This window comes from Neopsephotus bourkii, unplaced genomic scaffold (assembly GCF_033783945.1).
Source record: "Neopsephotus bourkii isolate Nb327-2 ecotype Australia unplaced genomic scaffold, CSIRO-AGI_Nbou_v1 NB_857, whole genome shotgun sequence".
NCBI lineage: Eukaryota > Metazoa > Chordata > Aves > Psittaciformes > Psittacidae > Neopsephotus > Neopsephotus bourkii.
In genome coordinates, this window is record NW_026901353.1 from 96,171 (window position 1) to 361,377 (window position 265,207).

At 57.7% G+C, this 265,207-nt stretch overlaps 30 protein-coding genes across 39 annotated transcripts in view; 11 read left to right on the forward strand and 19 right to left on the reverse strand.

The window, feature by feature from the left end:
- Positions 1 to 2,959: 2,959 nt before the first annotated feature.
- On the forward strand, positions 2,960 to 4,829 carry LOC133213904 (microtubule-associated proteins 1A/1B light chain 3C-like). The gene is made up of 5 exons (XM_061356498.1): positions 2,960 to 3,014; positions 3,148 to 3,203; positions 3,320 to 3,426; positions 4,380 to 4,617; positions 4,737 to 4,829. The coding sequence occupies exons 1-5, from the start codon at positions 2,960 to 2,962 to the stop codon at positions 4,827 to 4,829; spliced, it is 549 nt and encodes a 182-aa protein (XP_061212482.1).
- Positions 4,830 to 13,472: 8,643 nt separating this feature from the next.
- Positions 13,473 to 21,490, reverse strand: PIN1 (peptidylprolyl cis/trans isomerase, NIMA-interacting 1). The gene is made up of 4 exons (XM_061356514.1): positions 21,405 to 21,490; positions 19,517 to 19,732; positions 16,031 to 16,141; positions 13,473 to 13,609 (listed from the first exon to the last, which is right to left on the reverse strand). The coding sequence occupies exons 1-4, from the start codon at positions 21,460 to 21,462 to the stop codon at positions 13,500 to 13,502; spliced, it is 495 nt and encodes a 164-aa protein (XP_061212498.1). The 5' UTR covers positions 21,463 to 21,490; the 3' UTR covers positions 13,473 to 13,499.
- A 337-nt stretch (positions 21,491 to 21,827) lies between these two features.
- On the reverse strand, positions 21,828 to 22,740 carry UBL5 (ubiquitin like 5). Its single transcript, XM_061356513.1, has 5 exons — positions 22,655 to 22,740; positions 22,487 to 22,548; positions 22,238 to 22,321; positions 22,076 to 22,113; positions 21,828 to 21,974 (listed from the first exon to the last, which is right to left on the reverse strand). Exons 2-5 carry the CDS (start codon positions 22,540 to 22,542, stop codon positions 21,931 to 21,933), a joined length of 222 nt encoding a protein of 73 aa, XP_061212497.1. The 5' UTR covers positions 22,543 to 22,548; positions 22,655 to 22,740; the 3' UTR covers positions 21,828 to 21,930.
- FBXL12 (F-box and leucine rich repeat protein 12) lies at positions 22,725 to 24,289 on the forward strand. Its single transcript, XM_061356511.1, has 3 exons — positions 22,725 to 22,825; positions 22,970 to 23,045; positions 23,513 to 24,289. Exons 1-3 carry the CDS (start codon positions 22,731 to 22,733, stop codon positions 24,287 to 24,289), a joined length of 948 nt encoding a protein of 315 aa, XP_061212495.1. The 5' UTR covers positions 22,725 to 22,730.
- Positions 24,290 to 26,662: 2,373 nt separating this feature from the next.
- Positions 26,663 to 30,035, forward strand: LOC133213917 (hepatic lectin-like). Its single transcript, XM_061356512.1, has 6 exons — positions 26,663 to 26,759; positions 27,370 to 27,477; positions 27,875 to 27,949; positions 28,236 to 28,387; positions 28,728 to 28,840; positions 29,719 to 30,035. Exons 1-6 carry the CDS (start codon positions 26,717 to 26,719, stop codon positions 29,852 to 29,854), a joined length of 627 nt encoding a protein of 208 aa, XP_061212496.1. The 5' UTR covers positions 26,663 to 26,716; the 3' UTR covers positions 29,855 to 30,035.
- A 1,343-nt stretch (positions 30,036 to 31,378) lies between these two features.
- Positions 31,379 to 52,179, forward strand: LOC133213921 (LIM homeobox transcription factor 1-alpha-like). Its single transcript, XM_061356516.1, has 8 exons — positions 31,379 to 31,503; positions 34,174 to 34,360; positions 48,412 to 48,644; positions 49,587 to 49,744; positions 49,834 to 49,911; positions 50,810 to 50,945; positions 51,577 to 51,738; positions 51,918 to 52,179. Exons 1-8 carry the CDS (start codon positions 31,446 to 31,448, stop codon positions 52,070 to 52,072), a joined length of 1,167 nt encoding a protein of 388 aa, XP_061212500.1. The 5' UTR covers positions 31,379 to 31,445; the 3' UTR covers positions 52,073 to 52,179.
- Positions 52,180 to 57,215: 5,036 nt separating this feature from the next.
- Positions 57,216 to 59,990, reverse strand: CHCHD5 (coiled-coil-helix-coiled-coil-helix domain containing 5). Its single transcript, XM_061356524.1, has 4 exons — positions 59,954 to 59,990; positions 59,110 to 59,250; positions 58,876 to 59,027; positions 57,216 to 57,252 (listed from the first exon to the last, which is right to left on the reverse strand). Coding segments are annotated over exons 1-3 (294 nt in total). The 5' UTR covers positions 59,956 to 59,990; the 3' UTR covers positions 57,216 to 57,252; position 58,876.
- Positions 59,991 to 60,013: 23 nt separating this feature from the next.
- On the forward strand, positions 60,014 to 75,439 carry ATP13A1 (ATPase 13A1). Its single transcript, XM_061356517.1, has 26 exons — positions 60,014 to 60,368; positions 61,032 to 61,121; positions 61,377 to 61,567; positions 61,851 to 61,923; positions 62,220 to 62,375; positions 62,515 to 62,584; positions 63,222 to 63,328; positions 63,910 to 64,039; positions 64,890 to 64,945; positions 65,515 to 65,641; positions 65,880 to 66,017; positions 66,459 to 66,579; positions 67,105 to 67,262; positions 68,107 to 68,282; positions 68,909 to 69,019; positions 69,427 to 69,552; positions 70,309 to 70,417; positions 70,768 to 70,967; positions 71,376 to 71,472; positions 71,805 to 71,986; positions 72,233 to 72,347; positions 72,546 to 72,742; positions 73,383 to 73,525; positions 73,897 to 74,008; positions 74,226 to 74,369; positions 75,059 to 75,439. Exons 1-26 carry the CDS (start codon positions 60,051 to 60,053, stop codon positions 75,167 to 75,169), a joined length of 3,558 nt encoding a protein of 1,185 aa, XP_061212501.1. The 5' UTR covers positions 60,014 to 60,050; the 3' UTR covers positions 75,170 to 75,439.
- Positions 75,440 to 75,750: 311 nt separating this feature from the next.
- On the reverse strand, positions 75,751 to 78,017 carry MVB12A (multivesicular body subunit 12A). The gene is made up of 9 exons (XM_061356523.1): positions 77,853 to 78,017; positions 77,677 to 77,772; positions 77,494 to 77,590; positions 77,285 to 77,411; positions 77,082 to 77,198; positions 76,885 to 76,970; positions 76,084 to 76,148; positions 75,955 to 76,005; positions 75,751 to 75,840 (listed from the first exon to the last, which is right to left on the reverse strand). The coding sequence occupies exons 1-9, from the start codon at positions 77,928 to 77,930 to the stop codon at positions 75,778 to 75,780; spliced, it is 780 nt and encodes a 259-aa protein (XP_061212507.1). The 5' UTR covers positions 77,931 to 78,017; the 3' UTR covers positions 75,751 to 75,777.
- A 61-nt stretch (positions 78,018 to 78,078) lies between these two features.
- Positions 78,079 to 81,924, reverse strand: DSN1 (DSN1 component of MIS12 kinetochore complex). Its single transcript, XM_061356520.1, has 11 exons — positions 81,822 to 81,924; positions 81,693 to 81,738; positions 81,217 to 81,447; positions 80,191 to 80,264; positions 79,981 to 80,053; positions 79,365 to 79,452; positions 78,942 to 79,001; positions 78,725 to 78,796; positions 78,490 to 78,628; positions 78,292 to 78,379; positions 78,079 to 78,204 (listed from the first exon to the last, which is right to left on the reverse strand). Exons 1-11 carry the CDS (start codon positions 81,906 to 81,908, stop codon positions 78,116 to 78,118), a joined length of 1,047 nt encoding a protein of 348 aa, XP_061212504.1. The 5' UTR covers positions 81,909 to 81,924; the 3' UTR covers positions 78,079 to 78,115.
- A 666-nt stretch (positions 81,925 to 82,590) lies between these two features.
- PBX4 (PBX homeobox 4) lies at positions 82,591 to 93,285 on the reverse strand. The gene is made up of 9 exons (XM_061356518.1): positions 93,089 to 93,285; positions 90,814 to 90,887; positions 86,641 to 86,882; positions 86,092 to 86,282; positions 85,386 to 85,521; positions 84,976 to 85,132; positions 84,670 to 84,776; positions 84,020 to 84,106; positions 82,591 to 82,849 (listed from the first exon to the last, which is right to left on the reverse strand). Exons 1-9 carry the CDS (start codon positions 93,283 to 93,285, stop codon positions 82,757 to 82,759), a joined length of 1,284 nt encoding a protein of 427 aa, XP_061212502.1. The 3' UTR covers positions 82,591 to 82,756.
- A 4,984-nt stretch (positions 93,286 to 98,269) lies between these two features.
- Positions 98,270 to 104,359, reverse strand: LPAR2 (lysophosphatidic acid receptor 2). 2 transcript variants are annotated; one of them, XM_061356522.1, is made up of 2 exons: positions 103,615 to 104,359; positions 98,270 to 98,571 (listed from the first exon to the last, which is right to left on the reverse strand). In XM_061356522.1, the coding sequence occupies exons 1-2, from the start codon at positions 104,345 to 104,347 to the stop codon at positions 98,270 to 98,272; spliced, it is 1,035 nt and encodes a 344-aa protein (XP_061212506.1). In that variant the 5' UTR covers positions 104,348 to 104,359. The 2 variants fall into 2 exon arrangements, with proteins under 2 accessions (XP_061212506.1, XP_061212505.1); XM_061356521.1 differs by having other exon boundaries at positions 98,275 to 98,420; positions 103,615 to 104,354.
- Positions 104,360 to 117,137: 12,778 nt separating this feature from the next.
- GMIP (GEM interacting protein) lies at positions 117,138 to 128,101 on the reverse strand. The gene is given in 20 exon segments (XM_061356499.1): positions 117,138 to 117,175; positions 117,178 to 117,470; positions 118,397 to 118,593; positions 118,675 to 118,812; positions 118,892 to 119,080; positions 119,318 to 119,457; positions 119,543 to 119,632; positions 119,726 to 119,812; positions 120,249 to 120,355; positions 120,445 to 120,635; positions 121,007 to 121,144; positions 121,227 to 121,403; positions 121,813 to 121,893; positions 122,105 to 122,215; positions 122,474 to 122,538; positions 122,786 to 122,911; positions 123,310 to 123,364; positions 123,467 to 123,542; positions 123,634 to 123,727; positions 128,080 to 128,101. Coding segments are annotated over 20 exon segments (2,415 nt in total).
- Positions 128,102 to 131,003: 2,902 nt separating this feature from the next.
- Positions 131,004 to 132,383, reverse strand: NXNL1 (nucleoredoxin like 1). Its single transcript, XM_061356500.1, has 2 exons — positions 132,061 to 132,383; positions 131,004 to 131,292 (listed from the first exon to the last, which is right to left on the reverse strand). Exons 1-2 carry the CDS (start codon positions 132,381 to 132,383, stop codon positions 131,004 to 131,006), a joined length of 612 nt encoding a protein of 203 aa, XP_061212484.1.
- Positions 132,384 to 133,916: 1,533 nt separating this feature from the next.
- On the forward strand, positions 133,917 to 144,077 carry SLC27A1 (solute carrier family 27 member 1). Of its 2 annotated transcripts, none has more exons than XR_009725932.1 (12): positions 133,917 to 134,107; positions 135,996 to 136,390; positions 137,027 to 137,188; positions 138,095 to 138,164; positions 138,687 to 138,778; positions 138,871 to 138,980; positions 140,247 to 140,427; positions 141,193 to 141,319; positions 141,787 to 141,924; positions 142,825 to 142,989; positions 143,332 to 143,478; positions 143,920 to 144,043. XR_009725932.1 is itself a non-coding variant. In XM_061356525.1 (12 exons), exons 1-12 carry the CDS (start codon positions 133,941 to 133,943, stop codon positions 144,075 to 144,077), a joined length of 1,941 nt encoding a protein of 646 aa, XP_061212509.1. In that variant the 5' UTR covers positions 133,917 to 133,940. The 2 variants fall into 2 exon arrangements, 1 of the variants encoding a protein (XP_061212509.1); XM_061356525.1 differs by having other exon boundaries at positions 140,218 to 140,427; positions 143,920 to 144,077.
- A 444-nt stretch (positions 144,078 to 144,521) lies between these two features.
- Positions 144,522 to 146,364, forward strand: PGLS (6-phosphogluconolactonase). Its single transcript, XM_061356544.1, has 5 exons — positions 144,522 to 144,834; positions 144,914 to 145,027; positions 145,348 to 145,449; positions 145,765 to 145,905; positions 146,026 to 146,364. The coding sequence occupies exons 1-5, from the start codon at positions 144,562 to 144,564 to the stop codon at positions 146,158 to 146,160; spliced, it is 765 nt and encodes a 254-aa protein (XP_061212528.1). The 5' UTR covers positions 144,522 to 144,561; the 3' UTR covers positions 146,161 to 146,364.
- Positions 146,365 to 148,933: 2,569 nt separating this feature from the next.
- On the forward strand, positions 148,934 to 159,844 carry COLGALT1 (collagen beta(1-O)galactosyltransferase 1). Its single transcript, XM_061356501.1, has 12 exons — positions 148,934 to 149,181; positions 150,348 to 150,458; positions 151,045 to 151,162; positions 151,278 to 151,412; positions 152,107 to 152,311; positions 153,092 to 153,211; positions 153,779 to 153,855; positions 155,223 to 155,329; positions 155,400 to 155,532; positions 156,355 to 156,482; positions 157,830 to 158,036; positions 159,313 to 159,844. Exons 1-12 carry the CDS (start codon positions 148,946 to 148,948, stop codon positions 159,842 to 159,844), a joined length of 2,109 nt encoding a protein of 702 aa, XP_061212485.1. The 5' UTR covers positions 148,934 to 148,945.
- An 821-nt stretch (positions 159,845 to 160,665) lies between these two features.
- PRKCSH (protein kinase C substrate 80K-H) lies at positions 160,666 to 166,343 on the reverse strand. Its single transcript, XM_061356526.1, has 16 exons — positions 166,231 to 166,343; positions 165,964 to 166,080; positions 165,388 to 165,483; positions 164,987 to 165,044; positions 164,692 to 164,809; positions 163,954 to 164,062; positions 163,198 to 163,282; positions 162,995 to 163,073; positions 162,608 to 162,722; positions 162,359 to 162,486; positions 162,109 to 162,199; positions 161,952 to 162,021; positions 161,661 to 161,750; positions 161,172 to 161,246; positions 160,994 to 161,093; positions 160,666 to 160,811 (listed from the first exon to the last, which is right to left on the reverse strand). Exons 1-16 carry the CDS (start codon positions 166,322 to 166,324, stop codon positions 160,677 to 160,679), a joined length of 1,560 nt encoding a protein of 519 aa, XP_061212510.1. The 5' UTR covers positions 166,325 to 166,343; the 3' UTR covers positions 160,666 to 160,676.
- An 888-nt stretch (positions 166,344 to 167,231) lies between these two features.
- On the reverse strand, positions 167,232 to 171,910 carry LOC133213909 (aurora kinase C-like). The gene is made up of 9 exons (XM_061356502.1): positions 171,850 to 171,910; positions 171,581 to 171,699; positions 171,350 to 171,538; positions 171,055 to 171,254; positions 169,807 to 169,998; positions 169,101 to 169,239; positions 168,375 to 168,523; positions 167,720 to 167,894; positions 167,232 to 167,408 (listed from the first exon to the last, which is right to left on the reverse strand). Exons 1-9 carry the CDS (start codon positions 171,908 to 171,910, stop codon positions 167,232 to 167,234), a joined length of 1,401 nt encoding a protein of 466 aa, XP_061212486.1.
- Positions 171,911 to 172,331: 421 nt separating this feature from the next.
- Positions 172,332 to 174,996, reverse strand: SPC24 (SPC24 component of NDC80 kinetochore complex). The gene is made up of 5 exons (XM_061356545.1): positions 174,807 to 174,996; positions 174,061 to 174,205; positions 173,329 to 173,421; positions 172,843 to 172,919; positions 172,332 to 172,438 (listed from the first exon to the last, which is right to left on the reverse strand). Exons 1-5 carry the CDS (start codon positions 174,979 to 174,981, stop codon positions 172,332 to 172,334), a joined length of 597 nt encoding a protein of 198 aa, XP_061212529.1. The 5' UTR covers positions 174,982 to 174,996.
- An 809-nt stretch (positions 174,997 to 175,805) lies between these two features.
- ZGLP1 (zinc finger GATA like protein 1) lies at positions 175,806 to 178,430 on the reverse strand. Its single transcript, XM_061356503.1, has 5 exons — positions 178,276 to 178,430; positions 177,468 to 177,863; positions 176,889 to 176,956; positions 176,297 to 176,390; positions 175,806 to 175,943 (listed from the first exon to the last, which is right to left on the reverse strand). The coding sequence occupies exons 1-5, from the start codon at positions 178,428 to 178,430 to the stop codon at positions 175,829 to 175,831; spliced, it is 828 nt and encodes a 275-aa protein (XP_061212487.1). The 3' UTR covers positions 175,806 to 175,828.
- Positions 178,431 to 179,194: 764 nt separating this feature from the next.
- On the reverse strand, positions 179,195 to 180,400 carry FDX2 (ferredoxin 2). Its single transcript, XM_061356546.1, has 4 exons — positions 180,305 to 180,400; positions 180,116 to 180,222; positions 179,570 to 179,657; positions 179,195 to 179,367 (listed from the first exon to the last, which is right to left on the reverse strand). The coding sequence occupies exons 1-4, from the start codon at positions 180,382 to 180,384 to the stop codon at positions 179,211 to 179,213; spliced, it is 432 nt and encodes a 143-aa protein (XP_061212530.1). The 5' UTR covers positions 180,385 to 180,400; the 3' UTR covers positions 179,195 to 179,210.
- Positions 180,401 to 181,111: 711 nt separating this feature from the next.
- On the reverse strand, positions 181,112 to 188,003 carry RAVER1 (ribonucleoprotein, PTB binding 1). Its single transcript, XM_061356529.1, has 14 exons — positions 187,797 to 188,003; positions 187,489 to 187,555; positions 186,165 to 186,634; positions 185,909 to 186,100; positions 184,888 to 185,008; positions 184,710 to 184,804; positions 183,641 to 183,746; positions 182,976 to 183,190; positions 182,790 to 182,883; positions 182,586 to 182,689; positions 182,388 to 182,468; positions 182,144 to 182,272; positions 181,445 to 181,513; positions 181,112 to 181,361 (listed from the first exon to the last, which is right to left on the reverse strand). Exons 1-14 carry the CDS (start codon positions 188,001 to 188,003, stop codon positions 181,215 to 181,217), a joined length of 2,097 nt encoding a protein of 698 aa, XP_061212513.1. The 3' UTR covers positions 181,112 to 181,214.
- A 567-nt stretch (positions 188,004 to 188,570) lies between these two features.
- TYK2 (tyrosine kinase 2) lies at positions 188,571 to 200,353 on the reverse strand. The gene is made up of 23 exons (XM_061356528.1): positions 200,173 to 200,353; positions 199,902 to 200,025; positions 199,665 to 199,809; positions 199,416 to 199,579; positions 198,263 to 198,629; positions 197,982 to 198,170; positions 197,511 to 197,668; positions 197,312 to 197,432; positions 197,026 to 197,218; positions 196,847 to 196,953; positions 196,469 to 196,639; positions 196,222 to 196,309; positions 196,015 to 196,142; positions 195,424 to 195,559; positions 195,102 to 195,253; positions 194,862 to 195,012; positions 194,010 to 194,107; positions 192,865 to 193,057; positions 191,756 to 191,874; positions 191,501 to 191,673; positions 190,315 to 190,432; positions 189,652 to 189,762; positions 188,571 to 188,835 (listed from the first exon to the last, which is right to left on the reverse strand). Exons 1-23 carry the CDS (start codon positions 200,351 to 200,353, stop codon positions 188,701 to 188,703), a joined length of 3,522 nt encoding a protein of 1,173 aa, XP_061212512.1. The 3' UTR covers positions 188,571 to 188,700.
- Positions 200,354 to 203,100: 2,747 nt separating this feature from the next.
- Positions 203,101 to 219,438, reverse strand: DNM2 (dynamin 2). Of its 2 annotated transcripts, XM_061356531.1 has the most exons (22): positions 219,161 to 219,438; positions 216,834 to 216,907; positions 215,966 to 216,115; positions 215,678 to 215,881; positions 215,496 to 215,594; positions 214,702 to 214,862; positions 214,443 to 214,585; positions 214,146 to 214,281; positions 214,001 to 214,068; positions 213,679 to 213,817; positions 213,046 to 213,132; positions 212,892 to 212,962; positions 212,279 to 212,308; positions 211,497 to 211,548; positions 211,174 to 211,185; positions 209,226 to 209,339; positions 207,107 to 207,216; positions 206,916 to 207,027; positions 204,829 to 204,993; positions 203,681 to 203,916; positions 203,317 to 203,601; positions 203,101 to 203,198 (listed from the first exon to the last, which is right to left on the reverse strand). In XM_061356531.1, the coding sequence occupies exons 1-22, from the start codon at positions 219,319 to 219,321 to the stop codon at positions 203,132 to 203,134; spliced, it is 2,676 nt and encodes an 891-aa protein (XP_061212515.1). In that variant the 5' UTR covers positions 219,322 to 219,438; the 3' UTR covers positions 203,101 to 203,131. The 2 variants fall into 2 exon arrangements, with proteins under 2 accessions (XP_061212515.1, XP_061212514.1); XM_061356530.1 differs by lacking the exons at positions 211,174 to 211,185; positions 212,279 to 212,308 and having other exon boundaries at positions 203,101 to 203,201.
- Positions 219,439 to 219,943: 505 nt separating this feature from the next.
- QTRT1 (queuine tRNA-ribosyltransferase catalytic subunit 1) lies at positions 219,944 to 225,043 on the forward strand. Its single transcript, XM_061356547.1, has 10 exons — positions 219,944 to 220,242; positions 220,606 to 220,674; positions 220,779 to 220,917; positions 221,002 to 221,080; positions 221,161 to 221,276; positions 223,023 to 223,161; positions 223,250 to 223,325; positions 223,725 to 223,834; positions 224,312 to 224,396; positions 224,875 to 225,043. The coding sequence occupies exons 1-10, from the start codon at positions 220,006 to 220,008 to the stop codon at positions 225,019 to 225,021; spliced, it is 1,197 nt and encodes a 398-aa protein (XP_061212531.1). The 5' UTR covers positions 219,944 to 220,005; the 3' UTR covers positions 225,022 to 225,043.
- A 1,270-nt stretch (positions 225,044 to 226,313) lies between these two features.
- LOC133213911 (beta-1,3-galactosyltransferase 2-like) lies at positions 226,314 to 227,345 on the forward strand. The gene has a single exon (XM_061356504.1). The coding sequence runs from the start codon at positions 226,314 to 226,316 to the stop codon at positions 227,343 to 227,345; it is 1,032 nt and encodes a 343-aa protein (XP_061212488.1).
- Positions 227,346 to 228,251: 906 nt separating this feature from the next.
- On the reverse strand, positions 228,252 to 243,558 carry ILF3 (interleukin enhancer binding factor 3). 5 transcript variants are annotated; one of them, XM_061356536.1, is made up of 18 exons: positions 243,306 to 243,558; positions 242,868 to 243,048; positions 241,813 to 241,960; positions 240,516 to 240,607; positions 239,974 to 240,069; positions 235,921 to 236,032; positions 235,423 to 235,520; positions 234,942 to 235,053; positions 234,737 to 234,847; positions 234,287 to 234,486; positions 233,986 to 234,156; positions 232,772 to 232,909; positions 232,373 to 232,549; positions 231,997 to 232,147; positions 231,668 to 231,724; positions 229,691 to 230,059; positions 228,828 to 228,938; positions 228,252 to 228,403 (listed from the first exon to the last, which is right to left on the reverse strand). In XM_061356536.1, the coding sequence occupies exons 1-18, from the start codon at positions 243,524 to 243,526 to the stop codon at positions 228,270 to 228,272; spliced, it is 2,679 nt and encodes an 892-aa protein (XP_061212520.1). In that variant the 5' UTR covers positions 243,527 to 243,558; the 3' UTR covers positions 228,252 to 228,269. The 5 variants fall into 5 exon arrangements, with proteins under 5 accessions (XP_061212520.1, XP_061212519.1, XP_061212517.1 ...); XM_061356535.1 differs by having other exon boundaries at positions 231,997 to 232,150; XM_061356533.1 differs by having other exon boundaries at positions 234,719 to 234,847.
- A 5,616-nt stretch (positions 243,559 to 249,174) lies between these two features.
- On the reverse strand, positions 249,175 to 259,709 carry SLC44A2 (solute carrier family 44 member 2 (CTL2 blood group)). 3 transcript variants are annotated; one of them, XM_061356538.1, is made up of 22 exons: positions 259,623 to 259,709; positions 259,040 to 259,088; positions 258,774 to 258,847; positions 258,576 to 258,660; positions 257,779 to 257,863; positions 256,771 to 256,887; positions 256,626 to 256,686; positions 255,955 to 256,078; positions 255,787 to 255,870; positions 255,519 to 255,631; positions 255,278 to 255,409; positions 255,091 to 255,190; positions 254,918 to 255,010; positions 254,714 to 254,798; positions 254,131 to 254,393; positions 253,952 to 254,046; positions 252,193 to 252,296; positions 252,003 to 252,076; positions 251,858 to 251,928; positions 251,633 to 251,721; positions 251,356 to 251,440; positions 249,175 to 249,361 (listed from the first exon to the last, which is right to left on the reverse strand). In XM_061356538.1, exons 1-22 carry the CDS (start codon positions 259,657 to 259,659, stop codon positions 249,255 to 249,257), a joined length of 2,127 nt encoding a protein of 708 aa, XP_061212522.1. In that variant the 5' UTR covers positions 259,660 to 259,709; the 3' UTR covers positions 249,175 to 249,254. The 3 variants fall into 3 exon arrangements, with proteins under 3 accessions (XP_061212522.1, XP_061212521.1, XP_061212523.1); XM_061356537.1 differs by lacking the exon at positions 249,175 to 249,361 and adding an exon at positions 250,345 to 250,477; XM_061356539.1 differs by lacking the exons at positions 249,175 to 249,361; positions 256,626 to 256,686; positions 258,774 to 258,847; positions 259,040 to 259,088; positions 259,623 to 259,709 and adding an exon at positions 250,352 to 250,477 and having other exon boundaries at positions 258,576 to 258,614.
- A 1,188-nt stretch (positions 259,710 to 260,897) lies between these two features.
- AP1M2 (adaptor related protein complex 1 subunit mu 2) overlaps positions 260,898 to 265,207 on the forward strand; it is an 8,059-nt gene continuing 3,749 nt past the window's right edge. Inside the window, exons 1-5 of the mRNA XM_061356548.1 lie at positions 260,898 to 261,033; positions 261,839 to 261,995; positions 262,077 to 262,144; positions 263,340 to 263,470; positions 264,026 to 264,173. Of these exons, the coding sequence (XP_061212532.1) occupies positions 260,992 to 261,033; positions 261,839 to 261,995; positions 262,077 to 262,144; positions 263,340 to 263,470; positions 264,026 to 264,173 (546 nt within the window). The 5' untranslated portion in view covers positions 260,898 to 260,991. The remainder of the gene's footprint in view (positions 261,034 to 261,838; positions 261,996 to 262,076; positions 262,145 to 263,339; positions 263,471 to 264,025; positions 264,174 to 265,207) is intronic.

Consider the following 265,207-nt stretch of genomic DNA (forward strand, 5'->3'; position numbering starts at 1 on the left):
TACATATTAGTGAGGACCTATAGTAGTCTTATCTATAATAGACATATAGAGAGAAATCTCATCTAGAATATAGAAACATTAGCTAGAATATGGAGAAATCTTACCTAAATTCATCTATAACATGTATTAGCCAGAACATATAGAAATCTTGCCTATAATATATATAGACATACAATACATATACATATATAGTAAACCTCACCTAGAATACAGATGTATTAGCTAGATGACAAAGGACTTTAATGCATATTATATGCATATGAAGTAGAATAGATGGAAATCTTGTCTAAAATAGACACATATTAGCTGGAACAGGGAGAAATCTTGACTATAATATATACTCATTATCTAGAATATGTTATAATGCAATATAATTAATAGAACAGGTATAAAATACATGCGTGGGTCATATGGATGCGTGCCCTATATCCTACAGCTATACATACCCAGTGAATTGCTGCACCAAATAATGGGCATCCCCAAACCCTCCTTTCCCAACCCTTGGGACCAGGGCTGAGATTCCCACTTCATCACCTCCTTGGGACTAAAACCCCATAAAGGGGGATGGTTTGGGGGGGTTAAGACCTGCCTTTATCCCAGTGTCTCACCCCAGGATAAAAGGGAACTTGTGCAGGAGAGGGGTTACCCATGAGATCCCGCAGGGATCCAGAGGCGATCCCGGATGGATCGTGCCTCCCCCAGCTCTGTATTGGTGGCCCCATTGGGATCATTCCAGCCATGGTGATTCCCTAGGGAAACCCATCTCCCATAGGAAGCTCCCGGCCAATGCAAACCCATGCAGCAGAAGGGATGGGGCTGAACTGGGATGCTTTTCCCTCCTCCCTTTGGGAATGCTTGAGGATGCCCGGAGGAGGCTTTAACACAGGGGCCAGCAGCAGGATGGGGCCACCCCCCCCCCCAACCTATGGAAAACCCATTTCCCTTCATCCTTAATGAATTGGCTCCTGCTAATGAAGAGCATCGCATCTCTGTGACATTCCAGCCCCGCCGCACTTGGTCGGGTGTTAAACGGGTGAATAATGGATGCTCACCGTTAACGACCCCATTGAAAACGGGTTAGTTTTCCATTCCCAGCTCCTTTTTCTGCCATTAGCGCATCCTGGGGGCAGAACGGAACTCAGAGCATCGGAACCCATCCTTTTCCTTAGCAAAAGGAGGTGCTTTATTACTTATCCGCTTATTGATAAGAGGAAAATGCACCCCCCCCCCCCCATGAACCCCATTGTGAATCCCATGCGAACTTCCCAGGATTAAGTTTATTAAGAGGGATGCATTTGCAACGGCTTCACGTGCTCCGCAGATGGAATCTCTGCTCTGAACTCATTTTCCAGCCCAGCAATGAGCACGGAGGGGAGATTGATTCTCTTTTATGGCGCAGTAACAGAGGCTCATCCATCCCACAGGGGTAAAGGAGATGGAAGATGGATGTGAAACAGGAGGGGGGAAAAGCCCAGGGTGATGGGATTGGGATGCTCAAAGCACCATAGGGATGAAGCCAACCGGGATGCTCAAGGATAACGCCGGCGGATGCAGGTAGGGTGCTCACTGCGGAGTATCCCTCCTAAACCACCCCATTCCCCCAGCAGCTCCAGGACCCGTTATTCCTGTTATTCCAATTGAAATGAGGCTGATTTAAGTCTGAATGAGCTGGAATGCTTTTGCCTCCTCCCTTTTGGGGGGTGGCAGAGGAGGGGGGAGCCCATGGGGGATGCAGGAGCTTGGGAAGTGAAATGAAAATGGGGGAAAAAAGGGAATAATGAGACAAATGGGCTTGAAAAAAAGGGAATAAGGAGCCAAAGGGGGTTTAAAACCGGGGAATAAGGAGACCAATGGGATTTAATGGGCATAATGGGATCTAATTTGTTTGCAGGAGCCGCCTCGCTCCTGAGCCAGGGAACCGGCGGCGTGCGGATGAGCCGATGTCTCGGCAGCTTTATGGCTCCCCCCTGACACCAGGCCCTCATTAAATCCAGGCGGAGATAGGACCGGAATGAAGGTGTCAGGATGAAGGATGCGGGGCCGGCTCCGGGTGGGATTGATGTGCTGGGGCAGGGCCTTATCCCTCCTCATCCCATCGCGGAGGGAAGAGAAGGACCCCCCCCCACACACACACCCCAGCTCCCATCTCCATCAGTGCAGAGCAGCCTCAGCCATCGGTTATGGGGTAATCCGTGGTGGAGTCATTCATCCTGCTCCTGCATGGGGCTGGCAAAGGAGCAAACCCCAACTCTCTTCCCTTCCTTTCTTTTCCCTCTCTATTCTCTTCCCCCTTTTCCCTTCTCTCTTTCCCCTTTTCCTTTCTCTGTTCTCCCTTTTCCCATCTCTCTTTTCCCTTTTCTCTTCCCCCTTTTCCCTTCCCTCTTTTCCCTTTTCCCTTCTCTCTTTTCCCTTTTCCCATCTCTCTTTCCCCTTTTCCCTTCTTTCTTTTCCCTTCTCTCTTTCCCCTTTTCTCTTTCCCCTTTTCCCTTTTCTCTTTTCCCATCTCTCTTTCCCCTTTTCCCTTTTCTCTTTCCCCTTTTCCCTTCTCTCTTTTCCCTTCTCTTTCCCCCCATTTCCCCTCTTTCTCCTTTTCCCTTCACTCTTTCCCCTTTTCTTTTTTCCCCTTTCCCTTCCATTTCCTCTCTTTCTCCTTTTCCCTTCCCTCTTCCCCTTTTCCCCTCCCTTTTCCCTTCTCTCTTCCCCCTTTTCCCTTCTCTCTTTTTCTCCTTTCCCTTCCCTTTTCCCTTCTCTCTCTTTTTCGCTTCCCTTTTGCTTTCTTTCTTTTCCCTTCCCTTTTCCCTTTCTCCCTTTCCCCTTTCCCCTCCCCTTCCCTCATCAGACCCCAGCTCCTCCCAATCACCCCAGCTCCTCCCATCCCACCCCAGCTGGAGCAGGACGAGCCTGCCTATATCAGGGGCTCTCCCAGCATCACCTGCCCGGGGGTGCTCCATGCCTGAGGATGCAGCCCGACAGCAGCAGCAGCTCTCACCCCTTCAAGCAGAGGCGGAGCCTTGGTGCGGCCCTGGGGAGGGGGACCCCATGGACACCCCCATGGACACCCCCATGGACACCCCCATGGACACCCCCATGGACACCCCCATGGACACCGGGATGGGCCCTGCTCACTTCCCCCTTTCCCTTCCCCAGCCTCCAGGATGCAGGAAGTGGCCGAGATCCGCCTGAAATATCCCAACAAGATCCCGGTGAGGCCTCAACCCCCTCCCTCTGTGCCCTCCAAACAAGGGGAGCCCCTGCTCAAGGCTTTGGGGGCTCCATCCTGCACCCCCCCATTGACCCCAGCATCTCCCCCCTGCTGCAGGTGGTTGTGGAGCGCTACCAGAAGGAGAAGACTTTGCCCCCCTTGACCAGGACCAAGTATTTGGTGGCCCAGGACCTGCCCCTGTCCCAGCTCGTGGTCACCCTGCGGTGAGTGGGGCTCCCAGTACAAGCAAAGGGGGGTCCATAGCCTTGGGTCAGTGCAAAGCCCAGTGTAGGTGCTAGGAACCAGTTTGGAATGGAAGCGCCTTTGGGTGCTCCACTGGGCAAGGGTTTAGTGGGTGTTTAAGCTTAGCCTAATGCAATGAAGCCTTTGCAATGGGCATCTACAGCAGCGTTCCCTACCCTTGCTGGGGTGAGGGGTGGCAATTGGGTCTCCATGCCTATTGATGGGTGGGAGCAGAGGGGCACGATGCTGGAGCCAGGTTCCATTGGGACCAGAAGCCATTAAACACCAGAGCTGGAGCTGCATCCCCATGGATGGAGCCTGTCCTGAAGCCAGATCCCACTGGGAGAAGCCAATGGGACCAGAACCCATTAAACACCAGAGCTGGAGCTGCATCCCCATGGATGGAGCCTCTCCTGAAGCCACTGGGACCAGAAGCCATTAAACACCAGTGCTGGAGCTGCATCCCCATGGATGGAGCCTGTCCTGAAGCCAGATCCCATTGGGAGAAGCCAATGGGACCAGAACCCATTAAACACCAGTGCTGGAGCTGCATCCCCATGGATGGAGCCTGTCCTGAAGCCAGATCCCACTGGGAGAAGCCAATGGGACCAGAACCCATTAAACACCAGAGCTGGAGCTGCATCCCCATGGATGGAGCCTCTCCTGAAACCAGATCCCACTGGGAGAAGCCAATGGGACCAGAACCCATTAAACACTGGAGCTGCATCCCCATGGATGGAGCCTCTCCTGAAGCCAGTGGGACCAGAAGCCATTAAACACCAGTGCTGGAGCTGCATCCCCATGGATGGAGCCTCTCCTGAAGCCAATGGGACCAGAACCCATTAAACACCAGTGCTGGAGCTGCCTCCCCATGGACAATGCCTGGTGCTGGGCAATGCTCACCCACACTTTGCCTTCCCCTTCATCCCTGCAGGACGCGGCTCTCCCTGGCCTCATCCCAGACCTTCTACCTGCTGGTGAACAACAAGGGGCTGCCCAACCTGTCCATCACCATGCAGGAGCTCTACCAGGACAACCGGGATGAGGACGGCTTCCTCTACCTGACCTATGCCTCCCAGGAGATGTTTGGGTGCTCTTCCTCCATCCATCCATCAGCCAAGCCTGTTCTTGGGGATGCTCCTCTCGGGCCCCTGATGCTGGTGAGGTTGGGGGTGTATCCCCTTAAACTCAGCTTAAACCCAATGGGGAGCCCTGGGTTGTGGCTGGACCAAGCCCACCTTTATGATGGTCTTAAACCCCGCTTGATCCCTCCTTCATCTTCTCCCTTTAGCTCCCAGCGTGGCAGAGGATGGGGTCGGTTTCCTTGGATCCACAGGGAGGTGATTCCTCAAACAGGGCTTTGGGACCTAAGCACATCCCTTGATGGGGATGGGGATGGGGATGGGGAGCACCGTGGGGTTGGGTTTAAGCTGTGTGTGGTCTGAGATGGGGAATAAAGAGACCTCAGCTGGTGCCATGGGTTGAAACCAGCATTAAATGTGGGGGGATTGGGATGTGAGAGCAAAGCAGGGAAAGGGCTTTGTTCCCCCTATGGGAAGAGCAGGTCCCCATCTCCCCCCCTGTGTACAGAATAGGGGGGGGTTGATCCCTGTTTCCCCCCATCCATCACCCCATGGATGCGGCGCTGAGCTCAGGCTGAGTCAGACCCAGGCGCTTCCTGCCTCTGATGCTGCAGAAACGCCTCCTCGGCACCGAAGGCTTCCCTGTGAAGTGCAGCGTCACCATGGGCAGGGATTTCAGGCACGTTTCCCCTTCCAATTGCCCATAAATAAGCCCTAAAATGAGCTGGAATTGGGGCTTTGATGGGCTTGGATGCGATGAGTGTCTGTCCCCCCCCGTTCCATGCACAAGGATGCTGCATCCTCATCCCTTGCATTGCTGCACGCCCCAGACTGCAGCAGGTTGGGTACCAAAGCGCTGGGGTTGGGGGTAAGGGCATCTCCGCGTCCCCCTAAGTGAGCATCACCCATCAAGCACCGTGAGGGTCCTGGAGCCAATCCCAGCGCTCCAAACTGGGAATGCACTGGGCAAGCAGGCTGGTTGCTGGGGCAGCCGGGAGGGAACAGCTTGGGAATGACTCACCTTCCCTAGCAGGCAATTAGCACCAGCTTTGCAGCTCCCGAGCCGGGCCTGCCTCGCAGCAGGAGGAGGTGAGAGCCAGATCCAAAGGGATGATGGAAATAAACCACCAGCAAAGGGATGGATTCAAACCCCAGCTCCGGGATCCCAATGGGATGGGATGGGATGGGATGGGATGAGCCAAGCCTGGAGCCTGCATCGCTCCCAGCATCATCCAGGGAGGATAAAGGTGGCCAAGCCCCAGCCAAGCTCCATTGGCGGTGGCCAAGAGCATCCGTCCATGGAGCTATGGATTGAGGCTTTCCAGGAATCCAGGGTTGTTATTTCAATGGATTAATGGGTTAAGGTGGGATTTGGGGTGGGGTGGGGGGCATCTTTTGGGGTTATTTCACTGCTGGGAGGTGAGGAACAAAGCCCTGGCATAGGAAGGTTCCAAATGGCTCCGTTAACGCTGCTGCTGATCCCATTCCTGCTGTTGGGAGCCAAGGAAAGCCAGGAAAAGCAGCTAAAAGCTTGCTCTTCCCATCTGGGATCCCAGGCAATGGAATGGGGCAATGAAGGGGGATTCAGAGGGTACCAAAGGCGGAGCCATGGGGATGGGGACACTGAGCAGCTGGAAGTGGGTTGGGAACAAGGAGCATCAGGCAGCTGGGAGGGGAGGGATTGGGATGGGACCTTTGGGAATGCCTTGGGAATTCCAAGTAGCTTGGGTTAAGGAATGAGCACAAAGGATTCCGGCGCCCTTCATGCAGGCAAAGCCATGGGGAGGTGCTGGGTAAGGAGGAATGGGCCACGATTCCCAAACTTGGGATCACAAACCTGGTGCCTTCTCCTCCCAAGGCCCCTCTTTCCTCCACCCCTGCCTCTTGAACCTGGGTATCTCCAGGATCAGTGTGGTCTGGGTGATGCTCATTGCACTGGGGCTTGGACCAGGGCATCCCTAAAGGCCCCTTCCGACCCAAGCCATTGGATGAGTCTAAGGTAAAAGAGGGCCAAGGAAGCAGAAGCCTCCCATAGGGTGATGGAATGGGTTGGAAGAGACCCTGAGGATCATCCAGTCCCAACACCCTCATTCTGGGGCTCCAAATCCCACTCTATGGGAGCTGCTGCACTCATAGGGATGGAAGCTTGGGATGTTTCCATCCCATCCACACATTGAGGATGCTCAAGACGAAGCCCATCATGGACCAGACCAAGGACATGGGTTGAAACCAGCCCTTTGGGCACCATTCAATCCCAATGCAGGCAAAGCCCCCCCATCCCCTCCTGCTTCACCCCTCCTGATGGCTCATTCCCCATGAGCCCCGCATTCCCTGGAAGCAATGCAAGCCCCTCAGGTCATTAGGATGGAAATGTATTCCCAGCTCCTGGTGCAGCTTGGGTTCGCTCCGGGATGCGTGGACATTGAAGCCTCCCATTACAATGGGGATGATTTCTTCCCTCCTGATGAATAGGATGCCATAAATAGGCTCTGATTAATTGCGGCTGCACTGGGGAATGCAGCACCGGCTGCTATGGATCGGGATAATGGTCATGCAGCAATGGCTGCTATGGATTGGGATAATGGTCATGCAGCACTGGCTGCTATGGATTGGGATAATGGTCATGCAGCACTGGCTGCTATGGATCGGGATAATGGTCATGCAGCACTGGCTGCTATGGATCGGGATAATGGTCATGCAGCACTGGCTGCTATGGATCGGGATAATGGTCATGCAGCACTGGCTGCTATGGATCGGTTGGTTGGTGGTGTTGGTGGGTTGGTTGGGGTGTTGGTGGGTTGGTTGGCGGCTGCTATGGATCGGGATAATGGTCATGCAGCACTGGCTGCTATGGATCGGGATAATGGTCATGCAGCACTGGCTGCTATGGATTGGGATAATGGTCATGCAGCACCGGCTGCTATGGATCGGGATAATGGTCATGCAGCACTGGCTGCTATGGATCGGGATAATGGTCATGCAGCACCGGCTGCTATGGATTGGGATAATGGTCATGCAGCACTGGCTGCTATGGATTGGGATAATGGTCATGCAGCACCGGCTGCTATGGATGGGATAATGGCTCATGCAGCACGGCTGCTATGGATTGGGATAATGGTCATGCAGCACGGCTGCTATGGATTGGGATAATGGTCATGCAGCACGGCTGCTATGGATTGGGATAATGGTCATGCAGCACCGGCTGCTATGGATTGGGATAATGGTCATGCAGCACTGGCTGCTATGGATTGGGATAATGGTCATGCAGCACTGGCTGCTATGGATTGGGATAATGGTCATGCAGCACTGGCTGCTATGGATCGGGATAATGGTCATGCAGTACTGGCTGCTATGGATTGGGATAATGGTCATGCGGCACTGGCTGCTATGGATTGGGATAATGGTCATGCAGCACTGGCTGCTATGGATCGGGATAATGGTCATGCAGCAATGGCTGCTATGGATTGGGATAATGGTCATCAGCTGCCTTTGGGAGCAGGAGATGCCTCAGCTCCTTCCTGCCTGGCCCCTCCAGCCGGATGGATCGAGCATCCCACTGGGAATCACCCATGGGCATGGGATGGGTTGGGATGAAGGGATCCCAAAGCTCATCCAGCTCCAACCCCAGCACCTTCCATTGGAGGAGCTTGCTCCAACCTGGCCTTGGACACTGCCAGGGATGGGGCATCCAAAGCTTTTCCATTCACCCCATCCCAATGTCCCAGCACCCTCACAGGGAATAGCTTCAGCCTCAGATCCCATCTCCATCTCCCCTCTGGCAGGTTCAAGCCATTCCCATTGTCCTGTCCCTGCATCCCTCACCCAAAGCCCCTCTCTCCAAGTCTCTTGTAGCCCCTTTAGGCACTGGAGCTGCTCTAAGGCACAGATCCCCTTGAGCATCCCATCCTCCTGATGCCCAAGTGCTGCAAGCAAACCCCCCTCTTCCCCTTCCTGGAGCTGCACACATTCCTATGGACAGGAATTACATTCATCCCTGGCAGTGTTCAAGGCCAGCTTGGGGCAACCTGGGCTAGGGAAAGGTGTGGAATGGGATTGGAACTGGATGGGGTTGAAGGTCCCTTCCAACCCAAACCATTCTAGGATCCTGTGTAATAAATAATGTGTATATGTGTGTATATATACACACATCTATTATATACATACACATCTATGTGTTATATATGTGTATGTACATATATATAGACACCCCCAAAGCTGATGACCCCCCCCAAGCGCACACAGGTCCCTGCAGGTCCCCTCAGCTCTCCACAGCAGCAGCAGCCGCAGGGATGCTCGGGGAGTTGTCATGGAAACCCTGGAGCCCTGGGATGCAGCTGAGCATCAGGGATGGCTACGATGCTGCAGGTGAAGGCAGCGCCCTGTCCTTCTGGTCCCTTTTCCAGCCTTGGGGAAGCCGCTCCTCATCCATCCCTTTATCCAAGCCCTGCTTGTTAAGGGGTGGGGGTGAGGGTCCCTTCCAACCCAACCCTATGACATGATTCCATGGAGCCATCTCCAACCTCCCTCCCACTAAAAACCCCATAAAGATCCTTCCCAATGTGTTTTCCCACTGGATTTGGAGCTGATGCTTGAATGGGCCAATGAAACCCTCAGCACAGTGATGAGGCTGCGGCTCCCTGCAGCTCCCATCATCTGGAATGTGCAGAGCAAATGGGGGGGACCCATTACAAAGGGGAAAAGAAGCCAGCATCCCATGTGGAAAAATAGGGTTGGGAGCTGGAAACAGTCAGAGGCTGGTCCCTGCCATGGGATGACTCTTTTCCAACCGGGAATTTGGAGCAGGTCCCATCAGAGGATTTAACTCCGGGATCTGATTCCTTCCCTCTGGCACCATGAGCCTGGACCTGCTCCATAGGGACCGTGTGGGCTCGTGAGGAGCAATAGGACAAGGGGTGATGGGTTTAAACTGGAACAGGGGAGGTTTAGGTTGGAGATAGGGAAGTTCTTCCCTATGAGGGTGGTGGGACACTGGGATGAATGGAGGTGGTTCGGATGCTCCATCCCTAGCAGTGTTCCAGTGGAAGGGATCCCTGCCCATGGGATGGATTGGAACTGGATGAGCTTTAAGGTCCTTTCCATCCCATTCCATGACCCCGTGCTAAGCCCTGAGCCAGGCCTGCCTGATCTTCGGGATAAGAGGGAAAGGCAGGAGCAGGGATGGAGGGGACGGAGCCTTTGTCCCCTTTCAGTGCTCCTTGAGCCCTTTCATGGCAATAAATGGGAGCTGGTGCTGGTGAACGTGAATAAATGATGCTCCTCGGTCCATTACAGACAGCAGGAGGCAGGCAGCAGCCCAGGGAGATGGGAAACGAGGGGGGGGAAATTGGGGAGAAGAGTGGGAAATTTGGGGGGGGGAAGGAAAAATTAGGGAGAAAAGTGGGAAATTGGGGGGGGAAGGAAAAATTAGAGAGAGAAGTGGGAAATTTTGGGGGAAAAGGTAAAATTAGGGAGAAAAGTGGGAAATTGGGGGAGAAAAGTGGGAAATTTGGGGGGAAAAGTAGGAAATTTGGGGGGAAAAGTAGGAAATTTGGGGGGAAAGGAAAACTTAGGGAGAAAAATGGGAAATGGGGGAGAAAGGAAAAAATTAGGGAGAAAAGTGAGAAATTGGCGGAGAAAGTGGGAAATTTGGGGGGGAGGAAAAAATTAGGGAGAAAAGTGAGAAATTTGGGGAGAAAAGTGGGAAATTTGGGGGGAAAAGTGGGAAATTTGGGGGGAAAAGTGGGAAATTTGGGAGAAAAGATGGAAATTGGGGGAGAAAGTGGGGAATTTGGGGGGAGGAAAAATTAAGAGAGAAAAGTGGGAAATTTTGGGGGGAAGGTAAAATTAGGGAGAAAAGTGAGAAATTTGGGGAGAAAAGTGGGAAATTTGGGGGGGAAAGGAAAAAATTAGGGAGAAAAGTGAAAATGGGGGGGGAAGTGGGGAATGGGGGGGAGGAAAAATCAGTGAGAAAAGAGGGAAATTGGTGGGGGGGGGAATGGGGAACCTGGGGGCAGTGGGAACCATCAGGAAGGAGCTCTCCCAGAGCATCCCTAAAGCCTCCGGGCAACCTGAGCCCCGCACTGCACGGCTGCAGCAGCCCAGCCCCTTCCCAGGCGGTGCCGCCGCTTCCAGCCGGGAATGCCTCGATGCCATCAGCAGCAAAGCTCATTAGAGCCGAGCGAAATGCTCCAGCCTCGGCCTTGGGAGGCACCAGCAGCTCGCTTGGCCAGAGCGGGGTGGAAACACAGGGAGAAGGATGGGGGGGGATCCGCATCAAACGGGGTGCGGTTGATGATCAGATCAAGGATGCGTTTGCACAAGGATCCGAGGCCAAGGCCGGGCCCTGGGCAGATGCCGCGCTGCGAGAGAGGCAGAGGCATAAAATGGCCCTGCGGGGAGCACACCCCGTGCTTGGAGATGCGGAGGCTCCGCTGGGTACCACAGCTCAAGAGCTACATCTAGAGGCGCAAAGAGCATCCTCGGAGCATCCTGATGGGGACATCGCTCCTCCGTGGGGTGTTCACAACAGGCAGCGTGTTCCTGCAGCGGGGACGGCCCCAGCTCATCGCAAAGCATGGATGAGGGGGGGATCGATCCCATTGGAAGTGCCTCAGCCTGGGTCCAAGCAGGAAATCCACGCTCCGAGCTGCCCCCCCCCCCATCCAAATCCCGTCTGCTCTCAGGGTGATGCAAGGTTTGATGCCAAAAGGGAGCAGGCAGTGGAAAAAGAGGGATTAGCTGGGAAACTTCGCAGGGATGCTCATGGAATTGAAGTGAGATCAGGAGAGGCAGAGGCCGAGACAGGGATGTACAAATGGGATGTGGATGGGGAGAAGGAGCTGAAGGAGCAAGGGATGCAGTAATGGGGATGAGATGGAGACCCCCTCCCCTAAAAATGGCATTCCCAGTGGAGACCCCCAGAGCACATCCATGGGGAAGGGATTGGGAGTGAATGGAAAGAGAGCCCACAATGCCCATGAGGCACGGATGGGACCCAGGGGTCCTGAACTGGTCCCACTGCTTTGCTCCATGGAGACCCTGAGGCTGTACCTTCAACCACACAACTCCTGCTTCTCCATCTGGTCCAGGACCAGGTCCCGATCCCCAGGGATGCAACAGCCTCTTCCTCAGGCTCTGGAGAGGAACCAGGAGCAATCCCTTCAGTGATGCTTCTGGAGAAGTGAAGGCTTCCAAGAGGATGCTGTCAGACAGTCAGCATCAGTGGCACTGCCCCAGTGATGGAGTCCAAGGCTTGATACGTGCTGGGAGGCCGGAGCCAGGGTTTCCTGCAGGAATGGGGTGGGATGGAGCCGTGCTGCTCCGGGATTCCTCAGAGCACAGGGAAGGGGCCTGGCTCCAGGCCATGATGAAACACCCAAGTCAGGTTCTGGCATCAGAGGTGACAGAGGGGCAGCCACTGCATCTCCCTTTAACCCATCCCAGTGTCCCACCACCCTCGCAGGGAAGAGCCTAAGATCCCATCTCCACCTCTTATCCTGTCCCTGCATCCCTCATCCCAAGCCCCTCTCCAGGTTTCCTGCAGCCCCTTTAGGCACTGGAGCTGCTCTAAGGTCTCCCCTTCAGGAGCCTTCTCCTCTCCAGGCTGGACCAGCCCAGCTCTCTCAGCCTGGCTCCAGAGCAGGGATGCTCCAGCCTCTGCAGCATCCCCATGGCATCGCCCCAGCAGCTCCACATCCCTGTGGGTGCTGTTCCCCCCAGCGCTGGATGCAAACAGAACCCAACAACAGAAGGGAACAGAGAACATCAAAGCTTACATCCCTGCTGTAAGATTAAACCTCCAACCCCAGACAGCGAGAGCAAAGCAAGATCACACTGCAGAGGTTCTGGCTTGCTTTAATAGAAGCAACAAGACCTCTGCAGGCGAAGGGGGGGAGAAATAATCAATACCAGAGCTCTTCACATGGTTAATTGGAGAGGGCTTTATTTGCTGCTGAAGGGAACTGGGACTATACAGCTGGTTTGCACTGGACCGAAGCTGGGATTTGATTTCATTCCATGTCTCCACGTTGATGGCGCGAAACCAGAAGCGATGCGATGGGGAAGTGGATAAAGGACGACTTTACAGTGTTCAAACCACACGTGGATGGAGAGGAGCTCGAGGGAGAAGGAGAACAGGCTCCAAGCTACAACAGCAAATCCACACCACAGCCACCCCACGCCACGGCACCGCACTGGAGTGACTTGAGGCCGGAAGGGGAAGCGCACAGCATCCTTATGGACCACTCCTCAGCTGGGGCTGGCTACGGAGCCTCCTGCAGTGGCAACCATTGAGCCTCTCGTTTGTCACTCAGAACCAAAAGGCAGCTTCAAGTTTTGAGAGTCAAAGCAATGGCAGAAGGGGAGAAGAGGCGGTGCCAGCGGGTGATGGGACAGAGGGACCATCACCGTGGCTGCGGCACCGAGGGACGGCCGTCCCCGTGCTAAGAGAGGGGAGATCTTGCACTCCATTTACAGATGGCTTTAGGAAACCAGTTGTACAAACCCAAGCGAGCGGGGCTGCCCAGCAAATCCCCATCCTCGTGGTTCAAAGGAGCTGGCCCAAACGTGCACAAGGGGGATGTGGTTGGGGGGCTCCTTCTGTTGCAGCATCAGTGCGAGGACCACTCGGCGCGGATGCAGGATGCACTGAGGACACCTCCTCGGTTCAGGAGCCATGGTAAGGGTGACTCAAGCAGCTGTGGCACACCAGGAAGGCTGGCTCTGATGTTCTGCTTCGGAAAGATGCTGCTGTCTGATTCTGCTGGTGTTCTCAGCCTTGGCTAAACCATGCAGGGGGAAACCCACCGTGTCCGGTGCCACAGACGCTACCCAGATATGAAATGAGCTTTTGTTCTTGGTTAAGGTGGAGATGAAGTTCCTTTGGGAGAGCGCAGGGTTGGAGGCTCTGGTGCCCTCGGTGGGGTTTTGGTGTCCCCGTGGCCCTCGGCCTGCCTCCGGGCCCCCAAGGCACTTCACTCCGTGCGCAGGATGATGTGGATCCCTGACTCTGTGAACACGGGGCCGCTCATCTCGCCGGCCCGCAGCGCGAAGGAGGCGTCCTCAAAAGGCTTCTGCATCTGACCTGGGGGGGGCAGACACCACAAAGCTCAGCCAAGACAAGGGGGGAGCAAGAGCCAGCTCCCAAAGAACCCAGGCACCGCTTAATAACCTGGTGTTCGTTCCGGGCTGCTCCCCAAAGAGGCTTCAAACAGGCATCGTCCCCATCGGGCTCTACAGGCATCGCTGCAGCAAAGGGGGATGCTCAAAGCTGCCTCACTGGCAACAAGAGGAGGTTCCAGCCTCCTGTGCCCTCCAGGTACTGGTTGCAGTGGGGAAAGGCTCTGGTGTGCTTTACTGGCTGCACTCAATACTTCACAAGGCACACACAGACACCAACCGGCCTGACCTAGATAAGAACTGGGTTTAAGGCTCTCGTCTCCCAGGTCACTGAGCTTCAGCAGGGTCAGGAAAGCCAGAGATGCTCAGATCCTGCATGGGGAGCAGTGGGGAGAATCCCAGGATGCTTGAGGTTGGAAGGGACCCTCAAGCTCATCCCGTTCTAACCCCGTACCATGGGCAGGGATACCTTCCATAGAGCAGCTTGCTCCAAGCCCTGGCCTTGAACACTGACAGGGATAGGGCATCCAAACCATCTCCATTCAACCCATCCCAGTGTCCCAGCACCCTCATGGGGAAGAGCTTCTGCTTAAGAGCTCATCTCCATCTCCCCTCTGGCAGCTTAAAGCCATTCCCCCTTGTCCTGTCCCTACAGGCCCTTGTCCAAAGCCCCTCTCCAGGTTCCTTGTAGCCCCTTTAGGAACTAAAGCTTCCCAACCCCTCCACATCTATCCCAGCAGCACCTCCAGAACGGAGGTTTCACTTCCTCCATCCAGCCACATCCCCTTCCACTAGCAAGGCAGAGGATGCTCTAGTCCTCCCTTTCACCTATTCTCCCCCTTCCATAGTGGTTTATCACCAAACTGACTCAATGCAGCATTTCTCTTCCCCCATTCCAGTGCTTAGGAGAGGCAGGCAGCTTGCCTAGCAAACGCCAGCATCATTCACTGTCACCTGCCTTTGGGGGTTCTCTTCCACTAGGACCTGTAATCTTGACTTCAGCTGAGGCAGGAGCATCCCTGCTCCACTGCAGCGCTCCTCCTCGAGCTGGACCATGACTTATAAGGAAGGGCTTCAAGAAGACAAATGGAAATGGTTTAATAACCTCACCTCTGCAGGAACCAGTGCTCCACCTTCTAACCCATCACATCTGCAGCCCAGGGGAGTGAAGGCAGCAGGATGCAGGGAAGGGGATGGAATGGCAGGGCCAGGCTTTGGTCACCACTCGTGGTTCCAATGCCATCTAGTGGAACGTGGCTCTTGGAACGTTCTGCTTTGGTGCAGGCATTAAGGCAGCACCACTAAAACCCTCTTTGGCTCCATCTCTAAAGAGCACAAAGAGCTGAGGTGCCACTGACCCCAACCCTGCAGACAGCACCCTGGGCTTGGTGCTTCGCTCCATACAGAGCCAGAACACAGCACTGGTTACTCCAGTGTGAAGGGATCTGGTGGGGGAAGCAACTGCTGCAGAATGGCACCCTAAAGGGAACAGTGATGAAAAAGAGTGGTTTTGGGGGGGAACCCACTCAAAATCCAGTTCTACGGACTCCTAAAACGGTTTGGGTTGAAGGGACCTTAAAGCTCCTCCAGTTCCAACCCCCTGCCATGGACAGGGACACCTTCCACTGGCCCAGCTTGCTCCAAGCCCCATCCAACCTTGAACACATCCAGGGATGCGGCTCTTCCTCTGGGATTGCTGCAAGTCCCTATGACTTCTGTCACCTTCTCTCCTTTGGCAAGAGCCTTTCCTCGCCCTCTTCTCATGAAACATGCATGGACACCCTGGCTCTAAAGAGATCTGGGGGTGTTCTTTGGGTGCTGAAGCTGTCCTCATGCTGGCAGGGCTTTACTTTCCTCCTAGTGCAAATGCAGAAAGCAGTGGGAAGATGAAGCAAGCGAGAGGCCCTGGTGCACTTCCCCATCCCAAAGCTGATTCCTCCCACCCTGGCAAATCCCATTAACAGGCAAACAGCCCCAAGGTTTGGCTTCTTGCTCCCTCCCTGCACTGGTCCATGGGAGTTGTTCTCTCTCATTGAAGAATAGGATGCCAAAGCATTTCCCTCAGCAAGACTTAGCCCCTGCTTCCTTCTTCATGGCTCATTAGGCTCTGGCTCTCCAGCTGGAGAATCCCTTTCCAGCAGGGAAAAGCTGATTTGGTGACAGGCACTTGCACAACATCACCTCCCTGCCGAGGATAATCCTCTGGTTGCATTCCTAATAGGTTTAACTTCCAGGCATCCAACTGCATTTCCTGCTTGGCAGGCCGCCTTAGCATAGAAATCCCCTTTCCCACTTGTCTGCAACCCACCCCCTGCCAAGCAGATCGGCAGGGAGCCTGTAATCCCACTGGGACATTCCCATTGGGACATGCCCCAGCTCCACTTACCTCTCCCAAACACCCCCAGGTCTCCTCCTGCTTTGGCCGAGCTGCAGTCGCTGAACTGGGACGCGAGAGACTCGAAATCCTCTTCTCCCGATTTTATCTTCTGGATGTAGCCTGGGAAGAGAGGGAATCAGTCAGGGATTTGGGAGAAAAAACCACCCCAAGGCTCCCCATCCCACTGCAAGGAGGGCCCAGAGCATCGTGGCACGGAGCAAAGCTTCCCAACCTCCTAAAGGCAGGCAGAGCCACAATGGAACAATCCCACCACCCCAAAAGCACTCGCCTCCCCTTGGCTTTCCAAGCACGTTCCCCTCTTTTGCATCTCTCCCAGATCCTATTAAAGCAAGCAGTTGGTCCTGCCTGCTGCTGGCCTAAAGCATGGGATTTGTTCAGCCTGGAGAAGAGAAGCTGCGTGGAGACCTCAGAGCAGCTTCCAGTGATAAAGGGGGCTATAGGGATGCTGGGGATGGACTCTTCATTAGGGACTGTAGTGACAGGACAAGGGGTGATGGGTTCAAACTGAAACAGGGGAGGTTTAGATTGGATCTAAGGAGGGAATTCTTTCCTGTGAGGGTGCTGAGGCACTGGAATGGGTGCCCAGGGAGGTTGTGAATGCTCCATCCCTGGCTGTGCTCAAGGCCAGGTTGGATGAAGCCTTGGGTACCATGGTTTAGTGTGAGGTGTCCCTGCCCATGGCAGGGGGTTGGAACTGGGTGATGTTAAGGCCCTTTCCAACCCAAACTATTCCATTCCATTCTATTCATGATGAGGCTGGGGAAGAGATGAGCTTTGGATTTCAGGGCTCACCTCCATAGAAGACTGAGCACAAAGAATCCCCAAGGAGTGGGGACCTTTATGGCAGCAAAGCCAAACCAAAGGGATTTTAAGTCATCATCTTAAGTCTTTTACAGCTCCCCTTTTCCTCCCTCATTCAGGCAGTTCAATTTCAATCCATTCCAAGCCTTTGGAATCCAACAGGGTGCCCAGGGCAGCAAGGGTTGGTTTTGCAGCTGGAGAGGCTACAAAGCAATGTGAAGAGCAGATTGCCTGGGGCTTGGTCTGGAATGGCATGTCATCCTTTGGTTTAGGAGCTGTCCTACTGGTCCCAGCAGGAAAGGAGCCTGGGTTCCTCCTATGAAGGAATGGTTGGCTTGAGGCCGACCAGTTGGTGACAAAACAGAGTTTCTCCTAAAACCACATTTGTACCCCCATAAATATGTATTTAATTGCCTGTAGCTGCCAGTCCCCAGCAAGTACCTGTCACACATTGCACCCAGAAGTGTCAGGAATCGCAGTTCTAAGAGGTGATGCCTATGCAAAAGGAAGGAAGCATCCAAATGAAGGAGCAGAGGGCTCCCATTTGCATCCAAACCTGCCTGCCCCTATCCCAGCAGCAGGATCCAAGGGGTAAAGAGGGTTTCAGCATTAACTGAAATAGCATTTACTTCCTTCATTTACTTCCCTTGTGATGCCAGGGAGCAGCCTGAGAGCAAAAGCTGCCTGGCAACTCCATGGATAAAGCCAAAAGCTTCTGTAAAGCTGAAGGAGTTGCTCCAACCCAAACTGGCTCTGGGAAGTGGGAGGAATGAGCCTTTTCCCTCAAAGAAAAGGCCTCTTTTCCCTAAAAGAAGGCTCCATCAGGAGCAGGACCACGTACCCATGGAGGATGGATAGCTCCACAAGCAGCGGGATGGCTTTAACAGCAGCACTGGAGTCGCAGCATCCTCCATGGAGTAAATGCCACAGCAAAGGCAGAGCCAAGAGTTAATGTGGAGCCTTGCACCCCACCACGAACCCGTGCTTGGGGAAGATTAATTCAAAGTGAAGTGCAAAGGAGGGCTAAGAGTAGAAGCAGCATTGACCTACATTACCAGGAGCTAAAAGCCTGGCGTGGCAAAGCAGGTTGGGAAGGAGCAGGATGCTCGGAATCCACTCCATCAGCAAGAAATGCCATTTAATTCAGTGCTTTGACAACACTGAGGCAAGAAACAAGGGGCAGGTGGTTAGGGGGTGGGTCTGGGGGGTTTGACACTGGTATTCCCATTCCAAGGGAAAAAAAAAGAGGAAAAAATGAGAGAAAAGACAGAATTAGCAGCTCTGTTTCAAGATTTCCAAGCTTTTCTCTTTCCTTTGGCCCAGATGTTCCTATGAAGCTTTTGTCACCTCTGCTCACCCTTTCTCAGGCACCCTCACCTGAAGGAAACCAATTCCCTAAGCACCAAACTCCCATCCATGGCAGGGAATTTCCCTTCCCTTCCCTTCCCAAAGGTGGGGAGTGGATACCACCTACTGGTCATCACCTCGAGTGATTCAGCACAGAGCTTGCCCTCCCAAAGCTGTCACTGAAGCAAGCCCTTGCAGTTGGTGGTGCTTAGGACCGAGGCAAGAGCCACAACACCCTCCTTATCTTCTCCCCTTGCTGCTGAAGCCATGAGAGATAAGCCAGGCCCAGCCTGTGGGCTATGAGATAAGCCAGGCCCAGCCTGTGGGATGTATCTGCATGCCCCTACCTTGCTGCCAGGAAACACAAAGCCACCCATTAGCAAGCACAGTCACAGCATCATCAATTCATCACTTTGGGGAGGGGGGGTTAAAGTGAGGTTTAATTCAGTCCCAAATCCCTCATCCTAAAAGGGAAAAGCTGGGCTTGGAATTCACTTCCTTAAGATCCAAACCTCCTCGGTGACGAAACACAACATCAAATCACAAGGCCACAATCCACCTGCAAACATGAACAGCACCTACTGCAAAAGGCACCTTAAACCAGCTCCTAAGCCAGAATATTGGGGAGAAACCCAGGCAAATTGGGTCATTTACACAGGTTTGGGCAAGGCTCATGGCCTCCTAGGAGTATCTTGCTTTGGACAAAGCTGATGGCTTCCTAGGAGCATCTTGCTTTGGGCAAAGCTTAAGGCTTCCTAGGAGCATCTTGCTTTGGGCAAAGCTTAAGGCTTCCTAGGAGCATCTTGCTTTGGGCAAAGCTTAAGGCTTCCTAGGAGCATCCTGCTTTGGGCAAAGCTTAAGGCTTCCTAGGAGCATCTTGCTTTGGGCAAAGCTTAAGGCTTCCTAGGAGCATCTTGCTTTGGGCAAAGCTTAAGGCTCCCTAGGAGCATCTTGCTTTCAAGCAGAGCCCCAATGGCACTTAAATGACTCCAACTTGCTCCTGAGGAGTCAAGTGACATGAAACCAAACGAAGAAATGTTTAAAAAACATCTGGGTTTCGCTTGAAATCAGTTTATTTTTAAAAATGGAACAATACACATTTACAACACAAAAAAAATACAACCCAACCTCAGCCATAACATCCCCCTCTACACACACACAACACACACCACAAAGGGGAAGGCACACAGGGCTGGATGTGCCTTTAAGCCATCCCATCGCCCAGCAAAGGTGGCTCAAAGCACTCCCCCAGCACCCTAAAGGGGGGGATTCAAGCCTGCAACCCCCTTGCCCTCCCCTGCTTGCCCTCCCCTGCCTTTTACTTGCCATTGATAAGCCCCAGGGCCTCGTCTTTGGTCCTCGTGATCTTGTCCTGCCTCCAGGAGGAGGGGCGCCGGGACTGGTTGTGCTTCACCAGGAGGTGGGAGCACCGCACCTTGCTGGGCTCGCCGGGCCCGTTCCTGCCACCGCTGCTGCCGCTGCCACCGCTGGGCCGCTCCCACTGGCTGGCGTTGGTGATGTGGTTGAAGTAATAGACCCGGCCTGGGGGGACACAGGGAGAGGGATGCTCAGCCCCAAAAGCAGCTTCTGGTCCCCAAAAGCAGCTTTCTCCACCCCCAAGAAGCAGCTTGAAACCCCCAAAAGCAGCTTTCTCTGCCCCAAGAATCAGCTTCTAACCCCCAGAACCAGCTTCTGGCCCCCAGAAGCAGCTTCCAACCCCCAAAAGCAGCTTGAAACCCCCAAAAGCAGCCTTCTTGGCCCCCAACAGGCAGCTTTCTTGGCCCCCAAGAAGCAGCTTCAAACCCCCAAAAGCAGCTTTCTCTGCCCCCAATAACCAGCTTCTAACGCCAAAAGCAGCTTCTAACCCCCAAAAGCAGCTTCTAACCCCCAAAAGCAGCTTCTAACCCCCAAAAGCAGCTTCTAACCCCCAAAAGCAGCTTCTAAGCCCCAGAACCAGCTTCTGGCCCCCAGAAGCAGCTTGAAACCCCCAAAAGCAGCTTCCAACCCCCAGAATCAGCTTTCTTGGCCCCCAAGAAGCAGCTTCTGGCCCCCAAAAAGCAGCTTGAAACCCCCCAAAACAGCTTGAAACCCCTCAAAACAGCTTTCTATGCCCACAAGAAGCAGCTTCTAGCCCCCCAGAAGCAGCTTCAAACCCCCAAAAGCAGCTTCTAACCCCCAAAAGCAGCTTTCTCTGCCCCAAGAAGCAGTTTCTAAGCCCCAAAAGCATTTTCTAACCCCCAGAACCAGCTTTCTCTGCCCCCAAGAAGCAGTTTTTAACCCCCAGAACCAGCTTCTGGCCCTCAACAACCATCTTCTAACCCCCAAAATCAGCTCTCTTGGCCCCCAGAACCAGTTCATAACCCCCAGAAGCAGCTTTCTCTGCCCCCAGAGCCAACTTCTGGCCCCACACTCGGCTTTCTTGGCTTCCATAACCAGCTTCTATCCCCTACAAGCAACCCCCTCCGCCCCTAGAAGCAGCTTCTGGCCCCACACTCGGCTTCCTCAAGCCTCAACACCAGATTTTAACCCCAAGAAGCAGCTTCTGGCCCCAAAAAGCAGCTTTTTCTGCCCCAAGAATCAGCTTTTAACCCCCAGAAGCAGCTTCTGGCCCCAAGAACCAACGATAAAAGCCCCCTTAAGAGGGGCAGGAGCCAACAATAGCCCCCAGGTAACACCGTGCCCATGCTGGGATGCGCAGTGCCTCCTTCCTGACCTGGGGGAAGGCTTTGCCTCCCTCCACCCCTTGCTTCACCCCCAAAGCTCTGCATTGGGGCAGACCCATAGGGCCCCAATTCCCCTTTGCAACCCCAACCACCACCCTCCCCACAACGCAAAGGGGACCCCAGTCCCCCTTAACCATCAGCTCCTCCTCGAGGAACCCCAAACCCACCGCTTGGAACCAAGCCGGCCCCATCCTCCGCAGCCCCACCGGGAGCAAAGCCTCCTCGGAGGCCTTCGGAAAGCGCCTGCTCCCGGCTCCACCGGGCTGCGGAGCAACCACAGCCCCCGGCTCCACGCAGCCTCCGCCCGGCAGCGAGGCCTCGGAGCCCCGCACACCACGGCAAGGCCCAGACCAGGCCTCACCGCACCGCGACCCCCAATAAGGCCCACAGTGAGGCCCACACCGAGCCCCACCGCACCGCGAACCCCTCCCGGTGAGGCCCAGACCCGGCCGCCGCTACCCCCCGCTGCCGCCCCCCGCCGTTGGCCGTACCGGAGCTGCGGCTCATGCGCTTCTCCCAACCCGGGGGCAGCTTCTCCTCCTCCGCCATCTTCCCTCGCCTGCGCCTCCCGCACCGGCGCCAGTAGTGCGGGGACAAGAAAGGGGGAGAGGCGGGACAAATGTGGAGTTCCCTGCTCCTATTGGCCAAAGGGAAGGCAACGCCCAAGCTTCCCGCGCTGCCATTGGTGGAAGAGCCTGTCCATCTGGCTGCAGGGCGGGAGGCTGCGGTGAGCCTGGACGGTGGCCGTGGGTGGGCAAAAGATGTCAAAAAGCGAAGCGAAGCAGCAGAACGTCACTGTCCCCATCACCCCCGGTTCTGCAGCTCCCGGTGCCGCTCCCCCCCGAGCCACACAACAACCAGAGACCCGAGAAACACGTTTATTAGAAACGACTTCAACGCTCCAGGGCAGCTTCAGGGCCTCAACACAGCCTGGGGAGGGAGAACGGGGTTTGGGATGGGGGGCGGGTCCCATAGAGAGGAGAGCATCAGCAGGGAACGGGGAGGGAACGGCAGCCGCTACTGGTAGTAGAGCTCCAGGTTCATGCCATCATGGATCTCATCTGGAGGATGGGGTTAAGGAGATGGGGAAGGATGCAGTGAACCCCCCCCCCGGCCCCATACACCCATTAATAGGGTAAACCACCCGCCTGCAGCAGGATACAGTCGCCCAGCGTGACGTGATCCTTGAAGATGGTGTACCTGTGGGGACAGAAAGCAGGGTTGGGGGGGGACCGGTACCGGCTCTGCCACCCCAGCATGGGGAAGGGGAGAGCCCCCGGGGGGGGGCATGGGTCTCGACTGCTTCCAGCCCAGTGCCACTCACCACTTCTTGAGCACGATCTTATCCCAGCGGGTGCCGGTCTGCGCCGCGATCAGCTTCTTCAGGTCGCGGATGGAGTCCTCGGTGCTAACGGTGCCGTTAAGGAAAAGTGGGGGAAGGAACCGGGAAAAGGGGGGGAGGAAATGGGAAAAGGGGGGGGAGGAAGCGGGAAAAGGGGGGGAGGCACAGGGAAAAGGGGGGGAAGAAAACGGGAGCACCCCCCCCCCCCGGCTCCCCGTTCTCGGCGGATACTTGCATTTCACCCGCACTTTCTTGCCCAAGCGGTCGTTGCAGACGACTTCGATCATGGTTGCCTGCAGGATGAGGCCGGATTAACGGGGAGGACACCGGGAGGGGTAACGGGGAAAGGGGTTAAACACGGGAGGCCCCGGAGCCCCCCCTCCTCTCCCGGTACCTCACCGAGCTCCGCCACAGCGCCGGAAGCGGAAGTCAGCGGGGGGCAAACCGGAAGAGGAAGTGTTGGGGACCGGCCAAGATGGCGGCGGCCGTAGCGGAGGTCTCGGTGCTGCCCGATTCGGTGTTGCTGCAGGTCCTGGCCCTGCTGCCGCCGTGGGACCGGTTACGGCCCTCCCTTGGACCGGTACCAGTACCGGCTGAGAGCGGCCGTGTTAGGACCCCCCCGTTGTACCGGTACCGGCTGAAAGCGGCCGTGTTAGGACCCCCCCTTGTACCGGTACCGGCTGCTGTCCGGTTCCGGCGCTGATCGCTTCCCCGCAGGGTCTGCCGGCGGTGGCGGCGGCTCGCGTTGGACCCGACGGTGTGGAGACACGTGGATGTGAGCCAGCGGCGGGTACGGGAGCATCCCAGTGCGGGCAGGGGCTGAGATGGGGGGGATCACCCCATTGCAGGCAGGGGATTGAGGGGGGAATCACCCCATTGCAGACAGGAGATTGAGGGGGGATCACCCCATTGCAGGCAGGGGATTGAGGGGGGATCACCCCATTGCAGGCAGGGGATTGAGGGGGGGATCATCCCATTGTGGGCAAGGGATTTAGGGGGGATCACCCCATTGTGGGCAAGGGATTGAGGGGGGGATCACCCCATTGTGGGCAAGGGATTGAGGGGGGGATCACCCCATTGTGGGCAAGGGATTGAGGGGGGGATCACCCCATTGTGGGCAAGGGCTGAGATGGGGGGGGATCACCCCATTGCAGGCAGGGGATTGAGGGGGGGGGATCCCCCACTGCAAACAAGGGGTCCCCATTCCCCACCCTCTGGCCTCAGCTCCTATCCCTTGTTGTCCCCCCCCCACTGCAGCTCAGCTCCAGGGCCCTGTGGCAGCTCCTGCGCCGTCGCCTCCCCTCGGGGCTGTGCACGCTGCGGGCCCGGGGCTCCCTCCTCTCCTCCTCCCGGCCTCCCCTCCTCTCCCCAGCACTGTTGCTAGCCCTGGGCAAGCGCTGCCCCCGCCTCCAGCACCTGAGCCTGACCGAGACCGACCTGCGCCGCATCCCCTACGAGAGCATCCCTGCATCCCTGAGGGCGCTGGAGCTGCGGCGCTGCGAGATCCCCGCTGCTTGGTTCCACCCCGGCTCCTCCCCACGGCCTCTGCGCCACCTCCACATCCACCACGTCCCGGCCTTCTCCGACCAGCACTTGCTGGCAGCCTGCTCCCAGCACCGCCTGCAGACACTGAGCCTGCGGGGCTCCTATCGCCTGACGGAGCCCGGGATGCAGCGGGCGGCTCCTTACCTGCAGGGGCTGCGGCGCTTGGAGCTGCGGGGCTGCGGTGCCGGTGATGCCACCATGGCCTCCATTGGGTACCACATGAAGGGACTGCGGGAGCTGGAGGTCGTTGCTTGCCCCGTGAGCAGCGCAGGTTTGGGGGCTTTAAAGGGCCTCCAGCACCTGGAGGTGCTTTGCCTTGAGCTGGGGGAGAAGGTGTCTGCTGGGGCTGTGATTGCCTTGGGCCGAGCACTGCCCCTGCTCAGGGAGCTCCGAGTCGTTGGGGCTTGCTTAGCACTGGGAATCATGGATCAAATCCGGATGGATTTATCCCATTGCAGCTGCACCCATTCGCCTCAACCCCCAGCCTGAAGCAGCCTCAAGCACTCCCCCATGGGCCAAGGCTGCTTCAGGGACAGAGTGGCCACACAATGGCGAGTGCATCCCTTAAAGGGGCTTGTGAAGAAGTTGGGTTTGCTGGGATCCCCCCCACCACACACTCTGTTTCCTATGGAGCAGGCATCTCTGAGGAGGTGACCAGGGATGAGCTGAGGTTCTCTCTGCTCCTCTTCCCTCCCCACCAAGCACCAGGCAGCAGCTTAAGGAGCGCAGAACTGGAGGAGCCACTGGAATAAAAGAGATCCAGCAGCCTGGATCCCAAACTCCCAGTCAGCATCCAGCTCCTATTGCTCCAGCACCCCACATGCACGCTCCAGCCTCTGCTGGGGAGGAGCTGGATACCCCAGCCACACGTTTCTGCTTGGAGAAGCCCAGGCAAGGAGCGCTTCCCAATCCACTTCCCTTGGAATTCCACTCTTCAGGTTACTCCTTGGGAAGCTTTTATGCATGGGGGCTTCATGGATACGTGGTCCTGAGGTCCTGTTTGCCCAGTGCAGGGGCTCCACGTGCTCTTGGGCATCACCAACAGCCTCGTTTCCCCATTGCCTTCTATTGTCCACATCCTCCTCCCTGTGGTATCAGCTGCCATGGAACGCTGCGACGTTCCCATTCCGAGCTTTTCCCATCAACCAAGGATGGGTTTGGATGATTTCTTGTGTCTATTAAATCAAACTGCTTCCCATTGATGTTGCCTGGGCTCGTTTCCCAACTCAGCTTCAGCAATGAGCCATTGGGTTCCACACAGCCCCGATGGCAGTGACACCCCCCCAGTGATGAAACCCTCACCCTGCCCCATGCCAACTGCAGGTCTTTGTGCCCTGGCTTCTTTCCTGCTCCTATTCCCAACCTCTGGAGCTGTGGGGCAAGCAAACAACGGGAACGTGCCCCAGCTCTGCTTTGGAAAGCATCCCAAGGCTGTTGGCTTAGCAACACCCATTCCGTGTTTAAACCCAGGCTCAGTAACCCCCATTCCATGTTTATCCCATGCTCAGTAACCCCCATTCCGTGTTTATCCCATGCTCAGTAACCCCCATTCCATGTTTATCCCATGCTCAGTAACCCCCTTCCATGTTTATCCCATGCTCAGTAACCCCCATTCCATGTTTATCCCATGCTCAGTAACCCCCATTCCATGTTTATCCCATGCTCAGTAACCCCCATTCCATGTTTATCCCATGCTCAGTAACCCCCATTCCATGTTTATCCCATGCTCAGTAACCCCCATTCCATGTTTATCCCATGCTCAGTAACCCCCATTCCATGTTTATCCCATGCTCAGTAACCCCCATTCCGTGTTTATCCCATGCTCAGTAACCCCCATTCCATGTTTATCCCATGCTCAGTAACCCCCATTCCATGTTTATCCCATGCTCAGTAACCCCCATTCCATGTTTATCCCATGCTCAGTAACCCCCATTCCATGTTTATCCCATGCTCAGTAACCCCCATTCCGTGTTTATCCCAGGCCTGGAGATTCCCACTGGAGTAATTCCTGTTATTAACAGTGGGAGCAAGGAGGGAAAGCAGCAAAGGGAGACTGGATCCCGGGATAAAGCCAAGCCAAGGCACAGCTGGAGCTGAAGCGCTCCCTCAATGGTTGCAATGGGATGCTCCCAGTGATGGGATTTAATATCCAGCAATCCCAACCCACCAGTTTCCATCATCTCCAAGCACGTCATCGCTGAACACAATGGCACAGCCCAGCAATTCCCAGTTCCCAAGGCACAAAGTGGCCTTTCCAGGTTGGGAAGCGGGAGGGGAGCTGGGAATCTGGGGTGACTGGGAGCAAATATTGGGAATCAAGGAGAAAGGGTGAAGGGATGGGATAAGGGGGAATGGCTTTAAGCTGCCAGAGGGGAGGTGGAGATGGGATCTTGGGAAGTGGTGGGACACTGGGATGGGTTGAAGGGAGAAGGTTGGGATGAGCCATTGTGCTCAAGGCTGGATGGGACGGGGCTTGGAGCACCCTTGCTCCAATGGAAGGTACCAGGGGTGGGAGCTGGATGAGCTTTGGTATCCTCTTCCCACCCATCCTATGAGTCTATGGGAAGGCCTGCAGAGAGCCCCAGTGAATCCAGGCCATGAACCAACCCCCCCAGCATCCCACCAGGGCCACCAACGTGGAAAGAAACCTTAGGGAGCCCTTAAACCTGGGTTATCCATGAGCAGAGTGACCCTGCTCCAAGCAAACCGCCCCCATGTCCCCATTGCTTCCATTGGAAGTGGCCACGATCCAAGGTGCTCTTGGGACAGGAATGGGGCAGAGCCTGGTTAAATTATAACCCTGGGGCTCAGCATCCAGGACCTGCTTCAGGTTCTCCATTGCAGAGAGCCCGATTGAGGGGCTTCTGCTCCCTCCATCCTAAGCTTCATCCCTCCTCCCCACCAGAGCTTACCAGGATGGAGGAGGAGCATCTCCATGAGGACCTGAAGGTCTTCCAAGGTAAGCTTCAGCCTCAAAGAGGAGGAGGAGGAGAGCAGGAGCCATAGGGGAACATGGGCTTCCATCACCAACATGGCTTAGGAGGAAGAGGAAGCTCTAAGCCCTCTTTCCTCCTCCCCTTGGGCACCATGTGGGGTTGATTGGGATGGGGACCCACCCCTTGCTAAGGCTCAGATGGAAGGGGAGGGCAAGGGACATCAGACCCATGAAGGGCTCCTGGTGGTGCCCAACCAGCAACACCTGAGAGGGTTCCCTATCCTGCAGCTTTCCCAACTGGAGAAACCTGGAATCTGGGAGCCCATTTCCCACATTCAACCCCTCCAACACGGGCACCAGATGCCAGCTCCAACCAGCAGAGAGATCCCAGACTTGGGGAGCGATCTCCCTGCTGACAAGGGGGGTTAGGAGGCACCAGGAGGCTTCCAAACCCCATCCCAGCCCCAAATCCATGGCTCGAGATCATCCCTTTGGCTCCTGTAGCAGATCATTGACCACTGCGGGTTATTTATTAACCCTTCTCTAAACAGACCAGAGGACCCATCCCGCTTTTTGCCCATATTTTGCCATCCCCAATCCCATATTTTGCCATCCCCATGCTTTTGTTTTAAAGACAGAGACTTCTTCAGGCAGAAGCTGAAGTCCTTCGTCACCGTCTATTCGCTGCTGGCCCTCTCCTTCCTCCTCATCTTCACCCTCTTCGCTGTGTCGTTGTCCAGAGGTACTGGAACACCTTGGGCACATAGAACCATGGGATGCTTAAGGTCTAAGGGGGTGCTTCCTAAAGGTCCTAATCCCACAGGATGGAGCGACCATCCCATGCAGTGACCATTGATGTCCATACATCCAAGCTACGAGCCCTATAGGCTGCTGGAAGGGCTTGGATAGGGCTTAAGGCCACGTTGGATGGGGCTTGGAACACCCTGCTCTAGTGGAAGGTGTCCCTGCCCATGGCAGGGGGTTGGGACTGGATGAGCTTTAAGGTCCCTTCATCCCAATTGGACCCATTGGGATGCTTTCCAGCCTGGGTCTCTATGGAAGGTGAAGCACATCTTTAGCTGTGCTCGCTTGGCCACAACCCGAGCCCTGACCCAGCATCAATCCTTCTCTCCCCATAGTTTCAGCCATTTCTTCGAAGCTCCAGGAGCTGCCCCCGAAGCAGAACCACAACGTTTCGGGCAGGGATTTCCTCTGTAAGTCCTGGGTTTCCACCCCATCCATGAGCTTTCCTTCCCCTGTATCCTCCCCAGAGCATCCCTGCTGCGCATCCCTTCCCTTAGGGGGCTGCAGGGCATCGCCCCCCTTTGGCTTTGCTGCTCTGCCACCCACCGACACCTCCTTATCCCATAGGGAACCGCTTTTCCCAGCTCACTGAAGCCTTTTGGGATGCTGGCTTTGTGCCGACCCACAACGCTCCGGGTTGGGACCACCCCCCCCTCCATCCCTCTGACTTCTCCCTCTCCATCCTCCTTTCCCCAGTGTTTCCCTGCGGACCCGGCTCCAGGGAATGGGAATACTTCGGTGGGAAATGCTACTACTTCTCCCTCAGCAGAACGAGCTGGCACAAGGCGAAGGCTCAGTGCGAGGAGATGCGCTCGCAGCTCGCTGTCGTTGACAGCTACGCCAAGCAGGTAAAGACCCAGCTCCAAGCGGGAATTGCCGGGATCCTGCCCCCCCTTTTCCACGTCCCTCCTGGATCCTGCCATCGCCTCCAGCAGCCAGCAGAGAGCAGGCAGAGCCTGCGCTGCCTGCAGCCAAGGGCTCCGCTTGGGTGCGCTGGGGATGCTCAGACCCAGCACCGGCCCCTACACCCCCCGTTATCCCCTAAACCCACAGCCAAGGCAGAGCGGAACCTCTCCAGCTCCGAGCTCTGAGCCTTCCCATAGGCTTCTCCCATAGAATTCCCCAGGGTGCAAACTGGAGGAGCCCTTTCCTGGCGTTTTCCCCTCCTGATCCCTCTCCCCGCTGCAGAATTTTGTCATGTTCAGGACAAGGAATGAGCGTTTCTGGATCGGGCTCACGGATGAGAACGCGGAAGGGGAATGGGAGTGGGTGGACGGGACCGACTACAAAACCACCTTCACGTGAGTGCTGCCCTGGGTGCCTATGGCCAGCACCACAATGGGGTTCCTGTGCCCAGCACCCCAATGGGGTTCCTATGCCCAGCACCACAATGGGGTTCCTATGGCCAGCACCCCAATGGTGTTCCTATGCCCAGCACCACAGCGGGGTTCCTATGCCCATCACCCCGATGGGGTTCCTATGCCCATCACCACAGTGGGGTTCCTATACCCATCACCACAGTGGGGTTCCTATGTCCAGCACCACAGTGGGGTTCCTGTGCCCATCACCACAGTGGGGTTTCTATGCCCAGCACCACAATGGGGTTCCTATGCCCAGCACCACAATGGGGTTCCTATGCCCAGCACCACAATGGGGTTCCTATGTCCATCACCCCGATGGGGTTCCTATGCCCAGCACCCCAGTGGGGGTCCTATGTCCATCACCCCGATGGGGTTCCTATGCCTGTCACCACAATGGGGTTCCTATGCTCATCACCCCGATGGGGTTCCTATGCCCATCACCACAATGGGGTTCCTCTGCCCATCACCCCGATGGGGTTCCTATGTCCAGCATCACAATGGGGTTCCTCTGCCCATCACCCCGATGGGGTTCCTATGCCCAGCACCACAATGGGGTTCCTATGCCCATCACCCCGATGGGGTTCCTGTGCCCATCACCACAATGGGGTTCCTATGCCCATTACCCCGATGGGATTCCTATGCCCATCACCCCGATGGGGTTCCTATGCCCAGCACCACAATGGGGTTCCTATGGCTCCTGCTCCACCCTGCCCTGCTCTAGCACAGCAACAGAGGCAGAAATGATCACCTAAACCATGTGAAATCAGCCAGATTTGGCCCATATCCGCCCGTGCTCAACCTGACCCCTCTCTGCCCAGGTTTTGGAAGGAGGGAGAGCCCAATAACAGCGGCAACAATGAGGACTGTGCCCACCTCTGGGTGTCGGGGAAGTGGAACGATGTCTACTGCACCTACGAGTGCTACTACATCTGCGAGAAGCCTGTGCCCCAGTGAGCAGAGCCGCTCATGGGGATGCTCTGGCTCCACGAACGTCCCTTCCTCCTCTTAACTTATGCTCTCTGCTCCGTCCCGACGAAGAGCAGGGATGGATTGGAATGGTCCGAAGCGATCTCCATAGGAATCTGGGTTCTCCATAGGGAGCTCAGCCTAATAAAGGACAATCGTTGCTCTGGTTGACGATGCTTCTCTGTTTCTAGGCATGAAGGGCTGGGGTGGGGGGAGCTGGAGGCATAGAGCAACACGGTGCAGGTTAGTGGCGATGCCAGGAGCAGGCTGGGAATAAACGGGATGCAATGCTTCCATTTGCTCCAGTGGAAGGTGTCCCTGCCTGTGGGAACTGGAACATCTTAAGGTCCTTCCCAACCCAACCCGTTCCATCATTTAGGATTCTATGGATATGGGATTTGCTGCCCACGGAGCATCTCCCATGGTATCACCGGGAAGGGGAGGCGTGGATGGAGCAGAGCTGAGCTCCATCCATGAGGATTTGGTGCCTCTGCTGTGACCCTTCCTGCTCCTGAAGGGGTTTGGGGCTCAGGGCAGCTCTGCACCCCCAAGAACCCCCCCCTACCCCGGCTCCAGTCCCGGCCACTGCACACAGGATCCAAGTGGAGCCCCAGGGACCTCGGGAGCACGGGGCTGGAGCTGGGAACGGGCTTTGCCGCTCGGTCCCCGGACGATGCCGGTTCTGGATTCGTTGGAGGAGGCACAGGGAGGACGCGGACCGGTTCCGCCGCCGTCCCCACCGGGAGCCGAACGGGTCCACGGCAGCCCCGACGGCGGGAGAGCGCGCGTCCACTCGCCCTATCGGCGACACCGCTGTCGCGACAGAGCCCGGCAACCCCGCGGTGAGCGGCGGAGCGGAGCCCTCCTCCATCTCCCCCCCCTCCTTTCCCCGCCATGGTCCCGGTCCGGGCCCGTCGGTATCGCCCCTTGCGCGCACCGGGAGAAGGGAAAGGAGCAAGGGAGGGGGGGTCCCGCCTCGATGGGGCCCCCGCCACGCTCCCGGCTCAGGCGCGCTCCCGGGGGAGGCGGGGGGCGGCGGCGCGCACGGGCGCGGGCACGGGCGGGGGCTGCGCGCTCTGCCCCGCGCACGGTCGCGCCCCGCTCGGCTCCATTCCCGTCCCCTCCCCGGCGCCGGGATCGTTACCCCCGGTGAGTGCCCGCCGAGGGACGGGGCGGGCGCAGGGAACCGGCGGGAGGGATGCTCCGTGCGGGTGCGCGCCCCGTCCGTGAGCGGAGAGCCCGGCACCGGCAGCGCAGGGACCCGTCGGGCCGCCGTGTCCCGACCGGAAGGGACGGGATGGAAAGCGGGGGGGTGCTGGGCAACAACGCCTCGGGAACCCCCGGTGCTGCCCCCGCTGCGGGCTCCGGGGATGCCGGGGGTAAGATCGGTCCCTACCCCATCGGGACCGGGGGGAACGGAGCGTGCGGCCGCCGCCGCCGCCGTGATTTCGTTAAGCGGAGCTTTGGGACGGGGTTAAAACGAGCGGGAGGCACCGGATAACCCCGACCGGAGGCGGGGTCGGGCAGTCCCGGTCCTTAACGCTCCTCTCTGCCCGCAGCCCCAACGCTGCCCGCCGGGATGAAGACGGAAGAGGCTCCGTCCTGCCTGCAGCAGGCGACGCCGGTCCTGGGCTTCGGTAAGTACCGGAGACACCGGGAGCGGGTCCCATGCACCGGGGAGCACCCGCGGCCGCCTGCCCCATCCCCATCCCCATCCTCATCCTCCCGGGTCGCTCCAGGGGGGTCTCGGCTTGTCCATAAGTTGCAGCGGGACCCGCAGGCCCTGCCTTGCGCTTCCCGTTTCCCCCCCGACCCGAACGATCCCATCGGCATTCCCGGCTCCTCTGTCGCGATTATCGGGGTGAGCAGCGGGGAGGGAGCAACCCCTCGCCCAGCCTGGCTTGGTGCGTTGGTGATGCTGAGGCAGCCAAAGGCACTGCAAGGTGTTGGGAGCGCTGCAAAATGGCATCTTGGCACCCCAAAGCATCCCTGGCCACGGACACAGCGCAAGGGGACAGAGCCTGAGGGGGACAGGAACACCCCGAGCATCCATCCCTTGTCTGCCCCAGCCTCCTGGATAAGCCCCTTCAGAGCCTCAGGGTATCCTGGTCCTTGGTTGATTTTAGGGAGCATCCCACGCAGGGCCCTGGACCATGGGGTTTTGCCGATCCAAATTGGGAATTCCAGGGAGGAAATCTGGGTGTTCACATGCCTGGGGAGGGCCTGGATGCAGGGGGTTAAGTTTGGATAACACCGGGATGAAGCACCGGAGCTGCGTCCCTTTTCCACCCCTTCCTTGTTGTCCCTTTCCCTTCCTCAGGGAGCCATGACATGGAAGGTGGGAATGCTCTTCGTTAACATCCCTGTGGGTCCAAACTGTTGCGTTTCAGAAGCCCGCTGTCTTTAAGGCAGAATCTCCTTTACTTTCAGTTTTGCTCCCTCTCCCGCTCTGCCTTGGGGGACGGGAGGGATTCAGGCAGTTTTCATGGGGTTTTCTGCATCCCTTTCCCCCCTCGGAGCTGGGGATCTCTCCCAGTGTTACAGCATCACCGTGCCCATGGCCTGGTGCTGAGACTCACGTGTGACCTATTGCAGGGCTCTAACCCCTGCTCGGGCCCTGCATCCTGCTGCTTCCCACCACCCCGACCCCTCAGCATCCTCCTGCCTGCTCAGGGACAGCCATCCCCGGGCTCAAGTTCTGGGTCTCCCCTTTGAGGCTGATCCCACATTCCCAGAGCTCCAGCCTGGTTTTCTATTGGATTATTCCCTGTTTTCCCCCTTAAGTCAACCAGGAACTGAGGATTTGTAGTCCCAGATGCCTCTAAGCCACTGGACCTTGTGGGTCACAGGCAGCCCATGGGCTGGAGGCCAAGAAGGGCGACAACGTTTGATGGCAGGAGTTAAAAGTGACGAATGGAGCCTCAATGGGTGATAAATATCCATGGAGAAGCCCTGTGCATGCCCACAGTTCCTTGTTGCCTTGGCCATGCAAGCTGCTGCTCCGGCATCACCAGCCATTCCCTTTCCTTCTTCTGGGATTAAATCCTCATTCCCGTTCCTGATGTGCTGGCTCCCAATGGGCAGGAGGGCGTCTGGTCCCCTCCCAGCTGCTGTTGTCACCCAGGACCCAGCAGCATCACCCAGCACAGGGATGCAGGCGATGCCCAATGCAGGACCCAAAGGTGCCTTTACACCAAACACCCATTTGGGGGGGGGGCATAGAAAGCTCCCCACAAAGCCCCCCCTTGTGTTGGTGTCACCATAGCAGCCTCCTCAAAGCATCCGTGGGCTTTCAAATGACCTCAGGGCATTGGGGAAGCTGAAATTGGGTGTTGGGGAAGCTTCCTGCTCATGGCTCCTGCATCCTGGGGTCCTGCTGGCTCCGTGCTCCACTCATCCAGGGGGAGAAGCAGCTGCTTCCTCAGTGATGGAGCACGGTCCTAAGGGCATAAGCATCATCCATGGGATGCCATTGTGCCCTCAACCCTTCCAGGGGGCTTGGGAAGGTGTCGCCCCGGGATGGAGAAGCTCACAGGGGGGATAAAGGCATGGAGGGGCCGCATAGGCCAAGGAGAAGGAGGCCGTGGCCATGGGAGAGGCTGAAGCTGCCTGGCTCGGCTGCAGAGGGAGCGTTTATTGCTCACTCCTTCACCTTGGAGCTCTGCTGAAGCCTTTGAAGAGCAGCCACAGATTTCCGCGTTGATAACGGCGAGGAGGAGCAGCAGCAAATCCCGAAGCTCCGGAGGCTTTTGAAGCCGCTCTCAGCACCAAACCTGGGGTGAAAACTCCCTTCTCAGGGCACCTTTTCCCCTCCTGGCACAGGAAAACTCCCTTCTCGCGGTGCCTTTTCTCCTCCAAGCACAGGAATCGTAGGATCACGGAATGGGATGGGTGGGAAAGGTGATGAAGATGATGTGGTTCCAACCCCCTGCTATGGGCAGGGACGCCTCACCCTTAGACCACGGCACCCAAGGCTTTGTCTTGAGCACTGCCAGCGATGGAGCATTCACCACTTCTCCATTCAACCCATTCCAGGGCCTCAGCACCCTCCCGGGGCAGAACTTCCTTATCTCCAACCTGAACTCCCCTGTTTCAGGCTGAACCCATCACCTCTTCCCCTATCCCTGATGCAGGTCCCTCTCCAGCATCCTTGTAACCCCTTTGGATACTGAGAGCTGCCCTGAGGTCTCTGTGCAGCTTCTCTTCTCCAGCCCCAACGTTCTCCACCTGCTCCAACATCCCCGCACCCTTGTTCCATGGGGGAGCATCCCCTTCTCACCCCATCCTTTCCCCCCCTTGATTCCCAGGTCCCGACTCCAAGATGCAGGAGGTGTGTGCGGGATGCGACACCCCCATCTCCGACCGCTTCCTGCTCCGTGTCAATGAGCGCTCGTGGCACGAGGCCTGCGTGAAATGCGCCGTGTGCCTGCAGCCCCTGGCCGGGAGCTGCTACAGCCGCAACCGGCAGCTCTACTGCAAGCACGACTATGAGAAGTAAGTGATACCCAGTGTCCTTCCCTGTTCCTGCCCATCCTGGCTCTGCTTGGACCATGTTGGGATCAGACTGGGGGCTAAGGAAAGGCATCGTTGTGTTGGTGGCATGGAGGTTGGTGGGATGCTCATGGTCTCCATAGGGATGCTTTGGGATGGGAAGTGGGTAGCTTTGATTTAATGCGGTGATGTGGATGGAGAGGAGTGATTCCCGGTGTCCTTCCCTCTTCCTGCCCATCCTGGCTCTGTTTGGACCATGTTGGGATCGGGTTGGGGGCTAAGGAAAGGCATCGTTGTGTTGGTGGCATGGAGGTTGGTGGGATGCTCATGGTCTCCATAGGGATGCTTTGGGATGGGAAGTGGGTAGCTTTGATTTAATGCGGTGATGTGGATGGAGAGGAGTGATTCCCGGTGTCCTTCCCTCTTCCTGCCCATCCTGGCTCTGTTTGGACCATGTTGGGATCAGGTTGGGGGCTAAGGAAAGGCATCGTTGTGTTGGTGGCATGGAGGTTGGTGGGATGCTCATGGTCTCCATAGGGATGCTTTGGGATGGGAAGTGGGTAGCTTTGATTTAATGCGGTGATGTGGATGGAGAGGAGTGATTCCCGGTGTCCTTCCCTCTTCCTGCCCATCCCGGCTCTGTTTGGAACATGTTGGGATCAGGTTGGGGGCTAAGGAAAGGCATCGTTGTGTTGGTGGCACGGAGGTTGGTGGGATGCTCATGGTCTCCATAGGGATGCTTTGGGATGGGAAGTGGATGGCTTTGATTTAATGCGGTGATGTGGATGGAGAGGAGTGATTCCCGGTGTGCTTCCCTCTTCCAGCCCATCCCGGCTCTGTTTGGACCATGTTGGGATCGGGCTGGGGGCTAAGGAAAGGCATCGTTGTGTTGGTGGCATGGAGGTTGGTGGGATGCTCATGGTCTCCATAGGGATGCTTTGGGACGGGAAGTGGGTAGCTTTGATTTAATGCGGTGATGTGGATGGAGAGGAGTGATTCCCGGTGTCCTTCCCTCTTCCTGCCCATCCCGGCTCTGTTTGGACCATGTTGGGATCGGGTTGGGGGCTAAGGAAAGGCATTGTTGTGTTGGTGGCACGGAGGTTGGTGAGATGCTCATGGTCTCCATAGGGATGCTTTGGGATGGGAAGTGGGTAGCTTTGATTTAATGCGGTGATGTGGATGGAGATGAGTGATTCCCGGTGTGCTTCCCTCTTCCTGCCCATCCTGGCTCTGTTTGGACCATGCTGGGATCAGGTTGGGGGCTAAGGAAAGGCATCGTTGTGTTGGTGGCATGGAGGTTGGTGGGATGCTCATGGTCTCCATAGGGATGCTTTCGGATGGGAAGTGGGTAGCTTTGATTTAATGCGGTGATGTGGATGGAGAGGAGTGATTCCCGGTGTCCTTCCCTCTTCCCTCATATCCCAGCTCTGTTTGGACCATGTTGAGATTGGGTTGGAGGCCTGAAGAAAGGAATCATGGTGTTGGTGGCATGGAGGTTGGTGGGATGCTCATGGTCTCCATAGGGATGCTTTGGGATGCGAAGTGGGTAGCTTTGATTCAATGCGGTGATGTGGATGGAGAGGAAGAAGGGATGAGCTGTTGGTTGCTGTGACCTCCAAGCCCATTGTGGCCTCCTGTGTGTGGCACTTGCTGGGCAGAGCTGGGGACAGGACACACACAGGCATCCAGGGATGCTGCTGGGAAGAGGCTCCATCAATCCCCTGCTGTTTGGCAGCATCCTCTAGAGCCTTGACGGTCCAATCTTATCTTCCCTGTGCCTCACAAGGGAGAGCGCAGCCTCCTCCCTTGTGCTTGGCAAGGGCTGGGGATGGTGATAAACGCTCCAGGGCCTGCCCATAGCTTGGTGTGCAAAGGAAGGACAAGGCTGGGTGAGCACCCAAAGCACCGAGGGTCCCGGGATGCTTTGGGCTTCCATAGGGTCTTGGGTTTGGCTGCTGACAGGGAGCCAGGAGCCGGGTTTGAGCGCTGTGCTTCAGTAACCAGATAAGAACATGTTTGTGTCAGGAGCACGCTCTCCTCCTCCGGGTGCCTGTCCCGAGCCCAGTGACGCCGTTCCCACGTGGAAAGCCTCCGGCATTGCTCTTTGCCATTGATTTTGGGGCAGGATAAGCGTGACCACGCTCGTTCTTCCTACCCATGGTCCTCTCCATCCCACTCCAATGCTCCAAACCCCCCCTGAAGGGCTCCAGCTTCCAAAGGGGTCCCCACTCAGGACCTCTGTGCTTCCAGCATGGGAATATCCTCCTGTTCAGGACCCTTATCCCCCCCTCCAGCCTGTTCCATCTTGGCCTTGACTCGCCAAAGCCCATGGCTTTGGTCGGCGATGAATCCCAAGCTGCAGCATCCAGCATCGCCTTGGGCTTTGCACTGACCTGGAGGGGAGACCCATCTGGCACCGCTCCCTGCTCATGTGAAGCTGCTCCAGGAGAGGGAAATGCTTTACTGGGGAGATAAGGCAGCAGCAGCTGCAGCTGGCGTGGGCTGGGGTGCTCCGGATGGAACGCTCAGCATCAAGATGGATGTTGCTCCATCCCTACCCCATCCACCCACAGCCTAGAGGCTTTCGGGAGCCTCTTCCCCTCCTATGTGGGGCCCAGGCACCTGCCCTGTAAACCCAGAGTGTGGAAAGGCAAAGGATGAGGGATGCAGGGGGGGATGAAGGGAAAGGGACGATAGCGCCGGGTCCTGTGCTTTGAAGTGTGCTCCGTGGCCTGGGGGAGCTGCCTGGGGATCGGAGCCATTGGAAGCCTTCCCCTCTCCTCCCCTGGCCCATGTGGAGATGATTTGCTCCGAGGGACTCGGGCTTGAACTCGGCTCGAACTCGTCTTGAAGCTTCCCCATCGTCACTGAGCACAGAGCGAGGCCTCCAAGCGCCCTCGTGGGCCCCAGCATCTCCTTGGTGGGAGGGTTGAGGGACACACACACACCAGAGCATGGACTCAGGGAATGGGATGGGTTGGAAAACAGCTGGAGGTCACCCGGTTCCAACCCCTCACCTTAAACCATGGCACCCAAGGCTCTGTTGGAACCCTGCTAGGGATGGAGCATCCACCACTTCTCCATTCAACCCATGCCAGTGTCCCAGTACCATCACAGGGCAGAACTTCCTGATCTCCAACCTGAACTTCCCTGTTTCACTCTGACCCCATCACCCCTTATCCAACCCCTACAGTCCCTGATGGTCCCTCTCCAGCATCCCTGTATCCCCTTTCAGATACTGGAAGCGCAGTCACCGGCTCTGCCTGCATCCCTTTTAGCATCCTCTTGGGGCTGGTCCCATCCTTGTGGCTGAGATGGGCAGGACCTCATGCTGCACATGAAGCCACAAGGATGTTCCTACCCATGGTGTTGACAGCCAAAGGGTGGCCAAGGCTTGGGGAGATGCCTTTGGAAACCCATCCCAAACAACCTCATCCAGCCCTGCACACCAAGCAGGGATGCTCAGAGATGGGAAAGCTGAGCTCTGAGGCTGCATCCTTTGGTACCCTGGAGGCACATCCAGCATCGTCCTGTTGGGACCATTCTGGCCCATCCTCTGGGCTGTGGGGGATAGGGAAAGCCCAGAAGGGAGGTGAACACTGTGATGTGAATGGAAGGGCTTGGAAAAGGGGGAATGGGAGCTGGTTTTTTGCCTTAGGTGGAGGAAGGAGCTTGAGGAAGTAGGTTCAGGCGATGGCAGGGATGCAGAGGGAGGGCAAAGGCACCCCAAAGCCTTTTGTGCGCCCAGAGAAGCAACCAAGGAGCAGTTGAAGAGGCAGAGAGGGAAGCATTGACCCTCCCTGAGCCACATCCAGCCCCTTGGCAGCTCTTCTGAGCGAGCTGGTTAATGTTTAAAGCCATGTGGGAGGGCTCCATAGGAGCAAAGGTAGGAGAAGGGCAGGACAAACCCCACTGCATTCCAGGGCCAGGAACCAGGCCCTAAAAGCAATGGAATTCACGTTGGAAGCAGAAGGAGTTGTTGGGTTTGTTTTTCCTTCCCCTTTGTGGCATTTGGGACCTTTGGTGAGCACTTCCTAAGCTTGAGGACACGGAAAACAGAGCTAGGGGCATGTTGATAACGGAAAACCAGGGATTCAAGGCCAAAACAGTGCCTAAATGTGACTGACTGCAAGGGCTGATGATGGCTACTGCTTGTAAAAGGGGGCTTCTGGTGGCTCGTCCATAGAATGGTTGGGGTTGGAGAGGACCTTAGGATCATCCAGTTCCAACCCCAAGCTTTGCTTTACCAAAGGCCTGTGCTGAGCATCCCAACCCTCTTGCTCTGAGCAGGCAAGGCTCCATCCTTGGCCATGGGCAGCAATGGGGTTTCCCTCCATGTCCCTGTCTTCTCCTGCCCTCGCTCCCCACCAGGCTGGAGGCTGTAATAGGGGCAAGCAGATAAATGAGGCAATGAAGCACATGGAGCAGGAGGGGATGGATGGATGGATGAGGGATGGATGGATGGATGGATGGGGGATGGATGGATGGATGATGGATGGATGGATGGATGGATGGATGGATGAATGAGGGATGGATGGATGGATGAGGGATGGATAAGGGATGGATAAGGGATGGATGGATGGATGGATGGGGGATGGATGGAGCCCACATGCCCGGGAGCAGTCCCTGCAGGTACCCCCACGAGCAGCACAACAGAATAGGAGGGGATGCAGGAGATGCATCCTGCATCTTCCACTTCCTTTGCGTTGGGTGATGGGGCTGAGCCTGGGCACCCTTTGACAGCACCCACCCAGCGCTCCTCCCACATCATCCCCAGGGACCCGAGGCTTCATCAACCAACCCAATCCCAGAATCTCCTGCCTTTTCCACCCCCCCCATCCCAAAGATTCCCTCCTTCCTCATTGGGTGGGTGGCTGAGCAGAGCCTGTCTGGTGATGAATGACATTCATTACCCAGAGCTTCTCCCAGCCCAGGTCCTGCTGTTCCCTCGCCTTGCTTTGCTCCCAGGGCCCAGGAAACAAAGCACTAAGTCCATAATCACCATGCAAGATGCAGATGGGCCTTGAGTGGGGTTAAGGAAGCAGCCCCCACGTGCTCTCCGCCTCCCTGCACTCGGTTCCATGCATGGGGGAGGCCGAACTTTGGACCTGGGGGATGAAATCCCCTTCACTTTGATGGATTCTTGCTCTTTTGGGCTGCTTTCCCTTCCATGCTCCATGTCCCAGGGCTCTTGAGTCTCTCCTTGTCATCAACTTACACCCTATTCCCAGGCAGAGCTGCCTTTAACCAGCAACTTGGGTGCTGTGGCTGTGGTCTAAGGTCAGCTCTTACTGCAGGAAGCATAGGATCATGGAATGGTTGGGTTGGAAAGGACCTTGGCATCACCCAGTTCCAACCCCTGCCATGGGCTAGACCGTGCCAGCCAGGGAAAAGGAATAAATGAACCCCAAAAGGCTTGGATGGCAAAGTGAACAGCAGTGATTCAAGGTGTCATCCCCTCCCAAGCACAGGACACTGGTGTAGCTGGTTTGGACCCTTGGCATTTGCAATGAAGGATGTTTCTTATCCCTTTCAGGTGTCTTTATGGGCATACAAAGCTTGGCCAAAGCTTCTTGTGGCCCCTTTAGGCACTGGAGCTGCCCTAAGGTCTCCCCTTCAGGAGCCTTCTCTTCTCTGGGGGTTGATGCTCTTGTCATCCCACACCTCCATTCCCTTCCCCATGTCTGGAATGCCTGCAGCGGGGTCTGGATGCTACTGAGCACTGCAGCTCACATCCCCTTCCCTAAAGCAGCATCCATGGCATCATGGAAGAGCATCATAGAAGCGACTGGCTTGGGAAAGAGCTTTAGGATGCCCGAGCGCATCCCATGCCCCAGCACTAACCCGTGGCACTGAGGGCATCACCTGCACGCTTGAGGTGCGGAAGGGTCCAAAGGATGCTCCGTGCTCCTGCTCCCGGCCGCATCCCCCTCATCCCGGCTCAGGGACCACCAGAGGGCAGCCGTGAAGGCGAAGGTGCCCGGAGCGAGCTCCTCGGAGCCCGCTTCCAGCAGTGCCAGGGGCTGCGGCGCTGGGGAGCGGAGCTGGTCCCAACCAGCACCCGCATCCCAACAGGCGCCGGAGCCTCAGTGCTGTAAGAGAGGAGGTTGAGCCCGGATTGGAGCATGGCAAGGGGAGCCCAGGCCCTGCTCCTCCCTTTTACACCCAGGATCCAGCTGGATGCAGGAAAGAGCACGGAAAGCTCGCGCATCCATGGCAAAGTGATGGAGAGCGGCGCATCCATCCCTGTGTTTCACATCCCTTATTGCCAGCTTGCCTAACAGCAAAAGCAGGCGCTAAAGGAGCAAGGCTGGAATGTTGGATGAGTGCTGGTGATGCCACCAAGCACCTTGGGAATGGGATGCTCCAGGAGGGATCCTCCGTTAACCCCTTGGGTTAAGCTGCTCCCAAGGTGTTTCCCTACCTTTGGCTTCCCAATCCTCTCTTTCCCTATGCTGCCCCTGCATCCCTGCCATCCCCATCCCTCCTGCCTTGCTACCGCGCTGCTGGAGCACAGATTGAATGAGAGCCACATCCAATCTCCTTTCCCACTCCCCTTAATGCAATTAAGCCTAAATGAGGTTAATTACAGCTTATCCCAACGATCGTGGTGGCAGCTTCACACACCTCTGCTCACACAGGGGGTTCCCATTACTGGGGTCTTGCTGCTGCGGTGATATTGGAGCTGGTGGGCTCTGCATGGGGAAGCAGCATCCCAAATCCCTTTCCTGGTTCCTGGATATCGATGGTGCCAGGAGAAAGGTGAAGCTGGGAGGGAGCTTGAAGAGCAATTTGCTTTTAAACTGGTTGCATTCATCCCAAGCAGCAGCAGAATCCATTCGTGTACAACGTGCTTTGTGGACTAGGAGTTTGCTGCAGTTTGTGACCTGGTCCCATTGACTTCCCTTTTCTCCTCTGCTTTTCCTTCTTCTTATCCCCTTTAATCCCTCTTCTCTTCATTCCTACCCCATCCATCGCAATGGGATGGTTTGGACATGGAGATCTCACCATTAAGGCAGCTGGGTCCTTGTGTTAAACAGGCAGGCTCCTACCAAGGGGCAGTTTAATCTCTTTACATCTGGAGGATGCTCAAGGGGTGTCTGCCTTAAGGGCACCCATGCAGAGGGCCTGGGAGGGGATTGCAGCAGAGCTGGAGCAGATCACTCCTTAAAGCAGCTTTACCTTGGGTTCTTGCTCTGGGGGTCACTGTCAGCTCCTTCTCCATCCTCAATCCTTAACTCAGGCTTATTTGAAGGAGAGCTCCAATTCTTTCTAAAGCAAGTCCTGCTTTAAAGGACCTGAAAGGGAGACTCCTTCCCATCCCATTCCCAGCCTTGCAGTGAGGATGCTCTGTGATTTCCAACCTAGATAGGGACCACAGCAATGATGTGGCCCAGGGTTATTCCAAGAACCCTTTGGAGCTTGGGGAACCCTTTGGAGCTTCAGGACCCTTTGGAGCTTGGGGACCCTTTGGAGCTTGGGGACCCTTTGGAGCTGGGGAACCCTTTGGAGCCTGGGGACCCTTTGGAGCTGGGGAACCCTTTGGAGCCTGGGGACCCTTTGGAGCTTGGGGACCCTTTGGAGCTTGGGGACCCTTTGGAGCTTGGGGACCATTTGGAGCTTGGGAACCCTTTGGAACTTGGGGACCCTTTGGAGCTTGGGAAACCTTTGGAGCTTGGGAACCCTTTGGAGCTTGGGAAACCTTTGGAGCTTGGGGACCCTTTGGAGCTTGGGGACCCTTTGGAGCTTGGGGACCCTTTGGATCTCTGAACCCCTTCCTCCCTTTGGAATGCATTTTGCCAGGCTCCGTGTTGGGACAGACTGGATCCCAATGTCACTTGCGATGGGAGGCATCAGCCCCGTGCCCCGTTACTGCTTCGCTCTCCTGCATCCTCCCCTGTGCCACCGCACAGCTTCTTCCCCCATTCAAACAGAGGGGAAGCGGGAGCGAGCAGAGAGTTTAATTTAAACCCATCTCCCAAGCTTGCTCTTTCCTCAATCAATATTGCTTTGCTTTTTACATCATATCTAATCTCCCCCCCCCCCTTCCCGAAGTAAAACTTAATGAAATAATTCTAATGAATGTTTAATGATATTCTTTTGTCATTATTAAAGCCGTAATAAAAGCACCCACGGCCCCTGCGCCTCCCCCCCCTCATCCCCATCCCCAGCCCAGCATCCCTGCTGCCCTGCCGCCTCTCCCCCCCTCCTTGCGCTGTGACAACGGCAGCTTTCAGACCTGCAAACAGGAAATGAGAAAGGGAGAAACAGGATATTGAGCTTGGATGCTATCAGGAGCCCTGATATCACCCCCAGCAACTCAGGCGAGGAGCCCTGCTCCTGCCAGGCATACTAATGGAGATGGGCAGGCTTCCCCGTAGCCAGGCAGGATGGGATCAATGGGGATGGAGAGCGCCCAGCTTGAGACCTGCAGGCCTGGAGAGAGGGTTTGGGTTGTGCTGTGTTGGGTGGAGATGGGGAAGGAAGAGGAGGGAGGAAGGAGGTGGTGGCTCCCTTCATAGGGGATGTGTGGGACCAGAAGCTCTTCCCCCTGCTCTAGGAGCAGGCTTTGCTCTGGTGTTCCTGCCGGCTGCACAACAGCATTGGAACTGGAGGAGCTTGAAGCTCCCTTCCAACCCAACCCATTCCATGACCCCACAGAGCTTAGGAACTACAATGGGGTCTGTGCATGGGCGGCAGAGCAATAGAAGCATCAAACCAAAGCTGTAACCCGGGCCCAGTCCCACCTTCCAGCACCCTCCCAGTAAAGAACTTCCTTATCTCCAACCTGAACTCCCCTGTTCCAGTCTGAACCCATCACCCCTTGGCCTATCCCTGATGCAGGTCCCTCTCCAGCATCCTTGTAGCCCCTTTGGGTACTGAGAGCTGCCCTGAGCAAAGGGGCAGCTTCTCTTCTCCATCCCCAATGTTCTCAGCCTGGCTCCACACAGGAGCTCCTCCAGCTCATCCCTGTGGCCTCCTCTGGCCTTGCTCCAACAGCTCCATGTCCTTACATTGAGGACACCAGAGCTGGATGCAGCCCGAGAGCAAAGGGGCAGCATCACCTCCATCACCTCCTTTGGATGCAGCCTGAGAGCAAAGGGGCAGCATCACCTCCATCACCTCCTTTGGATGCAGCCCGAGAGCAAAGGGGCAGCATCACCTCCATCACCTTTGGATGCAGCCCGAGAGCAAAGGGGCAGCATCACCTCCATCACCTCCTTTGGATGCAGCCCAAGAGCAAAGGGGCAGCATCACCTCCATCACCTCCTTTGGATGCAGCCCAAGAGCAAAGGGGCAGCATCACCTCCATCACCTCCATCACCTCCATCACCTCCTTTGGATGCAGCCCAGAGCCCTGCAGGTGGGGTATGGATGGGGCAGGAGGAAGATGCTTTCCAAAGCCCAGAACCCCCCTTTTCCCATCGGGAACACCCCCCCTCCATCACCCATCACCTGACAGCCACCTCCACCGCAGCGCAATCACTGCCTGGCACTGACATAGGGAAAAGCAAGGAGGGGAAAGGGGGGGTAAAAGCCAAACCCCACTTTTTTTGTTCCCATTCAGCAGCGATAGGAGAGGGGCCTGGGGGATGCTGGGAGATTTTAATAAAGAAGACAGGCCTGTGAAATGCAATAAAGGAGTTCATCAGATTATGTGCTGATGGCTCCGTGCCACCGCGCTGGCAGCAATATCCTCACAAGGAGGGGGGGTTTAACCCCTTGAGGGACCCCACTGAATCTGACAGCACCGCTTCATCCTGCCCCTTGTATATTTATGAAGCTCCCCATCTTTGGGAGCCTCTTTGGGGGGGGCTCCTTGGGGATGCCCTGGTCCCCGTTCCATCCATTTGGGGTGGTTTGTGTGTGTTTTCAGCATCGGTTTTTAGGGGGGTTGATGCTAACGGAGTCCTCCCCCAAGGGTTGGTCAAGCAGGACCACACATGGGAGATGCAGGGGTTTGGGGTCCCTTGGAGATGCTCACGGTGGTGGATGCTGAGCTCTTTGCTGATGCTCCATCCCCAAACCCGACTTCTCTCATTGGGGGGGGGGGGGTTGGGGGCAAGAGGCACAATTGTGTGCCACCACCATTAAAAAGCTCCTTTCTGGCCTTAAATCTGCCCATGTCGAGCCACAAAGAGCAGTGGAGGGGATGGAGGATAAAGGCAGCCGATGCTCCCAAATGACTCCTTCTCCCTCTGAGCCAGAAATGAAGCAGAAGGAGATACCCCCCCCCTCCCTCCCCATTCCCTTAATCCCCTGGTGCCATTCCATAGTGCTCAGCTGGGGGGTCAATGGCTGTTGGAGGGGGGCAATGAAAGAGCGGATTGTGCTGCTGCTGCCTCCTCGTGCCCCTTGGGTACCCCCTTCCGTCCCCATCCCACCCCGAGCCCCCCAGCCCCAAAGGTGGAAGGGGGCTTTGAGATCCCACCTGGCTCTTTCAGGCCTCCACAATGGATTCTGCAGCTCAGTGCTAAGTAAACAGCCCTTGCTTAAGCCTGGCCCGCTTCATTTTGACTAAACCCTAACCAAATAAGCTGGCTCCATGAAGCCCAGGCTCCCTTCATTATTCCTTGCTTCATTAACACCTCTTAATCCCAGCCACACAACCCTGGGCTGCCCAAATTACCCTTCCCAGGCCTGGGTCAGGGTCTTCTCTGTGCCATGGCAATGCAAGAGGGGCTCAGTTCATCCCATCCCCACCTGGAGAGCTGGGATGCGGCTTCTCCTCCAGAGCCATGGGCACAGAGAGCCGGGCCAGGGATGCTCTGCAAGGATGAAGGGAGAATCAAGTTTTACCAGGCCTAAATGAGGTCCAGGAGATGTCTGAGGTGATGCAGGAAGGTCTCAGAGCCCCTCATCCATGCGTGAAAGCCGGATGGACGCAGGCGGTGGCTTTGCTGCCGTTCCTCTTCCTGCTGCTCCACACTTCCAGGGGGAAGGAATCACATCTGGGTGCTCCAAACCTGCTTTGTTAGGGAAGGAGAAGCAGCTTGGTAATGGCACAAAGAACAGGGGGTATATACACGGAATACAGAATAGGTCACTCCATGCTGCAGGATGCTGTCTCCAAGGATGTGCAGGCTGCTCTGCTGTCCGCAGCATCACTTCTCCTGCATTCAGTGTCCATGGGGGTGAGGCTCTTCTCTGGGAGCAAGCAGGGACCTCCCTTGTGTCCCTGCTGGTCCTCAATGCCCTCAGAACCATGGAATCATGGAATGGGATGGGTTGGAAAGGTGATGAAGATGCTCCAGTTCCTGCATCATGGGCAGGGACACCTCACCCTTAGACCATGGCACCCAAAGCTCTGTCTTGGACATTGCCATTGATGGAGCATCCACAACATCCTTGGGCCAACCTATCCCAGTGTGCCAGCACCCTCACAGGGAAGAGCTTCCCTTTATCTCCAACCTCAACCTCCCTGTTCCAGTTTGACCCCATCACCCCTTGGTCCTACCCCTGCCATCCCTTTGCTGGTCCCCAACCCCCTTTCCATCCCCTCGTCTCACCACGCTCCACACATCCCATAGCCACATCCACAGCTCCCAAACCTCGTCGGGAGCCCCTACCAACGAGGGGGAGAGATGCGGTTGGTTCCCATGGCAACGCAAACACTATTACCTTGGCTTAACCGGATTCCGGCAATATTAAAACCGGGCTCTTTAGGAATTCCTGGTGTTGGAAGGGGCTGAGAATTTTAATTTGGTGTAATGCGAGCTGACACCGTGGTTATGAGCTGCTTTGCTGGGTGCTGCCTTCAATTAGCACAGAGAGGAGGGGATTTGCTTTCGGGCCTTAGCTGGGAGATGCAGGTCCTGGATGCCCGGAGCTTTATTGGGTTACGGTGCACGAGCGGCGCTTCCATCACTTGGGAGATGCTAAAGCCATCTCTTTCCATAGGAAGACAGTGCCTATAAGGAGCTGTTCCTAACTGCTTCATCCCAAGCTTGGTGGGTGAATGGGACTCCATGCCCAGCTCCAGCATCTTTCCATGCATCCTTGTGTGGCTCCATCCCACTACAGAGTCCCAGGTTGGAAAGGAGCTTACGATCACCCAGCTCCAACCCCCTGCCATAGGCAGGGACACCTCACACTAGACCCAATGACTTCCACGTTCCCAATGTTCTCAGCCTGGCTCCATATGGGAGCTGCTCCAGTCCCTGCTCATCCTCATGGCCTTGCTCCAACAGCTCAATGGAAGCCCATCACGCTCACAGCTCTCCTCTACCTGCCTTGGCTAAGCAAGATTCCAGGTGTTTTCCCCAAGGAATTGGGGATAGCAGAGGCTGGAAATGGAAAAGGAGACAGGGAATGCTCCAGTATCCATATGGATAAAAGTAAAGGAAACACAAGCATGGAACAAGACAGGGACTTTTCCATCAGTGTTTCCCTAACTTATCCCATCCCTTCCTTGGAAACGGGTCAGGGTATTGAAGGAATGCTTCTGTTTGTCAGGTCTATGGATGCCTCTGGATGTGGGGCTCTGGGGTGGAACACAGGAGTCATCCTGTCCCTGAGGGATATGGGAAGAGCAGATGGGAGCTTGGGGCTTGTCCCAAAGCCAAAGCAGGTTTGTGCCTACTGAAGGATGGGAGACCTTCCTTGGGGTCCTTCTCCCACCTGGGATGCAAGGAAAAGCCAGGGCTCACTTTCCAATGGGATGCATTGGGATGAGGAGCAGAAACCGGGCAAGAGGAATGGTTTGAGTGCCCACAAGCGGCATCACCAACCACAGGAGGCTCTCTAGAAGATGAAGACAAGGCAAAGTCTGCTCGCTGGGCATGGAATAAAGTAAGATCCAAACTGGAAGCAAGGCCTGAAGGAGCGACTGGAACCTCTTCCCATTGAGCCTCCTTCACTTGGAGCAGCCCTGGCCTTTGCTGCTCATCCATCACCATCAACCAGGCTTGAGGGGGGAATCCCTGCTCCTGATGCTCGGGGTTGCAATGAGCACAGGGGCAGGCTCCATCCCATCAGCTTCCATGCGGGATTGAAGGCCAGGCACGTGCCTCATGCTCCTGCTGACCCCAGGTACCTGTGAGCATGCACTGGCTCTACTGCTGGGTCCTTTTTATCCCTATCACTTGTGCAATAGAAGGATGCTGGGGTTAAGAAAGGGGCTCAGCCCAGTTCCTGCTCCCAGTTCACCCTTTCCTAAGGGAGATGCGGTTAAAAGGCTGCTCCTTGCTCCCATCTCAACCCAAATTCCATGCTTATATTCCAAGCGTGCCCTCCAGGCAGACAAAGAGAGCGGGCGGGAGGAACACGCACGCAAACCAGCCTCAACACAAAGGGGCCACAAATCCCATCCCATCCCATCCCACTTGGAGCATCCCAGTGCCTCCATCCGCTGCCCGGCACAAATCCACGGTGGTATTTGGAAGGGCTGAGCCCAGCCCTGTAAAGCCTCTTCATCCCGCTCCATAGAGTTTGCCAGGAGGATTAACCCAGCCTCGTTGGCAATCCCAGTTTATGAGTTCCCTGCTGGTGGGGAAGCTCCTGTGTGTTTAAACAACAGCCTAATTAATCCCTGTTTTATTACTTTCTCTTGTCAAGTGGCTCAAGAGAAGCTGTCAGCACCGCTCCCACTTGTTTAGAGCCCCAATGACTTCATCACAACCATCTGCTCGGCGCACGGATGCTCAGCGCTTGCTTTGCCGTAGGGCACAAACAGCATCCCCTATGTGTGAGACCCCCATAGGGAGAGCTTCCATGGGAGCATCCTTACGGGTTCAAACAGCCCTACAGGGGAAGAGGGGACCTTGAGCTCTGTCCTGTTGTGGTGCTCCCTGCTATGAGGGAGGCTCAGGAAGCACCAAAAGCCATTTGGGATCGTGGAATCGTGGCATGGGTTGGGTTTAAGGGATCTTAAAGCTCACTCTTCACAATGGGCAGGGACAGCTTCCCCTAGGGCAGGTTCTCCAACGCGTTGGCACATCATGGGGTGAGTTGGGCCCCAAACCTCTGCTGAAGCGACCCCATTGGCTTCCAGACCCCAACCCGGGTCCGAGCCTGCCCTCTGAAGCCTTTAACCCCCCTGGACTCCCCTACAGGCTCTTCCAGACCAAGTGCAGCAGCTGCTTGAAGGCGATCGCCCCCTCGGAGCTCATCATGAGGGTGCTGGAGAACGTCTACCACGTGCACTGCTTCTGCTGCTGCGAGTGCGAGCGGCGCCTGCAGCGCGGCGACGAGTTCGTGCTCAAGGAAGGGCAGCTCCTCTGCCGCAGCGACTACGAGAAGGAGAAGGAGATGCTGAGCGCCATCAGCCCCGCGCCCACCGAGTCCGGTGAGGGCTGAGGGGGAGCCTCGGAACGGGCAGGTCCTGCTCAGTTATGGGGCTGGTTGCAAAGGGAGGGGATGGAGGTCAGTGGAGGCTGTAGCATCTTCTCCCATTGGGAACAGCGGGGTACCAGGCTGCTGAGGTCCCCTTGTGCGATGCAAAGACCATTGGATGGGCGGGTAATAAGGGGGAACCTTGTAAAGGGCAGGTCCAAAGGGAGGGGATGAAGGTCAGTGGAGGCTGTAGCATCTTCTCCCCTTGGAGATAGGGGGGTACCAGGCTGCTGAGGTCCACCTGTGCGATGCAAAGACCATTGGATGGGCTGATCTGAGATGTTACAGGAGGGGTGATAAGGAGGAGCCTTGTAAAGGGCAAGTTCTTACTTATGGGGCTGGTTGCAAAGGGAGGGGATGAAGGTCAGTGGAGGCTGTAGCATCTTCTCCCCTTGGAGATAGGGGGGTACCAGCCTGCTGAGGTCCACTTGTGCGATGCAAAGACCATTGGATGGGCGGGTGATAAGGGGGAGCCTTGTAAAGGGCAGGTCCTTATTTATGGGGCTGGTTGCAAAGGGAGGGGATGAAGGTCAGTGGAGGCTGTAGCATCTTCTCCCCTTGGAGATAGGGGTACCAGGCTGCTGAGGTCCCCTCGTGCGATGCAAAGACCATTGGATGGGCTGATCTGAGACATTCTAAGAGAGGTGATGAGGGGGAACCTTGGAAAGGGCAGGTCCTTATTTATGGGGCTGGTTGCAAAGGGAGGGGATGAAGGTCAGTGGAGGCTGTAGCATCTTCTCCCCTTGGAGATAGACGGGTACCAAGCTGCTGAGGTCCCCTCATGTGATGCAGACACCAATCACCCCATTGGATGGGCCGATGTGAGACGCTATAGGAGGGGTGATGCGGGGCTGTCTCTGGGGTGAGCGCATCCCAATCCCCCCTTGCCTTGCAGTGAAGAGCGAGGACGAAGACGGCGGCCACTCGCAGGGCAAGGGCAGCGAGGAGAGCAAGGACCACAAGCGCTCCAAGCGCCCGCGCACCATCCTCACCACGCAGCAGCGCCGAGCCTTCAAGGCCTCCTTCGAGGTCTCCTCGAAGCCCTGCAGGAAGGTAGAAGGAGCCCGAGGGAGCCTTCGGGGGCCTGGAGGTGCTGAAAAGCAGCTCCAGTCCTGATGCAGCTCTCTGGGGTTTGGGGACAGGTACGAGAGACCCTGGCAGCCGAGACGGGCTTGACGGTGCGCGTGGTGCAGGTCTGGTTCCAGAACCAAAGAGCCAAGGTGAGGGAGGGGTTCCCATGCCACGGGGTCTATGGGCTCCCAAGAGTCCTTGCTCAGTTAAAAGGGAGCTAAGAGCAGCTTAGGGATGGAAGGGGAGGTGAGAGGACCACGGGAACCAAAGCGCGGTCCAAGCTCGTCTTACACCACAGACCCAGGAGTAGCAACAGCTCAAAGTGGAGCACAAACCCTGTTAAGTATAGATCATAAAGTGGGGTGGGAGGGACCTTAAAGCTCATCCAGTTCCACCCCCCTGCCACGGGGAGGGGCATCTTCCACTGGAGCAGCTTGCCCCAACCTGGCCGTGAGCACTATGAGGGATGGAGCATCCCAACCTTCTCCATTCGACCCATCCCAGTGTCCCACCACTCTCATGGGGAAGAGCTCATCTCCATCTCCCCTCGGGCAGGTTCAAGCCATTCCCCTTTGTCCCACTCCTCCATCCCTTGCCCAAAGCCCCTCTCCAAGTTCCCTGTAGCCCCTTTAGGCCCTGCAGAGAGCATTGGCTGCAGAGGAGGCAGTTGGGAGGGGTGAACAGGGTTGGAGCTCAGCAGGGTCCATGCAAAAGGCAAGCAGCCGCTGTCACTGCGGTGTCAAGCACAGCTCCCTCCCTCAGTCGGAACCTCAGACCCAGGCTCTCCATCCCCATCCCCATCCCCATCCTCATCCCATCCCCATCCCCATCCCCATCCCATCCTCATCCCCATCCCATCCCCATCCCCATCCCATCCTCATCCCCATCCCATCCCCATCCCCATCCCATCCTCATCCCCATCCCATCCCCATCCCCATCCCATCCTCATCCCCATCCCATCCCCATCCCCATCCCATCCCCATCCCCATCCCATCCATCCCCATCCCATCCCCATCCCATCCCATCCCCATCCCCATCCCCTTGCAGATGAAGAAGATTGCCCGCAGGCAGCAGCAGCAGCAGCAGCAGCAGCAGCAGGAGCAGGACCAGTTGGGCAACCCTCGCCTGGGCACGGGCAGAGGCACCGGTCGCAACAGCAGGCAGAGCAACGATGACAGCGAAGGTGAGGAGCTGGGATGGAGGGGCTGGCCTGGGTGTATGGGAGAGGGGATGCAAGGAGAGATGAGCAGGGTGGGATGGAACTGGTGCGTACAATGGAGCAAGCAGGCATCGAGGCCCCGGACTCGTGGCGCAGCACCCACCTCCCGTTTGCCATGGAACCATGGCATCAACCAGGCTGGAAAAGAGCTTTAAGCTCATTAAATCCAACTTTTAGCCCGGCTCTCCCAAGGCCACCCCTAACCCATGGCACTAAGGCACTAACACTTCCAATGTTCCAATGCCTCTTCCAAGGCCTGACCGCCCTTTGGGGAAGGAATTGCTCCTCACCTCCATCCCAACCTCCCTCGGAACAACTTGAGGCTGGTCCCTCTTGTCCTATCCCTTCAGGGAAGACAATGGGGTTTTTCCTGTTGCATGATGCTCAGAGAAGTGGTGAATGCTCCATCTCCAGCGGTGCTCAAAGCAGAGCCTTGGGTGTCGCGGTCCAGTGCGAGGCATCCTTGCCCATGAGCTCCTTTCCATCCCAAAGCATCCCATGGTTCTCTGAACACCCGGAGCTCAGCGCTGCTGTCCCAGTGCCAGTGCCCTGAGCACCCTTTGCTCCAACCCATCCCCACCGCTCGTGTCTTTAGACAGCGCCAGCGTTCCCGGCTTGGATGGGCTCCTGGTTCCCTACCCCAGGATCCCCCAGCAGCAGCAGCTCCTGCCCCTGGACCAGAACGCCTACAGCACAGAGCTGTACAGACAAGGGCTGACCCCCCCCCAGCTGCCAGGAGACCACCTGCACCCCTACGGTAGGAGGATGCTGAGGAGCATCCTGCATCCCAACCGCAGCGCCGGGTCCAAGCCGTGCCAAGCAGCGGTCCCCAGGGCTTGGCTTTGGTGCTGAGCCCTTCTCATCACCATGGGCTCTTGCCGTGGGCTGTGCTCAAGGCCACCTTCACCCCTGTTCCCCTTTTCCTTCCTCTTCCAGACTCGGAAGGGGTCTTTCACGACATGGACAGCGACAGCATCGGCCCCCTGGGGGACTGCCTGCTCTCCACACCTGAGGCCAACCTCCTCCAAGCCCGCGTGGGCAACCCCATCGACCGCCTCTACTCCATGCAGAGCTCCTACTTCACATCCTGACCGTGGGAAAGCCTCCAACCCTTCATCTGAGGGCTCCAGGGGATGCTGCTCCCTCCTCAGAGTGAGGCTGAGGGACAAGAACCAAGGCTGAGACCTCCAGAGACGTTCCTTGAATGGGAGAGGCAGCTCCATCACACCCAAGCGCTAACTCATGGGGCCCTTGCGGAGCCTCAAGGACCTGGGGGAGCCCCTCTCCTCTTCTAGCCACGAGTAGGCCCATGCTATGATGTCCTTTAGCTGTACCTTTAGCAGTCTGTCCAGTGTTGAAGCTTTTGAGCATCGTGTCCTGCGAGCAGAGACCGCCCAGAGCCGCCCCTACAAGCAGCAGGAGCCACAAGTCCCTTTCTTGAAGCCTTGGTTGCCGTTTGCCGTGCTCCTCTGCCTCATTTCCCAACGCTGGGACTTGCAACGGGGAAATCCAGGGTCCTGGGGCATGGCTAAGGGATGCCCCTGCTGCTCCCTGCGTTTTCCATGGGTCCCAGTGTTTGCCACTCGGTGACGCGCATCCCTCATCCATCCCCATGCCATGGGGCGGGCGAGCCACAAGGAGTGATGCTTTGTACCCTAAAAAGGGCAAGAAAGAGTGAGCAGAGAATGGAGGTCTCTGTTGTCACCCATGGGATGCTCTTTATTCTCCTGCCTAGGACCCAAAGTTGGGGTTTCATTCATCCCATAGGTGAAGGAGAGCTGGAATTCCAGGCAAGGCCGGGTGTTCCCAGGATGCTAACAGCACACCAGCACAAGGAATACCCACCCGCCCTCATCTGTGTGAACTGGACACACCACTCCCAAAGGGAACAGTGGCTCTTTCCCAACCTGGCATCCTCAGGGATGCAGGCGGGGAGCTGATGGCTCTGTACATGGGGCCCATCCAAGCCCCATCCAAGCTGGTTTTAAAGGTGTGCAGCCTCTCCAATGTAAAGGGAAAGCCTGATTCTTGTTGATGCAGCTCCAGAGGTCCCAACCAGAGCCCTGAGCATCGCTCCCCTCTTGCTTCACCTGTAATAAAGCTGTGTGAACGTGACCCCTGCTCGTGTGCATTCACTCCCCATTGCCCCTGCAGCGCCCTGGGCTTTGCTCTTGGTACCAGATGATGCCTCTCCCCAGAGACATCTCCTGTATGTACCCTACAGACACTCACCCACTGCACCCTCACCCTCGGTTCCGTGTGCCCCAGTGCTGCGCTGGGCCTATGGGGTTCTCTATGCATGTACATTACAAAAGCATCATCACAACGCTCCTAAGACAGCAAACTGGAAGGGGGAAGCTGAAGCTTGTCTCAGCCCAAACCCCATCCATGAGCATCCCACTGCCTCATTGCAGTCCCATAAGGGTTGGCCTGAGCATCCATTACCTTTCCCAGGTACCCTGGAGCAAAGGAGCAAGCGGTGCTGGTGGCTGCAGCCCCAAGAGGAGGAGGCAGGGGGTTGCAAGAGGAAGGCAGCATCCCAATGGGAATGAATGCATGGGAAGATCCTTGGGTGGACAGGAGTGCAGCAAGCGTTACATGGGAAGAGGAAGGAGCATCACATAGGAGGGAACGGAGCCTTTGGCAACCTGAGCATAGCAACACCCATCCCTGAGCTCCCATTGGGCATCAGGGATGCAGCTGCATCCCCTGAGAGGAAACAGCAGGGTAACAGAGTAAATCCCCCCATCTTTTGGGCACGGTCCAGAGGCCCAAGCACTGCTCTCCTCAAGCAGGGAGAGCTCCAGGTCCTTCCTTGGGACACACAAGGAAGGGTTGGGAATACCCAGGGCTCTCTGGAATTACATCCAGGAGAGCAAAGGGGACTGAAAGCCACAGAGGGGACGAACGCTCCCCCCCATCCTCCTCACTCCAAACCCCATCTGGACCACAACCAACGCGTGCGTGCATGGAATGTGCCCCCCCCCCATAGCCCTCTGCCCTCCACAGGTGCCTGCTGCAGACCCAGCCCTGCCAGCAGCACTAAATCACTGCAAGCACCAAAGGCAGGCGCTGATTTATGGGCGCCTTGAAGCCAGGGAAGCCGAGTGGAAAACGAGCCTGTTTTCTGGATGAGGAATTAAAGAGCTGTGGGGTTCGGTCCCTGTTTGGGGGGGGGCAATTCCCTGCTTGGATTCCAAAGGAAAGGAGAAGGGACAGCAACAGGCTGGGGGAAAGAGTCTGTCCCCCCCCTTTGCATCCAGAGTGATGGGAACCAAGGAGAAACGGAGGTAAAGCAATGCAGAGACTGAACTGCCCTGCTCATCCTCCCCTTTCTCCTCACTCAGGGCCTCAGCACTGCTTGGGGGCTTCCTTCCATCCATTGCTCTGCAGCCCAATAGGTGTTAGTTAGTAGGGATATGAGTAAATAGAGACCCAGAGCCAATGGGGATGTCAAACCTGAAGGCTCCCGACATCCCGCTTGCTCCAGCACAACCCAAACCCCACATTTAAACCCCAAAGCAGCATTGGGAGCGATTCCAAGCGTTAAAACCAGCCCCAGGAGCTGGAAAGGAAGCAAAGCCCAGAAGGAACCTGGTGGCACCCCAAGAGCAGGAGCCTTTACAAGGGTTAACCCCCAAATGAGGACAACTGATGCTGCTTCCTTAACGCATCTCAGAGCTTGCTCCTTTGAGCTCTGCTCCTCGGCACTGTGGTTCTTTATCACTTCTGAGGCTGCTTTGTGCCAAATCTTTGTTTTCCCACCCCAAATCTGCCCCTCTGGGGAAACCAGTTTATTCCCTTCTCCATTTGATTCCTTTAGCTGGACCCATCGCATCCTTTGGTGATGAAGCTGAACCCCCCAGTCTCATGGACCGCTTTAGGGCAGTGAATCCTCTTCCCCTTGCTTCCATCAGGCTGTCCTACCCAACCGAAGGGCTATGAGGCAGCATCACAGCCCAAGAGATGAAGAAGGGGCTTCCTTCTGTTTGGCAATGCCACAACGAGTTGGGATTGCCCCTCTGGGTTTATTCCAGCAGGAGCAGGTAGCACATAAAGGAGAAGGAGCTGCAGATGTGCTCCATGCTTCTCCCTTCCAAAGGCTGGGGGTTGGAACTGGGTGATTCTGGGGTCCTTTCCAACCCCAATCATTCCATGGTATGAGGAAGAAAACCCGCATTTCCTCAGCATCCCTCCCCCTGCACCCCCATAAACCAGGCAGGATCAGCACCTTCCTCTTCCCCCTTCTCCCTAGGAGCAAGGGAACTGCTCCCTGTGTGCATGGCTCGATGCTGACCAGGCCAAGTGCTTGGCAGCTCAGTGGTTAACGTGTAGGAGCGAGCAATAACGGAGCGGCTCAGGCAGAACTGGGCTGAAGAGGGGCCCCCGTGCACCTCAAACCTCATGAGAAACGGCTTTTGTGCCGCCAGGCTGACGTTTCCCTATGGGGTCAACACCATGCAAAGCATCCTCACTGCATCCTTAATGAAGCTATTCACACCCCAGCCCCTTCCGACCCATGGGGTGCTGCCTCCAACCCCCCCATTAAACCCAGTGTCCTCCTCTTCTGCTTGCCCCTGCGTTCGGTTGGAAGGCAAACTCCCCTCCCCTTTGGCTCCCACCATAAAGCAGCTCTTTAGGTCTCCAGCCCCAGTTTAGCAGCTGCTAAAAGGCAACCAAGAGCTTCTAAAAGGCAACCAAGAGCTTCCTGATGCTTGTGCAGATGCTTGCAAACGGGAGCTCAGGCTCTTTGGATGCTCCCATGGCCACTGTGAGCCAAGGAGCCCACTCTGTGACTGGGGCTCTGCTAGAAGCTGGACCCCATTGACTTCAATCTGCTGTCCCTCTGCCCAAAGGCCTTAAAGCTCTGTATGGGGCTGGAAAACGCCCTCTGATGTTGGCCAGACACCAAGAGGCTCAAAGGGAAGGCTTGGAGGGAACGCTTGGCTGAACCAGCGCTGAGGATTAATGTGTCTGAAGGGCTGGGAAGCAGGGCAAGGCCAAGTTCCAGGCCTCACCCTCTCTTAGAGGTACAAAGCCCACTCCCAAACCCAACAAAGCTGTGCTGTATGTCCATAGAAGGAGGCTGCTGCTGTTTCTGGTGTCATCCCACCTCTTTGATGGCTCTTCTCTGTAAGACCAAGCTCCTGCTCCAGGGATGCTCCTCTGAGGATGCTGTTGTGTAACCAGGGCACAGAATCTCGTTTCTCCCCCCTTGAACCCTGTTCCCAAAGGATTTGCCAAGGTTTAAACCCCTCCTGGCAGAGATTCTCTGCCCACTTGAAGGGCATTGGAGATGCTCTAAGGGTTCCCCTTGAGGAGCCTTCTCCTCTCCACGCTGACCCAGCCTGGCTCCGGAGCAGGGATGCTCCATTACCTTAGGGCATCTCCATGGCCTCCTCTGGACTTGCCCCAACAGCTCCACGTCCTTCTTACACTGGTGACCCCCAAGGTCTCCCTGCCCAGAAGCACTCCCCAGCTCACCCCACTCATCAGGGGACCATCCATTGCTCCTGGTCTCTTCCTCCCCACTGGTTACAGCCCAGAAACCAGCCCTTAGAGCTGGGCTCTGCTCTCTGCATAGGAAGCTGGGTTCTGCTGTTGCTAGGGCAGGCAGCGCTCTCCCATCATGTTTCTGCCCTCTCTGCTGCAGGAGGACTCCCTCTGCTGTTGTAAACCAGGAGAGCCGGGCTCCAACCCCTCAGCATCCCCCTAACCTGGGAGCAGCACAGGTTGCTCCAAGCAGCTCAAGCCAACCTTTACAAGCCAAGCAACCAGCCCTGTATCCAGCCTCCATCACCAGTGGGATAAAGCCAGGCCTGGGTTGGATGTCACAGAGGAGGTTTTTGCTCTTTTATTGGGATGCAGGAGAACATTGGGACGAATGAGCAAAGTGATGGAGAAGCCAGGCTGCAGAGAAAGAGAAGGGCTGGTTTCAGCTTTTGGTTCCTATTCAAAGCCACCTGCAGGCCGCAGCCTCACCCCAGTTCTGTAATCCATTGACTTATGAAGCTTTTAGAGGCAACCCAGCAGGCAAAGCCCAGCGTTAGCAGCACCCTTGTACTGGGAATGCGCTGATAATCCCAGTTAGGGTCCAGTTGGTTGCTGGAGCCAAGCCCAGCGGGCCCACAGCTGAGAATCCCACCTTGCAGAGCTGCACCTTGCTTATCAGAGGGGCTCACCCAACCCAAGCCAGCAGCAGCACCAGAGTCCAGAGCACACAAAGGCTTCCCATTCACTCCTCAAGATGAATTCTGATTCCAAGGCTTCCCTATGGAAAGAGCACAAATCAAAGCATCAGGTCGGCTCCATGGGGGTGCAGCCCCCCAGATCACACCCCATGAGCATGGGAGGTGATTTCTGTGTGCTTAGTAACATGTTATTTGCTTTAATGCTTTCCCATGTTAGGTTACATGTCAAGCTCTTCCCCATGAGGGTGGTGGGACACTGGGATGGGTTCAATGGAAAAGGTTTGGATGCTCCATCCCTCACAGTGTTCAAGGCCAGGTTGGAGCGAGCTGCTCTAATGGAAGGGGTCCCTGCCCACAGCAGAGGGCTTGGAGCTGGATGAGCTTTAAGGTCCCTTCCACCCCAACCCATTCCAGGCCTCTATGGGTTCTACTGCCCCTCTTTAACCCAGCAGCTCCCAAGCACCAGGTTCTGATTGCTCTGCACCCAGTGCAGCACCCACCTCACGTGGAGACCTTCACCCTGTCCGCACACAGCAGGAAGGCACCCACGTGCTCTATGGGTTCTACTGCCCCTCTTTAACCCAGCAGCTCCCAAGCACCAGGTTCTGATTGCTCTGCACCCAGTGCAGCACCCACCTCACGTGGAGACCTTCACCCTGTCCGCACAGAGCAGGAAGGCACCCACGTGCTCTATGGGTTCTACTGCCCCTCTTTAACCCAGCAGCTCCCAAGCACCAGGTTCTGATTGCTCCAGTGCAGCACCCACCTCACATGGAGACCTTCACCCTGTCTGCACAGAGCAGGAAGGCACCCACGTGCTCTATGGGTTCTACTGCCCCTCTTTAACCCAGCAGCTCCCAAGCACCAGGCTCTGATTGCTCTGGATCCAGCACCCACCTCACGTGGAGACCTTCACCCTGTCCGCACAGAGCAGGAAGGCACCCACGTGCTCTATGGGTTCTACTGCCCCTCTTTAGCCCAGCAGCTCCCAAGCACCAGGCTCTGATTGCTCTGGACCCAGCACCCACCTCACGTGGAGACCTTCACCCTGTCCGCACAGAGCAGGAAGGCATCCACGTGCTCTATGGGTTCTACTGCCCCTCTTTAACCCAGCAGCTCCCAAGCACCAGGCTCTGATTGCTCTGCACCCAGTGCAGCACCCACCTCACGTGGAGACCTTCACCCTGTCCGCACAGAGCAGGAAGGCACCCACGTGCTCTATGGGTTCTACTGCCCCTCTTTAACCCAGCAGCTCCCAAGCACCAGGCTCTGATTGCTCTGCACCCAGTGCAGCACCCACCTCACGTGGAGACCTTCACCCTGTCCGCACAGAGCAGGAAGGCACCCACGTGCTCTATGGGTTCTACTGCCCCTCTTTAACCCAGCAGCTCCCAAGCACCAGGTTCTGATTGCTCTGCACCCAGTGCAGCACCCACCTCACGTGGAGACCTTCACCCTGTCCGCACAGAGCAGGAAGGCACCCACGTGCTCTATGGGTTCTACTGCCCTTGTTTAACCCAGCAGCTCCCAAGCACCAGGCTCTGATTGCTCTGCACCCAGTGCAGCACCCACCTCACGTGGAGACCTTCACCCTGTCCGCACAGAGCAGGAAGGCACCCACGTGCTCTATGGGTTCTGCTGCCCCTCTTTAACCCAGCAGCTCCCAAGCACCAGGCTCTGATTGCTCCGGGTGCAGCACCCACCTCACGTGGAGACCTTCACCCTGTCCGCACAGAGCAGGAAGGCATCCACTTGCTCGCTGCACTTGACCACGGCGGCCGGGTTCTCCCGCAGGCACTGCTCGAAGGCAGCGAAGGGCTCCTCGCAGCGCTGCCGGATCCGCCGCACGATGGGGCTGCGGGGCAACAGCGAGGCGCTGAGCTCGGCGGAGCTGCGGCTCCGCGGCCCCGCAGCCCCGGCCCCGGCCCCGCACTCACTGCGCGGCGGCGCAGCGGGACATGCTCATGCGGAGCTGGTGGCAGTCCCGCTGCCAGGAGGCCGGGCTCTTGGCCACGCACTGCCCGTACTGCTCCATCTGCGGCCGGCAGTAGCGAGCCGTCACCTCCAGGGCTGCTTCCCTGCGGGGACACGGAGCCGTTACGGTGGGGACAGGGGGAGAGGGAACAGAGCCGGACTCAGGTCCAGACTAGGTTCCGACTCTAGTCCAGGTCCCGATCCCAGTCCCGATCCCGGTCCCGATCCCGGTCCCGATCCCTATCCCGGTCCCTATCCCGATCCCAGTCCCGGTCCCGATCCCTATGCCGGTCCCGGTTTCGATCCCGGTCCCGATCCCGACCCCGGTCCCAATCCCAGTCCCGATCCCGGTTCCCGGTCCCGATCCCGGCCCCGTCCCGGTCCCGGTTCCCGATCCCTATCCCGATCCCGACCCCGGTTCCCGATCCCTATCCCGATCCCGGCCCCGTCCCAGTCCCGATCCCGATCCCGATCCCGACCCCGATCCTGGTCCCGGTCCCGATCCCGGTCCCGGTTCCCGATCCCGGTCCCGGCCCCGTCCCAGTCCCAATCCCGACCCCGTTCCCGATCCCAGTCCCGATCCCGGTCCCGGTTCCCGATCCCGGCCCCGTCCCAGTCCCGATCCCGGTCCCGGTTCCCGATCCCAGTCCCGATCCCGATCCCGGTCCCAGTCCCGGTTTCGATCCCGTTCCCAGTCCCAGTCCCTATCCCGATCCCGGCCCCGTCCCAGTCCCGGTCCCGATCCCAGTCCCGATCCCGCTCCCAGTCCCGATCCCGATCCCGATCTCTGCTCCCCCCACCACTCACATCCCTCCGCCGCTCCAGCCGGCACCTCCACAGTGCGCACGCGCGGTGGAACCGGAAGCGGAACCGGAAGCAGCGGGCCCCTGCTCTGTGTCGGAAGATGGCGGCGGCCGGCGCTGCTGCGGGCCCCGGGGACGAGCTGGTCTCGTCGGTAACGCTGTACCGGCGGCGGCCGCGGCTGCTGCACGGCACCGTGCTGCCCTTCGTGGCCGGCCTCTACCCGGCTTGGCTCTGGCTGTGGGGGCCGCGCGTGTGGGCCGCGTGGGGCGGCGAGGCGGCGGGGGAGGAGGGTGATGGAGGCCCGAGGCCCCCCGAGGCCGCGGTGCTGGCGCTGGCCGCCATCGGCGTGCTCCATGTGCTGACGGCGCTGTCGGGGCTGTGGTCGGTGCACGCTCACTGCGCCCTCACCTGCGTGCGGGTGAGTGAGCCCGGGGGAGCCCTTCGAGCAGGGCTGGGCGCTGCTGTGGCTGGGTCTTGCCGTAGGTGCCCCAAGGGAAGCGGTGGGTATGACCGGGTGTGGGAGCGTTGGGATGGCGTTGATTCCAGCAGCGGGGCAGTGGCACAAGAGGGATGTGGAGCTGTTGGAGTGAGGCCATGGAGGTGCTGCGAGGGCTGGAGCAGCTCTGCTTGAAGCCAGGCTGAGAGAGCTGGGCTGGGGCAGCCTGGAGAGGAGAAGGCTCCTGAAGGGGAGACCTGAGAGCAGCTCCAGTGCCTAAAGGGGCTGCAGGAAACCTGGAGAGGGGCTTGGGATGAGGGGAGCGGCTTGAACCTGCCCGAGGGGAGATGGAGATGAGCTCTTCCCTGTGAGGGCGGTGGGACACTGGGATGGGTTGAATGGAGAAGGTTTGGATGAACCACCCCTGTTCAAGGCCAGGTTGGACACAGGGGCTTGGAGCAAGCTGCTCCAGTGGAAGGGGTCCCTGCTCATGGCAGCAGCTTGGAACTGGATGGGCTTTAAGGTCCTTTCCCACCCAAACCATTCTGGGATTCTCCTGGTGTCTGGAAGTGAGGATTCCTCCCAGCCCATTGAATTCCAGGCTCTGGGATGTGCTTTCTGAAGTGTCTCCTGCTTGTGTTGCAGGAGCCTTGTCCGAAGAAAGCCACGTTGGCCAAAGTGGTGCCAACCCCAAACAACGGCTCGGTGGAACTGGTGCCGCTGCACAGAGACCAGGTGAGGATGGGCTGAGCGCAGGAGCTGCTGCATGGGGCTGTCAGCTGCAGCTTTAGGAGCTTCTGACTGAAGTGCTGAGAGGTGAATCAGCTGAGAGGTGTGAAGGGATCCCCAGTGTTCCCTGGTGCATGAGCCATAAGCAGTCATGCAATCAGGAGATGCTTTAGGGACTGGGGGGAGTCTTTCCTTCATCAGGTTCTCTGTGGAGTGAAGCCTTTGGTGTTTGTTCACTTGGGTTTTTCGCTGTCTCTGCAGGGGGAGGATGGGCAGGAGGCTCTTTCCTTTGAATTCCAAAAAATCAAATACTCCTATGAGCTGGATGGCAAGAAGCAGTTCCTCCCGGTCGCTTTCCCTGTGGAACATCCCCTCTGTTACTACCAGAACGCCCGAGGCTACCAGGAAGACAAGGATATCCGAGCAGCTGAGAAGAAATACGGGACAAACAAGTAAGTTTTCCAAGCACAGAGCTTGCCTTGCCAGGGTATCCCAGTCAGGACCAACAGCCCTGAACCACGGTGCTGTACCTGGGGTTTTAGTTTCACTTCCTCCCAGCACTTCCAGTGCCTTTAAGGACATCAGCCCAAAGGGGTTCCTCGAGGGTGGGATTGAGATGGAGATAACTGCATCTCCCCGCATCAAAGTCATTGAAAAGAGGGAGATTCTGACTGATGGGGCCGTGTGCTGAGGAGGTGGAATGCTGAGGTTCATAAAGATTCTATTCTTCCCCAGGGCTGAGATGGTGGTGCCAGAATTCTTGGAACTCTTTAAAGAAAGGGCTACAGCTCCCTTCTTCGTTTTCCAGGTAACAAACCAGCTTGTCCCCGCTAGGAAATGGGAGAAGCCCTTACAATTCCTGCCTTGAGAGCCATAAACCAGCTGGCAGCTTGCTAAACCCAGGAGAAGATGCTATTCTTGTGCTGTAACATTGATTTGCCTTCAGAAAGTGCCTCCCCCTAATGACTTCCTGTGGTCCTTGGGTTTTGTGGCTTGCTACAATTAAATATGGTTCAAGTTAGCTCCAGAAAGAATTCCTGGAACTGGGAGGCTTTTGGTTTTGGAGTGGGATCAGACCAACTTGAGCACTGTGTCCTTCTGCAGGTGTTCTGTGTGGGCTTGTGGTGCCTGGATGAGTACTGGTATTACAGCGTCTTCACCCTCTCCATGTTGGTTGCATTTGAAGCTTCTCTGGTCCAGCAGCAGATGAGGAACATGTCTGAGATCCGGAAGATGGGCAACAAGCCGTACATGATCCAGGTGATGGAAAGCACAGAGGATGGGCATGGAATTCTTGCTGTCTTGGAGCTGATTTGTTGTTCCTTTTCCCCCCTCCTTTTTCCTCTCATCCCTTTCTGAAGGGTGCAGAGCTCCTGAAGGTGCCTTTTTGCCCCTGCAGGTGTACAGGAACCGTAAGTGGCGCCCCATTTCCAGTGATGAGATCATCCCAGGGGATATTGTCTCCATTGGTAAGGATGTGCATGATGGTTGCAGTCAAAAGCTGCTTTAAAATCGGGTTCTTTCCAGCGGGTTGCAGTGCGCAGCCTCAGAGTCCCATAATCCCAGACTGATCCAGGCTGGAAAGGGCCTTAAAGCTCCTCCACTTCCACCCCCCTGCCATGGGCAGGGACACTTCCCACTGGAGAAGGTTGCTCCAAGCCCTTCAGGAACTGGAATCTGCTCTAAGGTCTCCTGGAGCCTTCTCTTCTCCAGGCTGAACCCAGCCTGTCTGCAGAGCAGAGCTGCTCCAGCCCTCAGAGCATCTTCATGGCGCTCCTCCTCCTGTGACACAAGCTCTTCCTAGAATGGGAAGAGGAATGGAAAGCTCTGTCTTAACCTGCTCTCCCTTTGAAGGCTGCATTACCCTGGGATGTGATCCCAAGCTTTGAAGCCTGACTGACAGGGAGAAGTGGGTGATGTGCTTTCAACATTCCTGGTCTTGCTAGAGGCCTAATCCTGTTCCAGCCCTTTTGGTTGTCCTCACTGCAGCGTGGGTGCATGATGTGGGAGCTGTAGGGATCTCAGCTGAACTGAAGCAGAGCCAGAGAACCCGAGGCACTTCTTGTGCCTTGGAGCTGCTTCTCAGTACTGATGTGCTCATTCCAGGGCGATCTCCTCATGAGAACCTGGTGCCCTGTGATGTGCTGCTGCTGCGTGGAAGGTGCATTGTGGATGAAGCTATGCTGACAGGAGAATCCGTGCCCCAGATGAAGGTCTGTGAGACGTCCCCCTGTGCTCCTCGCTTGGTGCAGCCTGGGAAAGGGGAAAACAGTCCAGCCACTGCAAAACTTGGCAGTGGGGTTCGTGTCCGTGTGTGCCTGCTGTGGTTGGTATCTGCTCCCTGGCAGTGCTGGATGCTGTGTGGTAAATGAGAAACACAAGTGTCTGTTTTGTCTGGCACTGGCTCCAGCCTTTGGGGCTGAACTCCTGGAGCATGGCATCACCTTCCCACACATTCCCTAGGCTGGATTCCTTCGGCTGGGTAGAGGTGGGAGGAGGAACAAGTGTGAAGCACTGCAAACCCCTACCTCTTCCTTCTTTCTGTGCCAGTGAAGATGAAGTCATGCTTGCAGAGCCTCCCTCGCTGAATTCAGGGTACCAGGGGCAAAGTCATCCCCCAAAACCAGCATTTCCACCAGGCTCTAAACCCAGCATCAGGAGCTGAATGGTTAAGGTCTAGATTCACTTCAGGCCACCTTTGGTTGAAGCAAAGCTTATCTTACATGGGATAAGAACAGAAAAGAGTATTTGTAAGTGTAATGCTGTGATTCTGAGCCTGAACTTTGCCCTGCAGGAGCCCGTGGAGGATCTCAGCCCCGAGCACATCTTGGACATGCAGACGGATGCTCGACTGCACATCATATTTGGGGGAACCAAAGTGGTGCAGCACATCCCACCCCAGAAAGCCAGCACGGGACTGAAACGTAGGTACCTGCACGCATTCCCTCTGCCAGGGTCTCCCAGGTGTATGGTAAATGGCTTCATACAACAACTGGGTACAACAAGGCCAGAAACCATCGTGTGCTGGGCTGCAACCATAGGAGATGAGCAGCAGGTCGTGGAGGTGATCCTGCCCCTCTGCTCTGCTCCCTTGAGACCCCACTTGGATGCTGCATCCAGTTCTGGTGTCCTCAACATAAGAAGGACATGGAGCTGTTGGAGCAAGGCCACAAGGATGAGCAGGGGCTGGAGCAGGTCCCATATGGAGCCAGGCTGAGAACACTGGGGCTGGAGAAGAGAAGCTGTGTGAAGAGCTCAGAACAGCTTCCAGTGTCTGAAGGGGGCTACAAGGATGCTGGAGAGGGCTCTTCATCAGGGACTGCAGTGATGGGACATGGGGGAACGGGTTCAGGCTGAAACAGGGGAAGTTCAGGTTGGAGATGAGGCAGAAGCTCTTCCCTGTGAGGGTGCTGAGGCGCTGGCACAGGGTGCCCAGAGAAGCTGTGGCTGCCCCATCCCTGGCAGTGTTCAAGGCCAGGTTGGACACAGGGGCTTGGAGCAAGCTGCTCCAGTGGAAGTTGTCCCTGTCCATAGCAGAGGGTTGGAACTGGATGATCTTAAGGTCCTTTCCAACCCAAATCATTCCACATTGGAGGGTATCATTGAGTCAGTTGCCTTGACCTTGGCACTCAGGATTCACTTTTGATTCTTAGACTGCTGTGATCCATTCAGCTGTGTCTGTTGTGAGAGGAGGGTGCAGCTTCATGTGCCTTCTGCCTGCAGTAAGCCTGTCCAAGCTTCCCTCTGAGCTGACTCTCTTCATTCCTGTTGCAGCTGTGGATAACGGGTGTGTGGCATATGCCCTGAGGACCGGCTTCAACACATCTCAGGTAAGGTGTGGACGTGCCTCCTCACCCTGTCTTTGCCCATGATGCTGGTGCTGTCATTCAGTGCTTCTCTAAGGAAGTCCTGAGGTAGTACAGCAGTGGGGAAAACAGAGCTCTGGGCATTGAAATGGCTTGTTTGTGTGGAAGAGGAAGGAATAAGGCTGGTCTCTTCTCTGTGTGTTAAATAAGTAGTCTGGTGTTTGATGCAGAAGTTGGGCTTCAGGTTGCACTAGGTGCATGCTACAGCTCCTGTTTCTGTGAGGGGAGTGTTGGCCAAGGCCCATTTGAGTGTGTCTGTAGAGATGGGAAGCCTTTTCAATTGAAAACCAAAGGCTGCTTCAAAGAAATCATCAACTTCAAATGACTTAGCAAGGAGTTTGGGGCTTTGGACCAGATCGGTGATGGGTGACCTGGCTGCTGCTTGTTGAGAGGGTCACAGGAACGGGCATCATGTTCAGGCTCTGGCACCAAAACACCAGAGTGTGATTCCAAACTGGGGTTTCATGCATCTTTTTAAGCAAGTACTGCATGCTGCAGAGGTGGCTTCTTGCACTGAAGGCTGTTCTTCTCAGGGGAAATTGCTCCGTACAATCCTCTTTGGGGTGAAGAGAGTGACAGCCAATAACTTAGAGACCTTCATTTTCATCCTGTTCCTGCTGGTCTTTGCCATTGCTGCTGCAGCATACGTCTGGATTGAAGGTGAGCTTTCTTCTTGCCTCTTCCAGGTCTCTCCCCAGGACTTGTACCAAAGCTTGTGGGATACAATACAATAGCTGGGTTGGGCAGTGTAGGGGCCCACACTGCATTCTGGATGCTTTTCTTGCCCTCCCACAGCCCTTCCTAGGTAGGTGAGCTTCTTTGTGCTACTCACCTTAGTTCTGTGGGGCGCACAGGCTGAGGATGAGCAGGAATGCAGCTCTCCCATCTCATTCCATAGGCACCAAGGATCCCAGCAGGAACCGTTACAAGCTCTTCCTGGAGTGTACCTTAATCCTGACCTCAGTGGTGCCTCCTGAGCTTCCCATTGAGCTCTCTCTGGCTGTCAACACCTCCCTCATTGCCTTGGCCAAGCTCTGTAAGTACCAAGCTGAAGCACAGGAGCAAAACTAGGGTTGTCTCATGTCTGGAACTGGGGGAGTGTTGGTGTGAAGCTGCTGGAGAGGCCTCTGTTTCTGCTCAGTGCCAGTGGGGGGGTTGGAGCTGGTGGATGTGAGGAGGTTTAAACCCCTCACGTTGTGAAGGGGGGTTTAAATCAAGTGTAGGAGAGAGCTGCTTGCTCCACAGTGCTGCAGTTCTGCACTGAGCAGGTTCCTCTCTATGGACTAGGGACTGGTGGAATGCATCACTGCTAGCACTTGGGGTCTGGTCTGGTGTCAAGTGCCACGGAGTGGGGAGTCTGAGGTCCATTAAGCCTGTCAGAGCACCGTGATGCTCTGGCTTTGCTGGCTTCATTAAAGCCACCAAGCATCCTGCCCTGGCTTTGCTGTCCCACAGCATTCCCTCTCCTCTCTCCTAGACGTGTACTGCACCGAGCCCTTCCGCATCCCCTTCGCAGGCAAAGTCCAAGTTTGCTGCTTTGACAAGACTGGCACCCTGACCAGTGATCACCTCGTAGTGAGGGGGGTGGCTGGGCTCAGGTAGGTCCTGGTAGGGGTTGTTGTATGCTTTGCTGTCCTCTGGGCTTTGGGAGCTCCTCGAAGCGTAATCCCAGTGAGGAAGAGAAGATGATCAGGGATTCAGAGAGGGGAGGAACTGGGTTGAACTGGCAGGAGAGGGGTTGTTGGTCTCTGGGCTCAGACCTTTTAATGGTGGGGTTTTTATCCCATGAGATATTCACTGTTCTCCTTAGGGTAGCATCCTGCCTTCTCATTCCACAATGAGTGCACTTGAAGGCTGGATGCTGCAGCAGTGAGACATCCAAATCCTTTGATTCTGCAGCTGCTTCAGTGTGTTTGTGCCTCTGCTTCAAGGGTTCTGCTTGAATGGAGTTGGCTTTGGAGGACTGGCTTGGGCACTGCTGCAGTGGAGTCAGTGCCAGCTTTCCTGCGGCTTTCATCTCCCTCTGAGAAGCTCCACTCTGTTAGAGCAGGAATCTGGGGCTGGGAACGGTTCCAGGGTTTGTGAATGGCTCTGTTAACCCCATGGTAACCTCTGTGCTGCAGGGATGGCAAAGAAGTGACCCCCGTATCTGACATCCCTGTAGAGACCCACCGAGCCATCGCCACGTGTCACTCACTGGTGCAGCTGGATGATGGGACACTGGTGGGTGATCCATTGGAGAAGGCCATGCTGATGGCTGTGGACTGGACCCTGACCAAAGGTAAAACCTGCTGCCAGCTCCTTGTGCACATACCCAAGCCCTGGTTTTCCATAGGCTCTGGGCTGTGGGAGGGAGATGCTGATGGTAACACTGGTTTTGTCAGTCCTGAGCATGACATTAACTGGTCTGGAGGTTTCCAGTATCTCATGCCAGCTCTCTGGAGCAAGGAGTGAATCCATCTGCTGTGATCCCAGGAAATGGCTTGGGGAGGTGGAAATCCTTGTGCTGCACATCTGAGGGACACTGAATGGTAGAAGCCTGCTTTCAGGCCTGCAGACAATGCAGGATGAGGATGCCATCAAATCAGGGCACGAGTAGCAGGGCTTGCAGGAGTGAAACACAACAGTGTGGGCTCCAGCATGGCCCACAGAGGCCTTCTGCTCTGCTTTCATGTCTGTCCCACACACAGGTAGAAACCAGCAGCATTGTGCACACATCCAACTGCAACCATTGGGAGTTTTGCTTCTGGATGTTGACCTGTGGTGATGATAACAGGGACTGCAGGATGATGATAACAGGGACTGATGATGATAACAGGGACTGATGATGATAACAGGGACTGCAGGATGATGATAACAGGGACTGATGATAACAGGACAAGAGGTTTAGACTGATGTGTGTTAGAAATGCACCTCCAGCCTGCTCTATTCACAGCAATGCACACAGGTCTTCTGAGCCTTTATGTCCCTTCCTTGTCAGCACAAGCATTTCCAGCTCAGGGGGGGCTTGTAGCTGAAGAGAGGGTGCTTGTATGATGGGGGTGACTGAAGGGAGAGCCAAAGGGAGGGACGTTGCTTTCCATAGCGAGAAACCTTTCAGGATTTCCTGATCTCTTTGTTTCCAGATGAGAAAGTTTTCTCCAGGAGTATTAAAACTCAGGGACTGAAAATTCACCAGCGCTTTCATTTTGCCAGTGCCCTGAAGAGAATGTCTGTGCTGGCGTCCTACGAGAAGATCGGCTCCACTGAGCTCTGTTACATTGCAGCTGTGAAAGGGGCCCCTGAGACGCTGCACACGATGGTGAGAGCATCTCGAGGAGAGCAAGGAGCTGCTCTAGCAGCTTCCACTAAGGATGCCACAGAGGGACCTTCATTAGGAACTGAAGGGATAGGACCAAGGGGTGATGGGTTTAAACTGAAACAGGGATGTTCAGGGTGGAGATAAGGAAGTTCTGCCCTGGGAGGGTGCTGAGGCCCTGGAATGGGTTGAATGGAGAAGTGGTGGATGCTCCATCCCTGGCAACGTTCAAGACAAAGCCTTGGGTGCCATGGTTTAGTGTGAGGTGTCCCTGCCCATGGCAGGGGGTTGGAACTGGATGACTTTAAGCTCCTTTCCAACCCATTCCATGTGCTTGTCCCTTTACTCCAGAACCAGAATGCCAGGGATTTCATGCTCAGTGCCTGGAAACAGCCTCCACTGGGGGGGTTTCAGCCTAATCCCAGTGAGATCTAATAGCTCACTTCATGCATTCCTGGCCCTGAGAACAGACTGGGGGGGGTCTCCTTTTTGGTCCTTGCTGTGGCAGGACCCTTCTGAAGGTGCCTCTTTGCCCCTGGCTGCAGATTGAATGGGAAATGCTGCAATACGCTGCTGAATTGTGATTGCAACTGCATTAATGTGATGGCTTCCCCCCCTCTCCTCCCCAGTTGTCTCAGTGCCCAAGCAACTACCATGCTGTCCACACAGAAATCTCACATGAGGGGGCAAGAGTGCTGGCCCTTGGCTACAAGGAACTGGGGCACCTCACTCACCAGCAGGTATTTGAGCTTTGAAATGGAGCTCTTGCTAAAGGGAAGAGTTGGTGTGAGCAGGGATGGGGAAGGGGGTCTCTTTTGGGATGTGCTTGCCCACAGCTGCAGCGTTGGGTTTACAGTGTGGGTCCTTCTAGGATGATTGTGCTTCCAGCTTGGAATTCCTTTGTGGTGTTGATGGAGGGATGGATTCTCCCTCTCTGCTGTGCTTTGGGGAGACCCCCCCTGCAGTCACAACAGCACAAGGGGGATGTGGAGCTGTTGGGGTCCATGAAGATGCTCAAAGGTCCCTTCCAACCCAAACCATGCTGTGATTCCGTGATCTCAGAGCACTCCCTTTGATTGCAGGGAAGCACCCACTGGAAAGCAGGAATGCAGCAGGAAACACTCAGCTCCCTGCTTTGCTTTGGCAGGTACGAGAGATGAAGCGTGAAGCTCTGGAATGTGATCTGAGGTTTGTGGGATTCATCGTGGTGTCCTGTCCTCTCAAAGCTGACTCCAAGTCCGTCATCAGGGAGATCCAGAATGCATCCCACCACGTAAGTGCTGGCAGCATTCCAGCCTTACCCCATAGCCACGGGGATGGGGGATTTCAGTATGGAAGCATTTGGGGAACAAGGCAAAGGCTTCTTCCTGGCCTTTCTGCAGGCTGCTGCCCAGAGCTGCCTCTCCTAGGGAATGGCACTGGGATCCAGAAGCATTTCCAATGGAAAGATGTGTCTTGAAGTGCCTTTTGCCTGCCCAGAGCTGCCTCTCCTAGGGAATGGCACTGGGATCCAGAAGCATTTCCAATGGAAGGGAGCTGTGTCTTGAAGTGCCTTTTGCCTGCCCAGAGCTGCCTCTCCTAGGGAATGGCACTGGGATCCAGAAGCATTTCCAATGGAAAGATGTGTCTTGAAGTGCCTTTTGCATGCCCAGAGCTGCCTCTCCTAGGGAATGGCACTGGGATCCAGAAGCATTTCCAATGGAAAGATGTGTCTTGAAGTGCCTTTTGCATGCCCAGAGCTGCCTCTCCTAGGGAATGGCACTGGGATCCAGAAGCATTTCCAATGGAAGGGAGCTGTGTCTCGAAGTGCCTTTTGCATGCCCAGAGCTGCCTCTCCTAGGGAATGGCACTGGGATCCAGAAGCATTTCCAATGGAAAGATGTGTCTTGAAGTGCCTTTTGCATGCCCAGAGCTGCCTCCCCTAGGGAATGTCACTGGGATCCAGAAGCATTTCCAATGGAAAGATGTGTCTTGAAGTGCCTTTTGCATGCCCAGAGCTGACTGGTGGCTCCTGGTGCTTTCCCCTCAGGTAGTGATGATAACAGGAGACAACCCCCTGACTGCCTGCCACGTGGCCAGGGAGCTGCACTTCCTGCAGAAGGAGCACACCCTCATCCTGCAGCCTCCTGGGAGCAAAGGTAATGGAGCCCCTGCAGCAAACTCTGCTTTCTTGGGGAGGACAAGAGCCTTGATGCTACAATGGGAGTCCCTCGCTTCCCAGAAGCCTGAATAACCCTCTGTCCTTTGCCCTGCTCTTCTCTGGCTTGGAGTGCTGAGCAGGCTGCATCCATCCCTCTGCCAGCTCCCAAACCAAGCCACTGGAGCACAAAGAACCAAAGGAAGAGGAGCTTAAAGCAGGGGCTAAGAGGCCATCCAGGGGAGCAGGAAGGGAAAGGGGAGCCCATGTTCCTTGATGGGGCTGCACACACCAGGGTCACAGGCAGGTACCTCAAGCACGCTCATGCCAAGCTTGCCCTTCTCTTTCCAGGCTCCAGCTGGCAATGGCAATCCATCGATGGGGGTGTCTTGCTCCCCATCTTCCCAATGGCTTTGCAGGAGCTGACCCAGCGCTACGACCTGTGTGTGACTGGGGAAGGTCTCTCTCATCTGCAGTCTGTGAACAGGCAGGAGCTGCTCAAGCTCATCCCTCACATCCAGGTGTTTGCCAGAGTGGTGCCAAAGCAGAAGGTGAGAGGTTTAGGGGGGTTCTTAGCCACGTAGATCATAGAATCATGGAATGGGGTGGGTTGGAAGGAGCTTAAAGCCCCTCCAGCTCCAGCCCCTTGCCATGGGCAGGGACACCTTCCACTGGAGCAGCTGGCTCCAAGCCTGGCCTTGAGCACAGGCACCACCTCTGCTGCTGCTCAAACCAGCAAGAGCCAGAGCTCAGCAGATGCCCTGTTGTTATCCTAAAGAGCTCTGAACCCATTGGCCAGCTGTAGCCTTGCATCCCTAAATCACACCCTGCACAGGAAGCCTTCAGAGCCCGGCTGAGGGTATCCCATTGCTGCAGAACACAAGCACTTGGCCAAGACTCAGAACCCAGCTCAGAGAGCAGTGCAGGTGCCAGCCCTCACTGTGCCTTCCTGTGTGCAGGAGTTCGTGATCACTGCTCTGAAGAGCCTGGGCTACGTCACGCTCATGTGTGGGGATGGCACCAACGACGTTGGAGCTCTGAAACACGCAGATGTGGGTGAGTGTGAGAGCAGGACTCGGGTGAGCCCCTTGGCAAGCACAGAACCTGTCTCTTGCTTCCTTTCCCTGGTGTTCTGAGGCTGGAATCGGCCTGACCACCAACAGCAGTCAGTGTTGGGCAGGATCTGTGCGCTGGTGGGGCACCAGCAGGAACTCACTGCACACACCTTGGCCTGGGAGATTCTTCCTATTCTTTCCTCCATACCCCTAAGCTTCCCTTCGAGTGTAACCTCTGGTGTCCTGCACCCTGCCCCCCTCAAGCCAGCTGGGATTCCCACTGTGTGCAAACGCTCTTCTCCCCCTGCAGCTCCTGTCTCTGTGCTCCTACAGGAGTGGCCCTGCTGGGAAACGCTCCCGAGAAGCTGCCGGAGCGGAGGAAGAGAGCCCGGGATGGAGCCGGGGATGGGAAAGCTGCTCTGCCACCCGTGGGCAGTGGGATGGTGAAACCCACCTCCCGTGGGGCCAAGCACAGAGTCATGTCCCAGAGAGAGGAGCAGCTGGCCATGCAGAGGGTTGGTAGTGATGTGCTTCAAAGCCCTTGAATGGATCCTTGCTCTTTGTTCCTGCTCTGATACGGTGCTAACTGTGGGAGTGGGAGGATGTACTGGGGAAAGAGCATCTTTCCTGTGCTTGCACCCATTGCTCTTTTATCAGTGCCACAAGCAGGAAGGCTTCAAGGCCTCCCCTTAGAGCAGGGCTGGAGCCAGGCTGTGGGAATGAGCCATGTGCCTTCATCCCTTTCTCTTCCCGGGCTGCAGGAGCGGATCAGTCAGGTCCTGAAGGATCTGGATGAGGAACGTGTGCCCGTCGTGAAGCTGGGCGACGCCAGCATCGCAGCCCCCTTCACCTCCAAGCTCTCTTCCATTCAATGCAGTAAGTGCCTGGTGGGACCTGAGCCTGGGTGTCCAATGTAAGCAGCAAAAGCCAGGAGGGGGTGAGGTGGGGAGAACCCCCCTTGGTCCCATGGAACCTGCAGGGGTTCCTCACCCAGCGAGGCCTTCAGAAAGGGAGAGGCCTGAAGGCAAGAGCCCCAGGCCCTGTTCCCAAACGCTGCTTCCTCTTGCTCCTCAGTCTGCCACGTGATCAAGCAAGGTCGTTGCACGCTCGTGACAACGCTCCAAATGTTCAAGATCCTTGCCCTGAACGCCCTGATCCTTGCTTACAGCCAGAGCGTCCTCTACCTGGAAGGGGTGAAGTTCAGTGACTTCCAGGCCACCCTGCAGGGTCTGCTGCTGGCCGGCTGCTTCCTCTTCATCTCCAGGTCGAAGGTGAGCGGAGGCCGTTGGGGCAGTGGCTGCTTGGTGGCAGTCACATCGAGGATGAGGGGGAGGTCTTGTACCCACGTAGGCACAACCCAGGGGTGCAGCACAGGCTGGGAGCAGATTCTATGGGTCTATAGAATCCCAGCTTGAAGGGACCTCAAAGCTCATCCAGTTCCAACCCCCTGCCGTGGGCAAGGACTGCTGCCACTGGAGCAGCCCCTGTGTGCAGCCTGGCCTTGAACGCTGCCAAGGATGGGGCAGGCACAGCTTCACCTCTCATAGGGATCACCCCAGCCCAAGGGCAGGACCTTGCCTTTGGCCTTGCTGAACTCCATGAGGTTTGCATGGGCCCAGCTCTCCAGCCTGTCCAGGTGCCTCTGGATGGATCCTGTGCTCTCAGCATTACCCAGAGCTGTTGGAAGGCTTTTGTCCCCCTGGATTCCAGAGGCCAGGGCTTGATGGAGGGAGCAGGCTTTGCTCAGGAGGAAGAAGGGGATGAGTAACACAGTTCAGTGGCTCAGATGAGCTTGTTCCTTGCACCAGCTGAGCCCTGGGGTGCCTCTTGCTGGTGTTTGCTGAGCATTCTGCTGGAAAACCACCTGGAAAGGATGGAAACCATCCAGCCCCCTTTGCTTTCCTCTCCCAGCCTTTGAAGACCCTGTCCAAGGAGCGCCCATTGCCGAACATCTTCAACCTCTACACGGTTCTGACAGTGCTGCTGCAGTTCCTGGTGCACTTCCTCAGCCTCGTGTACCTGTACCGGGGCGCCCAGGCCCGCAGTGATGCCAAGTACGTGCCTTGAGGGGTGTTCCCTCTGCTTCCTGCCAGGCAGGAGGGTGGGGAGAGGCCTTTGGCAGGGCAAGGATGTGCTGGAGCAAGTGGGAATCTGGTCCATGCTACAAGGCAATTCCAATGTCTGCTATGTGTGGAGAGGGAAATCACACCGATGAGGTGGGATACTGGGAAGCTTCTCTGGAAACCCACACAAAAACTGGGATAAGGAATGGTGGGAGTCTTGAGAGCAGCCCTGAGGGGGGTATTGGTCGGTCAGTAAGACTCCCCCCTATGCTGGGCTGCACACACAGCACGAGCAGCAGGTCCAAGGTGGGGATTCCCCCCCTGTATCCTAGTCCCTGACCCCCAGCTTCCTTCTCTTTCAGACAGGAGGAGTTTGTGGATCTGTACAAGGAGTTTGAGCCCAGCCTGGTGAACAGCACTGTCTACATCATGTCCATGGCGATGCAGATGGCCACCTTCGCTATCAACTACAAGGCAAGCCATGTTTAAGTTGTGTCTTGGCAGCACCACAGAAGTGACCTTGGCATGAAGGGGCAATAATCCAACCCGAATGGCAAACTCCCTTCTGTCAGTGCACAGCAGGGGGAAAAGCTCTCTTTTTGCTCCGAGGTGATCGAGTGAATCGTGCAGCATCCTCTGCTCTGCAGCAATCCAGCATCGCCTCTGCTCACGGGTTCTTGCTGTGTTCCAGGGCCATCCCTTCATGGAAAGCCTCCGGGAGAACAAGCCTTTACTGTGGAGCATCCTCCTTTCTGGGCTCGCCATCGTTGGTCTCCTCACGGGCTCTTCACCGGAATTCAATGAGCAGTTTGGCTTGGTCGAGATCCCCACGGAGGTGAGCAGGCGGCGTTCCCTGCTGGGAATGCCGGAGGGGGTTTCAGATGGGATCATAGAATAGTGAGGGTTGGAAAGGAGCTTAAGATCATCCAGTTCCAACCCCCTGCCATGGGCAGGGACACCTTGCTCTAAACCATATTACCCAAGGCCTCGTCCAACCTGGCCTTGAGCACTGCCAGGGATGGAGCATTCACAATCTCCTTGGGCACCCATTCCAGTGCCTCACCGCCCTCACAGGAAAGAATTCGCTCCTTATATCCAATCTAAACTTCCCCTGTTTCAGTTTTAACCCATTACCCCTTGTCCTACCACTACAGTCCCTAATGAAGAGTCCATCCCCAGCATCCCTATAGGCCCCCTTCAGGCACTGGAAGGCTGCTATGAGGTCTCCACGCAGCCTTCTCCAGGCTGAACAGTCCCAACCTTCTCAACCAGAATGGTTTGGCTTGGAAAGGGCCTTAATATCACCCAGTTCCACCCCCTGCCATGGGCAGGGACACCTTCCAGTAGAGCAGCTTGCTCCAAGCCCCATCCAACTTGGCCCTGAGCACTGCCAGGGATGGGGCAGCCACAGGTTCTCCATTTGACCCATCAGGAAAGGAGCTCAAGCTCTAGTGCTTCCGTAGTGCATTGGGAGCAGAGGGGAAGGAAGGGAGCAGGACTGACAGGTTGTGTCTGCTCTCCCAGTTCAAGGTGGTGATCACGGAGGTGCTGCTGGCCGACTTCTTCCTTGCTTTGGTAGTGGACCGAATCCTTCAGTTTCTGCTGGGGAGTGCAAAGCTCAAAGTGCCTTCCTGAGCTGGACACCCAGGGCCTTGCACCCACCGAGGGCAGCACCCAGGGGCCGTCTTCCATCACCCCGCATCCTTTTGGACCTTGACTCTGAGCCCGGTCAGAGACTGGCGTGGGGGAAACTTCCTGCCAAAGGCTGTGGAAAGCACTTTCTGTGCCCCAGGAGCTGGCTTCTTCCCTGGTTCCAGGCCCTTCTCGGGAGGTTTTTACTGCCCTGACGTTTGAGGAACCGTTTACAGCGTTTGGTAACTAAAATGAGAATTGATGTATTTTGAAGGGCGTTTGGGGCTTTGCTTTGTGAGGCAGAAACCTTTGGGGGGGTTGAGAGAGAACGGGATGAGGGGCAGGAATTCTCCCCCGTCACCACCCTCAGAGGAGGGGATGCTCAGAGGGAAGGGTGACAGCACATAGGAGAACAAGCAGTACACGAGCCTCACCAGCCCTGAGGTTCAGAGCCATCACAACCACGTTGTGGCAGGGGAGAAGAGAAATGAGTTTATTCTTTGGCAGCAGAGCGACTGCATCGCTTGAGCTTAGCCTGAGCTTTAATCAGTGAGGAAGAGGAGCTGAGCCCTGCAGGGGAGGTTTGGCTGCACTTTACACCCCCTCTGGGGCTAACACACGCTGGGGGGGAGCCTGGCAGCCGCCGTCTTTTCAACCACAAAGGCATAATTGTACTGAAAACACACCAAAAAACCACCCAAACTGGTCAGGAGCCAGGGCTGGGAGTGCAGAAATTCACCCTTTTCACATGCATTTTGTGATGTTTCACCAGCAGTGCAGCCACTCACCTCTGCCTCGATGTCAGCGAGTGATTTAACATTCAGGTCACTGAGGAGAGCCTAAAACAAGCCCCAAAGCCATGTTTCTGCTTGAGGGAGGAGGGGGGACTAAGAAGAGCAGCTTAAAGGAGGACTCACGTTGCTGCCAGAGCTGAGCCTGGTGTCAAATTTGGGGTGTAGGGTGAAAGGGACTCCGTCCATGGCTGGGAAGAGAAGGAAGAGGCTTTAGGGATGGTGGAGAAGCTGCTCAGGGGACACAGTTACCTCCTTGGGGCATAAAGTAGCTGTGGGTGACATGGATGTGTGGTGCAGTGAGTCCCTACAGGGAGGGGATGGGATGGGGCCTGGACAGGCAGGACCATGTGGACCTGATGGAGTCAGGGCAATCCCAAGCACAGAGGCTGGATGGAGCAGCCCTGAGGGGAATCATGGGATCAACCAGGTTGGGAAAGCCCTTAAAGCTCATCCAGTCCAACCATTCCCCAGCACTGCCAAGGCCACCACTCACCCATGGCTCTGAGGGCCTTAGGTTACAGTGGTTCATGGTGTATGACTCCAGCACTGCCCTGAGCACCCTAAGGGGAAGGAATTGGTCCTCATCTCCATCTAAACCTCCCAGGTGCAGCTTGAGGCCGTTTCCTCAGGGCACAACCCCTGCCCTGGCCCTGCTGCCTCCCTGGTGCTGAGCCAGGCCAGGATACTGGTGGCTTGCTGGGCACAACCTGCTCATGCTCAGCTCCATCACTCAGCACCCCCAGCTCCTTTTCCATGAGCAGTTTCCAACCACTCTTCTCCAAGCCTGGAATGGTCCCTGGGGTGTTTGTGGCTCAGGTGCAGGATGCGGCCCTTTGCCTTGTTGAACCTCATCCCATGGATCCAGATCCCTCTGGAGACCCTCAACACTCCCAACTTGGTGTCAACAAAGCAGCACTTTGTTACCTGAGAGGCCGTAGATGTTGGAGGTGTCGTAGAGAGCCTCGTGCTGAGAAGCAGCGCGTTTGATGCTGCAGGGAGCAGCGGGTGCCCTGGAGCAATGGGAAGAGGTGAGCAGCCAGAACCAGCCTTGGATGCAGGGAGCAGGAACTGGGAGTCACAGGAGTTATTCCTGGACTTGGCTGGGGAGTGTATGAGTGTACCCATAGTCAGGGGACTGGAGCGAGAGCTGCTTCAGGCCTGTGCTGATGCTCCGTGGCTTGGGGACAGGCTTCAGAACGGGCCCTTTCTTACACCAGATGGCGAAATTCCCCATTTCCCTGAAACGAAACCATCCCGGAGCCAAGCTGGGGCTTGGGACAAAGGGTTGGGAAAGGGCTGGTGGAGGCAGGGGGAGGGCCCGTACCCTGCTCTGGTGTAATACGGGAGGGTTTTGCTCTTGGAGCTCAGCTTGATGTCAACCACGGCCGTGTCGGTGGCGGCCACCGGCTGCAGCTTCACATACAGCCGCTTCTTCCGGGAGCCTCCGGGTCCTGCGGGGCAGGGGGGAGGGAGGACCGGGGGTCACCACCCCCTGCTCGGCCCGGTCTCCTCCCACTTTGGGGCAGCACTTACGAGGCTCCGGGAACTCGGGGACACGGGTGTAGCCAACGGGCTGCGGGCTCCGGTCGCTCAGCACTAGCACATCGGTCACCACGGGCCCGGGAGGTGCCTGGATGGGACCGGGCCGGGACCTCAGCACCACAACCACAGCACCGCCCCCCCCCACACCGGTCCCGGTTCCCCCCCACCCCGCACCTGGGCTCTGCCGCCGCTCACGCACAGGTACCCGCCGCTCTTGAGCCCGAAGCCTTTGCCCAGGTTGGCCGCCGCGCCCTCCACGGTAACACCGATCTGCGGACACACGGAGCCGTCAGCCCGCGGCAGAACCGGGCGGCGGGGCCGACATCGCCCCCGTTTCCCCCGGTGCCTACCACGGTCCAACCGGAGGGGACCGCTTCGGGCGCCGCCGCCCAGGCCACGCCGGTGAGCGGCGCCTCGTCCGCCGCCATAACTGCCGCTTCCACCGCGGAAGTGGCGGAGCTCCGCCCCCTCCCGTTACTGAGCAGCCATTGGACGAGCGCTGCGACAGGGAACGGCGATTGGCTGAAGTGCTCCGATTGACCAATAAGAGGCGAGAACCCCGCCCTCCAGCCCGCCTTCAAACGCGGAAGCCTTTATTAACAGCCAGCACCGCTCAGTCCAGCGGCTGGCGCTGCCTCCGCGGCGGGCCCGCGATCAGCTTGCGCACGGGGGACTGCTCCAGGTGCCTGAAGGTCCTTGCAGCTGCAACGGGAGGAAAACCCCCGTTAAAGCCCGTTAACGGCGCCCCCACACGGGAAGGTTCCACACCCCCCCCCCCCCGCCCCTTACCGAGCTGCTTGGACAGGCCCTGCAGGTACTGCTCGCTCTCCTCGGAGAAGGTCTGCAAGAGCCGCCCCGTTTGCTGCAGCTCATCGAACTGCAAAGCCAAGGATGAAGGGCACAACCTGATCCCAAAATCACCACATCCCGGCTGGGATAAGGAGGGATTTTGCCCCTAAACCCCCCCTTTCCCCAAGCCCAACTCACCACCAGCTCCATGGAGGCCAGCACCTCCCTCTGCTCGGCCAGGATCTGCTGGTAGTTGGGTTTGCTGCGGAGGACCTCGGCCTGAGAGGTGTGGAGGTAATCCACCGGCACGCTGTTATCCCGGTGCTCCTCCAGCCGCCTGTGGGACAGGAGTCATTTATCCATCAGGACCAGGATGGTTTCATGGTCAGTTTAACCCCCACACATAGGAACCATGGTGGGTGCTGATTCCCACCTGGCTGCTTCCTCGGCGCTCTCCTGGTGGCGAAACAGGAGCTCATCCCAGGCATAGGACTCAGCAGTTAACCTGCAGAGCAAGGAGAGAGCAGCGGGTGAAGCAGGGCCACAGCACAGGTTCCTTGAGGCAAAAATGGCAAAATAGAATGAATTCTGCCCAAAATAGCCTCAAGAAAAGGGTGGGGAGCCTCAGGCTCTGCCCATCCTGGGCCTACCTGGCCATGTGCTCCTTCATTTCGGCCACTGACTCCTCCACGGCCAAGTCCTGTGACACCCTGAGATGGAGAGAGAAGCCAGTGGGATTTAGGGTGGTGCACAGGAATCCCAAGGGATTTAGGATCCTCAGTAATGACCCCCCCTAATATTCAGTGCTGATTGTCCAGCAGCATCAGCCCCAGGAGCCCCAGTAGCCACAGGCAAGGATGCCCCAGGAACCCCAGTAGCCACAGGCAAGGATGCCCCAGGAGCCCCAGTAGCTGCAGGCAATGGGGTCACTGAGCAAATTCAGGTGAGCAGATGGAATTCCTTCCTCATGTCTGGTCTTTCCACTTCAATCACCCCTCAGGCTCTCATCCCGCTCCCCAAGAGCCCCTTCCCACCTTTCCATCCCACAAGGGATGAGCACAGCAGGTCCTTACCCTTCTGGTTCCTGGACACATCTCTGCAGTGTTCCATCTTGTTTCAGCTGCTGCAGCAAACGCTTCAGGTCTTCCCCAGCTGACTGAGCTGGGGATGGAGACACAATAAAGCAGGTTAACACGATGCTCACACGTGCTGCTTGGAGAACTGGGAATTCAGAGCTGCTTCCTGGTGTGATTCCCTGTGGGAATGTGTTCTAGTGATTCATTATCCTGTTTCTAGAGGAGGAACTCATCGCTGTGGCCACCAATTACTGTGTCTGCTTGTCTTTGCTCCCAGAAACTAAGGTCACACACAGCATCCTAATTAAGGGCTTGTAGGGACAGGATAAGGGGAATGGCTTTAACCTGCCAGAGGGGAGGTGGAGATGAGCTCTTAGGCAGAAGCTCTTCCCTATGAGGGTGGTGGCACACTGGGATGGGTTGAATGGAGATGGTTTGGATGAACCATCCCTGGCAGTGTTCAAGGCAAGCTGCTCCAGTGGAAGGTGTCCCTGCCTGTGGCTGCACTCCACCCCTCCAGAAGATGCCTGGTGTCATTCCAAGAGGATTCCAGGGAAGTGTTGCTAGTTTGAAGCTCAGGATTCCGCTTCCTGATGTGCCTTTGACCCCTTACCATTGGCTCTGAAAGCCTCCAGGTTAAAGCCATCCTTGTGCTTCAAGCTTCGCTCAAGCTTCTGGGCTGCAAACTAAGGAGAAGATGGGAAAGGATTTAGTGGCCTTTCCTGAGGTGGAGGACAAAGCTCATGGGGGGTATTTGTTACTGAAGGAGGAAGGAATCCTTCCTCCCAAAGCAGAACGTTTGGTGGCAGAGGAAAGGCCTCACCTGGAAACTGGAGAAGAGCAGCTCGGACAGGCGGTCCTCCTCTGGCAGATCCAGGCTGATTGCTTTGCTTAATTCTGGGGGAGAAGCAGAACACTGCTCAAGAACCATTAAATGGCTCCAATGTTCCCAAAAGACACCAGAAGTGGTTGTACAGCAGTGCAGTTTGCAGGAAAAGGATCAAGAAACAGAGTTCCCAATGAGGAAGTCACACCATGGCAAGAAAAGGGCAGAGACTGCAAAGCACTCATTTGAGGCAGCATCTCCTTTCATCCTCGAGTATCTCCAAAACCACTTCCAACACTGACATCAGCAGGTAGGAGGCAGGAATAACGCAGCCACGCTATTTGTGTATTAGCTATCAGTAGTTATTCCTACTGGTGGTGCCATGAAATCAGATTTCAGCTCATCTGATTCAACTGATGGGATCTGATTACATGATCTTACGAACCTGTATGATCTGATTTCAACTGATCTGGTCTGATGAACCTTTATTCTCTAGAGAAAGCTGCGTGGAGACCTCATAGCAGCCTTCCAGTATCTGAAGGGGGCCTATAGGGATGCTGGGGATGGACTCTTCATTAGGGTCTGTAGTGGTAGGACAAGGGGTAATGGGTTCAAACTGAAACAAGGGAAGTTTAGGTTGGATATGAGGAGGGAATTCTTTCCTGTGAGGGTGCTGAGGCACTGGAATGGGTGCCCAGGGAGGTTGTGAATGCTCCATCCCTGGTGGTGTTCAAGGCCCGGTTGGATGAAGCCTTGGGTACCATGGTTTAGTGCGAGATATCCCTGCCCATGGCAAGGGGGATGGAACTGGGTGATGTTAAGGCCCTTTCCAACCCTAACTGTTCTATGATTCTATAATTTCAACTGATACGATCTGATTATACGACCTGATGAACCTTTATGATCTGATTTTAACTTAACTGATTCAACTCACACAGAACAGGTGGGGTTGGAAGGGACCTTAAGGATCCTCTGGTTCCAAACCCCCCTCTATGGGCTGCTGGAGGGAGGGCTGGGCCATACCTGTGACATCCTGGTGAACAGGGGGCAGGGATTTCCTGTCTTTGGTCTTCAGGCTGGACCGGCTCCATAGGTTTGGACTGAGGGGGCTATTCCTGACGCTGGGATGCCGGAGGGAGCTTCTCCTCCTCACTGCTCCGGTTGTGTCCGGGGAATGAACGCTCTTGCTAACAGCGGCATCAGGCAGCTTTAGGCATTGCTCAGGGTCCCCTTCCTTCTCTCCAGAGTCGGGAGCTGAGATAAGGACAGTGAACAACACGATGGAAAGCGAGGAAATGGCCTTTCTTATGGATCCTAAAGCACCAAACCTGCTTTTCGCGCTTGGCTTTCCAACCGGGAGCAGCGGATCGCTGATCCCTGCATCCCCCTTCAGCACCTCCCGGGACGGAGCTCCTCCTCTTGGCCCCCCTCCCCACCGGGACCCGAGCTCAGCCCCGCCGGCTCCCCCGTTCCCGGTGCCTTCTCCCAACCACCTTTACCTGACACAACACCCGCGGCCTCAGCGCCCGCTCCGCCGACAAAACGCTGAGGGAAGAAAGGGTTACGGGGCTGGAAGCGAGGCCTCCCCGCGGCTCCCACAGCCGGGCCGGGCGCCTTCCAGCGCTCACCTCCTCCTCCTCGGACCCAGCAGACGGCAGCGGCGCGGCCGGGCCAGACCCGGAGTCCTCCTTCCCCTCAGGGCCTCCCTCCGCCATCTTGGGAGGAGGCGGGAAAACGCGCGGCGCATGCGCAGAGCTCCGCCCCCCACCGCCTGAGGGAAAAGGCGGGAAGACGCGCGGCGCATGCGCAGAGCACCCCCATTGCCTGAGGGAAAAGGCCGAAAGGCCAAAAAAAGGGGGAAAAAGGGGGAAAAAAAGGCTTTGGAAGTTTATTATCTTTGATAAAATCCCAAGGGAAAGGGGCGGACTCTTTGTTAACAGCTGCGGGGGCGCGGTGGGTTCGTGGCACGATGGATGGGATGAAGGAGGAGGGGAAGGTCCGACCCAGAGCGAAGGCCAAGGGCGAGTTTTGGTCAAGCAATTCCCATTAACTGGCTCCCCAATGAAGTCTCGATAAGAAAAGCTTATTTTCCTCTACAAAATGACAATACAGAGAACGCATACAATTACAGTACAGGGAGGGGGGGGTTGGGGTAACTGTTAATAGCTATTGACTAAAACAGAAAAGTCATAGTAAAAAACAGTGACAGAAATCAAAAGAAGTCCTTTTTTTTTTCTTTTTTTCTGAAGCTGGAAAACCTTAGAAGCGCCGTTTTTAGGTGCTGGCCCTAAAAATCCGTATTTTAACCCAAGAAAACAAAGTGAATTTGGTTTGGAAAACAAAGTTAAGAGTTCTCTTAGAACCATTTCACATCCCAAAGGGGCACAAACGGAGGGCGAGAGGTAGAGAGGTACCATTGGAATCCCAAGCTCTTGGTTCCAAGGGGGGGGGGGTGGGTCTGAGGTAATCAGCTGAGTTGTGTGAAACACCGGGGTTGGCAATCGAGCAACACTGACAAATGACACTAATGACCCCTTCCCTCTCATTAACAGGTCCTAGGGACTCAATTGGACGCATCCGAGTTCACGCTTCCAGGGTCTCCGGCTGGTGAGGTGATGGATGAAGGGGTGGGAGCATCCTGCCAGCTGCCATTAGCCTGCAGGGAGAAGGAAAGACATTGGTTTCCATTGCGCCCTTAAAGCTTGCTGGCCACCAAATTGGCTAACAGCTTCCCAGATGGGCAATACCCAGGCCTTGGCTCAGCAATAGAGCAGGGAAGGCCCTGCAAAACCTCTTCCCCTCGCAGATTTGATGGGGGTGCTTTATTCCCAGGGCTCTTCCTCACGGCAGGAATGAACTGAACTGCACTGATTTCCACATGGTCCAGGGCAGTATTTGAAATCAGGCCTCCCGGAGGGATTCCATGAAATGAGAGGATTGGATCCTGTGGGATTCTGTGAATTCCAGAATCTGGCTCTATATGACTCTATGAAATTACAGAATCAGATTCTGTCTAGTTCTGTGAATTCCAGGATCAGATTCTGTATGGTTCTATGAAATTACAGAATCAGATTCTATATGGTTCTGTGAATTCCAGGATCAGATTCTATATGGTTCTGTGAAATTACAGGATCAGGTTCTCTATGACTCTATGAAATTACAGAATCTGATTCTATATGATTCTATGAGTTACAGAACCAGATTCTATATGGTTCTATGAGTTACAGAATCAGATTCTATATGGTTCTATGAGTTACAGAATCAGATTCTATACGGTTCTGAGTTACAGAATCAGATTCTATATGGTTCTGAGTTACAGAATCAGATTCTATATGGTTCTATGAGTTACAGAATCAGATTCTATAGGGTTCTACGAGTTACAGAATCTGATTCTACATGGTTCTGTGAATTACAGAATCAGATTCTATATGGTTCTATGAGTTACAGAATCAGATTCTATAGGGTTCTACGAGTTACAGAATCTGATTCTACATGGTTCTATGAATTACAGAATCAGATTCTATATGTCTATGAGTTACAGAATCAGATTGATACGATTCTGTGAACTACAGAATCTGATTCTATATGGTTCTGTGAACTACAGATCAGATTCTGTATGGTTCTGCGTTACAGAATCGGATTCTGTATGGTTCTATGAATCATAAAATCACACTCTGTATGATTCTCTGAAAGACTGGTGTTTTATCCATCTTTTCCGTATCCCACATCAGTCATTGGGGGTGGGGGGAGATACAAATTCAGATCATTAACCAGATATTGGGCAGAATTTGTGTTTCTAAGTCAGTAAAACCTCGGTCCATCTTACATCTATGCGCTGCGTCGTATACAAAGGGTTCCCCACGATTGTGTCGTATCTTCCTGCCTGGTGTATGACATGATGTAAGGAATCCATCTAGAAACAAGGAGAGCAATGAGGATTAAACAAGATCAAGTGAAAGTAATGCAGTTGTGTCTGGTACGCATCGCTTGGACCAAAAACTCTTTAACCCAGGGGCAGGTTTCCTTGCAGGAAGCCAGGTTTCCTTTGCAGTTATAGCTATTAATTGAGCTACACACAGCTAGTTCATCAACACGTAGAGTTAGAATGGAGAATCACACCTAGCACTTAAAGATTTTATGGCAGAGGAGCCAATTTTATGCAGTTCAGCTGGATTTAGACATTTAGGATGAGTTTAACGATGCTGTTGAGCACAAATCCTAAGCCGGGTTCTAGTTACATGGAACAAGACTGACTCTAAGATGAGCAAATACCCATTCATTCATGTAAAGAGAGCAAAGAACCCCAACACTGCCTAATCCAACCAAAGCAAGGTCAAATAGAGCAGGTTGGTTCTGAGTAGCTCCAAGGACGGAGACTCCACAACCTCCCAGTCATCCTGTTCATACCATCTAAAGGACAGAGAAATGGGATTTTAACACCAGGATAGTTTGGGGGTTTTCTTTTTCCTTACTGACCTGTGACTGCACATTGGCTCCCACTGGAGAGCTCTGGTAGGAGGTCAAGGACTGCAAGTTGATAAACGAATCGCTGGAATTTGTCATCTTAAAAGAGCCGGAGGAAGCTGAAAAAACAAACCCAAACCCACATTTTAATGAGAAATAAACCCCACCCCAAATGGTTCTGCAACGAGTATTACAGAAGTTGAAAGGAAAAGACATCCTACAACTGGTTCAAACACCGGTATTCCATGGTACTGATTATCACAAGGAATAACTGGAGACTCCCAAGCGGCCAAACCCTTCCCTGGTGCTGTGCCTCACCTGAATTTGGTGTAGATGGAGAATTTGCCTGGTTGCCTTGAGCCACGGCATTAGTTGCATCCACTGCTGTTTTTGCAGCGTAAATATTGGCTTCTTCTTGGAACTTCCCCATGTTCTTCTTGTAGCGAATTCTTTTGTTACCAAACCAGTTGGAAACCTGGAGGCATACATCACTGTTAGTATGAGCTCAAACTGCTCCATTTGCCACTAGATTCACAAGTTGCCAGTAAAGGAGATGTCTGAAACTAGGCTTTGCACAGAAAATAACTACTAAACCTTTTGGAATAAGCAAAATCATGTTTAAGTACTGGTAACCGAAGCCTATTGCCAACTATGGGAGGGAGAAAACCCAAACCATTGTTTGAGGGGAAGAAAAAGGGTCGCTTAATTCCAGCCAAACCACTTTGTACCTGTGAAACCGTGATGCCACCTTTCTTTGCTAGCTCTTCTTTGGCCTCTTCACTGGGGTAAGGATTACTCAGATGTGAATAAAAATACTCATTCAGCACCTCTGTTGCCTGTTTGCTGAAGTTCCGCCGTTTACGCCTAGAAAACACGAATTATTCCTATTTAAATGATGTTATGTATTGGCTACAGGACACTGTCAGCTTCTTTTCAGCTCTAAAATCCACGTGTTTTGAGGAAAAAGGTAAGAGTTGAGTAGGATTAAAGAGATGTTGATGTCAAAGTGTTCCCTAGCAAGCAAAACAGAGGATGAATCCTTCCTATTTCAATCCTTCCCAGGCACAGCTACAGGTTGGGCAGAGAAGTGATTCAGAGCAGCCTGGGAAGAAGGACTTGGAGGTGTTTGTGCACGAGAAACTGAACGTGAGTCAGGTTCAGTGTGTGCTGGAGCCCAGAAACCACCCCTGTCCTGGGCTGCACCAAAAGCACCGTGAGCAGCAGGTCGAGGGCAGTGATCTTGCCCCTCTACTCTGCTCTGGTGAGACCCCACTTGCAGCCCTGTGCGCAGTTCTGCCCCATCCCTTGCAGTGTTCACAGCAGGTGGATGGAGCTGGATGATCTTAAGGTCCTTTCCAACCCAACCCATTCTATGGTTCTTCTGCAGTGAAGCAAGAGCAGCAGTTCAGGTTTAAGCCTCTGCTGTGGCCGTACCTGGCGTCGAGGAAGCGCGAGCGCAGGATCATCACGGCCTCGCACGTGCTCTGCTTCAGCTGCATCTGGATGGTGCTGAACTTCCCGTGGATGATGTTCACCATGCGCTCGATTTCCTTGGGCGAGATGGGCCTCGTTCGACTCTGCTCCCTGAGCAGGTTCATGACGTGGGTGGTGAACTCGCTGCAGGCCTGGAAACACACACATTTGTATCCACAAACAGGGAAGCGCGCTCCGGTCCGTTTCCCCGACATGAAATTAAACCCAAACAGCTGCAGAGGAGCTTCCATGTTTCAGCTTTACTCTATTCACTCTCACAAAAACAGCCACACAGAGAAACGAGACATTTGTTATCTTCAGTTTGTTGTCCAGGCCCTCGATCTGCACCTCACTTCTGCAACACTGAGAGCCCTTTTCAACTGGATTTGCTACCCTCGCGGTCCCCTGAATTCCTTCTACTCCCTGTTGTGTCCTTACAACCAAACACCCAAGGAAAAAACAGTTATTTGTAATTGAGATGATAAAAACTCTTCCATGCAGAAAGATCACCTGTTCATATTTCTCTAGCTCAGAGTGGTATATCTGTCGGATCTGTGACAGCTTGGCCCTGTAGTCAGAGTGCTCAATGCTATTGTCATTTGGACAGCCACCTGATGTTGCTGCTACAGCCATCGGTCCTCCTCTTCCTCTTTTCTCGGGCCCGGAGACACCCTCCGCCAGCAACATGTTATCTAGTCTCATTAGTTGAGCATCTGGGGGATCTTCTTCCTGAATACCGCGAATACTTAACACTAGACAGACATAAAGAAGGAATCAAAAGGTTATTTTGGAACAGGGAAGAGCATCCACTTCGATTCTGGCAAAGCAGCGCAGAGGGTTTAGTAAGGTCTGTACAGAAAACAGGAGGGAATCTATAGGCAAGGGGTGAGTTGGAGCTCGGCCTCTGTACACCAAGGGTACCACCAGGCTGTGCAGCACCTGAAGCCTTATCAGAGCTGAATTATCTATTACAGTCTATCACCATCTGAAACAGGGACAAAAAAACACACCAGAAGACAGTTTCCTCAAGGTGAAGCTCAACAACCAGAAACTCCAACACAGTTCTGATGGAGAGCGAGCTTTGGAGCGGCTGCCGACCTGAAGTCACTCATCAGGACAAGCCAGATCTCCTCCAGAGCAGCCCCAGCCATCTTAACCCAGCAGAAGGCAAAGCAGAACAGTCCTGATGTAGTACATGAGTAACTGCTGAGCACGGGCTAAGGCAGCAACAAGTGTTGGCTATTTGAAGGCTTTTCCAGCTTATGATGGAATGAATTCCTTTGAAACAAACCCAACCCAGCAGAGCACCTACTGTATACCCCCCTCTTGTGTGAACATTACAGGATTGTAGAGATAGGACAAGAGGGAATGGGCTCAAACTTAAACAAGGGAAGCAGAGCCTGGACATAAGGAAGAAGTTCTTTACTGTGAGGGTGCTGAGATGCTGGCACAGGGTGCCCAGAGAAGTGGTAAATGCTCCATCCCTGGCAGTGTTCAAGGCCAGGTTGGAAAGTCTTAAACTGGAGGGTCTTAATGTCCTTTCCAACCCCAACTGTTCTATGAAACAAACACAAAAGGTGGAGTCTTATTTATGCTTAGATTTGGGGTTAGAAACCCCCAGTTCTCCTCCTTGCCCAGAGGTCCCCAGTGCCCATTTACTCCTCAGTCTTCCTGGGAAAACTCCTGTTAACCTTCTGGGATGGACACTCAAATTAAGGGGGTTTGGTGTCACCTTTTCACTTGAACATGCTGCTGCCAAATGGCTTTCTCTGTGCATTATGATGCACAGCAGACAGCTCACGTTGAAGTCAAGCTCCCAGCTGCAGCTTAATTTTATGTCACTTGTCTCATCATGGTAATTAGACCTTAGTTATCATCAATTACACATGAGCTCGGCTCAAGCTGACTGCTGCAAAGCACGTGTAACACACCTTCACCTCATGGGAACACTATGGGTGGCTGGCACAAGAAACCAGGAGTAAACCATTCCCAACTGGTTGCTAGCACTTAGGTTTCCTTCCCAGTAGCTGGTGCCGTGCTGGCTTTTGGCTTCAGTCTGGGCATAACACACTGATGCCTTCGTTGTTGCTCAGTAGCACTTACCCTGATCAAGGACTCCTCAGGCTCTCATGCTGTGCCAGCAAGAAGGGGCACAAGAAGCCAGGACACCTAACCTGAACTAGCCAAAGGGCTATTCCATGCCATGGAATGTCATGCTGGGGTAAAAGCTGGGGGGAGTCACCCAGAAGGGATTGATCACTGCTGGGTGTAGGTCAGCGAGTGCTGAGCAATTGTATTGGGCATCATTTGAGTTCATTGTTTTTTCTTTCCTTTCCCTTTTAGTTTTATATTCTCCCCCCTTATCATTAGTAGTAGTAGTAGTATATTGTACTTCAGTTATTAAACTGCTCCTTGCACAGAGGTAAAATCCTTCAGCATCCATCACTTTTATGGATGTTCAGGACAAACCTTACACTGGCTCAGGAAGCCCGAGGAGCGCCTCCTGTCCACTAATACAACCTTGAGCATCCTCGGGCACGTCACCTACCAGAGAGTCATCAAATCTGTAAAATAATTATACCAAATGAAATCCCCATCATTCCTAATTAATCTTTCATTAAAATACAGCCCAACCTGAGGTGCTGAGCCACAGTCAGTATGCAAATGCAGTCATTACAATATATTTGCATCTCATTAATTAACAAGTCGCAGTTGTGTAACGAACTGAACAAGATCCCTGGTACCAAAATAAGTGAGACATGCTTGGACTTGCTTTTCTTTATAGAGCAAGTAATGCAGAAGAATATAACCAATGTGTCTATTTGGTGCAGGATACCCCATGTTAGCACTGAAACCTCCTCAATTTAAGCCAGAAGCAACCAGCCTGTGTAAAACACACGTGGGGAGCTCCAGGAGGCATGAGGTGAGTGGACCTGCCCCTCTCCTCATTTGTCCCACTGATCCCATCCCCTCTCTTCCACTTGCAAACCCCAGTAACTCACATGAAATCCCAACCCACAGATCAAGCTGTCAGCTGAGGAAGCTTCTACTTTGTTAGCTTTTACCCAAAGCAATCCTGAACCTCTTCTCAGCTCCTTCTCCACGCTACCAAAACCCCACACCCCCAACCTGGGGGCTCCCTCCTCACAGTGGGGAGAGAGGAAAACGAATGGGAACTGAGGACAACAGCGCTGCAGAACAAGACTCTGCTCCAGAAGGATGTCGACAAACTCAGCAGCAACGAGTCAGCATGTTCCCCCTTCCCTTGCCAAGGCACGAGTGAGTGTGAAGGTACCCGGTGCATTAACCCAGCTGAGGTAGAGGGAGGATGAAGGGTTGCAGCTAGAAGCACCACCAGAAAACACCATGTTACGATGCTGCCCCAAACACATTCCCTACCTCAAGCAAAACCTGAGTCGCACCGCACAGACATGGACAGAGATACATTTACCATGCCCCAAGGAGCCTGAAGCCCACCATGGCCTCGTGTCCTCCATCAACCCACAAGCAAAACCCTGAAACATCACATTCAGCCCTAAAAAGAGTGTATCTTTACCACTACAGATGCTTCACTCTGATTTCAAGATAGGATTCTGCCACGTTTGAATTCACACACCTGAGGCACCAGCAAAATAAAACCCTGCTGGGTAGATGAAAACTGCTCCGAATGCTTCTGTGAGCTCCCAAATGGATTGGATTTGATGCCTCTTCAATAACTGCGTATGCTCCAGGCAGCTCTATCAGACTTGGAAGTAAAACACCTGCTTTTCCCACAACTGGTTTCCAGTCATCAAACCTGGGAATTATGTGGGGCAAGGCGGGGTGAGGCAAGGGAGCCTGGGTGAAATGTGAACCGTGGCCAAATCTATTTCAATGACAAAGAGTCGTTTCTCATTTCGTTTTAATTACTAACCAGGACGGAGGAGCATTTCTCAGCACCCTTTGTACAGCTGATCCTGAGCTATTGTGAGCGCCACTCGCGCTCCAACAAAGAGCACCAGAAAGATGGGGGGGAGGAGGAGGAGGAACGTGTTGGAAACTGATTTCTCAGCTAGAAAAGAAGCTTGTGTGCCTGGGTCACAAACCCCCTTGTGCTACAGTAGGCCCAGGCTTTTGTTTGCTCCAAGCCATAACATCTGCTCCCTGCAATTTAAATAAGGAAGAGACAGAGCATCAGACATTCAAAAAACCTCTGAGACCGAAGCGAAAGCAGCATCAGGATGGCCCTGGTTCCCGGGGAGAAATCCCAGGTTCAAGCCAGAAAACACAGGAAGAGGAAGGAAAAACTGGATGAAAGACCCTTTTTAAGGACAGTGATCCTTACAGGATGAACACCCGGCCAACACACTTAATCCCACCCCATTTCTCTTAGCAGCGCACCGCTGTGGCAAGAAGGCAATATCTGCAACCAAACTCGCCTCAAAGCTATTAGAAAGCACAGCCAAGTGTCCCTTTTCCCCTGTACCAGTTATTTGTTCAACGTGGTGCTCTTCCTACCACCACAATTTGGGTACCAGTTCCTTAAAGGGGAAAACCAGCACCATTTTCCAGCTTAAAGAGACAAATACAGCCTGAAGCTGTAGAATCTATCAGGGAAAACACGGGCCACGTTAAAAGGGAGCAAAGCTAACAAGGAAACACGGGGGTTTTGGCAAGCCAAAGCCAACACCAACACCAACACACCTGTTTTCTCCTTGATCTCACACAGGACGCTGAACAGAGCAGGCTTCATTCTGTGGCAGTTCAAGGCATGCTTTCTGAAATGGAAGAAGAAGAAAGGAGTTGAAGGGCCACAGGAAAGGCACAGTCCCAGCAGGTTGGCACTCAGATCCGCTCCATGGGGAGAAAAAAGCTCCTTGTGGAGTCTGGGATGCTTTGAGAGCATCTCATGGGTGGCAGCCACCCAACAGGAAGGAAAAGCCCGGTGGGTTTAGAGCACAGGGAACCCAAAGAGGAGCACCACGGACTCCCAGCCACCTGCCCCCATGGAAAGCAGATTGCACTGAGCGGATCCGAGCCCTGCATGTGCTAGTTCTGCCTTTTTGATGCTCTTCCAGCGTTTGCTGCCTTGTTTTCCCCCTACTCCCCAGGAAGAGGCAGCGTTAATGACACCATTAACACAGAAGCCACCCTCATGTCTAACCAAAACAGCCTTGGGCTGAGCTGAACACGGCGGTGAGCCCCGTGCGAAGCAGGTTTTGCATGGAGGGGTATTTCACCTCCTGTTTTCCAGCGCAGCTCCCCCTTAGGTGCCCAACTTGTGCTGGAAGCGAGCAGAAAGCACCTCCAAAAGTCTCTTTTGCTTCTTGCGAGCCCTCTGCGGGTCCGAAATAGCGTTTCAATGGCTGCAAGCTGGGGCTGAGCTAAACCCAACCCGGCCCTTTCCTCCTCCCGTGCCCGCTGGCAGGAGCCGAAGGCTCCCCTCGGTGACACGGCCGAAAGACGCGTTAAACCCGGTCAGTGAGGGAGATGTTTGATAACACCAACCCCACACAAACAGCCCGAGAACAAAGGCAGCCGGGAAGGCAGCGCTGGAGCCTATTGTCCTCGCCCGACGAGGGGAAAACGGGAGAGAGCAGGAGAAGGGCAATGACTCCGGAGCCTCTGCACTGGGACCGGGCTTATAAAGCCGCCTTTAGCTACGAGGCAGCAGAGATAAAACCAAGCCATTCCCAGGGCTGCTAACTGTGCAACCCCAACACCCTCCTGCGGAAGACAAGGGCTTCTTTCTTCGGTGTGTTGCCGTATATCCATGTGTAAGTGCTTTAAAATCCAAGCACCTCTGGAGCTTCAGCTGGGGCTTGACAGGGTTGCTAAACCCGAACTGAAATAATTTGGCTTAAAACAGCGGTCAGGCCAGTTTTCAAAGTTCATTCCTCAACTATGAGGTTAATAAATGTACCCAAAACTGGCTGAACTTCATGTTGAGACTAATAAACAGACCCAAAACGGCCAAACGTTTGGCTGAGATTAAAGAAATGGACTCAAAATGGCCAAACTTTGGGTTGAGATTACAGAAACAGAGCCAAACCCGGCCAAACTTTAGGGTGAGATGAAAGTAAACGGACCCAAAATGGCCAAGCTTTAGGGTAAGGTTAAAGAAACAGACCCAAAACAGCCAAGCTTTAGGGTGAGATTAAAGAAACAGGCCCAGACCCGGCCAAACTTTAGGGTGAGATTAAAGAAACAGACCCAAAACAGCCAAGCTTTAGGGTGAGATTAAAGAAATGGACCCAAAACAGACAAGCTTTAGGGTGAGATTAAAGAAACGGACCCAAAATGGCCAAACTTTAGGGTGAGATTAAAAAAACGGACCCAAAACAGCCAAGCTTTAGGGTGAGGTTAAGGAAATGGACCCAAAACGGCCAAACTTTAGGGTGAGATTAAAGAAACGGACCCAAAACGGCCCAGTTTTAGGGTGAGATTAAAGAAACGGACCCAAACCGGCCCCATTTTACGGTGAGATTAAAGAAACGGACCCAGACCGGCCCAGTTTTAGGGTTAAAGAAACGGACCCAACCCGGGTGCGAGGGGCTCCCCCTCCCGAGCAAACTTCGCCCCTCGCCAGCAGCCGCCGCTTCCGTTCTCCCGTTCGGAGCAGCCTCAATCAAGCCCGGCCAACCCCGTTCGCACCGGGGGACCACGGCTGCGATTCCCGTACCCGCACCCCGTCAAGCGCAAGCGAGGCCGGAGAACCGGAGGCTTTAACAACGAGGAACGGCTGCGGGAGGCCTGAAGCACGGAGACACCGCGCAGATAACGGGGCACTTTCCGCTTCCAACGGGCGAGTCCCCATCAAGACCCCCCCCTCCCCCCTCCGGTCTTTTCCCCTTAACCGGAGCCGCAGCAACGGGACCGGAACCACCGCGGTAGAGCTGAGTCACGGCAACGGCTCTGCGGGCAGGCGGCCGGTACCGATCTGCTCCCCCCCTCCCCTCCTCTCCTCTCCCTCCGGTACCTGGCCTGGGCCTCATCCAGGCTCTGGTCGGTGATGGCCATGATCTGCTGCAGGACATCGCCCGTGTCGTGGTGCGCGGCCGGCGGCCCCGCAGCGACAACCGGATCCCCGGCGGCGGGCGGCGGCGGTGGGGCCTGGGGGATGCCCCCGGTACCGTGCGGGGCCGCCGCCGCCAGCAGCCGCGATGGCTCCTCCATAACGGAGCGGGGACGGGGACGGGGGCGGCGGCGGGGCCGGTGCGGGCCCGGTGGCTGCCGCACAACAGGGCCCAGCGCCCACCGCCGCCGCCGCGGCGTGCCCCGCCTCCGGCACTGGGTCCTAGCGCCGCCCGCCCGCCCGCTCGGGTACGATCGCGACCCCGCCTTCCCCTCGTGATTGACCTCTGTTGAGGCGGGCGGTAATGAACCAGCAGGGGGAAGCCCAGGGTATGGGGATGGGGATGGGGATGGGATGGGGATGGGGATGGGGATGGGGATGGGGATGGGGATGGGGATGGGGATGGGGATGGGGATGGGGTGGGTGGAAGGGGCCTTAAAGCTCAGCCAGCTCCAACCCCCTGCCCTTGACGTGGGCACCTTCCGCTAGAGGAAGCTGGGCTTGAACAGGGGTGGTTCATCCAAACCATCTCCATTCAACTCATCCCAGTGTCCCACCACCCTCATAGGGAAGACCTTCTGCCTAAGAGCTCATCTCCATCTCCCCTCTGGCAGCTTAAAGCCATTCCCCTTGGCCTGTCCCTACAGACCCCTGATAACTGGTGCTTACCATACAGCTTCAGGTAGGTTCAAGTGCATCCCAGTGTAATGGAAAAGCTCTACAGCACCCAGAGCTCTTCCCTTCATTCCAACCTAACACCACAGATCTGGGACCTCCATTTAGGCACATGCCTGGGTTTATGAGCTAGAAGTTTGTGTCCTCAGTGTGGGACAGACCTGGGCTTTCGAGGCTTTGTTTTAAGCAGGTTCCTGCATAAAACACTGGGAATTCTGGAAAAACACCTTTTAAGACCCCAAAGGCAGCAAATCCTGGCTCCCTGCATCCGTATTTATCAGGTGTGCACAATGAGGGAACCTGATTTTCCCAGGTTCTGAGCCTGTGGCCCTGGGAACGCTGACTGGTGCCACAGGGAACAAGCACCACCGAGGCAGCACTGTATTCCACAGCCTTTTACTCCAGTGACCGAGAACCCAGCGCCTCCCCTTCGCACTAAAGGGGGGAACGGAGCTGGATTCAACGATGACAAGGAATTAAATGGGCTTGCAGAAAGTTCTTGCTGATGCAGGCAAGGGAATGGGGAAGGAGGGGGAGCTGCCCGAAGCTCGCTGATAAATCACCCTCTGCATTCCCATTGGGAACGGAGCCGGGTGGAATTCTCTGCTGTCAGCACAAAGAAAGCGGTGGGGAAGAGAGGGAAAGGTTCGTTTCCAAGCTAAAGGCACGGCTTCAGCTGCCAACTGATGGGTCCTGCATTGAGCCGAAGGCCACAGAGCAGGGAGATGCCGTCCGCAGGGATGGGATGGAGCTGGCGATGTGAGCGAGGGGAGGCAGCAGCACGCAAAGGACGAGCTCCCTCTGGAGAGCAGCCGCGGACCTGGCTGTGAACGCCTCTGCCCAAGGGGTATTTACACCTTCACGGCCCCAAATACCATCCCCATCCCCTGCCGGCTGCTCGTATGCACCCACCTTGCTCTTCCATCCATCCATCCGTGCCTCCTCAACGTGCTGCAACCACCGGCGGCTTCCCCTTGGGTCTGGGCTGCTCCTTGCAGCCTCCGTGTTCATTTTCCACCCCTCAGTGGGGCAGAGACGCCAAAGTGAGGTTTAAAAGCCAAGAGCCCAGCACCAGCTCCCCCCCCTCTCCAAACCCACACCAAATCCATCTCACGTTTGGCTCCCTTCAGGAATTCCAGCCAGCCGGAAGACTCGACCTCTCATTCCTGGAACCACAGGGCCTCTCTTTGATCGAGCTGGGTGTTCTCCCTTGGCCCGCATTGCAGCCCTTGCAAACAGTTCCTGGGTGTCCCTTCCTTCCTTCCTTCCTTCCTCCCAACCCACAGTGAAACCAGAACGGGCTCCCGTGCTTCCAAAGAGCCAAGCACACACGCACTGGTTTAGGATCATGGAATGGTTTGGGTTGGGAAGAGCCTTACATCATCCAATTCCAACCCTGTGCTAAGGATGCTGGAGAGGGGCCTTCATCAGGGACCTTCAGCAGGGATAGGACAAGGGGTGATGGGTTCAAAAGGGAACAGGGAAGATCAGGTTGGAGACAACGGGAAGCTCTTCCCTGTGAGGGTGCTGGCACACTGGGATGGGCCCAGGGAAGTTGTGGATGCTCCATCAATGGCAATGTCCAAGGCCAGGTTGGATGGAGCCTTGGGTGCCGTGGCCTGGTGTGAGGCATCCCTGCCCATCTTCAGGTCCCTTCCAACCCAGTTCCATGGCTTAAAACACAAGCTATCCCATAAACCCGACATCAGCCAGCTGTGTATAAAGCTATAATGTTAGGTTTAAAGCCCTCTATGCAGCCAGCACCCTCTGCTGCAGGGCCTTGGCAAGGACACGGAATGGGAGATGGAACATACACAGCACTCCTGTATTTCCAAGGAAAACCCGGGGGATAAACCCAAATCCCTCTTCTTTTGCGACACGTGTTCTATAGACACCGTTTATGGGGTGTCAACCCCCTTCCCCTGTCCTCCTTGCTCATTGATTCACCCTTTCCTTCCCCATCTCCCTGAAAACAGCACTTTCCCACCTGATGCCTGGGACTCCTTTCCTGCTTTCCCTTCCATTGCAGCCAGCTGGACACAAGCAGAAACCCACAGATCCCAAAGCTCTCATTGAAGAACCAGGCAAGCTGCCCTCATTCCCAATGGGAGCCAGCCATCACTCGGAGAAGCTCCATTAAAGCTCTGTGACTTTCCTCCTCCTCCTCCTCCTCGCCTGATCGGGTGCTATTTACCTTGGGGAAGTCATGCATGAAGCTGCACTTGGACGGTACCCAGCAGAGCCCATGTTTGTACAGGAAGCACTGACATCCTTGAAGCAGTCAGGATGTTCTCTGCTGGTCCCAGTGCCTAAAAGGGGCTACAAGAGACTTGGAGAGGGGCTTGGGATGAGGGATGCAGGGACAGGACAATGGGGATGGCTTGAACCTGACGGGGGGGACATGGAGATGAGCTCTCAGGGAGAAGCTCTTCCTTGGGGACACTGGGATGGGGTGAATGGAGAAGGTTTGGCTGCCCCATCCCTGGCAGTGTTCAAGGCCAGCTTGGAGCAAGCTGCTCTATGGAAGGTGCAGGGGTTGGAACTGGAGGAGCTTTAAGGTCCCTTCCAACCCCTTAGAACAACATGAATGGGTTAAAGGCCCAATGGGGCCTAAAAGCCAAGTGCAGTTCTCTTAGGAGCCAAGTGTCACCTCACCCCACTGCAGTACAGTCAGCTCTTTATGCATCCCCCTGGTTAAATCAGACTGGTGCTAACCCCTCCCCTAGGCCACCCCAACCATCCCCGTGCCTCCTTCCCCCCTCTCAGTTGTAAAGGCATTGCTTGGCATGGGTTTAACTGCAAAGTGAACGTGGTGTGAAGTAGGACTCATGTGTTTCCTGCTTTGGGGATGCTCAAAGCAAGGCCTATGGTTGTTCTGCCCCAGCTCCAGCACCCCCAGGAACAGTGTTCCATGAGGTCACTGTTAGCATCTCCCTCCATTCACCCCAGTGGGTACCTGCATGCCAAACCAGTGTTTTCCAGCGACTAGAAGGCCACTAGAACTCATCTTTGGCAAATCCAAAGAGGATTCTGCCTTCTTTTAGCCCTACCACTGCGTGGTGGGTGCCCAGAGCTGCCAAACTGGTGCTTGCAAGCAATGGACTGAGGTTGGCTGCATGGCAATGACCCTCCAGTTCTCACCATGGCCTTTCCCGATGCTCCCACCCCTCCAGACACCCACATCCAAGTCTTGAGATGCCCTTGAGGAGAACCTGCCTCCAAGGCAGCTCCTAGCACAGGAGGCTGCAGGGATGCAGGCACGAAGGGCAGCATCCTTCCCCTCCCAGCATCACGTAAGGGGCTGCTCCTTTTCCCAGGGAGAAGGGGGGAAAGGAGGGAAGAATTCCAAATCTTCCTTTCTAAAACCCAGGGGAATGCATTTATTCAAAAGAGCCTCTGGGACACAGAGGTGGGAAACCAGATTCCAGGGCTGGTTTATACTGATCCAAGAGACCGCCACCGTAACGCTGGCGCTTCCCCACTGCATCCCGCAGGAACCGGTCCATGCCCACGCTTGAGCATCAGTGCCTCTGGGAGCGCTGGCTGCTCTCAACGCCAGCGGAGGTGAGCGCTCAGGGAGCTGTTTAAGGTTAAACCCCAGTGAAACCACCCCAAAATGATGAATTCAACCCGGATCCCAACCCCAGCCTTGCACAGGAGCACACGGCCTAATGTTAACCCTCCTAACTCCTCACAGGGCTCTGCTGAGGGCAAGGCTACCTCTGACCACACTGAGCTCTTGAGCCTGGAGTATGAAGGTACAAACTGCACATTAAAACCCCATAGGATCCGACCTAACCCTGTCCCCAAAGGGCTTCCAGCGAGCAGAAAGATGGTTTCATAGGAGCAGGACTCGCTCCATGCAATGAGTGTGTGAACAGCACATGGGATCACTTAGCAGAACACCAAGAGCATCCCTCTCCAGCTTAAGGAAAGCATTGGGTGCTCCTAAGACACCCTCCAGAAGCCCGGACCACTTTGGAAAGCAGGGATCTGCTTCTCGGGAAGCAATCCAACCCCATTGCTGCCTGAAGAGGCCTTCAGGATGGGCTTTGGGAAGCAGGGACACAACCCCAAGAGGGCTCTCTGGGGAAGCACTAAAGCAAGCTCTGCTTAGGAGGCAAGGCATAAAGCTGAAGGGCTTTGGCTCTTTGGGGGGATGCTGGTGCTGGACCAGCTCCTGGAGGCAGTAATACTGAAGTACCGAATACTTTGCTCGGTGGGACGTTCCCATAGCACGCCTGGGGATGCTGCTCCATTCAATCCAGCCGGGGTCAGGAACAGCAGTCTAATAGGGAACGCTACTCCCTGCGTGCTCACCCTCAGGAAGGCACCATCAGCAGCATCTTCTCTTCTCCCTTAGCCACAAGGGTTGAGCGCTGCTCCCTCTGCTCCATCCTCATCCAGAGGCTAAATAGAGGAATCCACAGTGAAGTGCCCGTTCTGGGACAGAGTCCTGCGGTCGGCCGTGTTCAGCTTCACCGCCGTGGGGGTGTACTTGGCATTGCTGTGGCAAGCACAGCAGAGGATCCTGCGGAAGGTGCTGCGCATCTCGCTGTCCCTGTACGAGTACACGATGGCGTTGATCAGGGAGTTGATCTCGGCCAGCAGCAGCACGTACTTCTCCACCGCCAGCACGTTGCAGCTCTTGCAGCCCAGGCCATCCAGGAGGAGCACCACTTGGCCTGGGGTCCAGCAGATAACGAAAGCACCTGGGGAGAGAATGGGCGCCGATAGGGAACGGTTCGAGCTGGGCTCCTGGCCCTGCGCTATAGAGATGCTCAGGGGGAGCACCGGTGGTTTATGGATGGGGTGAAAGGACCTTAAAGCTCCTCCAGTTCCAAGCCCCTGCTATGGGGCAGGGACGCTTCATTAGAGCATCTTCAATGTGGGCTTGGACACTGTGGGGCAGCCACAGCTTCTCTGGGCACCAGTGCCAGTGTCCCAGCACCCTCCCAGTAAAAAACTTCCTTATCTCCAAGCTGAACGTCCCTGTTCCAGTCTGAACCCATCACCCTTTGCCCTATCCCTGCTGAAGGTCCCTCCCCAGCATCCCTGTAGCCCCCTTCAGACACTGGGAGCTGCCCTGAGCTCTCCAGCCCCAGTGTTCTCCATGTGGGAGCTGCTCCAGCCCCTGCTCATCCTCACGGCTTCCTCTGGCCTTGCTCCACCCCCTCCATGCCCTCCTCATGTGAACAGCAGCCGCTGGGATGTGCTCTGTGCTCTCAAGAGCCCATTGCTCCAGGGGTTCCTTAAGGGAAGCCTCAGCTCCTTAAAGCAGAAGGGAAGAAGCAGAGTGAAGGAAATCCAAGCGCTGCAGCCCAGGCCCATGATCCCAGCCCTGTGCTTGCCAATGTGCCCTGGGGAGCCCTGTGCCAACCCCTCAGCACCCCCACAGGGAAGAGCATCTCAAGTGCTGTCACTCGCCTCCCCATCAGTGCATTCACAGGGGTACCAGGGTCAGGGCTCCCTATGGACACGCCGTTCCCTCCAAGGGTGCAACAGGGAAGATCCATCCCTCGCATCCCTTGGGCGACAAGGTCCAGTGTGAGGTGTCCTGGAGGGGGCATCCCTAAGGGGGTGGAACTGGATGTCCTTAAGGTCCTTTCCAACCCAAACCAGGCCGAGGAGCACCCCTTGAGCAACAACCCCCAGTGTGCAAACAGCTCACAAGGGCTTTAGGATGGGCTTTAAGCAACACTTGAGGCAGAAGCAGCCTCCCAGTGCTCCCAGCTGAGCAGGAACCAGGCCAGCAAGGGGCTGGCCAAGAGCAGGAGCTGAGCTGGACCGGCTCCACCGCTCATTCAGGCACCGTGTTCCTGCCACCACCTGCAAAGCTCTTGGGCACAAGGGTAATTGCTGCCCTGCACCGGGTGACTGGGAGGTGCTGCAGCTCCTCAAGCCCTTCCTCCTCCAGCCAAGGCTGACGTCAATGGAGCACTCGCCCATGGGTGCTCCTTGGCTGTGGCCTCAAGCGGGGGAGCTGCACCCTGCTGGGAAAGGGTGGAAGGGAATGGGACGTGCTGGGAACCCTGGTACTGGGAAACAGCAGCAGCCAGAGCAGAGGGGATGAACCCACCCCATGGCTGCAAGGCTAAAGGAGCGCTGGGGAGGGATGCCCAGGGATGATGCTGGGAGCATCCCCTGTGGACTTGAGGGGATTTCAGCCCATCAGGCACCACATCCAGCCTCAGGCATCTTCCCCCCCTTAACCTGCAAACAGGACTTGGTTTCCTTTCTATTTAACAGCTAGGGGGGATTCCTGCTTGTCCCAAAGGAAAAGCCAGACCTGGCCCCGCAGCAAAGGCATCTCCTTGGTTTGTGCTTTCACCTTGTTTAGGCCAGGTTTCAGCGTTCACAAGGGAAAGCAGATTCCCTCGGGGCTGGCACCCAGCAGCACTAAGCAAAGCCAAAGGAATATCACGGAGAAGAAGGGGAAACCCAAAGGAAGCTCCTTGCCTGCAAACCCAGCCCTTTCCTTCCTCCTCAATGGAAGCTGCAGGAGGCAGCAAGAACCTGACCTCTTGGTGCTGCAGCAGAGCCTCAGCCCCATGGGTTGGGCACATCCCATCAACTGCTCTGTGGGAAGACCTCCCCCTGCTTCCCAGCTACACCTTGGCCTCATTCCAGGCTCCCAGGTCAGCTCCTAGACTGGTCCCAGTGCCCCGGACCAGCAGGGTTATCCCTGCCTGCTCCTCCCGCACCCTCCGCTTCCTCCCCAGTGCCTCACCCTCCCCATGCATAAGGCGCAAAGCATTCCCTGTGCAGAGTCCAAGTTTGCAGAGGGCTGGGGAATGAGGGTGGGGAAGGGATTAGAGTAGGGCTTTAGGGAGGGAAGGAGCTGCAGCCGCAGCTTGCTGAGCACCCAGTCCGAATGGGAAGGTTTCCCTAATGGAAAAGGGTTTTCCCTAATGGAAAACTGGTGTTTCCCTAATGGAAAAGGAGTTTTCCCTAATGGAAAAGTGGTGTTTTCCCTAATGGAAAAGTGGTGTTTCCCTAATGGAAAAGGTGTTTTCCTAATGGAAAAGTGGTGTTTCCCTAATGGAAAAGTGGTGTTTCCCCTAATGGAAAGGTGTTTCCCTAATGGAAAAGGTGTTTTCCCTAATGGAAAAGGTGTTTCCCTAACAGAAAAGTGGTGTTTCCCTAATGGAAAAGTGTTTCCCTAATGGAAAAGTGGTGTTTTCCCTAATGGAAAACTGGTGTTTCCCTAATGGAAAGGTGTTTTCCCTAATGGAAAAGTGGTGTTTCCTTAATGGAAAAGTGTTTTCCCTAATGGAAAAGGTGGTGTTTTCCCTAATGGAAAACTGGTGTTTCCCTAATGGAAAACTGGTGTTTCCCTAACGGAAAAGGTGGTGTTTTCCCTAATGGAAAGGTGTTTCCCTAATGGAAAAGTGGTGTTTCCCTAATGGAAAAGGTGTTTTCCCTAATGGAAAGGTGTTTCCCTAATGGAAAAGTGTTTTCCCTAATGGAAAAGTGGTGTTTCCCTAATGGAAAAGTGTTTTCCCAAATGGAAAACTGGTGTTTTCCCTAAGGGAAAAGGTGTTGTTTTCCCTAATGGTAAGGTGTTTTCCCCCCACCTCGAGTTCAGCAGCTCCCTCTTGTTCCCATACAGAACCCAGTGCTGCTCCTCCCCGATGCTGCCCTGCAGGAAGGGAACCCTCTTGGCTTGGAAGAGCCCCATAGCCCCGAGGAGCTCCTGAGTCTCCCTCCATCAGGTTCCTCACCGCCCTCATCACCCTCAGGCACCAGCCCCAGGTCCCTATGGAACCACAGCAGCTCCCCCAAGCCTCCTCCTGACCCCACTCAATGCAGGAGACAAAGAGGAAGGGGATCTCCCAGTACAAGGGGGGTTGCATTCCCCTCCTTGGCCAGCACCCCCATCCTGCCAACCCTCTTCCAGCCCATGGCAAGCCCCATCAGGTTAAGCAGCCCTGAGGCCAGCATGGGCTGAGCCTGCTGCTGCTCCTCTCCACTGCAGACATCCACACACATGCACTGGGTGAATCCATGCAGCATCCAGGCAGTAACCACCCACCTCCCATCTGCCCGCAGGTGATGGAGGGAGTGGGAAGCAGCATCAAAGGGAAGCAGGAAGAGGCAGAAAACTCCAGTTTCGATGCTCACAAGTCCCAACAAGCCCCAGTGAGGCAGCGAGCGCCGGAGCAGGGACACAGCACAGCTCCCCCCCCAACCCTGTGCTGAGCCCCATTGCACCAAGGGGAGCTTGCAAGGGGGGGGGTCTTTGTTTGCAGCCCCAATTCTGGGCTCACCAGGGCACACTGGCAAGCACAGGGCTGGGATCATGGGCCTGGAGTGCAGTGCTTTGATTTACTTCACTCTGGTTCTCCCCTTCTGCTTTAAGGACCTGGGGGTTGCTGCTCAAGGGGTGCTCCTCGGCCTGGTTTGGGTTGGAAAGGACCTTAAGGACACCCAGTTCCAACCCCTTAGGGATGCCCCCCTCCAGGACACCTCACACTGGACCTTGTCGCCCAATTGATGCCAGGGATGGATCTCCCCTGTTGCACTCCTGGAGGGAACGGCGTGTCCATAGGGAGCCCTGACCCTGGTACCCCTGTGAATGCACTGATGGGGAGGCGAGTGACAGCACTTGAGATGCTCTTCCCTGTGGGGGTGCTGAGGGGTTGGCACAGGGCTCCCCAGGGCACATTGGCAAGCACAGGGCTGGGATCATGGGCCTGGGCTGCAGCGCTTGGATTTCCTTCACTCTGCTTCTTCCCTTCTGCTTTAAGGAGCTGAGGCTTCCCTTAAGGAACCCCTGGAGCAATGGGCTCTTGAGAGCACAGAGCACATCCCAGCGGCTGCTGTTCACATGAGGAGGGCATGGAGGGGGTGGAGCAAGGCCAGAGGAAGCCGTGAGGATGAGCAGGGGCTGGAGCAGCTCCCGCATGGAGAACACTGGGGCTGGAGAGCTCAGGGCAGCTCCCAGTGTCTGAAGGGGGCTACAGGGATGCTGGGGAGGGACCTTCAGCAGGGGTAGGGCAAGGGGTGATGGGTTCAGACTGGAACAGGAATGTTCAGCTTGGAGATAAGGAGGTTCTTTACTGGGAGGGTGCTGGGACACTGGCACTGGGTGCCCAGAGGAGCTGTGGCTGCCCCACAGTGTCCAAGCCCACGTTGGATGGGGCTTGGGTACCATGGCCTAGTGTGAGGTGTCCCTGCCCATGGCAAGGGGTTGGCCCCGGATGATGGCGAGCTCCAACCCAACCCATTCTGGTGATGCCGAGCTGCTCAAAGGAAGCCATCTGAACAGAGTCCAATGCTCCAGCCCATCAACAGGGAGGGATTGGCTGCGACTCCCTCATTCCTTCCCCAGCACCTTGGAAGGGCTGCCCCAAACCCCGCTGCATCCTTTCAACAAAGGATGCTCCTCGATCACGGCTCCCAGTTCCACGCTACCCCTCTATGGAGGAAGCAGGCTGGAGCTCAGCACGTTAAGAACTGCTTCTGTGCCCCAAGTCCCATCACTTGCAGCACTCGGGTGTCACTGGGTCCCATCAGTAACAGCTCCTCTCATCTCTATTCACCCAAGGAGCACCCATGCAGGAGGGCACGCTCCAGCTCACACAGTGCTCATGAACCCCAGTTCAGCAGCACCAAAGCAAAGCCTCCCCCTTGCTCCCCAAGCACCAGGCAAGCAGCGCATCCCTTTCCCCAGTGCTCCCAGTTGGCCTGGCCACATCCACCCCATCAACCCCAGCGAGTCCAGGCCCCCCAGCACCATGCTGTGGACTCACTCAGGATGATGGTGACCGTCTTGACCAGGCTGATCATGGTCTCCCTGTAGCGCGGGTGGAAGCTCGTGTGCTTGGACATCCGCGTCATCTTCCTCTTGACGTAGATGAAGATGTGCGTGTAGACCACCACCATGATGAGGAAGATGACCAGGTTGGAGATGGCCCAGAAGGTCAGGTAGCTCCTGCTGTAGAGCGGGGCCATACTGGAGCACTTGTCCAGCGCACAGAGGCAGTGCCAGCCATAGGATGGGATGAGCCCCAGGAGCAGGGCCGTGACCCAGATGCAGAAGATGAGGATCATCACCCTCTGGTTGGACATCTTGCTGTGGAGCTGCATGGTGAACACAGTCTGGTGCCTCTCCACAGCGATGGCCAGCAGGTTCACCACGGAGGCCGTCAAACTGGTGTCCAGCAGGCTCTGACGGATGAACCAGGTCTTCAGGGAGAGCTCCGCTGTCCTGGGCCCGGTGTGGAACATGAGGAACATGTAAGCGATGCCAGCAAAGAGGTCTGCAGCAGCCAAGTTGCCCAGCAGGTAGTAGATGGGGTAGTGGAAGCGGCGGTTGATGATGATGGCCGTGATGACCAGCAGGTTGGTGAGGAGCACGATGACGCTCACCGTCAGGCCCAAGGCCACCACCAGCACATCCTTGGTCCTCCAGTACGTGGTCAGCTCCTTGCGGCTGTTGTTGTAGAAGAAGCCCACGGTCTCGTTGTAGAAGCAGTGCTTCATTGCTGCTGGCCTGGAGAGGGACAAGGGGAGATGCTGAGCGCGCGGCCCGACACGGGCACCGCTTGCTGCTCCTTCCCAAAAGCCCTTCCCAAACTTGGCCAAGGGAGAAGGAAAGAGCAGGGCAGGGAAAGATGCTCTTGGGCCCTGCAAAGCAAACCAGGGGCAAGAAGGCAACCAAAACCAGCCATAGAGCTGGAGCATCAGGGAGCCCTGCAGCGCTTGGGGACCACACAGCCATGGGGCAGCACAAACAACCCCATGGGATGACACCCCCCACACACACCCCCCATTGGATGCTCCTGCTCCTTTCCTAACCCAGAGCCTGGAAATCTCAAGTCAGGGCTGGCTTCAGGCCCCATTGGGAAGGGCAGACCCGGTTTGGAGCCTCCTTCCTCGCAGCACTGAGGTGATGAGTGATGGATGACACGCTTTTTCCTTCGCCTGGTGCGTCCTGCAGATGAAGTCACTGCTTCTGCCTCTCCTCTCATGAGCTCAGCCATCACCCTCAGTCTCAGGGAGGGTTTAAGGCAGACCACGCCGCCCTCTTAACGCAGGGAAGGAAACCCAGCGTGCTCCTAAGTCACTTTAAGTCACCCTCCAACCGAAAACACAGCTCAGGGGCACAGACTGGGTCTGTGTTCATTCCATGCTCCTCACTCTCCAGGCAGCAGTTTCCCACTGCTGCTTCCTGGGATGCTTCAGCATCACGCTCTGGGGATGCAGCCCAGGACATGGGGGGGTCTGGGCTGCAGGGATACTGATGGGAAGGGAAGGCAAAGGAGGCAGGGGGGGGCTCGAGCTGCCCCAGGGGATGGAGCCGTGAGCCAGCACCACGTCACAAACCCATCTCTCCTCGCTTTGCAGCTCATGGGATGCTCAGGAACCGTGTGGTCCAGACGCAGCGCAGGGGATGGAGGCATCCCAGTGGCTTCCCCTGACACAGCACGAGGTGACTTGGCTTGGAACTGGGGGAAGCAATGGGAGGACCAGGAAGGGAGGAAGGCCCAGGGTGAGGACACTGAATCACAGGCAGGTGGATGCCGCCTTCAGAGGGTGTAGCCAGAACAGAGCAAAGGCTCGGCCCTTCTGATGCCAAGAGGGAAGTGCCACCGGTGGCAGGAAACCACTTGAGCATCACACACATGGGAAGAGGAGAAACCCAAGTGGCACCAGTCACAGAAGCAGAGCTGGGACAGCGAGGATCCCAGTGGAACAGCACCGGCCCATACCCAGCCCGCACGATGCTGTCCATATCCAGCACCATTCACCTACCACAGTGCCCATGGCTCCAGGTCTTATCCCTTCAGTCACGTTTGAGCCGGATTCAATCCAGCCAAGACAAGCCTGAACCTTGCCACTGAGCTCTGCAGCCCAAGCTTCTTCGTTAAAGGCTCCCCAGCTATGAGATGCCCCATAGCAAACTGTGACCCTTCCTCACAGCATCCTACACTGCTTGTTCAACGCTGTGTCTACCGGGGGGGGGGGATTAGAGCTGTGTTAAGCCACAAAGGGGCCGTGGCCTGCGTTTGCATCACTCCAATGTAGAGAAGCAGCCCCTCAGCATTCAGACGTTGAGGCTTAAAGGCTCCTTTGCTGGGGCAAAACCCCCTTGGAGCCCAGGGAATAGTTTGAGGCTCCAACGTGGGTCACAAACCGGGTTTGGGCGATGCAACGAGGCCAGGAAGGGCCGAGAGGTTACCACCACCCGTGAGGGTTCACTGCTACCCTGCCATTAGCCGAGAGCAGGGGAAGAGGAACACCCTGCCCGCAGCACCGAGCCCGAAGCCGGGCTGGTGCCATGATGCACAAAGGAGCCGGAGGAATCCATTGTTCGGGCAGCCCCCTTCTCCTTCCATGGCCCTGCGCTCCTCGGCAGCGCTGGGAAGCCGGACTCCAGCCCCGCAACCCCGCAGCCCCGCAGCCCCTTCCCCTCGATCCCATCCCCGCCTCTCCTCGCACTTCCCCCGAGCCCACTCCAGCCTCAAGCCCTTGCGCATCCCCCGGAGCCCGACCCCCGTTATCCCCCTCCCTCCTCCCGGCTCGCTCTGAGCTCGGAGCCCCCTTGCCCCCTAAAGGGGAAGGTGGAAAAGGCTCCTCCCGGCCCCGCTTCCCCCCCGTGCCCTGCTTGCGGGGGTGGAAAACGCCCGGGAGACCCGGGAACGCATCCAGCCCTTGGGATCGGCGGCTGAACCCGTGCCCCCACAACGGCTCCGTAAAGGGGCTCGAAGCCGAGCTGCGTTACCCCGCACGGCCCCAGCGTCCAAACCAAGGCTGTGCTTAAGCCAGAACCAGCCCAACTTTGACCCCAGAGGACGCATTCTTACCTGCAAGCGCAACCAACCGCCCCCGGAGCTGGCCTTAGCGCTGCGCTCCCCACCACAGCAAGGCAGGGCGGCGATCCAGCAAGGAGATCCCCATCGCTGCAAGGGCGCAAGCCAAGGGATACAGGGGGGAAAAGCCAAGCCCCTCACAGGAGCGTTCCGGCCGCGCTTCCCAACCCCATCGCAACGCTCCCGAACGCTGCCTCCTGCTCCCGAGAGCTCGCCTCAAGCCGGCCCTCCTTGGGTCCTCCCCTAGGCGGGTCCATGCAGGAGCTGTAACCCGAATCCCGGCCGCCTCCGTAGGGGCTGGAGCCGCTTTCCCAACCCCTCCAGTTGTGGCTGGCCCGGGTTAGCTCCGCTCCGCTCCGCGCAGCATCTCCCTCCCCTTCCAACCCCTCCTCGGGTGCCAACGCGGGGCTGCTGCGTGGGAGCTGCACCCGCAGCGGGTGAGGCCGTGGGGAGGGCTCAATCCTGCTCCGGAGCCTTTGTGCCAGCGGCACCATCCTGGGAGGGACGGGCTCTGGAGCAGGGATGCAGGAGCCGTGGCACCCCCATCTCCAAGGGCTCCCCCCTACATCCATGCTTGGGAGCAGCTGGGAGATGCTTGTGGCCAAGCAGGCCAATGGCATCCGGGGGTGTATTAGAAGGGGGGTGGTTAGTAGGGTGAGAGAGGTTCTCCTTCCCCTCTACTCTGCCCTGGTGAGACCCCATATGGAATACTGGGTCCAGTTTAAGAAGGACAGGGACCTGCTGGAGAGAGTCCAGCGCAGGGCAACTGAGATGATGAAGGGAGTGGAGCATCTCCCTTATGAGGAGAGACTGAGGGAGCTGGGTCTCTATAGTTTGGAGAAGAGGAGATTGAGGGGTGACCTTATTAGTGTATATCAATATATAAAGGGGGAGTGTCCCGAGGATGGAGCCAGGCTCTTCTCAGTGGCAAACAATGATAGGACAAGGGGTAATGGGTGCAAACTGGAACACAAGAGGTTCCACTTCAACTCCTTCTCAGTGAGGTGACAGAACACTGGACCAGGCTGCCCAGGGAGGCTGTGGGGTCTCCTTCTATGGAGACATCCAAACCCCATTCCTGTGTAACCTTATCTGGGTGCTCCTGCTCTGCAGGGGGATTGGACTGGATGAGCTGATCCCTTCCCATCTCTAACACAGTGTGATGATGCTGTGATACTGTGATGCTGTGATACTGGGGTACTGTACTGTGACACGAGGCACAAACCGGGATGGGTTTTCCTGGGATGGAAGTGCACGAATGAAAGCGATCTCACGCTCCTGCTGTGCCAGAGCAGGTCCTTGGTGCATCCCAGCCCATCCTACCCCTAAGCACCGCTCCTACACCAAGGGCACACGCAGCTCCGAGCCATTGCTGTGTAAATGAGGCAGGGAAAAAGCCCCACCAGGCTGGCAGCACCCACATAAATCAAAGCCGTTCTGATTTACACCTCCTGCTCCTGCTGAGGCCCCGGCCGTTGCCATTTGGCTCCTGTTTCCTCCCCTCCCTCCCTCCCATCCATCTGCTCCCCAAGGAACAATGTTATCACCCAGCACGATCCTAATCTGCTGCCAGGCACTCACAGAGCTTGGCAGGGGAGGCAGGCAGGAGATTGCCCAAGAGCCCGGCACAAAGGGGAAAGAGATAGGGCCGAGGACCCAAGGACACATTCACAGAGCAGGGCAGCAGTGACATTGGCCCTGGGGCGGATCCTTCACCTTCCCACATCACCCTTTTGGCTGCACAAGGAGCTGAAGGCCAAAGAGACCCAAGCTGCGGTAAATCTCTGCCCCCCCTTTCCCTATTTCCCATTGAATTCACCTTATGAGTTTGGGTCCAGCACACCCCTTGCAGGGTGTGCAACCTGCAGGGCCAAAGCCATTGCACCCATCAGCTTTTGCAAGCACATCATAGAATGGTTCGAGTTGGAAAGGACCTTAAGGTGATGCAGTTCTCACACTGGAGCAGCTTGCTCCAAGCCCCTGTGTCCAACCTGGCCTTGAGCAATGGCAGGGATGGGGCAGCCACAGCTTCTCTGGGCACCCTGTGCCTCAGCACCCTCATAGGGCAGAACATCCTTATCTCCAAGCTGAACATCCCTCTTCCAGTCTGAACCCATCACCCCTTGCCCTATCCCTGCATCCCTGCAGCCCCCTTCAGACACTGGAAGCTGCCCTGAGCTTCTCTTCTCCAGCCCCAGTGTTCTCCATGCGGGAGCTGCTCCAGCCCCTGCTCATCCCCGTGGCCTCCTCTGGCCTCGCTCCAGCAGAATTCCTTAAAGGCTGACCTCGGCTCTCTCCCAACAGCATCACCCCGGGGACCCAGCACAGGCAAGGCCCAAGGAGAGCAGGTACCCATCGTGTCCAGCCCCCACCACCTTCCCCACTCACTCCATGACGTTTCCCATTGGGAAGAGGCTCAGAGGGCTCCATGCATCATTGCCCCCCCCCTCCCTGCTTGAGCAGAGGCACCGAGTAACCGGAGCCTGATGCAGCTGCAGCTCTGCTCACATCCTGGTGCCCAGCAGAGAACTGGTAGAGAAGCACTTCCAAAGACAACAGCAGTCCCCTCCCTCCCTCCTCCTTTCAAAGCCATCGGGTTGCTTTAGGAGCTTTTGCATCTTCCAACGAGCCTAAAGCAAATATTTCCCTTCCAGCCCCACTGACTGCTGCTGTGGAGCCAAAAGGGGGGGGGTTGAACCCTGAAACCCCTCTCTTGGAATGCCAGGAATGTTAAAAACCCTCTGGAAGGAGCCGCAGCAGCATCCCCCCCCCTTTCCCCAGCAGATCTCTGCTGAGAGCCCGTTGCTCCCATTAACACTTCCCAAGTCCCAACCGGCCCAAAGCTTCAGTGAGGAGCACTCCACACCACAGCACCGTAGCTCTTGATGGCCAGATCCCATAGGAAACAGCATATACATACAGTGATACATATATATATATCATACATGTGTATATATATAACATACATGTGTGTCTATATACACACATAGTGGTGAAAGGCAGGAATAAGCTAACACCCACTGCTGCTGACACAGAGCCAGCTCCAAGCTGGGGCAGAGCGGTTGCTCTCAAGCCTCCAGCATCAAAGCCTGCTCCTAACCAAGAGGTAGAGGCGTTTCCTATCAGTTCCTCCAGGGCAATCCCAAAGAACAGTTCCTGTCCCTTTTCCTCCCACTCCAGGTTCCCTTAAGGGAAAGCATTTCCTTACCATAGGCTTCAATTGATGCTGGAGATGCGAAGGAGAACGTTGGATCTTGCCCCCTTGCTGGAAAACCAGCTGGGAGGGAATTCCCAGTGTATCCCATCAAATGCACCCTGGCAGAGCAACACCTTCCCCTTCCCTAAGGAACCACCCTGGAGATGGGCTTTGGGCTGCACTGGTCCAGCCCTCTCCAAGGGGAAAGCAGCAGCAGAGAGCAAGCAGGGGAGGGAAGAGGGATGCTTGCAGTGGTGCTTGGCTTGGAGCAGGGATGCTCTCAGGGCCCCTCCGCTGCTCCTCATTCCCATAGGAAGGAGATTATCCCCCATAGGGACACCGATCCGAAGGCAGGAGCAGCAGCTCAGAGAGGGAAGAGCTTGGCCCTGAGGGATGGAGCCCCAAGGGGGGAATGGATGCTCTTTATGGAGCAGGCCTCTCCTGCAGCCAAAGATCATTGCAGCACTTGACACCCTCATCAAGGCAAACAATCCCGGGTGGGAACTCCTCCATGCAGGGCTAAGCACCAGCCCTTCCCTAAGGGAGCTCCTCCACCAGAGCCAGGATCCTCTTTGCCCCTTGCACATCACTGAGCCCCATAGAACTGATTTGGGAGCCCCATAGCACCCCAGGCTTCCACGACAACCAGAACTCTTTACTTTGGGTTAATTCTGATCATTCTGGGGTCAGGTTTTAACCCAAACTTGGAGCTTTTAGGCACGTTTCCAGCTGGGAAAAGGTTTGTTCTGATGCTTCCTTCCATGCAAAGCAGCAGGGAAGCTGTTGCTCCCTAAGGGGCACGGAGAAGCCAACACGTTCATTGCTGACACAGATCTCAACTGAGAGCCCCAGCTCCCTTGAACCCGGTTCCTAAAACACCTCCCCAAAGCCACCACCCCCAGGGCCCTGCCTGCCAAGTATCCCAAAGGCGCTGGCTCAGCAGAGCTGGAATTACAGCTCCACATCCTTATTTGAAGTCAATGATAGAGGAGAGCAGCCAGGGCGCGGGGAGGATTCCAACCACAGGCTGCAGGGATGGGGAAGCCATGCAGGGTGCATTGAGGTCAGGCCCCGCTCCCCTTTGTGCATGCTTTAGGGTCCATAACACCTCTATTTGTGCCTCCACCACCATCCAAAGGGGTTGAACCCCCCCAAAGGGTTTCCTGTATCCCGGATGCTGATTTACTCCCCTTTCCCGATGCTCTGGGTACCATTACTCCGGGCATCCCCAGGGGATGCTGGAGCAGGAGGGACAGAGAAGGAGCAACCAAAAGCTGCAGCAGCACTGACTCCCCCACTGATCACTCCATCTGATCTGCTGATTCCCTATTGGAAAACCCCTTTCAAAGGCAAGAACACGAGGAAACCATCTTCCTTCATGCACCAGACACTCTGGTATCCAAGGTATCAATAGAAACCATTGCATTTGCCACCAAACAGCCTGCACAGCCACTGCTAACCCCCCCAATAGAGCAACTGAAGAGCTTAAAAGGAGAAACCCAAGCAGATTTGGTACCTCCTGCTGGCTGCTACAAGAGCAAGGCCGAATCTAAGGGTGTCCTTCACTCATAGATAACTGAGCGAGCAAGCACCCTGCACAAGGGTAACCCTGCCCTGCTCATGCCTGAGGAATGAAACCTCCCACCTAAATACAAGCTGTTGATGGCTTAGGAACGGGTTAGAGACGGTTTCTCACGCCACCCCCTTCCCAGTGCAGGGAAAGGCTTTTCCTACCTGCTCACACCAACAGCATCGCCTTGTCTCCATGTGAAACACGCTCAAGGGATGGGTGCTGCAAGCCCCAGCCCATCATTGCCTCTCAAAGCGGGCAGCAGACGAGCTGCAAAGGGGCCTCCATCTCTAAACCAGCTCCTTGGGATGCTGCTGAGCGTTTGGAAGGGGTTTAACAAAGGACAAGGACTCCACATCCTTTTGAGAGGCACTGAATGCTTCTTACCCTAAAGGATGGAGCCCTAAAGGATGGAGCCCTAAAGGATGGAGCCCTAAAGGATGGAGCCCTAAAGGATGGAGCCCTAAAGGATGGAGCCCTAAATGCTCCTAGGGAAAGCAGCATGAAACCCCACTGAACTCCCATGCTCCCCATCCAAGCCAGGAGCAATCACTCCTCCCCACCTTTATACCCCAGGGATGCTGGCCTGAAGGGGAATGATGAAGTGCTAAAGGCCCAATAGGAAACAGCTGTGAGTGAAGCCTGGCTCTTCCCTTGCTCTCCCTTTGTTAGAACACTGCAGAGGAACCTCTTGGTCCTTACCTAAAGCCATCAGGTGCAGTCTCTTGGTCCTTACCTAAAGCCATCAGGTTCAATCTCTTGGTCCTTACCTAAAGCCATCAGGTGCAATCTCTTGGTCCTCACCTAAAGCCATCAGGTTCAATCTCTTGGTCCTTACCTAAAGCCATCAGGTGCCATCTCTTGGTCCTTACCTAAAGCCATCAGGTGCAGTCTCTTGGTCCTTACCTAAAGCCATCAGGTGCAGTCTCTTGGTCCTTACCTAAAGCCATCAGGTGCAGTCTCTTGCTCCTCACCTAAAGCCATCAGGTGCAATCCCTTGGTCCTTACCTAAAGCCATCAGGTTCAATCTCTTGGTCCTTACCTAAAGCCATCAGGTGCAATCTCTTGGTCCTCACCTAAAGCCATCAGGTGCAATCTCTTGGTCCTTACCTAAAGCCATCAGGTGCAATCTCTTGGTCCTTACCTAAAGCCATCAGGTGCCTGCATTCCCCTAGTTCAAGCCAGAGCCCAATATAAGGGGCTGAGATCCTCACTTGTGGGGACCTGGTTCCTTATCCCCATGGGCAGTGATTGAAGCTCAGCAGCACACAGAGGGGCTGAGCTGGTTCCTTTGGCTCTATGGAAAGTAAAGGCTTGGAATAAGGACTTGGTTGCTTGGCTGCTAAGAGGGCTCACAGAGGGGTTGCTATGGCTTTATGCATCAGTTCCACAGGCTGTGACCATCCTGTGGGGTGCAGCTCTCAGTTGGGGGGTCAGCAAACCACCTCCATGGGGTGCTGCTGTGGGAAGAAGAGCTTGGGGAGGCTTTCAGAGGGAGGAAATGAGGCTGTTCCTTGGTGGTTGCTGCCTATCCCTCGCTGTATCTAAATACAGCTGAGCCCTTTGAAGGGAAGAGGCAGCCTCAAGGAGGAATTGATGCTTCTTGCCCTGCCAAGTGGCTTCTCCTTGACGTCCAAACCACATCAGCTGCGGCTGGGGCCAAGCAAACCCTGGCTCTGAGCAGGAGGAGGGATGCTTTGGACCCTGCATCCGAGTTTTCCCTATGGAACTGGGACCTGGCAGCCTGGAAGTGATGCTTTGGACCCTGCATCCGAGTTTTCCCTATGGAACTGGGGCCTGGCAGCCTGGAAGTGATGCTTTGGCAGCTCCTACCCTTACCAGACGACAGGAAAGCAGCAGTAGTAAGGAGGTACAAGGTAAGAGCAAGTCTTTCCTCCAGTGATGGGTTGATGGAAGCGGAATTGCCCTCCCCAAGCCCCTCATCCTCCTCCTCTTTAGGCCTCTCCCATTGAGTGTGCAGCAGGAACAGGAAATAAAGGGCTTGCATTGCGAGGGTTTTATCCTCCCTGTGCTGCTTCCTCAAGCCCTGCATTCCTGTGGGCAGGAGCTCCCTTTGTGCTCTGGGGACCCGAGTGCACTGGGCGCTGTTCAAGCACTCCAGGGAGCGTTTGCTCAAGGCTTCCCTATTCATAGGGAACAAAGAGAGGCTGAGCTTAGAATAACCCCCCCAGTGGTTTATTATAGGAGCTCCAATAGAGGATAAGTCCCTCTTCAGGTATCCCAAGCACTATATGGACAACCAGCCCCAATGCAACGCATGGGAAGAACGGAGCCTCAACGTTTGCTTTCCAGCGTTGTTAAGGACCAGGCTCCAAACCCACACGTGTGCATCACGGGGTGGCCCTGCAGGACCCTGCCAAGGCTTGGATGGGCAGCAGAGCTCACTGTGAGGAGGGCAAAAGGAGCTTTGGGGTGAGCCTAAATCACAGCGACCTCGTCTTAGACCTCCCCAATGCACTGGAGGTGCAGGGCTTTGCTGCCTTTACAGCAGCAGCTCCATAGGGAATGGAGGGGATTGGGCTTTGGAAGGGGTTGGGGTGAGCCATTGGAGGAATGGGCTCTGATTCAGAGCCTCTTCCCTTTACAGAGTGGCTTTGTGCCGACCAGCAAGGGGAAGCTGCGGCGATGGAAGCAGAAGGATGCTTCACCCATCCACCCGCTCCTATTGCACCCCAACAGTGAGTCAGGCTCCCCAAAAGGAGTGAGACCAAAGCTGCAACGCTCAGGGCTTGTTGCAGCAGCCAAAACCTGACCCCTGGGGAACGTTTGGTGCCCAATGGCCTTCCTTTCCGGTGCCTCCTCCGTGCCTACATCCCTCAAGCCAGCCAATCCGCGTCGCCTCGCCTCTCCCGTTATCCCGGCATCCTTTGGGCTTCGCCTATAGGGACGTGCCTGGGATGAGGTCCTCTCCTCCCGCAGTCGATCCCGTGCCCTCCGGAGGTGCTGGAAGCCTGGAGATGATCCTGGCTGTTTCCTGCGTCCTCTCTAAGTGCTTGAGCTGCTGCCTGCCCCCAGTGCTGGGCTTGAGTGCGCTCGGGTCAGGGGAGCCCTTCCTGCTCCCGATGCCCTCCTCCCTTGGCACGGAGCTGCAGTGGGGGAGGCTGCCTCCTGCCCCCCATCCCATCGCCACAGTGGATGCAGTGGGAGCCCTCCAGGGCAGACTGGAAGCACTGGGGATGACTGGTGGGGGTTTTGCCTGCGCTCGAAGCTGCTTCACAGGCTGGCGGCTGAAGCGGGCTCGGGGCTGGCTCCCCAGGCCTGGCTCGGGGTCGCTGTCGGTCCTCTCGTGCTCGGGGGCTTCCAGCTCGGAGCCAGTGCTTGTGGTCAGCGCTGAATGGGAGAGGAGGGGGCAGTGAGAGGGGTCCTACAGCAGCCCGTAGCTCGTGGTGCTTTCCCTATAGAAGGGGCGCCCGGATCCCTGGGTGAACAGCATCAACAGGGGGAGCTGCCCTCCAGCAGCTTGGTCCATCAGGAGCGACCCCAAGCTGTGAACGAGGGGGAAGAGGAGCAATGATGGCAACGTAGAGGCAGGCAGGAGGTGTGAGAACCAGCAAGCAGAGCACAAGGCAGCCTAGAAGAGCATCCCCGCTTTACCTAAGTGATATCTAAAGTGATCCCCACTTTACCTAAGTGATACCTAAAGTGATCCCTGCTTTACCTAAGTGATACATAAAGTGATCCCTGCTTTACCTAAGTGATACCTAAAGTGATCCCTGCTTTACCTAAGTGATACCTACAGTGATCCCCACTTTACCTAAGTGATACCTAAAGTGATCCCTGCTTTACCTAAGTGATACCTAAAGTGATCCCTGCTTTACTTAAGTGATACCTAAAGTGATCCCTGCTTTACCTAAGTGATACCTACAGTGATGCCCACTTTACCTAAGTGATACCTAAACTGATCCCCGCTTTACCTAAGTGATACCTAAAGTGATCCCTGCTTTACCTAAGTGATACCTAAAGTGATCCCTGCTTTACCTAAGTGATACCTAAAGTGATCCCTGCTTTACCTAAGTGATACCTAAAGTGATCCCTGCTTTACCTAAGTGATACCTAAAGTGATCCCCGCTTTACCTAAGTGATACCTAAAGTGATCCCCGCTTTACCTAAGTGATACCTAAAGTGATCCCCGCTTTACCTAAGTGATACCTAAAGTGATCCCCGCTTTACCTAAGTGATACCTAAAGTGATCCCCGCTTTACCTAAGTGATACCTAAAGTGATCCCCACTTTACCTAAGGCATCCAGGCTCAGTTCTCCATGGGCTCCCTCCGAAGTCAGCTCCTGGATGGCTTCCCTGGAAGATGCGTTCCCAGACCCACAATCCACATCTAAACCCGTGTGTGGGCAGGAGGAATCCTGTTGGGAGAGGTCAGGAAGTGTTCCTATGGGATGGGAGGTGAAGACAACGCCAGCTCCCAGTTCACCCCAGCGCTGGGAGAGCCAAGTGCATGGAGACCACTGAGCTGAAAACACCTTGGTTTGGCTTGGGTTGGCTGCAAGGGTGGGAATAGGGAAGGAGCTTGCAGAAGGGCACAGGCAGAGCCATGGGAGAGACCCAGCTCCCACGCTGGCAGGGCACAACTGCCCTAAACCTCAACCCAGGGCGCTGAGATGGGTTCCCACATCCCACAGGACGCCCAAGCAGCCCGTTGCAGCACTAAGAGGGGGAGCATCCGAAACCAAAGCCCTTCACTGGAGCTTAGGAAGTCATATTGAAAGCAATGGGGGTGCATGGATGGGGTTGGTGTGGACCCACTGTGAGTCTGCACAAGGGGGAAGTTGGGTTGAACGCAATGGGGGTGCCTGGATGGGGTTGGTGTGGACCCACTGTGAGTCTGCACAAGGATCTGGGCATCTTGGTTATATTAAAGGCAAAACCAAAGTGCCCTTAGAAGGAGCTCCCCTTCCTAACAACACCTTCAAGTAGGTACAAATGGCTTTGGAAATGGGTTGTGTGCATCCCAAAGTGCTTCCTATGGAGCTCTATTGCTTCGGTAGCATTGCTGCCCCCAGGAAGTGACTGGTGTGAGTTTATTGCAGCTCTCAGCATCCTTGCTCTGATTTGTGCTTCCTCAGGGAGCTGGGCCTGGAAAGGAAGCAGCAAAGCAGCATCCTTGCCCATCAGCCATGGCCAGGGGCACTGCAGGCAGAGGCTTGCATGGAAGCATCCACAGCTCCAAAGCAGGAGGCAGGGAGTCCCCAACTGCAGCTCTCGCTCCCTTTTCCTTCACTTTAGCAAAGGAATTGCCCCTTTCCTGCTCACCAAAAGGAGTGTGGAAAGGGAAAACCCAGCCCAGGGATGCTGTGCCCATTGGTGGCTTTAAAGTGCAGTGAAATAGGTTGGGAGGAAAGAGCTTGGGACTCAATGGCAGCAGGAGGAAAACCAGGGTCTGGGGCTTAGGGATGCAGCAGGGCCCTGTGGGGTTGTCCTATGGGATCTGCTGGGCCTTCAGGGCACAAAGCTGCTTCTGAAGTTATGGAGCATGGAGAACCAGCAGCTTAGGATGGAAAACCCCATTGTTCTCCAGAGCAAAACCACCCTTCAGAGTGGTCCCAGAAGCTGGCGGTCTCCCACTCCATCTGCTCCTTCCCCTTGGGATAACCCTTGGCTAGGAAACAGGGTTGTTGGGTGTGAAAGAAGCTCTCTCATCACGGGTCCACCTCCCTGCCTCTAGAGCAGGGTCAGGGAGCCCAGCTCGGTGCCTGGAGCTCTACCTCTACCCTTAGGCTCCGGGTTGGGTTTGGGCTCTGCGCTCCTTCATCCTCCTCCGCTGCTGCTTCTCGCTCCGGATGCTCCCATCCCAAGGCCGAGGGCAGCTCCTGCATCCCGAACACCCGCTCGTAGTTCTCAATGAGGAACTGCACCAGCTGAGCTTGGTACCCGGAGTCCAGCAGGCAGGCCATGGACACATCGCTCCCCGCGCCCGCCCGCATCAGCGTGGGCCCGAACACTATGCCCAGGTTGGTCGGGGACATCTTGTTCTCTTTGTAGTTCTCTGCCACCCTAGGAAGGGAAAAGGGAGGGTTAGGGGCTCACCAGCGCTCAACCCGAACGCACCCAGCACCCATGGGATGCCCCAGACCCTGTTTCCTAGGAGAGGGAAAGCCATCTCTTCTGGGAACAGGAGTGGGATGGTGCGGCCCTACTGAGAGCGGTTGATGCTCGTGAGCTGTGTTCAGAGGTGGGTGAAAGAGCTTGGGTCATGTCAGTCCTTGACCTCCTGCTCTGCACTTGATGGAGTGTTAGCACCAAGGACATTGGTCCTTCTTGGTCATTAACTTGATGAAGTGTTAGCACCAAGGACATTGTGGTCCTTCTTGGTCATTAAGACTGCTATCCACTTGATGAAGTGTTAGCACCAAGGACATTGTGGTCCTTCTTGGTCATTAAGGCTGCTCTCCACTTGATGAAGTGTTAGCACCAAGGACCTGCTGGTCCTTCTTGGTCATTAAGGCTGCTCTCCACTTGATGAAGTGTTAGCACCAAGGACCTGCTGGTCTTTCTTGGTCATTAAGACTGCTCTCCACTGATAAAGTGCTAGCACCAAGGACATTGGTCCTTCTTGGTCATTAAGGCTGCTCTCCACTTGATGGAGTGTTAGCACCAAGGACATTGGTCTTTCTTGGTCATTAAGACTGCTCTCCACTGATAAAGTGCTAGCACCAAGGACATTGGTCTTTCTTGGTCATTAAGGCTGCTCTGCACTTGATGGAGTGTTAGCACCAAGGACCTACTGGTCCTTCTTGGTCATTAAGATGGTCCTTTCCATGCCTTACCCTTTTACCCTCCCCAACATCCTGCTTGGCTCCCCGAGGCCAAGGAACCCCAAAGGCTCTTCTCACACACACATGGTGCTGAGCTCCTGCTCCCTTGGCAGCGAGGCCTCAGCAGGGACCTGCTGCTGAGCAGCGCAACCACCACCTCCTCACCTGTACAAGTGGGCCATGAGGTGCCGCAGGGTGTTGTAGTTACTGGCAGGCAGTTTGCTCAGCACCTCCTTCATGCTCTGGATGGGCTGGGAAGGGAAAGCTGCCCCATCCAGCCTTTCCTCCATGGGTCTCTGAAGCTCTTTGGCCAACGTCATGAGCTCGTCGTAGAGCTGGGACGGCAGCACCGGGGCTGAGAGCTGCAGGGAGAAGGGAGGAGAGCATCCCGGTACCCGCACCGAGGGCTGGGCTTGGCGGGGCCAGAGGTTTGGGATACCCACTTCCTTCAGGAAATGCTTCAGGACCCCGGTGATATCATGGGGGGAGTGCTCGGAGAGCTCCACCAGGCTCCGGCCGCTCTCGAACGCCTGGCACAGCTTCTCCACGCGGGCTTTGGATCCGCTGATGCGGTAAATGCCCTGCGTGGTCCAGAGCGGGAGGGGTCAGGAGGTTGGGATGCAGAGGGGACCACAGCCAGGGTGATGACTGCGTCCTCACCTGCACCCCCAGGGCCCGGGCATCGATCTCCGAGGTGCATTTGACCACGAGGAAGGGAACCTCCTCGGGGTAATCCCGAGGGACCTGAGCGAAGTCAATCCCGAACAGAGGCACCCGGTTGGGGAGCTTCTTGTGGCCGCAGGTGATGAGCAGGCTCTCAAGGCACTTCTTGTGGCAGGCCAGGCAGCACTGAAAGGGCAGAACCCCCACCGAGGTTATGGGATGGTGGAAGGGGGGGTCCAACAGTGCCTGAACTTGAAGGGCATCTCCTGGCCCTTCGAGCATCAATGCCCCACCAGCCCCAAGAGGGTTCGAGGCGATGCTCTTGATGTAAACCAGAGGGAGGAGAGGCACAAGAACACAGCAGAGGGGCCCCCGTAGGTGGTCACCTCGGGCTCCATCATAGTGGGGTCTTCCAGCCCTCACCTCCTCGCACTCGAAGCCACTGACCATGAAGGTGTCGCAGTCCCTGCACTTGGAGGGACCCCGCAGCTTGCGGAGCCGGTGGGTCTGGGCCGCGCTGGAGAGCGGGATGCTCCTCGCCTGCGGCTGGGATGCGCTGGTTTCTATGGAGACAGCATGGAAGCGTGAAGAGGAACCCATCCATGAGCATCGGTTCCACCTCCTGAGTCCCATCGGGATGGGCCTCACCGTGTTCCATGGGATCCCTCTCTTCCAAGTCATCCGAGGAGGACACGGTGCCGGTGGATGGAGCTTTCAGCAGCTTCCTGGTAGAGGTTCCTTAAGGAGACAGCAAATCACCCTCCTGATGCACTATGGGGCTCAGTGGAGAGCTGATTCCCTCCGGGTTTGGGGCATTTCCATGGCTCCCACCTGGGCTGGAACTGGGAGAGTCCAAGGAGCGGGATTCACAGCTGCCCCCGAGGCTTTCCGTGTCGCTGCAGTGGGACCTGCTCAGAGCTGCAAGGATGGAGCCTTGGGATCCTTCAGCCAGGGCTCAAATCCCAGCCAGGCTCCCAGGAATATCCATAAATATCCATGGTCTCTCCCAGCCTTGGACCTGCCCCTCAGAACGTGAGAACCCTCCCACCTCTTTGCCAATCTGAACTGCAGGGAGGAGCGGTGATGGGCTCATGCACAAACAGGGGAGTTCAGGTTGGGGATAAGGAGCTCTGCCCTGTGAGGGTGCTGGGACACTGGGATGGACCCAAAGGAAAAGGTTTGGATGCTCCAAGTTCAAGGCCAGGCTGGACAAAGCCTTGGGTACCATGCTCTAGGGTGAAGCATCCCTGCCCACAGCAGGGGGTTGGACCTGGATGAGCTTCAGGTCCTTCCCAACCCAACCCATCCCATGACTGGAGAGCAAGCTGGGACATCCCCATTAACATGAACCTACTCTGTTCCTCGTGCCGGGAAGCATCCTCCAGTGTGCTCGCATCCTTCCCTACGGAGGACGGTCCTAGGCAGTGCGATGCCATCTTCTTCTTGCCAATGGGAGGGGACCTGGGAAGTGGTTGCAGGCAATGGTGCACTGTGGAGTTCTGCCGTTCCAGCTGGGATATCAGCTTTCTGCTCTCTTCTTTGCCTCCTACCTTTGGCCTCCCGACGCAAGCGGCTCGAACTCGAACACCTCCATAGGGATGTCTTTCTTCTGCAGAGCCTGGATGAACTCCAGGTACTTCTGGCCTGCTTTGTATGGCCTGCACACCTCGGCCAGGTACTGGTACCTCACTGGGATCTGCTCCGACTGAGCCAGCCGCTGCTTGAACATCCTTAGAGTGACCTTATGGATGGAAAGAAACCCAAAATCCCCCTTGAATAGTCCACGTCCAGGTGCTTTTTCCTCCTTTGGACCCCAGTCATTCCCCAGCCTTTAGGTTTTCACCACCCAAACTCAGTCCCACTGCAGATGGATCCCTGCTTGCTCTAGGGTTTTCCCCTTTTTTCCCCTTTTCCCCCTTTTTTCCCAGACTTTTCCTATGTGGAAACCCGTGTCCTCGGAGCATCACCAACTGCAAACAGCATTGGATAGCTGAGACTTATCGGTAGCAACATCCAGAGCATCCCCCTGCTTCCAACTGCTTTAGAAGGGTCTCACCCCAAGCAGCAGCTTCCCTGGGATGGGGATTAGAGGGGGAAAAGGCCCCCACGTACCCACGTCAGCACCTCATCCCCTTGGAAAACCAGCTTCCGGATGTGGGAGACGATCCGCGCCCGCACCCTCTCCAGCTCTTGCCTCCTGAAGTTGGCCTCGGTGATGCTCGTCTTGTACAAAGCTTCTGCTTCCTGGACCTGCATGGGAATGGGAATGGAAGAGGAAGTCACTGGGATGAATGGGGAGGAAGCAATGGGATGCTCGAGCCGGATCCCTCACCTTGGCCTGAGCCTCCTCGCAGGAGCGGCGCCGCTTCTCCAGCTGCTTGCTGGTGCCGGCCGTGCCCTGGTGCTGCTCGTCCTCTGCTTTGGCACTCAGGAGCTTTGCCTTGTGCAGCTCCTCTCGGCGCTGGCAGTACTGCAGCCGGGCCTTGCGCAGAGAGGCCAGGGCTTCACCCTCCGAGAGGCAACGGCGTTAGGATGCGGAGCGCCGAGAAGGGAAGCGCCCCCTCTCCATTGGGATGGATGCTCCCATTGACATGGACATCACTGGTGGGTCCCCCTCATCCCACAGCTCCCCAGGGGACACCCCTGGGTGTCCTCTGAGGAGAGCCCCAGCAGCACTCAGTCACCTTCCATAGGCGCTGAGCCCTCGCAGCTAAAGCCAAGCTGCATCCTTGCTGTGCGGGTAGCAGGAGGGAATGGGATGCAGCAGGATGGCACCGGAATGCCACCAGCATCCCCCCTCCTTGCACTCTTTAATGATCAACATCTGGATGCATATTCCATTATGTCATTACTGCCTGGTTGTGTCAATGTGGAGGGCCCTGGCTGGCATCAGTCAGGCCCATCTCTTGGCCTCTTACCATCCTCTTCTGCTCCTTTGTCCATTGATCCTTGAATTCCTTCCTCCATTTCTCTATTTCGTTCTTCTTGGCTGACAGAGGCTGCAGGGGGAGAATGGGGAGGAAGGGAAGAGGTCCCCATGAGGCAGGGAAAGGCAGGACATCAGGAAACAGCCTTTGTGAGATCCCTCTTTCTCCCTTCGAATCGGGGTGTCCCATTCCCTTCTTTCCTTATCCCCTTCACCTCAGACCGGGATAAATCCCTTCCTCACGTCTCTGGGATGCTCCCATGGAATCTGCCTGAACACAGCACCTGGTAGAATTCCTTCTGCTGGAGCAATGCCACCGCCTCGGCCGCTGCGTTCCCGACCTTCACGTCGTGTTCCAGGACCATTTGATAGAGCTCCCAGAGAGGCATCTTGTGCTGTGGAAAGCCAAAAACACCTTGGAGCTGGTGGATAAGCAGCCAGTGGAAGAAGAAAGGATCATTCCCATGCTGAGGAATGGGTTTGGAGCGTGTGTCCTGGAGGGATGAAGCTGGAAGCACCTTAAATCCAATGGGAACCCACTTGTGAAGCAGGAATACTGCGAGGGGTCATAGCGATAGGCCAAGGGGTGATGGGTTGGAGCTGGGTGATGCTAAGGTCCTTCCCACCCCATTCCATCCCATGGGGACCAGTACCTGTTGGAAGATGGCGTTTTGTCCTGCCTCTGCGATCTTCACCATCCCTTTGGCAAACTCTGTCTCTGTAAAAGGCCAGAGGGGATCAGGCACCTGATTCCCGGTGGCAAAGGGGGACTTTGGCAAAGTGGGACCATTCCTGGAAGCACAAACGCTGCCTCCTTGTCCTTGTGATCCAAAGCAGCCCCAGGGCTCGGTGCTGGGCCAACTTCTCCCTGTGCATTGCTCTTAACGCTGTGTTCGTGGCTGTGATCCTTTACCCAGTGCCTATGGAAAGCTCTGCCTCCCAATGGGATCCGTGCTGGGACTCACCATAACCCAGGCGCTTCTCCATCCAGCCCAGCAGCTCCTTGACGTATTTGCACCACAGCTTCGCATAGCGCAGCGCTGCCTCGATGCCTCCTTCGCACCTCAGCAGCATCTCGTCCGCCTCCTCAACTGCAGCAGGGGAAAGGCAAGGGGAGAAGGGCCCAGGGCTGGGGGAGCCCTTGAGCTCCTCCCCACCCCATCCCATGAAATCCAGCTTAGGAACTGGGGTCTTTCCTATGAGGAACCCTCAAGTCTCTGTTGCATTTCAGGATGAACCAATGAGAATCCTCCTGGCGGGTACCAAAGTGCTCCAGAGCATCCCAACTTCCCCTGGGGAGATCCACCCTGTGCTTAAAACCACCACAGCTTTGGGAATGGATGTCCTGGTGGTTAGGAATGAAGAGCGGGTGAGAAGCTCCTCAATGAGATAGTCCAGGACTGGTGGCAGTGGGGACCCCAGCATCATCCATCAGGTGTTGAACCAAGAGCTTAACATCCCCTCTTTGGGTTTCAATGGGTGCTGTTACCTGTTAGCTCTGGCCTCTCCGGGCTGGCTTTGCTCTGGCAGAAGCTTCCACTCAACTGTGGAGGGGGAAAGAGGCAGGAATTGACTGGGAAAATGGGGAAAGAGCAAAGGTTTGGGGAATGGGGAGGGTTTCTTCCATAACGCGGCTCTTTTCCTACCGGAATGACCTCGGGGTCCGTGCTGGGGGCTGTGCTGTCGGTGCTGCCCTTGTCACCAATGAACACATCCACTGTCCTGGAGCAGGGGACAGGAGAGGAAGCATGAGCCCAAGTGAGGTTCCAAAGAGCCAGGGAATTGGCTGACCCCCCTCTTCTCCTCTACGTACGCGTTCCCAATGGAGATCCCGATGGCATCCAGGCTGCGGAAGATCTCGCTGTACCGCTGCCGGCCCTCGGGAACGCTCTCCTGAGGGCTCAGACCTGGAGACGGGGCAGAGCATCCCATGGAGACACCCGAGATGCAGGGGAGCAGGGCCGAGCCCTCTGCAGACGCACAGGGAATCGACCATAGGGTCCATGCGTCCCAGACTGGTTTGGGTTAGAAGAGACCTGAGGAGCATCCTTTAGGATTGAGATGATCTGAAGGTGGTTTCCAGCTCCAACCCCTGCCACAGGCAGGGACCCCTTCCACTGGAGCAGCTTGCTCCAAGCCCCTGTGTCCAACCTGGCCTTGAACAGGGATGGGGCATCCAAACCTTCTCCATTCAACCCATCCCAGTGTCCCACCACCTTCTGCCTAAGGTCCCATCTCCACCTCCCCTCTGGCAGGTTCAAGCCATTCCCCTTGTCCTGTCCCTGCATCCCTCATCCCAAGCCCCTCTCCTGGTTTCCTGCAGCCCCTTTATGCACTGGAGCTGCTCTAAGGTCTCCCCTTAAGGACCCTTCTCCAGGCTGGACCAGCCCAGCTCTCTCAGCCTGACTCCAGAGCAGGGATGCTCCAGCACCCACAGCACCTTTATGGGACCCTTTCTCAACCCCCCCCCAGGCAATAACCTGCATTACAGAAGCCTGCATCACACCCAGGACCCCAGCAGGCCAAATCCTGTACATGCAGACCATTATCCATGCTGGTCCCCACTCCAGGGTCAATACCCTGATGCTTGAGGTTGTTTTGGCCATGGGTGCACCCGTAGCAAGCTGGAGGTGAGCACATGCATCTGCTGTGGGGTTATGGGTGCTGTTAATCTCACTTCCCACTCCCTCGTGCACTAAAACTGACTCAGACTGAAAACCGCTGGGGGGGGGGGGCAAAAGTAAAGAGAAACCATCAAAACCCATGCAACTGGGCCCAGTTGGTGAAAGCAAAAGGAAACGGTGCTGCTCTTTGTCCTTTTGGCATTCCAGGAAACAGGATGTGGTTGACTTCGATCTACAGTTGCTTCGTTCTGACAGTTAAGTGCTGCTCAGATGCTGCATCAGCACAAAGAAAGGATGGGAAGGGAGAACACGGTCCCCATCCTCCTTGTCCTTGTAGCAGGGGTTTTGCTCCATGGAGCTCCTTGTTCGGGGCATCGCAATCACACAGTGACAGCAGCCAAGCCATGAGCATCACCTTAACACTGGGAAGAAGGTGGGACACCGAAGGCACCCCTTTCCTCACAGTCAGCATGGAGCAGCGTGGACCTGATGCTGCGTTCCCTTCAGCATCAGGGAGATGGGAAAACTCCCCCTTTCCTTGCTTTTGCTGGGCACTGGTTTATGCCCTATCCAGATTCAGGCTCCAAAGCCTTCTGGAGCTCTTACTCCAAAGTGAGCACCCTGATGGAGCTGCAGGGAACCCTTTGGCTCCTCGTCACTCACACTGGTAGCACAGTGATGCTAAGAGAGAGCTGCAAAGTGAACCCAGCACCTCCTGCGTGGGTGATGGATAAAGCAGCACCTCGCACCCAGTGGGTGATGTAAGGCAGCTCACAGGCAGCATCCTGCTTCTCCTGCACCAATTGGCTCATAACCCAAGAGGTAACGACCCCAAACCATAACGACCCCAAACCATAACAACCCCAAACCATAACGACCCCAAACCATAACGACCCCAAACCATAACGACCCCAAACCATAACGACCCCAAACCATAACGACCCCGAGCTGTAATAAACCCAAGCCCCGTTTAACGTGAATCCCAAGTGCTCTTGCTGCTTTGTGTCAGCTTGAACGTCTCTTGGGTACCACCAACAGGGGATTGTACAACAGGAAGAAGTGACTCAACCTGAGCAGCGCTGGCCATGGGCAAAGCAACACCAGAGCTGCAGGGGATCACAAGCCTTTTGCTTCACCTCAATGGGAGAATTGCTATAGGTAACAGTAGAAATACACTGAATATAAGATTTCCTGGCCTTGCTGATGGCCATAAACTGCCCTTCGGACCCTGAGGGAAGCCCTTTAGGCTTAGGGAGCAGAGCATCCTCTGCGGCACTGGGATACGGGACCGCTTGGAGTATCTCTGCCTCGGTCCTTCATCCATTCCCTGTGACTCTGCGAATGGCCCCACCAGTTTCAAACCAGTTCTCTTACTGGGAAGCTGATCTGGAAGCGGACTCTTCCATAGATTAAACCCCATCCGTGTCCCTTGAAGGACAGTGCATCCTTAGCTTATCCCAGCGTTGGCCCTACACCTGCATCCTCTCCTGGATAGCTCTTCCCTGCCTTTCACCACTGTCCCAGGGAGAACAAGCTGGTGCCGTGCATGGAGGGTATTTGCTGCAGGAGCAGCCCTCACTTCCCTTTCAGCTACCCAGAAATGAGGTCAGTACCTAAAGCCCTGGCTCTATAGGGCACCATTGCCCAACCTTGGTACCTCGAGCCTGGCCCCAGCAGCATCTTCCCCTTCTCTGCCCTCAGCCTTGCACGTTGCAATGCAACATCTGAGTGTTACCTCTCATCAGTGGGTGTGGAACCCCCCTGCTCCACAGCACATCCCCATCGCTGCATGAAATCCTCCCTTTTTTAACCAAAAAGAGACTTTCTGGTACCCAAATGGGGCCACGAGGATGCTGGAGAGGGAACCTCTCATCAAGGACTTGTAGCGATAGGATAAGGGGTGATGGATCCAGACTGAAAGAGGGGAAGGTCAGCTTGGAGATAAGGAAGTGGTCCCCTGTGAGGGTGCTGGGACAGGGGGCCCATCCCTGGCAGTGCTCAAGACAGAGCCTTGGGCAGCCTGGTCTAACATGAGGCATCCCTGCCCATGGAACCGGGTGATCTTAAGCTCCTTTGCACCCCAAACCTGGGCTTCTATAAGGCACCCCTCAGTAAGACTCTGATTATGGCCTCCCAAAACGCTGTCTCTGCCCATCTAAGGGATACCAGCAGCCTTGGAGCAAACCAATGCAAGGCCCTGGGCAAACCCCACGCCCGCTTCCCCTCCATCACCCTGGTTTCTCTGCTCTCTTCCTGCGTCAGCATCCCCAATGGGGCTCGGCCCCCAACTGACAGGAAACACGAGCGAGGTCGGGTGCCGTAAATAGCAGAAGGGATTAACAGGGGCATTAATGAAGCACAGAGGGGAGAAGGAGGGGGGGAACTTCCACTTTGTATGGGGGTGCGTTGAAGCAGAAGCTGGGGTGTCTGAGAGCAGGGACCGAGCGCAGATGCAGTAGGGTGCGAATAGAACCAGCTTTAGAGGGTGAGATCAGCAACCCAGGCCCATTGTGAGGGGTGGCAGCTTCCAGGCCCTTAAACCCTGCTTTCTGAGTGAGAAAAGGGCAATCCTATTGAGCTGCCTGCTTGTTTCTTCAGTCCTAACAAGGAAGCGCTGGCGATGGAAGTGTCACAATGCATCACAGCGGATGGAAAGCAAGAGAAGGACCCTCCAAAGAGCACCAGAAGGAGGAATTGAAGGCATTTACTGGCCAAAACCCATAAACCTGAGTGAAATCTTTCATTCCAGCCCTTTTGGCTTTGCAAAGGAGCAAACTCAACCTCCTGAAGAGATCTTGTGGCTCTTGTGCCCTACTTGGATTCCTCAGGGGCATTTGGTATCTATGGTCACGTTCCAAAGGGGATTTGGGGTGGGATGGTACCACCTCTTTGCTCTGAAGCCCCTCATGTGTTATCACTGCATGGGGCTGTGTCTAAAGGGAGCTCAGATGCAGTGGATGCTCGCCGGTTCAATGCAGCATCCTCGCTCCTGGTGAAGGGCTTGGTGAGACCCAGCATGCAGAGCAACAAAGCAGCCTTCTACATAGGGTTCTATACACACCTATCTTCTAGCACATGGATGTGACCACGAGCTGCAGCAGCTCTCTGTTAGCTGATGCCTTCTCAACCCCAGGACAAAGACATGACGACACCAAGGGCTCTGGTACGAGGGGTTCATACCCTTGGTGGTACCGAGACCTCTAAGATGCTTCACTGCCATTACCCCCATTCAAACTCCATCCATACCCCAGGCTGTCACCATTGAGAACAAGGACTTAGAGGCCTCTTGGTAGAAGGACTGGGGCTGGTTCTGCACCCGAGGTCCTCCAAGCCTCACAAAAAGGGGGGTTCCATCCTTCCCTAACCCTAACCCTAACCCTAACCCTAACCTTAAGCCTAACCCTAACCCTAACCCAGCATCCAGGCCAACCCCATCCCATAAACCCACCTTAGCCCCATAGAACAGCGCAGTCCCTTCCGTGGAAAACCCCGTTAAGAGGAACTTAGAGCTGGTTTCTAGCAGCCATGTTTCCCCCCCCCCCCCCCGTGCCTCCCAGCCTGATCCATCCTCCCGTGCCCCCCAAAAGCTGACACACCAAAGAGCATTGAAGCATCCTTCCCATCCCAGCACCTACCGCTTGCTTCCGGCTCCCCCATGGCTGAACCCGCAGCCCTTGGGCTTGGAGGCAGCGCGACCCCAAAGGGCTCCGTCCGCTCCGAACCCCAAAGCCTTGCTCAGAGCAGTGGATGAGGAAGGGTCCGAAGGGTCCAAGGGGCCATGGGAGCTGCGTGTGGAGGGCACCCGGAGCCCAACGTGCTTCCTGCAGCCGCTGTGAGGGCCCGGAGAGCAGCGCAGGCTCCTTCCCTCCTGCGGTTTGCATCACCCATAGGGGATGGGTTGAGTCCTCCGGGCTTGGGGCTCGCAGGGTCCTGCCTTCAGAGCCCTCCCTGCTGCCTCGGGAACCCCATCAAGCTCCCATAGGCACTGAGCGACCCCCTGTGATGCCCATGGGAGGAAGGGAGAGGGCTCGTGGGTGGGAAGAAGGGATGGATGGAGGGGAGGGCTGATGGGGGCTCCCCATCTCTTTGCTGGGGGCAGAATAAGTTGGCTATAAGGATGGAGCTCTTCACAGTGAGGATGCTGAGGCCCTGGGATGGGTTCAATGGGGAGGGTTGGGATCCCCCATCCCTAGCAGCGCTCAGGGCTGGGTTTGGAGCACGCTGCCCCTGCCCTCGGCACCCATTGCCCATGAGCAGTAACCCATGGGGCTCTCTATGCTCAGGGCCTTACCCTCGATGCTGGCACAGCAGCATGGGTGGCACCAGCGGGCACAGGGAGCTCAGGAAGGAGGAGATGGAGCGCAGCAACGCGGCCCCTTTGGCTTCTCCTAAGAGGAAGGAAGGGAAAGGTGAGGACTTCTTTACATGGGACCCCCCCCCAGCACATCCCAATGGGCACCAACAGCCCTGGAACTGGGGGTGAAGCACCCGTTACCCCCAACAGGCAGAGAACCCACCCGTATCAATGGGATGGGTGCGGGTATTGCCCTCTCTATACCCTCTCCATGGCTCCACAGTGCCTTTGGTCCACCCATGTCCCCCCCCAGTGCAGGAGCATCCATTGCGTGTCCTTGTGTCTTTACACCCAAAGGTGCTGATCTCCAAGGGGAAGAAGCCTGAGCGCTGGGGAAGATGCTGGGAGAACCAGTGTTGGTTGGGGCCCATCCAGCTTGGATGGGGTCATGCAATCCCTATGGCCATGGAAGACCGGGATCACAGGGAATTGGGGATGCCAGCGGAAAGAGAGGCTCCTGCAGCAGGTTCCCTGTTGCAGCAAGCAGTTAAAGGGGTTTAGTGCTGCTGCTGTGCTCTATGAGCTCTATGGGCCTGGAATAACTTGGATCCTTCCCTCCCAGCTTGCTCTCCATGCTGGGAATGTCCTGCAGGTATCCCGGGATAAAGGAGGAGAGAGATGGGGAAGAGGAAGGCTCCACCCCGAGCATCCCCAGCTCCAGGCTGTGCCCTTTGGATGCCTTCCCATTGAGGAATCCCGGCTTTCCCATAGGGCTCCAGGGAGGAATTGGGGTTGCTGTCGGTGACACTTGAAGGGGTTTGCATTGCTTTCAGAGGAGAGCTGGGCGCTCAGATGGGGCCGTGCTCTGAGCCTTCATCTAGGGATGCAGTGCAGGATCCATCTATGGATGCAGGAGGAGAGGCTTGCCCAATGAACTGCCTGTGCTGGGAGAGCTGAGACCCACCTAAACCCATCGCTTCCCACCCCTCCTGCTGACCTCACCCAGGAGCCAAGGGGCAGGCTGGACCCCACTCATCCCTATGGGGTCCATGGGGTCCATCCCGCATCTCCGGTCCATGCTCCTCAGGGGAACTTTCCTGATGCTGGCAGGTTCCCTGTTCCCAAGCGCTCCTGTTGCTCTGCCACACAAGAAGCAAGGAAAGGGCAAATTTTGGGTTCAAAATAGGAAAATATGATTAAATATGGTTAAATATTTAATATGGTGAAACCCAAATGGGTGAAAGTCCTTGGTAAATGCTACAGTCATGGAATGGTTGGGGTTGGGAAGGAGCTGAAGATGATCCAGGGATGCCTCACCCTAGCCCATGGCACCTTGAATACTGCTGGGATGGGGCATCCACCAGTTCTCCATTGAACCCATTCCAGTGTCCCAGCACCCTCCCAGGGCAGAGCTTCCTTATCTCCACCCTGAACTCCCCTGTTTCACCCTGAACCCATCACCCCTTGGTCCTATCCCTGATGCCGGTCCCTCCCCAGCATCCTCACAACCCCCTTCAGGTTCGGTTCCACTCGTGCCCATCAGCCCTCAGCCTCCTTCCTGCAGCAGCTCTGCCACCTGAGAGCACTTTTTGGGTTCCTTTGTGCCTTTTTGCCCTGCATCCCTGCATGGAGCATCCCCAAGGATGCGCTTGGCTCGTTCTGCCTGAAGCCAAGGCCCTGCCAAGCGTTTGGATGAGGGGATTGCTTCCCTGTAGGACTCGCTGGGTGAAGAGAGCTGGGCTGGTCCAGACTGGAGAGGAGGAGGCTTCTTAAGGGAGGACCTTAGAGCAGCTCCAGTGCCTAAAGGGGATGCAGGAAACCTGGAGAGGGGCTTGGGATCAGGGATGCAGGGACAGGACAATGGGAATGGCTTGAACCTGCCAGAGGGGAGATGGAGATGAGCTCTTAGGGAGAAGCTCTTCCATGGGGACACTGGGATGGGGTGAATGGAGAAGGTTTGGCTGCCCCATCCCTGGCAGTGTTCAAGGCCAGCTTGGAGCAAGCCGCTCTATGGAAGGTGCAGGGGTCGGAACTGGATGAGCTTTAAGGTCCCTTCCAACCCACCCCACTCCCTGCCTCAATGAATTCCCATTTTGAGGGGTTCAGTGAGTTATTCCCCAAAGTCTGGTCTTTCGCAGTTACGTTTTTGGTACATAAATGGCAAAGATCTCGGGGTGAGGTTTTCACTGCCCCAAACCCTAGGAGGATGCAGATGTCGCTGCCCTGGGGATGCTGGGTGGGGGCATCAGCCCCGTCTTTGAGCCCCTATTCCAAGTCCTCTTCCCTTTCCCTGTCCTTCGCCTCCTTGCCCTTGTCCAGCCTGTACTTGAGGCGGCGGAGGGGGTCCGTGATGCTCCTCCTGCTCCGCTTCTCCCAGTCCTCTGCCAGGAGGAAATCCCTGTCCACCAGCTCGGCCGCCTCCTGCCAGTTCCGGAAGCAAGCGGGCCCCAGGCTCCGGATCTCCTCCACGGCATTCCCGACGATCACCTCCCCGCTGGGCTTCAGCACCACCACCGCTGGCACCTCGGATACGGCGAAGCGCAGCTCCAGCTCCCTGCAAGGCAAAGGGGAAGGAGCCTCAAATGGGGAAGGGGACCGGATTGATGCTCTTCATCCTTGATGATCCTCATCCTCGCTGCTCCTCATCCTCGCTGCTCCTCATCCTCCCTGCTCCTCATCCTCCCTGCTCCTCATCCTCGCTGCTCCTCATCCTCCCTGCTCCTCATCCTCGCTGCTCCTCATCCTCCCTGCTCCTCATCCTCCCTGCTCCTCATCCTCCCTGCTCCTCATCCTCGCTGCTCCTCATTCTCCCTGCTCCTCATCCTCGCTGCTCCCCATCCTCACCATCCTATAGGATTCCCATGGGCATCCTGGCCGTGTGGAGCCTCTTTGCTGACCGTCACCCACTCACTTGCCCACCCCTGGTAACTGGAGCTTAATGGGGAGCTCTGTGGGGCTGGGATAAGGGGAAGGAGATCTTGACATCAGCCCCTGGCGCTATGGAATGGCTGATTTAAAGGAGCAGCACTTAAACAACCCCAAAACGTTCACATCCTCCTGTTTGCTTCAGAAGGAGCCAGGGATAACTCCCCCTGTCCACTGCAGCTTCCTTGCCACTCACAGGGTTACAGGAAACACGCTTCCATCCCATCCACCCTCCCCACTGGAGCGCCACAGAACGGGAATAACAGCAAAAGCCGGGGGGGAAGGAGAAGGGAAACGGTTTTCCATTAGGAATAAACGCAGCCAAAGAGCTCTGCGCTTCTTCCCCTGCATAGAACAGACGGGAAAAGACCGGGACGGCCCCGGGCTCGGCCGTTACCTGCCGAAAGCATCCCCGAAGGGGAGGGCGAGCCAGCGGCGGGGCATGGCCCGCAGGAAGGCGCTGCGCTGCTCCTCCGTCTCGTCCCGGGACACGTAGACGAGGCCGAGCTGCGAGGCTCGCTCCACGTGGAAGTCATCGGTGAGGCGCAGGAAGAAGTCCTTGAGGAGCGGAGCGAAGCGGCGGCAGCGCGGGCACCGCGCCGAGCCGAAGTAAAGCAGCAGGACCCTGTTGTCCAGCGCCCCGTGCAGCTCCCGCTCCGTGTCCAGCTCGTCCCGTTCCCGGTTGGCCAGCAGGACCCTGCCGGTGAAGAGGGAGGCCATGGGGAGCGCTCGGGGATGAAGGGGGGGGGATGCGGAGCTCGCTGCCGGTCCCGGTTATTAATGGATGAGGATCAGGCGCTAAAGCGGCTTAAAAGGGGAGGTCAGCGGCGGGGTCGGGTTGGGGGGGGTTCGTCGGGGCTGTGAGGGAGCCGGTTATGGGGTACAGATGCAGGGGGATGGGGGGGGAAGTGATGGACCCGGTTATGGGGTACAGGTGCAGGGGGATGGGGGGGGAAGTGATGGGCCCGGTTATGGGGTACAGATGCAGGGGGATGGGGGGGGAAGTGATGGACCCGGTTATGGGGTCCCAGTGCAGGGGGATGGGGGGGGGAAGTGATGGACCCGGTTATGGGGTACAGGTGCAGGGGGATGGGGGGGGAAGTGATGGACCCGGTTATGGGGTCCAGGTGCAGGGGGATGGGGGGGGAGTGATGGACCCGGTTATGGGGTCCTGCTGCAGTGGGATGGGGGGGGAAGTGATGGGCCCGGTTATGGGGTACAGGTGCAGGGGGATCGGGGTCGGGGGAAATGATGGACCCGGTTATGGGGTCCCTGTGCAGTGGCATCGGGGGGGCACGGGACCGTGAGTGACCTGGTTATGGGGTCCCGGGGTGGGGAAGTGAGGGACCCGGTTATGGGGTCCCGGTGCAGGGGGATCGGGGTCGGGGGAACTGTGAGGGGCCCGGTTATGGGGTCCCGGTGCAGTGGGATCGGGGGGTCACGGGACCGTGAGGGACCTGGTTATGGGGTCCCGGGGGGGGGGGAAGTGAGGGACCCGGTTATGGGGTCCCGGTGCAGTGGGATCGGGGGGCGACGACCGTGAGGGATCCGGTTGTGGGGACCCGGTGCAGGGGGATCGGGGTCGGGGGAAATGATGGACCCGGTTATGGGGTTCCGGGACGGTTCCGGTACGGACCCCCCTCCCCATCCCCTTCGGTTCCCCCCCCTACAGCGCCCCTCGGGCACCGGCCCCGGGGGTGGAGCGGGACTTGGTGATGCCCAAGAGGCGTTCCGAACGTCACTCCCTCTCGACCAATCCTATCCGGCAACCACTCCCTCTACCAATAGGATGTTGCGTTTCCTCTCTACCCCGCCCCTCGGCCGGGAGGAGGCGGGGCTTCATCTCAGGCGGACGCGGCTGAGGCGGGAGCGGGAGGAGGAGTCGGGGCTTGGAGCCGGGGTGACACCGTGGTGGACCCGGTTATGGGGTCCCGCTGCAGGGGGATCGGGGTGGGGGGGACCGTGATGGACCCGGTGATGGGGTTCCGAGGAGGTTCCGGTACGGATCCCCCTCCCCATCCCCTTCGGTTGTCCCGGTCCCCCCCTCCGGGGGTGGAGCGGGACTTGGTGACGCCCAAGGGGCGTTCCCAACGTCACTCCTTCTCGACCAATCCCATCCGGCAACCCCTCCCTCGACCAATAGGATGTTGCGTTTCCTCTCTACCCCGCCCCTCGGCCGGGAGGAGGCGGGGCTTCACCTCAGGCGGTCGCGGCTGAGGCGGGAGCGGGCGGCGGAGCCGGGGACGACCCCGGTCCGGGAGCGCTGCCCTGGGCGGGATGCACCCGGCCGGGCTGTGCGCGGCCTCGCTGGGCTCCCTGGGGCTGCTGCGGTTCCTGGGCGCCCCGTGGCCATGGAGCCTGGCGGCCACGCTCGCCGTGTGCCTGTGCGGCGGGGGCTGGCGGCTGCTGCGGCTGCTCTACAGAACGGCTCCGCGGGACCTCTTGTAAGTGCGGCCCCTTGCAGGCCCTCCGCACCCCGCGGGCCCCTCCCAGGGTGCAGGGTGAAGGCTCGGCCATGGAGGGAGCGGGGGATGGAGGGGCCGCTTCGATCCCTCTGCAACCGGGGGGCTTGGGGCCGCCTCTCTGTCTCCGGGGGGGGGCTCATCCCGTTGGGTTGTGCGGGTTTTAGGCCTCGGCGGGGATGTGCCCTTGGGATTGCAAGGGATTCCAGGATTCCAAAGGTTTCCAAAGGTTTACAAGGGATTCTAAAGGGATTCCAAAGGATTCCAAGGGATTCCGAAGGTTTCCAAGGGATTCTAAAGGAATTCTAAAGGTTTCCAAGAGATTTTAAAGGGATTCCAAAGGATTCCAAGGGCTTCCAAAAGTTTCCAAGGGATTCCCAAAGTTTTCAAGGGATTCCAAAGATTTCCAAAGGATTCCAAATGTTTCCAAGGGATTCCAAAGGTTTCCAAGAGATTCTAAAGGGATTCCAAGGGATTCCAAATGTTTCCAAGGGATTCCAAATGTTTCCAAGGGATTCCAAAGGATTCCAAGGGATTCCAAAGGATTCCAAAGGATTCCAAGGGATTCCAAGGGATTCCTGCCGTTGGCAGCTTCCCCGTTGCCTGCCGGTGCGTTTGAAGGGCTGCTTCCTCCGCACTGCCCCGCCAGCTGGGACTAAGGTCAGGGAATGGAGCGGCCGGAAGAAAGCCCTTTGAGAGCGCTGAGAAAGGCTCCTCTGTTCCCTGCTTGGCACCGGGCAGCCTAACCCTAACCCTTGCCAACAGCTTGGGGCTGGAGTGCCCTTCCCCCTGCAACGGGGCTCCATCCAGCACCCCTGCACTGACATTGGGCACCGGGAGCTGCGGCCCTTTCAAAGGGCTGGTATTGAATGACCTGTGGGGAGCTTGCCAAGGCCCTTTCCTGCACAACACCTTCCTAATGGCACGCTGGGAAGATGCTGCCTGCTTCTGGGAAGGAAATAGGAGCCACGGAACCCCCCCTTCAACCTCCTGCTGCCCTCGTGAATGGAGCCATTCTCATTGCTGGGTTATAGCCCCTGCACCCCATAAAGGGCAGGGAGGTTCAGGCAGCAGCTTAGCATCCAGCTGGGGCTGTGTCGAGGTTTGAGTCGTGGCCGCTGCTTTGAAGGCTTCAAATGGCTGTAAATTCTAGACCATAAACTCCCAAATTCCCTCCATTATGGAAGGAAAACCTCCACCTCCTTGGCACCGTTTGAGCAGGGATGTGACCATTCTTGCTAAGGGAGCCCTGACTTTCAAACAGCTTGCTCAATAACAGGAGTCGTAATAATAGGTTATGCTCTAGATTAATAGGTAATAGATAGGAACTATGACGGTGGCATTCCGACAGCCTGGCTTCCCTTCATCCCAGGCCTGCAGCAGGGATGGAGCCCCAGGAGGATGCTCCTGCTTGCAGGGGAAAGGAGAAACCTTTGCTTTCTGGGAGCTGAGCTCCCTTGTTATCGAAGGGGCAGGATGGCTTTGGCATCTCTATGCTTATGGAGCCAGTGCAGATTAACCTGGCATGAAGCACGTTTGCTTCCCATAGGTTGCCAAGGCTATTTCCTTTAGGATGGCAGAATATATGGTTAAAAGAGGTCATTTACCCTCTTTAATGGGCTTGTTTGAGCTGGCATCAAGGTGAAGATGGATTCCCTGTGGTTTATAGCTCCACAACAGTTGTGGTACCCTCTTTATTCACCATCACACGAACGTCTTCCTTAGAGCAGCAGTGATTGGAAGTTCTGTTGTCAGGGTAACGCTTTGGCTGTCCATGGGTGAGGGGGTTAGGGTTAGGGTTAGGGTTAGGGGCATCCTGCCCTTCCCAACTGCTGCAAACTGCCCTCCTTATGCTCTGTCTTTGCTGCAGCGGCCTCTCAGTGCTGCTACGGGTCAAGTACAAACTGCGCCAGCACCAGCAAGCCCAAAGCACCGTCCCCAAGATGTTCCAGGACGTCGTCCTCAGGCACCCCGACAAAGTGGCCCTGATTTACGAAGGCACCGGGGAGCAGTGGACCTTCAGGAGGCTGGAGGAGTACTCCAACGCCGTGGCCAACTGCTGCGCCCAGCAAGGCTTCCACGGGGGGGACGTCATTGCCATCTTCATGGAGAGCCGCCCCGAGTTCGTTGGCCTCTGGCTGGGGATGGCGAAGGTGGGCATCGAGGCGGCTCTCATCAACTTCAACCTGCGCCTGGATTCCCTGGTTTACTGCGTGAGGAGCTCGGGGGCCAAAGCGATCGTCTTCGGAGGGGAGCTCTCCTCAGGTGGGTCACTCAACCAACGGCCTGCTCGCTCCTGAGCTCTTCAGTTGGGCTGAATAAGGCAGAGCTCAAGGAAGCAAAAGCCCCAAAGGCAGCTGGAGGCATGGAAAGCTTGGGATGTTGGTGCACATCCTGATTGCAAAAGGGAGAAGTGTTCGTAGGATCATGGGAGGGGGTGGTTTGTGTTGGAAGGGACCTTAAAGCCCCATCCAGCTCCAACCCCCTGCCATGGGCAGGGACCCCTTCCACTGGAGCAGCTTGCTCCAAGCCCCTGTGTCCAGCCTGGCCTTGAACAGGGATGGTTCATCCAAACCACCTCCATTCAACCCATCTCAGTGTCCCACTGCCCTCACAGGGAAGAGCTCATCTCCATCTCCCCTCTGGCAGGTTCAAGCCATTCCCCTTGGCCTGTCCCTACAGGCCCTTGTCCCAAGCCTCCATTCAACCACCCTCACAAGGAAGAGCTCATCTCCATCTCCCCTTGTCCTGCTCCTCCGTCCCATGTCCAAAGCCCCTCTCCAGGTTTCCTGTACCCCCCTTTATGTGTGGATCTGTGGCAGAAGCAGATGCTGTACCCGTTATTTTGCCACTGCCTGGAGCATTCTGTGTGTTGTAAAAGTGCCTTCCTTTGTCTTGCAGCAATATCTGAAGTGAGCGGGATGCTGGGGAAGAACATGGCCAAGTTCTGCTCTGGTGACTATAACCCAGCTCTTGTTCCTGTGGAGACCAGACACCTCGATCCTCTCCTGAGCACTGCGTCCAAGTCAGCCCCAGCTCAGATTCCAGGCAAAGGCTTAGATGGTAATGAAGGACCTTTCATTGTCAGTGGGATGGGGGTGAGAGCTGGTCCAGGTGATAGCAAAGCAAGGAGGCAGCAAGGTGCAGGGGGTAAATCCACCCAGTTTGGACTCTCAGAAGAAAGGAAGGGGGGGAAAAAAGAGGAAACAAACCCCAAATCCTGGTTCCAGGGGGCTCTGGGTTAAGTTTCTCATTCTCTTCCACTCCCAAGCTTTACAGTACCTGAAGGAGGGAGATTGGTGCCTTCCTAAAGGAAACCCTTCTGTGGCAAGGGAGCAGGGATGCTTGTGGGGTGAAGCAGGCAGTGTTTAAGAGCCCCCATTGCCTTCCCCCACAACAGGGGTATGAACATCTCTCCCAGCTCGTGGGCAATGGCCATCCTTCCTGGCTTGTGGCAAGGAGGAGCATTGGTGGGGTTGGGGTTCAGGAGAGAGAAGATGCTACGAGGCCTCCAGGCTGCATTTCAGACTTTAGGATGACTACAAGCACTGAGGCATGAGCCTCACTTTGGTCCAGCAGGAGGAATGATGCTGCTAAAGAGGCTTTTCCCTTAGGTTATACATTTCAGTCACTGGATACCTGCTCTACCACCAGCCCCAGGTTCAGATTTACCTTCTGGATTGGTTTGGATGGAGAGTTGGACCTGGAGGAGCTGATCTAGTCCCAGGACAACTTGTGTGGAGGGATAGAGGCTGTGTCCTTGGAGCTCTGCAGTCTCCTTGTCCACGTTCCTGGAGCTGCTGCTATGGACAACGTGCAGGCTGTCCCTCAGGCTGCAGCTCTGTGTCTGTCACCATCTCAAAGCTGTTCCTCAGCTGCTGTGAACAAAGCCCAAACCAACTGGAGGCTGTGGGGATGTCTACAGGCAGCTGAGAACACTCTGTCTGATCCCTGTTTCTGTTCTTCTAGATCGCCTCTTCTATATCTACACTTCAGGAACAACAGGAATGCCCAAAGCTGCCATTGTGGTGCACAGCAGGTGAGGACCACAGGATCATTTCACATCATGAACCCCTGTCTCCATCACTTAGGACCATCAGATCCCAGACTGGGTTGGGCTGAAGGGACCTTAAAGCTCCAGTTCCAACCCCCTGCCATGGACAGGGACCCCTTCCACTGGAGCAGCTTGCTCCAAGCCCCTGTGTCCAACCTGGCCTTGAACAGGGGTGGTTCATCCAAACCTTTTCCATTCAACCCATCCCAGTGTCCCACTGCCCTCACAGGGAAGAGCTCATCTCCATCTCCCCTTGGGCAGGTTCAAGCCATTCCTTTTGTCCTGTCCCTGCATCCCTCATCCCAAGCCCCTCTCCAGGTTCCCTGCAGCCCCTTTAGGCACTGGAGCTGCTTTAAAGTCTCCCCTTCAGGAGCCTTCTCCTCTCCAGGCTGCCCCAGCCCAGCTCTCTCAGCCTGGCTTCAAGCAGAGCTGCTCCAGCCCTTGCAGCACCTCCATGGCCCTGCTCCAGCAGCTCCACATCCCTTAGCCTGTGCTGTGCTCTTGCAGGTATTACCGCATCGCTGCCTTCGGTTACTACGCCTACAAGATGCACCCGGACGATGTCCTCTACAACTGCCTCCCCCTCTACCATTCTGCAGGTAAGCAGCAGCCTCCTCCTCCTCCTCCTCAGCAGAGGTGAAGCTCCCTTGGGAGCAAAGGGGGTGCTAACAACGCGCTCCCTGTGCTCCAGGGAACATCATGGGCATCGGGCAGTGCCTCATCCACGGCCTCACCGTGGTGATCAGGAAGAAGTTCTCTGCCAGCCGCTTCTGGGATGACTGCGTCAAGTACAGATGCACGGTGAGGGCCCCTCCGATGGGGTCACTGCTTAACCCTTCCTCTCCAGATGCTTCCCTGCCCTTTGTTGGTGCCTGCACCGCGGTATCTTCACATTGCCGCTGGTGCTTGAGGCCTGGGGGACTTGGGAAAGGTTTTTCATCCATCCTGGGATCGTTTTGGTTGGAAAAGACCTTTTAAAATCAATGAGTCCCATGGTGAACCTCAAACTGTCAACCGCACCGCTCCACCGGGGCCCTCAGCGCCGCATCCACGCGCCTATGAAACCCTCCAGGGGTGGTGACTGCACCACCGCCCTGGGCAGGCTGTTCCAGCGCTTGACAAGCCTCTGGGGGAAGGAATTGTTGCTAATATCCCACCTAAAGCTCCCTGGGCACAACGTGGGCATTTCCTCTTCTCCTATCCCTTGTTCCTTGGGAGCAGAGACCGATCCCCACCTTCCAGGCAGTTGCAGAGAGCACGAAGGCCTCCCCTGAGCCTCCACACCCCCAGTTCCCTTTGCTGCTCCTCACAAGGCTTGTGACCAGCCACCAACGAGCTTTAACTCCATTCCCCACCATGCTTTGGCCATCCAGCCATTCTTCTGCCCATCCAGGCCATGAGCAGCCAGTTTCTCCAGGGGGAATCCTATGGGAAACAGCATCAAGGGCTTTAATAAAGTCCAGGCACACAACCTCCAACATCTCCCCCTGCTTCCTCTCTGTCAAGTGTTCAAGACCAGCTTCTAAACCCCACGTTTGCATCCCTCCCTGCTGCAGGAAAGCACTGCCAGGGCTCACCCATGTTGGGAAGATCTGCAGAGGAATCTCTTGGCACTTCCTCCCCAGTAAACATCTATTTGTGGCTATTACCTTCTAATTTAAGCAGCTCTTTCTCCTCCCTGCTGGTTTGCCTGCCCTCCCCACCCGCAGCACTATTTAGAGCCTGTAACTGGATCTCCACCCTGCATTTTGCTGCGTCAAGCTCTGAGTTCATACCGCCAGCTCATTCCCCTCATCTTCCCAGAGCTCTTCCCATGTGTCTCCTGCAGCATGAGGCCTCTCCTGGGGCCAAACACCTTGATGGGTGCTGAAGGGATCCCTCCTGGATGCATTCCAGAGGGCAGGACCCGTTTGACCTTGGCAAGAAATCCCCCCTCCTGGAACTCTCAACCTCTCCCATATGTCCAGGTCCCCCCCAGGTGCACCTTGCCCTTGGCTCCCCTGAAGCCTGAGCCCTCTTCTTGTCCTTGCTCCTTCAGATCATTCAGTACATCGGGGAGATCTGCAGGTACCTCCTGAACCAGCCCGTGCGGGAGGCGGAGGCTCAGCACCGCGTGCGCCTGGCCATGGGCAACGGCCTCAGGCCCAGCATCTGGGAGGACTTCACCAAGCGCTTCCGCATCAAGCAGATTGGAGAGTTCTATGGGGCCACCGAGTGCAACTGCAGCATTGCCAACCTGGACGGGAAGGTGAGGAGGGAGGGAAGCAGCAAGCTCATTGCTCTAACTGTTATCCGACACTGCCAAGGCCATCCCTAACCCATGCCACTGAGGGCCTTGGCTACGTGGTTGGTGATGCTCAGCCCTGTTCCAGTGCCTGAGCACCCTCTGGGGAAGGAATTGTTCCTGATCTCCACCTAAACCTCCCCTGGTGCAGCTTGAGGCCTGTTCCCTCGTGTCATAGAATCATAGTACTATTAGGGTTGGAAAGGACCTTAAGATCATCCAGTTCCAACCCCCCTGCCATGGGCAGGGACACCTCGCTCTAAACCATGGCACCCAAGGCCTCGTCCAGCCTGGCCTTGAACACTGCCAGGGATGGAGCATTCACAACCTCCCTGGGCACCCATTCCAGTGCCTCAGCACCCTCACAGGGAAGAATTCCCTCCTTAGATCCAATCTAAACTTCCCCTGTTTCAGTTTGAACCCATCACCCCTTGTCCTGTCACTACAGTCCCTAATGAAGAGTCCATCCCCAGCATCCCTATAGCCCCCCTTCAGACACTGGAAGGCTGCTTTGAGGTCTCCATGCAGCTTCTCTTCTCCAGGCTGAACAGCCCCAACTTTCTCAGCCAGTCTTCATATGGGAGGTGCTCCAGCCCCTGAGCATCCTCGTGGCCCTCCTCTGGTCCCATCCCTTGGGAGCAGAGCGCAGCCCCCTTCTGGCTCCATCCTCCTGTCAAACCCCAAGCTGTTCTCTTTAAGCCTTCTGGGTTCTTTCCTGTCTTTCCAAAGGTTGGGGCTTGTGGTTTCAACAGTCGGATTTTGCCCGGATTTTATCCCATTTGGTTGGTGAAGGTCAACGAGGACACGATGGAGCTGATCCGGGATTCCCAGGGGCTCTGTATTCCCTGTCGCCCAGGTGAGCAGCACCCAACCCCATCAATCCTGGGGCTTTGTGCTGAAATGATCACAGGATCATGGAATGGGTTGGGAAGGGACCTTAAAGGGCAGGGACACCTTCCACTAGAGCAGGTTGCTCCAAGGCCCATCCAACCTGGCCTTGAACACTGCCAGGGATGGGATGGGGCAATCCTCCTCAGCCTGTGTGCTTGGGATTGCCCTGACCTGGAAGCAGGACCTTGCCCTTGTTGAACTCCATGAGGTTCCCCCCTCTCCAGCATTCCAGGTCCCTCCGGCTCCATCCCTTCCCTCCAGCGTGCTGACAGTGCCTGGCTCAAGGGTTTCCTTGTGTCACCCCCAGGTGTTCACTCCCAGCTCTCTCCTCCAGAGCCGGATGCGTTCAGCACCCGAACATCCCTTGGCGTGGCCAAAGCGGAGCTCCTCGGGCCAGGTTGGTGCCACCTCTGTTGCTCCTGTTCCCTGCAGGAGAGCCGGGCTTGCTCGTGGGCCAGATCAACCAGCAGGACCCCCTGCGCCGCTTCGACGGCTACGTCAACCAGAGTGCCACCAGCAAGAAGATTGCTTCCAACGTGCTCCGCAAAGGAGACCAGGCCTACCTGTCCGGTACATGCTGCTGGCGTTCCCAGCTCCCCATGCACCTCAGTCTGGGATATCATAGAATAGTTGGGTTGGAAAGGGCCTTAACATCACCCAGTTCCATCCCCCTTGCCATGGGCAGGGACACCTCGCACTGAACCAGGTCACCCAAGGCTTCATCCAACCTGGCCTTGAACACCGCCAGGGATGGAGCATTCACAACCTCCCTGGGCACCCATTCCAGTGCCTCAGCACCCTCACAGGAAGGAATTCCCTCCTTAGATCCAATCTAAACTTCCCCTGTTTCAGTTTGAACCCATTACCCCTTGTCCCATCACTACAGTCCCTAATGAAGAGTCCATCCCCAGCATCCCTATAGGCCCCCTTCAGACACTGGAAGCTGCTCTGAGGTCTCCATGCAGAACAGCCCCAACTTTCTCAGCCTGGCTCCATACAGGAGCTGCTCCAGCCCCTGAGCATCCTCGTGGCCTCCTCTGGGCTTATTCCAACAGATCCATGTCCTTTTTCTGTTGAGGACCCCAGAACTGCACCCAGTGCTCCAGGTGAGGTCTCAATAGGGCAGAGCAGAGGGGCAGGATCCCCTCCTTCACCCCGCTGCTCACACTCCTTGGGATGCAGCCCAGGATACGGTTGCTTCCTGGCCTCAAGCACACACTGAGCCTGGCTCGTGTTCAGCTTCTCATCACCCAACACCCCAAGCCCTCCGCAGGGCTGCTCCCAATCCCTTCCCTGCCCGACCTGTAGCTGTGTCTTCAAACCCTGTCCTTTCCCCCGTGCTGTACCATGGAGATGGGGTGGTGCTGGTACCCAACAGCAGAGCACTGAGCAGGGGGCAGTGGGGCAGCCCCAAGAGCTATGACCTTGAGTCCTGAGGTTGGCTTTTGGTGCCTCTTCTCCCCTTCCCAGGGGACGTTTTGGTGATGGACGAGCTGGGGTACATGTACTTCAGAGACCGCAGCGGGGACACCTTCCGATGGCGCGGGGAGAACGTCTCCACCACCGAGGTGGAAGGGACCTTGAGCCGCATCCTCAACCAGACCGATGTGGCCGTGTATGGAGTGCAGGTCCCGGGTGAGGTGTTGGGCTGGGGGCTCTCGGGGTTGAGGGAGGGAAGGGACCAAGGGAACGATTCCCCCCACCCCGAAATGATGAAGTCAAGGGGTGCAGTTGGACACGTTTATCCCAAGCAGTAGGAATCCAGTGGCACGGTCTTGATTTGTGCTTTCAAAAGGAAGAGATGGGAGCTTTGCAGTCCCATGCATGTGAATCCTCAAGGATTGCATTCCCATCCCAGAATGGGGGTTGAGGAGGGGCAAGGACGGGGCTGAGCACACTTTGGACCTCCCCTAGGCTTCCTCTGCCTTCCACCTCTGTTAAAGGTTTCCCCACTCAATCCCTGCTCTTCTCTTCCAGGTGTGGAAGGCAAAGCTGGGATGGCAGCAATTGCAGATCCCCAGGCTAAGGTCAGCCCCAACGTCCTGTACCAGGAGCTGCAGAAGGTGCTGCCTCCCTACGCCCGGCCCATCTTCCTCCGGCTCCTACCCCAGGTTGACACCACAGGTATCCAATGATCCAGCCGTTCTCCAGGGACCTGCTCATCCCAAAGGGACCTTGGAAGCATTTCAGCATCCCAGCGTGGAGGAGATGCAATGATGGGGGCTGAGTCTTTAAGCCAAGAAGGGAGCAAGTGCCAGGCCTTTAGAGGAAAGATGGAATCCTGGAATGGGATGGGTGGAAAGCACCTTAAAGCTCCTCCAGTTCCAGCCCCATGCCATGGGCAGGGATGCTTTCCACTGGAGCAGCTTGCTCCAAGCCTGGCCTTGAGCACTGCCAGGCATGGAGCATTCACTACTTTGGGCAACCCATTCCAGTGCCTCCTAGGGCAGAGCTTCCTTAGATCCAACCTTAACCCCCCTGTTTCAGTGCAAACCCCACGTTCTCCTCACGCTGGTGCTGCGCCTGCCATGGATCTGACCCCGTTTCCTCTCCCTCTTCCCCAAGGTACGTTTAAGATCCAGAAAACCCGCTTGCAGATGGAGGGATTCGACCCGCACCAGACCTCGGATCGCTTGTATTTCCTGGATCTAAAGCTGGGCAGATACGTGCCTCTGGATGAGCACCTTTACGAGCGGATCCAGGCGGGCAAAGCTGCCCTGTGAGCCCCTTTTGGAGGGGGCAACGCCACCTGAAGTGGAGAGGAACCCTGCGAGCTCCGCCTGCCTCTCCTCAAGCACCTTAACCCGGCGTCCTGCTCCCTCCCTGGGTGCTCACAGCCCCTTACCCCTGTGCCCAGCGCGGGGATGGGGGGGGCTTCACTTTAACCCCTTTTTAGCTCGTTTTTAACCACCCGCGGCCCCTGACTTTAGGGACGGAGCCCATGGAGGGGGTGCCCCGGCGTTCACCTGAGGCCTTGCGGAGCCCTCGTCGGTCCGAGGCCGAGCGGGTACCGGAGTAAAACCGCCTGCGCTCTGCCCGCTTCCGCCTCCTTCCTCCCGCCGCCGCCGGGACGCGAGGCCGGGGCTCGGGGGAGGCGGCGGGGCCGCGTAGGCCGCGGGTTGCTAAGCAACAGCGCGACACGGGTCGCTAAGCAACAGCGCGGCGCGCTTCGGTGACGTCACTTCCGGCGCGCAGCTGTTTTCCGCTATGGCTCCCGGTGCGGCCTGCCGCGTCTCGGTGCTCCGGGAGCCGGGCCCGGGCCTGGCGCGGTTCGTGGCCGAGCGGGCGGCGGCGGCAGCGGCCGGAGGGGGCTGCTTCACGTTGGGGCTGTCCGGGGGGAGCCTCGTGGAGCTCCTCAGCCTCCACCTGCCCCCGGCCCTCGAGTCCTGCCCCTCCGCGCCCGCCCGCTGGCTCCTTGCGTTCTGCGACGAGCGCTTGGTGCCTCCGGAGCATCCGGACAGCACCGCCGGTGCCTACCAGGTGAGGGCCGCGGCCAAGGAGGGGCCTCCGGGCCGGCCCCCCGCTCCGCTGACTCCCCCCCCTCCCTCGGTGTCCGCAGGCCCGGCTCCTACCGCGCCTGCCCGGCCCCGGCCCCGGCCCGCAGGTGCTGGCTCCCAGCCCCGGCCTGGCCCCCGCCGCTGCCGCCGCCGACTACGCCGCGAAGCTCCGGCAGGTACCGGCCCCATAGGCCCGGGGATGGGGACGGGGATGGGGGGGAGGGCGCGTTCCTGGCCCCATCTCCCGTTCCCGGCCCCATCTCCCGTTCTGGCCCCGTCTCCCATTCTCGGCTCCATCTCCCCTTCTCGGCTTCCTTAATCTCCCGTTCTTGGCTCCATTTCCCGTTCCCAGCCCCATTTCCCAATCCCGGCTCCATCATCTCCCGTTCCTGGCTTCATCATCTCCCCTTCTCGGCTCCATCTCCCGTTCCCAGCTCCATTATCTCCCATCCCCATCTCCCGTTCCCGGCTCCATCATCTCCCATTCTCTCCATAGGCATTCCCGGGAGAGGCCGTGCCCGTGTTTGATTTGCTGCTGCTGGGGATTGGGCCCGATGGACACACTTGCTCCCTCTTCCCCGACCACCCCCTGCTGCAGGTGAGGCCAGAGCCGAGGAGGGGGCAGACACAGTACCCCCCCCCCAGTGCTGTAACCGGTAACTCGCACCCTTTGGGGTGGAAGGAGGGGGGGTGGTAACACAAAGGAGGGGAAAAGCTGCTGACATTGAGGTTATCCCTGAAGTTACCCCTCAGTTTATCCCCATTTGGGTGATTTGGGAGCCAAGTGGAGATGCAGAAGGGTTGAGGCCCCTCTGTCCCCTTCGGCTGCTCTCCCCCCCTCCATTGATGCTCAGAGCCCCAGTTCTCCCTTTGCCATGGGGTTTCCCTCCCTTTTTTCCCCCCTTCCCCATAGGAGCAGGAGGCCGTGGTTGCTGCCATCACCGACTCCCCAAAGCCGCCACCGGAGCGCATCACATTCACACTGCCGGTGCTCAACGCAGCCAAAGCCGTGGTGTTCGTGGCCACGGGCGAAGGCAAAGCTGCTGTGGTCAAGGTTTGCATCCAACCTCCTCCCATCCATTGGGAAACCAGAGCTTCCCAGTGGGGACCGACCCCTAAAGCGCCCCTTGGAGCTTCCCTTGTTCCTGAGGCTCTCTCCCATCTTTCCCACCAGCGCATCTTGGAAGGGGATGAGGAAAACCCCCTTCCCGCTGCTCGGGTCCGGCCTCACTCGGGGCAGCTCTGCTGGATCCTGGATGAGGCAGCAGCCAAGGAGCTGACGATCCCGGTGCAGAATTCCATCCTATAGAGCCAGTGATGGGGGGGATCAGCTCTGTGACATTCCAGGTGAGGAACGTGATCGTTATAGCCCAAAATGCTGCTTCTTTCCCCCTTCTTTCCTAGACCAAACGGTGCTTGGCCAAGTGCAGGCTCCCGACTCGGAATTCCTGCAGTTTGGAATGGTGTCATGGGGCTTCGGTTGGGTTGTGCTGTATTAAAGGGATGGATTCCAGCTCTGCTGCTGCTCCTGGTTCTTTTCCCACCCGGGGCTGTGCTCTTCCCTAGGGGAAGGATTGAGGTGAAGGCGCAGGGGTTGTGAGGATGCATGGATGCTCTGGCTCGGTTTTCCTTGCTGGAATGTTGGATTTGGCTTTGTTAATCCCGACTTTAACCACGCTTCAGTTCTCGCCTAAGCCTTGCGTCAGTGGCTCCTTCCTACCTGGGTTTGTTTCCTCTGTGCACAATGGGAAGCTTTTAGCTTCCAGTTATCAGCATGGAATCATGGAATGGGTTGGGACCTTAAAGCTCCCCCAGCTCCAGCCCCTTCCACTGGAGCAGGGTGCTCCAAGCTGCATCCAACCCAGCCTCGAACAGGGATGGGGCATCCCAACCTTCTCCATCCAACGCATCCCAGTGTCCCAGCGCCCTCCCAGGGAAGAGCTTCTGCCTAAGAGCTCGTCTCCATCCAGACTTAACTCCAGCAGCTCCGCATCCCAGAAGTGCCAAACCAGTCCCAAAACAAGGAATTCCCTCACTTTAACACCATTGCCCAAAGGATGACGAAGGGGCCAAGCCCCACATCCCACACATGGCTGATGGCTCCTTGGGATGCCCATCCAGATGCCAGCGAGCAGGAGCTGGAGGTGAGGCCGCTGGAGCCTGCATGGAGGTGGGGGTGGGAATTCCACTGTGGAAAATGGGCTCAAACAAGCAGGTTTTGGTCCAGCAAGGAACGCTGCCTCCTCCCCTCTGTGCCAGCACCTTGGCTCCGGCGCCCTGCCTGCAGAAAGGAGCTTTTCAGCCAAGCTCCGGCTGCCAAACCACAGCCCGATCCCAGCCAGCATCCCAAAGGCTGCTTCCAGAGGGGCTGGTCTGGGTTATCCCAGCTCTTTGGGACCTTTTGGCTGTTTCCTAAAGCCTTCTCCATTCTCTATATTCCCTGTTATATTCCCTGTTATATTCCCTGTTATATTCCCTATTATATTCCCTATTATATTCCCTATTCCCTATTATATTCCCTTTACATTCCCATTTATATTCCCTTTACATTCCCTTTTATATTCCCTTTATATTCCCATTTATGTTCCCATTTACATTCCCATTTATATTCCCCTTTACATTCCCTTTTACAGTCCCCTTTACAGTCCCCTTTACATCCCCTTTACATTCATTCCCCTTTACATCCCCTTTACGTTCCCCTTTACGTTCCCTTTGTATTTGCCAGCCAAAGGCTGGATCAATCCCCCCCATAGCGCATCCCAAGGGGACGTTTTGGAGATGAAGGATGCTCTTCCCCAGGGACAACAAGGTCCTCTGGTACCCAAGGGCACTGCCAATCCCCTGCTGGCGTTTTGGGGCTCTTTACCCCATTCCCATCAATCCCAAAGCACTGGGAATGCTGGGAATCCACACTCCCCCCTCCCCTGCTGTAGTACAAGAGCTCAGTGTTCCCTGCCAGGTTCTCACTGCTGCTCTTCCAGACGTGGCCGAGATCCAGGGACTGGAAGCACTCAACAGCGATTCCCATGGCTGCGCATCCCAACATCAGCCCAGATGTGCGCTTTGCCTGCTCCTGCATCCCAAAGCTCCGCTATTCCTGGCTTGTTTTCCTTCCCTCCTCCTCTCCCCCCCCTGCTGTTGGGAGCAGCCAAAGCTCCCACTGGAGCTCATATTCCAGGCCTGATGTCATGGGAGGGCTCCAGCTGGGAACAAGGGAGCTTTGAGGAGCAGGATGCAGCCGCCCTATGGAAACACGGAGCTAAACCCAGGCTCTGCGGGTTTGGAAGTTGAAGTTTGAGGTTTTTTTTTTTCCCTTGGAAGGAGGATTTTGAAGGTGAAAGAGTTGGAATTTAGAGGGGAAATGCTTGAAAGTAGCGCTGGGGAGGGAAAAACACTGGGATTGGGGAGGGAAAAGGCTTGGGAGTGGGATTTTGACAGTAAAAGTCCTTGGGAACACAACGTCTTGAAGGTAAAATCCGTGCTGCCCCTTTGTGACCCCCCCCCCCCGGACAGCAGAGCCGGGCATGGATCCAAGTGGATCCTATTGGAATGATGGGAACTGGTGTGGAGCGTGCCTGGATGGGGAAGGGGGGGGCAAAGCCCTGGGGCTCCATAGGGCAAGGGGAGAGGAGAATGGGGCAGGAGGGAGAAGGGGGGAGAGAGGGAATGGGGGGGGAAGGAGCAGGAACGGGGGAGATGGGAATGGGGGGCATGGGAATGGGGGAGATGGGAATAGGTGGGAGCTGGAATGGGAGAGATGGGAATGAGAGAGATGGGAATGGGTGGGAGCTGGAATGGGGGGCATGGGAATGGGGGAGATGGGAATGGGTGGGAGCTGAATGGGGGGCATGGGAATGGGGGAGATGGGAATAGGTGGGAGATGGGAATGGGGGAGCCGGAATGGGGGGCATGGGAATAAGGAGATGGGAATGAGGGAGATGGGAATGGGGGACCTGGGACTGTGGAGCTGGGAATGGGTGGGAGCTGGAATGGGGCGGGTGAGCAGGGGGACGAAGGGGGGGCGAGGGGCGTGGCCTACACCAAGGGGCGTGGCGTGCCCTAGGGGGCGTGTCCAGGGGGCGGAGCCGCGGCCCATGATGGCGGCGGGGCCGTGGCCGGCGCTGCTGCTGCTGCTGGCGCTGGGGTCGGGGCCCGGTCCCAGCCCCGGGGCCCTCGGGTACTTCCCCGAGGAGCGCTGGAGCCCGGAGTCGCCGCTGCTGCCGCCGCGGGTGACGGTGGCGCTGCTGGCCAGGAACGCGGCGCATGCGCTGCCCGCCACGCTCGGAGCCCTGGAGCGGCTGCGGCACCCCAAGGAGCGGACAGCGCTGTGGTGAGGGAGGGGGGAGCCCGGGGGAACGGGACAGGGGAGAACGGGACATGGGGGACACAGGGGGATCGGAGGTACCGGGGCATCAGGACATGGGGGAACGAGACATGGGGACACCATGGGGGAGCGGGAGGTACCGGGATAACGGGACATGGGGGATCGGAGGTACCGGGGCATCAGGACATGGGGGAACGAGACATGGGGTCACCATGGGGGAGCGGGAGGTACCGGGATAACGGGACATGGGGGATCGGAGGTACCGGGGCATCGGGACATGGGGGAATGGGACATGGGGACACGGGGGAACGGGAGGTACCGGAATAACGGGACATGGGGGATCGGAGGTACCGGGGCATCGGGACATGGGGGAATGGGAGGTACCGGGACATGGGCGGGCAATGGGACACGGGGACAGCGGGACATGGGCGAGATGGAGACCGGGGGGGGGGGATGCACTGGGATAACGGGACACGGGGATATAGGGGATGGGAGGGGTGGGGACCTGGGGGGAGTGCACTGGGATAACGGGACATGGGGACACCGGGTAACGGGAGGGACGGGGCCCTGCGGAGGCAACGGGACACCGGCAGGGGGCACTAGGACCCGGGGCAGCGGGGGTGGGCACTAGGACCCGGGGCAGCGGGGTGGGCACTAGGACCCGGGGCAGCGGGGGTGGGCACTAGGACCCGGGGCAGCGGGGTGGGCACTAGGACCCGGGGCAGCGGGGTGGGCACTAGGACCCGGGGCAGCGGGGTGGGCACTAGGACCCGGGACAGCGGGGGTGGGCACTAGGACCCGGGGCAGCGGGGGTGGGCACTAGGACCCGGGGCAGCGGGGGTGGGCACTAGGACCGGGGCAGCGGGGGTGGGCACTAGGACCCGGGGCAGCGGGGGTGGGCACTAGGACCCGGGGCAGCGGGGGTGGGCACTAGGACCCGGGGCAGCGGGGGTGGGCACTAGGACCCGGGGCAGCGGGGTGGGCACTAGGACCCGGGGCAGCGGGGGTGGGCACTAGGACCCGGGGCAGCGGGGGTGGGCACTAGGACCCGGGGCAGCGGGGGTGGGCACTAGGACCCGGGGCAGCGGGGGTGGGCACTAGGACCCGGGGCAGCGGGGTGGGCACTAGGACCCGGGGCAGCAGCGGGCCCGGGTTGGAGCCTGAGCGCGCAGGGTGGCCGCGGACCACAGCGTGGACAACACCACGGCCCTGCTGCGGGAGTGGCTGCTGCGCATGCGCGGCCTCTACCACCACGTGGAGTGGAGACCCCAGGAGGAGCCGACGTGAGCGGAGGGGGGGGGGGGGGAAGGGGAGGGGGGAAGGGGGGGGGCAAGGGGGGGGGTAAGGGGGTCCCGATGGGGGGGGCAAGGGGGGTCAAGGGGGTCCCTATGGGGGGTCAAGGGGGGTCCCTATGGGTGGGTCAAGGGGGGGGTCAAGGGGGTCCCTGGGGGGGGTCAAGGGGGTCCCTATGGAGGAGGGTCAAGGGGGGGGCTCAAGGGAATCCCTATAGAGAGGGGTCAAGGGGGTCCTTATGGGGGGGTAAAGGGGGGGTCAAGGTGGGGGTCCCAAGGGGGTCCCTATTGAGGGGGTTCAAGGGGGTCCCTATGGGGGAGGGTCAAGGGGGGGCTCAAGGGGGTCCCTATGGGGGAGGGTCAAGGGGGGGGCTCAAGGGGGTCCCTATGGGGGAGGGTCAAGGGGGGGGTCATGGGGGTCCCTGTAGGGGGGTCAAGAGGGTCTCTATGGGGGGGTCAAGGCCCCCCCCTTGGTTCAGCTGCTCCCTGTGGGTGCTGGGTCTCAGGGTGGCTCAATGGGTGCTGATGGGGTCCCCCTCTGCCCCCCTTCCCCTTGTGTGTGTGTGTCCCCCCATAGCTCCTACCCCGACGAGGAGGGCCCCAAGCACTGGTCCCCGCTGCGCTATGAGCACGTCATGAGGCTGCGGCAGGCGGCGCTGGAGGCTGCTCGTGCTGCCTGGTCCGATTACCTGCTGGTGAGGGGGGGCCCAGCACAACGATGGGGCTTGGAGGGGGCACACAGAGCACCCATGGGTGCTGACGGCTCCCATTGGGTGCTGACGGCTCCCATTGGGTGCTATGGGGGTGCAGTTCCTGGACGCTGACAACGTCCTCACCAACCCTGACACCCTGGGGCTGCTGATGGCCGAGAACAAGACGCTGGTGGCGCCGATGCTGGACTCGCGGGCGGCTTATTCCAACTTCTGGTGCGGGATGACGGCGCAGGTGAGGAGGGGGGGTGCTGGAGCCACATCCCTTGGGTACCAGAGGTGGGAGCTGCATCCCTTGGGTACCACAGCTGGGGGCAGCATCCTTTGGGTACCACAGCTGGGGGTGCATCCCTTGGGTACCACAGGTGGGAGCTGCATCCCTTGGGTACCACAGCTGGGGGCAGCATCCTTTGGGTACTGCAGTTGGGCGCTGCAATCTTTGGGTACCACAGCTGGAGCCACATCCCTTGGGTACCACAGCTGGGGGTGCATCCTTTGGGTACCACAGCTGGGGGCACATCCTTTGGGTACCACAGTTGGGATCCGCATCCTTTGGGTACCACAGCTGGGATCCACATCCCTTGGGTACCACAGCTGGGGGTGCATCCTTTGGGTACCACAGCTGGGCCTGCATCCCTTGGGTACCGCAGCTGGGATCCACATCCCTTGGGTACCACAGCTGGGGGTGCATCCTTTGGGTACTGCAGTTGGGATTCGCATCCCTTGGGTACCACATCTGGGCGCTGGATCCCACATCCGGTGCTGCATCCTTTGGGTACCACATCTTGGTGTTGCGTGCCCTGGGTCCCAGATCTGGATCCCACATCTGGTGCCACATCCCTTGGGTACCACATCTGGGTCCCACATCCGGGTCCCACATCCCTTGGGTCCCACCTCTGGTTCCCATCCCTGTCCCCCCCCCCCCGCAGGGTTACTACCGCCGGACCCCCCTGTACCTGCCGGTGCGGCGCCGGGAGCGCCGCGGCTGCTTCGCGGTGCCCATGGTGCACTCGACCTTCCTGCTGGACCTGCGCCGCGCCAGCGCCGCCGCGCTCCGCTTCCACCCGCCCGGGCCCGACTACACCGGGGCCCTGGACGACATCATCGCCTTCGCCTACGCCTGCCGGAGCGCTGGTGAGAGCGGGGAGCGGGGACTGGGAATGAGGGGAGCAGGGAGCGGGAGCAGGGAATCAGGATCAAGGAATCAGGATCAGGGAATGATGGGAGCGGGGAGCGGGAGCAGGGATCGGGAGCAGGGAACGATGGGAGCAGGGATCGGGATCAAGGAATCAGGATCAGGGCATGATGGGAGCATGGATTGGGATCAGGGAACGATGGGAGCAGGGATTGGGATCAAAGAATCAGGATCAGGGAATGATGGGAGCAGGGATTGGGAGCAGGGAACGATGGGAGCAGGGATCGGGATCAAAGAATCAGGATCAGGGAATGATGGGAGCAGGCATTGGGAGCAGGGAATGATGGGAGCAGGGATTGGGATCAAAGAATCAGGATCAGGGAATGATGGGAGCAGGCATTGGGAGCAGGGATCAGGAGCAGGGAATGATGGGAACAGGGATTGGGAGCAGAGAATCAGGGAATGATGGGAGTGGGGCATTGGGAGCAGGGGATCCCAATCCTGATCCCAGTCCCAATCCTGATCCCAATCCCAATTCCCATCCTGATCCCAGTCCTAATCCTGATCCCAGTCCTGATGCTGGTCCTGATCCTAATCCCCATCCTGATCCTGATCCTAGTCCCAATCCTGATCCCAGTCCCGATCCTGATCCCAATCCCGATCCCCATCCTGATCCCAGTCCTAATCCTGATCCCAGTCCTGATGCTGGTCCTGATCCCAATCCCCATCCCGATCCCCATCTCCATCCCCATCCTGACCCCGCTCCGCTCCCTCCCCAGGGGTGCAGATGTTCGTCTGTAACCGGGACGTTTACGGGTTCCTGCCGGTGCCGCTGCGCTCCCAGAGCTCCCTGCAGGAGGAGGCCGAGAGCTTCCAGCACGTCCTGCTCGAGATCATGGGTGAGGCCCGACCCCATCGCCCCCCCCCGGGAGAACCGTTCCCTAGGGAGCCGTTCCCTATGGAGCCATTCCCTATGGAGCCCTTCCCATGGAGCCATTCCCTAGGGAACCGTTCCCTATGGAGCCATTCCTATGGAGCCATTCCCATGGTGCCATTCCCTAGGGAACCGTTCCCTAGGGAGCCATTCCCTATGGAGCCATTCCCATGGAGCCATTCCCATGGAGCCATTCCCTATGGAGCCATTCCCATGGAGCCATTCCCTAGGGAACCGTTCCCTATGGAGCCATTCCCTAGGGAGCCATTCCTATGGAGCCATTCCCTAGGGAACCGTTCCCTAGGGAACAATTCTTATGGAACCGTTCTATATGGAACAATTCCTATGGAGCCATTCCCTAGGGAACAATTCCCAGGGAGCCATTCCCTAGGGAACAGTTCCTATGGAGCCATTCCATATGGAGCAGTTCCTATGGAGCCGTTCCCTATTGAACAAGTCCTATGGAGCCATTCCCTATGGATCAGTTCCCTATGGAGCAGTTCCTTATGGAGCATCCTTTATCCTCCCCTAGTGAAGAACCCCCCCGCAGAGCCGTCCCCCCACGTCTGGGTCCCCCCCAAGGTCCCCGACAAGATGGGATTCGATGAGGTGAGGATTTGCCCCCCCACCCCCATATCCAATGGGATTTGGGCCCCTGCCCCTGTATCCAATGGGATTTGGGATGGGGGGGGTCCCCATCCTGCTCTGATGGATCTGGGGGGGTCCCAGGGATTTGGGGGATTTTTTCCCCCTTTTCATGGATTCTTGGGGATTTTTCCCGTTTTCTGGAATTTTCAGGGTATGTTTCCCATTATTTTGGATTTTGTTGTTTTTTGTTTTTTTTTTTTCCCCGTTTCTTGAATTTGGAGATTTTTCCCCTTTCCTTGGATTTGTGGGTTTGTTTTTTTTCCCTTCTCTTTAGTTTTGTTTTTTTTTTCCTTGAAGTTTTGGGGGTTTTGTTTCCCTTTTCTTGAATTTTTAGGTTTTTTTCTGTTTTTTTTTTAATTTGGGAGCTTTTCTTTCCCCTTTCTTGAATTTTTGGGGTTATTTTTAATTTTTCTTGAATTTGGGATTTTTTTCACGCTGTTTTCTTTGATTTGGGTTTTTTTTCCCTTTTCTTGAGTTTTGGGGGTTTTTTTCCCCTTTTCCTGAACTTTTGGGTTTTTTTCCTTTTCTTGAATTTCTGGTGGGTTTTTTTTTCCTGTTTTCTTGATTTTTTCCCTTTTCTTGAATTTTTCAAGTGTTTTTTTTTTCCTTTTCTTGAAATTTTGCGTTGGTTTTCTTTTGTTTTCTTGGAATTTGGGGGAGTTCTTTTCTTGCTGTTGAATTTTGGCAGTTTCCCCCCTTGAATTTTGTTTTTTTTTTCTCTTGAATTTTTAGGATTTTTTTCTGTTTTCTTGGAATTTGGGGCTTTTTCCCTCTCTTTTCTTGAATTTTTGGGATTTTCTCCCCTTCTCTTGAATTTTGGGTTTTTTTTCTGTTTTCTAGGGATTTTTGGGAATTTCATTCTTTCCATTGAATTTTTGGGCCTTTTTCCCCTCCTTTGCTCATTTTTGGGATTTTCTCCCCTTTTTTGAATTTTTTTGTTTGTTTTTTTTTTCTTCTGTTTTCTAGGGTTTTGGGGGAATTTCTTTCTTTTTATCGAATTTTTGGGCCCTTTTCCCCTTATTTTGGGGATTTCCCCCCCTTTTTCTAAATTTTTTGATATTTTTTGTGTTTTCTTGGGATTTCGGGGAATTTCTTTCTTTTTATCAAATTTTTGGCCCTTTTTCCCTCCTTTCCTCATTTTTGGGATTTTTCCCCCTTTTTTGATTTTTTGGGGTTTTTTTCCTTCTGTTTTCTTGGGATTTTTGGGAATTTCTTTCTTTCCCTCCAATTTTTTCCCCTCTTTCCCCTCCTTTCCTCATTCCTGGCACCCCCCCATTCCCCCCCATTGGGTTCCTTCTCCCCGGCTCCCTCCGGTTCTCTCTCCCCAGGTTTTCCTCATCAACCTGCGGCGCCGCTCCGAGCGCCGGGCGCGGATGCTGCGGTCGCTGCGGGAGCAGGGCATCGCCTGCAGGCTGGTGGAGGCCGTGGACGGGAGGTGAGGGCGGGGCTGGGGAGGGGACCGCCCCCGTTGCCATGGCAACGGGATGCAGGCGGTGGCGTTGCAGGGCCATGAACAGCAGCGAGGTGGAGGCGCTGGGCATCCGGATGCTGCCGGGGTACCGGGATCCCTACCACGGGCGCCCGCTCACCAAGGGGGAGCTCGGCTGCTTCCTGAGCCATTACCGGGTCTGGCAGGAGGTGAGAGCGGATCCCGGGGGGAATGGGGGCAGGGGGGGAGGCTTGGGATGAGGCCTTGATCCTATTGGGAATGATGGGGACAAGGAACTAATCCTGATGGGAATGATGGGAGTGAGGCACTGATCCTACTGGGAATGATGGGAGTGAGGCACTGATCCGGATGGGAAGAGGAGGGATGAGACCCTATGTGGATGCTAAGGATGGGGATGAGTCCTTGATCCTATTGGGAATGATGGCGACAAGGAACTAATCCTACTGGGGGGATTGAGGCGCTGATCCTGATGGGAAGAGGAGGGATGAGACCCTATGTGGATGCTAAGGATGGGGATGAGTCCTTAATCCTGTTGGGAATGATGGCAATGAGTCGCTGATCCTGATGGGAAAGGGGGGAATGAGCCGTAATGTGGATGTTGAGAATGAGTCCTTAATCCTATTGGGAATGATGGGAACTGATCCCAGTGGGAAGGAAGGGGCTGAGTCCCTAACCCTGATGGCAACAAAGAGGATGCGGGGATGTTAGGGCAGAAACAAGCCCTAAATCCCATTGGGATGGATCCCTAATCCCATTGGGATGGATCCTTATTGTCAGTGGGATGCATTCCTATTGTCAGTGGGATGGATCCCTAATCCCATTGGGATGGATCCCTGTAGTCAGTGGGATGGATTCCTCATTCCAATGGGCTGGATCCCCAGTGGCAAGCGGGGAGCAGGCGGAGGGGAGGCCCTGGGGCTGCCGCTGCTCCCGGCTCCCTCCGTGCCGCTCCCATCCCTTGGGAAGCGGCGGCACCGTTCCCGTAGCCACCGGGATCCCCATTCCCGCAGATGGCGGCGCGGGGGCTGCGCACGGCGCTGGTGTTCGAGGACGATCTCCGCTTCGAGATCTTCTTCAAGCGCCGCCTCATGACCCTCATGCAGGAGCTGGAGGCCCAGGGGATCCCCTGGGATCTGATGTGAGCATCCGGGGTAACGGCGGGGGGGATCCCAGCACCGTTCCCAAGCCATTTCCATCCCATCCCCATCCCCATCCCCACCCCATTCCCATCCCTTCCCCATCTCCATCCCACCCCATCCCATCCCCATCCCATCCCCATCCCCATATCCCCATCCCATCCCATTCCCATCCCCATCCCATCCCCATCCCCATCCCATCCCCATCCCCATCCCCATCCCCCCATCCCCATCCCCATCCCCATCCCATCCCCATCCCATCCCCATCCCCATCCCATCCCCATCCCCATCCCATCCCATCCCACCCCCATCCCATCCCATCCCATCCCCATCCCATCCCCATCCCCATCCCATCCCCATCCCCATCCCATCCCATCCCCATCCCCATCCCATCCCATCCCCATCCCATCCCCATCCCATCCCCATCCCATCCCCATCCCCATCCCCATCCCATCCCCATCCCCATCCCATCCCCATCCCCATCCCATCCCATCCCCATCCCATCCCCATCCCATCCCATCCCCATCCCATCCCCATCCCATCCCCATCCCCATCCATCCATCCCCACCCCATCCCCATCCCATCCCATTCCCATCCCATCCCCATCCCATCATCCCATCCCCACCCCATCCATCCCCATCCCCCATCCCATCCCCATCCCCCCATCCCCATCCATCCCATCCCATCCCCATCCCCATCCCCATCCCCATCCCCATCCCATCCCCATCCCATCCCCATCCCCATTCCCATCCCCATCCCCATCCCCATACATCCCCATCCCTTCCATGTCCATCCCCATCCCATCCCCATCCTCATCCTCACTCATCCCCATCCCCATCATCCATCCCCATCCCCATCCCATCCCCATCCCATCCCCATTCCCATCCCCATCCCATCCCCATCCCATCCCCATTCCCATCCCCATCCCATTCCCATCCCATCCCCATCCCATTCCCATCCCATCCCCATCCCATCCCCATCCCATCCCATCCCCCATCCCATCCCCCATCCCATCCCCATCCCATCCCCATCCCATCCCATCCCCATCCCATCCCCATCCCCATCCCATCCCCATCCCATCCCCATCCCATCCCATCCCCATCCCCATCCCATCCCCATCCCATCCCCATCCCCATCCCATCCCCATCCCCATCCCATCCCCATCCATCCCCATCCCCATCCCATCCCCATCCCATCCCCATCCCCATCCCATCCCCATCCCATCCCATCCCATCCCCATCCCCATCCCATCCCATCCCCATCCCATCCCCATCCCATCCCCATCCCCATCCCATCCCATCCCCATCCCATCCCCATCCCTACCCCACCCCCTGTACCCTCTCCCCCAGTTACATCGGCCGGAAGCGGATGCAGGTGGAGCGGCCGGAGCGGGCGGTGCCGGGGGTCCGGAACCTGGTGGAAGCCGATTATTCCTATTGGACGCTGGGGTACGCCCTGGCCCTGCGCGGGGCCCGGAAGCTGCTGGCGGCCGAGCCCCTGGGGAAGATGCTGCCGGTGGACGAGTTCCTGCCGGTGATGTTCGACAAACACCCACTGTGAGAGCATGGGGATGGGGTGGGATGCGGATGGGGATGGGATGGACAATGGGAAGGGCTTGGGAATGGGGCTGGAAGGGATGAGAATGGGGCTGGACAATGAGAAGGGCTTGGGAATGGTGTTGGAAGGGGTAGGAAGGGGCTGGAAGGGATGGGAATGGGGCTGGAAGGGGGCAGGAAGGGATGCGACTGGGGTGGGAAGAGATGGAAGGTCTTGGAAATGGGGCTGAAAGGGATGGGAGTGGGGTGGGAATGGGGATGGACAATGGGAAGGGCTTGGGAATGGGGCTGGAAGGGATGGGAACGGGGCTGGAAGGGATGGGGATGGGGCTGAACAAGGGGAAGGGCTTGGGAATGGAAGAGATGGGAATGGGGCTGGACAATGGGGAAGGCTTGGGAATGGGGCTGGAGAGCACCCAGGAGCTGCGTTCCCCTCCCTTGAGCACTGATCCTTGTGTTCATCCCATTGGGGCCGTTGGTTCCTGCTCCCTTGGGCTCTGGAGCAGCTCCTTCCTCTCCCTATGGATTTCCTGACCTTTGGCCATGGTTTTCCGTGCTCCTTCGGCTCCATTTCCCCTCCAGGGCCCGTTCCGTGGCCCTCGGGATCCCGTTTGTCACCATCACCTCACCTTCCCTGCATCCACATCCCCATCCCCATGGATGCTGCAGGAGCCCCATCCCCATTCCCATTAATGCTGCAGTGGCTCCATCCCCATCCCCATGGATGCTGCAGTGGCTCCATCCCCATCCCCATGGATGCTACAGTAGCTCCATCCTCATCCCCATCCCCATCCCCATGGATGCACCGTGGCTCCATCCCCATCTCCATTTCCATGGATGCTGCAGGAGCTCCATCCCCATCCCCATGGATGCTGCAATGGCTCCATCCCCATCCCCATGGATGCTGCAGTGGCTCCATCCCAATCCCCATGGGTGCTGCAATGGCTCCATCCTCATCTCCATGGATGCTGCAATGGCTCCATCCTCATCTCCATGGATGCCGCCGTGGCTCCATCCCCATCCCCATGGATGCTGCAATGGCTCCATCCCAATCCCCATGGGTGCTGCAATGGCTCCATCCCCATGGATACCACAGTGGCTCCATCCCCATCCCCATGGATGCTGCAGGAGCCGCATCCGCATCCCCATCCCCATGGATGCTGCAGTGGCTCCATCCCCATCTCCATCCCCATCTCCATGGGTACCGCAGTGGCTCCATCCCCATCCCACTGGGACAACCCCCCCCATTCTCCCCCTTTCCCCCCTCTTTCCCCAGCACCGAGTACACGAAGCACTTCCCGCAGCGGGATCTGGTGGCCTTTTCCGCGGAGCCGCTCCTGGTGTTCCCGACCCATTACACGGGGGAAGCCGGCTACGTCAGCGACACCGAGACCTCGGCGCTCTGGGACGATGCGGGCCAGGAGCATTGGGACCACCGGGATGCTCATAGGGATGCTCACGGGGATGCTCATGGGGATGCTCATGGGGATGCTCACTGGGATGCTCACTGGGATGCTCACGAGGATGCTCATAAGGATGCTCATGGAGATGCTCCTAAGGATGCTCAGAGGGATGCTCATAAGGATACTCATAAGGATGCTCACTGGGATGCTCATGAGGATGCTCCTAAGGATGCTCATAGGGATGCTCATAAGGATGCTCACAAGGATGCTCATAGGGATGCTCATCGGGATGCTCATAAGGATGCTCACAGGGATGCTCGCCCGCAGCCGGAGCTGCACCGGGAAGCCCGGAACCCCGAGGTGCTGCAGCCTCGGCTCAGCCCCGCGCCTCGGGATGAGCTCTGATGGAGGGGGGGGAACGGGACCTGGCTTTAAACCTGGGTTTATTTGGACTCCTGGTGTTTGCTCAGTGACCCCCCCCCCCAAAACACCCCCCCCACAATGGGGGTTTAACCCCCCCCCCCCCCCAGGCTCAGTCGCAGCATCCCTGTATCCTGTGGCCATTCCCATGGGAAGCGGGCAGGTCCGGGCGGCTCCTGATGGGAGGGGGGAGAGGGAAACTGAGGCAGGGATGGGGCTGGTACCAAAACCCCCACATTGTGTAATGGGGGGCAAAGGCAATGAAGGGGTCATTGGGTAAAGGGGGGGCAACGGGAACGGGGGGGTCATTGGGTAAAGGGGGACAATGGGAACGGGGGGGCAATGGCAAGGGTTCATTGGGTAATGGGGGGCAATAGCAATGGGGGGGTCATTGGGTAAAGGGGGGTCAATGGCAATGGGGGGGCAGTGGCAATGGGGGGGTTCATTGGGTAAAGGGGGGGCAAAAGGCAATGGGGGGCAATGGCAATAGGGGGGTCATTAGATAATGGGTCATTGGTTAAAGGGGGGGCAATGGCAATGGGGGAGTCATTGGGTAAAGGGGGACAATGGCAATGGGGGGTCATTGGGTAAAGGGGGGCAATGGGAATGGGGGGGGTCACTGGGTAAAGGGGGGTAATGGGAATGGGGGGTCACTGGGTAAAGGGGGGCAATGGGAATGGAGGGGTCATTGGGTAAAGGGGGGCAATGGGAATGGGGGGGTCACTGGGTAAAGGGGGGTCAATGGGGGGGTCATTGGGTAAAGGGGGGTTCATTGGGTAAAGGGGGTCAATGGGGGGGTTTCATTGGGTACCCCCGGTCAGAGCTCGTCGTGGTCCTCGTGGGGGGGGGGGCTGGTGCAGGCCGCGGGGGTCAGCAGCTCCATGAGGTACTCGCAGCGGCTCGGCTCCGTGGTGGCCGTCACCGTGGTCTCGGTGCCGCAGGAGAGCTTCACCTGCGGGGGGGGGGGACAATGGGATGGGGATACCCCAAAGGGACAAGGACACCCTAAGGGATGGGGACACCCCAAAGGGACAAGGATACCCTAAGGGATGGGGACCGCGGGTACCCAAGGATGCAGAAGCAGCATCCTTTGGGGGGGGGGGTACCCATGTGTGTCAATGGGGAGCCCCTCACCGTGGTGGCCCGGTTGGGGCCCTGCCAGCACCCGGTCCCGTGCTCGTACTTCATGGCACTGAAGCGGTCGTGCTCGGGGCCGGCCCAGGAGCCCCACGTCCTATGGGGGGGGGGACACAAATGAGGGGTGGGGGGCACATTTGGGGGTGCTTTATGGGGTGGGGGGGGGGTTCCTTACCCCAGGTTGGTCTCAGCTCCACCGTGCTTGGGCTTCTGGGACACGCGTTTGAAGGGGCACAGGCGATAAATGTACCTGGGGGGGAAAGGGGGGACCCCAATTGCACCCATAGCCCCCCCCAATACCCCCCCCCCCACAATGGACCCAAACCGTGCTCTCCATCATTCTCTGCCCCCTACAATAACCCCCCCCATTGATCACTCAGGGTCCAAGTGACCCCCTCATTTATGACCCCCCTTTATTGCGACACCCACTTTGTGACCCCCCCTTTATTGTCACCCCTTTATTATAACCGCCCCTTTATGACCCCCCCTTTATGATGACCCCCCCTTTATTGTGACCCCCCTTTATGATGACCCCCCCTTTATTAAGACCCCCCCTGTATTATGACTGCCCCCTTTATGATGACCCCCCCCTTTATGATGACCCCCCTTTATTATGACCCCCCTTTATTATGACCCCCCCCCCTTATTGTGCCCCCCCACTCACTCGCTGGTGCCCAGTTCATAGCACTGGTTATACAGGTAGGAGAACTCCCCCTGGGGGCCGAAGTCAAAGCTCAGCTCCTGCTCCAGGGCCCTGCAGGATAAAGAGGGGGGGGGGTGTCAATGTGGGGGGGCACCCCCAAAACCCCTTTTAAACCCCCCTCCTTTGAGCCCACACTTGAGGCAATGGGATGTGCATTGGGAATGGGTTTGGGGTGACCCCCCCCTTTGTTGGGAATGGGTTTGGGGATGACCCCCCCCTTCATTGGGGGGGTTTGGGGGTGCCCCCCCTCACCTGATGGATTCTTCCGTCTCCTTTAGCGCCCTCTCAGCCTCTTCCAGCTCCTCTCGAGCCCTTTGGGCAGCTGGGGGGGGGCACAGGGTCAGGGGGGGTCCCTACCATAACCCCCCCCCATCCTTCAATGGACCCCCCCCAAACCCCCCCCCATTACCATCAATCAGGGCCTGAGTGGCAGCATCAAAAGTGGGGAGCGGGGGGGGCTCCTCAGCCCCCTTCTCTTGGGGGTGTTGTGGGGGGGGCACCTGGAAAGAGAATGGGGTCAATGGGGGGGGCCCATAGGATGCCCATAGGGTTCCATAGGGCCCCCATAGGGATCCATAGGGCCCCCACAGGGTTCCACAGGGTGCCCATAGGGATCCATAGGGCCCCCATAGGGTTCCATAGGGCCCCCCCATCACCACCTTCAGGTCCTCCTCGAGGCCTTCGCTGCCATCGTCTTCCTCTTCCTCCTCCTCTTCCTCCTCCTCCTCCTCTTCCTCCGGGGGGGCCTCATCCAGGGGGGGCTCAGGGGGGGGTGAGGGGGGCTCAGCTTGCTCCTAAATGTGATGGGGGGGGGGCACACATCAACCACGCTGCCCCCCCCCCATAACACTTAATGTAGGACCTACCAAAACACCCCCCCCCAAAAAGACCAAAGGGGGGGGGGGCACAGACCTTATTTTGCCCCCCCAGACCCACCTGGGGTTTATAATGGGGTTCGATGGTGGCCCAGAGGCGGTCCCGGAAAGCAGCAGCATCCATTGGGGTGGGGTCCCCCAACAGGGCCTGGGGGGGGGGCAACTTTAATACATGGGAGGGAGCATGGGGGGGGTATGGGGGGGGTTTGGGGGGGTCTGAGGGGGTTTTGGGGGGGTTTGGGGGGTTCTGAAGGGGTTTGGGGAAGGGTTGAGGGGGTTTTGGGGGGGTTTTGGAGGGGTCTTGGGGGGTTTGAGGGGGTTTGGGGGGATCTGAGGGGGGTTTTGGGGGAATCTGAGGGGGGTTTTGGGGGGTTTGAGGGGGCTTGGGGTGGCTTTGGGGGGCTGTTTGGGGGGTCCCACCTTGATCTCCTCCTCCGAGACGGCTCCGTCCCCATCAGTGTCCAGTGGGGGGCAGGCTCTGAGCTCCTCCAGCGTCACCCTGGGGGGGGGGGGGGGGTGGGGTCCTTGCACGGGGTCCCCCCATTGCCCTCCATTGCCCCCCCATTCCCCCCTCCATTACCCCTCCATTGCTCCCCATTACCCCCCATTACCCCCCCACTCACTGCCCGTCCCCATCCGTGTCCAGCGCTGCAAAGGCCTCCTCTGCCCTGGCGGCCTCTTGGGCTGCGGCGGCCTCGGCCATGGCGGCTGCAGGGGGGGGAAGCATCAGAGACCCCCCCATGGACCCCATAATGAGACCCCCTCCACAGAACCCCATAATGGGAGATGTCCCCCCCGACCTCCATCATGAGTCCCCCATAATGAGACCCCTCTTAGACCCCACCCATAATGAGCCATCCCATGAGCCCTCCCATGAGACCCCCCATCCCTTAATGCGCCATCCCATAATGCCCTCCATCCCATAATGCCCTCCATCCCATAACGCTCTCCATCCCATAATACCCCATCCCATGACACCCCATCCCATAACACCCCATCCCATAATGCCCCACCCCATAGCGCTCGCCATCCCATAATACCCCACCCCATAATGCCCCATCCCATAATGCCCTCCATCCCATAACGCCCTCCGTCCCAAACCCCCCCCATAATAAACCCCCTCCATCCCATAATACCCCCCTCCATCCCATAATACCCCCCCATCCCATAATACCCCCCCCACCCCGTAATAACGCCCCATCCCATAACACCCTCCATCCCATAATACCCCCCTCCATCCCATAATACCCCATCCCATAATACCCGGTACCCTCCATCCCATAATACCCACCCTCCATCCCATAATACCCGGTACCCTCCATCCCATAATACCCCCTCCATCCCATAATACCCCCTCCATCCCATAATACCCCGCTCACCCTCCCGCCGCCGCCGCTCCTCCCCCTCCGCCTCCTCCTTGGCCTCCCGCAGCTCCCGCACGCGCTGCTCCAGCCCCCGCCGCGAGGCCTCGAGCGCCCCCAGGCGGCCCTGGGGGGAGCGGCACCAAGGGACCCCTATAGAGCCCTATGGGACCCTATAGAACCCTATAGAACCCTATGGGGACCCTAGGGAACCCTATTGGGACTCTGTGGAACCCTATGGGACCCTATGGGACCCTAGGGAACCCTATTGGGACTCTGTGCAACCCTATGGAACCCTGTGGGACCCTATGGGACCCTAGGGAACCCTATTGGGACTCTGTGCAACCCTATGGAACCCTATGGGTACCACACCATCCCCTACAGGAACCCTATAGAACCCTATGGGGATCACAGCATCCCCTATGGGACTCTATGGGAACCCAATGGGAACCCTATGGGGATGACAGCATCCCCTATGGGACTCTATGGGAACCCAATGGGAACCCTATGGGGATGACAGCATCCCCTATGGGAACCACAGCATCCCCTACAGGACCCCTATGGGACCCCCTACAGGATCCCTATGGGAACCACAGCATCCCCTATGGGACCCTATGGGAACCACAGCATCCCCTATGTGACCCTATGGGAACCCAATGGGAACCCTATAGGGATCACAGCATCCCCTATGGGAACCCTATGGGGACCCCTATGGGACCCTATGGAACCCAATGGGACCCCCCCATCCCCTGGTACCTGCTTCTCCTGGCGCCCCGCAGCCGCCTCCTGCACCAGGCGCTGCCGCAGGACGAAGCCCTCCCGGAGCAGCTCCGCGCGGCGCTGCAGAGCCTCCCGCTCCTGCCGGCCCAGCTCCCTGCACACACACAGGGGCCTATGGGGACCTAGGGGGGCCTATGGGGGCCTATAGACACCTATAGCACCCATAGACACCTATAGACACCCATAGACATCTATAGCACCCATAGACACCTACAAACACCCATAGACTCCTATAGCACCCATAGCCACCCACAGGCCCCATGGCTCTCACTTGCAGGTGTTGGCACAGGCAGCCCCACTGCTGTACTCATCGGTGGCATCGCAGCAATCTGGGGGGGGGTACAAAGGGGGGGAGGTCAACACATGGGACCCCCCCCGACCCCCACACTGACCCCCACACTGACCCCCACCCTGACCCCTGCCCTGACCCCACCCTGACCCCTGCCCTGACCCCCGCCCTGACCCCACCCTGACCCCCACCCTGACCCCACCCTGACCCCACCCTGACCCCCACCCTGACCCCCCCCGACCCCCACCCTGACCCCACCCTGACCCCACCCTGACCCCCACCCTGCACCCTGACCCCCACCCTGACCCCACCCTGACCCCACCCTGACCCCCACCCTGACCCCACCCTGACCCCACCCTGACCCCACCCTGACCCCCACCCACCGCAGACGCCGTCGTTGACGTGGGCCGAGGGGATGTTCTGGGGCCGGTACCCGGCGTTGGTGCAGTGGAAGCGGCCGTTGGGACAGGCTGCGGTGCCTGGGGGGGCAACACAGGGGGGGTCTAGAGGGGGCATGGGGCCTATAGGGTACAGAGGGGGGCACATAGGATGCATAGGGGGGTCTATAGGATACAGAGGAGGGCATATAGGATACATAGGGGGGTCTATAGGATGCATTGGGGGCCTATAGGATACATATGGGTGCCTATAGGATACAGAGGGGGGCCTATAGGGTACAGAGGGGCCCTATAGGATGCATAGGGGGCCTTATAGGATACCTAGGGGTGCCTATAGGATGCATTGGAAGGCTACAGGATACATAGGGGTGCCTATAGGATACATAGGGGTGCCTACGGGATACATGGGGGTCCTACAGGATGCGTAGGGGGGCCTACAGGACACAAAGGGATACCTACAGGATACATAGGGGTGCCTACAGGATGCGTAGGGGTGCCTATAGGATGCATAGGGTTCCTATAAGATTCATAGGGTGCCTATAGGATGCATAGGGGGCTCACCGGGCTCATCGGAGCCGTCGCGACAGTCGCAATAGTCGTCGTTGACCCAAGCGAAGTCAATGGTGGCGGAGCCGTCGAGGCAGGTGAAGGGCTTGGAGGCCTCGTAGAAGTGGTGGTCTGGGGGGGGCACAGATAGAGTCCCATATAGAGATATATAGAGATGTATGGGGATGTACAGAGTCCCCTATAGGGATGTTTAGGGATGTACAGAGTCCCCTATAGAGATGTACAAAGCCCCCTATAGGGATGTATGGGGCTGATACTCACTGGAGAGGGAGACCCCGCGGGGCCGCAGCACCTCCACGGAGCCCGGAGCCACCGGTACCGGGAGCAGCAGCAACAACAGCGGCAGCAGCAGCATGGCTGGAGGGGCCTATGGGGTACAGCACCTATGGGGTACAGCACCTATGGACACAGCGCCTATAGAACCCCCTATACGGTTCTGGCTTCTCCCTGCTCCCCCCCGCAGCCCCCATGGCCTCTCCCCATCCCCGCTCCCATAGAGGCCCCCATAGGGGTTCCCTATAGCCACCCCCCCCCATAACCCCCTACAGACCCCTATGGAACCGCCCGGTCCTGCGGGGCCCTCCACACGGCGAGGATGCGTGCACCGGAACCGGAACCGGAGGAGGAAGAACGTCCGGCGGCGGCGAGCCCGCCGCCATATTGAACGTGGCTCGTTGGAGCCGCCATATTGTGTGCGCCGCCATGTTGAGTGTGGCTGGTCGGAGCCGCCATATTGAGCAGGGCGCAGCAGAGCTTCCCTCAGGGCGCCGCCATCTTGAGAGCGCTGCAGCAGTGCTTCCCTTAGAGCGACGCCATATTGAATGTGGCTGATCAGGCCCGCCATATTGAGCGTGGCTCGTCGGGCCGCCATATTGTGTGGCGTTGCAGCTCTTCCATAAGGGCGCCGCCATATTGAACGTGTCTCGTGGGAGCCGCCATATTGCGTGCACCACCCTATTGAGCGCACCGCCCTATTCAATGTGACCTCATGGGAGCCGCCATATTGCGTGTGACGCCATGTTGACTGTGGCTTGCAGGAGCCACCATATTGGGAGAGCTGCACGCAGCGCTTCCCTCAGGGCGCCGCCATATTGAGTGTGCCTCCTTGTCGCCGCCATATTGTTTCCTTGTCGCCGCCATATTGAATGTGGCTCATCAGAGCCACCATATTGAGTGTGTCTCCCTGTTGCCGCCATATTGAATGTGGCTCATTGGAGCCGCCATCTTGGGTGTGGCCAGGGGGCCTTCCTTTATTGGGGGTTTCAGTGGGGGTGGGAGGGGGCGGGGCCTGGGGGCAGCACGCGCCGGGAGTTGCCCCGCACCCACGGGTGCTGGAGGACCTCCGCCAGCGGCAGCCGCTGGGGGGCGCTGTAGCGCAGCAGCCGTGTGATGAGGTCACGTGCGCCCTCCGGCACTTCCGGGGGGAAGCGCAGGTCCACCTATGAGAGGGAAGAAGGGGAGGGGCGTCAGCCAATGGGAGGGCAGGGGTTGCCACAGGCCACACCCCTTTGAGGAGGGGGACCCTCCTCCCCCCCAATCCCCTTTGGGGATGCCTCAGTGGGGGGAAGGGGCAATGAGGGACCCCAGTAAAAGAAGGAATGGAGCTGGGGGGCACTTGTGGGTCTCTATGGGGCTGGGGGGCACTTATGGGTCTATATGGGGCTGGGGGGCACTTGTGGGTCTATATGGGGCTGGGGGGTGGCAGTGGGGCCGGGGGGCACTTGTGGGTCTCTATGGGGCCGGGTCCCACCTTGGTGATGCGCCTGTAGGTGTCGGCCACGCAGGGGCTCTCGAAGGGGGGGGCCCCCACGAGCAGCTCGAAGCAGAGCACCCCCAGGCACCAGAGATCGACCTTCTCGTCGTGCGCCCGCCCCTCCACCATCTCCGGGGGGAGGTAATCCAGGGTCCCGCAGAGCGTGCGCCGCCTGGGGGGCACAGACCCATAGCGCCCCGTAGCCACGACCCATAGCGCCCCATAGTACCCAATAGTGCCCCATAACCATGCCCAAACCATGCCCCATAGCGTCCCATAACCATGCCCCATAGTGCCCAATAGCACCCCATAACCGTGCCCAAACCATGCCCGATAGCACCCCCTAACCGCACTCAAACAACACCCCATAGAGCCCCATAACCATGCCCAATAACCATGCCCAAACCACACCCCATACCACCCCATAACCATGCCCAAACCACACCATAACCATGCTCCATAGCACCCCATAACTGTGCTCCATAGCACTCCATAATTGTGCCCCACAGCACCCCATAACCATGCCCCATAGCTCCCCATAACTGTGCCCCATAGCGCCTATAACCCCGCCCCATAGTGCCCCATAACCCTGCCCCACAGCGCCCCATAACCCTGCCCCACAGCGCCCCATAACCCTGCCCCATGGCGGTACCGGAGGGAGGGCGTGTGCACGGACCACCCGAAGTCGGCGATCTTGAGCTCTCCCAGGAAGCCCAGGAGCAGGTTCTCGGGTTTGATGTCCCTGTGGATCACGCGCTTGCTGTGGCAGTACTGGAGCGCGTCCGCCAGCTCCTCCACCAGCTGGGGGGGGCGGACATGGGGGTCAGGGCTGCCCCATAGAGCACCCTTGGCCCCATAGCACAGCCCCATAGAGCACCCGCACTCCCATAGTGCTGCCCCATAGAGCACCCCCAGCCCCATAGGCCCCCCCCCATCCCGTGCCCACTGTGGCCATGTGCGGTGCATCAAAGCACCCACAACCCCATAGAGCACCCTCAGCCACATAGAGCACCCCCCGCCCCATAGCACCCCCCCCGTCCCTGCCTACCGTGGCTGTGCAGGCTGCATCAAAGCACCCGCAGCCCCATAGCACTGCCCCGTAGAGCACCCGCAGCCCCATAGCTCTGCCCCATAGAGCACCCACAGCCTCATAGCACTGCCCCATAGCATTGCCCCATAGAGCACCCACAGCCCCATAGCTCTGCCCCATAGAGCACCCGCAGCCCCATAGCACTGCCCCATAGCACTGCCCCATAGAGCACCCCCAGCCCCATAGCACTGCCCCATAGCGCACCCCCAGCCCCATAGCTCTGCCCCATAGAGCACCCCCAGCCCCATAGCTCTGCCCCATAGCGCACCCCCAGCCCCATAGCCCCACCGTGGCCGTGCGGGTGGCGTCGAAGCGCCCGCAGCGCTGCAGCTCCTTGTAGAGCTCCCCCCTGGGCGCGAACTCGAGGATGAGGAAGATGCGGCGCTCGTCGTGGAAGAAGTTGTAGAGGCGCAGGATGTTGGGGTGCCTTGAAGGGGGCAGCCAATGGGAGCTCAGAACCATAGTGAGCAGCCAATGGGAGCTGGGAGCCCCAAAGTGGGCAGCCAATGGGAGCTAGGAACTGCCCCCCCAAGTGCCACCCCTAAGTGCACCCCCAAGTGTTGCCCCATAACTGCCGCCCCTTAAGTGCCACCCCATAGGTACTGCCCCCCAAGTGCCCACCCCATAAGTACTATCCTACAGATACCGCCCCCCAAGTGCCACCCCATAACTGCCAGCCCGTAACTGCCACCTGCAAAGTGCCAGTCCCCTAAGTACTACCCCACAGATGCCAGCCCCCAAGTGCCACCCCATAACTGCCACCCCTCAAGTGCCGCCCCATAACTGCTGCCCCACAGATGCCATTCCCCAAGTGCCACCCCACAGATGCCACCCCTCAAGTGGTGCCCGTAAGTGGTGCCCCATCAGTGCCGCCCCATCAGTGCCATCTCCCAAGTACCGCCCCATAACTGCCACCCCCCAAGTGCCGCCCCCTAAGTAAGCACCGCCCCCTCAGCAAGCACCGCCCCCCGAGCAAGCGCCGCCCCCACCGTACCGCAGGTGCGCCTGGATCTCCACCTCCCTCCGCAGCTGGTGCTCCAGCCCCTCCTTCTCCAGCTGGGACTTGAAGAGCACCTTGAGGGCCACGAGCACCTTGGAGCCGCGCTCCCGAGCCAGGTAAACGCGGCCGAACTTGCCCCGGCCCAGGGGGCGCCCGACCTCGAAGTCAGCCAAGGAGAAAAGCTTCCTATGGGGGGGGACATAGAGAGAGCATAGAGAGATATGGGGGGAACAGAGAGCCATGGGGAGAGCATAGAGAGCTATGGGAGAAAAGCTTCCTATGGGGGGAGAACATGGAACACATACAGAGAGATATGGGGAGATATGGGGGGGGATAGAGAGAGCTATGGGAGAAAAGCTTCCTATGGGGGGGGACATAGAGCATAGAACACACATAGAGAGCTATGGGAGAAAAGCTTCCTATGGGGGGGGACATAGAGAGAGCATAGAGAGATATGGGGGGAACAGAGAGCTATGGGGAGAGCATAGAGAGCTATGGGAGAAAAGCTTCCTATGGGGAGAACATAGAGCATAGAATACACATAGAGAGATAAGGGGGGGATATGGGGGGGATAGAGAGCATAGGGAGCTATAGGGGCTATGTGGGTAATAGAGAGCTATGGGGGGATAGAGAGAGCATAGAGAGCACATAGAGAGATATGGGGAGCATAGAGAGCTATGGGGGCTATGGGGGGATAAGAGAGCTATGGGGGGCATAGAGAGCTATGGGGGGCTATGGGAGGATAGAGAGCTATGGGGAGCTATGGGAGGATAGAGAGCATAGAGAGCTATGGGGGCTATGGGGAGCATAGAGAGCTATGGGGAAAGCATAGAGAGCACATAGAGAGCTATGGGGGGGCATAGAGAGCTATGGGGGCAGCTAGAGCAAGGGGTCAAGGGTATGGGATGATAGCACCCATAGGTGGGGAACGGAAATGATGGGGAGAGCACAGACACCTATGGGGTACCCATAGCAAGGGGTCAGGGGTTTGGGGTGATAGCACCCATATGTGTGTAATGGGAATGATGGGGGAGGACGACAGGGACACCCCCATCACCCCAGTGCCACCCAAGGGGTCCCCACACCCCCTTATTCAACCCTGCTCCTCCCCATTAGCACCCAGACCCCCCCCCCACTGTCACCAATGGGCTCCCATCACTAAAGGGTCCCCATTGGGTCCCCATTAGGTCACCCATAACCCCCCCCATAACCCCCATTCCCTCAAGGCCCCCCCTCACTCACGGCTGGGGCACAAGCGCTGCCTCCACACCGGCCTCCAGCGGCTCCTGCCGCACTCCTATAGGAACAACGGTGGAGGGGGGGGTGTGGGTCAAAACCCCCCCATAACCCCCAAACCCCCCCCCCATAGCCCCCCCATTACCGGGCACGGCCTCGGCCTCCTCCCCGTCCTTACACGGCACCCTCCGGACGAGCGGCCTGGCCTGAGGGGGTGAATGGAGGAAAGGGGAATGAGGGCGGGGGTCACCCCAATGCCCCCCCTCAATAAAGGGGACCCCCCCGGAGACTCTGGGGGTACCTCGGCCATGGCGGGGTTCACGTTCTCCTTCTCGGCCATAGCGGGGCCTATGAAGGCCGCAAGTGGGACCTGTGAAGGCCGCAGGCGGCGCCGGGAACGAGCGGGAGCGGACCCCACACCCGCCGAGTCCCCGCCGCGCACTGAGGGGACGCAGCTGCTGCCTCGCTTCAAGTCTCCCTCCTCGCCCTCCTATTGGTTGGCGCCCGCGGGGGCGTTGCTCTCATTGGTTACGCGAGGTCTAAAAGCCCGCCCCCGCGCCCCCGAGGGGTGGGCCTCCCTTTCATTGGTTAATGGAGGACCGGCCTGGAAATCGAAAGGGTGCTTCTCATTGGTCGGTTCCTGCTGCGCGCCTAAGAGGGAGGGCGGGATCTCGGCGCTTATTGGTTCACTGAGGGGAAGGCGCAGCCCCCACACGGGTGGTGATTGGAGGGGGAAGACGTCAATCAAGCGTCAGCCAATCAGTCGCGGACATCCCCGAACCACCCCTCGGGGCTATTAACGCATGGGCGCCGCCATCTTGGGCAGCGCAGCCAACGGCTGCAGGGTGCATGTGGTTGCCATAGCGACGGAGGGGGAGGGCACTGGGGACCAAGGAGCCTATAGGAGTCAAGGCGGGGGCCTATAGGGGGTCTTGAGCATCATATAGGGGGTCCTATGTGCCTATAGGGGACATGGGGGGGTCTGTAGGGGGTCTTGGTCTTCATATATGGGGTCCTATGGGCCTATAGGGGACATGGGGGGGGTCTATAGGGGGTCTACAGAGATGATGGAGGGGGGTGGGGGGGCTCCTATAGGGCCCATAGGGAACACAAACACCACCCCAAACCCTATGGCAGCACCACTGGGAGGGGGGGAAGGAATTCACTGCATTTATTGGGTTTCCAATGGGGGAATACAAAGTCAGGATCAGGATGGGGGGGTCAGGATGGAGCCATGGGGGGGTCAGTGTGGGTCCAGGGGGGTCAATGTGGGTCCGGGGCGGTCACCACTGGCTGGGGACCAGGCTCCAGAGGTAGTCAGTGATGAAGCAGTGGGAGTGGAGCCGCCCATCGAGGTCCAGGGGCTGGGCAATGGCAGGGCCGAAGTGAACTGGGGGGGACAGAAAGGGGGGGTAAGCATGGGGGGGACTATAGGGGGGTATGGGGGGTATAGGGGGTATAAGGGAGCTATAGGGAGTCATAGGGGGGTATACAAGGGGTATAAGGGGGCTATAGGGGAGCTATAAAGGGCTACAGAGGGTTATAAGGGGCTATAGGGGAGATATAGAGGGCTATAAGGGGCTATACAAGGGGATATAGGAGGCTATAGGGAGTTATAGGGGGCTATAGGGGGCTAAAGGGCCAATAGGGGGTATAGGAGGGGTATAAGGCGGCTATAGGGGAGCTATAGGGGGGTATAGAGGAGCTATAGGGGGCTATAGAGGAGCTATAGGGGTCTATAGGAGGCTATAGAGGGCTATAGGGGACTATAGGAGAGCTATAGGGGTCACTCACTGCCTTTAACGTGCCAGGGCTTGGCCTCGCTGTCCCAGGAGATGCGGCTGAGCTTGTGGTAGAGGTGGAGGAGGTACCTGGGGGGAGGAGATGTGGGGCTGGAGGGGGGGGCAGATGTGGGGCTGGGGGGGTGCAGATGTGGGGCCAGGGGGGGTAGATGTGGGGCTGGAGGGGGGCAGATGTGGGGCAGGGGCAGATGTGGGGCTGGAGGGGGGGGATATGGGGCAGGGCAAAGGGCAGACGTGGGAGAGGGGCAGATGTGGGGCTGGGGAAGGGGCAAATGTGGGGTGGGGGGAGGGGCAGATGTGGGGCAGGGGGGTGATGCAGATGTGGGGGAGGAGCAAATGTGGGGGAGGGGCAAATGTGGGGCTGGAGGGGGGGTGCAGATGTGGGGCAGGAGCAGACGTGGGGCGGGGGGAGGGGCAGACATGGGTCAGGGGGGGCAGGGGGGGCAGGGTGCTCTGTGCGTGCCCCTCCCCCACTCACTGCGTGCACCGGAGCCCCTCCTCCTCCTTCTCCTCCTCCTCCTCCCGCTCCCGCCTCCGGCCCCGCAGCTCCCGCAGCTCCCGGCTCAGGGCAGTGCCCGCGTGAAGGGAACGTAACGGCCCTGGCATCACCCCTCCCCCAGCCCCAAACCCCCATCAATCCCTATGGGGGACCCCAGCTCCATAGACCTCAATGGGGACCCCAGCCCCATAACCCCCAATGGGGGACCCCAAGCCCCATAACCCCCAATGCCCCCCCAACCCCATGGCCCCCATAACCCCCTTAGCCCCCCAATGGCTCCCCCAACCCCATAGCCCCCATTACCCCCACAGCCCTCATACCACCCATACCACCCCCAGCCCCATAGCCCCCATAGGCTATCCATTGCCCCATAGCCCCCATGGGCTATCCATATCCCCCATAGCCCCATAGGGTATTCGTTGCCCCCATAGGCTATCCATAGCCCCCATAGCCCCCATAGGCTATCCATAGCCGCCATAGGGTATCCATTGCCCCACAGCCCCCATAGGGTACCCATAGCCCCCATAGGCTATCCATAGCCCCCATAGGGTACCCATAGCCCCATAGGGTACCCATAGCCCCATAGAGTATCCATAGGATATCCGTTGCCGCCCCATAGCCCCCATAGGCTATCCATTGCCCCATAGCCCCCATAGGGTACCCATAGCCCCATAGGCTATCCATAGCCCCCATAGAGTATCCATAGGATATCCGTTGCCGTCCCTGATGCCGTCGAGCGCCTCCCGCTGCCTCCGCAGCTCCTCCTGCAGCTCCCGCAGCCGCTGCCGCCCCCTCTGCACCGCGGCCTCGCGCCCAAGCAGCGCCTGCGCCACCGCCTGCTCGGCTGCCCGCAGCTCTGCGGGGGGGCAGGGGGGGCTGTAGGATGCTAGGGGTGCTATAGGGTGCTATAGGCACTATAGGATGCTATAGGGTGCTATAGGCACTATAGGATGCTATAGGGTGCTATAGGCACTATAGGATGCTATAGGGTGCTATAGGATGCTAGGGGTGCTATAGGACGCTATGGGATACTATGGGTGCTATGGGCTGCTATACAACGCTGTGGGTGCTATAGGGTGCTATAAGTTGCTATGGGTGCTGTGGGATTCTATAGGATGCTAATGGTGCTATAGGGTGGGATAGGATGCTAGGGGTGCTATAGGCTGCTATACGCTGCTGTGGGTGCTTTAGGGTGCTATAGCATGCCATGGGTGCTATAGGAGCCATAGGATGCTACAGGCACTATAGGACACTATAGGTGCTATAGGAACTATGGGGTGCTATAAGCACTACAGGATGCTATAGGGTGCTACAGGCGCTATAGGCTGCTATAGGCCACTATGGCCACCATAGGTGCTACAGGCACTATAGGCTGCTATAGGCCGCCATAGGTCGCTATAGGACGCTATAGGACGCTATAGGCGCCCTATGAAGCGGGGCACAGGGGGTACCGGTACCTGTGTCCATGCGGGTGGCCCCGGCCTGCGCCGCCAGGACCCCGCTGTCGCCCCTCGCCTGCAGTTCCAGGCCCTGCCGCAGGAGGGCGGCGGCGCGCTCCGACAGCATCAGCTTGCCCAGCTCGGCGCTCAGCTCCTCCAGCTCCTGCAGCTCCTGCAGCGGCCTGGCCACCATGGCTGCGGGGAAACGGGGCTCAGGCACCGGGGGAACCACCCCAAGGCCCCGGTTCTCCGTTATGGAGCCGAGGGAACAGGAACGGGAGCCGGCGCCGCCGCCATTACCTCCGCTTCGGTTTGAACTGCGCGGGGCTGCACGGAGCATGCGCAACCGGAAGAGGAAGGCGAGAGGCCACGGGGCCGCTCTAGGCCGCTTGGAGGACTTAGGGAGGGAGTCTCTATGGTGTGAGGGAGGGGAGGAGAGCGACGCGTGGAGGTGATGGTCCCGATCCATCGAATCCAACCCGATCCATTCAATCCATCCCGATCCATTGAACCCATCCCTGTCCATCCCAATCCATTCAATCCATCCCTGTCCATCCCGATCCATTGAATCCATCCCTTTCCATCCCAATCCATTGAATCCATCCCAATCCATTGAATCCATCCCTGTCCATCCCAATCCCTTGAATCCATCCCTGTCCATCCTAATCCATTAAATCCATCCTGATCAATTTAAACCACCCCTGTCCATCCCAATCCATCAAATGCATCCCTGTCCATCACAATCCATTAAATCCATTCCTGTCCATCCCAATCCATTGAATCCATCCCTGTCCATCCCAATCCACCATCTCTATCCCTGTCCATCCCAATCCATTAAATCCATCCCTGTCTGTCCCAATCCACCATCTCTATCCCTGTCCATCCCAGTCCATCAGTGTCACCCCCATCCCGTATCCCCAGGCCCCTTCTGATGGCATCAAGCACCAAGTGTCCCCCCCCGCAGGTGACTCCAGGACACCCCATAAGCACCAGGACATTTAATGCCCCCCCCCCCATTGGCTCCAACGGGCTCCGCGCTGTCACTTCCCGGCCTGGGGACACCGCTCCCCGCAGCGGGGACATCGGGAATGGGGGATCCGGCTCTTCCCGGGGATGTTCCAGCACCGCTGGCACCGCACCCGGTACCTCCTGTACCTGCGGGGGAGCTCGGGGTGAGAGCGCGGTCCCCATCCCCATCCCATCATCATCCCCATCCCTGTCCCAATCCCATCCCATCCCCATCCCCGTCCCATCCCCATCCCATCATCCCCATCCCATTCCCCCCATCCCTCCCCTATTCCCATCCCATATCGTCCCATTCCCATCCCATCTCCATCCCCACCCCGTTCCCATCCTATCCCCATCCTATTGAGTATCATCCCATTCCCATCCTCATCCCCATCCCTGTCCCAATCCCATCTCCATCCCGTTCCCATCCCATCCCCATCCCAACGCCATCCCATCCCCATCCCGCTCCCATTCCATCCTTATCCCGCTCCCATCCCTACCTGATGCCGCAGGCATTGCACAGCGGGGTCCCATCCTCCGCCGCCCTCCAGAGCAGGGTCCTCCGTGTCCCGCAGGAGGCGCAGCGCTTGCTCCCTATGGGGGACCCGCACCTTCAGCCCCGACCCCATCCCTGCCCGGACCCCCCCATCCCAACCCCATCCCTGCCCGGTCCCCCCCATCCCTGCCCGGACCCCCCCATCCCAACCCCATCCCTGCCCGGACCCCCCCATCCCAACCCCATCCCTGCCAGGACCCCCCCCCCATCCCCTGCCCGGTCCCCCCCCCCATCCCTGCCCGGACCCCCCCCCCATCCCAACCCCATCCCTGCCAGGACCCCCCCCCCATCCCTGCCCGGTCCCCCCCCATCCCCTGCCCGGACCCCCCCCCCATCCCAACCCCATCCCTGCCCGGACCCCCCCATCCCAACCCCATCCCTGCCTGGACCCCCCCCATCCCTGCCCGGACCCCCCCATCCCTGCCCGGTCCCCCCCATCGCTACCCGGACCCCCACATCCCAACCCCATCCCTGCCTGGACCCCCCCATCCCTGCCTGGACCCCCCCATCCCAAACCCGCCCCCCCAAAGCCTCACCAGGACCAACGGGACCGATCCTCTCCGAGCCGCCCTCCCCGGCCTCGGGGCTGCTCCGCTTGGGAGCCCTGCGGGAAACGGGGGTCAGGGGGGACCCCAAAGCCTCCATGCGGGATGGGGACCCTCCAATAGGGACCGTTAGGGAAGGGGGAAGAGGAGGCAGGGGTCCAGGGGTACCCAAAGATGCAGACGGGGTCCGGGGGTACCCGAAGGTGCAGACGGGGTCCAGGGGTACCCAAAGGTGCAGACGGGGTCCGGGGGTACCCGAAGGTGCAGACGGGATCCAGGGGTACCCGAAGATGCAGACGGGTTCCAGGGGTACCCGAAGATGCAGACGGGATCCAGGGTTACCCAAAGGTGCAGACGGGGTCCAAGGGTACCCAAAGGTGCAGACGGGGTCCAAGGGTACCCAAAGGTGCAGACGGGGTCCGGGGGTCCCCAAAGGTGCAGACGGGGTCCGGGGGTCCCCAAAGGTGCAGACGGGGTCCGGGGGTACCCGAAGGTGCAGACGGGGTCCGGGGGTCCCCAAAGGTGCAGACGGGGTCCGGGGGTCCCCAAAGGTGCCCCCGCCGCCGGTACCTGCACCCGCGGGCGCTGATGAGGAGCCCGCAGCCGTCGGCGCTGCAGCTCCGCAGGTCCAGGCGCATCCTCAGCGTCACCCCCCGGAACCGGGGGTCCCCGGGCCCTGCCCCTCGCTTGGGCTCCGCTTGTTTGCGCCTGCGGGGCCCGCTCAGGCGCTGGCACTGGAGGCTGATGAGGCTCAGAGCATCCCCGCTGCTGCGGGGGGGGGGCACCGGGGCCGCGCCGCGCTGCTCCGGGAGCCCCGAGGGGAGGGGGGGTGCGGGAGGAGCCATTGGGGGCGCGGGGGGGGGCAGGAGCCGCACGGTTTCCTGCAGGAACCGGAGCCCACCCCCGCCGGGGCTGCAGGGAGCGGGGGGGCGCTCCAGGATCCCCCCGGTGATGTCCCCGGGGACGCTGTTAGGGTATGGGGGGGGGGGGTTAAAGCCGTTGCTCGCCCCATAGGGCTGAGCCGTGAGCGGTGCCCGCCCCCCCCCCCGCAATGGGGCATTGGAACCGCCGTGGTACCGGATCATCCCGATGGGACCCTCCCGGTGCTACCGGATCCCTTTTAATGGGACCTTCCCGGTGCTCCCGTTCCCTCCCAATGGGACCCTCCCAGTGCTACCGGATCATCCCGATGGGACCCTCCCAGTGCTACCGGATCCCTTTCAATGGGACCCTCCCGGTGCTACCGGATCCCTTTCGATGGGACCCTGCCGGTTCCTCCCAGTGGGACCTTCCCGGTGCTCCCATTCCCTCCCAATGGGATTCTCCCGGTGCTACCGGATCCCTCCCAATGGGACCCTCCCGATGCTCCCGTTCCCACCCGTGCGCAGCCGCTTCCACCGCAGGTCCGGGGTCGGGGTCGGGGTCGGGTCCAGCTCCGGCCCCGGGTTCGAGTCCCGGTCCCGGCTCGAGGCACAGCAGCCTCTGGAGCACGGAGAAGTCCGGGCTCTGCTCCTCCAGGAACAGCGGCTCCATCCCCGGGCTCAGCCCCGGGCCCGGCCCCGTTAAATGGGCTCCAGCTGCGGAGGGGCGGGACCCCCCCCCACCCCAGGGTACGGAGGGAGCTGGGATGGGGCATCCCCCCCCCTCTTTTACAGCGTTTAATGAACCCAAACCCCACAGAGAGACCCCAACCCCGGCTCCAATGGGGTTTATTACCCATGATCCCAAACGGGGGGGGACCCCAACAACCCCTCCATCCCCAGCATCCCAATGGGGCCGCATCCAGCTTGGTTCATCCATTGTGGAAGGGTCCATCCATGGGGGGGGTGCATCCATAGCGAGGGGGAATCCATCCATGGGGGGGGTCCATCCATTGGTGGGAATCCATCCATAAGGGGGGGTAACCATCCATGACGGGGGGTTATGGGGTGTTCCCCTCCCGCTGTCAATGGGGTCCATCCATCGGAGGGGGTGTCCAACCATAGGGGGGTTATGGGTTCTCCCCCCCGTTGTCAATGGGGTCCATCCATGGGGGGATCCATCCATGGGGGGTGTCCATCCATAGGGGGGGTATCCATCCATAGGGGGGGTTATGGGTTCCCCCCCCGCTGTCAATGGGGTCCATCCATGGGGGGGATCCATCCATGGGGGGGGGGTCCATCCATTGGACGGGGGTATCCATCCATGGAGGGGGTTATGGGGTCCCCCCCTGCTGTCAATGGGGTCCATCCATAGGGGGGGTTTTGGGGTCCCCACCCCACTGTCAATGGGTTCCATCCATAGGGGGGTTTTGGGGTTCCCCCCCCCCCGCTGTCAATGGGGTTTCGGGACGTGCCCATCCACGTAGAAGTTGCGGCTGAGGCGGGGGAGCGTGAAGCGAGCGCCCTCTAGCGCCGGGGACAGGAGGAGCTGGCAGCCCAGGCGGGAGCGCTCCTGCAGCAGCGGCGCCTGGTCCAGGAGATCCTCTTCCCTATGGGGGGCACAGAGAGGACACAACCCCCCCCCACCACACACCCCATGGTTGAGATGGGGGGGAGAATGGGGGGGAAATGGGGGGAAATCAGGGAGAGAATGGGGGGAAAAGGGGGTCATTTGCACCCCCCACCATGGTTGATGGGGGGGGATAGGGGGAAATGGGGGGAAATGGGGATCGGGTTGGGGGGGGCCGTTACCGCTCATCGGGGGGCGGGAGCCGGTCGAAGTGGGGGTCACTGACATAGACGTGACACGTGGAGCAGGCGAGGGAGGCCTCGCAGGCACCTGCGGGACCCCCCCCCCCATTATCAGCACCGGGTCCTTCTCCGTTATCAGCACCGGGACCCCCCCCATTATCAGCAGCGGGACCCCTCCATGATCAGCACCGGGACCCCCCCGTTATCAGCACCAGGACCCCCTGTTATAAGCACCGGGACCCCCCCCCCATTATCAGCACCAGGACCCCCCCATGATCAGCATCGGGACCCCCCGTTATCAGCATCGGGACCCCCCCATTATCAGCACTGGGACCCCCCCGTTACCAGCATCGGGACCCCCCCGTTATCAGCACCGAGACCCCCCCGTTATCAGCATCGTGACCTTCCCCGTTATCAGCACCGAGACCCCCTGTTATCAGCATCGGCTCCTTCCCCGTTATCAGCACCGGGTCCCCCCATGATCAGCACCAGGACCTCCAAATAGATCAGCCCCGGTCCCCCCCCGGTGCCGGTGCCGGTACCGACCCTCCAGCTCCAGCCCGTGCCGCTGCGCCAAGTGCAGGACGTTGTCCCCGACGCGGCCCCGCACCGGGACCTCCCGCCCCGTCCGGTCAACGAAGACGACGTTCACGCTAAGGGGGGGGAGGGGTTAGCACCGGGATCCCCTCCCCCCACCCCTCCCCCTCCTCCCCTCCCCCCATTGCCGGTACCCACGTGGCTCCCTCGGTGCTGCTGCTGAGGCCCCGCACCGCTCCCCGCAGCAGGCACTGCGTTAGCACCCTGGAGGCCGCCATGATGGGCGGCACGTGACCGCGCAGTGGGCGGGGCCAAGGGAGGGAGACGCGCAGGTCCTAGCGCCCGCCGCTACGATGCGTTCTGTATAGTGCCCGCTATAGGGGGCAGGAAGGGGGGGACCCCAATATAGGGGGGGGGGGTTTAATATAGGAAGGGCATGGGGGAGACCCCCAGTATAGGAGGAAAATGTGGGTGACCCCCAATATACGGGAACATAGAGGGGACACCCAATACAGGGGGAGCATTGGGGGGACCCCCATATGGGGGGGGACATGGAGGGGTCCCAATAGAGGAAGGGCATGGAGGGGACCCCCAGTATAGGGGTGGCATGGGGAGGGGGGGGTAGGAAACAACGCCTTGCATTGGGCACCAGCATTGGCCATGCTGGGGGGGGGGGGTACACACAGGATGGGGATAGGGGAGCCCCCCCCCATTGGGAAAGGGGGAAATTCCCAAGAAACGAGGCCAATCCAGCGGCAATTAAGAAAAAGGCAACTTTTAATCCCCAAATCCCTCAAATCCCACACAAAAACACACCCACCCCATGGGTAAAATGGGAATAAAGGGGGGGGGGTCCCGTGTACCCCCACTTCCCTTTATTACCCCAAGCAGTGGGTTAAGGCAGGGATACACAAAGCTCCCAGTTACTGCTTGGGGGGGGGGGGATGATGATGATGATGATGATGATGGGAAGACCCCCTTTACGGGACTGGGATGGGGGGGGGGGTCCTATATTTACCCCCCCCCCAAACTAACCCAAAAGGCCTAAAAAACCCCAAACTGCAGGGAAAAGCATCCCCTGTTTGTATAGGATTTAATGGGGGGGGGGCTAAAATATCCTCTTCCTCTTCAGGTAGGAGTCAGCGTAGTGCCCCCCCAGGCCTTGGGAATGCTGCCCCACATAGCAGCCCTTGGGGCTGGGCTCCAGGGGGGGCAGGAGCTGGGAGAAGCTTCGCTTCTGCCCCCCCCCAGGGCTCTGAAAGGCAAAGAGAAAGGGGGGGTCAATGGGGGGTGGGGGTCAATGGGGGGGGATGGGGTTTGGGGGGGGGGGGGTTGTACCTTTGCTTGGCTGGGGGGGGCCAAGGGGAGGACGGTGTCTGTGGGGCCGGATGGAGGCAGCCGGAGGGCCTGAGGGGGGTAAGGGGGAGGTTAAGGAATGGGGGGGGCACCCCATTATGGGGGGGATAAAGATGGGGCGGTTTATAAAGAGGGGGGTATAAGGGGGGGCAAAAAGGGGGGGTATAATGGGGGAGGTATAAAGGGGGTGATAAGGGGGAGTTTAAAGGGGGGGTATAAAGGGGGGTATAGAGGGGGGATGAAGGGGATATAAAGGGGGGAGTTTAAAGGGGGGGATAGAGGGGGGCTATAAAGGGGGTATAAAGGGGGGGTATAAAGGGGGTATAAAGGGGGTATAAAGCGGGGGTATAAAGGGGGGATAAAGGGGGGATAAAGGGGGGTATAAAGGGGGGGATAAAGGGGGTATAGAGAGGGATAGAGGGGGGTATAAAGGGGGGTATAATGGGGGGTATAAAGGGGGGAGTAAGGGGGAGCATAAGGGGGTTATAAAGGGGGGTATAAATAGGGGTTATAAAGGGGGTATAAGGGGTTATAAAGGGGGGTATAAATAGGGGTTATAAAGGGGGTATAAAGGGGGGTATAAAGCGGGGTATAAAGGGGGGTATAAAGGGGGCATAAGGGGGGAATAAAGGGGGTTAGAAATGGGGGGTATAAATGGGGGTATAAAGGGGGGGCTCTCACCTTAATGTGGCTCTGCTTGAGGCCGGCCTGGAGGCCGCTGGTGAAGTAGGAAGTGGGGGAGCCTGAGTAAAAGAGGGGCAGGGTGGGGGGGGCCCCCCCCCCACGCTCCAGCCCTGGCGAGGAGGGGAGCTGCAAAAGGGAAGGGATGAATGAGGATGGGGACCCCCAAATCCAAGGGGGTGGAACCCCCATTTCCCACCCCCCCCCCCATAACATGCTTGGAATAGGGGGGGGGGGGCATTACCTTGGTCCTGCTGTGCCCGAACCCCCCCAGGATGGCTCCAGCTTGGTCCCGTGTCTGGGGGTAAATCCGGGATCCCAAATCCTTCCCATAGGGATAAAGGGGGTTAAAAAGGGGGGGGTTAATTTAATTAATAAGCTTTTATTATTATTAATTTAATTTAATTAATAACCATTTAATTTACCCCCCCCCCCCCGTTACCGGTTGGCAATCAAAGGTGAAGGCATCCGTGGGCAGGGGTGGTTGTGGGGGGCGGGCTTTGGGGCTGCCCCCCAAGCTCAGGTTCAAGCCTTTGGGGGCAGCACCTGGAAAGGGCCAAAAAAGGGATGGAAAAAGGCGGAATTCCACCCAAAAAAGGGGGGGGGGTGATGGGGGGGTGATGGGGGGGTGATGGGGGGTACTCACCTCCTAAGCTGGGTGGTGGAAGGAAGCTGGGCAGGTTCAAGTAGGGATTTAGGGGGATCTTGAAGTCTTTGGGGGGGTCCCCAAGGAGGGAAACCTATGGGGGGGGAGAATGGGGGTGTCCAATGGGTGCTGATTGGGGGGGGGGTTGGGTGCTGTTGGGGACCCCCCCACCCCCCATTTCCTTACCCCGGCTCCGCTCTCGCTTGGCTTCGGCTTCTGGAGCCCCGTAAGGACGGAGCCCAAGAGGGCCGGGGGGGGGAGCCCCTGCAGGGCCTGGGCTGGGGTTGGGGGGGGAACAGGGGGGGTCAGGAGGGGCCCCCCAGCCCCATCCCAATCCATTCCCACTGGAGCTGGGAAAGCAGCAACGGGAATGGGGGCCCGGGCCTGGGGTACCTCAGGACCTGTGGGAGAGGAGGGATGGTACCGGGATGCATCCCAATCCCAAGGGATAATGGGGAGGGGAAGAGGAGGGATGGTACCGGGATGCATCCCGATCCCAAGGGATAATGGGGAGGGGAAGAGGAGGGATGGTACCGGGATGTATCCTGTATCCCAAGGGATAACGGGGAGGGAAAGAGGAGGGATGGTACCGGGATGCATCCTGTATCCCAAGGGATAACGGGGAGGGGAAGAGGAGGGATGGTACCGGGATGCATCCTGTATCCCAAGGGATAACGGGGAGGGGAAGAGGAGGGATGGTACCGGGATGCATCCTGATCCCAAGGGATAACGGGGAGGGAAAGAGGAGGGATGGTACCGGGATCTGGACCAATCCCAAGGGATAACGGGGAGGGGAAGAGGAGGGATGGCACCGGGATGCATCCCGATCCCAAGGGATCTCCTGCTCTTACCAGTGGGGAGCTCGGACAGGATGGGGCCCGGGGGCTGGGCTGGAGCTGGAGCCAGGGCACTGCGGGGCCGGGAGCTCAGCGGAGCCTCCCCCAGGATTCCCGGTCTCTGTTAAGGATAATGGGAAGTTATCCGGGATCATGGAATTGGGTTGGAAGCATGGGCTCCATTGGTACCCAGGTTATCCGGGATCATGGAATTGGGTTGGAAGCATGGGCTCCATTGGCACCCAGGTTATCCGGGATCATGGAATTGGGCTGGAAGCATGGGCTCCATTGGCACCCAGGTTATCCGGGATCATGGAACTGGGATGGAAGCATGGGCTCCATTGGCACCCAGGTTATCCGGGATCATGGAATTGGGCTGGAAGCATGGGCTCCATTGGCACCCAGGTTATCCGGGATCATGGAATTGGGCTGGAAGCATGGGCTCCATTGGTACCCAGGTTATCCGGGATCATGGAATTGGGCTGGAAGCATGGGCTTTGGGGTTTGGGTTGGGGTGGGGGTTTGGGGTTTGGGTTTGGGTTTGGGTTTGGGGTTTGGGTTTGGGGGGTGGGTTGGGGTTTGGGTTGGTTGGGGTTGGGTTTGGGGTTTGGGTTGGTTGGGTGGGGGTTTGGGGTTTGGGTTGGTTGGGTGGGTGGGTTTGGCACCCAGGTTATCCGGGATCATGGAATTGGGCTGGAAGCATGGGCTCCATTGGTACCCAGGTTATCCGGGATCATGGAATTGGGCTGGAAGCATGGGCTCCATTGGCACCCAGGTTATCCGGGATCATGGAATTGGGATGGAAGCATGGGCTCCATTGGTACCCAGGTTATCCGGGATCATGGAATTGGGTTGGAAGCATGGGCTCCATTGGTACCCATTGGCTCGGGAATGCCGGGAATGCCGTGTTCCCATCCCAACCACCCTTTACATGGACACCCTCTCCCCAGCATCCACCTAACCCCCCTTGGAGCACCTTGCCCCATCCCTTGGGATCAGAGCCCCCCCCCCATTCCCATCCCTGTTTTCCCATGAGGCATTCCCAGAGAGGGCCGGGAAAGCGGGAACGCCGCCGCCCCGTTACCTGCTGCCCTCGGTGCTGCAGCAGCAGCTGCAGGAGCGCGGTGGCCAGCGCCGGGTTGCTCACCAAGGGCACAGAGGGGGCAGCTCCCAGGATGCCTGGCGGGGGGGGGAACATTCCAGAGCCATGGAATTGCTTCCACCACGGCGTTCCCTTGGGATCCCCCCCGGGTTTTCCTTACCCTGCTTCCCGCTGGGCAGCAGCGGAGCCAGGAGCAGCTGCAGGGATGCGGGGTTGCCCAAGCTGCTCAGGATCTGCAGGAGGCTGGGCTCTGGGAGCAGCCCCTTGCCGCGGGTCAGGGCCTTGGGAATGAAGGGGGGTGAGGGAAGGATCCCATGGAGTTCCCTGGGGATTTGGGACACCCCCACCCGCAACAAAGCCCGGGTTCTGGGAGCAGGGGAAGGGAAGGGGTGACCCTTCCATAGGGAATGGGGTGGGGGGTGGCAGGGGTGCACGGCAGCATGGGGAGGGAGCGGGTGGGAGGGAATGGAACTGGGGAAGGGAAGGGAACTGGGAAAGGGAAGGGAACTGGGAAAGGGAAGGGAATGGAACTGGGAAAGGGAAGGGAATGGAACTGGGGAAGGAAAAGGAATGGAACTGGGAAAGGGAATGGAACTGGGAAAGGGAATGGAACTGGGAAAGGAAAAGGAATGGAACTGGGAAAGGGAATAGAACTGGGAAAGGGAATGGAACTGGGAAAGGGAAAGGAAGAGAACCAGGGAAGGGAAGGGAATGGAACTGGGGAAGGGAAAGGAACTGGGAAAAGAAGGAAATCAATGAAGGAAACTGGGAAAGGGAAGTAAACTGGGAAGGGAACTGGGAAAGGGATGGGAACTGGGAAAGGGATAGGAACTGGGAAAGGGAAGGGAAAAAAACTGGGAAAAGGAAGGGAAAGAAACTGGAAAAAGGAAGGGAAGGAAACCAGGAAAGGGAAGGGAAGGAAACTGGGAAAGGGAAGGGAATGGAACTGGGAAAAGAAGGAAACCAGGGAAGGAAACTAGGAAGGGAAGGGAACCAGAGAAGGGATGGGAACTGGGGAAGGGAAAGGAACTGGGAAAGGGACTGGGGAAGGGAAGGAAACTGGGAAGGGAACTGGGAAAGGAAAGAAACTGGGAAAGGGAAGGAAACCGGTAAAGGGAACTGGGGAAGGGAAAGGACAGGAATGGAACGGGAATGGAACGGGAACGGAACAGGATCCCCACCATCGCCTGGGCAGCGGTGAGTGCCGCCAGCATGCTGCGGCCGGGCGGGCCGGGCGCGCAGAAGGAGACGCGGACGTGATTCCCGGCGAGCGCGATGCCGTCGGTGGCCTCCTGCACCAGCTCGGCCAGCTCCGGCGACTCGTACTCCAGTACGGCAAAGCCCTTGAGCTGCCCGTCCTGCCCATAGGCCAGCTGCAAGGAGAGCGGGGTGAGCAGGGCAAGGAGCATCATTCCCAATGGGGATCCCCCAACTCACCTGGCAGAAAGCGGGGGCGCCGGCGGCCGAGAAGAGGCGGCGCAGCTCTTCCCGGTCGGAATAGCCATGGGGCAGCTTATCCACACACAGGCACTTGGAATGGAGCAGCTCCGGGGTCAAGTGGTTCGCATCCATCCAGTGCACGTAGAGGGTGCGGGTACCCAACTGCTTGCCCAGTAACTCCAGTTTGGCTCGCGCCGCCGCGTCCTTCTTCATGTATTCCACGAAGCCGTAGCCTTTGGAATGGCCGCTTTTGGGGCTGTAGACCAGGAAGCAGCGCTCCAGGTTGCCAAAGGGGCGGACGAGGTCCTCGAACTGCTGCTGGCTGAGCAGGAGCGGGAGGTTGGCGACGCACAGGAGGGCATCGGTGCACTGGAGCTGCACCGAGAGCTCGCGCTCGCGCAGGCGGCTCCGGTGCAGTTTGGCGATGGCGGCGTCCGCCTGGTCCCGGTTCAGGAGGGTGACGAAGGCTGCGGGGTGGGAAAAGGGGTGGGATGGGAGGCAGAGGGGAAGCGGCGCCGTTGGACCCATCCCAGTAGCCCGGTGATGCCATAGGGAATAAAGGGGAGGGGGTTGAGGGGACCAAGAGGGGGAAATCAGCAGGGAATGGGATTAGGAGCATCCTGGTCCAAGCTCTAATGCACATTAGAATGTCCAAAGCATCTCCATTGGACCCATCCCAGTATCCCAGTGATGCCATAGGGAATAAAGGGGGTTGGGGGTATGACCAAGAGGGGAAAATCATCAGGGAATGGTTGGGAATGGGCTTAGGAGCATCCCGGTTCAAGCTCTAATGCACATGAGAGCATCCAAAGCATCTCCATTGGACCCATCCCAGTATCCCAGTGATGCCATAGGGAAAAAGGGGGAGGGGGTTGAGGGGACCAAGAGGGGGAAATCAGCAGGGAATGGGCTTAGGAGCATCCTGGTCCAACCTCGAATGCACATGAGAGCATCCAAAGAGTCTCCATTGAACCTATCCCAGTGATGCCATAGGGAAAAAAGGGGGGGGAGTATGACCAAGAGGGGGAAATCAGCAGGGAATGGTTGGGAATGGGCTTAGGAGCATCCTGGTCCAACCCCGAATGCACATGAGAGCATCCAAAGCGGCTCCATTGAACCCATCCCAGTATCCCGGGACGAGCTTCCCTGTATCCATCCCGAACTTCCTGGTTTCATCCCCTTGTCCCATCCCACATCCCTGCCGCCATCGGGAGCTGCTCTGAGGTTCCAGCCTGAGCATTCCCAACCTTCCAAGGGGGGTTCCCACCAGCGCATCCCAAGGCCTCGGCCATGGATTTGGGATCGGGATCGGGATACTCACCGGTCCCTTTGCCCTTATCCACGAAGCAGTACTTGAGCTTGTAGTCACTGAGCAGGTCATGCACTTCCTATGGGAACGGGAAGGGTGGGATCAGCGGCTCCTTCCCAGCCCAATCCCTATGGAGCATCCCACAGCCGGGATAACGGAACCCATAGGCCTCAATGGCTACAACCGGTCGCGTTTTGCCCTCCGGGATAACGGGAAGAGGGGAAGGGAACGAGGGGCCGGGGCCGGATCCCTGCTCCCGGTGATCCCAAGGGATAAAGGCAAGGCTCCAACGGGCCCCCATGGCTCCCGGTAGCCGGTACCTGGTTGCTCACGTCCGCCGGGAGCCCCCGGATCAGCAACTTCCGGCGGTTCCGGAACTGCCGGGCGCTGCGGGCCAAGCGGCTCCGCACCTCGGCCCGGTCCAGCGGCGGCAGCGCCTCCTCCGGGGCCCGGCCTAGGCCGCGGCCTAGCTCCGGTACCGGAGCCTCCGTAGGCCCCGGCGCCGGTACGGACAACGCGGCCGCCATCTTGGGCACTCGCCGCTTGCGGAGGGCTGTGTTAAAAGGCGCTGTCTCATTGGTCGCGGCCGCTGAGGCGGGGAGTGGACGAGGTAGGGGATTGGGCAGAACGAAACAAACGGAGGCGGGAGTAACGCGGCTCGTTATTGGATGGACACGGCTTTTTTTATTTTGTGTCCCGCGCTCTGATTGGACAGGAGGCGGCGAGCCCAGCGCTCTGATTGGACGATTACCAGGCTCTGATTGGACGATTACCGCGCTCTGATTGGATGAGTCGCAAAGGACCCTACCGCCCTATAACCCCCTATAGAGACCCCCCCACAGGGGTTCCTGACCCCCCCTGCCCCATAGGGCCCCCGACCCCCCATAGGCCCCCCATAAACCCCCCCAAGAGGCCATAATGGAGCTGCTTGGGGCCATTACATCCTTTATTGGGGGGGAGGGAGAAAAAGGGGGGTCCCCCCACCCCATCGCCCCCCCCACTGCTGGGTGTGGGGGGCAATAAATAAGGGGGAGCCCCATAGAGCAGTGCCCCCCCCTTAAAGTGCCACAGTCCTGGTGCTGAAGCCCCATTCACAGTGTTCGGCCTCATCCCGGCCCTGGGAATACCGGGAATGGCAGCATCGGGATGCAGGGATCCCCCCAATGCAGTGCTATGGGGAGCAAAGAAGGGGGGTCCCCATTGTGTCCATCATACCCCCCCCCATTAACAGAGGCTGAAGACGGAGGGGGCCTGATCCCGGTATTTCTCCTGGAAGCTCCGGAGCAGGGGCACGAGGTTCTGGAACGCCGGCCGGAACGAGGCCTCCGCTTCCCAACAGCTCCGCAGCAGGCGGTAGAGCTGGGGGGCAGAGATGGGGCGGGATGGGACCGGGAGCAGCGCCCCCCAAGTCCTGTTCCCCCCCTTTTGTCTCTTCCCCACTTTTCCTCTTTTCCCACTCTTCCCACTTTTCCCCCCACTTTTTCCCCTCCTTTTCCCAATTTTCACCCCCTTTTCCCAGTTTTCCCTTTCCCTCCACTTTTTTCCCCTTTTCCCCCATTTTTCTTCCCCACTTTCCCTCTTTTCCCACTTTCTTCCCCGCTTCTCCCAATTTTCTTCCCCACTTTTCCCTCTTTTCTCACTTTCTTCCCCACAGAATACATGGACATGGACACACAGATATGGACACAGGGATACATGGATATGGATACATGGACACAGGGACATGGACATGAACACATGGATACACGGACATGGGCACATGGATACGGACGCATGGACATGAACACATGGATATGGATACAGGGACTTGGATACATGGATATGGCCACAGGGGCACATGGATATGGACACAGGGACAATGGATATGGACACAGGGATACATGGATATGGATACAGGGACACATGGATACATGGATATGGACACAGGGATACATGGATATGGATACAGGGACACATGGATACATGGATATGGACACATGGATACATGGATATGGACACACGGATATGGACACATGGATATGGATACAGGGACATGGATACATGGATATGGACACACGGATATGGACACATGGATACATGGATATGGATACACGGATATGGACACAGGGACACATGGATATGGATACACAGATACATGGACACGGGCATGGATGCAGGCCTCGGCGTCAGCCTCACCTCTGGGGGGCAGTCCCTGGGGCTGGGCAGGCGGCGGCCGCGCTCCAGGAGCTCAATGAGCCTCAGCACCGTCATCTGCCCCTGCGTGGGGCCCAGCAGCTCCAGGAACTTCTGCGGGCAGGGGGGGAACAGGGAAACGGGGAGCCCTGAGCCCGGGATCCTCATCCCGAACCTGATCCCATTCCCGATCCCGACTTCATTCCCAATCCTAATCCTGATCCCGATCCTGATCCAGATCCCATTCCCAATCCTGATCCAGATCCCATTCCCGATCCCGACTTCATTCCCGATCCCAATCCTGATCCAGATCCCATTCCCGATCCCAACTTCATTCCCAATCCCGATCCTGATCCTGATCCCAAACCCATTCCAGATCCTGATCCCGATCCCATTCGCAACCTCATTCCCAATCCCGATCCTGATCCCGATCCCAAACCTATTCCAGATCCTGATCCTGATCCCAATCCCATTTCCAATCCCCATACCATTCCCATTCCCAATCCTGATCCCAATCCCATTCCATATCCAGATCCCAATCTCATTCCAGATCCAGATCCCAATCTCATTCCAGATCCCAATCCCATTCCCAATCCCATTCCCAATCCCGATCCCATTCCAGATCCCAATCCCACTCCCGATCCCGGCCCCATTCCCGGCCCTCACCACGGGCGGGCTCTGCCCCCCGTCGCAGCGCGTCAGCAGCTCATAGAGCGTCACCCCGAAGGACCACACGTCCGAGGCGTACGAGAACTTGCACTCCTTGAGGCACTCCACGGCGTACCTGCACCCATCAGCACCCATCAGCACCCATTGACACCCATGAGCACCCATGAGCACCCATTGACACCCATCAGCATCCACCAGCACCCATCGGCACCCATGAGCACCCATGGGCATCCATCAGCACCCATGAGCATCCATCGGCACCCATCAGCACCCATGAGCACCCATCGGCACCCATCAGCACCCATCGGCACCCATCAGCACCCATCGGCACCCATCAGCACCCATCAGCACCCATGAGCACCCATCGGCACCCATCAGCACCCATCAGCACCCATGAGCACCCATGAGCACCCATGAGCATCCATCAGCACCCATCGGCACCCATGAGCACCCATCGGTACCCATCAGCACCATGAGCTCCATCACACCCATCCACAGTGGTACCCACCAGAACACGGGGCTATCCCCATCCTCCCGCACCCGGTAGTAGTCACCCATGAGCATCCATCAGCACCCATGAGCATCCATCAGCACCCATCAGCACCCAACCCCAGAGTGGTACCCACCAGAACACGGGGCTGTCCCCATCCTCCCGCACCCGGTAGTAGTCACCCATTGGCATCCATCAGCACCCATCAGCACCCATCAGCACCCATCAGCACCCCCCCACAGTGGTACCCACCAGAACACGGGGCTGTCCCCATCCTCCCGCACCCGGTAGTAGTCACCCATGAGCATCCATCAGCACCCATCAGCACCCATCAGCACCCATCAGCACCCCCCCAAACTGGTACCCACCAGAACACGGGGCTATCCCCATCCTCCCGCACCCGGTAGTAGTCACCCATGAGCACCCATCAGCACCCATCATCCCCCCAGAGTGGTACCCACCAGAACACGGGGCTATCCCCATCCTCCCGCACCCGGTAGTAGTCACCCATGAGCATCCATCAGCACCCATCAGCACCCATGAGCACCCATCAGCACCCCCCCACAGTGGTACCCACCAGAACACGGGGCTATCCCCATCCTCCCGCACCCGGTAGTAGTCACCCATGAGCATCCATCAGCACCCATGAGCACCCATCAGCACCCATGAGCACCCCCCCACAGTGGTACCCACCAGAACACGGGGCTGTCCCCATCCTCCCGCACCCGGTAGTAGTCGTGGCCCTCGGGGATGGCTTTGGCCAGGCCGAAGTCCCCGATCTTCACCCGGTGCTCGCTCTCCAGCAGCACGTTCCGGGCTGCCAGGTCCCGGTGGATGTAGTGCAGGGAGTGCAGGTAGGCCATGCCCTGCGGGGGGACACGGGGCAGGCCCTCAGGCAATGGGAACGGGGTGGGTTTAGGGCCGGGGGAGGGCTGGAGGAGGCCTCACCTCGCAGATCTGCTGGGCGAAGAGCAGGACGTGGGCCAGGCTCACGCTGTGCTTGGGCAGGTAATCCCGGAGGCTCCCCAGGGGCACGTACTCCATGATGAGCTGCACCACCCGGTCCCCTGCGGGAGGGAAGCCAGGGAGAAGGCACCCAATTCCCTATGGGAATCGCTGCCACCCCCCCTAGAACAGGGGGTTGGGAGGGGCTGGACCAGCAGGGAATGGGGATGGGGGGGAAGGGACCTGGAGCTCATCCCGAGGCCCTGCGCTAAAGCGGGGTGCTCCAAGGGATGGGGCAGCCAATCCTGCTCCATTGAACCCATCCCAGTGTTCCCAGTGAACCCATCCCAGTGTTCCCAGTGAACCCATCCCAGTGTTCCCACTGAACCCATTCCAATGTTCCCACTGAACCCATCCCAGTGTTCCCATTGAACCCATCCCAGTGTTCCCACTGAACCCATCCCAGTGTTCCCACTGAACCCATTCCAATGTCCCCATTGAACCCACCCCAGTGTTCCCATTGAACCCATCCCAGTGTCCCAGCCCAATCCCAGTACTCCCACTGAACCCATCCCAGTGTCCCAGCCCAATCCCAGGCTTCTCCATTGAACCCATCCCAGTGTTCCCATTGAACCCGTCCAGGTGTCCCCATTGAACCCATTCCAGTGTCCCAGCCCAACCCCAGTACTCCCACTGAACCCATCCCAGTGTCCCCATTGAACCCATCCCAGTGTTCCCACTGAACCCATCCCAGTGTCCCCACTGAACCCCTCCCAGTGTTCCCATTGAACCCATCCCAGTGTCCCCATTGAACCCATCCCAGTGTCCTCATTGAACCCCTCCCAGTGTCCCCCCTGAACCCATCCCAGTGTCCCCATTGAACCCCTCCCAGTGTTCCCATCCCAGCATCCCACCCCGCTCCTGGGACCACCTTCCTTGTGCCCCCCATCCCTGCACCGATGCCTTCCCCTTTATCCCTTCCAGCATCCTTCATCTCCGGAGCTGCTCCCTATGGCTCCTGCTCCCCATCCCCTTGGTCCTCACCCCTCTTTTGGGTGCTGGCCCCAGCCCTATGGGTGCCCCCCTGACCCCATGCGCCCATGGGTGCCCACCCTGCTCGCTGCAGCACCCCTTGTACTTGACGATGTTCTCATGGTAGAGGGTCTTGAGGATCTGGATCTCCCTTTTCCAGCTGGAAAGGAGCTCCCGGCTGGATCCGGCCTTGAGGGACTTCACGGCCACCATCTCCCCGGTGCCGTCGTTGGTGGGGTCGTAGCAATAGAGCCCGACCTTCCCAAAGTGTCCCTATGGGAGGAGGAGGCCACATCCCGGTGGGAAGGAGGAATTCCCGCGCCGCCATGGAGCAATGGGATGGGGAAGAGGGGAGCAGGGGGGCTTGGGGGTTAGGCCATGGGGAGTTGGTGGGAAGAGGATGGATGGGTCCGATGGGGATTCACTGGGAAGAGGATGGATGCGTCCAATGGGGATTCATTGGGAAGAGGATGGATGCGTCCAATGGGGATTCATTGGGAAGAGGATGGATGGGTCCAATGGGGATTCACTGGGAAGAGGATGGATGGGTCCAATGGGGATTCACTGGGAAGAGGATGGATGCGTCCAATGGGGATTCATTGGGAAGAGGATGGATGGGTCCGATGGGGATTCATTGGGAAGAGGATGGATGCGTCCAATGGGGATTCATTGGGAAGAGGATGGATGGGTCCGATGGGGATTCATTGGGAAGAGGATGGATGGGTCCAATGGGGATTCATTGGGAAGAGGATGGATGGGTCCGATGGGGATTCATTGGGAAGAGGATGGATGGGTCCAATGGGGATTCATTGGGAAGAGGATGGATGGGTCCGATGGGGATTCATTGGGAAGAGGACGGATGCATCCAATGTGGATTTGTTGGGAATCAGGTTGGGAAGAGGATGGATTCATCCAATGTGGATTCATTGGAATCAGGTTGGGAAGAGAATGGATTCATCCAATGTGGATTAATTGGGAATTAGGTTGGGCAGAGGATGGAATCACCCAATGCGGATTCACTGGGAATCAGGTTGGGAAGAGGCGGGAATGAACCTGGATAACCGACACCCCCTGGGCCCACCGGAAGCGGGGTTGATCCCTGAGGGATTTATCCCATCATTTCCCTTGGGAATCCTGATTCCAGTTCAAACTGGGCGGTTGGCAAAGAGCATTCCCTTCACCCCCAATCCATGTTTCTGGAATGGGGGGGGGGAGGGGCACGTACCTCCCCCAGCTCCCGGATCTTCTTCAGGTAACGCTTCTGGAAAACCGTGGGGTCCGAGACCGGGAACTCGGGGTTCACGGCGCTGACGTCCACAAGGGCTGGGAAGGAGGGAAGAGGGGAGGGGGGAGCTGCTCCTTCATCCCCTTTCCCACAATGGACTTTTCCCCTTTCCTCCCTCATTCCCCCCCCTTTTCCCAGATTCCTCTTTGCCTTTTCCCATTTTCCCCCTTTTCCCATCTCCTTCCTTCCCTTTTTCCCTTTTCCCCCTTATTCTCCCCTTTTCCCAGATTTTTCCTTTAATTTTCCCATTTTTTCCCCTTTTCTCATCTCTTTCCCTTTTTCCCTTTTCTTCACTTTCCCCCCCTTTTCCCAGATTTCTCCTTTTCTTTTCCCATCTCTTTCCCTCCCTTTTTCCCTTTCCCCCATCATTCCCCTCCTTTTCCCAGATTCCTCCTTTCCTTTTCCAATTTCCCCCCTTTTCCCATTTCTTTCCCTATGTTTTTCCCTTTTCCCCCTTATTCTCTCCTTTTCCCAGGTTTTTCCTTTCATTTTCCCATTTTTTCCCCTTTTCTCACCTCATTCCCACCCTTTTTCACTTTTCTTCACTTCCCCTCCCTTTTCCCAGATCTTTCCTTTTCCCATTTTTCCCTCCCTTTTCCCCTTTTCACCTACTCGCCCCCTTTTCCCATTTTTTCCCCTTTCCCCATCTCTTTCCCTCCCTTTTTCCCTTTCCCCCTATTCCCCCCCTTTTCCCACATTCCTCCTTCCCTTTTCCCATTCCCCCCCCTTTCCCCATCTCCTTCCCTCCCTTTTTCCCTTTCCCCCACCCCAGCGCAGCTCCCGTCCCCTCACCGTGGGGCTGGAGCTGGGTGAGATCCCGCAGGATGGTCCGGAAGGACGGCCGCTCTCCGGGGCTGTACCGCAGGCACTGGGAGATGAGGCTGCCCAGTTCCCTGCACGAGGGCTCGGGGAGGCGGTGCCGCTTCTCATAGAAGCGCTCCTTCTAGGGGGACAGCAGCGGGAAGAGCGGCGTTCCCATCGGGAACTGGCGCCATTCCCAGCGGGATCGGGGCGCCGGAGCGGGCTCCGCACCTCGGAAGGGGCTCGTTCCTTCAATGGGACGTCGGCATCGAAGCAGATTTCCAGCAGGGTGGTCCCAAAGCTCCATTTATCCACTGCGGGGCTGAGGTTGCCCACGTCCCAAACGCATTCCGGAGCGATCCATGGGATGCGGTCCACGCGCTCTTCGGGATAAGGGAAGGATGCTCAGGATCCAGGCAGGGAGCACACGGAGAAGGGGAAAAGCTCCCATAATGGGATGGCTTCAAGATGCCAACACACGGAGGTTGGGATGGGGGGGAAAGAGGGGGAATCCCTGTGGAATTCCAGCTTGGAGCATGGAGCAAGGCAATACCCTCCCGGGAGAGCACGGTGAAGCTGAGGCCGGGATCGCTGAGCTTCACAAAGGGCACAGCTCCCTCTTCCAGGCCCTTCCTGGCCACCAGGATGTTCTTGGCACACACGTTGCCATGCACCAGGTTCTTGTCTTCCTGTCGGGAGAAACCAGGGAATCCTGGAATGCCTTGGGAATGGGACCGGAAAGCTCCTCCAATCCCAATCCCAAGGCATGGGGAAGGATATCCCGCTATAGAGCACGATGCTCAGCTTGGGATTGCCCTAAGGCAGGGGCAGGACCTCATGGAGCTTCCTTGGGAACAGGGAGAGATCCCAAAGGAAAAGCTCCCAGCTCCCATTCCCTTCTCCTTATCCCTTTGCATAAACCCAAACCTCAATTCCCAAACCCCAAATCCCAAACCCCAATTCCCAAACCCATTCCCAAGCAGGGAATGCAAGGAAAAGGGAAGATCCCCCCCCCCCGCCATGGCCAGGATGGGCTTTGGGAAGCACAGAGCAGCTCATTCCCAAACCCCAAGGGCACAGCAAGTGCTTGGAGGCGATTCCAGCGCCATTCCCTGCTGGAAGCATCCCCTCGGAGCTGCGTTACCAGGTAGCTCAAGGCACTGGCCAACTGCTTGGCCACGGTGATCTTCCAGGCCACGCTGATGCGGCCCCTTTCCTTCCTCAGCAGCACATCCAAGGGGCCGTGCTCCACGAACTCCTCCACCAGGATATCTGGGAAGCGGGAGCCGTTATCCCGCCGGCGCCGGCAGCACCGGGATAAAGATGGGAATAAAGGCTGGGAATGGCTTACTCTCGGAGCCACGCACGCAGACGCCGTGCACGAAGGCCAAGTGGCTGTGGGCCACCTGGCTCATGAGGCTGGCGGTCTCGAAGAAGGCCTGCAGGGATCGGGAGCATCCATGGAAGCGCCATTCCCAAGCTGGGAAAGACCGGGAAGCTCATCCCATCCCCGGCTCCATGGAGCATCCCTGCATCCCGAAACAGAGCGCCATTCCCGCTTATCCCAAGCCCCATTCCTGACGCTGGGATGGGCTCACCAGGGATATATCCCTATGGCTGGGGTCCAGCACCTTCAGCACCACGTGCAGCTCCCGGCTGTTGTTGTTGGGCTCCGTAGGGAAGCATCCGGCTTCATCCTCGCCGGCCCCATGGATGCTCAGCATCCCATCGTAGATGTTGGTGCGGGTGCCTTGGCCCAAATGGGCTCTCTGCAAGGGGAATTCCAAACCCATTCCCATTGTTATCCCGCTATTCCAGCCCCATCCCACCCATCCTGGCCTTCACCCTCGGTGCCAAACACTGGGGTTGCTCCTGCTCCAGGCACCCCCTTTGCTCCCCCTTCTCCTTGCTCCACCCCAATGGCTCTCGACGCCCCAGGGAGCATCCCATGGGATGGGGATCGGGATGCTCCGGACCTGGCTGATCTCCGTCTTGCGGATCTGATGGAAGCTGAGCTGGGAGAGGTTGAGGAGCTGCTTGGTGCTGGCCTTGGCCTTCCTGGCGATGAGCAGGTCCGAGATCTCTGCCATAGGAGGGGAGAGGCTGATGCGGATGCTCCGGGAACGCCGGGATGCTCCCATCCGGGCCCCTTTACCTCCTGCTCTGGGGGGGCAGCACCGCTTCGCCGTGAAGCTCTCGTTGCCAGACTTGAGGGTGCAGCCCTTGAGCACATCCAGCAGCTCCTGCAAGGTGGGGAACTCCCGATCCCAGCCTTCCAGCACGAAGGAATCGCTCCTCTTCTGGATCCGGAACTGCCTGTACTGGAGGCTGCCGCGCCGCCCAGGGGCCTGGCAACGGCACGAGCAGGGATGCGCACGGCCGCTCCCCGAGAGCCGGGATGCTCCATCCCGAACGGAGACCCCGGGAATGCTGCCCCTTACCTGCTCCCGGCCCCGCTTCATCACGGACAGGATGATGCGGTTGAAGTCCAGCCCGCTCCAGCGGAGGATGTAGAGCCCTTCCTCCTCCTCCCGGCGCAGCTTGGCCAAGACAAATTCCTCCCTAGGGAATGCAAACGGGAATGGGATGGGATAACCCCCCCCCCCGATCCATTCCCAGTGTCAGGAATCAGGCACTCACTGCATGGGGCCATGGATGCTGTTCTGGATGCTCATGAGGAGCCGAGGGGGGGCCACTTGGTGGCACAGGTAGTGGCTGGAGTCAGCGGTGAGGCGGAAGTAGCCGTCCACTAAGGAGACCAAGGAGAGAGCATTCCCGACGCATGGAAGCACCACATCCTGGGAAGAGGGAGGGAAGAGGCTCAGCACCCAAAGGCCATCATAGAGGAACCCTAAGAGGGAGGAACGGGGCTATAGGGATGCAGGAGTGGGAATTCAGCTTGGATACAAGGAAGTTCTTCCCCATGGGACACAGGGATGGGATGGGATGGATGGAGAAGGTTTGGATGCTCCATCCCTGGCGATGGGTCCAATGGGAGCAGTCCCTTGGACTGGATGCTCCTCAGCTGCTTCCCAACCCCATTCCATGATGGGATGGCCTGGATCTGGAGCAGATCCCAGTGCTTCCCAGCACGGAGCAAGCTCCGCTCACCAGGCACTTGTTGTCCTGCCGGTGGATGCTGACCCGGCATTCCCGGAGCACGATGTGGGTGACCTCCTGGAAGTCACAGAACTGGGACCATTTGGGACCATCCCGCTCCGGAGCCGATCCCTTGGCCTCCAGCTCCTTGCTCCGGTTCTTCCTGCCCAGGTACCCCCGATGGGACGAGGTCTCCGTGTTCTGCAGAGGGAAAGATGGGAAAAGGGCTCCATTCCTAGAGGGCAAACTGGGATCAATGGGAAAGCCAATGGAAGCGGTGGGATAGCGCTCACCTCTATGGGCACTGCTCGCCACTGGATCCCGCTTGTGCCGCTGACCAGCACCTCATGGGTGACCCCCGGCTCCGTAGGGAGCAAGGGATGCTCGGGATGGATCCCATTGAGCGGCCCCTTCTCCCCTTCGGAAGAGGTATCCAAGGAGAGCACCGGGAAGAGCTCGCTCCCGAAGGCGGGGGCCAGGTGCTCCAGGGTGGCCAAGTACTTGGACATGAGGTCCTGCGGCGAGAGCCTGCCGGCGGCCACCGTGTGCCGCTGGAAGCGCCGCAGGAACTGCCGGAAGCCGCGCCGGAGCCGGAAGCGCGTCACCAAACCGCTCCGCTGGATCTGGCGGCGGAAGGAGCGCGGGATGCACTCCTTGAAGCTGCGGACGGGACGCGAAGGCAAAGCTAAGGCAGCCTCGGCAGCATCCCATACGGGATTCCATGCTTGGAAGCATCCCATATGGAATCCCACACTCAGCAGTGTTTCCAGATGGGATTCCATGCTCGGCAGTGTTTCCATATGGAATCCCACACTCAGCAGTGTTTCCATATGGAATTCCATGCTTGGAAGCATCCCATATGGAATCCCACACTCAGCAGTGTTTCCATATGGAATTCTATGCTTGGAAGCATCCCATATGGAATCCCACACTCAGCAGTGTTTCCATATGGAATTCCATGCTCGGCAGTGTTTCCATATGGAATCCCACACTCAGCAGTGTTCCCATATGGAATTCTATGCTTGGTAGCATCCCATATGGAATCCCACACTCAGAGTGTTTCCATATGGAATTCTATGCTCGGCAGTGTTTCCATATGGAATTCCACGCTCGGCAGTGTTTCCATATGGAATTCCATGCTCGGCAGTGTTTCCATATGGAAAAGGGGAGGTGGGGGGAGATCCTATCAAGGACAATGGGATTCTTCTCCGCTCCGGAGCAGAAGGGGATAGGGAGCTATTGGAACACTGGAGATGCTCCCAGGGGGAACGTTCTTCCCTGCGGGATACTGGGATGGGATGAAGGGAGAAGGTTTGGATGCGCTCAATGGACGGGGCTTGGAGCAAGCAACGGGAGCTCCACGGATCCATGGAAGTGGGAGGAGCCCTTCCCAACCCCATCCAGGGATAAAAGCTGGAATGCCAGGAGAGGAACATCGGGAATCACCTGTACTTCCTGGCTACTTCCTCCAAGGAGATGCCTTTCCTTAGGGCGATGTGGGAGAGATGGAGCACGGCCATGCCCAGGCTCTCGTTCTTGAACCTCTGCACCTCCTGCTCGCTCGGCAGCTCCTTCCAAGAGGCCACGTCGTGGATGAAGTCGAATTTCCCCTATTCCAAGGGCAAAATCCCGAAGGAATGATGCTGCTCGGTCCTTTAATCCCTATGGAATGGTGGTGGATGGGGGGGGTGGTACCTGCTCAAAGAGGTACTCGAAGGATGCTCTGTCGAGCAGGGCTGAGCCCTGCATCCCCTCCTCGGGATGCTCGCCGTGGCGCGGGGCGTTGCGGTACACGGCCGGCTCCTTCCCGTTCATCCCGTGCCAATTCCGGAAGTAATACCTGGCAAAGCAAGGGGGGAAAAGCCTCTTCCGAGCGCCTGCAATGGGAAAAGGGAGCTTTTTCCCTAGGGAAAAGCGGGAATGGGGCCTCACCGCATGCGGAAGAGCAGGCAGAGGTTGGTGTCCGTGCCGATGTGGAAGAGGTGGTTGGGGGGCAGCCACAGGCGGCTCTGGGGGTCGTAGAGGGCGAAGAGGCTGGAGCAGAGCGGGGTGATCCCTGCAATGGGAATCATAGGGCTTCCATGTGGCATTCCCGGGAAAAGCAACCCCCATTTCCCCAATGGAGGATGCCGGAGGTTGGGAATTCCATGCATCCCATCCCATCCCATCCCATCCCATCCCATCCCATCCCATTGGGCCGCACCGATGCGCTGCGCCAGGTCCATGCAGATGTCCTCGGCGCTGAGCGGGCCCTGCCTGTAGATCCAGCAGCATTCCCGCTCCTCCGGCCCGCTCCAGTGCAGGAAAACCTTGACCCCGGCCCCGCTTGGGAAGCAGCAGGGATCCGAGCCGCTGGGCTTCACCGTGCATTGGCACAGGGACATGGCTGCAGGTGGAGAACGGGGAGTAACGGCTTAGGGGAAGCGGGAAGAGCTTGGGAGCCTTCCCATCCAGGCATCCCCGGTGCTTCCAAGGGCGCCATGGGTTGGGAATGCTGCTGGGAATGGTGATTCCAATCCCAACCCCTGCTCATCCCGAGCTCCATCTAAACCTCGCCTGGAAGAGCTTGAGCCCCTTATCCTGATACCCCATTATCCCATTATCCTGTTATTATCCCGTTATCCCATTGTTATCCTGTTATTATCCCGTTATCCCATTGTTATCCTGTCATTATCCCGTTATCCCGTTGTTATTCTGTTATCCCGTTATCCTGTTATTAACACATTATCCCCTTGCTATCCTGTTATTATCCCGTTATTCCGTTGTTATTCTGTTATCCTGTTACCTCGTTATTATCCCGTTATTATCCTGCTGGCATCCCCTTATTATCCTGTTATTATCCCATTATCATCCCCTTATTATCCTATTATCCTGTTCTTATCTCATTATTATCCCGTTATCCTACTACCCTGTTATCCCATTATCCCGTTGTCCTGCTATTATCCCGTTGTTATCCCGTTATCATCCCCTTATTAACCCGTTATCATCCCGTTATTAACGCGTTATCATCCCGTTATCATCCCGTTATTAACCCGTTATCATCCCGTTATCCCATCCCTTGGGATCAGCCACCGGCCCCCTCCCGCCTCCATCCCATTCAGGGATGAAGCTCCCCCCCCCGCCCCGGAATTCCATCGGGAATGCCCCAATCCCCCCCCATGGCCACGCACCTCAACGGCACCCGCAGCATCCCTCGGGGCCCGGCGCCAGGCGGGAAGGGGCCGCTCCCACCTGCATAGGGGAGAAGCCACCCCTCAATAGCCCCAAACGGGCCCCCCCCTCCTATCGCAATACCCCCCCCCATATCGCGATATCCGCGCCGCTCGTACCAGGCCCCGCTCCGCTCCGGACCCGCTTCACCCCGCAGAGCGGCCGCTTCCTATTGGACCCAAGAGCGGCCGCTCTCCTATTGGGCCCGAGAGACGTGCGCTGCCATTGGCCCAGCGTCGCCCCGCCCACACGCGCTCGTCCTATGAGTGGCGCAGAGAGCAGCCCCGCCCCCCCGAAGGGCCGGCGGTGATTGGCTGCTGAGTCTCAGGCCTGAGTGGGGCCAGGGCCGCCGCTGGGTCCTAGCGCCCGCGGGGGCAGAGCGGGAGCGCAACTGGATCCAATGGGAGGGATCCACAGCTGGATCCAATGGGGGAGAAACACATGTGGATCCAATGGGAGGGGAAACACAGCTGGATATAATGGGAGGGGATCTGCAGCTGGATCCAATGGGAGGGGATCCACAGCTGGATCCAGTGGGGGGGGGAAACACAGCTGGATCCAATGGGAGGGGAAACACAGCTGGATCCAACGGGGGGGTCCACAGCTGGATGCAATGGGAGGGGAAACACAGCTGGATGCAATGGGAGGGGAAACACAGCTGGATCCAACGGGGGGGTCCACAGCTGGATCCACAGGGAAGGGATCCACAGCTGGATCCAGAATCTTGTGCTTGAACACAGAGCAACCCTTGGGCCTTTTTAAGCTTTGGGAATCCAGGCGATTCCCGGATTCAGGAATTCCACATGGCCCCATACAGGCTTTGCTGGGGAAGAGACAGCCCAGCCCCTGCAGCCCCTATTGAGCCCCCCCAAACCCCCATTAACTCCATCCCTTCCAATCCCCCATTGACTCCATCCCTTCCGATCCCCCATTGACTCCATCCTTTCCGATCCCCCATTGACTCCATCCCTTCCAATCCCCCATTGACTCCATCCCTTCCAATCCCCCATTGACTCCATCCCTTCCGATCCCCCATTGACTCCATCCCTTCCGATCCCCCATTGACTCCATCCCCTCCAAACCCCCTCCCACCCATTCCACCCCCCCCCGCCCCCAGGATGCTCAAATCCAGGTTTTTACCCTTTATTTTTACTGATTCTCTTCATTCTTTGCTTTAGGTCAGGAAGTCATCGGCTACAACCGGAGGCACTTACAGGCGGCAGAGCAAGGGGTGGGGGGGTAGGACCAGGCCGGGGGGGGGGTACCCCCCAGCCATGGCACTGAGGCTTGGGGGATGGATGGAGGGATGGGGATGGGGGGGTTATGGGAAGGGGGGGGGGGTGGGGTTTTTGTTCCTTTTCCTGGTTTTATACAATTAATAAAAGTCTGTAAAAATATTTACAACCTCCGGCCCCCGGCTCCTTCCTCCCGATCCCGATCCCGATCCCAATCCCGATCCCGATCCCATGGGCTGGGAAAGGCTCCCGGTGCCACCAACCCAGGAGCCCCCAGCATCACCATCACCCCCCCTCCATCCTTCCTCCCTCCACGCTGCTCCAGTCTCACCCCCGAGGGTCCCTTTGGGAATGCGGTGGGGATGGAGCCGGGATGAGCTATACAAAAAAAAAAGGGGGGGATCCCGGCTTGGGATAAGGGGGAGAAAGCCCCAAAATCATTGATTTTATAGTGAATATATTAATACAAAATTTGGGGGGGGGAAGGAGAGGAAAGGAGGAAGAGGAAGGGAAGGAGGAAGGAAGCAAAGGGGCAGGGCTAGGATCAGCCCCACAGCGCCGGAGCTGGGGCCAAAGTGCAATGGTGACCCCCCCCCCCCCAAATCATCTCTAATCCATAGTGGGTTATAGGAGGGGGGGCACAAACAGGGGTTAGATATAGGGCTTGGGGTGGGGGGGGGTGTTTCCCCCCCACTTCCATAGCCCCATTCCCAAGCCCTAATTGAGGAGGGAGGGCTCGGCCGAGCGGATGATGGTGGGTCTGTTGGGAGCGGCCGGGGGCCTCCTGCTGCAGAGAGATGGGGCTGGGGTGAGCATGGGGAAGAGAAGGGGGCGTCCAAGGGGGAATGGATCCCCCCCTCATCCCCATTGCATTGCATAGGCCATGGATGGGGGGCTCTTACCTGGGCACTCCGGGTGGGATTCCAGGCGGGATGCGGGCCGGACGCAGCGGGATCTGCGGCGGCGCCGAGAAGGGGTCGTTGTTGGGAGTGAAGAGGAGCTGGGGTCCGGGCCGGGATGGGATGGGGGGGGCGGCCGAGGAGGAGGAGGAGGAGGAGGATGAAGAGGAAGGGGTGGAAAGAGCCCCCACAGGGATAGGGATGAGCGGGGGGCCCGGTGTGGGGCCCCGCACGGCCGGGGGCCGGCCTGGAGGCAGGATGCTGGAAGGCCGGCGCTGGGGCGGAGGGCTGCGGAGAGACAAGAAGGAGATGGAGCAATGGGACCTCAGCATTCCCATTGGGAACGGTGCTGGGAACGGGAGCAAACCTATGGCCGGAGGCGGTGGTCTGGAGCCAGGTGTCATCGACGGGGGGGGGCACGGGGGTGGACACGGTGCTGGTGCTGATGTCGCCGATGATGTGCAGGGCCTCCTTGAGCGCGTGGTACATGCGGAGCATCTCGTCGCGGCGCTGAGCCTGCTCGGCCGACTCCTCCATGAGGCTGCTCTGGTCGGCCGAGGAGTAAAGGTAGGCCAGGAGCTCGGAGTGGATGAAGTCCTTGGTCTGCGGGTGGGAGACGGGAATGGGAAGAGGGAATGGGATTGGGGGGGTCGGGATGCGGGTTCGCAACCCTGGCTATGGGCAGCGATAGCATCCCTAGAGGAGGCTGCTCCAAGCTCGTGCATCCTGATCCCCCCAAATCCCATTCCCTGATTCCATGCCCATCTCCCATCTCCAGACCTGGGATCAACTCTGGGATATGGGCATGGAAGGAGGGAATGGGATTTGGGGGGATCAGGATGTGGGTTCACACCCCTGGTGATGGGCAGCGATAGCATCCCTAGAGGAGGCTGCTCCAAGCTCACGCATCCCATGTCCCACCAAGTCCCATTCCCTCCTTCCATGTCTGTATCCCAGAGCTGCTCCCAGGTCTGGAGATGGGATACGGGCATGGAGGGAGGGAATGAGGGCAGGGAGATCGGGATGCAGGTTCTGACCCCCTGCCATAAATAGTGATAGCATCCCTAGAGGAGGTTGCTCCAAGCTCACACATCCCAAGTCCCATTAAATGCCATTCCCTCATTCCATGCCCATATCCCAGAGCTGCTCCCAAGTCTGGAGATGGGAGATGGGCATGGAAAGAGGGAATGGGATTGGGGGGATCAGGATGCGGGTTCCCAACCCTGGGTATGGGCAGCAATAGCATCCCTAGAGGAGGCTGCTCCAAGCTCACTCATCCCATATCCCATTAATCCCATTCCCTCATCCCAGAGCTGCTCCCAAGTCTGGAGATGGGAGATGGGCATGGAATGAGGGAATGGGATTTGGGGGGGGATCAAGATGCAGGTTCCCACCCCCGGCTATGGGCAGCGATAGCATCCCTAGAGGAGGCTGCTCCAAGCTCACTCACCCCATGTCCCATTAATCCCATTCCCTCATGGCAGAGCTGCTCCCAGCTCTCCCCTCCCCGCTCACGTTGTTGATCATGAGGTGCATGATGGTCTTTGGCATGAGATCCCGGATGGATTTGTTGATGATCCCCACGTAGGAATCCACGAGGTTGCGGATGGTCTCCACCTGCCGCTCCAGCTGGGGATCCATGGAAAACGTGTTCTCCTGAGCCCCGTCCTCCGGCTCCGTCTGCGGGGGAAAACCGGGATCAGCCCCTGGTACCCAACCCCTTGCTCCTCCACTCCCATCCCGCCCGATTGCTGTTATCCCGCATCCCACGCGGACGCCGTTATCCCGCATCCCACACGGGTGCCGTTATCCCACATCCCACCCGGATGCCGTTATCCCTCATCCCACACGGATGCCGTTATCCCGCATCCCACACGGATGCCGTTATCCCGCATCCCACACGGGTGCCGTTATCCCACATCCCACCCGGACGCCGTTATCCCGCATCCCACACGGGTGCCGTTATCCCACATCCCACCCGGATGCCGTTATCCCTCATCCCACGCAGACGCCGTTATCCTGCATCCCACGCGGACGCCGTTATCCTGCATCCCACATGGACGCCGTTATCCCTCATCCCACACGGATGCCGTTATCCCGCATCCCGCACAGACGCCATTATCCCGCATCCCACGCGGACGCCGTTATCCCCCATCCCACACGGATGCCGTTATCCCGCATCCCACCCGGATGCCGTTATCCCGCATCCCACCCGAATGCCGTTATCCCGCATCCCACACGGATGCCGTTATCCCGCATCCCACCCGGATGCCGTTATCCCGCATCCCACACGGATGCCGTTATCCCGCATCCCACCCGGATGCCGTTATCCCGCATCCCACCCGGATGCCGTTATCCCGCATCCCACCCGACTGCCGTATCCCGCATCCCACACGGACGCCGTTATCCCGCATCCCACCCGGATGCGTTATCCCGCATCCCACCCGATTGCCGTTATCCCGCATCCCACCCGGACGCCGTTATCCCGCATCCCACCCGGATGCCGTTATCCCGCATCCCACCCGGATGCCGTTATCCCGCATCCCACCCGGACGCCGTTATCCCGCATCCCACCCAATTGCCATTATCCCGCATCCCACCCGGACGCCGTTATCCCGCATCCCACCCGATTGCCGTTATCCCGCATCCCACCCGGACGCCGTTATCCCGCATCCCACCCGGATGCCGTTATCCCGCATCCCACCCGATTGCCGTTATCCCGCATCCCACCCGGACGCCGTTATCCCGCATCCCACCCGGATGCCGTTATCCCGCATCCCACCCGGATGCCGTTATCCTGCATCCCACCCGGACACCGTTATCCCGCATCCCACCCGATTGCCGTTATCCCGCATCCCACCCAGATGCCGTTATCCTGCATCCCACCCGGACACCGTTATCCCGCATCCCACGCGGATGCCGTTATCCCGCATCCCACCTGGATGCCATCACCCCGCATCCCACATGGACGCCGTTACCCCCATCCCACCCGATTGCCGTTATCCCCCATCCCACCCGGATGCCGTTATCCCGCATCCCACCCGACTGCCGTTATCCCGCATCCCACCCGATTGCCGTTATCCCGCATCCCACCCGGATGCCGTTATCCCGCATCCCACCCGGATGCCGTTATCCTGCATCCCACCCGGACACCGTTATCCCGCATCCCACCCGATTGCCGTTATCCCGCATCCCACACGGACACCGTTATCCCCCATCCCACGCGGACGCCGTTATCCCGCATCCCACATGGACACCGTTATCCTCCATCCCACGCGGATGCCGTTATCCCGCATCCCACCCGATTGCCGTTATCCCGCATCCCACCCGGATGCCGTTATCCCGCATCCCACCCGACTGCCGTTATCCCGCATCCCACACGGATGCCGTTATCCCGCATCCCACCCGATTGCCGTTATCCCGCATCCCACCCGGATGCCGTTATCCCGCATCCCACCCGGATGCCGTTATCCCGCATCCCACAGGGCCTCTTGGGGTGATCCCATGGGGTTTACCCAATGCACCCAAACCCCACCTCGGGAACACCGGGATCTGTATCCCAACTCCGGGATACCTCATCCCATTGGGAAAGGAGCATTTACTTGGTCTTTCTCCGGATAGACTCCGGCGCGGAGGAAGGAGGCTTTCCAGCTATCCACATCCTCCTGGGAATCACAGGCCAGCTCGATCTGACGGAGATCCTTATACACGTTCCTAGGGAGGAGGAGCAAACGGGAGCATCATCCCCATCCCGGCATTCCCAACGGGATTCCCGCCCGCCGGCCGCCCCTACCTCTGCTCCGTGTTGAAGATGGCGAAGACGTGCTTGTTGGACATGAAGCCCTTCTCCACATCCCGGATTTTCAAGTTATCCAGAGGCAACATGTATTTCTTCTCCTTTTCCTGGAAAAAAAAGGGAATTGGGATGGAAAAAGGGGGGGGGGGTGAAATCCTGACCCGTGGAGCAACCAATTCCTTTATTTCCCATTGGGAACGGGCACTTTTTGGGATGCTTGGGATGGAGCCGGATCACAGCGTCCGGATCCCGGATCCTGCCTTCCCTCGCGTGCATCCCTTGGGATGCGGCACATCTGGAACGGGTTAGGAAGGAGCCCGGCGCCAGATGTGGAGCAGAGGCAGCGAGGGGGCCCCCCGGCACCGCCCCATTTCCTGCCCCAAATCCAACGGGAAGCGAAGGGAAGGGGCTGGGATTCTCCTTTCCCAGCCTGGATTGTGCCACGTCAGAAGGGAGACAAAGCGGATCCCCTGCGCCCGCCGCCGGGAAAAGGGGAAGGAACGGAGCCGGGATGAAGGCAAACGGATCCCAGATCCCAACGGGAATTCCGGGCCGGCCTTCCCAGTGTTCAGACTACCTGTTCAGGATGCTTCCCCGGTGTACAGTAGTCTGCACATTGGTTAGACCGGATCCGGCCTTGCGGCATCGCTGGTACCCAGGTAAGCAATGGAAGGGGGGGGGGGACACGGACACATCCCAAATCCCTCCTTTTTGCAGGCAAATCCAATGGATTTTTGGATTCATGGAGCTGGGATGAGGTGGGATGGGGGGGAGCAAGGATCCAGGGTGGCAGAGCCTCATCCATCCCAGACCCGGTGCTCATTAGAGCCGGAATGGGGGGGATATTCCGGCTCCATCACCTCAACACACTCCCTTCTCCTTTAGGAAGCGGATTTCCATAGGGAATGGGGGGGATATTCCAGCTCCATCACCTCAACACGCTCCCTTCTCCTTTAGGAAGCGGATTTCCATAGGGAATGGGGGGGATATTCCAGCTCCATCACCTCAACACGCTCCCTTCTCCTTTAGGAAGCGGATTTCCATAGGGAATGGGGGGATATTCCAGCTCCATCACCTCAACACGTTCCCTTCTCCTTTAGGAAGCGGATTTCCATAGGGAATGGGGGGGATATTCCAGCTCCATCACCTCAACACACTCCCTTCTCCTTTAGGAAGCGGATTTCCATAGGGAATGGGGGGGATATTCCAGCTCCATCACCTCAACACACTCCCTTCTCCTTTAGGAAGCGGATTTCCATAGGGAATGGGGGGATATTCCAGCTCCATCACCTCAACACGTTCCCTTCTCCTTTAGGAAGCGGATTTCCATAGGGAATGGGGGGGATATTCCAGCTCCATCACCTCAACACACTCCCTTCTCCTTTAGGAAGCGGATTTCCATAGGGAATGGGGGGGATATTCCAGCTCCATCACCTCAACGTTCCCTTCTCCTTTAGGAAGCGGATTTCCATAGGGAATGGGGGGGATATTCCAGCTCCATCACCTCAACACACTCCCTTCTCCTTTAGGAAGCGGATTTCCATAGGGAATGGGGGGGATATTCCAGCTCCATCACCTCAACACGTTCCCTTCTCCTTTAGGAAGCGGATTTCCATAGGGAATGGGGGGGGATAAAGGGAAAAGAGGCTCAAATCCAGCTCCGACTCCCGGGAAATAAAGGCTGTTCCCATCTCCATGTGCTCAATGTGGTGGTACCCGCCCCAAGGGCTGAGGCAGCAAATCCCATGGGATAAAGGGATGGAGGGAATGGGGTTCATTCCCTGTGCCCTCATTGGGTGGCTCCGGATGGTGGTTTCCAGTCCATTCCCACCCTCTGCATCCTGGTGCAGGGATTTCAATCCCAATGGAATAGTGCAGGACACTGCGGCGTTCCCGCAGGGAATATCAGGGTGACAAACCACCCATGGGGGCAGAGGTGGCTTTTTCCCTTGGATCCAGGATTTCCACCAACTGGCATCCATCCCAAGTGGACTGGGAAAGGATGGGACACAGGGAGCCCTGGATCCCTCTTGATGGGAGCCAAAGTGTGCCCCAACACTTGATCCCAAGCAAGATCCCATGGGATCTGCCCCAACCCCTCCTTCCCGGCACGCACCTCCTCGTCCTTGTACCAGGATAAGGATTCCGCCGTCAGCACGAACCAGTATTCCTTGGATCCTCCCTTCATGATGCTGATGTTGTTGATGGTGAGCCAGCCCCTGCGGATCACCTGCAGGCACAGGACGCAGGGAATGGGATGGGGGGGGAAGGAGGGGATGGTTACAGGCTCCTGCAGGTATTCCCGCATGGAAAAGCGCTCCCGAGCCCCCCTGGATCCTGCAGGGAAAGCCCCATCCTTCCTTCCCAAAGCGCATCCCACCCGGGAGCTGTTATCCTGCATCCATGGCAACTCCCATGCTCAGCACGGGAAGGGGATGGGAAGCACAAAGGGAGCATTCCAGGCCCTATCCCAATTGGGATCCCTGCAGTGAGCACCCCCTTGGCCCGGCATTCCCAAGGGAACAGCACTGCCTCTGCTGGGAGTTTTCCATGGATCCCATGGGTTTGGGAGCCATGGGATGGAGGGAAGGGGACTCGGAGCCGTTGCTCTCCCTCTTCTCCCCATCAAAACCCATGGGAGAGATGCCGGGATCCTGGAATTCCCAACCAACCCCCCCCCCCCTTCAGATCCATGTTCCCTGTCCCGAGTTATGGGATGCTTGAGCTCAGGTTAGTACCACACACAGGTTAGTAATGGGGAAAGGGGGGCAGACCTGAGCCCCCCATTCCAGGCATGGAGCCTGGGATAATGGGAATGGAGAGGGGAAGGAGGAGCCCTGGGATTCCACCTTCAAGCAAAGGGATCACCTTGTGCTGAAGTGAGTCTGGTCTTAAAGGAACCAGGAATGGGATGGGGCTGGGATGCGGGAAGGGAGCTGGGATGCGGGAAGGGGACAGGGATGCGGGAAGGGACCAGGGATGCGGGAAGGGGACAGGGATGCGGGAAGGGAGCAGGGATGCGGGAAGGGGACAGGGATGCGGGAAGGGGACAGGGATGCGGGAAGGGGACAGGGATGCGGGAAGGGACCAGGGATGCGGGAAGGGGACAGGGATGCGGGAAGGGGACAGGGATGCGGGAAGGGGACAGGGATGCGGGAAGGGGACAGGGATGCGGGAAGGGGGCAGGGATGCGGGAAGGGGGCAGGGATGCGGGAAGGGGGCAGGGATGCGGGAAAGGATGGAGCAGGGATGCAGGAAGGGAGCAGCACGTTCCTTTAAGACCAACTGGCATCAGGGATTTCTCCAACGGGATCGGGCACCGTGCCCGGGAGCGGCTCCAATGGGAATCCGGGGATGCTCAATGACCCCATCTCCCCCTTCCCATCACCTGGATTTGGGGCCTTGGGGGTTGAAAACCATCGGGATGGAGCCGGGAGGAAATGGAAGCGTCCAAAGAGCCGGGAATTGGGCACGGAGCCCTCCCAGCCACCATGGGGGCCAATGGCAAAGCCCGCCCGGAGGAGCGGCACGGATGCTGTATCCCAGTGTTCCCAGTCTCCTTCCTTAGGGATTCATCCAGGCTCCTGAGCACCCCCCCCCCAACCACAGTGATTCCGGAGCAGCCGCACACGGGGCCGGAAGCCCCAAACTGGGTGGATTTTGGGATGGGTTTTCCCTCTTGGACGCTTCCATCTCCCCCGATGCCGGCTCCAAGGGAATCCCTTTTCCATAGGGAAGGAACTCCCCGGGATGAGCACGCTGCAGGAGAGCCTCTCCCATTGCTCCCTATGGAAGCTCATGGATAAAACCCCCCCCTTTGGCTTCCGCTTTTCCATGGATCCCGGGATCCCTGCGCCTCTTCCCATTGATCAGCCCTGAGCCCATTGGTTGTGGGCAGGGGGGAATTCCCACCTCCGGGATAAGGTTCTCCCATCCTCCCTCCCCCCTATGGGGCGTGCTCAATCCCGGGAAGCTGGGGGGCATCCGTTGGGATTGGGAAGAGGTTTTCCCGGCAGGAACAGGGCCGTCACCGGGGTCTCTACCATTGCTATGTGGGTACTTACCAGGATTTCCCCCTTTAGGGCACAAAATTAAAGGGGGGGGGGGAAGCAAAAAAAGTGGGAAAAGGAGATGGAAAAATGAAGGAAAAAAAAGGGAGGGATGGAGGGAAGAGCACGAAAACGACGGGGAAGGATGGGGAAAAAGCAGGAAAACAGCAAAAGAAAACCAGGGACATGCCATTAATGATCATTGCAGTGTTAATGTCCCACCACATTCCCGGCTTTGCCAGCCTGGAGCTGGGAGCCACTGGTTTCCCCCCCACACCCACACCCACATCCCCATCCCCATGATTCCCTAAGGAAGGGGGTGAGGGATGGATCCGTACCTGGTTGGGAATGGCTCTTTTCTTGTTGGCTTGGGTGTTCCGCTGCTGGGCGCTGTGGGAATGGGGAAAGCTTTAAGGGGATGGGGGGGGATCAAAGCCAAGCCCCCCCCCCTCTGGACCGCGATTCCCACCCGGAATGCCGTAAGGAAGAGCCGAGTCCCAAGGGGAAGCCCGTTGCGTGCAAGCCAACCAGAGCATCCCCGTCCCACCGCCTCCATTGGTTATAATGGAGGGGGGGGGGGGGTGATTCCCAAGGGAGAATCCCTTCCACCGCAAGGCCCAGCACCAGTAAGGAGTCCTGGTTTCCAGTAATTCCCAGTTCCCTTCCCAGTTGGAAGAAGAGCAGCGGAGGGGGGGAGCTACCTGTCTCTCCTGAGCAACCAAAGGTGCGGGATGGAACCGTTAAAAGTCGGGAGCAGGGGGGGACAAAATCCGGGAGGAACAGTTAGGATAACGCCGGCATTCCCCATGGAGCAGCAGTTACAAGCACAAAGAGGGGGGGCCCTTTCCTGCCTCCTTTCCCACTTCCAAAGGCAGGGAATTCCGGCCCTCAAACCTTGGGATATGGGATGGGATGGGGATGATGCGCAGAGCGCTTGGTGGAAGCCATCCCTGCGCCGGAGCATCCCGATGGGATGAGCTCCATTCCCCATCCAAATCCAAAGGGGGATCTGGGAGGAGGAGCTTCCTGGCTCTTCCCACAGATCCCTATGGGATCGGGGATGGGATTTGGGACACACACACGGAGCGAGCAGGGCCATGCTGCAGGAGCAGGTACCCACCCGGTCGTGACGTGCTGCTCTGTGTAACAGCTGGGGAGTGGGAAGAGAGTCGGAGGAATCCATAGGGAAGAGGGAGATGGTTCCAAGGAAAAACAGGAGAGATTAGGAAGAGAGGAGGGAATGGTGGAGGAAAGAGAACGGGAAAAGGGGGGGAGAAAGAGGAGAACAAGAGGAAGGCGGTGGGAGGTGGGGAAAGAGGGATCAGCTCCAGTAGGGATACAGGGACACCAAGGCTGGAGCTCCGGATGCTTCCGGATGCATGGATTGGGGCTGCACCCATGGCCCAAAGCAAGGCAAGGCCAAGAGGAGCGTTTCCCCTTTCCTTTTCCTGATCCTGATCCTGGGAAGAGCTCAAAAGGATGGGAGATGCTGGTGCTCCATTGGGATAGGAGGAGGTATTCCGCCTCCCTTCGCATTCCCAATGTGTGTGTGTGGAGGGGGCTGAGCAAGGGATGGGAGCTCCGTATCCCACATCCCGTATCCCTATCCCATGGGATGGATGGGATGCAGGAGGCTCCTAGGGCAGTTTAGGGGGGGATGATGTGGGGTGGGCAGCACCAGGAACCTCACTTCTAAAGCAGCTCAGGCTGTATCCCGCCGGGAATGGACTCACTTGGCGAAGCCAATGAAGTCCTCGTGGTTGGTGTTGATGTAGGAGAGCTCGATGTCGATGAGCAGCAGGATCTGAAGGGAAAAGGGGGGGAATTGGGGATAGGCCCCAAAAGGGAGCTTTGGGAAGCAGGAGGATGAGCACCGGGGGCTCTCACCTGGTCCTTGGTCCTGCCCTCCCGCTCCCGGATGTGGGTGGTGACGATGCGCTCCGTCTCCTCCCGCAGCCTGGGGTAGGAACCGAGCTGCAAGGAAAGGGGAAAATCCATGGAAAAGGGAGGGAAAAGTCCCCATGGGGCCGTGGAGAAGGGACAGGGAGCTCCGGGAGCGCCTGTGCTGGGATTCGGCATTCCCGGTGCGCATCCCGGTGCTCATCCCTTAACAGTGAGCCCCAAGTGGGGTCCTCTCTACCACCAGATCCCAACCCATCCCTGCAGCATCCAGCCTGGAGATGGGAGGGAATCCCATTGGGAAGCGCTGTCCTGGCCCATGGGAGCAAGCTGTGCCTGGACCACGTTGCCACGGCAACGATCCCGCTCCCAACACCCCCTCGGATCCCATCGCCTGGATGTGCCCCATTCCCAGTAACCCCAGCGCTTTTCCCAGTTTAAGGCATCTTAAGGGATGAGCTTTGGAGTCATTCCATGGCAATAACAGCTCCCGGGTGATGGAAAACCACCATGGATAAGGATGGCAACGGCAGGGTGGGAGGCGGGGGTGATTCCAAGTGCCCTGTGGTCGAGCTATGGGATCATTCCCGATGCCAGCAGCATTCCCAATGGGATCCGTACCTTACTGGTGCACTGCCGGACCGTGTTGATGAGCTCCTGGATGACGAGGTCCACGCACTTGAGGCACGGCTCCTTGAGCTTCACCACTTGCTTCTTCACAATGGCCTCAAAGGCCAGGTCCGGGGTGAAGAGCCCGGTCCTATGGGAGACACCAAAAGTGGGCATCGGGAGCGATCCCTTGGGATGGAGGCGTGAAGCCCAGCCCTGCAAAGGAAGGGGAATGGGGAGCACTGCATGGGAATGGAGTGTTTCGGTGCATTGGAGCCAAGCAGCCCTGCTCCATCCCCCTGAACCCCTTTGGAATGGCTGCTCCCACACTTGCCTCACTCCATGGATGTTCTTGATGGCGTAGCTGATCTCTCGCCTCAAATCCTTCTCATCAAACTCCATCTGAAGGAGCAGGAAAGAGCCACAGGGAATGGGGGTTGAGCCCCCAGCTCCTGCCCATTCCCAAACCCGGGATTTACCTTCACGAGCTCAAAGGGGAATCTCTCATGGAAGATGCGGTTGATCCGGGCGCCACCGGAGAGCTCCAGCGTGTCCACCTGGTCCCCAGAGCCCTCAATCCGCTTCTCAAAGTCCACCCCAAACTGCTGGACCATCCTATGGGGAAAGAGGGCGTGAGGATGCTGGGATGCTCCAGCGTGGTGGGATGAGCTCCTCCCCACCCCATCCATGATGCTATGGGAAGCTCTCCAAAGGGGCGTCGGAGCATCCCTTTGTTGCCATAGCAACCCAAGCGGGGCTCCCAGGAGGAACCTTACTGCAGCAGCGCTTTGGTTTTCCTTGTGGGATCATCGGGCCGGAAGTTCTTGTATTCCTCCACTTCCTTTTCCAGGGATAGGAGCTGGCTCTGGAGCTTGCTCCGGAGGGAGGGCAGCGTCTCCCGGATGTGGTTGGTCAATTGCTGCACGACAACGGCCGTTACCGACATCCCCCAAAGCACGGGATCCCCCTTTGGGATGCTTTGGGATCCTTTGGGATGCTTTGGGATGCTCCCGGCCCCATGGAGCCCGTGCCAACCTGGTTGAGGACCTTCTGGAGGTGCGGGGTGCCCATGCGGTCGGCCATGTGCCGGTAAGCGGGATGGGAGAGGAAGAACTTGCGCTCGGCCGCCAGCGCGGCCCTGATGTCCTTCTTGCCGTCGATGTCCTTCTGGCTCCGGTTCACCACTCCGATGTAGCCTGCAAAGGGGGAATGTTGGGATCAACGTTCCAGAGCTTCCCTTTGGGGTTGGAAAGGGGAGGTTATGGAAAAGGGGAGGGGGAAAGGGATGGAGTTGGTTGGGGATGCTCGGGAGAAGATGAAGGGGGGTCTGAGGATGGGGAATCTTTGTCATGGGGAGGACAAGGGGTGATGGGGTCCAACTGGAACAGGGTTGGATGCATAGGATAGAACCATGGAATAGTTGGGTTGGAAACGGCCTTAACATCACCCAGTTCCATCCCTTGCCATGGGCAGGGACACCTCGCACTGAACCATGGTACCCAAGGCTTCATCCAACCGGGCCTTGAACAGCACCAGGGATGGAGCCTTCCCAACCTCCCTGGGCACCCATTCCAGTGCCTCAGCACCCTCACAGGGAAAAATTCCCTCCTTAGATCCAATCTACACAAGGGATTTCCTCCCCACGCAGGTGCTGGGACACTGGGATGAATGGAAGAGGTTGGGATGCCCCATCCCTGGCAGTGTCCAAGGTGCTTGCATCAACCTCCTTTAGTGGAACGCATCCCTTGGCATTCCAGAAGCTTGGAACTGATCCTTCCCAACCCATTCCATGCCCAGAGGAGGCCGGGGCTGGGATCCCAATGCTGTACCTCTCCGGAGGGGAAGCAGCTTGTTCTCCAGCACATCCCTGGCATCGGTGCCTTCATCCATGAGATCCAGCTTGGTGATGACGCCGATGGTCCTCAACCCTAAACCCATGGAGAAAGAGACCCCCCCATGATGCTCTTTGCTCCATCCCATTGGATGGGGAGCGGGAGGATGCATCCTTCACCTTGGGGATCCACCTCCTTGGCCATCTTGAGCGCATCCGAGTTGGCCAGGTCCATGTTGGCCGGCGTGACGGCGAGGATGAGGCTGCTCTCCCTACTGATGAACTGCAGGATCATGTCCTTGATCTGGTACTCGATGTCCTGCGGCTGGTCCCCAACGGGCACCTTGGTGATGCCCGGGAGGTCGATGAGGGTCAGGTTCAGCACTGGCACAGGGAAAGAGGCGCGGGTGAAGGTGGGAATGGCGCTGGTCCAAGGCTTGGGATGCAGGGATGAAGGCAGGCGCTCACCGTGCGGGGAATACACGCGGAGGTTGATGGGGATGGGGGAGATGCCTTTGTTGGTCCCCGTCACCCGGTCCGTTTCAGCCTCGATTTCCTGCCGCACCTCGTCGAAATCCGTGAATTTCTTGGATTTGCAGTGCAGGAATTCGGCGTATTCTGGGAAAGGAAACGGGAATAATGGGAATAATGGGAATAATGGGAATAATGGGAATAACGAGATGGGAATAACGGGAATAACAGGAATAATGGGAATAATGGGATGGGAATAACGGGATGGGAATAACAGGATGGGAATAACGGGAATAATGGGAATAACGGGAATCATGGGAATAATGGGATGGGAATAACGGGAATAATGGGATGGGAATAACGGGATGGGAATAATGGGAATAATGGGAATAACGGGATGGGAATAATGGGAATAATGGGAATAACAGGAATAATGGGAATAACGGGGTGGGAATAACGGGAATAATGGGAATAACGGGGTGGGAATAACGGGAATAATGGGAATAATGGGAATAACGGGAATAATGGGATGGGAATAACGGGGATAATGGGAATAACGGGATGGGAATAATGGGAATAATGGGAATAACGGGATGGGAATAACGGGAATAACGGGATGGGAATAACGGGAATAATGGGAATAACGGGATGGGAATAGCGGGATGGGAATAACGGGAATAATGGGAATAACGGGATGGGAATAACGGGGATAACGGCACCATGGCCACAGCGAAGGAACGGAGGGCAAAGGACCTGAAAGCGCAGCCCCATTCCAGCCCTTGGGAATGGGCAGGGGGAGCCACCCCCAACCTTTCCCATCCAACCCCATCCCAGTGTCCCGGCCTCCTTCCCCATGGGAGCAAACCTGTCTTGGAGAAGATGAGCTGCAGGATGAGGGGCCTCCGGGTGACGATGCCAGAGCCGCGGGGCAGGAAATCCCTAGGAGCAATGGGAAAAGGGGGAATTCCGTGCTGGGATTCAAGGAGATCCATAGGATCCATAGGATCCAGCAGCCGGAGGTGGGAGAAGGGGAAGGATCCCTGTTCCCAAGGCCACGCTCCCCCCCCTCAGTATCCTTCCCTAAGGAAAAGGGGAAGGATGGAAGCACATCCCTCCCACAGCTTCCACTGGGAGAGCTCCATATTCCCACTTCAGAAGGAAACAGATGGGAAAACCCCCCCCACCCCATTCCCAATGGCTTCATCCCATTTCCCACAGCGGGCCAAGGAAACGGTGCTGCTGCTGCGAGCATTCCGGGTTGGAATCGCATGGAAGTGGGAATGGGATAGGCCAGGGAATGGGAATCCCAAGCTCCTTGGGAGAGGGAAGCGAGGGCCAAAGGGGACGCTGCTTCCATTAGCACCCAGCGCAGGGATGCAGGTGATGGGGATCCCAACCTCCTCCCATATCCGGTTGGGAATTCCAGGTGGGAATGTCCCGGGATGGGTTTGGGAGCCAATGGCCCTGGCCTGGGGTGGCTGGGGCTGGAAAAGCGGGATGGGAGCTTCCTGCCCAACCGGGAGGACAGGTCCTGCAGGAAGTGGCACGGGACAAGGGAGGGAAGTGGCTGAGCCACGGGAGCTGCCGGCTTCCTGCTTATCCCTATGGATCCGGTTGGGATTCCATGATTCCCGGCTCTCCCCGTTCCCCTGGAGCTTGGGAACAGCAAAGGAGGGGGCAGAACACAGGGAACATCCATGGGGAACAGCCTCCCTATGGGAGGAGCTCCCTCTCCCATCTCCCCCTGCGCTGCCGGCCCCTGGGAACACCGGGAACGCCATGGGAAGGGCTCATAAAGCCCCATTGAGGTTCGGGCCTCCCCACCACAAGGGCCCCATTGTCAGGGCTCAATGGCTGGGGTTGATCCCGCTCCGAGGACAGAGCAGCATTCCATGATTCCATGACCTAAGCCAGGGAGGGAGTGCGGGGGGGTCCAGGGAGCTCATCCCAATCCTGCCTCTTCCTTGGGCCTTTTCCCTTATCCCGGGTCAGGGAATTGCCTTGGTCCAACCTTGATGGGGCTCGGAAGCTTCAGGCCAAGGGAGCTGGCTCCGAGCTCAATCCCCAATGAGATCCATCCAAAGGGGTTTATTCCAGGCGGGAATAACGCCCTCCCCTGCGGCTCCTCGCAGCAGGGATGCAAGAGAAGGTGGGGAATGAGCCAAACCCCCATGTCCACATCCACCAGGATACTGGGAGTTGGGATCCCAGGGTCTCTCATGCTCAAAGGGGCTCCTGATCCCCACTCAACCCCACCTTCAAAGCCTTGGGATGGGAGATCCCAAAGCTCCATAACAAAGTTGGGATCCCCAGGGTTGGTTTTCCAGCACCTCCATGATGAGGAACACCCAAAGGGAAGGGGAATAACTTGGATAACAGAACCCCCCCTGCATGAGGATATAAACAGCCTGGAATGGGATGGAATTCCCACCTGGAATAGCTTCTTTGGGATGCCAAGGTGCTGGCGGGCCGGTGACAAGCCAGGCTGGGATGACAGCACAGGAAGTGCCCTATTGTTCCCATTCCAGCATCCGGGATGGGAACGGAGGAGCCCTGGAGCTGCAGGAATCCAGCTCCTTGCCCCATGGCTCCCACTGACCTCGGGAGGGGTGGAACCAGCTCCGCTGCCCCCGTTATCGGTGCCCAGGCCACTGTCACCCTGCGCCTCGGCCCCTATCTCGGGGGCACAGGGCCCCACTGCAGCCCGGTGCTATCAGCCGGCTCCACGCTGTTAACCCGGGTTAATGGCGGCGATGAGGAGCCAGGAACGGTGCGGGATGCTCCGGTCCAGCATCCCGGTTCCCCCCACTGGTACCCGCACCATGCCCCTGCCTACGCCGTTGGCGTAAGGGGCTGGTACCCGCACCATACCCCTACCTACGCCGTTGGCGTAAGGGTCGGGTACCCGCACCATGCACCCTACCTACGCCGCTGGCGTAAAGGTCGGGTACCCTCACCATACCCCTATCTACGCCGTCAGCGTAAGGGTCCGGCTCTGCCCGCGCGCTACGCCAGGTGCGTACGGCCCCGGCGGCTCGCTGCGCACTTTGCGCAGCGGCGGCGCACGGTCCCCTTCAGGCCGCGCCCTGCCTGCGCTCGGCCGGATTCCCGAAGCCGCGCTTACGCCAGCGGCGTAAAGGCCACCGGCGGCGTCCCCCCCGGTACCGGCCTCCCCTGCCCGCCGTTACTCACCGGCCCACGAAGTTCTCGAGCACCGAGCTCTTGCCCGCGCTCTGCCCGCCCACCACGGCGATCTGCGGCAGGTCCAGGTGGCAGCTCTGCCCGATGGAGCTGAACGCGTCCTGCAGCTTGTTCACCAACGGGATCAGCTCCTCCATGCCCCGGTTCCCCATAGCGGCGGCGGCGGGGGGGGGCCCGGTGCCGGTACCGGCTCCTCACAGGCCCCGCGGCCAAACTTCCCCTCCGAGGCTCCTCATCCGGTACTGGCGACACCCCTCAGCGCCGGGCCCGCCCCCCTGGCGGTCATTGGTGGGTTGGGCTGTCAATCGACGGTTCTATTGGTCTGTCTCCTCGTCGTTCATCACGTTTAGCCAATGGGAGGCCGCGTTGGGGTGTCAGCTGAGGAGGTGCTGCTGTAACTCCCGCCCGCCCCGAGGAGAACCTGCCGTTTCATTGGCGAAGACGCCTGCCGCTCTGCAAAGGCAACGAATCACAAGCAGAGAGGGCTCTCCCACCCTCCTCCCATTGGTCACCGCGCAGACCATTGCACCAGCTTGACCCGCCCATCCAGAGCCTCGGGGAGGGGGGGGAACGGGCGGAGACGAATCCCTTTCTGATTGGCCAGTGGGCTGTCAATCAGCGATCCTCGCCCGCTGATTGGCTATTTTGCTTTTCCTCCTCAAAGGGACCGGGATGAGGCAGGGCCCGGGGGAGGGGGGGGTGTTTAGGGCCCGGTCCCCCCCTCGGGACGGGGCGGGCAGAGACCGGGGTTGCCCAGGCCGCAAGATGGCGGCCGCGTTGCCCCTGGTTACGGCCACCTGCGGCCGGAAGCGCTGCTCACGTGGCTTAGCGGGAAGATGGCGGCGCCCACGGCGGCGGGGCCCAGCTCGGCTCCGTTATTACGGGTGGTGGCGGAGTGCGGCTGGAGCCGGGCCCGGGTGTCGGAGCTGCGGCTGCCGCACGGCTCCGTGCCCTGCCCGGCCTTCATGCCCGTGGGGACCCGCGGCACCGCCAAGGGGATCACGGCGGCGCAGCTCGCAGCGCTCGGCTGCCGCCTCTGCCTCGGCAACGCCTATCACCTGGGCACGCGGCCGGTAAGCACGGAGGGAGGGGGGGGAACCGGCATGCTCCGCCCCCTGGGAAGACCACGCCTCCATCCTCAGCGTGGCCACGCCCCCAACCCCCTGGAGGGTCTGTTTGGCGAGGCCACGCCCTCTTTAGTCGTGATGACCACGCCCCTTTGTAGCTCCGCCTCCAGACCCCTCGCGGCTCCCCCGGGTCCTGGTGCCCGCCCGCCGCCAATGGGAGGGCTCTATTCGGCGAGGCCACTCCCCCTTCGCTTCCACGCCCCTTTGGTAGCTCCGCCCCCATGCCCCTCCGAGCTCCCCCGGGTCCCCATGCCCGCCCGCCCTCCCTCCCGTCCCCATTGCCGGTGTAACGCGGTCCCCCCCATACAGGGCCCGGAGCTGGTGGAGCGCGCAGGCGGCCTCCACGGCTTCATGGACTGGCCCCACAACCTCCTAACGGTGAGGAACATGGGGGGGGGCACCCCCAGGACCCCCTTCCTATGGGCTCCAATATTGGGGTGTCATCGTCATCCCCCATTAAAATCCCCTTTCCCCCCCTCCAGGACAGTGGTGGCTTCCAAATGGTTTCCCTATCGCAGCTGTCGGAGGTGACAGAGGAGGGGGTCCTGTTCCATTCCCCCTATGGGGAGGGACAGATCCTGCTCACCCCTGAGAAGTCCATTGAGATCCAGAACGCTCTGGGTGAGTGCTTGGAGAGGGGGGGGACCCCCCTAAAACACCCCCATAATGGGGGGGTACCCCCATGTTAACCCCCCCCATCCGCAGGCGCCGATATCGTGATGCAGTTGGATGATGTCGTGAGCAGCACCACGACGGGGCCACGTGTTGAGGAGGCCATGAAGAGGTGGGGACCCCCCCCATAACCCCCCCATATGGACCAATGGACCCCCCTATGGACCCCCATATGTGTGCCCCCCCCCCCAGGTCTGTGCGTTGGCTCGACCGCTGCATCGCCGCCAACCGCAACCCCCAGCGCCAAAACCTCTTCGCCATCATCCAGGGGGGGCTGGACCCGGAGCTGAGGGAGCAGTGCCTGGAAGGTACCGGGGCCTTCATCTGCATCCCCATCCCTGTCCCCATCCCCATCCTCATCCTCATCCCCATCCCCATCCCCATCCCCATCCCCATCCCCATCCTCATCCTCATCCCCATCCCCATCCCCATCCCCATCCCCATCCCCATCCCCATCCTCATCCTCATCCCCATCCCCATCCCCATCCTCATCCCCATCCCCATCCCATCCCATCCCCATCCCCATCCCATCCCCATCCCCATCCCCATCCCCATCCATCCCCATCCATCCCCCATCCCATCCCATCCCCCCCATCCCCATCCCCATCCCCATCCCATCCCCATCCCATCCCATCCCATCCCCCATCCCCATCCCCATCCATCCCATCCATCCCTCCATCCCCATCCCATCCCATCCCATCCCACCCATCCATCCCATCCCCATCCCCATCCCCATCCCCACCCCATCCTCATCCTCATCCCCATCCCATCCCCATCCCATCCCATCCCCATCCCATCCCCATCCCCATCCCCATCCCATCCCATCCCCATCCCCATCCCCATCCCCATCCCCATCCCATCCCCATCCCCATCCCCATCCCCATCCCATCCCCATCCCCCCCATCCCCATCCCATCCCCATCTCCACATCTCCCCCATCCCCATCCCCATCCCCATCCCCATCCCCATCCCCATCCCCATCCCCATCCCCATCCCCATCCCCATCCCCATCCCCATCCCCATCCCATCCCCATCCCCATCCCCATCCCCATCCCCATCCCATCCCCATCCCCCATCCCCATCCTCCATCCCCCATCCCCATCCCCATCCCCATCCCCATCCCATCCCATCCCCATCCCCATCCCCATCCCATCCCCATCCCCATCCCCATCCCATCCCATCCCCATCCCCATCCCCATCCCATCCCATCCCCATCCCCATCCCCATCCTCATCCCCATCCCCATCCCCATCCCCATCCCCATCCCCATCCCCATCCCATCCCCCATCCCATCCCCATCCCCATCCCCATCCCCCATCCCATCCCCATCCCCATCCCATCCCATCCCCCATCCCCATCCCCATCCCCATCCCCATCCCCATCCTCATCCCCTTCATCCCCATCCCCATCCCCATCCCCATCCCATCCCCATCCATCCCCATCCCCCCATCCCCATCCCCATCCCCATCCCCATCCTATCCCCATCCCATCCCAGCCCCATCATCCCCATCCCCATCCCCATCCCCATCCCATCCCCATCCACCGTCCCCATCCCCATCGTCATCCCCCATCCCCATCCCCATCCCCATCCTCATCTTCATCCCCATCCTCATCCTCATCCCCATCCTCATCCTCATCCCTATTCTCATTCTCATCCACATCCTCATCTTCATCCCTATCCTCATTCCCCATTACCATACCCACCCTCATCCTCATCCCCAACCTGATTCTCATACCCATCTTCATCCCTCATCCCTATCTTCATCCTCATCCTCATCCCCATCCTCATCCCTACCTTCTTTCTCATTCCTATTCTCATTCCCATCCACATCCTCATCTTTATCCCCATCCTCATCCCCCATTACCATCCCCATCCCCATCCTCATCCCCATCCCTATCCCCCTCCTCATTATCTTCCTCCTCCTTCTCCTCATCTTCATCCCCCTTTTCCTCCTCCTCCTCCTCCCCATCCCCATCTCTTCCTCCTCCCCTTCTCCCCCTCACGTATGGGGGGGGGGGGGGTACAGGATTAAACCCCCCCTTACCCCCCCCCCAGCAATGATGCTCCGGGACGTGCCCGGCTTCGCCATCGGGGGCCTGAGCGGGGGGGAGGACAAGGGCAGCTTCTGGCGCATGGTGAAGCTCAGCACCGAGCGCCTGCCCCGGGACAAGCCCCGCTACCTCATGGGCGTCGGGTAGGTCCCTATGGGGGGGCAATGGGGGCAATATTGGGGGGTGTGTGTGTGTACCCCCTTATGTGATCCCCATTGCTCCCCCCCATAGCTACGCCACTGACCTGGTGGTGTGCGTTGCATTGGGCTGTGACATGTTCGACTGCGTCTTCCCCACGCGTACGGCGGTAAGAGGGGGTTTGGGGGGGCATAGAATGGGGGGACCCCCCATAGCGGTTTGGGTCTGTGGTAAGGGGGGGTCTAGGGGGGTATAGAATGGGGGGACCCCCCCTCTTGTGAACGCCATTGGTCTGCCCCATAGCGGTTTGGGTCTGTGGTAAGAGGGGGTTTAGGGGGGTATAGAATAGGGGGACCCCCCCCGTTGTGAACGCCATTGCTCTGCCCCATAGCGGTTTGGGTCTGTGGTAAGGGGAGGTTTGGGGGGGTATAGAATAGGGGGACCCCCCCCGTTGTGAACGCCATTGCTCTGCCCCATAGCGGTTTGGGTCTGTGATAAGAGGGGGTTTGGGGGGGTATAGAATGGGGGGACCCCCCCCCGTTGTGAACGCCATTGCTCTGCCCCATAGCGGTTTGGATCTGCCTTGGTGCCGGGGGGGTCGCTGCAGCTCAGGCACCGGGGGTACGCCAAGGACTTCCGGCCCATAGACGAGGGGTGCACGTGCCCCACGTGCCAGCGGTGAGGGGGGGATGTAAATGGGGGGGCACATAAATGGGGGGTACATAAAGGGGGGACACATAAAGGTGGGGGGAACATAAAGGTGGGGGGCAGATAAAGGGGGGCACATAAATGGGGGGGTGCATAACGGTGGGGTGGTCACATAAAGGTGGGGGTCCCATAAAGGGGGGGTCCCATAAAGGGGAGGTCCCATAAAGTGGGGGTCCTATAAAAGGGGTCCCATAAAGGGGTGGTCCATAAAGGGGGGGTCCCATAAAGGGGTTCCCATAAAGGGGGGTCCATAAAGGGGGGTTCCCATAAAGGGGGGTCCCATAAAGTGGGGGTCCCATAAAGTGCAGGTTCCATAAAGGGGGATCCCATAAAGGGGGGGTCCCATAAAAGGGGGTCCCACAAAGGGGGGGTCCCATAGAGGGGGGGGGTCTCAAAAACGGGGGGTCCCAAAGGGGGTGCTGAAGGTGCGTGGGCTCCGCCCCCCAGGTACAGCCGGGCCTATCTGCACGCCCTGCTCCGCACGGAGCCCGCGGCTCTGCATCACCTGACCGTGCACAACATAGCCTATCAGGTGCGGGGGGCGGGGCCACGGGGGTGGGCGGGGCCATTGGGGGGCTATGGGGTGGGGTTTATGGGGGGGTCTATAGGGGGGGTCTGGGGTTTTATGGGGGGTCTGTGGGGGGAGTTTATAGGGGGGTCTATGGAGGGGGTCTATGGGGTTTTATGGGGGGGTCTATGGGGGGAATTTATAGGGGGGTCTATGGAGGGGTCTATGGAGAGGGTCTATGGGGGAGTCTATGGAGGGGGGCTATGGGGGGGTCTATGGAGGGGTCTATGGAGGGGGTCTATGGAGGGGTCTGGGGGGTCAATGGAGGGGATCTATGCGGGTCTATGGGGTTTTATGGGGGTCTATGGAGGGGGTCTATGGGGGTTCTATGTGGAATCTATGGAGGGGGTCTATGGGGGTTCTATGTGGAATCTATGGAGGGGGTCTATGGGGGGCTCTATGGGGAGGGTCGCCCCTTATTAACCCCCCCGTGCCCCCCCAGCTCTCCCTGATGGCCTCCATCCGCCAGAGCATCCTGGAGCAGCGCTTCCCGCAGTTCGTGCGGAGCTTCCTGAGCGCCCGCTATGGGGCACGGGTCCCCCTGTGGGTCCAGGAGGCGCTGGAGGCTGCGGGGATCCCCTTGGAATAACGGGGACCCCCACCCCTCCCCCTCCCCCATCTGGGTTTTTTTAAGTGTTTTTGGGGTTTTTTACTATTTTAATGGGTTTTTAAGGGGGGGATCACAATAAAGGTGCTTGGTGGGAACAGCAGCTTGTGGGGCTGGGGGGGGGGCTAAATAAGGACATGGATCCACCTCTGCCCCATAGCGAGGTGGGGGGGGCATGGACCCACCTCTGCCCCATGTGGGGGGGGGAGGGCGTGGACCCACCTCTGCCCCATAGCGAGGTGGAGGGGGGCATGGACCCACCTCTGCCCTATGGGGGGGACGGGATGTGGACCCACCTCTGCCCCATAGCTGGATGCAGGGGGGGCATGGACCCACCTTTACCCCATAGCAAGGTGGGGGGGGACGTGGACCCACCTTTACCCCATAGAGGGATGGGGGAGGGCATGAACCCACCTTTGCCCCATAGCCGGATGCGGGGGGGTCATGGACCCACCTCTGCCCCATAGCGGGGTGGGGCAGGCCCCACAGGTCGAGTGGGGCGCAGGAGGAAGTTTGAGGACAGGGTGGGGTGGCCACGGCCGCGTCAGCACCAGCGGCAGCTCCGGCCCCGGCCGCAGGTGAGGGGGAATGGGAGAGACTGGGAGGGACTGGGAAGGACTGGGAGGGACTGGGAGTGACTGGGAGGGACTGGGAGGGACTGGGAGTGACTGGGAGCTGCAACCAGAGGAGCCTGGAGCGATTGGGAATGACTGGGAAGAGGTGGGAATAGCGCCTGGAGCGACTGGGAAGAGGTGGGAATAGCACCTGGAGTGACTGGGAGTGACCAGGAAGAGGTGGGAATAGTGCCTGGAGCAACTGGGAAGGGCTGGGAGCTGCACCTGGGAGAGCCTGGAGCTACTGGGAATGAAAGGGAAGAGGCGGAAATAGTGCCTGGAGGAGCCTGGAGTGACTGGGAAGAGGTGGGAATAGCACCTGGAATAACTGGGAGTGACTGGGAAGGGCTGGGAGCAGCACCCAGGGGGGCCCGGAGCCACTGGGAGTAACTGGGAGCCACTTGGGACAGCCCCTGGGGAAACTGGGAGTGCCTGGGAAGGGCCGGAAGATGCAGCCTGGGGCTGAACCCGGCAGCATTGGACTCTGAGCCCTATGGCTGCTATGGTGCTGTAGGGACCCTAACTGGTTTTACTGGTTTAACTGGTTGGGAATGGGCTAGACCCCCCCTCCCCCCTTTATGGCATCAGTGCTACAGTGAAGGGCATTGGGGGGGGGGGGGGTACTGAGGTGCTGGTGTCCCCCACAGGCAGATCCCTACCATGAAGTGGCAGCCGAACCCTCGCCTGCTGCTGCTGCCGGCACTGGTGGCACTGGTGGCACTGGTGAGGCTGCGGCAGAGGCCCGAGGAGCCCGTCACCGTGGCGCCGGGCCTGCCCTCCGCGGCATTCCAATGGCAAAGGATCCCGTTGCTTCCATCCGGGAACGCCGCGGTTGCCCCCCGGCACCCTCTACGGCCGCCGTATCCGCACCCGTACCGGTTCCTCCTCAACCAGCCCCATAAGTGCCGGGAGCGGGCGCCTTTCCTGGTGCTGTTGGTAGCGACGGCACCGGAGGACACCGGGAGCCGGGATTGCATCCGTCGGACGTGGGGTAACGAGAGCTCGGTGCCGGGGGTCTCCATCGTGCGCCTCTTCCTCCTCGGCGTCCATCCGGTGTTCGCCGATGCCTTGGCGCCGGTGCTGGGCGAGGAAAACCGGGAATACGGCGACCTCATCCAGCAGGACTTCCTGGATACCTACACCAACCTCACGCTGAAGACGCTGATGGGCATGGAATGGGTGAGCAAGCACTGCCCCAACGCCACCTACGTGATGAAGGCCGACGCCGACGTCTTCCTCAACCTCCATTACTTGACCCGGCGCTTGCTGGTGCCACCAAAAACCGCCTTCGCCACCGGTTACGTGTACCGGCACACGGGCCCCATCCGGAGCAAGGCCTCCAAGTGGTACGTGCCCTATGAGGTGTACCCCAACGCCACGTACCCGCCGTACTGCGCCGGCCCGGCTTACGTCCTCTCCGGCGACGCCGCCACCGGCGTCTACGCCGCGGCGCAAACCTTGCCCCTCGTCCCTATGGAAGACGCCTTCGTCGGCATCTGCCTCCGCGCCCTCGGCGTCGCCGTCACCGCCGGCCCCTGGGGGGCCTTCTCCATGGGACGCATCCCCTATGAGCCGTGCCGCTTCGCCCGCGCCGTCATGGTCCACCGCTACCCCGCCAAGGAGGTGCTGGAGCTTTGGCCGCGCTTCCAAGAGGCCAAAGGGAGGTGCGAGGAGACTGAACCGCGCCGGTGATGCCGTGGGGTCAATGGGGTGTGGGGGGGGCTGATTCCTTTTAAGCCCTATATGCGGGTGGCCAAGCTGCCCCATTGCCGTTGCTGCGGCGTCCTGCGGATGTGGGCTGTGCCGTACGCCCTGCCTGACACCGCAGCGCCGGGTTGGAGCTCACCACCCGGAGGAGCCGGTTCTTGGGTGCTTCCTTGAGGGCTTCCCAGAGGCAAAAAGAAGGCGGGGGGGGGGGGTTAAGATTTGGTCTCAAATCCAAGAGGTTTGGGTCATTCAAGGCAGCACATTCCCAAGAGGAAGGAGGGGGGGGGGTGAGGAAGGGGGAGGCGTCGGTGTCAGGTTGGGGGTGTTTATTCATCTACATTCAGCGTGCTTCCCGCGGGATGCGGGCGGATTAAACCCCCCCTTCCCCATCCCATTCCCATCCCTTTCCCATCCCTATCCCATTCCTTCCCGACCCTTCCCACTTCTAAAACTGGAGCACTAAAGCCTTAAAGAGACAAAGCAGAAGCTGCTGGGACTCACTGCACAGAAGCGCCGGCGGGTGACGGGGCCACCTCCGTCGCGGGCTCAAGAGCCGGGGCCACCTTTGCCAATGGGGTTAAAAAAGGGAAACCGGGCTCGGATGGGATTCCCGACAGCGACGACGACGACGACAAAGAAAACCCCCCTCGGGTAACCATAATAATTAATAATAATTAATCCTCAATCGGCATCCCTCCGGTGACAAACGGCAACCGAGACCCCATTCGATCCAGTGAGGCCCGATGGGAACAGCTACGAACGGGATCACTCGACCCTCGGTGGTGGGAGCACAGAAAGGGAGCACGGCAACATGGGAACGGGGGGCAAAAATAAAAGGGGGGGGGAAGGGGAAAGGGGGTGACGTTTCCCTCGTTCCAGGAAGTGGGAACACGCCTCTTCCGGAGGGCTCTATCTGTACTGGTAACTCATGCTGTGGTCGTTCCTGCCGTAGCCACCTTGGGAAGCTTGGTAGGAGCTGGGGGGGCCGCTGTAATTCTGCCCGGAGCCGGGGGAGTTGTAGTTGGATTGGGAGGAATATCCACCTGGAAGGATAAGGATGCTCCCGGTGAGCGCGGGGCTGAGCGACGGCATCGCTCCCATCCCATCCCATCCCATCCCCATCCCCATCCCCATCCCGTCCCATCCCATCCCATCCCATCCCCATCCCCATCCCCATCCCGTCCCATCCCATCCCATCCCATCCCCATCCCCATCCCCATCCCGTCCCATCCCATCCCATCCCATCCCCATCCCCATCCCCATCCCGTCCCATCCCATCCCATCCCATCCCCATCCCCATCCCCATCCCGTCCCATCCCATCCCATCCCATCCCCATCCCCATCCCCATCCCGTCCCATCCCATCCCATCCCATCCCCATCCCCATCCCCATCCCCATCCCATCCCATCCCATCCCTGTAATGTGGATGGGAAGCGGGCAGCATCCCGGGAATGCCGTGGTACTGACCTTGCTTACCTTGGTAGGAGGAGCCGCCGCCCCCCGAGCCCCCCCCGTAGCCGCCCGTGTTGTAGGAAGCACCGGAGTAGTTGTTGCCACCGCGGCCGCTGCTGCCGTAACCTGGCCGGGAGGGAAAGGGGGGGCAATGTGGTGAGCACCAAAACTGGGGGGGGGGTTCTCCCTGCTCTGGTTCCCCCCATCAGCATCACTTGGTGGCCTCCTCCGCCTCAATGCAATGGAGAAGAGCATCCAAGCACATGGAATGGGGATGAGGGGGGAAAAGGGGCTGTGAAGGGCTCTGGGGGAGGCTTCACCCCATATAGGTTACATAGAGCCCAGCAATGGGGCAGCCACCACCCCACTGCCTGCATCCCACTCATCCCTGGTACTTCCAGCCTGGATCTCCATCCTCTGCTTTCAAACCATCCCCATAGAGCCCAATGGTGGGGCCGCCAGCACCCCACTGCCTGCATCCCACTCTTCACCTTGCATCTCCCCTCTCTGCTCCCCAAACCATCCCCATAGAGCCCAATGGTGGGGCTGCCACCACCCCACTGCCTGCATCCCACTCTTCACCTTGCATCTCCCCTCTCTGCTCCCCAAACCATCCCCATAGAGCCCAATGGTTGGGCAGCCACCACCCCACTGCCTGCACCCCACTCTTCACCCTGCATCTCCCCCATCTGCTCCCTAAACCATCCCCATAGAGCCCAATGGTGGGGCAGCCACCACCCCACTGCCTGCATCCCACTCTTCACCCTGCATCTCGCCCCTCTGCTCCCCTATATCCCATCCCTCCGGCCCCAACCCCTATTCCCACACATCCCAACTCTTCCCCCATTCCCTATGGATCCCCCCCTTCCTTTACTCACTGAATTTGCTCTCGTAGCTGTAATCAGAGCCTCCCCCTCCGGGCGAGTTGTACGAGTTGGAGTAGGACGAGTAATTCCCTTGCCCGTGGTTGTAGCCCTTCTGCTTGCCCTGCGGCGGGCCGTAGTTGCCACCACCGCCGCCGTACTGGTTCTGGTTGTAGGCCTGCTGCTGCTGGCCCTGATGGGCCTGGTACCCGGAGCCGTAGGAGCCCTTCTGCTGCCCCCCGTGCTGCTGCTTCTTCCCCCCGTGCTTGGGCACTGGGGAGTTGTAGTTGTCCCCCCCTTGGTAGTAGGAGCCGTAACCGGAGCCACCGGAGCCGCCGCCGCCGCTGCCCGAGTTGCTGTGGCCGCCGTTGCTGTAGAATTGGCCTGAACAGAGAGGACAGGGTCAGCCCCGAGGCACCAAAAGGTTCCATAGGTTGGGAATGCCACGGGGTGGGGGTGAGGGGGGGTATTCCCAATCTCCAGCCCCATGGAGGGTTAAATGACCCCCTAAGGTCCATGGGGTTGGACCGATGGAGGGAGCTCATTCCCACACTGAGCAATGGGGTTGGGGGTCCTGATGGGGCAGCCTGGAGTTATCCCAATGGGAATGGTGCAGGGAAAAGCCTTCCAGTGGGGTTGGCAAAGCTGAGCCTTGGTGTTGATGGGAGATGACTCCATGGTGGAAAGCCAACAGGCATCTTCCAATGGGTCCAAGGCACCAGCAGCAGGGTCCACAATGGACCTTGGAAGCAGGGATGTTGGCCACAGGAAAACCTTGGTGCGGGAGCATGGAAATGGCTTGTTTTCCTTTTGGGATTGCCCCATCCCTTCCCGCTGCATCCCATAGGATGCTGCGATGCTCTTCCCTCTTCACACGTGGTTGTGCTGTGATGGGCAACGCATCCCATCCCTGGCCCTCGTGAGGCTGCTCCAGGAGCAAGGGGTGAAAGCAGCACGGCCCCATTCCAAGCGGGAAGGGCCAGTGGAGATGTTCCCATCTTCCCATTGGCACCAATGCTTCCTTGTGGGGTTCTGGCATCCCCACATCCAAGGCAAGGATCGATCCAGCCATCCAGCACCATGGATTGAAGGAGAGGATCCGCTTCCCACCTTGGACCCTTCTTCCTAAAGGAAGAGCTCCATAAATGGAGCTCTGAGGTCCTCCTTGAGCCACCGAGGCCCAGTGAGCCCCTGGCACCCCATCCCAATGATGGAAGCAGGGCCTCTCTCCCTGCCATTCCCGATCCCGGTGCTGCCGCATCCCCTGGGATTTGGTGCTTTGAACGCTCCCCTTTGGCGTTCACAAAGGGCTCCTTTGCCAAAGTCCCCTGGCATCAGCCCCGGAGCCCCCATGTTCATTGGGTCGGGATGGGAAGCACGGTGCCAATCCCATTGGATGCTCCCAAGCCCTCCGTGAACAGGATCCCACGTTAACCCGAGGGGCTGGCAATGAGGGCAAGGCTCCAATCAGATGCAAACCCAACCGGGAATGAAGCCAACAGGGATAAACCATGGAATGCTTTCCATGGACGAAGAACAGCAAGGATGGGCCTCGGGCTTGGAAAACCCCATCCAAGCATCCCAAAACCCTGCTGGATTCCCCATTGGAACATGGCAAACCCCAAGCCAAACCACCCCGGTTGTGCCGGCTCCAATGGCACCGGAGCAGCCCTGGGAGCGCTCCCAGGACTTTGGGCTTTGGAATTGGATGGGATTGAAGGGAAAAGCTGGGTTTTTGGGGGGGATGCTTTAGGAAGACCCAAAAGGAGGAGGAGTCAAGTGAAGAGACAGAGCCCTCCCCAGGGCCACCTCTGCTCCTGTCACCCCCAGTGATGCCTCCTTCCTTGTGCATCCAATTGGGAAAAGGGGGTAAAAAAACCCATTCCAAAGCGTGGCCGAGAGCTTCCCAAAGCAGGGAAATGTGAACTGGTCCCAGTTTATGGGGGGGACGGGGGACTGGGAAGTGGGGGTGGAAGAGCAAAAGGCACTTACTATAGCCGGCGGTGGCTGAGTTGCCTCCTCCGTAACCATAGCTCCCATAGCCGCCTCCTGTGGTGGGAGACCAGGGTTAAAAGGAAGGCAATGGAAGTGGGAAAAGGGTTTGTGGATGTGGGAAGAGGAGAGGGAATGCGGCTGGAAAGTGGGAATGAGGCTCCTGGGGCTACAAATGAGGATGGAGCAATGGCAAGGACTGATGCTCGGAGCATCCTGTCCATGGCTATGGATGAGCTCGAAGGGCCCTTCCCACCCAAAGCAGGCTGGGATTCCCTGGAATACCACTGGGAAGGGACCCAGGGCCCTGGGGGGGGGCAAGGTCTCACCTGCATTCATGTAGCCCCCGTGGTTGCCCCCGAAGCCCCCCCGGCCTCTCCCTCGGCCTCGGATGTTGCCCCCTCGGCCTCGGCCGCGCATGTTGGGTGGGGGGGGCACCTCGTTGTGCATGGGGCCTCCCATCCCGAAGCCGGGGTTGTGCTGCTGCAGGGAGGAGACACACACAGAGGTCACCAGGGAGCATCCCATGGGATAAGGGAGCTTCCAAAGGGATGCTTCCAAAGGGAGCCATCAAGGCCCGTTCCCAAGCGGTGCTCGTGGTGCCAAGCCCTTGGAGACCCCGCTTCCCCTCCATGCCTTGACCCATTCCCACCCCAGAGCAGGATGAAACCCACCCCCCCCATCATGTGCCATGGATGCACTGACCTTGACGGCGAATTTGGGCCCCCCTCTCGTGGGCACAGGGGCTCTTTTCTTCTTGTTCTGCTCGATGGGCACCGGAGCATCGGGGAAGAGCTTCTCCAGGGCGGCCAGCGCGGCGTAGGCTTTGGCCACCTTCTTGTTGGAACCGGCTCCTTGGAACTTCTGCCCATCCACTTCCACCTTGGGAAAGGGATGAACCCATTGAAGGGCAAGGAGCAGGAGCTGCCACCGTGGGTCAAGGGAGCACGACACAGACAATGGAAGAGGTTGGGAGGGTTCAAAGGATGGAGGAGGCTTTGAGCCAATGGGGTGGAAACATCGCATCCCTTGGGAGATCCCAAACCGTTCCCTAATGGAGTGGAGTTCCTATGGAAGGGACAGGCCCATGGGGTCCCCCCTCACCTCCATGACGAAGCGCTTGTCGTGGCTGCCCCCCGTCTCGGAGATGAGCTCATACTTGAGCCCGCGCCGCTTCTCATTGAGCTCCATCACCGGGTTCTTGCCGTGCTTGGTCAGGATTGGTCCCTGCTGCTTCACGTTCTGCAAGGGGAGAAGCTGGGGTGAGCCTTTTGTCTGCCCAAAAGCTGATTCCAAACCTTGGGAACCACCATAGACTGGGCTGGGTTGGAAAGGAGCTCAAGAGCATCCGCTTCCAAGAGGCAGGGACACCTCGCACCAGACCGTGGTACCCAAGGCTCCATCCAAGCTGGCCTTGGACAGCGCCAGGGATGGAGCATCCATAACTTCCTTGGGCACATCCCAGTGTCCCAGCACCCTCACAGGGAAGAGCTTCCCTTTCTCTCCATCCTGAACCTCCCTGTTTCAGTTGGAACCCATCACCCCTTGTCCTATGGCTCCAATCCCAAAGGAAGAACCCTTGGAATACGCTCTCCCGAGGTCCTGACCTCCTATAAACCCGGCCTTGGAGCAAAAGCCCCTTCCCATGATGCCATCCAACCTCATCCCATGGGAATGCCCTTCGTGCCCTTGTGGCCAAGAAGGCCAGTGGCATCCTGGGGTGCATTAGAAGGGGGGTGGTTAGTAGGGCGAGAGAGGTCCTCCTTCCCCTCTACTCTGCCCTGGTGAGACCCCATATGGAATACTGGGTCCAGTTCAAGAAGGACAGGGACCTGCTGGAGAGAGTCCAGCGCAGGGCAACTGGGATGATGAAGGGAGTGGAGCATCTCCCTTCTGAGGAGAGACTGAGGGAGCTGGGTCTCTATAGTTTGGAGAGAGGAGATTGAGGGGTGACCTTATTAGTGTATATAAATATATAAAGGGGGAGTGTCACGAGGATTGAGCCAGGCTCTTCTCAGTGGCAACCAATGATAGGACAAGGGGCAATGGGTGCAAACTGGAACACAAGAGGTTCCACTTCAACTCCTTCTCAGTGAGGTGACAGAACACTGGACCAGGCTGCCCAGGGAGGCTGTGGGGTCTCCTTCTCTGCAGACATCCAAACCCACCTGGATGCATTCCTGTGTAACCTTATCTGGGTGCTCCTGCTCTGCAGGGGGATTGGACTGGGTGAGCTCATGAGCTCCCTTCCCATCTCTAACACAGTGTGATGATGCTGTGATGCTGTGAATGGGAGGGAGCAGTGGGGCCGCGCTCACCTCAGCGCTCTGATCCGAAGGCGGAGAAGCGGCCGCCGGCGTCGCCACCGTTTCTACCACGGGAGGAGGAGCGACCACCACCGGTTTCTGTTCGCTCTCCTCGGCCGATTCATCGCCCTTCCCGGCCTCCTTGCCTTCCACGCCGGTGGGGAGCCCCATGTCCTGCAATACCTAGGGCACAGAGGGGGAGAGGGGGGCATGGACCGTGAGGACCGCGGTGTGGTGAGCGCTCAGCATCCCTCGGATGCGCTCTCGGTGCTCGGCACCCCCGGTGATGCCTTCCCCCGGCTCCGGTCCTCACCTTCACGGCCACGTGCAGCTTGGCTGTCTTTTTGGAAGGCCCCGAGGCCTCGAAGGTGCTGCCGTCGATCTCCACGGACATGGTAAAGATCGGGGCGTGAACGGGCCCGGTTTGAGAGACCAGTTTGTACTGGAGGCCCGGTTTGAGCTGGTTGAGCTTCATGAGCGCGTTCATGGCCTGCGGCGGTTCCAGCTTCTCCTCTGAGCAGGGAGGAAGGGGAAGGGGACGTTGGTGGCTGTTGGTCCCCCTCTTTCCCCCATCCCAACCGATCCCACACCCAATCCCGTTCCCATCCTGGTGACAGCTTCACTTTGAACCCGACACCATCAAGGTGTCCCAAACCCACACATCCGGACCCCCCGTTTCCAGCCTTCCCAACGTGCCCCTAACCCTAACCCTAACCCCAACCCTGGGCATCCCTTTAGCACCTACCTCTCGTTAGCTCAATACCTTTTTTCTGTATCTTCTTCTTCTTTTTGCTGGGTGATTTCTCCTCCCCATCCTCTTCCATGGGGCGCTTCAAGGGGGTCACGGCGTACGTGGTGCTGGGAGGAATCTGGACTGTGGCAATGGGAAGAAACCCCCCCCACCTTCAGCATCCTGTGGCAGGCGCCATGGGGATGGGGATGGGGGGTTCATGGGGTTGGGTACCTACCAGTGTAGTCAATGGGGTTCTCGTTCTTTGGTTTCTTGGGCATTTTGGAAGGGAGGGGGTCCATCCCCAAGACTTTGTGCAGTTGGCCAAAAGCAGCAAGTCTCAGAGCGTGCTACAAAGAGGGAAAAGGGGCTGTTAGTGGGAGGCGCAAGGCGGCGGCGCTGGCCTCTTGTTCCCTGCACAGCACCATTCTACCCCCCCCTACACCGACATCCTCAGCAGTTTAAATAGGACTTCTCTGGGATTCGGGTGGGTTTTGGACCCCAAAGGCAGGTCCTGGTCCAAGTCACTATTTAAACCCTGCGGCTTATGCTTCTGGTTGGCCAAGCTACCAAGACCTCAGCGGCGTGGGACCCCCTTCAGCAGTTGTTTTACTCCACTAGAGATGACAAGGATGTTAAAGAGCGACTCTACCGTGAGCCAAGGGGGGAGTCAGTTGAACTGAGTTAAGTTTGGGTAACATCTGGAGTCAAAACTATACCTGAGCACTCTGTGTGATATCTTCCCTTTGTTGTCTGTCTAGATGCCCAATAGCATCAGTGGCTTCTTTTTCACAAGGATCATAAATACCAGAACCATCTGAAGGCAGGAAACAAGGAAGATATGCAGAGAATTATCCTGGTGTTTGCTAAAGAAACTAAACTAAGTATTCCCTTGGCATCAAGCAACACTCCAAGAACACGGACCAACATGATCCGTCCATCGTGACGCTCGCCTGGGCTATTTACCACGCACAGGTCGCAGTGGAGCTGCTTCACCACCGCTTACGGAACCAAAAGGTCAGAAGCTGGAACCTCTCTATATGGGGAATGGGGGGTGGTGGTTTTGAGGTGATGGCTCCGGGCCCCTCCGTGATGCTGAGGGGACCACAGGGCTTTTGCTGAGCTCCCCATCTAAGCTGCCCGCCCGGAGGAGGAGGGATGGGCTCAAGGGCTAAGGCCACACCGCTTTGGAAGGGGAACGCAGAGGAGGGGCTCACCTGGCATGACGATTCCCGAGGCGAGGCATTCCAGCACCCTCCGCAGGGCCTCGCCGGCTCCCATGGGCCGGTTGGCGGTGCCGATGGATTTCTCGCACAGCAGCTCCAGAGGCTGGGGAAAAGAGAAGGTTGGAGAGGGGCTGAGGAGCAACGGGGGGGGAGCAGGAGCTGCTTCAGGCTCGCCAAGCACAGAGGGGTTTACACCGGAGAGAGGTTGGGAGCTGGGCACACAACTCACGCCATCCGCGCTGGATGCACGGCTTAAAGGGTAGAAGCGTTGGCTGCACCATATACATGGGAGCTGGAGCATCTTTAAGGTCCCTTCCAGCCCAAGCCTTGCTATAACACATCAACATATATGTATATAGGTATCAATCTCTAGCTTGGAGAAGCTGGGTTCAAGGCCAGGTTGGACGTGGAGCACCCTGCTCTAGTGGAAGGGGTCCCTGCCCATGGCACAGGGCTGGGAGTGGATGGGCCTCAATCCAAACCAGCTCGGGATTCAATGATTCTGGCTACATATAGAAATCAGTATGACACTGTTGCTACAGATATCCATCAGTCTGTATAAATCTGTAACCACAGAGAGCAATCAATACGCCTAAATCTTGTAACTCTAGGTATCAATGCATATGAATCTGTAACTATAGGAATAAACCAATAAGTATAAATATGTAACTGTATCTATCAATCAGTATGTGTAAATTTGTAACTACAGATATCAATATGCACAAATCTGTAACAATATCAATCAATATGTATAAATCTGTAACTATTAATATCATTATGTATAAATCTGTAACTGTATCTATTAATCAGTATGTATAAATCTAACTATAGGTATCAATCAATACATATGGATCTGTAACTACAGATATCAATATGTATAAATCTGTAAGTACAGATATCAACATATATAAATCTGGAACTATATCAATCAATATGTATGGATCTGTAACTAAATCAATCAATATGTATAGATCTGGAACTGTATCAATTAATATGTATAAACCTGTAACTATAAGTAACTATAAATATAAATTAATATGTATAAATGTGTAACTATAGATATCAATATATATAAAACTGTAACTATATCAACTAATATGTATAAATGTGTAACTATAGATATCAATATATATAAAACTGTAACTATATCAACTAATATGTATTAACCTAACTACAGCTATCAATCAATATGTATAAATGTGTAACTATAGATATCAATATATATAAACCTGTAACTATATCAACTAATATGTATTAACCTAACTACAGCTATCAATCAATATGTATAAATGTGTAACTATAGATATCAATATATATAAATCTGTAACTATATCAACTAATATGTATTAACCTAACTACAGCTATCAATCAATATGTATAAATGCGTAACCATAGACATCAATATATGTAAATCTGTAACTATATCTATCACTTAATATGTATAAACCTAACTACAGGTATCAATCAGTATGTTTGAATCTTCAACTACAGCTGTCGATATGTATTAATCTGTATCAACTGATAAATAAAAATCTAACTGTAAGTAACAATATGTATAAATGTGTAACTATAGATGTCAATATATATAAATATATATACATATAAAAACCTGTAACTGTATCTACCACGTAGTATGTATAAACCTAACTACAGGTATCAGTCAATCTATATAAATGTGTAACTATAGATATCAATATATATACGTCTGTAACTGTATCTATCAATATTTCTAAACCTAACTACAGGTATCAGTCAATATGTGTAAATGTGTAACTATAGATATCAATATATATAAATCTGTAACTATATCTACCAGAAAATATGTATAAACCTAACTACAGATATCAATCAACACCATAGGTGTTGATATGTATACATGTGTAACTATATCAATTGATATGTATAAATCTAACCATATCTATCAATCAATATGTATAAATCTGTAACTATGGGTATAAATCAATATGTATGAATCTATAACTATACCTACCAATATGTATAAACCTGTAACTGTATCAATCAATATGTATGAATCTGTACCTACAGATATCAATCAATACATATGAATCTGTAATTATGTCTATCAATTAATACGTATGAATCTGTAACTATAGGTAGCAATAAATACATATAAATCTATAACTATAGCTATTGATATGTATAAATCTGTAACTGTATCAATCAATATGTATGAATCTAACTACAAATATCAATCAATACATATGAATCTGTAATTATGTCTATCAATTAATATGTATGAATCTGTAACTATAAGTAGCAATCAATACATATGAATCTGTAACTATGTCTACCAATCAATATGTATGAATCAGTAACTATAGGTAGCAATCAATACATATGAATCTGTAATTATGTCTATCAATCAATATGTATGAATCTGTAACTATAGGTAGCAATCAACACATATGAATCTATAACTATAGCTATTGATATGTATAAACCTCTAACTAGATCGATCAATATGTATAAATCTGTAACAACACCTATCAATCGATATGTATAAACTTCTGTATCAATCGATATGTATGAATCTAACTGTATCTATCAATCAATATGTATAAATCTGTAATTCTGTCTATCAATCAATATGTATGAATCTGTAACTACAGGTATAAATCAATGCATATGAATGTATAATTATAGCTATTGATACGTATAAACTTCTGTCAATCAGTATGTATGAATATGTAACTGTAGGTATAAATATATACATATGAATCTATAACTATAGCTATCAATATGCATAAACTTCTAACTAGATCAATCAATATGTATGAATCTGTGACTATAGGTATCAATCAATACATATGAATGTGTAACTATAGGTTATCAATCAATATGTATGAACCTGTAACTATAGGTATGAGTATGTATGAATGTGTAACTACAGGTTATCAATCAATACGTATAAATCTGTAACTGTATCTGTTAATCAGTAGGTATGAACCTGTAACTATAGGTATCAATCAATATGTATGAGTGTGTAACTATCGGTTATCAATCAATATGTATAAATCTGTAACTGTATCTATTAATCAGTAGGTATGAACCTGTAAGTACAGGTATCAATCAATATGTATGAATGTGTAACTATAGGTTATCAATCAATATGTATAAATCTGTAACTGTATCTATTAATCAGTAGGTATGAACCTGTAACTACAGGTATCAATCAATATGTATGAATGTGTAACTATAGGTTATCAATCAATATGTATAAATCTGTAACTGTATCTATTAATCAGTAGGTATGAACCTGTAACTACAGGTATCAATATGTATGAATGTGTAACTATCGATTATCAATCAATATGTATAAATCTGTAACTGTATCAAAGAGTATGTATGAATCCGTAACTGCAAGTATCAATCAATATGTATAAATCTGTGACTGTATCTATCAATCAGTAGGTATGAACCTGCAACTATAGGTATCAATCAGCATGTATAAACCTGTAACTACATCTATCAATCGGTATGTATAAATCTGTATCAATCAATCAGTATGTATGAATCTGCAAGTATCAATCAATATGTATAAATCTGTAACTGCATCTACCAATCAGTAGGTATGAACCTGTAACTATAGGTATCAATCAGCACGTATGAATGTGTAACTATAGGTTATCAATCAGCACGCATAAACCTGTAACTACATCTATCAATCGGTATGTATAAATCTGTATCTATCAATAAGTATGTATGAATCTGCAAGTATCAATCAGTATGTATAAATCTGTGACTGTATCTACCAATCAGTAGGTATGAACCTGTAACTATAGGTATCAATCAACACGTATGAATGTGTATCTATAGGTTATCAGTCGGCACGTATAAACCTGTAACTGTATCTACCAGTCGGTATGTATGAACCTGTAACTACAGGTATCGATCAGTCCACATGAACCTGTGACTATCGTGATCGATCCACAGGCACCAACCTCTCCCTACACCTCCAAACCAACCCCCTAGGGCCATGAGCCCCGCTCCCGCCCGGCTGCGGCTCCATCCCCGGGGACTCACCCATCCCCGGAGCGGAGCCCAGGTCGGAACCCGCGTGCAGAGGTCCCGCAGCACTCGGATCACGATGACGCACGACTTGAGCCCGTTCGCCCTGGCCTGGAGGCGGAAGCAGAGGCAGAAGCACCCTGAGCCAAGGCTCCGGTGCTCCCGTTCGCTCGTGCGGTGCTGCTTTGCCGGTGGGGGGGACGGGGACACGGGGTTGGGGACGGGGACACCTTACTAGAAACGTGTGCGAGGTGATAAAGTGACATTTTTAAACCCAAAGCAGCAGCTACCCTTTAAACAAAGGTTCCTTCCGAACGTTTAACTCGCTCAAAGTGCTTCTTTAGCAAGTGCCCCGGCGCCAGGCGCCGCGTTCGGCGCCTCTAAACTACCATCGGATGTTAAAACAGAACAAAAACAACCAAAAAAAGGATGATAGATCCAAAAGGAAAAGGAAAAAAAGAAACGCCGAGAGTTAGCCCCTTAAAAAAACAAAAACCAACAACCAGAGTCTGACAAACTTGCTACTTAAAAGACAAATAGAAGAACAAAATGCAAACCTGGAACCACTTGGCGTGCCGCAGTGACGCCAAGGCAGCAAGGCATTTCTGCCTGTCCAGAACGTCCGGGGAGTCGGTGACTGATAGCGTTTCTAGTCGTGGATGGAATAAGAAGACAAGGCACGGTTTGACCAAGGGGGTTCTGTCAGGCGGAGAGGGGACGAGGCAGCTCCTCAACGGGCAGTCGGGGCTCCCAAAGGATCCTGCTTTAGATCCTCGCTTGGATCCTGCACTCTGGGAGGATGGCTCCGCTCCCCCCGTGTTAAAAGTGCAGAGCGGGGCGATGCTCAGCCAGGCCGGGAGGAGGAGTGGGAAAAGGTGAAGGGGGGGGACACACCATGGCTCCAATGAGCATCATGGAGCAATGGAAGGGGAACTTCCAAGGAGCCCCCCAGCTCTGCATCCAGAGCGTTGCTTTGTGGGGACAGGGGGTGGAATGAGGGGGGGAAAAGGGGATGTGCGAGGATCGAGGGGACCCCTCCGCCCGTTGAGGCTTGGCTGCCCCGGCCCCAGCCCGTGACAGAGAGCGTCCTGTTGGTCAAAGGTCCAGCGTCCCTAAAACGGACAAACTAGAAGGCTTTTTTTGGCAGCAAATCAAACCCAACGACAAGGCAATGGAGCACAACGACACCGGCCCCCCACCCCGGTCTGTGCTGCAGCAAAACTGGAGACGCCGTCACGGCGCTGAAGGCCAGGGTTTTAGATAAGGCTAAGGCACACACCGTGCTCCGGCGGCGCGGAAAAACGCCGGCTGGGACTCGCCATTCCAAAGGGAACTGGGAGAGTGGAGAAGGGAAGCTAACTTTATCCAAAACTCTGCATCATCGTCGCTTGCTCCGGCCTTGAGCGGATCCAGGCCCGGAGCAGCCCTCAATTCTTGCTGCAACACAAACCGTGGTGGAACACCCAATTCCAGGTACATGCAACTCATGGAACAAGAAGCCTTCGAGGTGTTTTTTGGTCAGGTTTGGTTCTTAAACTGGAGCTGGTTTTAGGTCTTTTCATGTCCCTGCGGAGGCCGCTAATGGCTGGGTACGGCACGAGACTACCACCAGATGAACACGTCAAAAGAGAACTAAAAGGCCCAAAGTGAAGGGGGGGAAAAGAAAGGCTCAAACTCAAAAGGAAAGGAGCACAATCCCGCCTGGAAGCTGCTGCTCGCCTTCGGAAGCGCATTCCCTGGAGGGGAACGTGGAGCTGGAGCCCTCCAGGCTTGGCGCCGCTCGGCCAGAAGCGGCAGAGAGCTTGGGCGGCGCGGTGGCACCGGGAGCGTGCGGCGCCGGCGGCAGCGCCCTACCTCCGGCGAGCTGCTTCTCCAGCTCCTCCCGGACCACCGGGGAGGTCAAGTGGATGGTCAGGGTCAGCGGAGGCTCCTTCGTGTTCTTGATGACGATGGCGGCGTCGCCGACGGACTGGATTATCTCGTACTTGTCTTCAGTAATAGCCTGAAGGGGATGGAGGGGCATGGTCAAGGGGATGGAGGGGCATGGTCAAGGGGATGGAGGCTCTCAACCAAGGGGATGGATGCTCTTGACTAAGGGGATGGCAGTTTATAACCAAGGGGATGGAGGCTCTTGATCAAGGCGATGGATGCTCTTGGCCAAGGGGATGGATGCTCTTGACTAAAGGGATGGCAGCTTATAATCAAGGGGATGGAGGCTCTTGGTCAAGGGGATGGAGGCTCTTGGCCAAGGGGATGGATGCTCTTGACTAAGGGGATGGCAGCTTATAACCAAGGGGATGGAGGCTCTTGGTTGAGGGGATGGAGGCTCTTGGTCAAGGGGATGGAGGCTCTTGGCTAAGGGGATGGCAGCTCTTGGCCAGGGGGATGGAGGCTCTTAGGGAAGGGGATAGAGGGTCGTGATTAAGAGGATGGAGGCTCTTGGTCAAGGGGATGAAGGCTCTTGACTAAGGGGATGGCAGCTTATAACCAAGGGGATGGAGACTCCTGGTCAAGGGGATGGAGGCTCTTGATCAAGGGGATGGGGGCTCTTAGCCAGTACCCTCCCAACACCACCTCCAACACACAGCAAGGCCCAGAACAGAGATGCAGCTACTGAAGATAACAAGGGAATTCCAGGGTAATTCCCAGAGGGACCTGGGCAGGTTGGAAAAGTGGGACCACAGAAACCTGATGGTGCTCAACAAGGCCATGGGCAAGGTTCTACCCTTGAGTTAGGGCAACACCAGCACAAGCTGGACTGAGCCCTGAGGAGGACTGCCCCATCCCTGGCAGTGTTCAAGGCCAGGTTGGACACAGGGGCTGGGAGGAAGTGGGTTAAGCTCCCTTCCCAAACCATTCCATGCTCCATGCCATGGACACCATCAGCATCTTCCCATCCCAACACTCACAGCAAGCTGGACTCCGAGGTTGTCAGCTACTTTCTCCAGGAGCTCCGTGGTGGGTTTATCCTTGCAGAGCAGCACGAGCTCCAGATCCAAGTCCCCTTTCAGCAGGAGGCCTTTGGCCACCAGCCCGACGCGCATCACTCCCCGCAGGGTCCTGGTCAGCTGCTCCGTGGCTTTCTGATCCCTGTGGATACACGGGGACGGTTATGGGGTGGGAAGAATCCAGTGGGAAGCACAACGCCGGGGTGGAGATGCAGAAGGATCACACAGGTTGCATGGAGCTCACTACACCCAAACGGGAATCAGTGCTTCCACGCCGGAAGCCTCAATCCCTCCTCATTCCACAAAGAGGGAAAACACCTTTTCCACCTGGATTTGCACTTATCCACACAAGAAGATGCCCTCAGCTCCAACTGCAGCCCTGCCACGCCTGCTCCTTACCCCCCTTCCTTGTTCTCCTCCTCGGGCGCCGTCTCCATGGACTCCGGCTCGGGTTGCTCCCCGCTCACTTTCTCCTGCTCATCGATCCAGTCGGAGACGGCTTTGAGGGCCCGCTCCGTGTGGGATACCATGTTCTGCACGGCCTCCAGCTCCTCCTGCGTCGGGTACACGGCCGAGTGCTTGGCCATCACGTGCCGGTCGTCGTTGACGAAGATCCGCATGGGGCGCTGGGAAGGGATTTGGGAATGATTGGGAAGAGGTCGCGGGGGGGGAATCTCCATCCCCAAAGCTTCCCGGTTCCCCTCTTACCATTTTGCCTTGGGAACGGCCTTCCCAGCGTTCTGAATGGGCTCGGTTTAGATTCTTCCACTGAAAAGGCAGGACCAGGAGCCCAGATTCCCGTAATCTGGAAGCAACGGGAAGGTGGTTTAGGGAATGCCTGGGAACAGGAGCCCAGCCTAGGTTCCTCCTCCTGGCGCCTGCAGTGAGGTCGCAGCCACCCCACTGTTCCATATTCCCTAATCCTTTCCATTTAGCTCCTGCTTCCCAAGTGGTTTTCCCATTCAAAGGGGGTTTTCCCAAGCTCCTGCTCATTCCTTTCCACATGGAGTGCATGCAGCAAAGGGGACAACTGCCCCTTCCTGAACAAGGAGCCCTCAGTACGGGATCAAAGCAGTGCTTCCCTATATAACTGATATCAAATGATACCAGCGATGCTCTACAGACCCTTAAACAGGGCTTGTGCCACGGATGCAGGGCACGGAGAGGAGGAAGCTGCAACGGGACAACTCCATTCCTTCCTGCATCCCGATGGATGCTCCCCCTGTTGGGAAGAGCCGAGCAACAGGTAAAGGGCTGCAGAAGACAAACACATCCCAATGGCTTCAGTGAAGGGATAAGGGGGGGGGGGGTTCTCCCTTCCTCAAATCCTGCCCCACAGCCTGGAATGACACAACCCACACGTACAGCCATAGATATCCAAGATACCGGAATAATCCCCCTCTAAGGAGCACAGGAAAATGGGAATGGTCTTTTCCTTAGGGACACAGTATTCCCAAATGGCTCCAATGCCAATGCTACGGAAGCAGCAGCTGGAGTCAATTGAGGCCAAACACATCCCAATGGCCTCAGTAAAGGGATAAGGGGGGGGGGGGGTTCCCCTCCTCAAATCCTGCCTGGAATCCTGCCCACATGGAATGAGGAATGGGAATGGGGGCTTTGAATGGAAAGGAAAGCCCAGCTCGGTGGCGATGGGACCGCTTCCCGGTCTCTCCAATGAAGGTGATGCTTGGGGTCCCTGTCCCTGTGGCCACACAGGGCTGATCCCAACCCCTGGCATTCCCCTGGAATTCCCAGAGTTCCTCAAGCCCCGCTTCAAAGCCTTTACACAATGGAAGCAGAAGCCCCAGGACCTGAGGCTGGATGAAGCCCCAGCACCGGGTTTGCTCCATTGGGAACACAGCGGTGATCCCACCATTCCCAATCCTGCCTTCTGGAATGGGATTCGCTCCCAAGGAGAGCTCTGGATGGATGTTACGGTCCCTGCTATGGAAAGCTTGGACAGAAGAGGTGATCTTCCATGTTTGAGGTGACATAAACCCCACGTACAGCCACAGGTATCCAAGATACCGGAATAATCCCCCTCGAAGGAGCACAGGAAAACGGGAACGCGGCGTTCCCAAACGCATTCCATGAGGAATGGCTCCAGGATGGACCCCCCCCCCCCCATCCCGAGGATGCTTCCCAACCCCGTGCCATGGAGACTGCGTGCGCTCCATCACCTGCCCCGAGAGGCTTGGGAATGCAAAGGGATCCCAAGGAGGCTCTTCCCGGGATCCCTGCAGCAGGATCCATGCCTCTTATGGGGGGAAGAGCCATGGATACACCCATGGATAAAGGCATGGATAAAGGCATGGATAGGCTCCATCCATAGACTCCATCCCTAGGCTCCATCCCTGCTCCCGCTCTCTGGAATGTCGGGATTCCCACCCCATCCAAGCCTTGGGATGCAGGCAAACCCCTCGTTGGGGCTGGGATAACTGGATTCAACCGGAGAAGGGGCGGGATGGACACAGGGAAGCACCGTTGGGAATGGGGAACGAGCCGCGCGCTTCCCTCCCGCTCCCAGCAGCGAACAAAAGCCGCGGGGAAGGGGAAAGCATCGCTATTATCGCCGTTATCGCGATTATCGCTATTATCTTAGCCCCCCTCCCCCTTTCCCACCCCGTTCCCAAAGAACGGGACAACTGGGGGAGAGGGGTTGCTGCTACTATCGCGATTATCACCCCCTTTTCCACCCCATTCCCAATGGAACGGGACAACGGGGGGAGAATGGGGGGGTTGCTACTATCGCGATTATCACCCCCTTTTCCACCCCATTCCCGATGGAACGGGAAAACGGGGAGGGGCGGCTGCTACTGTCGCGATTACCACCATTATCCCGATTATCGCCATTATCCCCCTTTTTTTTTTACTCTATTCCCAATGGAACGGGACAACGGGGGGAGGAGGGGGGGCTGCTACTATCGCGATTATCGCACCGAACGGAACGGGACAACGCAGGGGGGGCGGGCTGGGCCTACCCCGGGCCGCGCGCGTCCCTGAGACCCCCCCCCCTTCCTCCGCTGCCGCCATTTGCGATAACAAAGCGGCGGCAAAGCCGAAACCGGACGGGAGGGGGGGGTGATCACGGCGATCCCCCCCCTCCTTCCCCCCCCCAACCGTAACCGAACCCCCCCGGTGCGGCGGGGACCCCACCCCCCAGCACCACCTCAGGCCCCCCGCGCTCACCGCGGCCGCCCGCCGCCATCTTGTCTCCTCAGCACAATGGGAGGAGGAGGAGGAGGAGGAGGGAAGGGGCCGGGTCACCGCCCCCCTCCCCGCGGCTCCGTTAACCCCCCCCCTTTGTTTCCGGTATCCCGTCCCCCCCCCCCGCTGTGTCCCTACCGGGGCACCGAGGCCGCTCCGTGATCGGCGGGGCCCGGACCGGGACCGGGACCCGGAACCGGGACCTGAGGGGAGGGCGGGGGGGAGGGGGGGGGAGTGAGGGGAAAGGGGGGGGGGCCGCTGCGCGCGCGCGGGAGAGCGTGAGGCGCGAGACTGCAGCGCGGGGGGCGTGGCCTGCGTGGGGTTGTGTGGGGGGAGAAGGGGGTCACGTGGAGAGTGAAGGGGCAGCCAATGGGGGAGCGTGGAGGGAAGGGGAGGAGTCAGAGGGGAAGGGGCGGGGATAGAGGAAAGGGGCGGGGACAGAGAGGAGGGACCCGTTCCCTACGGGATCGGTCCCGTATGGGGTCTGTTCCATACGGGGGCGTTTCCATACGGGATCAGTTCCATACAGGATCGGATCCATACGGGATCGGTCCCGTACTGGGTCGGTTCCATACGGGATCAGTTCCATGCAGGATCAGATCCATACGGGATCGGTTCCATACAGGATTGGATCCATATGGGGTTGGTTCCATACAGGATCAGATCCATACAGGGTTGGTTCCATACGGGATCGGTTCCGTACAGGATCGGTTCCATATAGGATCGGATCCATACAGGATCGGTTTCATACAGGATTAGATCTATACAGGGTTGGTTCCGTACAGGATCGGTCCCATACGGGATCGGTTCCATACAGGATCAGATCCATACAGAGTCAGTTCCATACAGGATTGGATCCATAAGGGGTCGGTTCTATATGGCATTGGATCCATATAGGGTCATTTCCATATGGGATTAGATCCATACAGGATCGGATCCATATGGGATCAGTCCCATACAGGATCGGTTCCATACAGGATCGAATCCATATGGGATCAGTCCCATACAGGATCAGTTCCATACAGGATCGGACCCATATGGGATTGGTCCCATACGGGATCAGTGCAGTGAGGTGCAGCCTCCCCGGTGCCCATTCCAGGGGGACAATCCCTGCCCTGTCCCTGCTGCCTATGCAGGATGCAGCCGGGATCCTCGGCTCCAAGCTCCTGCTCAGCTCCCTCAATCCCTCTCCTTTCCCATGAGCAGCCTCCAGCCGCTCTTCCCTCATCCTGGAATGCTGCAGGGGGATGGGACCTGGCTCAGGGAGGGGTGGGGATGGGATGAAGGAGCAGGCACCGGGATGAGCATCCCTGGATCCCTTTGGCTTCAGGGGAAGATGAACCTAAACGAATGGAAGCATCCGGATGCTCCATTAAAACTCCCATTGGAGCGCACTGATCCCGAGTACTGAGGGATGCCCAATGCCAATGAACGGAGCCTCGAGCTCAGAGATCCATTAGAAAAGAAGGAATTTATTATGGAGAACATCAGCCCTGCCCTTTTCCCATGGAGTTCCGCCATTCCCGAGCATCCCCATGGGATGAGGCCCAGAAGACGGGAACACAAGGACAGGAGTTGCATCCCGGAGCCATGGATGCCTTAAACCACACCATGGGCAATTCCAGACCCTGATGCCAAGGGGCTCTGGATCATCCCCTGCCCTTCCTGATGGCCTTTCCAGCCCCAAAGTGTCTGGGATGCAAATGCCAGGAAGGGAAGGAACCCAATGGCATTCCTTAGGGATCAGCCTGCAATAGACTTGAATGGAGCCCTGTTGTTATTCCCTTTGTTAGTCCCACTTTTATCCCAAACGAAGAGGATTCTCCTTGGTTTAGCTCTTCCCATTGCCTTTCCCTATCCCTTTTGGCTCTTCCACTGCCTTTCCCTATCCCTTTTGGCTCTTCCCATTGCCTTTCCCTATCCCTTTTGGCTCTTCCCATTGCCTTTCCCTATCCCTTTTGGCTCTTCCATTGCCTTTCCCTATCCCTTTTGGCTCTTCCATTGCCTTTCCCTATCCCTTTTGGCTCTCCCATTACCTTTCCCTATCCCTTTTGGCTCTCCCATTGCCTTTCCCTATCCCTTTTGGCTCTCCCATTGCCTTTCCCTATCCCTTTTGGCTCTTCCCTAGGCCAGCTTGGCCCTAGTGGAAGCCATCCCTGCCCATGGCCCGATCTCCAGCTCCTTTCCAACCCATTCCATGGCTCTCGGGTGGAGATTCCAAGCTCTCCAAGGAAACGGGGCTGCAACAGCTCCAAATCGACACAAAACACCCCAAAACCACCCCAAAACCAGTTGAGAATCAGCGACAAAACCCCCTAAAAGAGACCTACAAAGAGGCCAAGCTCATTTTTTGGCATTTGGTTTGCTTAAAATCCCCCGATCCGACCCCAAAAAAGCAGCGGGACAAACACCAGCATCTCCCAGCGCCCATCCCCGAGCATCCGGTCGCAGATGGGGCAGGCTTTGCTCTACAGGATCAGGAGTGGGAATGGGAAGGGATCAGTGCTAAAGGAGGCGGCTTTCCCATCCACCTCCAGCATTCCCGGGGATATTCCCATCAGGATTCCTCATCTAAAGGGGTGCAGCAGGGAAGCGAAGGGATCTCCACGGGGTCTGCTCCTCCTGGTGAGGAATCCCCACCGGCAACACAAGACTTGGGGGTGGCTGCAGAGAAATCCCAATGGGAAGCGCCAATCCCAATGGGAAGCGCCAATCCCAATGGGAAGCGCCAATCCCAATGGGAAGCGCCAATCCCAATGGGAAGCGCCAATCCCAGTGGGAAGAACCAATCCCAATGGGAAGCATCAATCCCAATGGGCAGAACCAATCCCAATGGGAAGCGCCAATCCCAATGGGAAGCACCAATCCCAATGGGAAGCGCCAATCCCAATGGGAAGAGCCAATCCCAATGGGAAGCACCAATCCCAGCTGGATTCCCATGGATTGACTCCATCGGGAGCCGGAACTCGGTCCAGCAGCGCCGTGCTTGGGCTGGACCATTGATGCTCTTGGCTTGGCATCCCCAAGGGTTTCAGGTGGCATCTTGAGGAGCATCCATCCCACAGCGACCCCCCCGTTAAAGATGGGAATTCCGGGTTCATTCCAAGGATAGGGATGGGAAGAGCGGGATGGGACGGGGATCTACGCATCCCGAGGGATTTTGTTCCTCTTCTTCAGGAGCTTCTTCAGGTCGGGGGACATGAAATAAGGCTTCTCGGCCGAGCCATCGTTCCGCTCCAGGTCTTCCACTGCAAAGAGAACCCCCCCCCCATTGCCCCACACATGGGGGGGGGCAGACCCATAGGTTGGGATGGGGGGGATCCCACATCCCCATTAAGGAGCCCTTAAAGGCACTGAGACGCTGGTTTGGTGCCTGAGAAGGAGAGGAGCCCTTAGCTCCTGCCTATCCCCATAGGGATACCATGGAGCAGGTATGGGAAACCCGGAGAAAGGCTTGGGATAAAGGATGGGAGAAGGGAATCTCCCAATGGGGAGGTTGGGATGGGGTCGGAGGCACAAGTTCTCCCCACACTGGGAGAAGGTGGGGATGCCCCATCCCTGGTCAAATCCGGCTTGGAGCAACCTATGGGAAGGGGTCGCCGGTGTTCCAGGGGGTGGGAATTGGATGAGCTCGGAGGGCCCTTCCAAGCCAATCCTATTGGGATTGGGTGATGAGGAAGAGCATGGAGGAGGAAGCAGAGTTGGAGGGGGTGGGTTTATCTGGTGGGGGGGAGCAGGAAGGTTCAGCAGTGACCGGAGATCCCTTGGGAATGCCGGGAACGCCGTTCCCATCGTCTCCGGAGCAATCCCGGTGCTCCAGACCCGGCTCCGTGCCATAAGGACCAAGCGCTCTGGACCACGGCTCAACCCATCCCAAAGCATCCACCAGAGCTCCAGCCCTTGGGAAAACACCTCCGGATGCTGCGGGAGGGATGGGAACGTGGCCTGGGAAGAGGGGATCCGTGTGGGCCTGGCCCTGCAGCACCAGCAAACAGGCAAGGAAACGATCCCAAACTTGGGATGCTGGGAGCAAAAACCCTATTCCGGGCTGGAAGGCTCCGCTTCCCAATCCCATGGGAACAAGGCACGGAGTCGGTGATGAGGGCCCGGAAGCTTGGAAGCAGCAGCTTTGCATCCTCCTATGGACAGCTCTTCCCATAGGGGAATGGGAGCAGGGTGGGAGCTATGGATCGCGCTGAGCACATCCCATAGGAATACGGGATGCAGACCCCCCCCCATTCCTTAGCCCTGGGTGTCGGGGCTTTGGGAAGGCTCCAGGCTGCCCCTGAGCAGGATCCGGCGGAGCTCAGGGGACATGAGGAACGGCCGCTCCGGGGATCCATCGTTCCTCTCCAGGTCTTCGCCTTGCCACGGGCCCCGGGAGAAGCGGCCGGGATGGGGAAGAGGGAAAAGGGGTGGGAGGCAGGGATGGAGGATGGAGAAGAGGGATGGAGGATGGAGAACAGGGATGGAGGATGGAGAACAGGGATGGAGGATGGAGAACAGGGATAGGGGATGGAGAAGAGGGATGGAGGATGGAGAACAGGGATGGAGGATGGAGAACAGGGATGGAGGATGGAGAACAGGGATGGAGGATGGAGAACAGGGATGGAGGATGGAGAACAGGGATGGAGGATGGAGAACAGGGATGGAGGATGGAGAACAGGGATGGAGGATGGAGAACAGGGATGGGGGATGGAGAACAGGGATGGGGGATGGAGAAGACGGATGGAGGATGGAGAAAGTGGAGAGAGGCAGGGATGGAGGATTAACGCAGAAAAGGACAGGGATGAAGGATGGAGAACATGGAAAAGGGCAGGGATGAATGATGGAGAACATTGAGAGGGACAAGGATAGAGGATGGAGAACATAGAAGAGGGCAGGGATGGAGGATGGAGAATGTGGAAAAGGGCAGGGACGGAGAACACAAAAAAGGGCAGGGATGAAGGATGGAGAACATGGAAAAGGGCAGGGATGGAGGATGGAGAGCACAGAAAAGCACAGGGATGGAGCATGGAGACCACGGCGAGAGAGAGCAAGAGGAGAGGGAAGAGAGAAGGAGAAGTCCAAGTTAGTCCCAGCCTGGTTCCCCCAAAGCCCCGAAGCAGGAAGACCGAGAGCTGCTGCAGGAGCACCAGGGACAGGCACAGGGAAGGAAGGAGCCGGGCAAGGCAAAAGAGGGGGAGAAGGGAAGCGAGGGAATGGGGAGCTCCAGGCCCGCAGCCACGGGGATGGCACTTACAGAAGCAGAGGAAGAGGGTGTCCACGCACATCCCATAGACACTGAAGAACCCATGGGCAATGAGGTAGGAGCCCACGATCACCGTCTGCAAGAGGGGGTCACATCAGCCCCTGGTGTCCACCTAGGGGGGATCCCACTGGATCCGGCATTCCCAAGGGAAAGGAGGGTGGGGGACAATGCGATGCATGAAGGGGGGGACAAAGGGGTTGTTTCCTGTGGGTTGAGGATCTCTTTGTGTTCCTTTGGCTTGATCCCATGGGGTGAGGAAGGAGCTCACCAGAATAGGGACCCAGTAGTAATTCAGGGCCGGTGCCGTGTCCTGGACCAGCTTTATCCGATGGGTGAAGAAGAAGAAGGCGAGGATTCCTGGTGGGGCAAGGGATGGAGATCCCATGGGAATGCCGGGCAGGGAAGGCGCAAAAGGGGGGCAGAAAGGCTCGATCCCATGGGAAGCACAGAGCCGAGGGTTGGGAAGCGGAAAGGGAACAACTTCCCCTCTTACCAACGCTTCCCACAATGAGGAGCTTGCCGAGGAAGAAGAGGAAATCCGTGACCTTATCCAGCACAGCCACCCTGGGAAGAGGAGCGGGATGAGCGGCGGGATGCAGGCGGGATGTTCCCGTTGGGCTGCATCCCGTGGTACCCACCGGATGATGTTCCTCATCAGCAGGAAGAAGGCGTTGCGGGCCGATGTGCAGAAGTTGGTGCCGTAGATGGCGATCTGGAAGGGCGGGGGGGGAAGCATCACCCAATTCCAGACCCTTGGATATCCGGTTCCCCATCCAAAGGATGCTCAGATGCCCCCCCCCGTATCCATCACCCTTTGGAGCCTCTTACCATGATGTAGGCGTTTCTGTTGAGGAACTTGAGGAACTTCTCCAGGCACCAGAAGCAGCATTTGAGGCAGCTCAGGAGGAACTTGGCCACTTTGTTCTCTGCGGCTGGGAGAGGAGCCAAAGCAGGAGACAGGAGCAAGGGCAAGGTCTCCATGGTCCCCATTTGGATGCCCCATCGCTGCCTCCATCCCTGCATCCCATCACTGCCTCCATCTCTGCATCCCATCACTGCCTCCATCCCTGCATCCCCTCACTGCCTCCATCCCTGCATCCCATCGCTGCCTCCATCCCTGCATCCCCTCACTGCCTCCATCCCTGCATCCCATCATTGCCTCCATCCCTGCATCCCGTCACTGCCTCCATCCCTGCATTCCGTCACTGCCTCCATCCCTGCATCCCATCGCTGCCTCCATCCCTGCATCCCGTCACGGCCTCCATCCCTGCATCCCATCGCTGCCTCCATCCCTGCATCCCGTCACTGCCTCCATCCCTGCATCCCATCGCTGCCTCCATCCCTGCATCCCGTCACTGCCTCCATCCCTGCATTCCGTCACTGCCTCCATCCCTGCATCCCATCGCTGCCTCCATCCCTGCATCCCATCACTGCCTCCATCCCTGCATCCCATCACTGCCTCCATCCCTGCATCCCGTCCCATCCCTGCATCCCATCACTGCCTCCATCCCTGCATCCCGTCACTGCCTCCATCCCTGCATTCCGTCACTGCCTCCATCCCTGCATCCCATCACTGCCTCCATCCCTGCATCCCATCACTGCCTCCATCCCTGCATCCTGTCACTGCCTCCATCCCTGCATCCCATCACTGCCTCCATCCCTGCATCCCGTCACTGCCTCCATCCCTGCATCCCGTCACTGCCTCCATCCCTGCATTCCGTCACTGCCTCCATCCCTGCATCCCATCGCTGCCTCCATCCCTGCATCCCATCACTGCCTCCATCCCTGCATCCCATCACTGCCTCCATCCCTGCATCCCGTCCCATCCCTGCATCCCATCACTGCCTCCATCCCTGCATCCCGTCACTGCCTCCATCCCTGCATTCCGTCACTGCCTCCATCCCTGCATCCCATCACTGCCTCCATCCCTGCATCCCATCACTGCCTCCATCCCTGCATCCTGTCACTGCCTCCATCCCTGCATCCCATCACTGCCTCCATCCCTGCATCCCATCACTGCCTCCATCCCTGCATCCCGTCACTGCCTCCATCCCTGCATCCCGTCACTGCCTCCATCCCTGCATCCCGTCACTGCCTCCATCCCTGCATCCCGTCACTGCCTCCATCCCTGCATCCCCTCACTGCCTCCATCCCTGCATCCCATCACTGCCTCCATCCCTGCATCCCCTCACTGCCTCCATCCCTGCATCCCATCACTGCCTCCATCCCTGCATCCCATCACTGCCTCCATCCCTGCATCCCACGGTCCCCATCCACCTGCCCCATCACTGCCTCCACCCCTGCAGCCCATGCTCCCCATCCCTGCGATGAGCCCCATGGGTGCACACCCTTGGTCCCACACTTGTGCTGATTGCATTGGGGGACCAGCAGAGCCCTGCAGCCAGGCCTGAACTTCCCTATGGACACCCATAGGACTGCAGGAATCGGTCCAGCAGCCGCATCCCACCCCTACAGCATCCTCCATGGAAAACCCCCCTCCTCCCTTGGAACGCTGATCCCCAACGTCCCCAGGAGCCATGGGAGCATCCGTGGCACCCGGAACCCATCCCTCTCCTCCCCTCCCTACCTTTCAACCTGTGGTCCAGGTACTCCAGAGTGACCCTGATGACTTGGACGATGGCGAGGATGAGGGAGCCGAAGGCCAACGAGCCCGTGTGGTACCTGAGTGCGAACCCCCCCGTACCCTGCTTAGGGAATGGGACAACCCTCAAGGAGCATCCTCATCCTCCTCCAGCGGGACCCTACCGGAGTGCGCGGCCAAAGGCGGAGAAGAGTGGGAACGCGGGGATATCCTCGGGCTTCTTGAAGGCCCAGTAATAGGATGCGAAGGCTCCGGCCAAGGTCACTTGGCCCAAGGCGATGACGAAGTTGACGAGCCAGAAGAACATGAAGAGGTTGAAGAACTGGAGGGCGATGAGGTACCGGTGGTAGGACGTCTCCCCCCCATAGAAGGCAAAGAGGCACTGGGCATCGGGGCACTGCTTGGTGACGTTGCTGCTGTTGAAGGTCTGAGGAGGACAAGAGGTTGGTCACTGGGTTGGCTTTGGGAAGAGCTTTTCCTGCTTCATGGAAGGGGATGGTGGAGCTCTGGTTGGGGGCATCCCCTCCATAGAGGGGCAAAGGGGGTAGAGGAGAGCGGGATGGGCAATGGGAACGGCTTCGACCCATTGATAGGGGTGATGGAGATGGGATCTTGGGATGCTCCTTGCTACGATGGGACACTGGGATGGGAGCACCCTATGGAAGGCAGCGCTGGTGTTCCAGGGGTCTGGAATTGGATGCCATGATCCCAACCCATGTGTGTGTGTGTGCATCCCAAGGCCCGCACCTCGGGCCTGCAGGTCTGGCCGGTGAAGGGGCACGTGGCCTCATCGAACACCTTGTAAACGGCCTCGTTGGAGGTGGACAGGAAGCTGTGGGGCGAGCTAAGGAACGCACGGACCTCAATCCCAGAGCCCGCCCCATTGGGATGCGGGGTCAATCCCAGCCCGATGCTCCCGGGAGGAAGAGGAGGAGGAAGAGGGAAGGATACACGGCGGTGCTGGCCCAATAGGCGATGCAGAGGCAGAGGAGGAAGAAGGTGCACAACGGGAAGAGCAGCGACGTCATGATGTGCCCGACGGCCCTGCCGGGAACATGGGCCAACCCTGGTCAAAGTCCCCTCCGGGGTGGGAGGAACCCGAGCCCATCCCCGCGGCCTCGGACCTGCTGGCCTCCCGGATGAGCGCGATGGCGATGAGGATCCTCTTGCGCAGGAAGAGGAGCAGCAGCAGGATGAGCACCTCCAGGATGCTCAGGATGATCACTGCCGGGGACAAGGGGCGCCTTGGGTACCACTGCGCATCCCTGCATCCCAAGGAGGAGGAGGAGGAGGAGGAAGGGGGGCACTCACTGAAGGCCAACCACGTCTGCCGCAGGTGCAGGTAGACCCGGAGGTCGGTCTGAAAGCCCAGGTCCTGCAGGGAGACATCCGAGCCCGCTTCCCCCTTCAGCTTCCTGTATTCCATGTAACAGTGGAAGATCCCTGATGGAAAACCGGGAAGCGGAGATGCCAACGGGCTCCGGTTGACCCCAACCAACACCGATGCTCCCATTGCATCCAATGCCATGGAGGATGCTCCCGAGGCGCTCACCATAGCCCAGCACCAGGATCACCATCACGATCATCACCCACACCATGATCCCAGCCAGGAAGCGGAGCAGGACGATGAAGACCAAGCTGGCCACCATGGCGATGACGAGGCCTCTGCGGGAGGAAGGCAGCGTGGCATCAAGCACCGCATCCCACCGGCGCCCCGCTCCGGTCCTGCCCCATCCCAACCCATTAAGGATGCCTTTGAAACGGGAATGGCTGATGAGGTGCTCCAGAGCATCCCGCACCATCTCCCATCCCATGCTCACATGAGGATCCAGTACCAGGAGACCGTGTAGTCCTCGAAGATCTTCATGGCCAACTGCCTGGCCTCCAGGACCACGTTGGCTTTCCTGCAAGCACCACAGAACCACAATGGAAGGGATCCCAAAGCTCCTCCAGCTCCCACCCCATTCAGCCCATAGGGGTGGACTCACTTGGCTCCCTCCAGCAGGTCGGTGACGTTCCTCCGCTGGCCATGGCCATCGTTGTAGGTGGTCTCGTTGCCGACCATGATGACGCCCTTCTTGGCTTGGATGGCCGGGAAGCATCGGCGCGCCACTGGGAATAGAGGGGGAAAGGCGGCATCATCCAACCATCCGTCCATCGTGGATCCATCATGGATCCATCATCCATCCATCATCCAACCATCCATCCATCCATCCATCATCCATCCTTCATCCATCCATCATCCATCATCATCCGTCCATCATCCGTCCATCATCCATCCTCATCCATCCATCATCATCCATCCATCCATCATCCATCATCCATCCATCATCCATCCATCCATCATCCATCATCCATCATGCATCCATTATCCATCCATCCATCCTTTATCCATCATCCATCACCCATCCATCATCCATCCATCATCATCCATCCATCCATCATCCACCCATCCATCCATCCATCCATCCATCCATCCATCTATCATCCATCCATCATCCATCATCCATCCATCCATCATCCATCTACCACCCCAGAACAAGGATCCAAACCCCTTCCCAGACCCACACCCCCCCACTGCATCCCTGGAACCCCCCCACCAGGAGCCTCATCCCCACTGGAGCAGCCCCATCCCAGCCCCATCACCCTCCAGACCTACGTGGGGTGCTGGGGATGAGCACAGCCGGGCATTCCTTGTCCGCCAGCACCTGGATGGGATCCTGGATGGGGATGGATGGGGTGGACGTCAGCGCTTTGGGTGGGAATGACCCCATGGGACCACTGACACCATCCCATGGACCCACCTTCTGCAGGGCTGTGAACTCGGGCACGCAGAACCTGCGGTAGTGTTCCAGCCCCTGGGGTGAGCTGTGGGCATCCAGGAACGTCTGGAATCTGTCCGGGCATTCCCTGACACAGATCTGGAAAGGGAGAGCAGGACTCGGGCTCCGGATCCCCCTGCAGGGCCTGAAGGGGCTACAGGGAACCTGGAGGGGGGCTTTGGACACAGGGATGGAGGGATGGGGTAAGGGGAACGGCTTGAACCTGCCAGAGGGGAGATGGGATCATGGAAGTTCATCACTATGAGGGTGGTGGGACACTGGGATGGGTTGAAGGGAGAAGGCTTGGGTGCTCCATTAGAGCAACCTGCTGTAATGGGAGGCATCCCTGCCCATGGAACCGGATGGGCTTTAAGGATGCTTCCAAGCCATCCCTGCCCATGGAACCAGATGGGCTTTAAGGATGCTTCCAATCCATCCCTGCCCATGGAACCGGATGGGCTTTAAGGATGCTTCCAAGGCATCCCTGCCCATGGAACCGGATGGGCTTTAAGGATGCTTCCAATCCATCCCTGCCCATGGAACCGGATGGGCTTTAAGGATGCTTCCAAGGCATCCCTGCCCATGGAACCGGATGGGCTTTAAGGATGCTTCCAAGGCATCCCTGCCCATGGAACCGGATGGGCTTTAAGGATGCTTCCAAGGCATCCCTGCCCATGGAACCGGATGGGCTTTAAGGATGCTTCCAAGGCATCCCTGCCCATGGAACCAGATGGGCTTTAAGGATGCTTCCAAGGCATCCCTGCCCATGGAACCGGATGGGCTTTAAGGATGCTTCCAAGGCATCCCTGCCCATGGAACCGGATGAGCTTTAAGGATGCTTCCAAGCCATCCCTGCCCATGGAACCGGATGGGCTTTAAGGATGCTTCCAAGGCATCCCTGCCCATGGAACCGGATGGGCTTTAAGGATGCTTCCAAGCCATCCCATGATCCCAAGAAGCCGGAGCATCCCTGGGGAGCGGGGTCGATACCTGGGTGGTCGGGCACTGGAACTCCAGCAGCACCAAGGGGCTGGCGCACTTCACGATGTCAAAGTAGAAGAGGAAAGGTTTCCCCCTGCAAAGCAAAGCAGCACTCACATAGAGCCGGGATGCACTGCCCGGACCCCCCCCGGGATGGATATGTGGTACCCAAAGGAGGCAGTGGGGATGTGGTACCCAAAGGAGGCAGTGGGGATGTGGTACCCAAAGGGGGCACTGGGGATGTGGTACCCAAAGATGGCAGTGGGGATGTGGTACCCAAGGGGGGCAGTGGGGATGTGGTACCCAAGGGGGCAGTGGGGATGTGGTACCCAAGGAGGGCAATGGGGATGTGGTACCCAAGGGGGGCACTGGGGATGTGGTACCCAAAGGAGGCAGTGGGGATGTGGTACCCAAGGGGGCAGTGGGGATGTGGTACCCAAGGAGGGCAATGGGGATGTGGTACCCAAGGGGGGCACTGGGGATGTGGTACCCGAAGGGGGCAGTGGGGATGCGGTACCCAAGGGGGCAGTGGGGATGTGGTACCCAAGGAGGGCAATGGGGATGTGGTACCCAAGGGGGGCACTGGGGATGTGGTACCCAAAGGAGGCAGTGGGGATGTGGTACCCAGGGGGGCACTGAGGATGCGGTACCCAAGGGGGCAGTGGGGATGTGGTACCCAAGGGGGGCAATGGGGATGCGGTACCCAAGGGGGGCACTGAGGATGCGGTACCCAAGGGGGCACTGGGGATGTGGTACCCAAGGGGGGGCACTGAGGATGCGGTACCCAAGGGGGCACAGCCACGTACTCATTGGGTGTCCCCTGCTGCCCGCAGAACTGCCCACGGCTGTCAGTGGGGTAGATCACCTTCCGGGGGTCCCCATAGCTCCAGGCTGCGTGTGGGGAGGCAGAAGAGGCGGTCATGGTCGTCCCTATGGGCCTCGGACCCACATCTCCCCATGGAGACCTCCCCATCCCTTTTGGAGGCTCAGCCCCCCCCACATACCCAGGATGCCCACTACCACATAGCCTGCGATGGCGAGGACCAGCAGGATGCAGCAGATGATGTCCGTGCAGCCCCTGCCATAGGGAAGAGCAGCATTGGGAATGGGAATGGGAACGGGAATGGGAATGGGAATGGGAATGGGAACGGGAACGGGAATGGGAATGGGAACGGGAACGGGAATGGGAACAGGAACGGGAACGGGAACGGGAATGGGAATGGGAATGGGAATGGGAACAGGAACAGGAATGGGTGCCTGGGCTCTTTACCTGTCGTAGATGGGACCTTTGAAGGTCGGGTCGTACTTCTGTGGTGTCCCTAGGGAAGCGCATTGGGAATGGGAACACTGAGGGGTGGGATGGGGAGGAAGGGGCTCCTCCTCCTCCTCCTCCTCCTCAGCAGGGAACACAACGCTTCCCCCCGGAGCGGTTTTCCCATTGGAAAACCCATTCCCATCAGCGTCCCCCCTGGGATACCCCCAGATCCCATTGGAGCAGCGCAGGGGAAGGGAAGGGGGGGGGAATGCTGGGAATCCAGCACCAGATCCCACATCCCCGCTTTATTTATAGGGTGGGAACCCAGCCAGGATGGGGGGGGGGGGGGGTTTAGGGGGGTTCCACTTCCGGCTGTTTTGGGGGGGGATTCAGGGACCCCCCCCAACCCCACCTCGGAGCCAAGTCCCGGCCCCACCGCGTTCGGCCCCATCGCTCCGCACGGCGCAGCCACGCTGCGCTACCGGTTACACCGGCTCCACGGCGCCCCCCCCGGAACCAACGAACGCTTTCGGTTTCGTTTCCCCCCCCCCAGTCCCGTTTCCTCCCGTTCCCCCCATACCCCCCCCCTGTTCCCTACCGTGCTTCCCGTAGTAGCCGTCCCCATGGCCCCCCATTGCCAACGCCGTCGCTCGGCTCCGGACGCTCCGCCCTGGGCGTGCCCGTTCCCCCCCCCCCTCCCGTCCGGTAACGTCAACGGCGACGGCGTTAAAGGAGCCGCAGCGGGAACCGGAGGGGTCGGGGCCGCCGTTCCCGACCCCGTTCCCGTTCCCGACCCCGTTCCCGACCCCGTTCCCGTTCCCGACCGGGTTCCCGACCGCGTTCCCGTTCCCGACCCCGCTCCCGTTCCCGACCCCGCTCCCGTTCCCGACCCCGCTCCCGTTCCCGACCTCGTTCCCGACCCCGTTCCCGACCCCGTTCCCGGCCCCCTTCCCGTTCCCGAACCCGAACCCGTTCCCGAACCCGTTCCCGGCCCCCTTCCTGTTCCCGACCCCGCTCCCGTTCCCGGTCCCGTTCCCGATCCCGTTCCCGACCCCGTTCCCGTTCCCGTTCCCTGCCCCATCAGAGGCAATAATAAAGCAGGGTCCCGGTGATGTCAACGGGAGCAATGGGAGATGCTTCGGGCTCCCAATCACCGCTTTACCACTATGGAATGGGGGTTCCCCATTAGCAAACGGGGGGGGTCCCCATTGGACACCCCCACTTCGGGGTTGGGGGGGGGGGCTCGGGGATGCTGTGGGACAGCGAGGTTGGGGGTGCAGGGAACCCCCCCCCGAAGATGGAGCATTGGGGGGTGCAGGGTGGAGATCGGGGACCCCCTGGGATGGGGATGCGGGAGTCGGGGTCCCATTGGGACCCCATCATGGGGGGGGTCCATTGGTGATGTGGCCCTATGGATGGGGGATCCCATGGGGGGGGTCCCATGCGTGATGGGGTCCCATGGATGGGGGGAGTCCCATAGGTGGGGGGGTCCCATGGGTGATGGGGTCCTATGGATGGGGGTCCCATGGGTGTTGGGGTAGACAAATGAGGGTCCATGGATGGGGGATCCCATGAGGGGGTCCCATGAGTGTTGGGGTACCATGGATGGGCGAGCTAATGAATGGGAGGTCCCATGGATGGAGGGGGTCCCATGGATGGGGGAGGTCCCATAGATGGGGGGGGCCCATGGGTGTTGGGGTCCCGTGGATGGGGATCCCATGGGTGTTAGGGTTCCATGGATGGGCAATCCAATGGATGGGAGGTCCAATGGCTGGGAGGTCCCATGGATGGGGGGGTCCCATGGATGGGGGGGTCCCATGGATGGGGGGGTCCCCACGGGGGTTCCCCCCCCCTCCCTCTTCCCCCCCCCCATTGTCTCTGGGGCCCGATCCTTCCCCTTTAAGACCCTGGGGCGCTGCCGCTCACCTGCGCAGGTGACGGCGGCGCTGACGTGCGCGGGGACCGCCATGGCCGCCTCTGCCCTCTTCATCCTGGACCTCAAGGGGAAGGTGAGGACCCCCCCAAGGACCCCCCTTAAAGGGGCAACCCCAATGACCGCCAATTGGAGCGGGGGTCCCATCTAATCCTACCCCCACATTGACCTCAAGGGGAAGGTGAGGACCCCCCCCCCCAAGGACCCCCCTTAAAGGGGCAACCCCAATGACCCCCAAATGGGGTGGGGGTCCCATCTAATCCTACCCCCCCATTGACCTCAAGGGGAAGGTGAGGACCCTCCCAAAGACACCCCTTAAAGGGCCAACCCCAATGACCCCCAATTGAGGGGGGTCCCCTCTAATCCTACCCCCCCATTGACCTCAAGGGGAAGGTGAGGACTCCCCCCAAGGAACCCCCTTAAAGGGGCAACCCCAATGACCCCCAGTTGCGGGGGGTCCCCTCTAATCCTACCCCCCATTGACCTCAAGGGGAAGGTGAGGACCCCTCCCTTAAAGGGGCAACCCCAATGACCCCCAATTGAGGGGATCCCCTCTACTCCTACCCCCCCATTGACCTCAAGGGGAAGGTGAGGACCCCCGCCTTAAAAGGGCAACCCCAATGACCCCCAATTGGGGTGGGGGTCCCATCTAATCCTACCCCCCCATTGACCTCAAGGGGAAGGTGAGGACCCCCCCCTAAAGGGCCAACCCCAATGACCCCCAATTGAGGGGGGTCCCCTCTAATCCTACCCCCCCATTGACCTCAAGGGGAAGGTGAGGACCCCCCCCTTAAAGGGGCAACCCCAATGACCCCCAATTGGGGCGGGGGTCCCCTCTAATCCTCCCCCCCATCTTTGCTACCCCCCCCTTCCATCCTTAGCCCCTCATCAGCCGCAACTACAAAGGGGATGTGGGGCCGGGGGAGATCGAGCACTTTATGGGGCTGATGCTGCAGCGGGAGGAGGAGGGGGCCCTGGCGCCGCTCCTGCCCCACGGCCACGTCCATTTCCTCTGGATCCAGCACTCCAACCTCTACCGTATCCTTTGCACCCCGATCGGGGGCACCCCCCCTTGGTACCCCCCCTCCCCTTTGGTTTGCCCTTAACCCCCCCCAATAGTGGTGGCCATCACCAAGAAGAATGGGAACGCATCCTTGGTGTTTTCCTTCCTCTATAAGGTGGTGGAGGTGAGTTTGGGGGGGTAAACCCTTATTTGGGGGGGTAAACCCTTATTTTGGGGGGTTAAAACCCCGTTTTGGGGAGGAAACCCCCGTTTTGGGGAGGAAACCCCCATTTTGGGGATGAAACCCCCATTTTGGGGAGGAAACTCCCATTTGGAGGGGGAAACCCTCATTTTTGGGACAAAACCCCCATTTTGGGGAGGAAATCCTCATTTTGTTGAGGAAACCCCACATTTTTGGGGAGGAAAGCCTCATTTTGGGGATGAAAATCCCATTTGGAGGGGGAAACCCTCATTTTTGGGACAAAACCCCCATTTTGGGGAGGAAATCCTCATTTTGTTGAGGAAACCCCACTTTTTTGTGGAGGAAAGCTTCATTTTGGGGAAGAAAATCCCATTTGGAGGGGGAAACCCCCATTTTGGGGAGGAAACCCCCATTTTGTTGAGGAAATCCTCATTTTGTTGAGGAAAACCCACATTTTTGTGCAGGAAAGCCTCATTCTGGGGAGGAAAACCCCATTTGGAGGGGGAAACCCTTATTTTGGGGAGGAAACCCCCATTTTGGGGTGGAAAACCCCATTTTTGGGGAGGAAACCCCCATTTTGGGGAGGAAACCCCCATTTTGTTGGGGAAATCCTCATTTTGTTGAGGAAAACCCACATTTTTGTGCAGGAAAGCCTCATTCTGGGGAGGAAAACCCCATTTGGAGGGGGAAACCCTTATTTTGGGGAGGAAACCCCCATTTTGGGGTGGAAAACCCCATTTTTGGGGAGGAAACCCCCATTTTGGGGAGGAAACCCCCATTTTGTTGGAGAAATCCTCATTTTGTTGAGGAAAACCCACATTTTTGTGCAGGAAAGCCTCATTCTGGGGAGGAAAACCCCATTTGGAGGGGGAAACCCTTATTTTGGGGAGGAAACCCCCATTTTGGGGTGGAAAACCCCATTTTGGGGTGGAAACCCCCGGTTTGGGGATGAAACCCCCGTTTTGGGGGAGGAAACCCTCATTTTGTTGAGGAAAACCCACTTTTTTGTGGAGGAAAGCCTCATTTTGGGGAGGAAAACCCCATTTTGGGGGGAAAGCCTCATTTTGGGGGAGGAAATCCTCATTTTGGGTTGGAACCCCCCCTTTTGTGTTGCCCCCCCCCTTTTGGGGTTCATGTCCCGAGGCGCCGATGGGGTGCTCGCACCCCCCCACTGCAGGTGTTCCGGGAGTACTTCAAGGAGCTGGAGGAGGAGAGCATCCGGGACAACTTCGTCACCGTCTACGAGCTCCTGGACGAGCTCATGGATTTCGGCTTCCCGCAGACCACGGACAGCCGGATCCTGCAGGAGTGAGGGCCTGGGGGGGTATGGGGGGCTATGGGGCAGGGACCCCCCAGGAGCCCCCCATCACCTCTCTGTGGTCCTACCCCCCCCAACATCACCCCCCCCATCATCACCCCTCTGTGGTCCTACCCCCCCCAGGACCCTCCCATCACCATCACCCCTCTGTGGTCATACCCCCCACAGGACACCCCCCCCATCATCACCCCTCTGTGGTCCTACCCCCCCATCATCACCCCTCTGTGGTTCTATGCCCCCATTATCACCCCCCCCATCATCATCCCTCTGTGGTCCTACCCCCTCCAAGGACCCCCCCCCATCATCACCCCGCAGTGGTCCTAACCCCCCCCCGGACCCTCCCATCACCATCATCCCTCTGTGGTCCTACCCCCCCATCATCACCCCTCTGTGGTCCTAACCCCTCCCCAGACCCTCTGATCATCACCCTTTGTGGTCCTACCCCCCCCCAGGACCCCCCCTCATCATCATCCCTCTGTGGTCCTACCCCCCCCCAGTCCCCCCCCATCAGCACCCCTCAGTGGTGTGGCCCTACCCCCCCCCAGGTACATCACCCAGGAGGGGACCAAGCTGGAGCGGGGGGGGTGCCGGGTGCCCAGCACCGTGACCAGCGCCGTGTCCTGGCGCTCCGAGGGCATCCGGTACAAGAGGAACGAGGTCTTCATCGACGTCGTTGAGGCGGTGAACCTGCTGGTGAGGGGGGGCACGGGGGGTGGGATGGGGCCATTGGTGGGGATGGGGTCATTGGTGGGGATGGGGCCATTGATGGGGCTGGGGTCATTGATGGAGCTGGTGCCATTGATGGAGCCGGTGCCATTGATGGAGCTGGGGTCATTGATGGAGCCGGTGCCATTGATGGAGCCGGTGCCATTGATGGAGCTGGGGTCATTGATGGAGCCGGTGCCATTGATGGAGCCGGTGCCATTGATGGAGCCGGTGCCATTGATGGAGCCGGTGCCATTGATGGAGCTGGGGTCATTGATGGAGCCGGTGCCATTGATGGAGCCGGTGCCATTGATGGAGCTGGGGTCATTGATGGAGCTGGTGCCATTGATGGAGCCGGTGCCATTGATGGAGCTGGGGCCATTGATGGAGCTGGGGCCATTGATGGAGCCGGTGCCATTGATGGAGCTGGGGCCATTGATGGAGCTGGGGTCATTGATGGAGCCGGTGCCATTGATGGAGCCGGTGCCATTGATGGAGCTGGGGTCATTGATGGAGCCGGTGCCATTGATGGAGCCGGTGCCATTGATGGAGCTGGGGTCATTGATGGAGCCGGTGCCATTGATGGAGCCGGTGCCATTGATGGAGCTGGGGTCATTGATGGAGCTGGGGCCATTGATGGAGCCGGTGCCATTGATGGAGCTGGGGCCATTGATGGAGCTGGGGCCATTGATGGTGCTGGGGTCATTGATGGAGCTGGGACCGTTGATGGAGCTGGAGCCATTGATGGAGCTGGGGCCATTGGTGGAGCTGGGGCCATTGGTGGAGCTGGGGCCATTGATGGGGATGGGGCCATTGATGGAGCTGGGGCCATTGATGGAGCTGGGGCCATTGATGGAGCTGGAGCCATTGATGGAGCTGGGGCCATTGATGGAGCCGGTGCCATTGATGGAGCTGGGGCCATTGATGGAGCTGGGGCCATTGATGGAGCTGGAGCCATTGATGGAGCTGGGGCCATTGGTGGAGCTGGGGCCATTGATGGGGATGGGGCCATTGATGGAGCT

What these genes read in the sequence shown, in the direction of transcription:
- LOC133213904 (XM_061356498.1), top strand. Translation starts at nt 2,960, where the DNA reads ATGCAGCCCGACAGCAGCAGCAGCTCTCACCCCTTCAAGCAGAGGCGG. An exon ending in CAAGCAGAGGCGGAGCCTTG is followed by an intron (nt 3,015 to 3,147) that starts GTGCGGCCCTGG and finishes TCCCTTCCCCAG; the next exon opens with CCTCCAGGATGCAGGAAGTG. An exon ending in CAGCTCGTGGTCACCCTGCG is followed by an intron (nt 3,427 to 4,379) that starts GTGAGTGGGGCT and finishes TCATCCCTGCAG; the next exon opens with GACGCGGCTCTCCCTGGCCT.
- PIN1 (XM_061356514.1), bottom strand. Translation starts at nt 21,462, where the DNA reads ATGGCGGAGGAGGAGAAGCTGCCCCCGGGTTGGGAGAAGCGCATGAGC. An exon ending in GCGCATGAGCCGCAGCTCCG is followed by an intron (nt 19,733 to 21,404) that starts GTACGGCCAACG and finishes GTGTCCCCCCAG; the next exon opens with GCCGGGTCTATTACTTCAAC. An exon ending in GGCCCTGGGGCTTATCAATG is followed by an intron (nt 16,142 to 19,516) that starts GCAAGTAAAAGG and finishes CTCTCTTCCCAG; the next exon opens with GCTACATCCAGAAGATAAAA.
- UBL5 (XM_061356513.1), bottom strand. Translation starts at nt 22,542, where the DNA reads ATGATCGAAGTCGTCTGCAACGACCGCTTGGGCAAGAAAGTGCGGGTG. An exon ending in AAAGTGCGGGTGAAATGCAA is followed by an intron (nt 22,322 to 22,486) that starts GTATCCGCCGAG and finishes CGGCACCGTTAG; the next exon opens with CACCGAGGACTCCATCCGCG. An exon ending in AAGATCGTGCTCAAGAAGTG is followed by an intron (nt 22,114 to 22,237) that starts GTGAGTGGCACT and finishes CTGTCCCCACAG; the next exon opens with GTACACCATCTTCAAGGATC.
- FBXL12 (XM_061356511.1), top strand. Translation starts at nt 22,731, where the DNA reads ATGGCGGCGGCCGTAGCGGAGGTCTCGGTGCTGCCCGATTCGGTGTTG. An exon ending in TGGGACCGGTTACGGCCCTC is followed by an intron (nt 22,826 to 22,969) that starts CCTTGGACCGGT and finishes ATCGCTTCCCCG; the next exon opens with CAGGGTCTGCCGGCGGTGGC. An exon ending in TGGATGTGAGCCAGCGGCGG is followed by an intron (nt 23,046 to 23,512) that starts GTACGGGAGCAT and finishes CCCCCACTGCAG; the next exon opens with CTCAGCTCCAGGGCCCTGTG.
- LOC133213917 (XM_061356512.1), top strand. Translation starts at nt 26,717, where the DNA reads ATGGAGGAGGAGCATCTCCATGAGGACCTGAAGGTCTTCCAAG. An exon ending in GGACCTGAAGGTCTTCCAAG is followed by an intron (nt 26,760 to 27,369) that starts GTAAGCTTCAGC and finishes TTTGTTTTAAAG; the next exon opens with ACAGAGACTTCTTCAGGCAG. An exon ending in TTCGGGCAGGGATTTCCTCT is followed by an intron (nt 27,950 to 28,235) that starts GTAAGTCCTGGG and finishes TCCTTTCCCCAG; the next exon opens with TGTTTCCCTGCGGACCCGGC.
- LOC133213921 (XM_061356516.1), top strand. Translation starts at nt 31,446, where the DNA reads ATGAAGACGGAAGAGGCTCCGTCCTGCCTGCAGCAGGCGACGCCGGTC. An exon ending in CCCCGCGCCCACCGAGTCCG is followed by an intron (nt 48,645 to 49,586) that starts GTGAGGGCTGAG and finishes CTTGCCTTGCAG; the next exon opens with TGAAGAGCGAGGACGAAGAC. An exon ending in GAGCAACGATGACAGCGAAG is followed by an intron (nt 50,946 to 51,576) that starts GTGAGGAGCTGG and finishes TCGTGTCTTTAG; the next exon opens with ACAGCGCCAGCGTTCCCGGC.
- CHCHD5 (XM_061356524.1), bottom strand. An exon ending in TCCCGCTGCGCCGCCGCGCA is followed by an intron (nt 59,028 to 59,109) that starts GTGAGTGCGGGG and finishes GTTGCCCCGCAG; the next exon opens with CCCCATCGTGCGGCGGATCC.
- ATP13A1 (XM_061356517.1), top strand. Translation starts at nt 60,051, where the DNA reads ATGGCGGCGGCCGGCGCTGCTGCGGGCCCCGGGGACGAGCTGGTCTCG. An exon ending in AGGGGGGTGGCTGGGCTCAG is followed by an intron (nt 66,580 to 67,104) that starts GTAGGTCCTGGT and finishes TCTGTGCTGCAG; the next exon opens with GGATGGCAAAGAAGTGACCC. An exon ending in CTGAGACGCTGCACACGATG is followed by an intron (nt 68,283 to 68,908) that starts GTGAGAGCATCT and finishes TCTCCTCCCCAG; the next exon opens with TTGTCTCAGTGCCCAAGCAA.
- MVB12A (XM_061356523.1), bottom strand. Translation starts at nt 77,930, where the DNA reads ATGGCGGCGGACGAGGCGCCGCTCACCGGCGTGGCCTGGGCGGCGGCG. An exon ending in TCCCCTCCGGTTGGACCGTG is followed by an intron (nt 77,773 to 77,852) that starts GTAGGCACCGGG and finishes GTGTGTCCGCAG; the next exon opens with ATCGGTGTTACCGTGGAGGG. An exon ending in CAACATCTACGGCCTCTCAG is followed by an intron (nt 76,149 to 76,884) that starts GTAACAAAGTGC and finishes TTCTCTTCCCAG; the next exon opens with CCATGGACGGAGTCCCTTTC.
- DSN1 (XM_061356520.1), bottom strand. Translation starts at nt 81,908, where the DNA reads ATGGCGGAGGGAGGCCCTGAGGGGAAGGAGGACTCCGGGTCTGGCCCG. An exon ending in TGTGTCCAGGAACCAGAAGG is followed by an intron (nt 79,002 to 79,364) that starts GTAAGGACCTGC and finishes TCTCCATCTCAG; the next exon opens with GGTGTCACAGGACTTGGCCG. An exon ending in AGCGCCGAGGAAGCAGCCAG is followed by an intron (nt 78,629 to 78,724) that starts GTGGGAATCAGC and finishes CCTGTCCCACAG; the next exon opens with GCGGCTGGAGGAGCACCGGG.
- PBX4 (XM_061356518.1), bottom strand. Translation starts at nt 93,285, where the DNA reads ATGGAGGAGCCATCGCGGCTGCTGGCGGCGGCGGCCCCGCACGGTACC. An exon ending in GAGCCAATGTGCAGTCACAG is followed by an intron (nt 84,107 to 84,669) that starts GTCAGTAAGGAA and finishes CCTTGTTTCTAG; the next exon opens with ATGGATTCCTTACATCATGT. An exon ending in ATACGACGCAGCGCATAGAT is followed by an intron (nt 82,850 to 84,019) that starts GTAAGATGGACC and finishes TTCTCCCTGCAG; the next exon opens with GCTAATGGCAGCTGGCAGGA.
- LPAR2 (XM_061356522.1), bottom strand. Translation starts at nt 104,347, where the DNA reads ATGAAGCACTGCTTCTACAACGAGACCGTGGGCTTCTTCTACAACAAC. An exon ending in GACGGTCACCATCATCCTGA is followed by an intron (nt 98,572 to 103,614) that starts GTGAGTCCACAG and finishes TTCTCTCCCCAG; the next exon opens with GTGCTTTCGTTATCTGCTGG.
- NXNL1 (XM_061356500.1), bottom strand. Translation starts at nt 132,383, where the DNA reads ATGGCCTCCCTCTTCACCGGCAGGGTCCTGCTGGCCAACCGGGAACGG. An exon ending in TTCGGGGATGCTTTCGGCAG is followed by an intron (nt 131,293 to 132,060) that starts GTAACGGCCGAG and finishes TTTGCCTTGCAG; the next exon opens with GGAGCTGGAGCTGCGCTTCG.
- SLC27A1 (XM_061356525.1), top strand. Translation starts at nt 133,941, where the DNA reads ATGCACCCGGCCGGGCTGTGCGCGGCCTCGCTGGGCTCCCTGGGGCTG. An exon ending in GCCATTGTGGTGCACAGCAG is followed by an intron (nt 138,165 to 138,686) that starts GTGAGGACCACA and finishes GTGCTCTTGCAG; the next exon opens with GTATTACCGCATCGCTGCCT. An exon ending in CTGTATTCCCTGTCGCCCAG is followed by an intron (nt 141,320 to 141,786) that starts GTGAGCAGCACC and finishes TGTTCCCTGCAG; the next exon opens with GAGAGCCGGGCTTGCTCGTG.
- PGLS (XM_061356544.1), top strand. Translation starts at nt 144,562, where the DNA reads ATGGCTCCCGGTGCGGCCTGCCGCGTCTCGGTGCTCCGGGAGCCGGGC. An exon ending in ACGCCGCGAAGCTCCGGCAG is followed by an intron (nt 145,028 to 145,347) that starts GTACCGGCCCCA and finishes TTCTCTCCATAG; the next exon opens with GCATTCCCGGGAGAGGCCGT. An exon ending in GCAAAGCTGCTGTGGTCAAG is followed by an intron (nt 145,906 to 146,025) that starts GTTTGCATCCAA and finishes CTTTCCCACCAG; the next exon opens with CGCATCTTGGAAGGGGATGA.
- COLGALT1 (XM_061356501.1), top strand. Translation starts at nt 148,946, where the DNA reads ATGATGGCGGCGGGGCCGTGGCCGGCGCTGCTGCTGCTGCTGGCGCTG. An exon ending in AAGGAGCGGACAGCGCTGTG is followed by an intron (nt 149,182 to 150,347) that starts GTGAGGGAGGGG and finishes CTGAGCGCGCAG; the next exon opens with GGTGGCCGCGGACCACAGCG. An exon ending in AGACCCCAGGAGGAGCCGAC is followed by an intron (nt 150,459 to 151,044) that starts GTGAGCGGAGGG and finishes GTCCCCCCATAG; the next exon opens with CTCCTACCCCGACGAGGAGG.
- PRKCSH (XM_061356526.1), bottom strand. Translation starts at nt 166,324, where the DNA reads ATGCTGCTGCTGCCGCTGTTGTTGCTGCTGCTCCCGGTACCGGTGGCT. An exon ending in CCGCGGGGTCTCCCTCTCCA is followed by an intron (nt 166,081 to 166,230) that starts GTGAGTATCAGC and finishes TGCCCCCCCCAG; the next exon opens with ACCACCACTTCTACGAGGCC. An exon ending in TATGAACTGGGCACCAGCGA is followed by an intron (nt 161,247 to 161,660) that starts GTGAGTGGGGGG and finishes TTTCCCCCCCAG; the next exon opens with GTACATTTATCGCCTGTGCC.
- LOC133213909 (XM_061356502.1), bottom strand. Translation starts at nt 171,910, where the DNA reads ATGGCAACCACATGCACCCTGCAGCCGTTGGCTGCGCTGCCCAAGATG. An exon ending in GGCGGGCTTTTAGACCTCGC is followed by an intron (nt 171,539 to 171,580) that starts GTAACCAATGAG and finishes GCCAACCAATAG; the next exon opens with GAGGGCGAGGAGGGAGACTT. An exon ending in GTGCACACGCCCTCCCTCCG is followed by an intron (nt 167,895 to 168,374) that starts GTACCGCCATGG and finishes TGTGCCCCCCAG; the next exon opens with GCGGCGCACGCTCTGCGGGA.
- SPC24 (XM_061356545.1), bottom strand. Translation starts at nt 174,981, where the DNA reads ATGGTGGCCAGGCCGCTGCAGGAGCTGCAGGAGCTGGAGGAGCTGAGC. An exon ending in GAGGGGCTCCGGTGCACGCA is followed by an intron (nt 172,920 to 173,328) that starts GTGAGTGGGGGA and finishes TCCTCCCCCCAG; the next exon opens with GTACCTCCTCCACCTCTACC. An exon ending in GCCCTGGCACGTTAAAGGCA is followed by an intron (nt 172,439 to 172,842) that starts GTGAGTGACCCC and finishes TGTCCCCCCCAG; the next exon opens with TTCACTTCGGCCCTGCCATT.
- ZGLP1 (XM_061356503.1), bottom strand. Translation starts at nt 178,430, where the DNA reads ATGGAGCCGCTGTTCCTGGAGGAGCAGAGCCCGGACTTCTCCGTGCTC. An exon ending in GTGGAAGCGGCTGCGCACGG is followed by an intron (nt 177,864 to 178,275) that starts GTGGGAACGGGA and finishes ATACCCTAACAG; the next exon opens with CGTCCCCGGGGACATCACCG. An exon ending in TGCAATGCCTGCGGCATCAG is followed by an intron (nt 175,944 to 176,296) that starts GTAGGGATGGGA and finishes GCTCCCCCGCAG; the next exon opens with GTACAGGAGGTACCGGGTGC.
- FDX2 (XM_061356546.1), bottom strand. Translation starts at nt 180,384, where the DNA reads ATGGCGGCCTCCAGGGTGCTAACGCAGTGCCTGCTGCGGGGAGCGGTG. An exon ending in AGCAGCACCGAGGGAGCCAC is followed by an intron (nt 180,223 to 180,304) that starts GTGGGTACCGGC and finishes CCCCCCCCTTAG; the next exon opens with CGTGAACGTCGTCTTCGTTG. An exon ending in CTCCCGCCCCCCGATGAGCG is followed by an intron (nt 179,368 to 179,569) that starts GTAACGGCCCCC and finishes TGCCCCCCATAG; the next exon opens with GGAAGAGGATCTCCTGGACC.
- RAVER1 (XM_061356529.1), bottom strand. Translation starts at nt 188,003, where the DNA reads ATGGCGGCCGCGTTGTCCGTACCGGCGCCGGGGCCTACGGAGGCTCCG. An exon ending in GCTGCCCAGCGGGAAGCAGG is followed by an intron (nt 184,805 to 184,887) that starts GTAAGGAAAACC and finishes CCCCCCCGCCAG; the next exon opens with GCATCCTGGGAGCTGCCCCC. An exon ending in TCGGGCACAGCAGGACCAAG is followed by an intron (nt 182,273 to 182,387) that starts GTAATGCCCCCC and finishes TCCCTTTTGCAG; the next exon opens with CTCCCCTCCTCGCCAGGGCT.
- TYK2 (XM_061356528.1), bottom strand. Translation starts at nt 200,353, where the DNA reads ATGTCCCTGTGCCAATGCACGGTGAAGCCCAGCGGCTCGGATCCCTGC. An exon ending in GCAAGACGGAGATCAGCCAG is followed by an intron (nt 196,640 to 196,846) that starts GTCCGGAGCATC and finishes TTCCCCTTGCAG; the next exon opens with AGAGCCCATTTGGGCCAAGG. An exon ending in CCAGGGACTGCCCCCCAGAG is followed by an intron (nt 188,836 to 189,651) that starts GTGAGGCTGACG and finishes TCTGCCCCCCAG; the next exon opens with CTCTACCGCCTGCTGCGGAG.
- DNM2 (XM_061356531.1), bottom strand. Translation starts at nt 219,321, where the DNA reads ATGGGGAACCGGGGCATGGAGGAGCTGATCCCGTTGGTGAACAAGCTG. An exon ending in ACCACCGCCTCCGGCCATAG is followed by an intron (nt 203,602 to 203,680) that starts GTTTGCTCCCGT and finishes GTCTCTCCGCAG; the next exon opens with CCCTCCGCCCCAGCGCCGGC. An exon ending in ATCCCACCCGGAGTGCCCAG is followed by an intron (nt 203,199 to 203,316) that starts GTAAGAGCCCCC and finishes TCTCTGCAGCAG; the next exon opens with GAGGCCCCCGGCCGCTCCCA.
- QTRT1 (XM_061356547.1), top strand. Translation starts at nt 220,006, where the DNA reads ATGGCGGCGCCCACGGCGGCGGGGCCCAGCTCGGCTCCGTTATTACGG. An exon ending in ATCACCTGGGCACGCGGCCG is followed by an intron (nt 220,243 to 220,605) that starts GTAAGCACGGAG and finishes CCCCCCATACAG; the next exon opens with GGCCCGGAGCTGGTGGAGCG. An exon ending in GTTGAGGAGGCCATGAAGAG is followed by an intron (nt 221,081 to 221,160) that starts GTGGGGACCCCC and finishes CCCCCCCCCCAG; the next exon opens with GTCTGTGCGTTGGCTCGACC.
- LOC133213911 (XM_061356504.1), top strand. Translation starts at nt 226,314, where the DNA reads ATGAAGTGGCAGCCGAACCCTCGCCTGCTGCTGCTGCCGGCACTGGTG.
- ILF3 (XM_061356532.1), bottom strand. Translation starts at nt 243,526, where the DNA reads ATGCGGATCTTCGTCAACGACGACCGGCACGTGATGGCCAAGCACTCG. An exon ending in CTCGGGAATCGTCATGCCAG is followed by an intron (nt 235,521 to 235,920) that starts GTGAGCCCCTCC and finishes TCCTGCCTTCAG; the next exon opens with ATGGTTCTGGTATTTATGAT. An exon ending in CAGCTACGAGAGCAAATTCA is followed by an intron (nt 228,939 to 229,690) that starts GTGAGTAAAGGA and finishes CCTCCCGGCCAG; the next exon opens with GTTACGGCAGCAGCGGCCGC.
- SLC44A2 (XM_061356537.1), bottom strand. Translation starts at nt 259,659, where the DNA reads ATGGGGGGCCATGGGGACGGCTACTACGGGAAGCACG. An exon ending in CAGCAGGGGACACCCAATGA is followed by an intron (nt 257,864 to 258,575) that starts GTACGTGGCTGT and finishes TTTGCTTTGCAG; the next exon opens with GGGGAAACCTTTCCTCTTCT. An exon ending in TCCTGGTACTGGATCCTCAT is followed by an intron (nt 255,632 to 255,786) that starts GTGAGCATGGGA and finishes TTCCTCCCGCAG; the next exon opens with AGGCCTCGTCATCGCCATGG.